We start from the raw sequence: 231,511 nt of genomic DNA, 5'->3' as shown, positions 1-231,511 counted from the left end.
GTCTATAATAACAAAAGAATAAATGCTAGGGCCTACATGCAAGTCAGGATACATCAAAGCATGAACCAATACAAAAAACACACAAATTCACCCCTCTTTTTATACAGTATATGGCTCTCTGTGTGTTTTTGACACAAACTTTCAGAGACTCGTTCATCATTTCATTTGTAATAATTTGCCTTTATTATTTTAATATTGTTCATACCCTATTCAATATATTAACAAATATATCCACGACACTTTATTATTTTATTTAGTCATCAAAGCATGCATTATGAATTGAAAATATTACATAATTGTTATTAATAGGACGTAGTTATGAGATGTTTCGTTCCAAAATCAATCAATCGAACTTTATAATGTACTAGCGCACGCGCGCGCAATATTCTTTGCCGCAAGTACTTCTGTACGCTGTGCACATCGATATTTCACCGTAAAATGTGCAATTACATTTTTTTAAATATAAGAAAAAGTTTAAAGTATTTTCTTGCTCCTATACTTTACATGCATTAACGGAGACAAGTTTGACACAAATTGATCTGCATATCACGTGACTATAATCCAATGTCGTAACTCTTTATATATATGGCTCTGCACTTCTTGATTATAGAGCCCCCTCTATTTTGCTCTAGAATTTTTACTTTTTGATTTTTTTGTTGTGGAAAGAGGTAAGGTGGTACACGTGTGGAGCTAGACTTGCCCCAAGTCTGTATTCATTGTTTTTTTTTTATTTATTTGTTTTTTATTTCGATTTTTGTCGAAAATCAAGTAGTATACGTATGAAACGCCATATGTGCCAAAATATTTATCTTTTTACTAATATTAAGACAAAACTCCGTCTGGAACCTAGACTAGTGTGGAGCGAGCGAGACAATATACTATTCTAATTTAATTATATTGGGTAAAAATCATCGAATTTGAAATTAATGTACCAATTCTCTAACTCTGATACTGTCCGTCGAATATAATGTGATCGGTAGGTCTATAACTTCAATTTTCAAGTTATAGGAAATTAATTCAAATCCTATACTGCATCCTCCAATTCTGTTTTATAAACGTCGTGTGTTGAAATTATTTTGACTATTTTGCTACACCACATAACTGATGCATAATGAACATCTTTATTGTCATGCGAATTCAATCGATGGCGTGCAGTCAATAATTGATTTGCTTCTTGTATTCTATTGTTCATAAATTACTCTTCAGAATATCATATCATGTCATTATCTTGTCATTCCAGAGTGGAGACCGTTTGGTTAACAACTCTTCACGGTAAGTCAAACTTCAACTTGTTTACATTGTTTAATCTGTCGATGGCAGACAAGGGTACCGTAAATCTTCTAATTGTAACCCTGGGTTATTATTCTTTGATTGTTTTTTTTAGGGTGGGTTACTATTAGAAGGGGGTTACTATTAGAGTGTGGGTTACTACTTGTTTACATTGTTTAATCTGACGATGGCAGACAAGGGTACCGTAAATCTTCTAATTGTAACCCTGGGTTATTATTCTTTGATTGTTTTTTTTAGGGTGGGTTACTATTAGAAGGGGGTTACTATTAGAGTAGTGGCTTACTATTACTAATCTTAAATTAGGCACCTGGAAATAGTAACCCACCCCCAACTTTTCCGGTCAGCAACTCATAGCAAAATAATAAAACAGTACGAATAAACACATTTTATAAACTCAAAAACACTCAATCCTCCCCCCACTCCCGAGATCAACATGCATTACCTCCTTATTTTCAAAATACGACTGCATCATAAGTTTTTGTGACTCTAATAGTAACCCCCATGGGTTACTATTAGAGTAGTGGGTTAATATTATAGATTGATTTATAAGGTGGGTTACTATTAGAAAGGGGGTTACTATTAGAGTGTGGGTTACTATTAGAAGATTTACGGTATACTCTGGGAATCATTACATTGTTTACTGTATACATACAGTGAACAATGCAATGATTTCCACAGTGTCCTACTGTGTTAAACCAAAGAACTTATAACACAATAATCTCCTGTTCGTCGGAAGCGCGTAACAATTTCGAAAGGCATTGTGGGATAGAATAGAGCTATGGGTGGCGCCATTGTGAGCCATGGAATCACGCATCAAATTAGAAAGTCAAAATCATAGAGGGGTTCTGCTAATACTCTAGGGGGGGGGGGGGGGGGGTGTAGAGTAATTGACTGAGGAGTAGGGCGCCCGCATCAAATTAGAAAGTCAAAATCATAGAGGGGATCTGCTAATACTCTAGGGGGGTCGAGTAATTGACTTCCTAGTTTGGAGGGGGCGCTGCTCCATGCTGTGAAATGGCGTCGCCCAGTTTGACCTTTTAACCCTGTACTTCCGATACTGTGTTTTGAATGCAAACTGAAGAACAGGAGATTCTTGTGTTATAAGTTCTTTGGTTAAACATACAGTTTATCATTTTACGTTTTTAAGGATCCAGTACTGTTTATTTCACTGTACACGAGGCCTTTTAAAAATATTTGTAAAGCTTTTAATTTATGATCCGTTACAATTTAATTTTAATAATTCTAGTGGATATATAGTATACATCAGTTAAGCTCTGCTAACTTTTCTGGCTGTTTTACTTAATCGTTTGACTTAGCTTTTCGCTTTTTTTTTGTATCTCGATTGAGATCCACCCACTGATACCCACAGCATTGTCATTTTTTCATTGCTTATTTTTTTTTTGTATCTCCATTGAGATCCAGCCACTGATACCCACAGCATTGTCATTTTTTCATTGCTTTTTTTTTTTGTATCTCCATTGAGATCCAGCCACTGATACCCACAGCATTGTCATTTTTTCATTGCTTATTTTATTTTGTATCTCCATTGAGATCCAGCCACTGATACCCACAGCATTGTCATTCTTTTCAGTGTTTTGCCTTTGGCTTTATATAATTATATACTAGCAATTATATCCGCCCCGGGGCGGGTTTCAAAGTTTAAAGCCTTCTCAGTACATAACACCCGACCCCAGTGTCTCCCTACTCACCAACCTCCACTTCTCTTCAATAACACCCCACACGCTTTTTTAAAAACAAATTCTTCCCAGGATAAATTTCAATTCAACTTTAGGGGTAGGGGTATACATAGCTATGATAGGCCTATGTTTTAAGTACGTTGTAAACTGTGTAAATGAATAGGTGTCATATTGGCTGATAATTAAAATATCGCCCAGTTTGACCTTTTAACCCTGTACTTCCGATACTGTGTTTTGAATGCAAACTGAAGAACAGGAGATTCTTGTGTTATAAGTTCTTTGGTTAAACATACAGTTTATCATTTTACGTTTTTAAGGATCCAGTACTGTTTATTTCACTGTACACGAGGCCTTTTAAAAATATTTGTAAAGCTTTTAATTTATGATCCGTTACAATTTAATTTTAATAATTCTAGTGGATATATAGTATACATCAGTTAAGCTCTGCTAACTTTTCTGGCTGTTTTACTTAATCGTTTGACTTAGCTTTTCGCTTTTTTTTTGTATCTCGATTGAGATCCACCCACTGATACCCACAGCATTGTCATTTTTTCATTGCTTATTTTTTTTTTGTATCTCCATTGAGATCCAGCCACTGATACCCACAGCATTGTCATTTTTTCATTGCTTTTTTTTTTTGTATCTCCATTGAGATCCAGCCACTGATACCCACAGCATTGTCATTTTTTCATTGCTTATTTTATTTTGTATCTCCATTGAGATCCAGCCACTGATACCCACAGCATTGTCATTCTTTTCAGTGTTTTGCCTTTGGCTTTATATAATTATATACTAGCAATTATATCCGCCCCGGGGCGGGTTTCAAAGTTTAAAGCCTTCTCAGTACATAACACCCGACCCCAGTGTCTCCCTACTCACCAACCTCCACTTCTCTTCAATAACACCCCACACGCTTTTTTAAAAACAAATTCTTCCCAGGATAAATTTCAATTCAACTTTAGGGGTAGGGGTATACATAGCTATGATAGGCCTATGTTTTAAGTACGTTGTAAACTGTGTAAATGAATAGGTGTCATATTGGCTGATAATTAAAATATCTAATTTAGATACTGCGGCCCAGCCTTCTTTCTCCTATCACCATCCCAGCCACAAAAACAAACATAACTCCTCCCATGGACAGTTCAAATGTAGTAACTTTTCCTAGTACAATTCCAATCATGTTATACTTCATTACGCCAGTATTTCCGCCCCGCTCTTCCTCCCTCCCAACACACCCCGGATAATGGGTGATGTGTTTAAGACGTTTCCAGTACAAATTATGATAACCCCCTGGCTAATTAAAATACTTTAACAATTAGCCTACTACCCCTAGCCTAAGAAAAATCCCTACTATCCCCTCAACCCCAACTCTCAACCCCAACTCCCAACCCCCTCTCCCAACCCCCTCTCCCAACCCCCTCTCCCAACCCCCTCTCCCACCAAACTTGGATCCAAGATGGTGGATGATGTTGAAATATAGTTTAGACATGGTGTAAGTACTTTGCAAACTATGTAAATAAATAGGTGTCATATTGGCTATTGGCTAAGTGGGCCATTTTGACCACATTTTGGTCCCTAACTTGGATCCTAGATGGCGGATGACGTTCAAATGTAGTTTAAAACCTTCCCGGTACAATTTCAGTCATTTTGATACCCCATATGTAAGGTTACGTGCAGTAACAAAAATGTGTATAACGAACAAACAAACAAACAGACAAACAAACGTACAAACTCTCTCACTTATAATATAGATATAAATATAGTGGTGATGTGAAAGGGCATAAATATTTGTAAAGTTTTAAATGTATGATCCGTTACTATTTGAGGACGTTTTTTCGGGCTAAATTATGCCTTGCTTCCTCCCCAACAATTTCCTAAAACTTCCACCTCTCTAATATTCGCACCTCCGTGTGCACACAGCCTACGCCTTTTACAAACATTGTCATTGATACGTGAAGTTCATACTTACTTCTGCTTTTTTACTAATCGATTTGGCACACCATACCACCAGGGAAGATTGTTGGAATCGCTCTTCCTCAACCACACGCCTGACTTCAACTTTCCTTCTCACTATGTGAGCACAAACAGTGTTTCAATCGATTGGTGTGTATAGGTATTAATAATGTTTAAAAATTAATACAACTGATCAATAAACATCTATATTAGACACTAAATCAATTAATATTGATGATTATGTTGGGTAATATTTTAGTGTGTGTGTGTGTGTCTCTCACACAAACCAAGTAATATACTTTGTTTATATTCATATACAGACGATGGAGTTAAATATGTCAGTTCGTCTTGGATTTTGCATTGTTTTTATTTGTTTTTGCTCAACGCTAATAGTAGCACAAACACCAGGTACGTAAAACTAAATGTAAAATTATTTTTTTCATGACGTCTAATATATTGTATATATCATAAAACAACTTGTTATTCTGGTTCTACTATACGGTAGATCATTATTATCATTACTACATAGTCGATCACATGATAATGATCAAAGATCAATTGTCCTGGTTTACATCTTATCTAAAAGACAGAATATCTTAGCATAATTTTCAGTATCATATAATTCTTCATAAATCTTTATTTGCAGGATCCTCGGATAGAGAGTCTGGTGGTGATCGGAGTAGTGGCGGACAACCTGATGGCCAAGGCTCAACAGGTGGTCAACCTGGTGACGGTGGAAGAGGTGGCGGAGGCTCAACAGATGGTCAACCTGGTGACGGTGGAAGAGGCGGCGGAGGCTCAACAGGTGGTCAACCTGGTGACGGTGGAAGAGCTGACGGAGGCTCAACAGGTGGACAACCTGGTGACAGTGGAAGAGGTGGCGGAGGCTCAACAGGTGGTCAACCTGGTGACAGTGGAAGAGGTGACGGAGGCTCATCAGATGGTCAACCTGGTGACAGTGGAAGAGGTGGCGGAGGCTCAACAGGTGCGCAACCTGGTGACAGTGGAAGAGGTGGCGGAGGCTCAACAGGTGCGCAACCTGGTGACAGTGGAAGAGGTGGCGGAGGCACAACAGGTGGTCAACCTGGTGACAGTGGAAGAGGTGACGGAGGCTCATCAGATGGTCAACCTGGTGACAGTGGAAGAGGTGGCGGAGGCTCAACAGGTGCGCAACCTGGTGACAGTGGAAGAGGTGGCGGAGGCTCAACAGGTGCGCAACCTGGTGATAGTGGAAGAGGTGGCGGAGGCTCAACAGGTGGTCAACCTGGTGGAGGAGACTCAACTGGTGGTCAACCTGGTGACAGTGGAAGAGGTGGCGGAGGCTCAACAGATGGTCAACCTGGTGACAGTGGAAGAGGTGGCGGAGGCTCAACAGGTGGTCAACCTGGTGGCGGAGGCTCAACAGGTGGTCAACCTGGTGACAGTGGAAGAGATGGCGAAGACTCAACAGATGGTCAACCTGGTGACAGTGGAAGAACTGGCGGAGGCTCAACAGGTGGTCAACCTGGTGGCGGAGGCTCAACTGGTGGTCAACCTGGTGACAGTGGAAGAGGTGGCGGAGGCTCAACAGGTGGTCAACCTGGTGACGATGGAAGAGGTGGCGGAGGCTCAACAGATGGGCAACCTGGTGACAGTGGAAGAGGTGGCGGAGGCTCAACAGGTGGTCAACCTGGTGGCGGAGGCTCAACTGGTGGTCAACCTGGTGACAGTGGAAGAGGTGGCGGAGGCTCAACAGATGGTCAACCTGGTGAAAGTGGAAGAGGTGGCGGAGGCTCAACAGGTGGTCAACCTGGTGCTGGAGGCTCAACAGGTGGTCAACCTGGTGACAGTGGAAGAGGCTCAACAGATGGTCAACCTGGTGACAGTGGAAGAGGTGGCGGAGGCTCAACAGGTGGTCAACCGGATGGCGGAGGCTCAACAGATGGTCAACCTGGTGACAGTGGAAGAGGTGGCGGAGGTTCAACAGGTGGTCAACCGGATGGTGGCGGAGGCTCAACAGGTGGTCAACCTGGTGACAGTGGAAGAGGTGGCGAAGGCTCAACAGGTGGTCAACCTGGTGACAGTGGAAGAGGTGGCGGAGGCTCAACAGATGGTCAACCTGGTGACAGTGGAAGAGGTGGCGGAGGCTCAACAGGTGGTCAACCTGGTGACAGTGGAAGAGTTGGCGGAGGCTCAACAGATGGTCAACCTGGTGACAGTGGAAGAGTTGGCGGAGGCTCAACAGGTGGTCAACCTGGTGACAGTGGAAGAGGTGGCGGAGGCTCAACAGGGGGTCAACCTGGTGACGATGGAAGAGGTGGCGGAGGCTCATCAGATGGTCAACCTGGTGACGATGGAAGAGGTGGCGGTGGAGGCTCAACAGGTGGTCAACCTGGTGACAGTGGAAGAGGTGGCGGAGGCTCAACAGATGGTCAACCTGGTGACAGTGGAAGAGGTGGCGGAGGCTCATCAGATGGTCAACCTGATGACAGTGGAAGAGGTGGCGATACCCAGCAGTCGAGAGGACGCTCATCAATTGGTGGAAGAAATCCTAGAGAAAGGCAAATATCGGGTAAGTGCCCACCCATTGAATTAACTATATACCATTTTAGGGTTCCAGAAAAATATAAGTGTGGTTAATATGAATATATTTTAAATCTTGTTGGGTAATATTTTTACTGTAAATTGTTTTTTAATAAATTATTCAAGAAGTTGCTATGCCTCCATATTAAGCCTACCTTCTAAGTAATAACTTAGTGACGTCATCATACATGTCGTATCAGGTTGTCGTTATTTATGATACAATATTTATTGATTGTACCAATAATTATTAGTAATTATTCTATTGATAATAATATATACAAAAAGTCCCGTTTTTAAATTTATTGTTTGAAATACCGAACTAATGTGTAGGCCAAAAACAAACAGGGTTTGTCTAATAAATGTAAATATAACTGTATAAACATTATATAGTTTTCAGTTTGATTGCCTCCAAAATGTAATGGCGTCATTGTAGATATACTTTTTATTGTAATGTGGTAAGAATCTGTCTAAACTTAATAAAATAATAAAAAGTGGAAGAGGTCACGGATGCTCAACAGATGGTCAACCTGGTGGCAGTGGAAGGGGTGGCGGAGGCACAACAGGTGGTCAACCTGGTGACAGTGGAAGAGGTGGCGGAGGCTCATCAGATGGTCAACCTGGTGACAGTGGAAGAGGTGGCGGAGGCTCAACAGGTGGTCAACCTGGTGACAGTGGCAGGGGTGGCGGAGGCTCAACAGGTGCGCAACCTGGTGGCAGTGGAAGAGGTGGCGGAGGCTCAACAGGTGGTCAACCTGATGACGATGGAAGGTGGTGGAGGCTCAACAGAATTAGTAAAATAATAAAAAGTGGTTCAGAATTGTTATCCTAGTCGGGATTTCCTCCAACATTCAATGGAATCTTCCGTGGCCATATCTATTTGTAGTTGATCCGTCTTTTAGTTTTGACGTTATCCTGACAACAAACACACACACACAAACATTATGCATTCATTACGTTTAAATAGAACTATGTAACATATAACAATCATTACATCAATTACAAAGATATTAGATCGTTTTTTAACTAAAGAATACATTTCTAAATAATTGAGAGCAAAATATAATTGTGATTGGCTCCTTTGGCGTATTATTATGTATAGTTAACCAATCAACAAAGGCATACATTTCAGTTTTTAGTGACGCAATTTATTTGATATTACCACATCGGTAGTCGAATAGCAGGCAACCGTTTTCTCGGATGCTTGTTTTTGTATGTAGGCCTATTTCTTATTAGGAATTATGCCTATCTCAAATTACAAGGTAGCGTGTGTATGTTGCCTTCTCATCTGGATAAATATTGTATTTGTGGAGTCTAAAGATCCTAGTCCCGCGGATCGTCTGCCAACAACACGAGCTGTGGATGATAGTACTGGCGGCAAAGATGAAGGTATGAAAGATGAGGAAAGTGACGAGGACAGCCGACAAACAGAACAGCCCACCCACAGAGAACACGATGGATCCAAAGACGAAACTGGAGGCGAACGGTCAACAACACAACAGCCCACCCATAGAGAACACGGTGGATCCAAAGACGAAACTGGAGGCGGACGGCCAACAACGCAACAGCCCACCCATAGAGAACCCGGTGGATCTAAAGACGAAACTGGAGGTGGACGGCAAACAACACAACAGCCCACTAATGATAGAGAACACAGTGGCTCCAAAGACGAAACTATAAGAGGCGGACGGTCAACAACACAACAGCCCCCGACGCATAGAGAACACGGTGGATCCAAAGACGAAACTGGAGGCGGACGGCGAGCAACACAACAGCCCCCGACGCATAGAGAACCCGATGGATCCAAAGACGAAACTGGAAGCGGACGGCCAACAGATCCCACGACCCACCACGATAGAGAACAAGACGAAATAAGAATTAGCCGCGGTCGACGGCCCGCTAAAGAAGGTAAAACATTAATTAAAACTTAGTTCATATAGTTTCAACAATATCATACCGGTATGCTGTTTAAAATGGGTACATTAACGAGAACATATTTTTATGTTGTTTGTAATTCACATTCTAAAATGGGTTTAGTTATTAGTACCAGAGTAAATAATATTGTAAATTATCATTATAAAAGGTGCGGACGTTCCTCACATGTTTGGCTATAATATAATATTCAATTGCAGAACAGTTACTTATACTTCTTCTGTTATCATTAGCCATGTATTTTAATATGTACACCTGTATTTTGACAAATTACGCTGTAAGAAATTAGACGTGTATTTTAAAATGTACACTATTTTTTGCTGCGTTGGCGCTCCATAGAGTTTTGTTGCTTTAAACCGTCGCCCCTGTTTTTAGTGTTTTTTCACATTATATTTGATTTTCAATTGTAAAGGTAAAACTCTATCACAAGAAAGATTTTCCTAAAAGAAATTCCATATTGTAAAATATTTCCCTCCATTATAATATTAAAGATATTGTTTAAAAACATTAAAAATGTATTGTTCTTCAGAACATGAAAAAAGGATGAATCAAATCAAACTAACTAACTAACTGTTATGTGACATTAAAATGGTCTATTTAACATCAAAATTGTTTAGTAATTATATTTTCAGGGGACAATACATCTTTAAAAAATGAATAACAAAATCGATCTTGATAGTTTGACAGCTAACAGGCTGTCATGTTGTATTCAATATAATAAGTTCACAGTATAAGATACAAACCTATTATTATGTGACATTAAAATTGCATATTAAAAAAAAAAAAATGTTCAGTAATTTTTTTTTCAGGTGGCCAATACATCTTTAAATTGATAACAAAATCGATTTTGCTAGTTTGACAGCTAGCAGGCTGTCATTTTTTGTATTCAATAGAATAAATTTACAATAAGATACAAACCAACTATGTGACATTAAAATGGCCTATTCACCTACAAGTTGTTCTGTAATTTATTCTTTTTCAGGTGACCAATACATCTTTAAATTGATAACAAAATCGATTTTGCTAGTTTGACAGCAGGCTGTCATTTTTTTATTCAATAGAATACATTTACAATAAGATACAAACCAACTATGTGACATTAAAATGGCCTATTCACCTACAAGTTGTTCTGTAATTTATTCTTTTTCAGGGGGACAATGCATCTTTAAATTAATAACAAAATCCATTTTTCTAGTTTGACAGCAGGCTGTCATGTTGTATTCAATATTGTACGTTCACAATAAGATACAAACCAACTATGTGACATTAAAGCTCAGGTACAGGCATGAATTTTAAATATAATATTTGGTTAATTGTACATAAATCAAATATTTGTAACAGAAATCAAGACGAAAAAACATGAATTTCCCTTAATATGGCCAAATACAAAATTTAGCAAAATTCTTCCATAAAAACCAGGAAGACTTTTTTTTAGTAGTTAGGTAGTTAACCTAATGTAATAACATGTCTGGTGACTCCCTAGAAGGTGAAAAAAGATAGTGGATATACGGTGGATAATTTTTGCTATAGCATGAAAATAAAAAGCTGAAGTTGAATAAAAATACCAGAAATTTAATATTCAAGTTATATTACCTATATTTAGTTATCTGATAACATTTTTTACCGCACCGTTTATTTTTCATAGCTTTTTAAAATGCCTCTCTATTTACAAAATTTGTGTACAAAAGAATAGAGATTTTACTGTGTAATTTGAACTATCCCCCCACTGATAAGAAAGTGCTTATTTTCAACAAGCTCGTGTAACACAAATAAAATCCCAAAAATTGTGAAACATAGGGGAAACTATAGATCGATAATTATTGGAATGTATGATCAATAGAAATGTTTTGCCCGCACCTGGCCTTTAAAATGGCCTATTCACCTACAAGTTGTTCTGTAATTTATTCTTTTTCAGGGGGACAATGCATCTTTAAGTTAATAACAAAATCCATTTTTCTAGTTTGACAGCTGCTGTCATTTTGTATTCAATATCATAAGTTTACAATAAGATACATAATTATGTTAAAATGGTTAGAATACGTGTTTATTGCGATGCTAAGCAACGCCATTTGGTTAACAATAGTATGCATTAATAGTAGGTTACTATGACTTCGGGAAATTGGTATTGAAATACCAATTATTATTATTAGTGTTCTTGTAATATTAGAAGAATCGAGAGTGGATTTAGATATGCAATCGGCGTGGAGAGCTGGCCTGATGATAAACTTCATTTGCGCACGCGACTTGTTCATGTTAAAAGTGCATTATTGTCATTTTATGACGTCAATAGTACTCCCAATAAAGTATTAGAACGATAAAATAATGGTAAATAAAATTACCTTGCTTGAAAGAAAAGTACTCAAATACTCATGATTGAGTGGCCAGGTGAGGTAATTTTGCGATAACTTAAATTTGTAAACAGTCTAAAACAAATACATGACGTCCAGATGGGCAGAAATATTTTTAAAGTATTTTTTTTTGTCTTTTTTTGTGGGTTCACTTTTATTTCCATATATACTGTACAGTACATTTCTCTTAACATAGTTAGGCCTATGTACTGTATAGTACATCACTTTACATATTATAACTTTTCCATTGTGTTTTTAATATGTTTACAAACATAGGTTAGCTTATATACTTTAACATTAACTTAACTTTCTTATTAACAAAGCTTTTTTCTAATCAACATATAATTCAACCCATTACATTATTAATAAACCATTTAACGATTGTGAAAAGGAAAAAATTATTGCACTATAGCTCATACCACCACTTTACTTTAACAGTCATCGTATCTTCAAATAATATTTTCCAATTTGTTTCTTGTCGTTTATTAGAATGTGATGTAGAAACTGACTGTAACGGCGACTGTGGTGGTACAGCGGTGTTAAACGACTGTGAACAGTGTGTTGGCGGTAACACTAACCGAGGACGGGACGCAGGCAAGGACAGCTGTGGTGAATGCCAAGTATCCGGTACAGGTAGAAGAATTATGCACGTGACTAAAGATTGTTACGGAACTTGTAATGGAAATGCCAGACCAGACAAATGTGGAGAGTGTGTCGGTAAGCACAAGTTGTATTATACGTTTACGGTAATTTGGGTATCGGGAACGTTTCTTTAGCTCTGTCTATCAAACTAGTTTGTCAAAAGGTGTGATGTGTCCAAAATGATAGTGATATTCCCAAATATGGTAGTGATATGAAATGTCCATATATGGGCACATCACATTTTTTTCACAAGTCCTTAACATGTAAAAACATTCCTTTTGTTGTTTAAGGTGGAGAAACTGGTTTGGCGGAAGATAAGAACAGTCATCGTATTAATTGCAAAGGAGTCTGCGAACTTGAAGGAACATTTTCCTATGGTGAAAACGATTGCGGCGATTGCGTGAGAGTAGGGTCTGATGGTATCATTCCTTCCGCCGCCGATTGTAATGGGGCTTGTACAAATGGTGAGTAATTTACACTATTATACTAGTATAGCCTAAAGCTTGGTTCCCACGCAACGTAAGGACGTAAGCGCAACGCTAAGAATTTGACCAATCACGACGCGATAGATCATTCGAACTGTTGCTTGTGATTGGTCAACTCACTTGTGTTCTTGTTCCTACGTCGTTTCGTTGCGTCCAAATAGGGCCACCAAGTTTTAGCCACCGACAGATAACCGAAATTGAAAAAACTCAATTTCGACTCGAATATAAATATTTCAAAAAGGAATATTGCACTTTCAATGTTTTCTATTATTTTAGGTCGTAACAGAGCTCGCATCGACAAAGAGTGTGGTATCTGCGTTGTAAGGGGTGAACCGGTGAAAAACGAATGCGGTGTATGCCTCAACGCTCCAGAAGAAGAACAAACCAAGTGTAACGGTTGTGACAATGTTCCAAACAGGTTAGTATAATTATTTAGTAATTAATTAATATTCATATTCTATTCATTACCGTACTCCATGGTATAGTACAATAAGACGACCAACTGTAAACATGGATCGAGGCCAGTTTTAGTTGAATTGAAGATGTTTCATAGTCATGTTTTTACTACATATTTTAATATATTTTACTCCCGGCCAGTCGACAATTTTATTGCTTATATGACAAAGCAGTTTTTTCTTCTTTTTAAATTCAGATCCCATTCTCCTAATATTACATGAATGTTATTAATTTTGTATTGTATAAAAAAAAGTATATCTCCACAATGATGAATTAAAATATAAAATGCATTTATATTGTATTTGTATATTTGTATTTTCCTTAATAATTACAACATGAAAACATTTTTGTAATGTAGGCCTATTTGTAAATTTATATTTTAAGTTAGGTACGTGCCACAAATTAAAAGCTTTGCTTGCTTGTGGTTATCCTGTTTTTCACACTTTATTGTACTTTATTTTCTTTTTTTTTATATATTTTTATGAATTTTGTGTGAAAAATAAAGAATCAATCAATCAAATCAATCAATATCTGTCTGTCCAAAATAATAACAATCGTAATAATTAGAATTAACATTATAATCTCTATAGCGCCTTTATCAAGATTAAAGCACTTTTATTAATGAATATTATTTTCTAAATATATATATATATATATTACTGTTTATGCGTAATGTTGTAGTGGCCTTGTCGAAGATGCATGTGGCATATGTGGCGGAGATGGATCGAGTTGTCAAGTTATTAAGTCCGTGGAACCAGCATTGCTACCTAACTCAGGAACACAACAGGTACCAACTTTCCATTAAAAGTTTAACCAAATTTTGTTCTAAAGCGTGGTTCCCACTAGCGACGGAACGTAACGCAACCTACGCAACGTAAGAAAATGCCCTTCCGATAATTGTGTTTTCCCCCGCCTGCGTGAAATCAAATCTGCGATGTTTGCAGCATTGTTGCGTCGTCGGTTCCCACTTGTGATTACGCAATACAGCACTTTGCGTAAAAACGTCGCTGCGTTGCGTTACGTTGCGTCGCATCGCATAGTGGGAACCACGCTTAAAAGTCATAATTATAACTTGGTTCCCATCTTGGATGCAACACGACGTACGCGCAACGTAAGTGAGTTTACCAATTTTCGGATGATCCAGCACTTTCAGATCCACCCTTGTATCGTAATAGGAAGCATGGTTTAAAATTGACCTTCATTATATGGTTTAAAAAGCCAACATATTGAACGTGAACACCGGTAATTTATTCTTTAGAAAATCCATTACAACGGATGGCCTTATTTAACATGATCGATCGATCGATAGGTTTGTGCATATTATACCTATTGTAAATATTAATCGATTTACCATTTTATTACAATAATATTTGTTATTTACCATGGAGATAACGTGAAAGTTCTTTTGTATAGAGAATGCATGAACGTATACATATTATACATAAATGTTTATATTTAAAATATTATGACCTGAGTAATTGAAATTTCACTCTTCCCTGGCCTCTGACGTAACGCAAGTAATTTGACCAATCGCAAGCAACGAATCATCTGAAATGCTCCTTGTCATTGCGTGCTTCCTATTAGAACAAGCTTAATCGATACAATGATTGTATTAAATTAATTTTAATAATATAATAACTTTAATAGTATTATGTTATTTATTAATTATTATATTTTTGTTATTATTATTCACTGTGTGCTTATTATTATCGTTATTTAAACTATATTTTAAGTTAAGTAATTGTTTTAGTTATTTTTTCATTAGATTACTATACACGGCGCTGGATTCGATAGTAGTAATGGTAGAACGAATGCACGCGTTTCTCGGAACGTTCGCCGTAACGAAATAACTAATTGTATGCTCTCGTCGACAACTAGAAATGACGTCATCGTCGAGTGGCCAGTGACCGAGGTAACGAATACTGCCGTCACGTGCCAGTCGGAAGAAGAAGAAACTCTTGAACAAGGTAGGCCTAATTGTCTTATTTTGTTGTCGAGTCCACCAAAAATCGGAAAGGTATATTGCCGAAAACGGAAACTTCTTAAATTAAACAACTAGCATAGGTGTTTAGCACCTGTTTGGCCTTTCCTTGCCCCCTTTTATATTTGTTTTGTCTTCTTTGTATTGTATATGGCAGAAAATTGAATAAATAAAATAAAATAAATAAATAAATTGTATTTAACAATATCAACTATTTTTAGACGTTTATGACGTTGCTGTTATAAGCAGAAATGGCGATGAAATAAATGGCACAGAACCGATTACCATATCAGTCTATGAACGTAAGTCAATATATAATTTCTTGGGCCGGGCGCATTATTTTTTCTCCTATGAAGAGGTGAATTATTCATTATTTCTTAATAGAAAAAATGTGTATAATTATGAATATGTGCGATCACGTCGTATTGTGACTCTGCGTACACCTATTGTTTACTACTACACTTAGGCCTCTCTAACTATTCTACATGGGATTCGCCTTCTATGCTGCACAAATTACATTATCTGCGTATGCACGATTCACTAGTAATTTGTTTAGAAATATATCATGATTTATTCATGAGATATCATGAGTCGTATGCATAATTCATGATTTGAAATTTTTTCTTTTTTTCATAACTATAAAACGCCTTAGTTTAATATTCATCAACGTATAGGGCTAGGCTTTTTTATTTTTACATCATTTTTTCATAGCGTTTAATACTCATTTTTGTATTTGTATTCTTAATTTATCAGCACCAATTGTAGTATCAGTTGAACCTAGAGAATTCGATGCCATAAAGGGTCGCTCGCTGGAATTTGAACTCCAAGTAACGCTAGAAAGTGGTGCCCACCTTACTCAGTATGATGGACTGGTGCCAAAGCTCATAGTGCGCGGTGGTAAGTGCAAGTGGGGGAAGGGGTGGTTGTGTAAAGGCCAATTTACACAAACGAGCGGTAACGGTAATACAAATATAGAATCTATGTTATTCCTTATGACCATTTACACACAACGGGCGGTTTCCGCTCAGGATAGATACAGATTCTACATGGGACAAGCTACGCGGTTTTCCGCTTACCGTTACCAACGCTCATCTGTGTAAATTGGCTTTTCGGATGATGTTGACAAATATGGTTGCAACGAGCGTATGTGGACTGAAATGCTCTATTATGAAATTAATATGTGGTAGTCAATCCTTTACATTCAGCGGGGGGAAAGGGTTGAATATTCGCACCGTTTATGATTTTAACATTGATATACCGTTAAAGTTAACGATATTCTCTTGATGTGATAGGCCTACTATTGATTTTAATTACGAAAAACTGATTTGATTTCTTGTAGATCAACTGAAGAAAGTTTTGGATATTGCGGGGGGATCACGTGATTTTGCCGTTTTAGATGGGAGAGTTGTATCGAACAGAAAAATGAACTTCAGTTTTGAATTTAAGAAATGTTCTTCAAAGTCATTCATGGTTCAGCCGTCGTTAGACGGGCAACATCCACTAACGGATAGAAATAACAACGAAGACGGCTTCCGGGTGACCGTTTACACAGTGGGGCCAAAACTCTCAAGTATTCTAATGACTAACAATGGTTTGTTCATTATTTGATTGTAGTGTGAACGTACTTTAACGTTAACGTTTTTGCTGACAATTTCGTTGCTTTTCTTTATTAACTCGGTGCTTCTCTATACATTTGACCGCCGTTTGTAGTGCGTCTGTGTCCAGGCTAGTGGGATTCAAGTACTCTGATGGAGGCAGTGGCGTAACGCACTGGGCAAAGGCTCATGGTTTAGCAATCTCAAGGGGCCTGGGTAGTTGTATTGGACTGCTCATGCTCTGAGGCCCCTTGAGCTCTGGGGACCATGTGTTTAGCCAGTGTGCTCATAGCCGTAACGTCACTGCCTAAGACAATATGTGTTTGGTTATAGGGGATTAACAACTAGATGACATCATTTCTGGTTCTCATTTTGTAATTATTTGCATTTGTTTAATTTGTAGAGGATCGACTGAAGGTTACATTTGATAAAAAGGTTAACAACATCGGCTTAGATAACTGTACATTGATATTCGAGGAATCCAACAGACTGGGGGTTAAGGCGGAATGCAAATGGAACAGCTTGAAGTCACTGATTGTACAATTAGGAAAGAATCACAATATCATACCCAGTAAGGCACCATCAACAAGTATTTGAAATAACTTAGTTTATGATTACGTAACGATTACGTAATGATGAAATGGCGAATATTTTGCAACATTAAACAAAGTGTATGGTTAAAATAATGATCATTACTACGTCATCATGGAGTGCATATGAAACGCGTTTTTGTGTGCATGAAACGCGTTTTGCAAAACTAGTGTATGTATTACTATGAAATTAACATTAGCCTAGACTTTACTTCATTACACTTTTAGAAATATCTGTGCGCGTTTTTTGTGTTAAAGTTAGCGTAATTTTTCTTGTTTAGATATCACCATGATGCGAGTCCTAGAGGGTGCAATCAGAGGTTACGGTGAAGAAAACTCACGAGAATCAGCTAGAGAACCAGTTGTGGTTCAACCGCCTAGAAATCCCAAACCACCCGTAGCTATCTGCGAATTACCCAGTGAAATATCGGCATGCAGCAAAGGGTTGGAATTGAGGGGTGACAAATCACGAGGCACAGGGGTTTTGAAATATCGATGGTTTATCAGAGCAGTTAACGGCAGTATCAACACTGATGCTTTACAAAGGGTGCTTGATAGACATAACGGTATGTTTTCACACAGTATGCTATGTTTTATATTTTCCTCAAACTGAACAAAATCTTTTTATAACTGTGACTCTTTAAAGCTTGGATGCACAACGCAAGGACAAGAGAATGTTTGAATGATCCAGCGCGTCGTGTGATTGGTCAACTCACTTGTGGTGCGCGCGCTTACGTCCTTGCGTTGCGTCATGTAGTAGGAGTCGAACTTTACACAACGTATGGCGTAAAATACAGTTGTTATACCTTTATTGTAAGAAGCCTATATTAATAGGTAGATGCTTCACCAATCCATTATGTATCGTAATGATGGTGTGTTATAATAATATGCTGACAAAACGAAATACCGTGGAGTCGTTTACATTTTCCTTTTTTCTCCTCTGTAGGTCGAAATGAAGGCAAAGGTGAAAAAGCATTTACATTTACCGCTAACTTTACTCATGATGTAGATTATGAAATAACACTTGTTGTTGAGAAAAGTCTAGGAATGCGGCACAATGTCTCGCGGAGGTTTAGAAAGACTAGCGATGCCAAACCTACTGTTACTATCAAGGTAAAGGAAGGTGACGTACTGGCGGGCCGTGTCTATCAACCGTAAGTATAAAAGGTCAAGAAAGAGAGCTTCTATCTCTTGTTGGGTCAATGTTGTGATGTCACTGATAACGATAGTTGTATAGGGGATGGATTGGGAAGGGGTTGTGTTAACAATAGTATACAGCCACCCATTCATGAGCTAAATGTGGGATGTCGCTGATAACGACGGCGGAATACGACGTGAGGATAACAAGTACAAGCCTATGGTCTATAGAAGACCGAATTCATATTAGTACAAAGATAAATATTTTTGCACATATGGCGTTTCATACGTATAATACTTGAGCTCATAAATACAGACTTAGAGCAAGTTTAGGATAGAAGATAGCGTTTAATGTAATGTTTATGTTTCAGGATACTACTTAACGCAAAAGTGAAGTATGATAAGGAGTGTTTCCCAGTTGGAGACACTGTCTTCGAATGGGACTGGAACAAGGACGATGTTCGTTACATTGACGAACAGAGTCGAATATCTGAAAATAGAATATTCCGTATCCCAAAGTTTGGCCTTAAAGGCGGTATGACGACACGGTTTAACGTCACGGTTTACAAGAAAGAGAAACCGTCAAGACTCGCAACAGACTTCATAGATGTCACAACAGTGGCGTCTGACTTGAAAGCCCGGATTAAAGGCGGCAAACGTAGTCAATATGGCTGTAGTAGTGGCGAGGTCATGCTTGATGGCAGTGGATCTAAAGACCCGGATAAAGATGATTTAGAAATGGTCTACACCTGGACATGTGAACAGGTAAGTATAACACGTGATCAGTAGTTTGTAGGATATTTTACAGAGTATAGTAGAGTGGTGTTTTACTGTCTATATTATGAATAATACCATGGAGGAAAATGTTTCCTCCATGATTATACCTTGAACGAACACATTTAGCATAAAGCTTGGTTCCCACTCTAGGACGTAACGCAATGACGTAATCGCGAAGTAATGGCTGGTTCCCACTAGAGACTCATCGCAAGAACGTAACGCAATGTAAGTGAGTTGAGTTGAGTTGACCAATCACAAGCGATGAATAATTCGAACTGTCGCTTGACATTGGTCAACACGCTTGCGTTGCGTTTTTACGTCCTTGCGTTGCGTTCTAGTGGGAACCAAGCTTAAGCAATTTAACCAATCACAAGCGATGGGAATTATCAACATTTTCGCTTGTGATTGGTCAACTCGCTTGTGCGTTGCGCTTATGTTCTCATGCATTGCGCTTATGTTCTCATGCATTGCGCTTACGTTGCGTCCTAGTGGGAACCAAGCTTAAGCAATTGCTTTAAGAAATGAAAATCTGAAATTCCTGATCGTTGTAGTAACGTAGTAATTTAGTACAATAAGAGGTGGACCATGTTCATATAAATTCTGGTTATTCACTTTGTTAAAATCGATTTGTTGCTGTTGTTTTTGTTTACTCTTCTCTATTTTCTACATTCTACAGACAATAGACAGTAGACCGTGTTTTTCTTACCGTGAAGGTGAAAATAACATCGAATTCCCGTCTGATGAACAAAAGTCTAACAGCACAATAAGGTTCTATTCAGAACAGATGACACCTGGAGTGGAATACACGTTCACACTGATCGTCCAGAAGGGTTCAAGGTTTCACTCTGCTAACGTTACAAGATCCTGCTCAGAAGACGATCTCTTAAAGGTAAAAGACGGAGCGGTTTCGGCCCAATGTCATTATTGTTTTTTCTATACGAGAATTACCGTACCTGTAGACTATAAAACTACACATAGCACTTCTGTTTCAACGGAAGACGGCACCCATTTGTTTTAATAATGGAAAATTGTTCCATTCCGTGAAACTGAACAACTGTGAATGTACCATAAGAAAACACATTATTATTTAGTCTGGGTTTTGACTTAATATTAGCAAAAAAGATAAATATTTTGGCACATATGGCGTTTCATAAGTATACTACTTGCTGCTTGTATATGTATGTATAAATACATAGATCTATCATGGGTATAATCTGCACGAAAAAAACCCAGGAATTGTCTTCTTGAAATTATCTTTTTTATTTGTAAACTATTTTCATTTTGTATATTTTAAATTAGGTTGACTTAATACTAATGAAAAATGATGACGGCGTGTACAGCATTCAAGATAACATTGACATTAAAGCCAAAATTCGTGGCAACTTGACAATTGCTAACTTTACGTGGGAAACCGATGTATCCGGCGAAGACGGTGAGTGTTCATATTATACTTAAAGATACTATAGGGAGTGACGATAAAAACAAATTCCGAACTAGCGAGGCAAGCCAATGTGATTCAATATCAAAACTTTATTTGTTAATCTTCAAAAATAAATCACGTTTACAGTGTGACATTAATAGGTACCCAAGATAGACAATTAAATATTAACAATAGATCTTCATTGTTTACATTCACAGCGTATGGATTCCTGGATCTTGAAGATTCGACAAACTTTCGAGTATCGCCAAAAATTAGCAGCACACAAAGATGTAGTACAGTGCATTTGAATTTGAAACCTGGTAAATACATAAATTACTATTACAGTACTATCTTTCTTTCTTCAGCCAATATCGTCCCACTACTGAGCAAAGGCCTCCTCTTTCGCAAATCTTGGCCATGCTGTCGTACCCGACTGTCTCAGGGAACTTCTCTGGTCTGTCTAACGAGCTCATACCTCTATCTCTACTTCTTTTATTTACTATTATTTCATAGATCCTATACCAAAAGCAGTATCTTATAATTGACGTCAAAAGTCTGGCAAAAGTCTTGGAGAAAATAGTTTAACATTCTATTTGTAAGCACATTTAGCCGAGCCCGCATCACCCACACTGCGGTGGTAAAAGAAAAACAAGCGGTGACCCAATTTTACCGATTACAAAAGCAGTGAAAATGAGGCTTAGCGCACATACCATTGGGTTTTGTCAACTTCTATTAAACTTCGTGGATTAAAAAACGTTTAATACTTAACGAAACAACGTCTGACTTTATATTTTTATTCTATCTGGTCCACAGTATGCATTATAAAAATGCAGTAATCAGTATCAGTAATCAAAATATTGTTTTAAAGGTGTTGTTGCAGAAGACGCAAAATATTTGATAAAGTTTACAGCAACGTCACAAGGTGGACGTACCGGAACCAGTACAATTGAGATAAAGACAAATAGAGGTATTCGAAACTGTGAAATAACAGCGCAAGACGAAGTCAACCCACCCTTAAAGGTATGTTTCTGATTCTGACATTCAGTTTTATGTTTATAATCGTTCGACACCCAATCCTGTTCGAGCGTGTCCACACATCATTTATTTATGACGGTGGTGTTCGTGCTCACACATTCTCCATCAAAGTTAGGCAGTTTAAAAAGTAGCTCACTCTCAGTAGCGACGCAACGTAACGCAACCTTCCAATAATTGTGTTTGCCCCCGCCTGCGTGAGCCTGCGATGTTTGCGTCGTCGGTTCCCACTTGTGATTACGCAGTACAGCACTTTGCGTTAATACGTCGTTGCGTCGCTAGTGGGAACCACGCTTTAGTCCGACAAAAAAGAAGGATATGGACACAAAGAGAAGGGTAATTGGCTTGTTTTCTAATCTTTGTCGCATATCTTCTATTATAACACACCTGTATCGATTCTTCTTATTGATTGGAGGATTATGGGTCACATGATGTCCAATATACATATACTATTAAACTCTGACGTCAGAGTACATATTCATGTTGTTACAGTGAGCAACCGGAACGACATTATTTGCCCCATTGCATTCATAAACATTCATTATTAATTGTATACTTATGATTGTCCAAATTGTCTTAATTATTATATGTTTTGTGAATATGTAGTTAACCATTACACCTATCATTGCCTAAAGCTCTGTCTACACTATCAAATTTTGTGTGACAAAAAAATGTGATGTGTTCATATATGGACATGATGATGTCATATTATTATCATATTTGGGCACATCGCACTTTGTCAAACTAGTTTGATAGTGTAGACAGACCTTTAGTAATATATTGAGTTGGTATAAATGTTAACTAAATCATATTAATTGCACCCCAGTTTCCAGTTACCGTTACTGGCTGCGTAGCAGATGAGGACAACTACCCTCTAAACTACCAGGCTCTTATAGAAGACACTTCATCCAGTGACACTAGTATAATATCACAAGCTACCAATGATGCCAGTTTTGATGCCGTGGCTGGCCAAACGGATTTTAAACTCGTGGTCAAGGTAGGCCTAAAGTTTATACTAGATTAGATTCAAATTGTGTGATGTAACTTCGCGTATAAACATAATTGTAAGACTTTTATTTATTACCGTAGTTGCTATAATATTGTCCTGCCTAAAGCCGATTTCCACTAGGCGAATTAAATTTTTCGCGCGAATCGAAATCGTCAGCTTATAGGGGCCTACGCATGCGTATTCATGCTTCCATCTTCTTCCAAATTCCTTTCTGCGCATGCGTTTAAGCTTACGCTGTCAATTCGCGCGAACAGATCCGCATCCTTGTGGAAATCGGCTTTTATTTTTATTTTTTATTACACCTTATTTATAGAGGGTGACCCTAAACAGCGTATGCTGACAATCAAGGGGCCCTCTTGATAAGTGACAGTGGCTGTGTGTATACTAGTACCGGGGTAACCCCCTACTCGTCTCGAAAGATGTACTAGGTTTTTTTAAGTGCACATGAGCTAGATGTGTGCACTGAACCTACGGTTTATAGTCCTTATCCGAGAAGACTTGTTCTACCACCAGAACTATGGAGCGGGTGAGGCTCGAACCATTGCCCATGTTAATATGGCAAGGTATTATGGTTCCACTGTCTTAACCGCTTGGCCACTCACCGCTCGCTTTAAGCTAATTCACGGAACGTTTTGTTAAATAATATAAAAGATCATTATAAATAATTGAATTGCAATGCTGTTTTGCTATCCTAGTGCATTGACATTAGGAGGGACTAGGCCTACATATGCCTATCTATCGTAATAGTAGATATTTGTGTTTAACATAGATTTGTGATGCAAAAAGAAAATGTATAAATAAAAAGAAACCAATAACGACTGTATCGACAGCTTTGTCAGAAGAAGCAGGACAAGAATATTACGTTGAAAATGTTGAAAATGAAGTCATGAAAGGTAAGTCAAGACATGGAGGTTACCTTCATGGTCAAGATGAACGATATATTCGACATGGTATTAGTGTTTTACATTGTTGGTTTGAAAAAAAAATATACATTTATTTTTGGTTTTTTGTATTTTCTATTATAAAATTTTAATTTTTAATTTGTTACAGGTGCACTTTTAAAAGCCACCATAAGCCTGACTTCCCTTGTAAATGTAGAGATTTCCTTTGACGGCGCCCGTCGCAGAAAGCGTGACGTAGCACCGTCATGCGACAGGAGGCTACATGAGTACGGTGAAATGCAGGCATACCTGTTTAAACGCGCACAGTCTGATGAAAACCTAGGCTCAAGTGACAGAAAAGCATTTCTAGATCAAACCAAATATTTGGCTTACTCGTGTATGAATAAAACTACAAAACGTAAGTACCAGATTTATTTAAAATGTACATTTTGATAGGCCTGGGCATACTCTAGCTTCTAGACCGCAATATTAAAAGGTAAATATTTTTGCACATATGGCGTTTCATACGTATAATACAATTACGAAGTATTCAGACAAAATGAAACGCCAACTCGTGGAGTAACATAAACAAGAGCAATTACTACAAAAAGACAATAACTACAGACTAAAAATAGGCCCCTGTGAATCTTGTAAATAAACATTAAGACTTTTTAAAAACATAAATTGGTTCTATCGCTATCTAGTTTAAAGGGTCGTCTACTCGAGTTTATTTTCTTGTTTATTTTTTCAAGTTGACACAATAAGAAGCATTCGAGATTTAGTTTCTGCGAACGATGACGAATCATCAGATGACGAACCAATCGACAAGGACACGGCGCGTAACGTGTTCGATAGTCTGAGCGAGGCAGCATCTGGCATAAACCCTCAAGGAGAAGATTGGGAACTTAATGATGAGCTTTGGTAAGGTATCTAAAGCTCTGTCCACACTATCAAATTATGTGACAAAAAATGGATGCGCCCATATAATTAATGACACGATGATGTCATATCACTACCATATTTGGGCACATCACGCTTTTTTGTAAAACTAGTGTAGACAGAGCCTAATTTACAACATTGCACGCATGATCATATATAGTAATATGCCGTCAATCCATCTCAATGGATGAACTTTACCATTTTGGACGAACTCGCACACAAACGCATGGCAACATGTATCTTCTAAACGTAAATCTTCTAATTGTAACCCTGGGTTATTATTCTTTGATTGTTTTTTAGGGTGGGCTACTTTTAGAAGGGGGGTTACTATTAGAGTGTGGGTTACTATTACTAATTTTAAATTAGGCACCTGGAAATAGTAACCCACCCCAACTCACCAACTCATAGCAAAATAATAAAACAGTACGAATAAACAAATTTGGTTGAACTCTAATAGGGTTATTATAGATTGACTGTGGGTTACTGAAGGTGGGTTACTATTAGAAGATTTATGGTACTTTAATCTATCACACACTATCTTTCTTGAAGATACAGCTTGGTGCATTGATCCATTTGCAGCTCAAAACGTAGCTATACTGCGATAGGGTGCAGATGATCTAAAGCATCAGAACCAAAATGTGCAGAAACGTATATACACTCTCTTAAATGACATCCAAGAAATGCTTTCTTTATTTTAGGTGGGCGCGGCAATCGGTTTCTAAGGAAATATTGCGAGGGTTATCTTTCGGTGAGAAGTTCGAAAAAGAGACTAGCGACAGTAAAATCAGCATCATGAGGTCACAACTGACGGAAACTGTGAAATCCTATTCTGGAGAAGGTTCTATCTCTGTCAACTTTGGCAATGCATTGCGAGAAAAGTAAGTTAAACCTCTTGCAAGTGCAAGATTAGAAAAGTGGAATTTTTTTTATAAGAGGGATAATCAGAATCAGAATAATATATATAAATGATACAAATTACAATGACAACGAAAGTTGGCATAATAATGATGATAAACAATGAGGAGTAAAAATAAGGTACAAAACTTGAAAATCGTAGCTCTGTCAGTGACCACAGCATAGAAAAACGTTGATTATGCAGTTGCATATTAAACGTAGAGGCCTGAGTTGGATTAGGAACCGTAAGTGGCCCTTCAACGCTGGAGGCCTCGGGCGTTTTTAGCATTTTTGGACATATTTTAATGCCCAATTTTTCCTCTGGCCATGCACTGCTCAGAGGCCCCTATAAGCTCCGGAGCCCCTGGGTTTAGCCAGTGTGCGCTCTTAGCCGTTACGCCACTGTGATTATGATTGTGTTCACGTATTCAGGTACGGTACAGACTGGGCATGCGCTGACGGCAAGACTTGTTCAGACGTGAGCGTAAAGATGTTGCAGTACACTATTGACTATACATCGACCAGTGTAGAAGACGCACAGACACTTATTGCTGACGTCATTGATGTAGCTCTTGCTGATCCGGAGACAGGTAGGGTCTCGTATTTGATAGCTTAGGGCGGGTGGGGTCTTTTTGTATACACAGTTATAAAATATTTGCGTACAACAGGATTTATAGGACACATATCCTGATCGATGATGTTTCCTACTAAAGCCTTAGGCTACCATTAAGCGTGGTTCCCACTAGCGACGCAACGCAACGCAGCGACGTATTAACGTAAAGAGATGTATTGCGTAATAAAAAATGGGAACCGACGACGCAACAGTGCTGCAAACATCGCAGGTTTGATTTCACGCAGGCCGGGGGAAAACACACTAAAGCGTGGTTCCCACTAGCGACGCAACGCAAGGACGTAACGCAACGCAAGTGAATTGACCAATCACAAGCGATGGCTTATTCGCTTGTGATTGCTAACTGTCTATAACTTCGCTTGTCATTGGTTAAAACGCTTGCGTTGCGTTTACGTCCTTGCGTTAACGTTCTAGTCGGAACCAAGCTTTATTGGAAGGGAATTTTCTTACGTTGCGTATGTTGCGTTACCTACTGTAAATTCACCAATGTTTAGAATGTATGATTCAAGATCATATTTGCTTACTGCATGCAATACAGTGGGAAAAACGAATGTTGTTTGATTTAATATTAACTTTTAACAGGTGAAGAGCTTGATGTTAGCGATCTTGACACCCCGGTGACTATCGTTATACCAATCCGTGATGAAATACCAGAAGGAAAGAGAGCGGTAGCCAAGTACATGGACAAAGATACATGGACATGGAAGAAGGACGGCATTGAGACGACCATTTCTGACGACAAGCGGCTGGTTACTTGTATGTCTACCCACTTGACTGAGTTTACAGTCGCGGTTGAAGACATCGAAGAACAGGTAACAGGAACAGTGGGAGGAGGAACAGTGAGAGGAGGAACAATGGGAGGAGGAACAATGGGAGGAGGAACAGTGGGAGGAGGAACATTCGGAGGAACTGTCGGAGGTAAGTACGATTTTACACCCAACCAAGTTTACCCGGCTAAAATAAATGATGGAATTATGAAGTAACAATGTTTGTTTTAGTCTAGGCCTCGTATTGCGTTGGGTTAATTCCGTTAAAGGGAGTAGTATAACAGGAAATTGAAGGAAAGTATAAGAACCGTGGCGTAACGCTGGGGCCCCTGGTTTAGGAAACCTAAGTGGCCCTTCAGGCCTCGGATGTTTGTAGCCTTTTCGGCATATTTTAATGCCTGTCTTTTTCATCTGGGCACTGCTCATTGGTTTAGCCAGTAAGCGCTCATAGCCGTTACGGCACTATATACAAGAACAAATATAGTCTCTTTTGGTCATGGGAGATGTAATAAAATAAGAATAATGATCAACATCCACCCGATTTTATGTTCTAGCGTACGACGCGTCTGTAGGTACGGAATCGCCCGGAGGACAAGCGGAGGAGAATAGCAACAAAACGAATGACATTGACGTGGAGGATGCGGGTAAGCTTACATGACTGGTATTATATTTAACGTATTCATTAATCCAGATTTTTGTATTTTGTCGCTAATCTAAATAAATCTATGATTACACAGATGACGAAGACGATGCCTCCACTGCGACGATCATTGCAGTCAGCGTTGTCATGGTAGCTGCTTTCATCATCGTCATTATCGCTTGTGTAATCGTCATGACTAAAGTCAAGAAACGTAAGCAAGTGTCGCCAACGCCTTCAAAGGAAAACGTACAGAGATAAACGGTTTATAAGGTTTATCGCAAATAGCTTGATTTCGCGAGGAACGTCATTGCACAATACATGATGGGAAGGGTTTGGGAGCAAACGCGCCACGACGCGTACGTACAAACAACAAATCACGTACTTACGCGTCGTGACGTTTGCTTTCTAACATGCGTCGCGCACGCTATTTGCGTTCAACCTTATCTCGTGTGGGTAGTTCCACTGGTCTTACGAGCGTAGCCTTGTCAGAAAGGCGGTAATAAAAGCACTATGCACTAACAAATTAGTAACGCTTTAAAACCTACGTAAACTCACCAAATTCGTTGATGAGTATTTTGATGTAGTAATAGTCCTATGCAATAAGTATTTATAAATTTAATTGTCAATTGCGCAATATTCTAAAGTAATATTGTGTTCTCAGGTTGTATTTTTACAATTATAGTTGTATTTTATATTATTGATGATCTAATATGAAACAAAAAAACATAAATAGATGTTTGAAATACAGTAGTATATTTTTTAATAACACCATTTTTAAATGTACACATGCCTATTTAAGTGAAATATTTGTATTTTGGCACAAATTATTGATAAAATATGCATTAAAATCGGATACAAAGCATACAGTAAGAAGTACATACAATAAGTACTAGGTACAAGATTGCCTTGCCACCGAAGATACACAACATTGATGCGCGCGTTCATCTGTCGATAGAAATAATCGACTTTTGTACGCGCGTGCTAACTACGTACGCACACGTATTTCACTATCAACCTTAGTAAAACTAAAACACATTATTTACATTCTGAAGCATAATCATCGGAATCATAGCTTTATAAAATTATATTTTCCATAATTAATTACAAAAACAGGCACTATTAATATTGGTTGGTTGGTAAAAAGCACAGTGACTGGGATTAGAAGGTACTCTATTGATACAAAACAACGTATGACAACTTTTTGTTGACCTTTGAGTGGACCTTTGTCAATCTTACAGTAAAAAAACTTACAATAAAGCATATTACTTATTATATATATCTTGTATTACAAAATAAATTAGTTCAAAGTAAAATAAAAATGGCATGTTTACTTGATTGTCTTGTCTATGAGCAGCACAGGCGACGCGGCAATTTTACTTACATCTTTATTTGACCTAGGCAATCTAACAACAGGATGCTGAGCTCCGGAGATCGAAGGGTTTATCTGTGGCTGCGACACGATCAGTTCCCCGCCCAGACACCACTAGCCGCCGCATAGTACAGTATTATTGGTATTTGTCGCAGCCAGACATAAGATCAAACGACTGTTACGAGTTCCTATCTTGACAAGGCGAACTCAGTGTCATGTTGTTAGATTGCCTTGGTTTGACGCAGTCTGTTTGGTGATGGAAGGAAATCAACTTTATATTAAAATGAACCTAAATATACATTACATCATGTTGGACGAATCCTCCACCCACGTTATAGACCCTACTATATTCAGCTCTCAGAGAATGACATATCTCACATCTATTACTACGGTTGTTCTGCTGATTGTTCATTTTTCACTTCAAGTGGTTGTGTGTCCGGTGGTGACGTTGCTATTCTTCTCTTTTTCATAGCGTGTAAACGAAGTGCAACCAGAATAACAACACACGCTATGATTACGGCCCCTGAAACAGCACCAGCACCTATCGCTATCCCTAGCAGCAAGTCGTCATCATCGTCGTCGCCTGTCGATTGTAGGTCTGCCGATTCTTTTTGATCCGTCGGCACCGTAGGTCCTGATAAAATTTAGAAGAAACAAAATTGTCATTTATTTGTTCCGTATTATTGACGCACGAATGCAAGGAAGCGCGTAGTTTTAGACAAGGGTGGGGATTCTAGGAGGATTCCCTCTTTCAAACTAGGGACCAGCGAGTGATAAAATAGGTCTCTAACTTGCACGTGACGATGTACAAAAATCAAATTGGAGCTCGCAAAAAGTAAATGGCAAAATGAATAATACTATATTAAATCGTTACGCAAAACTTTGCAGTCGAACTCGTACAATGCTACCCGATACACGGCTGTGAACTGCATTACTCGTATACATTTGCATATTGAAATGGCAATCTGTATGTAAAATGTATCTTCTTTTCTTACGCTTTTACACACATTTACAAACACCGTTGTGTGGTGTCTGCTGCAACAATAGTACTATGATACAGTAGTGAACGAACGACATGTTTTGTATTATATTTAGGATATATATCTACTACCACTGACCAGATGAGAAATGGATTATGAGAACTAAAAGTAAGTGAGCATAATTCCTATTTTTAAGTATATCAGGAGAAGGGAATATGGGTGGTTCGGGAATGTCGTCTGACTGGCCTAGCAACCAGGACAAACTTTCGACCTATTGGGAGGAAGAAAGAAATATTTTATAGCGTAGTTCAAAAGCATCATAGATTGGTGTAGGTTTATAGTAGCAGCTGATTATCATCGTTATATTACATTATTCTTCGGTCTGTATGTGTATATATCAAAACAACCAGGAGCGGGTACTAACCGTTAGTGCTTCCCATGAATGCTGTACTGGTCGTAGCTGTTTCAAAAGTAGATTCACTTGTTGTTTGCGCGATAACGTAAGCTAAAAATAAAAACAGTGTTAATGTGTGTCTTAATGGCAATATATAACAGCAGGTTAATTTTAGAATTTATTTGTAATTTTAAGCAAGCATCCCACCAAACAACATCCCTCATCTCACCCAACAACATCCCCCACCCCACCCAACAACATCCCCCACCCCACCCAACAACATCCCCCACCCCACCCAACAACATCCCCCACCCCACCCAACAACATCCCTCACCCCACCCAACAACATCCCTCACCCCACCCAACAACATCCCTCACCCCACCCAACAGCATCCCTCACCCCACCCAACAGCATCCCTCACCCCACCCAACAGCATCCCTCAGCCCACCCAACAGCATCCCTCAGCCCACCCAACAGCATCCCTCAGCCCACCCAACAGCATCCCTCAGCCCACCCAACAGCATCCCTCAGCCCATCCAACAGCATCCCTCAGCCCACCCAACAGCATCGCTCAGCCCACCCAACAACATCCTTCGCCCACCCCAACAACATCCTTCGCCCACCCCAACAACATCCCTCGCACAACACAACAACATCCCTCGCACAACACAACAACATCCCTTACTCATCCCACCCAATAACATCTAACTTGCACGTGACGATGTACAAACAACGGACGCCTTGTGAAAAGCAAGAACAAATTGGGGATCGCAAAATATAAATGGCAAAATGAATAATATATTAAATCGTTACGCAAAACTTTGCAGTCGAACTCGTACAATGCTACCCGATACACGGCTGTGAACTCGTATACATTTCCATATTGAAATGGCAATCTGCATGTAAAATGTATCTTCTTTTCTTACATTTACAAACACTGTTGTGTGGTGTCTGCTGCAACAGTTGTATGATACAGTAGTGAACGAACGACATGTTTTGTATTATATTTAGGATATATATCTACTACCACTGAACAGATGAGAAATGGATTATGAGAACTAAAAGTAAGTGAGCGTAATTCTTATTTTAAAGTATATCAGGAGAAGGGAATAGGGGTGGTTCGGGAATGTCGTCTGACTGGCCTAGCAACCAGGACAAACTTTCGACCTACTTGGGACGAAGAAAGAAATATTTTATAGCGTAGTTCAAAAGCATCATAGATTGGTGTAGGTTTATAGTAGCGCGGCTGATTATCATCGTTATATTACATTATTCTTCGGTCTGTATGTGTATATAGCAAAACGTCTAGGAGCGGGTACTAACCGGTAGTGCTTCCCGTGAGTGCTGTACTACTAGTAGTAGGCCTAAGTGTACTTAAGGGAACGTTGGTGCTCGTAGCTGTTTCCAGAGTAGTCGATTCAGTTACTATTTGCGCAATAACGTAAGCTAAAAATAAAAACAGTGTTAATGTGTGTCTTGATGCAATATATGACAGCAGGTCAATTTTAGCATTTATTTGTAATTCTAAGCAAGCACCACCCAACAACATCCCTCACCCCACCAAACAACATCCCTCACCCCACCCAACAACATCCCTCACCTCACCCAACAACATACCTCACCCCACCCAACAACATCCCTCACCCAACCCAACAACATACCTCACCTCACCCCACCCCACAACATCCCTTACCGTACCCCACAACATCCCTTACCGTACCCCACAACACCCCACCCCACCACATCCCTCAACCCCGCCACCCCTTCCTACCCCACTTCTTCCAATTGGGGAGCCTATTCACGACAAGCTATGCTTTCATTTAAGCTCCTCCACTTTATATTATAAGTTATTAGTAAAGTGAAATAAAATGATATGAAATATGGTTTCGGGGAAATCTAAACAAAATTGACTTTTTGTTCTTTCTAAGTTAATGCAATGGTTAAATATTAACTTACGGCCTAGGCTACTGTAAAATTATTGCATGCGGGCCTACTTAAATACGGTTTTTATGTTACTAAATAAAATACTTATATTACCTGTGTTTAAGAACAACATCAAAGTACCGACAATCGAACGTAAACTGGCCATGTTGTCAGTACAATCAAATAATGTGATTTGATACACAACAGTAAGAAAGTACACACAAACAAAATTGCTGCTGCGATGATACCACTCGATCTGAAGAATATCTTCTCTGCTGAGAGAGAACTTCACAAAATTAACGGAAAGAAAGAAATATACGAGTTATTTAAACGTTATCTAACTATGCAACTATGCCTGAACCATTTATCAGAGGTAATATTGTGCCTTTACTGGCATTAGATAGACCTAGAACCATGGAGTAAAAAATAACGCGTTGGTATAATGGTGTTTAGACACTCGGAGGTCGGAGACAACCGAAGGGGTGTAATTTGAGACGAAGAAACGTATGGTTGACGCGTTACACATCACTTTGTAACCAAATTAAAACTCGCCATTACTCGATATTAGTTATATATGTCTGGTTTTACTTTGTCTATAAACGTCAATTATTATTCTAAAAAATAACCTTGCGAAAAATTAAAGAAAACTTGTTGTTAATTTGTCAATTTACGGAAAGTTACAAGAAGAAACAAAAAGTTTGAATTCGGCAAAGAGGAGAACGTGACCCGAATGAAAATGAGAGCCATATGGCGGAGTAAACACAGGCAAAATAGCAACGGTTGCTAAGGAAACGCAGTTGGAAACGCGTCTTGTGGTGACCCCCACATCTTCTCTATCGGTTATGACGATTTATTTTATTGTATTGTATCTAGGCCTGTTTGTATGTTTTAGTTTCGTTAAAAAAGTTAATCATTGCGTTAATACCACGACCTCATGGTCCACAGTGACGGCACAAGGCCTGTTTCGGTGACCTAATATAGGGCCTGTACGTTAGTCTGGGTTCCAGACGGAGTTTTGACTTAATAATTAATATTAGTAAAAAGATAAATATTTTGGCACATATGGCGTTTCATATGTATACTTAACATAGTCAACAGGTAGACATAAAGTAACAGACAACACTGGTTTAAGTACCGCCTTTATTTCTATTTCAACTCATTTACAACGTATCCCAATTAACACCCATAATATACAGTATATACGCGCATACATCAATCTGCAAACATGTATTATAAAAATAAAATTAACGTAATAGCTTATATACGAAGACTATAAATACAAAATACATCGAATATAAAGTTAATAAAGAAGACATAATAATTAATTTATTTGGCAAATAAAAAATAGTAAGATTCCTACAAAAGTATAGCTACGAACAAAAAGGTTAGGCGATACCAGTGATAATGGTATCTGCTATTTTAAGGCATAGCTTTGGCCCAATTAAATGAGGTGGACGGAGCCACAGAACAATTATTCTTTACATTACACGATAAAAATCAGATTAAAATTCATCCTTAAAGATATATTGTCCCCCTAAAAAAATATTTTTTTAAATTTTGTTGTTGAATGTGTTATTTTAATGTCACATAATGGTTATTCACTCTCACAAAAAATTGGGTCTGAAAAAAAATTAATTACCTGAGAAAAATGTAATTTAAAGCAAAAAATGGTCAAATTGTCTGGGAGACAATGAGTTTTTGGGTAATTTAACTGTATATTTTGTCTTTTTATAGGTGAAATAATTTTTTTCCCCCGTTTTTTTTCTTATGGAAGTGAACAACTTCATTAAAACTGCAAAATGGCCTATTCAAAGTCCGATTTTAAAAATCTTTATTTTTCATGATTTTGGGGGACAATACATACTGTTCTTAATACCTATAAGGACTTGGTAATAAACTATAGAGGGCAGTATGCAAAATTATTTATTAGTACCGGATAACCTTTTAAAATAAGGTAGACGTTTCTTAATTAAATACTAATAACATTAATAAATCGCCTGTCCTTGTTATAATGCTATACAGTTTGATTAAATATAAATTAAAATTCATACTCGTAACCTTATGGTGTTTTTCAATTAATATTCTATCCACTGTAATACTATGTTTAAAGATGTATTGTCCCACTGAAAAATTTGGCTGAATATGCCATTTTAATGCCACAAAATAGTTATTCACTTTGACAAAAATTTCATTGAAAAACAATTCAAATTGGCTGCCAGCCAATAGGTTTTGGTTGAACTTATTTATTTTGTCACTTTATAAGTGAAACATAATTTTTTTTTTCTATGGAAGTGATTAACTTTATTAAAATTACAGAATGGCCTATTCAAAGTTCAATTTGTCATGTTTTTGGGGGAACAATACATCTTAAATATTATTACTGTACTTAGTTTTTGACATAAATATGTGACAGATATAATAGTTTGATATTATAGTTTTAAATTATGAATGTAATATAGTTCATAATATAATATGTAAGCACTCAATATTAAATACAAAACTTATTTAGTTTCAAGTTGTCGATAACAGGTTACCATTAGGTCAAAGGTCAAATGTGATGCACAAAAACCTTGCAAAAGTTAGATATGATAGGGTTTATTTAGCCTTATTGTTTAATGCCTAAACATGCAGCATATAATTTTTGGTAAACACTTAAAATTATTAAATTTGTTTATACCGCAATACACAATTAGATGTACGTGAACTAAAACACTTATCATCTAAAGCTAAGATATATCATTAAAAATATTTGTAAACAAAATAAGTAAAAGTTTATCTAATAATACATCAATGTATTATTTCAACTTGTGATAAATAATAATATAAAAGTTACTAATATTAATTACACTAAAATATTCCAATAAACTATAATTATTATTACAAAATACTGCTTTTATATAAAATTGTGACCAATTGAAATTAAAAATAAACTGAATCTATCCATTATATTTGATTTAGATATATAACACAATCAACTCTTCCAAAACCAACATTAACTGAAAACTAAATAAAAACAATTCCTTCCCACTATCTAAAATGCATTCTGCCACTGGACGTTGACACCCAATGGTCAATAATGGTCAACAGACCAGACCACTGTACAACTGTTTTCAAACCATGTATAGTACTGTAACATAATTCATATAATTCCACTTGTTTTTTTCATTAAGGTACAGAAAATTTAATTTAAATAACAAAATGTCACTATTTAGAATTATACAGATTAAATATTCCACACACACACACTTCACGCTTATTGAAATAAATTATAATATTCATATTGTTTTTTTATTACAATATTTTATATATGCATTGACAGTAAATAGATACATGAGGTTTAACTGCCGCACAGCAGCCACATGAGACGATGTGTACCAAGTTCTTTTACATGTCCTATATACACATGACCCCATGACTTTACGTCCCATCTGAAGGACGAGGCAATGAGAGTAAAGCATCTTGCCTAAGGACACAATCAATATGCTTGAACCCATGCCTCTTACATGCTAGTTTGATCCCTGCCATAATGCCATGCCACTATCTGAATATACATGATTGATATTGCAATACAATATGTTTACTGTATAGTTTGTGTATATTATGATAATATATTCACCTTCTCACATTATTGCCAAACTTCAGAGTACTAATATCCATGCATTCAAATTATATTAGCCTACGTCTAGTTTTTCGGCCGGATCTGCGACTCCAACGACGTAGTTTGCGACCTCCTTATCATCTGGTTTGTTGGACATTACCCACACATCCTCCACGCCACCGGTCTCATCCCGACACAGTGGGCAAGTGCTGTGTTTTCTTTTCCTACAAAATGGTGCATTATTTTAGCTACATGTTTTATAAAATCAATATATAAATCCAAAGGCAAATTACTGAAAAAATGACAATGCTGTGGGTATCAGTGGCTGGATCTCAATGGAGATACAAAAAAAAAGCGAAAAGCTAAACCAAAACGATAAAAGTAAAACAGCCAGAAAAGTTAGCAGAGCAAGTGAAGGAATTTGGATAACGTCATAGCATAAGAACTGACAAGTGCTGCCTGGGTGGACAGGAATAAAAGAAATACAACAAAAGGAGACAGGGTAGTGAATGGTGGGTGGAGACTGAATAAGAGTAGAAAACAAAGAAGTATTATTATTAAGTTGACAAATCAATATGGGATTAAACTGTGGATGTACTCCTTATCCTCTTCCTTGACTATTTGTTACCTTTTTTACTTTAATCTCGACCACACCCTCTCCCATGAAGGCCTTTCCCACCACCCTTTCCCACATGTGACTAGCTCTGGAAAATGTGATGTGACCATATGTGGACATGATGATGTCATATCACTACCCTTCTGGATCTGGATCTGGATGGATACTGACGAAGGACCACATGGGTATATGCGTCAGGGGGTGCGTCTCTCGGTGTGCAAACATTATACTTAACTGAATTTTTTTCTTTTTTTTAAATGTTTTTTTTTTTTTTTTTAAATACCCTTATTTAAGCATATCACTACTTTATTGGGGCACATCATACTTTTTTTTTCAAACTAGTTTGATAGTGTAGACAGAGCTCAGCTTAATGTACAAATGGCCCAAAGTACGTACCACTGATCAATACATTTTTGGCAATAACTATGTGTACAGCTCAGAATTACCTCTGACCTATTATCTAGACAAATACAGCATTCATTGTCATCTGCTTCCTTTGAAATTTGGTCAATACTGAAAAAAATGAGAAATAAATGAATTTTAAGTTAGGCTTATGGGCAATGACCCAGGCAATATATGTGATACATATGTGAAACTGTATTAAGCTCTGTCTACACTATCAAACTTTGTGTGACAAAAAAATGATGTCATCATATCACTACCATGTTTGGGGTGTAGACAGAGTTTTACAGAATTTGCCTATAAAACTAGAGAGAGAGAGATTCTACTTTAGAATTAATATCAAATTAGTAATCGTACTTAAGAAATAAAGTAGACACACATAATTCAGGCGGTGTACTGCTATCTGCTGGCATTTGAGGATCATGTGATGAAGGGTCATGTGATGAAGTTGATTGTATCATCATGTTCTGTTCTTTAATAGCTTGAATTTGTTGTGGTATACTTTCAAATACTGTGATAAACTGCCGTAGACTCAGTTCTCTCGTTGACAAAATCTGTCCACTTGTTAAGTCTACCTATACAAACAAATACCATAAAGGCTCATTTACAGAGACGAGCGGTAACCGTCAAACAAATATAGAATCTGTTATTCCATATGACCATATTTACACAAAGCACGGAGCGGACCTGTGGTTTCCGTTTAAGATAGATACAGACTCTACATGGGACAAGATACATGGTTTTTTCGCTTACCGCACATCTGTGTAAATTGGCCATAAAACAGGCTTTATTCATAAAACAAGTGAATCTTTAAATTTTATCTATGTAATTAAATGGACTTTGTACCTTCATACCTTAAAGCAATTTATCCTGACAGTTTTCTTCCACAAAACAGTGTCATCAGAATGACATTTGATAGCGAACACTAACCCCTTTCCACTCGAATCACTTACATCACTGGTACTGTGTCAAAAATCAATACAGAATTGATTATTGGTTATTGATCGTGTGTATTCTAAAACTCCCAATTGAGTTTTGTATCATTTACTGTTTTACTAAATATACATATAACTGTATTTACTACAGTAGTAGAAATATTACATAGATTTTTTGTTTTTAAATTGTATTTTTTGATGTATATTTTCTGTTGGAACTTTCAACACAAGCTTTGCTTCATGAAATCTGTGCCTCCTTTATGTTGTATATTGTAAGAAATTATGTTTATTTGTGAATGAAGGAAATAAATATTATTTTGAATTTGAATTTTTGATTTTACTCTTTAACCAAATGTCAACTGATTGCATATAATTATGTTACCTTTTGATAATAATGTAATGTCATTGTTTTTTAATGTATTGTTTTGAATGCATTGTTAAACAAGCCTCATTAGAGCACTTTCTAAAATTGTTAGCGTCAGTCAGAAACTCACACTTTATTTAAGTTATCAACTGCATCCACAAAATCTTCATACTTGAGTGTAGCAACTTGATGTAATGAGATTGCCTGACTTTGTACAAAACCTTTGACAGATTTGAATGCTTTTACAATACCCGACGACCTCTCAGTAGCCAATGTTTGTCCCATTTTACTGTAAAGAAAACAATGTTTGAAACTGAAAGCTTCAATCAATCAAATCAATGTGTCGTATCTATCAAACAATAATAATCAAAAATATTTTAAATTTTATTTAAATAATTATAATATTAATACCTACTACTCTAATAACATTAATTAAAAGTACAGTGCTAGTTAGCTATGCCTAGTGTGCGGAGTTCTGCATCGAATAACCCCTCCATCACTCTATGTGGTAAAAGGCCAAGCAGAGGGCACGAAACCTGCCCCTATCCTATCAGCTGTTTGTCATATAAAGAAAGTTAGGCTAGCCTAGGCCTCTAGGCCTAGTAGTTAGTATAGTAGAACTAGAAGTAGGGGCCTAGTAGTAAGCAGGCCTAGCTATAGCTAGCCTTAAACTAAGTCCAGTACAAAAATATATATGGCGGAATGTATCTTATAAACAAGTACACTTACAATGTATGAGATCGACTAAGACTATGATTTTTTATTAAGTGTCATGACTATATTATAAACAACGTTCAGAAGACACTACTCAACTGCAATAATATCAAAAATACACGAATCGAATCGAAGATAATCATTTGACATGTGATGACATGACATGACCTACAGTATTTAGTTTAGTTCTACCATTCTTGAAAAGTGATAGTTGTTCAATATGTTATAAAAAAACATACTTTCAGAATACGTAAGGTGAATATTAAATATATAAATATAATTTATACAATTATTAGTTTAGTTTGTTATTATTAATCACTTTATTATATTAAATTATGTACAATATTTTAATAAATCATATTTTTTTGACCTTGACTAATAATGGTACCGTCTGAATCTGAATTTTGCCATTTGCTCGGAAAAATCAGTTTCCATCCCGCCAATATTTTTTCCTGTAAAATTCTTGTATTGCTGTACATACAATGATTAGTAAGGCATATTAACTAATAATAAAAGTAGTAGTGTATACCCTATATTACATTAGGCAATGGATATACCATATAACAACAGACAAACGAACTAAAAGTGGTGTTGATTGATGGTGGTTAGGGTAGGCTAGCTAGGCCTAGCCTCTCTAGGCAAAATCATTTTCTAAAACTTAATTAATTTTTAAAAGGAGAGTCGAGTATTGACCCACCGTATGGCCGGGCTGGTAGTCGTGACTAGGTATTGTCTAGCCTAGGCCTAGCTTTATAAATATTATGGTCGGTGTGGGCCATAATAGTATATATCATGGCCTATTAATATGCTGTTTGCGCACCTCCTATATTAACATCTAATAAATTTATAAAATTGTAAAAATAATTTTTATTTGTTTCAATTTTAGTTTTTTTAGGCCTAGCTAGGCCTAAATAGTAGAGGCCTATCTACTTTTACTAGGCCTATCTACTTTTACTAGGCCTATACTAATGTTGTTTCTAAATTGTTATCTTTTCACTTCGTATTGCAGGGAATTTATCTTGATTTTTCCAAACATTCAAAAATGGAATTGAATGACGGTAATAAAGAACTGGAGTTAAATGACAATAATGATGATGCCAATGTATACTTAGAAATACCATTGGCACAGAGATTGGCGCAAAAAGTGAAATTAAAAAATGGAAAGAAGAAATCTAAAAATGAAACAGAACCAGACAAATGCGGACGATCAAGTATACCTAGTGATGAAGCCTTAGATGCTTTGAATGTCTGGCTTTCTCAAAAATATGAAAAGGAAAATGACAGTAATACAACTGTGAACGCTGCAAACAAATCTCCAGTATTTTCTAAAAGGGAAAGAAAGGAAAATAATGCAAAAAAAGAAGACAAACGTAAAAATGTTTTTCATAGTGTTAATGATCATCATCGTGGTCGTAAAAAAGTGGAGGAGAAAGAAAAATGCAAACTGGAGGAAGAGGAAAAGTCTACATCGCCTGTATTTACAAAACGTGGTAGAAAAAATAAGATAAAAAGTGGGCACAAAAGGCTGCATGTTCACACTGAGGATGAAGAAGAAGAAATCCATCTTTCAAAAAGATTAGTTTCTAAACAAAGAATTGAATCGAGTTCAGAAGATGACGTCATAGAGATTTGTGAACCCGTTGATAATCCTAAAAAGAGAAAACCACACAAGCGTGGTTCGTCTCAGAGTAGACGCTCTAAGAGATCCAAACAACTTCCTCAACCAATACCATCACCGTTGGTGAGGGCATCACCAATGAGTGCATTTGGACGACCTGCTTCTCCAGCAACCATGGTACTGGTGAAGCAACTGGAAGATGACGAGATGATGGCTAAGCGATTACAGGTATACTTACTTAGTCCGGGACATACCCAAACTTATATGAGTAGATTCCTCCATAACTTCCTATCTGCTATTGTGACAGCCAGTTCCTCTCTCTGCATACCAGTATCCGTCTCTCTAATTGAGTTTTAATAATAATAATGTAGTAATAAATGAGTTTGTAAACCAGTTTGTTTCTGAGAGACTTTCTGCTGGCCTCATGAGGTAGTTTCGTCAATGTTTAAACCTAGATATGAATAATTTCCCAGTTTTAAAAATAATTGAAAAGATATTTTATTTTATAGGAAGAATTTGATGCAGAAGAAATCGCTAACAGCCTAGCACCAATACCTCAAGAACAACCAATTCTACCAAGATTTGAACCACAGCAGCATTATATACACAGACCAACGCCTAGAAACCAAAGATACCCCATACTGCAACCTACCCAAGCTACCGCTTATGGGGCCGGTACATGGTCCCCAGTCCACCTTAATACTGGCCCATCATTTGATGACTTTAACATGATTCAACCATTTTTAGAAAATTACTTAAACATGGTAAGTATGATTAGTAATACCTATATTGTTTTTAGAACTTTAATATTGTAAAGCTCTGTCTACACTATCAAACTAAAAGTTTGAACAAAAAAATGTGATGTGCCCAAATATGGTAGTTATGACATCATCATGTCCATATATGAGCACATCACATTTTGTTGTCACATAAAGTTTTGATAGTGTAGACAGAGCTTAATGCACAAACTTTGTCCACACAATAAAAGACCTCTTTATATTAAAGATGTATTGTCCCTTGAAACACAAAAAATGAAAAAAAAAATATTCTAAATTTAAATTGGCCATATCAAAGTAATATTAAAGTTATTCACTTTGAGTCGAAAATTCGAGCCAACAACAACAAGTTTACGTAATTAACAGGTAAATTAATTTGATTACATTTCGTCTGGAAAATCGTCGCGAGCGAAAGTAAACAAAGATTTCAAACCACGAGTATGCATTATGCAAGATGCTAATTAGGATTGTTTACAACTCGTCACGGTTGAGAAGGTGTTTTCACACAGATCGCGAGGAAGTTTTATGATTATGCATACATAGTAGCCAAACAAGCACGTTGCATTATGAGATATGTTTTGATCGTAAACTTTGACTGGAAGTCAAAGTTATTTTTTGAACAAAAAAACGTCTGTGTTTCAGTTAAATTTTTTTTTTTTCTACTAATTTTTGGTGAAAGTTAATAACTATTATGATACTTCAAAATGACCCACTTTTTTTCGAAATATTTTATTTTTTATTTTTTTGGAATTAGTCAAAGGGACAATACATCTTTAAAGTAGGGTAATTTTAATCAATGATTTTGGGTTTAAAACTTGATTGTTAATGTATTCATGATATTATTGAGGTTTTTTGCTGGTTTTGTTCCTCATTTTGTAACCATTTGTAAAATTTAGGTAGTACTGTAGCCAGAGTCGAAGGTAAAAAATAGTGTATTGGCTATTATATTATTATTATAAATTATTTAAAATGTTAGACTGGTTAATCACATTCTCAATTCTATGTAGTTTATTTTGAGCACCACGATAGGCCTATACTTATTCTGTCGCAGTCTTTGTGTTTTTTCCACTAATGATACAAACCCTTTAACAAATCTTATTAACGTCCTTTTCCATGCATGATAATTCTGTTATGTTTTTTTTTATTTTATACAAACTGACACAGATATTAGTAGGCCGGATTTGTTTAACATGATGTCCCAGGGAACATCTCATTTTTAATTTCCACAACAATTATCCGCTTGTACATGGTGATACAAACATAACCCTATTAAGAAGGACAAATTGTTACATGTTATGAAATTACTATTTAATGCGTCAAGGCCTACAGATCTTTTAATTCCACGCATCTGTCCGTTCTTACTAAACACACAAACATAACTGTTTTACATTATGTTATTAGCTGCTGACTTATGCCAATGTTTCACATAATATTGTGAGTCATGTGATAAAATTCTGAATCTGTCACCTGACATTTTTCCGTCAGGTGACGTTACTCTTCGGCCTTGACCGAGACTCACAAGTCATTGTGGGACCCGGTTGTCGGCATAGCCGAGTCATATGGCCTGAAATCAAATTCATTTCTATGTCAAAATAAAGTAAATTGATTAATGTCAATTTATTTTAATAGAAAACAAGAAATAACTATGATATGTGTATAGTACTGGAACTGGATTACAGTTGTATTTTGTCTATAAAGAAACTTTTCTTAAACCCATCACAAATCATAAAAAGTACATCTAATAAACATATCTAACTAAAATTGTTTAGGATTTTTGTATTAAAAAAAATATAGGTGATATTCAAATATAATGTGATATTCTTTGACATGATATATTCCGAAGTATCAATAAGTTATCTATTTTCTATGTCCAACTTGGTGTATAAAACAATTTTTGAAATTCGTCTCTAAAGTCATTTTTGCTCTTGTTTGTAATAAATGAATTGAATTATTATTTAATTGATTTATGTTACAAATGAATACAAATCTATGAACTGAATCTGTAGCTCGATAAATCTAAGACTTATGACGTCAACCCCAACTGAAAGTAGCTCAACTAAACTAGTAATTGGTAATCAACACGTAATTTTGGAAGTTGACAACTGGTTATCATAAGTTTGTTCTGAAATTCTTCAAATTGTTTTCTCTTTTTTTTACAGATAAATACGCCAACACCACCTCGACGACCAAGAGGCAGAAGGAGAAGACAAGATCATCATAACCATCATCATCATAGATTTGTAGAAGATGAAATTGACGATGGCAATAACTATGAGGTATGTTTACTCATTTACCCTTAACAGTTAATCTCCGTTTACACTCTCAAACTAGTTTGACAAAAACTGTGATGTGCCCAAATATGCTAGTGATATGCTAAAATATGCTAGTGATATGCTAAAATATGCTAGTGATATGACATCATCATGTCCATATTTTGGCACATCACATTTTTTCGTCACATAAAGCTTGAAAGTGTAAACAGAGCTTTACAGAAGTTGATTTAGAGTATCTCTAGAGGGCTCACCCAAAGGTTTACTGACATGCTCTAAGATGGCAACGCCCTGTGTTTTTATTTGATTAGTTACAGAAGTCTTATTTATCTCTAGACAAAACTGAGCACATCCTTATTAAGGTGTCTGGGTCATATTTGTACAGATTTACAAATATTGCATCCTTACACTTAATTTCTAGGTAGAGAAGTTTAAAAAAAAAATGATGATTTTATTTTGTATGTATAAACAAATGCGCATGTATTAGCCGATTCTCAGTATTGTATCTATTTTCAAGGTATCATAGGAACATTTGCTAATACTGTACAACAAACATCACATGTGTTTACACATATCTTATAGTAGTGGTTTGACCTAACCTTACATGATACAGGCACCACATGTGATATAAATGAGATGCTGTATTATCAAATGTTCCTATGATACTGTACTTCGGAAATACAGTAGATAGTATGTGGAGATACAGCACTGGGAATCGGGTGCATGTATTATAATAGTATAATCTATGTAATAAAGTTGAAAATAGTATTGGGGTGCAATTTAAAAAGACTAATTTCTATTTTAGACATTGATGGCACTAGCTGAACGATTAGGCCCTGCCATTGAGAAGGGACTAAGCGCTATAGAGATTAGCCAGCTACCCACGTTTATTTACACACCAGACTGTAAGATACAAAACAAAGCCTGCAGTATATGCATGGCTGACTATGAGACGGGCGATAATCTCCGTAAGCTACCATGTTTCCATGACTACCATGATACATGTGTTGACCAATGGCTAGTGGTGAGTTTGAAATATTTGTTTCTAGTAAAATTTTTGTAGTAATACTCCAGAGGTAAATATATTGTTTTTGTTGATTCATTATTGTCTGACATTTTTTCATTATGCTTGTTTCGTCTTCCTTATTTTGTTCATATCTTAAGCTCTGTCTACACTATCAAACTTTATGTGATGATGTCATAGCACTACCATATTTAGGCATATCACTAACATTTGGGCACATCACTAACATTTGGGCACATCACTAACATTTGGGCACATCACACTTTTTTTGTCAAAGTAGTTTGATAGTGTAGACAGAGCTTTATGTTATAAATATTATACACTCAACTCTCCCAATAACGTACACTCTTGCCCCCCCCCCCCCCCCCACCAGAATTTCTGTTATTCCTAGTGTTTTTAATGTCTCAAAAAACGTCTGATTTTGGGAGAGTTTTCAGAGAGTCTACTTTTTACTCTTGAATTCTATTTTTTTTTCAACAGAAAAATCCTGCCTGTCCAATTTGCAGGGTAGAAGTTCAGATCTAAATATTAACCAAGTTTTCAAAAAACCAAGAAGTACCATAGGATACCAATTTATTAAAATGTTTGTTAAAGTTTAACATTTGTAGAACTCAGTATCTATAAAACATGAGAACTTTTATATTTTTTGTTATTTATTTTTAAATGATGTACTAAACTAGAAAAAAAGAAAGCTATGAAAACACATGTAGAGACCAGTGACCATGTATTGCATATGCATTTAAACAGTTGAAATGTTACACTCACAAAACATGGAATCACATATGCAGCTGTCTGTAAAATAGTGTGTAATTGAGGGTAAACTTTGAAAGTAACATCACATTTTGTAAGTGAGTTTGCAGAATAAGGTTTGTTTGTTTTTATTTAGACCAAAAAATAATGAGATGCTTTACTTAATAAAAGAAAACTGGAAAGTCCCAAAAGGAAAATGATTTTGACTGTTAGAAGTTCTAATGTAACAACATTGTTGCACAAATAACTACTACAAACCAACTGTGATAAGTGTATTCCTTTTATACCAAATGTAATCATGGAAAAATTATGTTTTACTATTTTGATTTAATTTGTTCACAATAGAATCATGAAAAATTAAAGCACTAATTATGATTAAATAAGGATAATGACGAAAACAAAAATAATACAGTCCAGTATTACGTCATTCACTTTTGGTACAGTACTGTATAAACGTTTCATAATATGAACAGCGCCCTCTATTGTTTCATTTAGAGTTAAACTTTGTGTTGACGTAACATTTTGTCATAAAAATTAAGTAAATACTTTCTAACAGTGAGAATTAAAGTGTTAAGTTTGTTTTAAAGATGTTATTTCGTGGTATTTTATAGCGCGTTTACTTAAACACGTGACCCCAACATTGAATAAAAAAACCGCCACATTGAACATTTGGCGTATGTTTCTAAATTTAAATATCTTTAGAACTTAAGCCATGTTCTTATTTTCCACTAAATCTATTCTAAACGTCGAGTATGTGTTTTGTACTCCATCCTTTGGAGAAAAAAATAAAATGTAGACTCCATTTCATTCACACAAACCGGATTACAGTATATTAATCCCGAGAAACAGTATAGAAATGTAATGCACATTTTATTTAGGTGCAAATGTGTTTTGTTTTTTGTATATTGGCGTTCAAAAGTTGTTTTTGTATTACACTGGTATTCTAGTGTGTGCACGAAAGGCTGTAGCGTCACACAAAACGCACCATGCGTCGCGAGATAGCCTAGGAATGTGCGTCAAGGGGAGATATTTTGATTAAATTTTCACATCTGATCTGCGGGCTAACAGCAGGCGCTAGATGGCCAGTAGAGACCTTAATTGGGTTGCACTAGGGGCCTAGATCCTTCTCAACTACCCTTGTACAATTACGCTAATAAATGTGATTACTTATTACAGTATTAAAATGTTACAGACTATATCGCTGAGTGTGGTTGAGGAATTCCTAGGCGATGTCTGAATTATTAGCAGGGCAATTTAGCAAGATGTGATTTTTGACTCGCATGGCTTCTTGAGAGACCAAATAATTGTAACAGTTGCCGAATAATATTTAATGAAAGGTCCGTTGAGTAATTTAGCCCGTTCCAAAAGGTGTCCAACTTTAACTATCCCTCCGACAGTTGTTTGTTAGCTGCTGTCTTGGGGATGAGTATTCGCTGTTTTCCTCTTTATATATAATATTGTAATTATAATCCAGATGGCTTGTAGAATGAAATCACAAATTCGATTCCTTTTTTGTTGTAGGCCTATTTGTACGCTTTTGCCCAATAGTTCTATCAACATAATTTTGTCCATATTGCCTTGTATAACTGTATACTTTTAAAAACATAATTGTTACTGAATAAATATTTTTAAATAACGTGTTCCTGGAGCACTGCAGTTTTCAAATATGTTTATATATTAAACTAGTTTATTATAATATTAAAATATTAATATTAAAAAACTCCGCATCATTGGTTTCTTTGTACCTTAAACGCTACAGTTGTGTTGGGGCAAAATCAGTTAAATCTGTTCGGGCCTACGCCTATTTCTTGCTCCTGGTAAGATTGTGCTTGAAAACAGTCCATTCTTACCTCACTGTATACTTAAATCGAATTATACATTCTCAAGTTCATGTCCAGGCATAAATCAAAAGTTCAAACATCAACAATAATATAATATTGCACACTCACATTGATGAAATAATTGAGATATAATGGAATGAAATTTAAAACATCTTAGAACCTTGGACTAATACACATTACTTGTTAGGAGCGCGCACGTTTTAAATGTTACGCGTCCATCATCCCTAAACGTGCATGAATGGTTGCGTATGGATGATACTCAGTGCGTCTTTATTTTGCAGTTTAAATCTTGTAATTTAAATGGAATGATATTCAAATTTAATGCGGATTCTACAAAGTATTATGCCTATACATAATTGTACAGTATATACTTTTAGGCCTTACGGTTATTTTTCTCATTGGTGGTGAATCGCCGATTGTGCAACTATACACCACCGTTTTGAGAATTCCTCTTTTTCCATAAATTGGTTTGAACAAACTGTTATTTTACATTTTAGCTATAGGCCGAAGGAAATGTTTCTGCCACACACATAAATAGTATTATATTGTATCCCTTTTAACCAATGAAGGGCCAAAGCCAAAGGGTACGGGTACATCAAACGGCCACAACTGGGTCTCTGCTAAAACTGTACTAGTCCTAGATGACTAATCCTTACAGGCTCCTACGCCATATTTATCCCCAGGTTACTCTAACATTCATCATGGCCCAGATCTACATTGGATCCAGTGTTATCTTTTAAACATTTACAATAACCCTGAGAGAAACAAGGCATTTTGAAATGTTAACACGGCACAATATTCCAATTGTGTGTCGGATGTGTTTGATCAATTAGGAAACGAAGCCGATATCTTTATGTTCAAGTGTTGAAAACTGCAATATATTTAGAAATTACTGTGGAAAAACATTGTTTAAAAGTACACCCGACCTGTATTAAGGTAGGCGTGCCTTGTGATGGCTTTAAATGCGCACACAGTGTAGACATGACGTCATTATACGCGCGTGTGGATAATTTTTCTCTTTGTGCGTAACTGACCGACAATAAACAACCAATAAAATAATTATAATTATTTATAGTGTTGTCATTGATATCGGTAAACTGATGGAGAATACGATGTCCCTTTAACCGTTTTCATAATCGATTCGTTGAAACGCGCCTCGCTTAAAACCTTTCTCGGGAAATGGGCTAATTAGCGGTTCCACTTTCATGGAAATAGATTTCACATATAGGCTACGATTTAAGTATAAAAAATGTTCAAACGATACCAAAGATGCAATTAAGATTTTATTTTTTACCAACAGACCACATTCCATACCACCCTCTTCACAAGACACATTACGGATGATGGGGAAGTGTTGGCAATCAATACTAAACAAGTAAGTGTTGTGACAATTGAGGGGGTTTTGTGTTGTGGGTCAAAAGCTGGAGATATCATTGTATCATTATGTCTATTACGCAACACCGATGTCAATCCATAATGAATAAATGTGATTGTAATATTCCACATGGCAATATTGTGCAGAACCAAGACATTCTTCAAAATCACTGCAATTTTAATTCCATTTCCCGAAATATAGACGAGCTATGAGATTGAATACTTCCAGAAAAATTATTAATGTTCAAATGTTGTTATTTTTCTACCTTTGTAATTGCTCATGTGTTTATATTTACATACCATTTACGCTGAGCCACGTGAGTGTACTTTCAGCGAGCCACTACGCGCTACTTAACGATATTACGTCTCGTTTCGTGCCTTATCGTGTTTTTGTTTGATTATAAAGTCATCGCTAGGGTCAGCTTATGGCGTACGAAAGTGCATCGTGGCAGCTGCTTTAAAATATTCCCTAATGTGAAAATCTATTCACGGGACGTTATCATTGATATCAAGACAAACTCAACGTACTCGACGACGACGTATCGCTATCGGCGGAATGGATCGGTAATTATTGCCTGGTAATGGAAAATCGCATGGCAAAATTCGCGGTCCCTTGACGCATGCGCGGCCTTGACCTTGTCTCAGGTCAAAGTCATTTTTTAAAAAGTGCGACAGAATGTTGAATCATAAATGCCGAAGCGGTTAAATGTTTTTAACTTGCAAAATTCCCTCGGTATCAATTTCAGCATCTTGGTAATCGGTAGATTAGTACAATGGGTTATTAATTGCCCGTATATTGAAAATGTGATTTTTTTTTTATATCAAAATACTTCTATGTTAGTTTTGTAGATCGTTGTGTCATCAAAAACCTCTCACTCTTTCCATTATACGTACAGAAAAGATGGATAAGACGAGAGGATGATTATTAGCAACCACTGTAGGCCTAATTAAATAGTTTCCTTTATTATCTATAGTATATTTAGCAATGATATTACGGTAAAATAATTTGGTTCTAGTTTAGTTGCCCCTTAGCCATTTTACCTCAATATTTCCGTCTTTGACATTTTCCTCTTCAGTATTTTCCCCTGGACATTTTCCCCTGTATTGGACGTTTCCCAACCTAGCCCACAAAATTCATTTCTGTTGATTTTGTTCTCTTTTTTTCATGTGTACTTTATTTACCATACAAACCGGAGCATAACCGACCGCTATCAATCTCAGGTGTCACGTGTAGCGGTGACGTGACGACACCTGACATTGATTGAATGACCCTTTCACTTTTGACGTGACCTTGAATTTGTCGAACAAATGTATTATACTATACTATATAAACTATCGTATATACCACTACTGACGGTTTAATAACATGGGGAAGGTGGTATAAATTACATTATATTAAAATAGTCAGACAAATCGGACTATTAATAAATATTATTATGGAGGGAACTTTTGAAGTTTATTTTAAAATATGATTTTTGGTTGACAGGTGATTTGGTTAGGACCGAATTGACAGCTGACCTTGTGACGTCAGTCAAAGGAGTACCAGTTGTGTCAATCATCAATGGGTACACCTTTGAAGGTGAAATTACAGATACAATCCATATTTGACGTTGAATAATTATCAAAATTATGATTTTTCTAATTATAAGAAAAAACATACCCACAAAAATCATTAAAAAACGATTGTTAGAAAGAATCGCAGACAGATTCCAGAAAAGAATGAGAAGAACAGAAAGAATAATCGGTTAAAATGGATTAATTCAGCAAATGAGTCATTATTAACTAGATAGCTATGTTACATTTACATACTATACGGACAACAATAACAAGAACAAAATTCCATCTTTTAATCTAATAGTATACAGCATTATACTGTACAAACGACATAAAATAAAGTTAATGTTTTGGAACTGATTTTGCGTCAATTTATCTGACCATAACTAATCCGACCTCAGTTTTAAGCTAAGTTCTTCTACATGATTAAGTATAAATGACAACTTGAAAAAGTGGAATGCGATTCTGCAGACGAAACAACACACAACAGAATAAGCTTTTGAAACACTGCATTGAAAACAGAGTTGTAGGCCTATCCTCATTATCATCAATCATCAATCTTCGTCATCACAACAACGGTAATCAATTTGGTCACTATCATCAATCTCATTATCATTTTCATTATCAACTTTATCATCATCACTCATCCGTGACGCAACAATAGGGTTTATTGTTTCGGCATCTGGAATACCCCCAACAAAATGGAAACCTTATTTTCATCTGCTCATTCATCTTCAGTTGTTCTTGGTTTTATGCAATCAGGTATTGTTCAAACCTTTAGGCCTAACTGTGTATCATCCTCCGTGACTGGTAAACCAAACTAGTGAACGACAAGTGTTTTTATTGTCATCTGTGCATGGTAGCAAGTCCCTAAAGTTCTGAAATAACATGCTTTTTCTTCTGTTCTACATTTCACCGATGAAACCAGTATGATACTTTGAATATTTCCTACTGTTGTTGTGTTAGTTGCTAGGTGGCCATCTTGTGTTACCAGTTTGTAGAGTTTTCCCTTTCAGGTGACCTTTCAGATGCACTTCTGAACGTACCTCGGAGCAGTTTACTTTCCCAAAAACATCAGTAAAATAAACATTTATTCATGATTACGAAATAACAACAGTTGACAAATCATGCATTTTGTTTTTACATGTTTGTTTGTTCTTCATTGTATCATAACAAGGATGATGACAATAGCCTAGTCTACAAATATTATTATAGCACCTCCCATTGCAATTTCTTGTCCTAACATACCCGTATTAAAATACCTCCTACTAAAACATGAGTTGATAATTTGAGTGTTTCCACTCATCCCACTCATCTTCAGACAGAATTTCTTTTTTTCAAACAAATTAAATACAAAAAACTACAGAGGATGGGTTTGGTTTGTTTGATCATCTATTTTTAAAGATTGAACAACAACAACAACGTTTTAGTAGATGACACAACGAATAACATCAATCAAGTTCCAGACCAAATGACGTAATAATAGCGTTTTGTGTTTCTAATTTGTATGTCAAATATTTTTGAAAGACTGCGCCCTCAATGGATTTTTACCGTCATGTTGACAATGAACAGAGGTCCACCTAAAATTATAAAACTCGTAAATATTGAAATTTAAAAAAAAATGTAATACTTAATCATTAATACACATACTATTAATATCATAAACATGAATCTCGTTTAAAAAAATTCAGTTTAAGTTATTTCTGTAGACAAAAAAATGGATATAGACATATAAATAAGCTAAGACAATGGAAATAAACTTTTTGGGCTATCCTAGAAATTCTTCTATAAATATATTTATCTGTAATGTCATTTTATTAACGATTTTCCAAATCAATTTAAATCAAATCAAATAAAAATATAAGAAGATATTTGTGTGCACTAAAAATAACTGAACAACATCAAATGTAAAACAATAGATATTCATTTAATAGGATTGTTTGATCTCGATTTACAGAGGAAAAAATCATTCAACGTGAAGCCGTTATACAGTTTCTTTATTCCTGATAATTAAAATGTATTAAAATTCTATATTTTTCTGTAAATTGTGCTTCTACCTTATTCCAGGGAAGAGTGTAACTCTTCCCTGCTTATTCTTAGTTTTGGAAACTGTGTTATGATTTCATATAGGCCTATAGAGTCTACATTTTGAACTTTTAAACACATTCTAAGTTTGAATTTCCTATTATCAAATTATAAAAATATTATAAACAAATATAGTATACACTATCAAATTAATATTTTTAACACTTGGTTATGATCCGGGACTGAATTGCCAAATCATAAGGAAACAATGGAACACAGTTTTATTGTTATCGATTTGATAGAAGTTACTGCATCTACTACTACTTGTATGGTAGTGATTTTTGTACGTAATATCTTTACGTTTGGACAGTTTTTAATTAGCTAATAAGTTTGTCAAAATCCATCTATTTTGTAGCACTTATTATAATTAAACAATAATTATTAATTAAATTTAGCTGCTGAAAACTTAACTACAAGAAAAAACAAACTATAGTATTTGTTATTAACCTTATATATTCGCTAGTGATAGTATTTCGTAGCCCCTGTGTTTATACCAATTAAATCAATCAACCTAAAAAGACCTGCTTACTCTGAGAACGAAGCAAACCATTGAGTATAATTAACCCATTCACTACAATATCTCAATGATTAACCCTAAATAACTTGTCCGCACCCGTGGTGCGTCGAATCCACTTAATTGGTGGTTATTTCGCAAAGGTGGGTAACTTGATGCATGTTGACAAGGAGATAATTGCCCGTAAAGAGGTTCAAATTGGTGTAGTTAATGATTTAGGGAGAAGATCGATATAATAATATAGATCCATTTGGATGATTATAGCATATTTATACCATGGGGTATTCTTTACTCCGTGGTTATACCGTAATTTATTTAGATAATCCTTAATTTTAGGGGGGAAAATCCGAATAATTTTGAGTGGGGAGAAACTCTCATTCACTCCATGTTCAGGTGGTATCGACTCCAGAATGTACAGTACTTGCAAACAAACAATATTATTTTATGCGTTTTAATTAAGAATAAAATAATAAATAAAAGTAGAAATACAAACATTACTAAAATTATTAAATTAATACAAGACTATAGAGCAATTTTAAAAATGTGTTTGCTTATTTTTCATGGCAATAAATGTGAATAGGCCTAATTGAATGATAATACACATTAGGCCTACAATTAACAATAGTGAAAAGGTTAGTAGTTAGTTGGATTTATTTTTCATGGCAATAAAAAGGAATAACTGAATGAAAATACACATTAGGCCTACAATTAACCATAGTGGAAAAGTTAGTATAGTTAGTTGGATTCTAGTGACAGGAATACTCTAAGAACAGAAGGCAAAAAGTACCAATAAAACAATATGTTAAAGCATTGCAAAATAAAAAAATTAAATTAAACATTTGAAGCAAAATACCGTTACAGCAGGGAAGAGTTAATATAACTCTTCCCTGGTTACAGTAATATTCACGGTTTAGCAATAAAAAGGGCGTTGTGATTCCGTGATTCCAATCGAAGTGACTTTAAAAACACACCCTTTTTCCATAGCCAATAACAATGGTTATTAAAACAAAAGATAAACATTAATTACACATTATCGCACAATGACAATTAGCATTGGATTCCGTGTACTATTGCAATAACTTAGGTCAATAAAAGATTACAAACGCTTCTGTTGTCATCCCACATTGGTACTAGTTCATGCACTCGTATAAATTGACGGGGACTTTGATTGTTTTATTTGACTGTCTCTTTGGAAGACAAATGTTTTATTAGCCTTTGCCAAATTATTGCTTGAACTAACCAACCAGCAACGATTATCAACAGTGGTGTATGTTGTCATGAAGTATTACTTTGAATTATTTCTAATTTGCAGACTGTTTTAAGATTATATCAGTCACAGCGTGTATTAACAGAGAACTCTACTAATTTGAAGTTGTAAACAGACCGGTGACTGCCAGCGGCCACCGCAGTAAGCATATTCGACGACGACGCGATCAATCATAACCCGCGCTTGTTCAGCAAGTTGTACTGTTACGCTCTCGTCAATTTTAAGTGTATTTTAATCCAACACTTTATTAACTGCTAATTAACAAGAAACATGGACGCTAAGAATATGGAACGTCATCGATACTTTTCTGATGTGCCAGCCAATATTTATTCTATCGACGGTATTCTGGGAAAGAAATTTGGCTTAGAAGAGGGACAAGTCGAGCGGGAACAACCTGTCATTAAACACGGTGAGTAATCCTCGTATATACAGTATTAGGCTATTGTTTAATTTTTCTATCTGTAATAATTGTAGAAGAATTGAATTATAACATAGAATAATGTAAATTAAATTAATATGAGTAGATTAGGTATGATTTCAATGAAACGATATAAGGTATTGACAATCATTCACGAGCCATGTCGAAGAAGCCATGTGCTGTTTTCAACCTTGTTGGTAACTTTTACTTAACTAGCCTAGTATAGGTTTGTTTACATTGTACTAATTATATTTATCCAAAACCTATACTCGCAGTATTGTAGATTGTTTCGTTTTATAGGTCCAAGTAGAGCGAATATGTTGTCTCTAATTAGGACAGGAATTAGGAAATGTAACCCATACTTAAGTTACAAAGTTAAGTACTCGATGAACCAAAAGGAACTCATAATTGAATATACTAATACTATTATAGCCGGTTCATCAAATCATACGAGAATGTGTACGATAACAATACAATGTAATAACCCCCACGTGCTCGACTGTAACATTTTATGTAAGCCTATTGTTTTACTACAAACAATAGAAAAGTATGTAAGTATAAATCATTATTAGCTTGTTGTCACGATTTGCTGCCAAGATAGAAGGTATGTATTTTAATAAGGAGTTTCCATGTCGATTAAAAACTCGTTTAAATCCATGTTTAACACTTCATAACGTACATTATCTGAAGAAGACTACTACTACACACATAAGGGCCTAATTAAAGGGAGATCTAATTAAGGCTATAGTGATTCCTCCTCCGTTGGTAAATAAATTCATATACAAAACTCCAACTAAATTGCTATAGAATGTATTTTAATGTGTTGAAGAATTTTTGAAGAGGAATTGAAGCTGTATAGTGATTCTCCTCCGTTGGTAAATAATTTCATTATACAAAACTCCAACATGCTAAATCATATGTATTTTAATGTGTTTTTGAAGAGGAATTGAAGCTGTAAAGTGTAATAGTGATTCCTCATCTAAATGCATGGAGGCTCTATGATAGTTCATTAATCGTATAGAATTTCAAACAGGATGTTGCCAATACACAATTAATTAACCTGTGCTGATTAGTGAAGACCCCATGAAAGAATAGCTTGTTTTTATCTTGTTCTGTTATTTGTCTTCGTATTGTGCTTGTAATTTCAAAAAAAGAAAGTTTAGGTAGTAAACAATGAACACGTGCTTAATGTCGACATTCATACCAGTAAATATCATTTGTAACCTTTTGAAAGAATTACAGTATTTCCAAAAGTTTACCATTTCTCTCTCTCTCTCTCGTGTTAAATATATATCATTTGAATTTGATTAATTTTCTGCTTATTTTTTAATAATTTATAGGGAAAGACATTACTGTAACTATACTCACCATTAGTGTTTGTTATTTTTTTTTGCTTTCAAATTTATTTAAAAAAATATAAATAAACCGCGATAAAAATGTATTCTTGGAACAATTAACCCTTTTGGGAATTAATTTGGGAAAGATATTTTTGATCTGTGATCGGTGTTAATCCGGCGGGCGCAGCGGCGTTCGTCCCGCGAGCGTTCAAAGCTTTGGCTCACGATTGTCAGCTTATCGCGGTGCCGAATTTCAAATCTTGCAGTTTTCTGAAGGTTTTAATCCGTCAAGTCCAGAGGAATAAAGTAACTCTTGAGGCATGCTTAGCATGTTACGGCGAAGTAATGTCTGGTATATGTTGTTACACTCATGGGGTGGCCTTTGATGGACAAGATTTGGCCCAGAGGGGCGGAAACACCGACTCAAATTAAGAATACCGGTTGAATGCGTCCAATAAAACATTAAGTGTGATTAAATAACATTAATAATGATTATTTCAATTATTACAAGTAATCTAATTTTGTAAACTAATAATATACTGCTCCTTGGTGTTGATTCATCAACAAGTGTTTGTTTTCCCTGTATTTAATACCGTATTACACAGAAATATTATATTATCAGCTCAAGTTGAACTGTCACAAATTTGGTACATTTGACCATCTAATTATTACTCCATTAATTGACAATGGTTGTCGTCAGTTCCTATGCAAAACAAATTAAAACACAATAACCCTGGTTCTGGAAAACATTTATTACATCTATTTTTGTTTTTATCAATTTCCAAACGCCAGCCTTATGCATGCAGTGATTAAATCTATAATCATAAGGGGATCCTTTAATCTATAAGACCCATGTCCAGATCGTGGAGAAATAAGTTATAAGTTAAATCTTGTGTTTTTTTTACTTGTATTGAAAAGTTGTTTAATTATAAGTTATTTAATTAAATTTAATGAATACATTTATTATTAGAAATGTGGTGTATTAAGAGATTTGTAATCCACAACAAAAATCTAAATTATATTACATTTACTCCGAATAACTTCGAGTTTTCTCGAGTTTGCAAACTAAAATTTTACTATAGGCTTTACTCTATCCATATTTCTCCATGCTCTATCAGAACACATTGTTTTAAACAGAAAATCGAATGACGTTATTGAGTTCACAATACCATTCTTCGAAGACGATAATATCCCAAGTTGACAATTCAATTCTGACGCACAATTTTGCATTTTGCGTTTGTGTTCATCATTATTCGTCAATGTTTTACAAGTAGACCTATATTTTATGGAGTGCTTTATTCAACTAAATTTTCATAATGGTTTAGGCCTATAATTTCTTCCTTAATATAATTTCTTTCAAGTTGCCGAACCTTCCCACGACCGCTAACGACATAACTACACCAGGTGTAATGTTTTTAAGCGTTTTGATACCATAGGCACATTTTGACTTTGTGTATAACCATTTGGACGATCAACTAGTTATTTAGTTTCTTGGACTTTCTGCATTCTCACTCCTGAGGACGATCAAAGTATATTGATTGAAACGTCGAGAAACTCAACAGTTCTTTTCAGAACTTTAATAGGCTATACAGTACGTGGTGTTCCGAAAACTTTATATCAACATATTTAATTTATTTCGCCATGCAAACCTTCTTCAAACAATATATAACTATTCAGTTAACTGGTTGGAATAAAACATTTAAACAAAATGGAATTAATATATATAGTAGATACTGAAATACATTTTTGATGATTTACAATTTCGTCTTCAGTTGTATTAGACTTTCATACCCACGCCTTTACCATGTTTTGGGACACTATATTGTCCACTATGTTTTAGTATCAACATTTTCGATTTAAATTAAAGAAATGTCGTACTGTAAATAACGTTTTCGTCCATGTGAAAAGCTTTGTAAACATTTTGTAGAACTTAGCAGTAGGAAACAATAAAGTTGAAAACAATTGATTTTGGAAATGAAATGTCATAGCGCAATGGTTAATTGTTTTAATCCAGTCTACAGATGACATTGTTTCTGTATAGATATTAGCCCTTTGTTAGCACAATACGTTAGGGGTAAAACTCTCCCTAGGCCTTGTTCTGTTAGGCTAGAGACTCTAACATCCTCAGAACAGGAAGTGCCAAAAGAGCCTATGCTGTCTCACTTAACAGGTGTGTACAGGCGATGACTATTTCTTTTCGATTGTAACTTTTTTGGATTTTCTGACCGCATTTTCATTTAGCTTACACCTGTTTTAGACATCCTCTGAGGGACAGACCTTCTGCACTTTAACACTCCTGCCTTTGTTTCAGTGCCTAAATTGTATTGTGGGTTGTTTGTCACTTGTGTCTTTGATATTTGTTGTAAACACACAATTAAAACAATGGATAGGCCTATTGTTGAAAACTGTAAACATAATGTGTAAACTTGTTTAAACTTTAAATTACGCTGAATTTACTCTAATTACACTTTAAGTTTACTGCCACCATGGTTACAAAAGTATTTATTTTTTTTAGTTTTAAAAAAAGTTAAAAGTTCATATTGTATACAGTGTGGTTGTTTTAGCTAAAGTCACAAAATACGGACAAATCGTCAAAAAATTTGAAAATTGTCTCTGTTAATATCTGAACCTGTAACCTCTGGTTTACAGGACGAGTGCTAAATTACCAGCAACAAGTGGTTTTCTTAATCAATCGTTATAACCTGTTAAACAAATTCTTATGCTATACAATTAGTGATTATGCTTTGACTTATAAGACCTATAAGTTTAAAAAGCGCAATAGGACTACATCTATAGTTGAATTGTCAATTAATTGATTGTTTGAACGATTGATGATTTTGCATTGATATGTTTCGTTAACAAGTTTGTTGTTTGTAATTGTGATCTGTTAATTAACTGCCATTGTACTGTGCATGTAACGCCAGTATTATGTGGCTAATTCAATTTCCTATTTCCTTCAAGTGTTAGAACATTATTCTGTTGTTTTAATCTTTTGTTTTCATGTGTGCTAAAAGTCTTTGGATATTGTTTAAGTCGCATACTTAGTTATTGAATAACTAAACTGTTTAATAAAAAATAATAATTTGTGGAAGTGGAATACCAGTTTGTATTCTCTGTGTTTTTATGAAATGAAATATGTTGTCAAAATCTCTAATCGACGAAACTTCATTCAACATTATACAAATAAAAATATTATTAAAAAAAATATGTTTTTACTACAGTATATACATTTTATATTAATAAAACAAATAAATATATAATAGAATTACATTTATTTGATTATTACAATGCAGTATCAGATACTTATGTTCCGATTTGAACTTAGAAATTGTTGACGTCTCCTTTTAGTCTAATAGCTTTAATTTCTAATTTCAAAAAATGGAAAATATTTTGTTTCTAAGAATGTTTCTAAAAGTATGTTATCCAAATTAATCACAGCAGTGGGCCATAATGTAATTACGTAATAAATGGTAAAATAAATGCAATTGTAAACCAAATACATTCTGAATCAATACACCAAAAGGGTATATAATTTATAGGTCCATGCATGGAGAAATAAGTTAGCTTATTTCTCCATGGTCCATGGTATGATCAGGTAAACTCTAAAAATGGGTGACCTGAAAATGCGACCGGAAGTATATTATACAACCCTTGTGTAATCCATTACTTCCGCTCAACATCCAAGCGTGTTTTGGATTATCTAGGATGAGCCTTAATAGGATAAAGATGCTCGTATGCCAATGTTAATCAAGCATCATCTCAATTCTTCTCGGCCTAGCATCGTACTATACAGCAGCATCGTTATTAAACACAGAGCTAGATATTTTCGACAGGAAATTTTAAATGTTAGCTATGAAAACATGGTAATATCTTCAAGGTGTGTTTAACGTATGATTCGTGGATGGCAGGAAAGTGCTAGGCCTATAACGTGGCGTTTCCTATGCGCTTGGTAATGCTGTTTCTCCCATGAGAATGGCGTTCAGATTATACGAAATAGGTGAAGTTTACAGCAAATGGTTATGATTTTTTAAATCGTTTGAAGGCTTCTTCAACGTGGTAACAATATTCCATTTTTGCGCAAGTTCTCATTTAAAACTAAATGTTAATTAGAATTAAATAATAGAAATACTTCTGTGATGATTGAATGGTGGTAGCCTATATTTCCGTCGAAAAAAAATAGATGACGTATCTTTAATTATGGGAAATTAATTACATTTGATTGCATAAGATTAAAAGATAGGCCTATTACCGTAACTTTTTATCGAGGTTAATAAATAATAAAAATACAAAATCTGAAAGTTCAATATTTATCTGTATTTCCGTTTTGGATTTTAAAGGCGAATTTTTACTCGATAGGTACGAGTGTCGTCCCCCTCCCCCACGTTTCTCGTGAAGGGTGGGGGAGGCCTTGTGATGCTGAGCAGTCAGTATCATCAGAATAGACAATTTTTGTATCCGCTTGCTTCGTAAAGATTAGATCACTCTCTCTAGAATGTACGCGCAATTCCAGTAATTAAACCAATCACAAGTGACGGATTATCCAGTCGACGATTAGTCAAAATAAATATCGTCGCGCGTAGTATTTTGAAACTCGTCCAAGTGATTCTTCTTTTGGTCTGTTTTGGCTTTATGGCACCCCATACTTGACGATCCTGACTTTTGTGAAAACTCTCCACGAACTTTGATTGAATTTTGCAACTTAAGTACCTCCTTGGTTCATTGATCTAATAAAGTAATGAAAAGTCTGTAAACAATTTGACCCTATTTTGTGATTTGTCGATTGTATATTAACTCAACTGGCGTACTTTACTGATACTTCCTGTGTTCCGGTCAAAATTAGAGATACAATCAATACAAAGATAAAGATGTCTATAAATATTTAGACGTTTTATATTTATTTATGCAAAATTTCATTTTTTGAAAACATATAAGTTTGTTACTTAATCGTTTCTTTTACTTTTCTTAGAATGTTGCTTAAAATAAACGATTAAAAAAAAATGTTGAACCAGAACAAATTGACATATTGTAGGCCTATCTCTTTGATTTTTAAGCACATCTGCCTGACAGTTGTTTTTCTAAATGGATATACTATTGACAAGTTTGTATACATGACTATCATCGTTCAATTTGATTACAATATAAACATAATTATCTTGATTTAGATAAATTAGACAGGTTTGACCGTGAGATTATAAACGTCGTTCTGGAATGATGCCGTCAGAATATTTCGCTAACCCTCGGGTTGACATCAGTTCGATTTCCCAGGAGAACAGTTTGTATAGCGATCAAATCAATTGGTTTTTAAATCCCCTTCCTCCATAATATCTAGGCCCCTTCCTCTTATCTAGGCCCCTTGCTCTTATTATTATCTGGGCCCATGAACTAGTTTGACGTATTTGAACACTCTGTTTAGAATCTGTATTGGTACTGGCTCATGTGTTGTTTCAATATTTCTTTGCATTGAGTATGGATACTTAAGTTTCTGTGTGCGCCCATGGATTAATGAATATTCATTAATCCATGGGCGCACACAGAAACTTAAGTCTAGTTTAGGCTATATGACGTACATGTGGAGACGCATTTATTTTAATTTTAGTTTGGCATTTTGGTAATGATGTTATCATTTACAGTCATACAGTGTTCCTATAGACGGTGATCACTCCCAGGGCAATCAGCCAGTCTGCTGTAAAATACTTGTTTTCTTTTTAATTGAGTTCTAATTGGAAGATTGATTAGTGTCCCGTTACCTGCATCCTATGTTACGTAATAATTGACACATCACTTCCGAGTTGGGTTTGGGAAAGAACTCTACTCGGAAGTACGAACATTCATAAAACTGTCACTAGGTATAGAGGAGCTCATTCAATGCATATTCATTCTAATTATCCATATTCAATGAATATTCATTTTAGTAACCAATATGCAATGAATATTCATTTTAGTTATCAATATTCAATGAATATTCGTTTTGGTTATCAATATTCAATGAATATTCATTTTAGTTATCAATATTCAATAAATATTCATTTTTACCGTCTGCAATGAATATTCACTTTGTAAATAATTTGTTATGACTATGACATTCCTTGAGAGAAAAGAAAGTCTATATATGACGTCACATATAAAATCGCTAGGCTAGGTAGTGTTTTTGTTCCAAGAATATTGCGGTAAAAAATTAACCAATTACTAATGTACCGATTCTGTACATTTCGCTTCGAGCAACCGGTTATATCAGAGACCTTGACTGCCGCCCAGAGTGTGCCTAGGCTAGGCCTATCCAGTCTGAATGTCTACCCCAGGGTCAACCCCCACGGAGGCTAACTCATAAAATGTTATTTTTGTATTGATTCTGCCTAGCGATTGAGATCACCTAAGACAACACAGGCCACTTTATTCATCTCGCCTGCTGATAATTATCCCTATTATAAAGCTGTGTTAGCAATAGCATTAGCTAAACTAAAAGACTCAATGTAGACAGCTACAACCTTGTGAACATGAGTAAATTAACCTGTTCTACAGGTAGACTGCAAAAAGAACAATGCAAACACACAACACAATACTTCAGTAAAGTATTTATTAAAATTGGAGAGAAGAAAGAAACAGTACAACTTAGTAATTTATTTAAAATTGTAGTGAAAACGTTTAGTTACACTATGAACTAAACTTCCAAACTTACACATAGTAAAAGTATTCTTAAAGCAGAACAAAATACTAACAGTTTTGTTTATTGCTTTAAAGTTTGATAGTTCGTTTTTTATAATCGCAGATTTTCACAGCAGAACCAAATACTGTACTGTAGAAGTTTTGTTTATTACTTAAAAGTTTGATAGTTCGTTTTTTATAATCGCATATTTTCTAATTATAGTTGATTATGATTTATGTAATTCAATCTTGAGCATATTTCAGTAAAACAATAACACTCGACTTTAGTTTGGTTTTATAGCTATCGCTACAAAGTTCCATCATATCTCTACGACTTTTACTGTTTTTGTTGGAGTTTATACGAATGCTATGCCGTTTATTTAACAATTGTGTACACTATCTTTATTTTAAGTGGTACTTAAAAACTAACATTGTCCTTTGGGGCGATCGTAATGTTATTGATATAATTGTAAGCCTTTTATTAAATTAAGGAGACATTACCATAATTTAATTTAATTATAGAATAACCTATAGGCGCTATTGAGACCTATCGTTGACGATAAAATCAGTTCGATCTGGTTATGACACTGTTGTATTTATTTCGTTTAATAGTTGTAGGCCTATATTTCAATTCAACCATGTTGATGATTCTAGCAGTGTGAGTTCAAAAGAGCCATCATTGGATATTTGGGAATGTGGATGGTGGTAAAAATACAGTAGAACCTATAAGGGCACACCTTGTACTGTAAGTCCCCTTAATAGTGATGTCCCCCAATATGGGTATCTCAAAGTTTTACTTTATAAGGTGTAATGCTATATTAAGGCCCATTTACACTAGGTCGATAACGATGACGATAAATAAACATACATTTGTCTTGCATAAAACAAAAGAACGTTTTCGTTCTAGAACTATAGGATAATCATTTAGGCCTATGCTGTATTTTGATAAAATTAATATTTTTAAAAATCCAATCAATGATGTCATGATCAATAAAAACAATAAAATCGTTCTATTGTCACGATATTATTGCTCTTACTAATCATTAGGTCATTTGATTGGATGTGTGGAAATGTTATTTTCATCAAAGGAAGAGTTCTAGGATGAAACTGTTTAAAATTCTTTTGTTTAAGTTATGAAAATTGCATATTTATCTTTTTATCGTCGATCGTTATCGCCCTAGTGTAAATGGGCCTTTATAGTAAAGTCAAAGATTCGGTCTGGTAAGCAATTGTAGCAAGTAGCTGTTCACATGCTACCGTGCAATCCCTCCGTCACTAAATTCATAAAATCAGCGGTAACATTTAATTTAAAATATGTATAGTATTCATTCTCTAGTCATAGTTAACTGATTAGGCTCACGCCGGGAGTAATCAAGGCTATAATATCTGCCGTATGAGTAAAAACATAATTCCAGAACTACTTGATAGACTTTAAAGTTAATTGAAGAACATGTCAGGCAATGCCAATCAAATCACAAACATATTCTACAGCGGTAACCAGAGTTCGCCTAAGTGGTGGTATAGATCGTTTTGTATTCGTGATTGACACTTATAATTAATTTAATAATTGATGTAGGCCTACATGCAAAAAAATATGTTTTAACTGTGAAAAGGCTCATTCAAATAATCAAAATTTACTGTAGACTACGGTAAATAGAGCAGGTCTACATTTATAATTTTCAAAAATATGTACCAAATACTGGAACTTTAAATGACTGAGAATGTGAAGTACTGAAGGAAGTAGGCCTAATTTACTAAATATAAATAAATTATTAAATACTTAAGATAATCAAACAATTATTAAAAAATAAAAACGAAAACTGAGGAAGAACTTTTGTAAATTCGTTCACTCAACGAATTCACGAACTACTTAAATGTAATAACAATCATTATTTTTATTCTTATTAAAATAAACATATTAAAAAGCAATCATCGATAAATATCACATCGCATTTAACGACAAGTTGATATCAATGATCTGAATGTGAATGTGCTCTATTTATACGACCGCGGGATACATTACATTGCGGTGAATAAAAACAATGAAACGTGGGTCTCCTAATTAGATAGTTGTCGTACGAACAACCACAAATAGAACAATACAAATAACTTCCCGACAATGCACATTGCCATTAATTCTATAATTATTATCTTTTATGACATTTTTCGTTAAACCATTATTTTTTTTTCTCAAAGACTGGAGCATTTGCCGCCAGTTCTATTGTTCGTTCGTCGCGACTGCATCAGTTTAAAAATACTTACAATTCATGCATCAAAACCATGGCTTTTTTTACCGCTACTCTGGATAAGAAACAAACGAACCTAAATAGGCATATTTTGTTAATTATTAAGTAAATTTTAACTACTGTATAGACTTAATGCCCCGTTACTTTTCTCAGTAAACTTCTTCTTCGCGTTAAATATGGCTCGTGGTAGTGTAAAAATGTTGTTTCTGTAAACTTTCATTGTTGATGTAGGCCTACAGTTTCTGTCTTTTATCAAATAATTCATATTAGATATTTTTACTCAAATCTGAATGTTTTATTAGAAGTTAAAAGTATTAATATAAAAATATATATGTGTTTTATACTTTTTATATTATATTTGACAAGTTAACCCTTTTATAAAGAATAAATAAAATATTAGTAAAATATTTTGGAACATTTTATGAAAAATAAATATTCAGTAATAGTAGAATTGCAGTGTTTGTCTTGCAATGTTACCGTTACAAGTCAATGTTTTCGTGGCAAACGTTGACATAAAATTGTCCCCATTTGGCATTTCGGGTAGGCCTACGTGTTATTTGTCATATCGAAAATCGTGACTTCGGAGTTTTACTAGAAGAATTCTTTTCTGCAAATAGTAACAAACGAAACAAACTTGATATGCCTTTTAAAATTATAATTCAAAGTGAGGTTTAAAGACACTGGGTTTTTTGATTTTTTTCGTTTCTGTTATTGTCTTCTACAAGTCACGTTCATTTTCCATACCAACGCCCTCAATTCCACAATCTTTTGAGATGTGCAAAAGCAGATTTTGCGGTCAGATATCGGGGAAATTCGTGCTGAATGGTCATATTGGGGGAGTTGTTGAGAGGGCCAGCCTTGAGTATAGGGTACGATTTATAACAAAGACAATATACAAAGGAAGTACACAAAAGCCCTCATACGTTTAATTTTAGACATTTTTAATCTGCAAAAATAATCATAAAATAATGATAAAACAAACAATATCTTTTGTCTTTGTACCATCCCATTGTTCTATAAGACAATTTTATTTTTATTGTAAAAATAAGATAATTTAAAAAAAATATTCATTTTATATCTTGTTTTGTTTTGGTATAAGCATTGACCTATAAATTTAATAGGGACCGGCTGAAATAAATACGCATTTATTTACTTTATTCAGGATATGTTTATACCTCTCTGTTATTCAGCTCCTCGTATCATTACGTAATACACAGTATATACTGGCCCTAGGCTTATGCTGTTACATAAGAACAAGAAGACAGCGTTTTTCCCGGCGGTATACAACACACCATGCCCCGTCTTATTAAATGGCAACTTAAGCCTGGTTAGAGTCCGTAATTACAGTGCATTTATCGCGGTCATTGTTAACACGACTAGACTTTTACGTAAATTTGATTAGCACAAATCGTCTGGCTTAAAGGAGTTGTCCAATCGGGAGGATACTTGACGTTCCAATAGTCAGTTTTATCAGTTGCGTCGTTTCTGAAAGTTTTGGATAATTTAATCAATGACGTGCGTGTCATCCTTTGTCTTTGTGTATCTGTCTAGATCTCATCTTTGTTCTCAACTCAAAGATATTAATATAGTAGTTCATGATATCTCTTGATGTTCCCATACATTCATTTTTTCACTGAGACCATTGACATAACGAATACAGTACTGTATGTTTTGTATGATTCTGAGAAAAAAATTCAACCATCAAATTTAGGTCATCAAAATAAATAAACAATTTTATTTCTAAATTTATCACAGATAATATTTTTTTTATAATTGTTTTTAATACATTTAGAGAGGATTATTTTCTTTTTAAAATGTATTTATTTATAGAAATATATCCTCTATTGTACGCAGTTTATTATAACAATAGGCTTAATGCATCTAAATATGACAATTTAGACGCATTCGAATAATTATTACTTGTTTTCACTGAAATTTAATTGTAAAGGTTCGACAGATCTTTTACTTTGATTAACACATAGTACAGTCAACTCGCTCGCCATACTTGCTCCCTTTACTGTACTTTTTCTCATGGAAAATAGATCTGTTTTCTTTGCACGTCTGTATTTGTTGATTTTGATGATTCCAACGTTAGTTGATCCAAGAGGCGTAGCAGTGTAAGGAAAACAGTACAGGTTCCTCAGTGGTATTTTTTGTCATTCTCCTACGGTTTCCGTTAATTGAGATCGCGCTGGGGTTGCCCAAGAAATACAAGTCAAGCCGCGAGTAAAAGCATAGTATGACCTCATGATGCGCGTAGCATCAGCCTAGCCACGCAGGTTGCAGATGTACACGCTCATTCTGATACAAGTCAATCTATAGTCATCTTTATATATTGTGAATGTACCTACCCGCATTGTTTGTCGTAATTCATGAATAGTAAAACTAATTTAAAGGTTAATAAAGAAGCTTTATTGTATCGATAGTTGTACACTAAGATTAAAGGAGTAGATTGCATAAGTTAAAAGGACAATAGACAGAAGATGTCCATTTATAAATTTCCTTTTTTCCTTTTTTGTAAGACTATTTTACCAATTATTTTCCTTGCATTGTACAATTAGTCTAAACTAAGTTTTTTAAAAATTATGATTCTCATGAGACATTTTGTAAACACGATATTATGACGTGTATTTAAACTGTTTGTATTGGTCCTCACTTACAGAGAGGTCTTTACTTACAGAGAGATCCTAACGTATCAGATAATAAATGAAGTTTCACAAATCTTGAAAAACCTATTGCATGTCATCTTAAAAAGTGCATTACTATTGATATAAATATCTTCGTGAAACGTTATACGTATTTCTAGGTATGTAATTACGGATTGAGCTAACAATACTAAGTAAATAATTCGTTGTTCTAGTATAAGCCGATTGCTTTCACGGTTTAAAGCAACAAAGAAGTCGATCGAAAGGATATCGTAAACCAGTGACACAGGAAGACTAAAAATAATTTGATAAGTTGAACAGGTTTCATAAAGGGATTAAAACTTGGTTTAATATATTTATTTACCATTTTTTTTGTTTAAAAATTGTTATTGTGTTTCGTGAATGAATTGTTTTTTATTGTGACTCAAGTTTGCTCGGGTAATTAGTTCTTGAACAGAAGTTTTGTTTTTCATGAAAAGGTAAATTGGCCACTTTGAAAACCATTTTGTTGGATTTTAGAATATTATATTCTATGTCAAACACACGAATCTGATTAAGAAATACATATCTCACATTTCCGTGCTTTAATAATCAATGAGACATATAGATACCGGTTACAAAGTATGCATCATCTGTTGACTAGACAAATTTGAATTTATTTATTTCTAAGAGAAAGAGACATTTTCGCCCTGGCGCCCGGTCACTATTTTTTTTACTGGTTTCAGCCTCAAATATTCTTAAGTATATTGTCGATTTGATTAGTACAGCTTTTATATACTTTTTCACACATAAATCTCGCCTACTACATTGACTAATAAATGTACAGTTCGCTTTAGCTATTATAGCAAAAATGTTTTTTCATTCGTATTTTTTTGCAAAACGTTCTGGTCTTAAAGCTCACTTACTTTTTTTACTTTGTTATAATCTGTCACTCATGTATAAAGTATTTATATATTATATATATATAAAGTGGTGTACACCATATAGTAGATTATCGTCCCATATTTTTTATCAATACCAAAACTGTGTGACGTCACTGGACCAGTGAACACTACGTCACGGATAAAGCCACCAATAGTCTGGGATTAACAGCGATTGGTTCATACAAGCGTGAGGAGTCGTGAAGTGTGGTTCTAAACTCGTCTTCATTGTTAACGTTACTTGACAATTAATTGGAAGGGCTTTAACAACTTCTTTGATCAGTAGTAATCATTACAGAAGTTTTAGAAAAGTTGTAGCATCAAGTTCGACCCATCGTTTGACCTGCTTGAGAATTTTAGTTTAACCCTATACGTAAGCATTGGTTACATTATCTTTTTAAATTAGTTACACTACTTACTTATTTATAGCTGCTACTAGTACTACTGTCACTAATTAATAATGTCATTATTGATGTTTTCAATAATGGAATTCTTTGACAGCTTATGTCATGGATGATCTACGGTAAGTATGTTTTCTGTACTTGCTTGGTTGAGGAGTAATGGGTAAAGGAAGTATGTTATTTTTTATTTTCATTCCTCCTAGTTAATCACTAGTTGCTTTTAGGTTAGTTAGTTAGGTACGGTAGGTAGGTACTGTATATAAAATTATAATATTGAATGAACAATTTGTCACGTGAGCTTAAATAATTGTATATGGATTTGATAAACAACGGCGTACGCTTGACATGTAGTTTGGTGTTTACTTTCAGAATTCGTAGAAGAGTCAGATTTAATTAACTTACCCTGTAAAATCGAAACGAAATTTAAAGAAAATAGAATGGCTAACGGAGAGGATCTACACACATCAGAACCAATTGAAAAGTCTGACACTTTAGACGAGATTCAAAGTGGGGACTCGATTAATTCAGAAACAGCATCGGATAATGGGAAATCTCCAGGGAGTGAAGATGGAACCAAGAGGAAAAAAAGACGAAACAGAACAACATTTACAAGTTTTCAACTTGAAGAAATGGAAAGAGTATTCCAAAAGACACATTATCCAGACGTTTATGCCAGAGAGCAATTGGCACTTCGCTGCGACTTGACGGAGGCTAGAGTACAGGTGAGAACATAACTAAATTATATTGTTTTCTTAATAAATAACACTCATTATCCAGTAATTATAATGTAAATTTAGCATAAATGTATAGAATACTGTGAGAATGTTATGTCTAGGTGTTGTATTTCAATAATTGGCATTTAGCGATAATGTGATTACAAAATCTAGTTCAGAAATACATATTTGGCGTAAAAATGCTGTGTATACGTTGAGATCAAGGTTGGGGCTACAGACCCAGTATGGGGCATCACATTTAGGCAAAAAGCATGCACACAACAAAGAATTTGAATTTCTACCACGTTACTATAATTCTTAACTAGGCCTATACTTAAATTGTCTCTTTACACTTTGACTACAAAACAGAATTGTTATAACATTATTTTATCAGACTAAATCTTCTGTCTGTACAGTGTAATGAAAAATCATAATACTTTATGCTAAGCATATACAAAATATGAACCAAATTTGGCTTAATGCGCAAAGCAATTTAATTCACTAAAAATGTTTTTCAGCAACAATCTTTTAACAAAAATGCGATTTTTTTTATTTGTTTTAAATATAAAGTTTCCATTTTTCTTAAAGTACTGTAATTGATTTAGGATTTTATAAAATAGATTTTCAGAGATATTAATTATATTTAAAAACAAAATGTTGCGCATCAGACCAAATTCTGTTTATAAAATTGTCTTAGGCTTATCTAAAAAAAATCTTTAAAAATCCCTTTAACTACAGTACTAAATATCGCATTTTATATTAATTATTTGGCTTTTGACAGTTATTCGTAACTTTTAAAGTTTCAAACTTTTGAGTCTTTGTTCGTAAAATAATAAGATCTCCTTTGTAGTTTTGACAATATTAGCTATTTGAGTGAATTTCCTATGTAGATTCTCTCTTCCTGTTATTCAGACAATACCTGATGAAATGCCATAGTCACGACTTCCTACACTATCGAGTAATAGAAAACAGTACTTTTGGGTATCACACTTCGGTGCTATGGGAAAAGCCCTTATGGCTGCTGTTGCATGACGCTGTTAGGGGTTGGATACTAGAGACCCAGGGGAAAGAGCCAAAAATGAAGAGATTAATATGGTTGTTCTTTAGCTTTTATACAATAATACAGTTATTTACAAATATTTATGATATTAACAATTAATTCCGATGATTATATCAGTTTAAAAAAAGTATATACCAATATTTTAACTTTTTCGAAATCAATATTTTAACTTTTTCTTTTACCATATCAATAATATCAATGACGTTTATCTTATCTTTTCAAATTGAATGTTCAATAATAATACAACAATTTTACTCATACAATAGGCACCAGTTTACTCAGTCTAACTCTAACCTGTACAAGTATATATTATTATTATTATTATCATTAGATAGGCCTAAACGTTCATCTTTTACAATATAGAACGCAAACGCTTGACAATTGTATAAATGGCCTTATAGCAAACAGACGGCTCTGCTGGTAGCATGTACTATTAAATCACTTAACAGAAAGGGTTTGTTAAAATCCTGGATGTTTGAAGTGCTTTGATACTGGTTCTGCCTTCTTAATGTTCTCTAACAAACTTCAAATATAATATTCCACTTACATCAATTGACTTTACAAGATTTTATCAAATAGCTTAATGAATTAACAAGTAGGGTACCAGATATTGTACGTCCAGGCAAACATTCGATTTGTTGATATAATAACGGAGTACTTGAGAATTAATGTACACTAAGTACGACTACTAGTGCTTTAGGGTATATAATAATGATAATAAATTGATACTTCGTATTAATACTAGCATTACCGGATACCTTTTTAGTGATTCTAAATTTAGTTCAGAACAATTATATAATACAATTTCATAAACATGTCTTTGTTTTATCATCATTGTAGTTTAATCAATTTATTTATTTTGGAATAACTTATTAAATACTTGTTAACCAAAATTCACAGTCACACAGTTATATTGAATCATCTGTAACCATATAGACTAACTTTTGGCCCATTTTCTAACATTAAAATTGAATATCACCAAAATATTATACAATATGATCATAGTATAGGCCTAATCCATATTTCCTAACAACTTTAATTTTAGTAAATGGCAAATTAATTTTAATGTTTACATTTCGATTTAAATTTGTACGTTCGTCCTCTCTAGTTGATTCTAGAGCACTTTTTCTGTCACATACATCATGTCATTCTATCAACATAACAGTCTATCATGCGTGTCAAAACAATGTCAACTTACTATAAGATGTATCCAATGTTAGGCCTACTTTTGATCATTTGATTGATGGAGGAACAAATCAATGGCAAATAGAATTATTGATTGAAGAATATTAATTCTATTAACGAAGTATGATTTAAATATTTGTTTTTTTATTTACACACGCAATACCTGATTATTCATGTACTCCAAACAAAACATTGAAAATAATAAGTGATTAACGAAATATTGTAAACAAATAATATTATAATAAAATAACATAATATTGAAACAAGCTTATAAATTATATTGGTTTATGCTAATTTATTTGGATAGTTGTAACAATATGATGATAATGCAAACTAAATAACAATAAATAAAAATGAGGAAAATTAAATAAAAGTAAGCCTAAATTATTAGGCCCTACTGTATAAAATAATTTTACACAATATTATGTCCATTAATTTGGTCAGCAGTATTATTCTGGTGTTATTCTAAATAATAATACTAATTATGTTTAATCTCCTATATAATTGCATTATGTGAACCTAGATTATAACATATGTAAATTATAATAAGAAAAGTGTGGTATTGTTGTATGTAGCTACTGGCACCCGCCGCTGAGTTTGGCATTCAAAGAATCCTGTTTGACCAAACAGCTACAAATGGAATTAACACTCGTCCTAATCAGAAAATTAATTACTGTTCAGACTTGCAAATCTGTTGCGCACACAGACTTATTAATTAATAAATTAGGGATGGTTACTCTATTAATGGACCCTTTTTGTACCCCTGAATGGAATGTGTAGGCTTACTCTCTAATGGAACGCGTAGTACCGCTGCAAGGCATTTTACTCTTTAATTTTGTTAACAATTTTTGTTTTACCAGTTTTGGTGATGCTTGGCCTATTTGAAGCAATAGGTTTAAATGCAACTTATAGAACAGAAATATTTACTTGTACCGCACTTCTTTTTGATGTAGGCCTATGTCAATTCTTGTAAAATTACATTCAGTTTTAATTGATACAGTATAACCATTTGGAATGTAAACGTTATGGAGGAGTTATTGTAGGCAAACAGCGGTTAGCCACGTGCATCAATCATCCACACTAATATTTATGTACTAAAAATTAGGTGAAATCCAAGATGCAACATATTAGTTTAAACTCTGTCACTATTGTTTCCAAAACCTTGTAGTCTTTTTCGACCCTGCAACAAATTTATGGCATTGTTCATATATTGGCAAATTTAGATGAAAGTCATGTTGAAAAACAAGTGAAACATGTGCAGGGAGTCTGCACCTGGTCTCATATATCTCCGTTTGCATTGATATACTCGTGGTTTCTCCATATGTCGGTAAAACTTAAAGAAAGGTCATTTACAATTCAAGTCACTGAAGATATTTGGTATGTTGACGATTTGAGCACATGTAAACGTTTGCATAGAAAGTTATTTTAGAATCGGAGATGTGTACCGAAAATGTACACAATTTGTTCTTAAAATTGTTGCTATCTTCCATTCTCCCATCTTTCCATGCTCTTCCTATGACTGATGCTACGAAACGATGGCAACTCAGAAATACTGTAGAAATTGTCAAATATTCCAGTACTATGTATTTTACCCTACTATATTTCCATCTATACGCTTACACTATGGAACGCCAAAAGCATTAAATATAAATACTTATCCCACTGTCGACTTTAGGAAAGCAGTAGAGGGACACCGACAAGGTCTTGGCTAGTCCATAGAGTTTTTCCTCCCTTTGGAAATAATACATCTTAAATATGATTGAATAAATTCCTTGATAGCACTGAAGCACCTAATCCTCATAATCTCAGGATTTTATCCGGTAGTATACCTGCTCAAAATACGTGATTTTACCACGTATTTCTAACATATTACAGAGAAATTATATTGAAAACAGTCTTGATGTGAAAAAGTACAGGTCATTTGTTTACTTTAATTCTATCAATTATTATAGCATGGATAACGAATAGTAGCATTTTTCAATGTAAATGATTAATTTAGAAAACAATATACAGAGTAAGGATATCATTATTGGCGTAATTGAAACTCCCATTATTGGAAAAATCGTTAATGAATAAGGGGCAATAGTACAACAATGGACTTTAAAGTGGAAAACATTTATAGGTACTTAAAACTTCTGTTTAATAGCTCAATTGAATTATCCATAATTTACTCTAGTCTGACCTTCGGATTCCTTCTCAAACGATTGCTTTTATAATAAATTGTAGATCCGTGTCCAGCTTTATTTATGGCACTCACGTGATTTCTGTATTGTGTAAGATTGTTAAGTAACCAAAAAATAAACTTTCCCCCACCCCCAAAAAAAGCAAATTATTTCTAAAATGTTAATAAAATTGTTGGAATCAGAATGTTTAAAAGTTAGACAAAACAGAACGTTTTGTATATTATTTATTATTGTTTATAACTAAGCCAATTTATTTTTGTATAATAATTGGATCTAAAAAAATGCCTAAAATGACACAAAAAACTTGTTTCACATCACATCATGTTTCCACTCCATTTATAAATTATCTATGTTGACTGCGACACACTTTATTATTATTTTAATCGATGCCATACTGGATACAAAGATTTTAAACTTTCAACACGTCACTGAAATGTATTCCTTCTTTTAAACTACCCGAATTTTATCCTTAAAAAAGTGTGAGAAACATGCAGCTTTAGAAATCCCACAAAGTTATATACATGATGAGAAAAGAGCAAGAGTATGAATTTCAAATCCCACTGAAAGTCCAAAAAAATAATTCATTGAAAAGTACTCAAATTCAAATATTTTTACCTAATTTCTTTAGCATTTTGAGAAAAATTTGGTAAGCCATTGGCGCTGCGATGATAGAGACATTGGTATGAAATTACCCATAATGCATGTTATTTAACTTTAATTGGTATTATCATTATGTTATTAAGATCGCACGAGCCATTAATTCCCCGCCGGCGGGTAGTAGTAGACCTACCAACGAAACAATCTGTTGAAGTTGTTCGGATTAAATTGATGAAATTAATAATTTCTTTGGCTTTCGCTGAGTCTTAAAATAACTCAAGAGCGTTATGAATGAAGGTCTGTGCCAATGTATAATTGGTAGTTTACATGTAGTAACCATGTCCTATTGTTGCAATGTTTGTAAGGAAGAACGTTCTTTTAATTAACATAAATCGGAAGTATTTATTGCTAAAACATTTTGTTGGTGTCTTCAAGCAAATTAATAAAAATATTCACTTTAAATTTAAAAAGTGCAATAGCTTCTAATCTATTATACTATATAGCACCGTACATCATTGTTTCTCATATCTTCCTATTGATAATTGGCCGAAATTGACGATACCTTACAGAAAAATGTATTCGCCTTTTCTAATGTTTTTCGTGCACTCTCCTAAAGTTTGCTTGTTGTCGGTTCAATTTTCTTATTATTTTTACTCTATATGTATGATGTAACAACTTAACAATGTTGTGTATAATCATTGAGAAATAATTTCTTCGTGGTTTACTAATGAAACTGTAGTGTTGTATCCGTCGGAAATAGTACCCATCATAACCAGATATTTGTTAACTCTCCGATATAACAGTTACCGAAAACCTCATCGTCTATATCTTGAGGGAATTGATCCATTCAATTGTAATTGCGTCTTGAGGCTATAGAGTCGTAGAATTCAACTCCCTACGAAAGTACAATCACATCAGAGATTGCTACATGGGAGACCAAACATAAAATGTAAAAACATCGTTTTTAAAAGCGTTTGACCTAATTTGGGATTTCATTGAACCATTTAATAGATAGACCATGTCGATTTTGAGATCCAAAACAAATTGTTATTTTCATGTTGACGAAAACATGTATTATTGATGTTATATTATTCATTCAATGTAATTTTAATTTCTACTAGCTACTGTAGGCCCTAAATAAAGTGGAAGTTAAAACAGTATTTATACCCCGATGACGTTTAATTAATGTTTTTATTGATTGTGTTTAATTAATTTTGAAAAAAAAATGTTTTTTTAGTGTTTAAAGACGTAGTTCATTTTAATACGAATGCAATGTTGATAATAGAAAAAATCTAGATTTAAAAGACCGATTACGTATGTTAAAATTAGTAACATAATATATGATGAGTATGTTTCTTTAATTTCAAAAGTTGTTTTAAACCAGCGTATTGTAATTGATAAAGATAAGCGCTACTAATTATCGGCGCAGTTATTGTTATAGGTTAGTTTAAAAGTTGTAAATTAAGATACTAAAATAAGATTAAATTGGTCGCTTCTCAGTATGCAGCGGGTCTAATCTTTAAAAACAATAATTCTAGCCTTCGTTTTAAAAGTTAGGCTAGTTTTCACAGGTGGTAAGCAACGCCTGGTTACAAGTTGCGCAGGTTGAGTTCTGCGATGTGCAGACTGGTTGGCGACACTTCTCGGTGCATCTGGGGAGAAACCTAACAGCGATGAAGGAGATAAGACCATTTCCAAGGACATCAGATAGAAATCCTCATCAAAAACTGTTGACCATTTCCTCTATTCACACCTTCTGACACATGTGGTCAACAAGTGAAAGAAATATACCCTGTCCTGAAGTGTTACGTAAACAAGTAATGGGTTCTTAATGCGAGTTTAAATGATCGGAAGTAAAACATTTAGGCTGGGATCAAGTACTTTTTCATACTCTACTGTAGTACCGAGGTAGTTCCTCTTTAATTCTTCAGAAAAGTCGACAAATCCATCTTAAAAATATTATAATATTGTATCGGGTACAACCATCGTGAAGAGACATCGTACAAAACGCGCGTACGAAATCTGATGATACGCAGTCCATTTTTTGTACGCACTCTTGTTGTATCTCCTCACGATTTGATAATATCCTTGAGAGCAAGTCTGGAACATGCAAAACATAACATTATTTCGTTTTGATGATGATAGACTTACAGATAAAGCTTTCAGGCTGAACATTCTGCACGAACGGCATCAGTGTACATAGATACATTTAACAAGAAATACACACGTTTACATTTCAATATCATATTTCTAAGACTCGCCGACAACCACGTGCAAGTAATTGTATTTCTAAGGATTTGACATCTTCTTGTATTATTCATAACCAATTTATACTATGATGACATGAGGAGAATAACAGTCTGTTTCTATTAATGTCTAGATCTTAGTAATTTTTACAGTAGAACAATTGTTAGGTTACAAGTTAGGCTAGGCCATTATGGATTGTTTGTACACTGATATAGCAAAAATAAAAATAGCTCGTGATTAATATTCTCCAACCGTAACGTTTAGGTTTTCTTCATTGTAAATCTTCCTATTCTGATTTTGACAGTTTCGTGCTGTAAAAACAGGGATATTATTATTCATAAATCTGTATTGAAAGATGCTTTTTGTGCTTTGGGTAATTTAAGAATGCGTTTATTTTGGCAGCCAATTGGCCACATTCTTTAGGGCGTATTTCAATGTTATATAATATTTCAAATGGAATAATCTTAAAAATATGAACATTTTTGTTTCCTGGTATCTGAAAACAATTGTATTGCCTCAAGTCAAAAAAGAAAGTACAAAACTGCACGTGCTCATTCCATAAATCGTTTCATGGTAGGCTTGAACCGAATATTTGTAGAACAGATCCCCCGGGATGCGAGTAGTTGATTCCAAGACAACAGAACTATACAAGAAACTATCTAAAAATGGCTTTTATAATTTCCAGAACCTTGACGATATGCCTGGTCGTATTTCATAGGCGACCTTGACGGGATCTTGGTGTCTAGAAAAAGGGCAGCTTCAAGTACACGGGGGTTAAACTTATTGATTGATTTAAAAACAAATCGCTCCCATAGTTTATAACTTAATACTTTACCCGACACCTGAGTGTTTCCATGGTAAGCATGCGTAAATGTTTACATCACAGCGCCACCATCGTTTTTCAAATACAATGTGGAGTTAGTAATTCAATTTTTCTTTCAATACAATGTAGAGTAGCTAATATTTTTAATTACCTTTATAGTTATTATTTTCTATTTGCTTGAGGACTTCTACTGTATACAATATTATTGATACGTGATATTATGCTTGACGTTCTGTATTTAAACCCACGTTGTTCGTTTGTGTTTTCAAGGTTTGGTTTCAAAATAGAAGAGCTAAGTGGAGGAAGCGTGAGAGGTTCGGGCAGCTGAACAGCATGCGAGCTATGGCCACTGGAGCTAACTACGAAATGCCAATTGCGCCTAGACCAGACGCCTACTCTCAAGTAAGTTATGATATGTTATTGACAGACCACCCCTGTAAACAAAATCGTGTTGCTATAAGCATCCAAAAAGGTTGAATCATAGGCCTGATATCCAGACTTACAGTTGGTCTAGACTAGGCCTATAATTAATTGTTTTTAAAATTGTTTTCATTAGTCCTATTTAGTTTATAAATAAAATATATTGGACAGGTTTTTAACATATTTTCTCTTTCATTATAGGTCACTGCATCTAATGGATGGTCCCCGCAAATGGCCGGCATAAATTCAATCAACACAATGAGTCCGATGCAAGGAGGTTATGCGCAATCGCCGTCTGTGTCTATGTCAAACGGGTCATGTATGGTCGCACAAAATGGCCTACCGAACTATATGGGAATGAATTCCATGGCTAATCTGTCAAACATTTCGCACATGACAAACATGAATATGAGCAACATCAATAACATGACGAGTCAGTCTGCGCATGTACCGTATAGTAATTCACCAATGATCTCCAATGGTCATCCGGGTATCATAATGCCCGCAGCACCAGCACCAATTCTCTCTGGTGAATCAGAAAGGCGTACAAACAGCATCGCAGCACTTCGTCTGAAAGCTAAAGAACACAGTGCAATCAGCTTAATAAATGCTTATTCTTAAAATTATAGTTTCATCGTGTCCATAGTATAAATAATAAACAAGATTGAACGGGTAAAATTATTGTATTTATTAGCACTGTACACATGATACACAATGTACTATAATGTTCCGTTTCCTTCAGTAGAGAAGTCCATCCAGTGATTAAAGTGCAAAATATTAAGTACAATAATTACTTGGTTTTTAAATTTACAACTTGACCAGAAGAATAAACCGGTGATGGATAGTCATAAGTAATGTTCATCATCGTCATCGGTTTGGTCTTGTATTGAGTCAAATCCAAAATGTAATTGACAATCAACACGTTTTGGTTTGGTCTTGTACTGAGTCAAATTCAATATGTAATTGACAATGCTAATTTGTTTGTGTTATTTGTAGAAAAACAAATGAGAGTAAATTATACATGTACTAAAATAATATTTAAACGATCGTTGAGTACTATAAGGACCAATAATAATAATATTTTACTATATGAATATGCAAATTGAGAGATAATGAGATCAAGTTTCTACCGATATGGCTCAAGTTGATATAAATTAAAATGAAAAAGGGAAAGAAAAAAGAAATATTTTAATTATTTAGATGAAATATCTCGATTTGAAAAATGTTTTTATGTCAAATTATACGAACTAAAATAGTGGGAATGAAATAATGAATATGGCTATGTTGAAATTTACGTTTATAAACATGCAGACTGTACAAAGTGTCTAGAATAATGTACACTACTACTTAAAAACTGTGCCACTCATCATAAGACTGAAAAATCAAATTAAAATGTGAATTGATGATTTGGTATTTATAGAATATAAGTTAACTTTCAATAATAAGAAAAATTGGAAAAAAAATAGATCTTGAAAAAGGAATTGAATATTAAAATGTTTAACACTAACCAACTGCTTATTACGATCTTTTTTCTTGTTAAAAGTTGATAATTTATGTTGTTCGTTATGAGAGAAATTCAATTCATTGTCTTGTAAAAATATTTTTCATAGAGACAGTGCATCTTAAAAATGCTCTGAAGATTTAATTTAACTGAAAAATAAAAATAAGTTGTTTAATATAAACGTTTTTTAAATGTGCCTTGTAACTATTTAGGTAAGAAAAGGTGAACAAAGTTACGTCATGTAAATAAGTAGATAGAAAACAATTGAACCTTATATTAAGCAATAAATATTTCTTTTGAAATGAAATTCTCTTTGTGTTTGTTGAATTCTTTTTGTGTTTGTTAAATTCGTCAAAACAATTGATATGTGTTGTTGCTCAGCAAATCAAAGTGGATGGCGATGCTTTCGGACGAAAATGAACACTTGTTATCTCGTTGTCAGTTTTATTCCGTTAATATATTGAGCTAAACATTACAGTGAATTCGTACATTGTTATCATGCTTAAGTTATTCTGCACGTAAGTTACTTCAATCAAAACGTTCTTATCTTATTTTCTAATTTCAAACAGATTAGAAATAATCTTTATGATTGTTTTTTATTCATTCATTTTTTTCTCTTTCGTCACAGGTGGGGGAAACCCACTTCATTTAAAACTTTCAATAACATACAGTACAAAATGACAAATAAAAGACATACTTGCGAATAATTGTTAAGAAATATAATTCAATAATTTTTCTTTCACATTAGCCCATTTCTTTTGAGTATAATGTTTGATTTAATACAATAATTTAATTGATAGCATTTAGTATTAATTAATCTAATTGTTTAAACTTATATAAGAAGTATTCTTATTTCCCCCCTAATTTTTGTCAATTTCAATTGAAGTGGTATAAAGATATTCTTATATGCGAAGACTGGTTTATAAATTAGGTTAACTGAAAATTGTAAAATAATGGAATTTGGTTGGTGTAAGGTAAAACGTGTGCATTCGTATCCAAATCAGTTGGATATCTGTAATAGTGTGTCATTGGAGATGAATACACTTATTTTAAATTAAAGTGTTTGTTTTTATTAAACCCCTGATATATTTTCATTGGAAATCTTAAAAATAAAATACCTCAACTTGTACTTTATCATTTAAGATACATTCCTCCACTCTCGTGGTCTCTTCAACGAAATCAACCCAATATTCATTCAATTCCAATTTAAAAAATGATTATAATTGATGTTACACAACCAGCATATTATGTATTAAAATTTACTACAAATGTATTATGCATAAATATTTAAAAAAAAACAATTTTTGCTTGATAAGCAGCGAATACGGGCATGAAATGAGGCCATACTGACAAACAAAAAGAACACTAATATGTTACAATTTGTGGCATTTAACCTCTTATTTTGATTTACAATTAGAATATTAAAACTACATCCATTGGAATTTGTAAATAACAGCTTTAGAAAAACGGGCATGGCAATAGAGAAAATATATCAAGATAGACTATAGCCTACCGTAGTATATTACTGATTATTGTATATCAGTACTTTAGTTAAAACTTCTCCTTGTTTATTATCATGCATTTCAAATATTACTGATTCACTTTTATTTTACATGTAGGCCTACTTTGTTTTTTTATTAATTAACATTATAAAATGACATCAAAAGATAGAAATAATGTCACAACATTATTTATAGAAACCACAAGAAGCAAACAACAAACATGGCTTAATATTTCTAAGAACAGAAGTTAACCTTGACCTAGGGTGAATGACACACCGTCCCATGTACTGATGTCAACCCCCGCCCACAACCCCCTCCTAAAACCGGTGTACGATAACATAGAGATTAGTGGGTTTCAGAGAAAAAATGTCCTAGAAATCTGGTGGTTATCTCTGGTTGGGAATGATTTATTGTTATAGAATCTACTTTGATTCGGTATACCACATTTAGGAAAAATAAATTGCACAGGCAAATGATAACTACCATACAGTATGTTTTAAAATAAAATGAATAGTGGAACTTATGTTTTTAGGCGTACTTCGTAGTAAAGAGACCTCTGAAAATACAGGTAGTCTCTTTAATGGAAGAAAATCCTACTTCAACGTGAATTTTGTTTTATTTTTTAAACAATACCGTTTGCTCTATTTTTTTGATATTTACAGTATCTATGTTGTTATTATTAAGGCTATAAAACATAGAGATATTGTCCTCCTATAAATCTCTATGATCCAAATCAAGTTATTTGACTACATTATTTGACACCTATAAACTTCCGGCTGAATGCTATTTCTATTTAAACATTGAAATCAACGTCCGGATTTGTGAGAAGATTTGAGCACATGTTGATGTCAGTGAGTTGTCTAATATTTTGGAAAGTTTAATCAATAAAATGGGTTGTATGTATCAAGAGATAATAATGGTTGTATTTAAAGACAGTAATGAAAAGATATATGTCTCAGGAAGATTATGATTTGGTTCACACGGGTTAAAGATCGTTAAGTTCCTGAGAGAAGATCGTCCTCAAAATTATATTACAAATTGGAGGAAGGCCGGTCGTGCTTTTTCATTCAAAAGATAAGATAAAACGGTTAAATATATATCAAAACTTAGAAATACAAAGGAAGCACGTTAGTTGTTAGACGAGCTAATTACCCTTAGACCCAGTGCCGCCACCGTTTGAATTCCCCGCCCGACTTCCTTACTTTTACTTCCTATGTAACGGATAGGCCTACTACAATTAATTATTTGTCATATTATTACTGTACCTTAATCAATGAAATGTTAATTCAATAGCAATTCAACAACAAAAGATAACAAAAGGCCTACATTTTCACACAGTCAACAACTTGATAAGATTTTTTAATTTGTTTTTCAAGTGCCTGTGACTATCGGTTGAGAGTATGAGGTTAAATAATCAGAAAAAAAAAATTAAGCAAATAAATTTGCTTTTTATTTATTTTTATAGGGCCTATTTATATAATTTATTTTTATATTATATTTATAATATATATATTTATTTATAAATATTAATAGTTCTAAGCACAATATCTGCTATAGTTTTAAAAATAAAAGTTATGTATTACTGATTTACACATTTTATTTATATTTATTTATTTTTTATTTAGGCCTTATATGATTAGTAAATTCTGTGATTGTTATTTGACTTTTCCCTGTTCTTATCTTTCTGATCTATGTCAGTAAAAAAAAAATTATTTTACAAGGAAAACATCATGGTTTGATATTTTAAAGTTGTTATTTTTAAACATTGAATTGAATTTACTTTTTAACGGCATATTACATAACATAATATACATAAATGTGATAAGTTATGTGGTGTATGAATGTACACAACATAATTTATTTCTTTTTTTGTTACGGTAGTTTTCAATTATTTCGTAATAATGTTGACGCACCATGTATGCATTTATACTAAAAGCATTTTTGACCCATTTTACTGACATGCTAGTCTTGAGTTTTATCCTGTACCTGGTACAGTAGTACAATATTTATGGTCATAATGAGAAAAATGGTTATTTGCCAAAACGTCAAATGTTGTATGATGGCAAAGGAACCGTGTTACATCAGTATAGGCCTAACAGGAAGTTGCTTTTACCGTTTCTTTTATTTTGTTAAACCAGTTTTTTACTCCATGATTATATAGAATAATTATAGATATTAAATGTAGGAATTGTGTGTGTTGTGAAGGTAAAGAAGGTATTTTACATGACCATTTTTTTCTACCTGATTTTGATCATTATTAATGCCGACATATTCCACCACAATTTGTAAGTACTTATGCTTTATATATCAACAGGTCTGCTATCCGTCATTTATTTTATACCAACGCCGGGCTGTCATACAATAAACGCATTGAAATAGAAACAGTATCCTGTTGAAATTTAATGCTTGCACGAGAATTCTGTAACTTCAAACTGGAAATTGTTATTATGGGTGACAACTAACATATAAGAATTCTGTATGTTTTGCTTTTTGTTGCTTGTAAGGTATCATCTTTCCGACGACTGACAACCAATTTACACGATACCGCTTTCTCGAAAGACAATCAACCTCAAACCATCTGGGACCAAACAACTGGTACGCAACAGAAATGCACATGAGGGACAAAATACTGTTACCATTTTCTCTCGTTGTAGGTTTATCAGAAATCTGCACACAAACTATGATACTATCTAAATATTTAGTGTTTTTGTAAGTTAATTCGAGGCACGGCTGCCTTATTTCTTGTCATCTAAAGCATCGGTGAAATTACTATGAAACGATTATGTTTCTACGCGCAGTGAGCGGAAGATCGAGTGCATGGCGCGAAAGTGGTAACAGTTCATACGCTACGTAATTGAGTTGTTGGAGCCCTGTTGTGTTGCACTTGCGGCGATTCTTTCAAGTCCTGTTTTCTAACCTACTATTAAGGATCAAACTATAGTAATAGTATTCTAGTAAAGGACTTTTTGCTTCAGCTGGTGGTCACTTATAAAGATTCTTAGGAAGAGGTAGTGAGGTGGTCTATGTAACAATAACATATCAACTGGGATCAGAAATCGTCTGCGTTGGTCACGCCCCAGTAGTTTAGTTGTTAACTTCCATATCTGGTAACAGACCTCACAGTATGTCTCTTCAGTTGAACCGCGAAATAATAAAAACAACAGTCAATTAATGTTGTACATGCATAGAGGGAAAAAACAAATACAGATATTTATATTTTATCTAATTATTCAAATTGGGGGCAATTCGGTTGGACAAATTGAAATTACCGATCTCACAAATTAACTTAATTTTCCCAATTTAGAAATTGAAATAAAAAGTATATCAATGCAAATAGATTGAAATATATACATATAATTATACTACATTTAAATTTCTGTGTAATTTTAGGTCAGCATCGTTCACAAATTATGAAATTACGAATATTATAATAAATATGAGCAGCGCCCTCAACGGTTATGACTGATTAATACTTAGCTTCTGTACACACTTGTGTTAATCTTTACATTCCAAGCAGTCACCTAAGTTAATTTAAGCAATTGCCATGTTTTATCTACCAATTCTCAACGGAATTGTTTGATTGGATCATCTTAGTCGTCTGTCAGTACATAAATATAATTACCTTGACGCATATATTCATTCTGATCTTATTTCAAATAACAACATTTAGGTAATAGTACCAGTAGTCCGTCTGGATTTGAACGAATTTTTAAAGAATTCTCGTTCAGAATCTACCATAAATAAGCGTTATTGTTTTCTTAGATGTTTATTTTTATCAGTTTTTTCCCCTGACGAAAAACAAATACGTTTAACATTTAGTCTAACTGGTTTTGGCAGTTATGGTGGTAAGGTGAAGTTCGTAGCAAATGCAGCGAATGAGTTTGCATAATTAAGCTAGCTAGTTTCGGAAGAAAATCTCTCAACACTTTACTTAACCAGAGTTGTTTCTAGTCATGAAACGCCTGCGCGGAACCATGCTCGGTTAGACGTGTCCAACTATAGTCACGTACTTGCTTGACTTTCTTTGTTTAAATGGCCAGGCCATGGCTGATAACGAATTCTCTTTTTCAAAACAGCGGAACATTTCTTCAAAAAATTGAATCGTCTAAAAATGGAAAGGAAAATAATATTATTGCTTCACTTTGAAGAATGTATTTTTTTTAATTGTTTGCATAACTATGGCACGCCAGGACGGACATAACTGTGTCAAGTCCTTGCGTGCAATACATAAACAGCAAAGAAATAGAAAACCAAAAAAGTCTTCTATGTGGAAGAATTACTATACATTATTAAGAATTTGAAAACACTCAATATAATTTATAGTAAGATAAGAAAGATATCACATCGCATATCATCTTTTAGCATTCCTTTCAGTGCATGTACCATTTTCTTTGCACACACAACTCGTAAATTTTCAATAAAAAAAATCGAACTTCCTTTGAAAGGTCAAAGGTCAAGGGAGCGGTGTCACATGGGAAGAAGCTATCTATGTTAATCATTATCAAGATACAATAATATGTTACCACAGTTACTTAACGCTTAGGTTAATGAACTCATAATAGTTGAAATGTTTCTACTTATGTAACTATTTCCAAGTCTTCCCCAATGAACTAAGTTTGTACTACCAAAACATAAACAAAAACTTCTGTCAGATTCCAAACTTTGTCAAAAGTTTACAACTGTCATGTTTTTAACTTAATGTTAAAGGCTAAATATATTTATACAATTTAACAAATCGTTTCCTTTTCGTTAAAAAAAACACATCACCTTAGATAAAACGACACTTCTTAACATTATATTGTTGCTTTTTATCTATCTTGTAAAAAAAAAATCTGGCCTTTAACCAAAAGTTGTAACCTGTTGCAACGAATGTGTTTTGAATAAATGAATTAGGAAAAAATTAACAGATTTAGGTAATAAAGACACCAAAATACAAATGTTCCAAACAAGTTGAATTTTATCAATGAATTATTTTCTTCCATGATCTGTTTATTTTATTTATATTAAATTGTATATCTTATTATTTTTTTCAGAGGCAAACAACATAAATTGAAACAAATCAACAAAGCAAAATTGCAAGCGGATTCGTTCTTTATACTTTACTCAATGATGCTAAAGAAAAAAGTAAGTGTTTTTTATTTGAACTGAAAACAAAGTTTTTTTGCTGATGAATTCAGAATTTTTTGAGAATACTTCAAATTTTAGTTTAACTTTTAATCTGAACAGGTCAACATCCATCATTTTCTAATTTGCATATTACTATTTACACAAATAGGTTTCTATGAATAGATAATTATTTCAATATTCTAATAAATAACAACTTTCTGACCTCGATTCCGATGACAATATGGACTTTTGTTTGTCAAGTCATTGTGATGCGTGTATCCTTGAAATGCAAAAACAACTACGCAAGCAGACGATTTGGGAAGCCATGCTAGCAGGAAATGGCGGGCTTTTTGGAAAGTTTACTTCCTAGCAGCTGCTGCGGATTGATCGCAGTTCTGTTTCTTGTGTTGCACGCCACCTGTTGATGTGCTTGTTTACGCATCAACTGTGATGTCACTACACGTTTTAAAATAAAATTCAAGCTATCAATTTAATTCAAATAGGGCTAAAATTAGAAACTCAAAGAAAAGTGTTTTTCAGAATAAAATCACAGCTTCTTTAGTAAGCATTTTTATTTGATTGTTTTTTTTTTAATTATTAAAAAAATATCATGTTGAACGCGATTAAAATCTTTAAACACTGATTGTTGTTTAAAAATATCTGGTTTTAAATTAGATTATCACAACAACATCTGTTGAGGGTAATTGATAATAATGTTGATTATTCGTTAAACATTTTCTTGTTGTGTTTTAGTAGTAATTAGTTGTGTTGGTTTTTTAGTAATTGTTTTAATATTCAATAACAATTACATTAAAAAATACCTCAATTTAAATTTAACACCATAATGTTTTGCAAATGTGCTCGCTATTTTAAAATAATCTCTCGCTGAAACATTCCAACATCATTTGAAAGCGACTCTGATCAATGATAGAATATCATTAATATATTTGTGAAGAATGTAGCTTCTCATTTTGTCAAATAAAAAGAACACTGGCCGTATTTGTATCCAATAACTTCCGTTGAGCACCGCGATGATAAACTATTAACGTGCTCAGTGCAACACATTGAAAAGTACCGCGACAAATTGTGGATTTTTGCTAATTGCCAAACTAATGAGATATACCACAAACGTTACGCAGTACTCGCATTTCCAATGCTTATTCCGGTAGAACTGTTTCATCCTCCGAACGATCTTAACATGACGAGTAGAGAAAACCTGCGAATACCAAGGTAATATTAATTTAAGACGATCTACGGTAATTCTGCATTTCCTTCAACCGTTTGTGATGCAACCAAGAAGGGCGTTGCCCCAGTACACTTGTCGTCACAAACACAACAACAATAATGAGTATACAAAAACAACATTCCTAAGAAAATTGTTTAACATCTGTAAACCATGCCAAATGTTGAAACTACGTATTTTTTTGTCATTAGAAAAAGAAATGATTAGCCCTATACTATTTTTATAGATTTGGGAAAATAAACTTGCTTTTTTCATTGTAAACATTTAATGTAAACAAAATAATTTGAGTGTCATGCACTATTTAAAATAATAGGTTTATGGTATAATGGAAAGTTTACTTAATGTTAGAACCTCGAATCAAAACTATACAGATTTAGGCTTAACAAAATAATATGAAACGCTCTCAATGACAAAAATTAATTTCAACAAACAGGAGGCAATCATTCCGTGATGGTATTCATACACTTTGATTATTATTCGAGCTTACATATTTGATTGTCTTTGCGATGAAAAGATACATCGAGGCTGAAATCTGCAGCTCTCTAACTTCCTGGTTGTCGAAATCTGGGCTCGATTCCAATATGATGACACTAGCATTTCCCAATTGAATTAGATGTTTTGCAGAAGATAGATATGCAGCAAACAGTGAATTGTGTCTGTTCAGTTCCGACCGACACGCATGTGCTTCTTTTGCAGAAAGCAAAATATTTGTTATCTCACAAAAATATTTTTTTTTCTTACATTGGTCATTATGTCAGAAAATACTTTTTCTCAACAACATGTTTTAGGAAATTTGATTCGCTTTATAGGGTTTTTAAAAAGAAGAATGGGGCGAATCATATATTTTTAAATTAATACTTTTGTAGACAAACTTGTTTTCTTTCTTTCTTTTCTTTATTTCTATTCACATAGCCTACATTCATACATAAATAATCATAGTACAAAACAAGATAAAGTATATTATAAATGTATTTATGACCGATTTAAACATTGTAGGATACAATATTACACATTAAAACATAGTAAATTAAAATTATTCAGACATAGATAAAATTAATATAGCATGTAGATTACTTTCTTGATAATGTTGGGTCGTTGGAAATGTACATATTTAGGCTACATATTTATACATTATAACTTCAAAAATATCGAAAATCTATGCAAAATCCCGTACTTATGGATATTTTTTGTTATCAATAATATATCCAAACCTCGTATACTGCAGAAATAATTTTTTTAGATGGTAAAAAAATATGGTCATTTACCGGTAAATCTCAAAGTAGCTGGCCTCCATCGAGACTTAAATGTCAAAATGGTATGACATTAGACGTGTAGGCAAGCCCGGGGTTCGAGTCTCTTAGGAGTTCTATTTGTTTCATTCTCGGTCATATTCATCTTCTGTTATTTTTCAAAAATGTATTATTCATGGGGTCAATCCTGTTTTTTTAGTAATACCGATATCTCAAGTTATATGAGAAAATTATATTACATTGAGTCAATGCAATATTTAAATATACTACCGATAGTGTACAATTATGTATTATATCGGTTCGGTTTCGATAGATATTTAATAAAATGTTTTGAAGATTTGACTACTTTTATCTGCGAAACTAGACTGAAGTAACTTACATACATGTTTAAAAACTTAAAAATCAACAGGAAAGTAAGCGAATCAGAAAGCAGATGCAAAGTCTGCTATCCTTGACTTACTAACGGTATCTTAAGATGAAGTTAGAAAACTCACTTAAACCTTACTTTTGATATTCTGTTCACTGTGTATAACATACATGGGCGGAGTTTCGTTTTTTTTTCTTGCTTTTATCTGACTTGTTTCCATGTATGACTGTAAATTAATAGAGTTTCTGTTCGTCCCGTATTTGAAAAGTTAGCAGAAATGTTAAGATAAATGTATAGGAATATTAGGGCCTAATGCCAACTTTATAAACCTCTTATAGATATATATATAGTTCACCTGCAGACGTAAATGTTTTCGTCTCAACAAACGGATATCAACGAGGGCTAGTAACACCGTATATTTCTAAGATGTATGCAAGGGTTTCTTCGGGAAAAGAAAGCATCCGTCTGTGCCTTTTGTCCTACATTTCCATTCCATGTGGGAATATCGATCCACTAATAAACACTAATTCATGTTGGTGACGTCACATTTCATAATGAAAGTACAACAAACCCTGGATTTCCCGGGGATGCTAATTAAAACATTAACCAGAATCCTCCCAATGCGCGTAAACTTCGAGCGCGTAAACCTCAAGCGCGTTGATAAGATGACGCAGAGGAAGTATACGGCGATGCATGGGAATGTTAACAAATGTTTTGTTATGAATAATATGAAAGTTAACAAATTATATTTAAGTTTTACTTTAAGCTATGAAATACATGATTCATAACTTTAAATTGATATTTAATATTGACATCATTACTTTCGCTTAATGTCATTTAAACTTTGTAAGGAAATTCATAACATTGTGTTCTAACACGTTTAAAATGAAACATGTTTTTGATTTAATGTATCGTTATACATATCACATTTTATTGACTGTTAAATGTTTTACACTGTAGGCCCTATGTACTGAAGCCTACAACATTGTTTTTGGTCATTTTGTTTGTTTGTTTATTTTATTTCCACCAATAAAAATATATAAAATGTTTCTTTATATTGCAATTGCTTTACCATATAATATCGAAATTAGTAATTATAAATAGGACTGTAAGCAAGTCGGATAATCGTGCTTAACTATTTATAAATTTTAGTTTTAAGTAGACTACTGTGTAGGCTAATATCGTATTTAAATTAATATATACCAAAGCTACAATACGAACACAATGTATTATCTAATTGATGCATTACAGTACAATACATGCACTATTCAATTAATAAATTAATAACTTATATACATTATACAAAAATTATTTCAAATGTTATGAGTGTTTAAAGCAAATAAGGAATTTCAATTAGTTTTATTGATGTCATATACCCATCTTCAAACGCCTTGTAAAGGATTTAAGCAAGTTTTAATTTTTCCGGTCTTAAGTCAATAGATATGATACAAACAGCCAGTGACGTCATAACGGTACTCAAAATCTATTTTTCTCTCATCAATTAAGAACCTTCTTTATTTAGACACTTAATAACATCCAGAATACTTATTTCGGGACACAAAGGCTTTTGTCATTAAAGTTAACGAAACAAAGAGGTTTTGGGAACATGTAGGCATATTAAGAGTTAAATGTTCTGATTTAGTATCCTGTTATTGGCGGATCAGAGTGCGATCCTTCCGTCCACCAGTCGTAGTCTTGTCAAACCTAGAACATGACTTGACCTTGAAAAATTGGAAGTTTTGACGGGAAATCTCGATTCTTTTGTCCAAACAAAAGACACTTTTTTATTTTAATAAGACAGGTGTAATACTAAATTTATCACCAAGCTCAGTCATTGTAAAATAGGCGTGAGAAAAAAATAAAACTGTTTTTTACTTGATAATACAGTAGTTTAAGTCTTTACGCTATATTTAGCTTTAAAAAATGGAAACGTTATTTATTAGATTTTTTTTATCTTATTTTTAAAATGTACATAAGCCTGTAGTTTCTTTAAATTTATTTTATTATTTAATTTAAACAAAAGTTGATTCAGGTTTACAATGTATTATGTTTGATAAAGAGTGAAGCAGGTAATTTTTAGTGTGTCGTCTGTAGCTTATTACGCGCGCAACACATTTTGCCATTTGTTGTCAGTGTGAATTACACTTTATAAAGTTCAAGTAGAGGGCGTCGAGATTTAATAAATAAATCCAACTGTTTGTATTTGTGTGTATTTACAACCGTATTAATTAGTCTAAAGTATAATAATAGGAAGTGTAAACAAAATTAGATGAAACGTCTCAAAATCTGACTGTAAATTACGTCATACATTGCGTGTGTTGTTGGCTGTTTTTGACTTGAGTTGCGGGATTAAAACTAAGTAGGTTTGGCATAACCCGCGAGAGCCGGAGCTCAACGCTATATCCGCTCGCATTGCCCTGGGGCACGAATAAGCTTCTTTCTAGGGAGTTTATTTCAAAATGATTTTTTTTCCTTCGGAAGTGTGCAAGACGAAGTCATATGCAAGCCGCGCGCTTTTCGCCTCAGGACATGTGAGTGATACGGGACTTTTAAATCGTCAAAACAAGTTTAACATCGTTAGGTTTAAAGCTCAGGTACAGGCATGAATTTTAAACATAATATCTGGTTAATTGTACATAAATCTAATATTTGTAACAGAAATCAAGACGAAAAAACATGAATTTCCCCTAATATGGTCAAATACAAAATTTGGCAAAATTCTGCCAAAAAAACTAGGAAGACTTTTTTTCAGTAGTTAGGTAGTTAACATAATGTAATAACATGTCTGGTGACTCCCTAGAAGGTGAAAAAAGATAGTGGATATACGGTGGATAATTTTTGCTATAGCATGAAAATAAAATTCTGAAGTTGAATAACAATACCAGAAATGTAAAATTCAAGTTATATTACCTATATTTAGTCATCTGATAACATTTTTACCATACCGTTTATTTTTCATAGCTTTTTAAAATGCCTCTCTATTTTCAAAATTTGTGTACAAAAGAATAGAGATTTTACTGTGTAATTTGAACTATCCCCCCACTGACAAGAAAGTGCTAATTTTCAAAAAGCTTGTGTAACACAAATAAAATCCCAAAAATTATGAAACATAGGGGAAACTATAGATCGATACTTATTGGAATGTATGATCAATAGAAATTTTTTGCCCGCACCTAGCCTTTAAAGCATTGCAATATATTGTAGCTTTCTACACATGTTAGCCGTAAAGGGCAGCATGATAGGTCTGCTACAGGTGTATGGTCACAGTTTTTAATAATTAACACAAAATAGTTAATTCACATTTGCAAAGTTTATCTAACGTTAAGCTCTGTCTACACTATCAAACTATTTTGTGCCCAAATATTGTAGTGATATTCCCAAAGATGGTAGTGATATGACATCATCATGTCCATTTGTCACATAAAGTTTGATAGTGTAGACAGAGCTTTAGTTTTGGAAACGCTGAATGAAGTCTATATCAAAAGTGAAACTCTAAATGTTGAAGTATAAAGTTAATAATTGTCAATTTAGTTAAAATTTAAATTCTTCACATTTTAATTGTAATTTTTCTACACATAATAGTATTAGATATTGATTCTAAGAAAGGTACCTATCAATCAACATTGAATTTATACAATCACAACACACATAAAAAAAATTCCATAACACATCAAGTGAACCTAAAGGATATTTTAACATCATGTGTTATTAATTGCGGAACACTTCGTCGAGGTGTCAATAAGAGAATTAACGAGTCACTGAGAAAGTTTACAAATATAAGACAAATGTGGAGCGTTCTCATTTGGTTTTAAGTCATCGCTAGGGATAAGCATAAAGCAGCTGATAGAGCGAATATGGCGGAAGCTTGTAAGGCCCCGGGGACTGACTTCGTGGGGCAAAGTTTTTATTAAGGCCTATATTTCAACTAGAGACTGAACATACACATCGAGATAACAAAACCAGAAGTTTCCTCAAGACAGTGACATTTTGATCAACATAAAAACTTTCCAAAACTTGTGTTGCCATTTTGGTCACATACAAAAACAAATCAAGAATTCCACGACGGCTCAATGGTACATCGTACAAACGTGCGTTAAAATCTTATAAATGAAACTTATTTATCTGATAAACTGATATTTATAAGCACGGTAGTTCTTTTAGATGTTAACCTTTAATAGCTTTCGTAACCACTTCAATATATCGGTAAATAGAGTAAGTGTGATCATAAATAATATTTTTCGGTTTCTTAAACTTAGGCCTTGACAGGAGAGTGTGAGTCTATATTTTATTATGTACTTTGTATTAATAAATCAGATAAGTACAAGCTTAAGTCGGACCACAAACCTGCTGATGACGTGCAGTTAATCAAAGTATACCAGTGGTAAAATTATATCAACCTAGAAACTTACTTTTACTTTAAACATAACTTGTCCTAATGTTTGAAGTCATTCGTTAAAGATATGTATTGTCCCCTAAAAACATTAAAAATAAAGATTAATAAAATGAGACTTGAGTACATTATTTTGTAGCTTTAATTAGGTTAATCCTTTCTGTAGAAAAAAAACTGGAAAAAATTAATGTTTTCACTTATAAGATTACAAAATAAATTGTTAAATTCAACCAAAAACCCATTTGCTGGCAGCCACTTTGACTATTTTTCGCTTAAAATTACATTTTTTTAGGTAAATACTTCTTTTTTTCGATCGAAATTTTGGTCTAAGTGGATAACTATTTGGTGACATTAAAATGGCATATTTAACAGAAAAATTGTGAAGAATTAATTTTTCAGGGGGACAATACGACCTTAATTGCAGAAACAACATGGAACGATTTGTTGATCAATATAATAATTATTAAATACTTTATTTTAGTACGGAAAAGCTTGTATCGCCTAAAAATATATAATTCTCTTCAGGCCTATTTAATTATTAAAACAAGCTTACGCATTACTTACTTTCAAATATAAAAACGTATTGTATATGAAATGTTGCTTCGAAAATACATTTTTCATTTGACATAATTATCTTGGAGATATTTATCGTTTAAATATTATAGTATGATATTCTGTAAATTGTGTTTAATTTACGATTATTCGTTGGATTTTGAAAGATTGTTTTATCGTTGAGAAATGTTAATGTAACATAAAATACAACTAAATAGATAACAATAACGTATATTGTACAGTAATTATTGTAGAAATACAGCACGTCTTACTGTGGTAAAGCTTTGGTCAGAGCAGAAATAATAGGCCTATCTTACATGCCTTTTAACAAATTGAAGATGGCTCGACCAAAATAACCGATTGCGTAAACCTGTTTAACACTTTGCAATGATGTGTATCGGCCATGAACGTTGATATGCAAATAGTTTTAAATCCTTCATCAACTCTTATAAAAACATACAATTTACTCAAAATCGTTTTGAATTTAGTAAATTTCCCTAAAATTTTCAAAATTTCCGGAATGAATTATGCATATTTTCAAGTTTAAAATTCGGTTGGGTTGGATCGATCCCTAGTTTAGATTTAGTTGTAGCCTCCTCAGTCGTGTTGACATGCTCTCTTTCCGGGGACTTTGAATCAGGTATGACTAACGTGCGTCTCTCTTCAGTGACACTTGTGAGTTAAATTAACCTTTAAAATCTAAGTAAAAAGAGCCATACTACCGGTACAAGGTGCACATGCGTGATAAGACATCGTTGACCATACCGTCCGAGAAAAACTATAACGTTTAAATATTTGTTTCCAACGTAAGATCGTAATTTTATCATGCACGACGCCATGGATCAGACCGAACTTTCGCTTGTGATTGGTCAACTCACTTGCATTGCGCCTACGTCGTTGCGTTGCGCTGTAGAACATTTTAGAAGGCCTACTTTGCGTTCGTGCGATTTTTCGTTCTAATAAAAGAGTACACTATATGTTTTTTCCTCTTCATTTTGATCCTGCACTTTTGTAACAGAGACTATCTTACCCGGTTGGAGCTTATTAATCTAGCCTCACCCGTACGCGACTGTTCGTCTGATCTGACCGCCCTTCATACCCACGGCATAGCGAAGCCCCACCATTTTGTAAAACTGATTGCCATACCCGAAGATCAGTTTCTAAAACACCTTGCTTTTTCCGTATATGAGGGTGTAATCTTTCCTTGGCCAACGGCGAAATGGGAAATGATTACATATTCTGTTTATCTCTGATATGTTTCTGTTTGATAAAATGACAGAACGTATTATTTACTGAGCGTGACTTCTGTAGGTCTATTGATCGATGATTATTTTTACATTGTTTCTAAAGTATTTAACAATATCTTATTATCCGTCAGGCAACTTCAACTACATATTTTAAAGCAGCTTTAAAAACTCACCTTTTTCTCATACTTTTTTTAATTTTCTGGCATTTTATTTCACTGTTACGTTCATTTAGGCTTTTTGCATAATGCGCAATATAAGCCTAAATTCTTATTATTCTAATTTATTATTAAATTTCGTTATACTATTTTAACGAAAAGGCGATTGTGTGATTTTGTAAAAGATTTTAACCTTCATAACATGTTATTTATATTATAACGTTATAGATTTTCCTGTATGAATAAAGTAAATTTTAGGTTGACCCTACAAGGCAAGAGTACCGTAAATTACAGTAATAATGTTACTCCTTCCTGACCTTACTAAAGAATTTTAAAGAAATAATTTTTTTTTAATAGTTTTGTTGTGTTATAATGTTATAAAAAATCGTATTAGTTTTCTTTGTTATAAAGTATTATAAACATTAAAATAGTCTAAGTAAACACAAAATATGAATAATTATTTTTCAATATAGAAGCTCGTATAAAGGATAGGTTGTAAAGCGTAAACTTAAAGTTCCAATCTGTAAGACGCCGCACTGGTTCATACAGGGGGCAATAAGGAGGGTGGAATAATGCTAATTACATGCGAAAGGTTTGGACCGCGGATCAATGCCATTTTGACACCACTAGAAAATATCTCAGATTTATTATCTTGCTCATTGAACAAGTTATATTGGTTTAGTACTTACTAAGTTAATAAGTCAGTGACACGAATTTACTCAAATACGTACCAAGTATTTGCACGCGCGCACGCAACTGTGAATCAAGTCAAATGTTAATAGCTTAATCCAATTACGTAATAATTAATAAATATAAAATAAGATGAAAGATAATTATGATAATATATTTATTTGAGTATCGTTTGTGTCTCTATTAGTATGAGCCAATAAAATTCATTCATTATCATGAAATGACTTCACACAAAGGTGTGGTTTTGAATGCTCACATTCGATCCTGTAATTAGTAGATTATTATACAGATTATCGTGCAGATTAATACAGATTAATGTAATTAATAAGCCAATAATTTTTATCTATTTATTAGTTTTAATTGTTTTTATTTGTAATTTAAGCACGTGAGATATTGTATTACATTGTAGCCTATTTTTGTAACAATTATCCCTTGATTGATACCGTAAAAATAAAATAACCAAAATGTAAGTTTTAAATGAATGTTCATATTCGGTCTTGTAATTAGTAGATTATTATACAGATTATCGTACAGATTAATAGAGAATAATGTAATTATTTGCCAATCATTTGTATCCAGTTTTAATTGTTTGTATTTATAATTTAAACGTGAGATATTGTCTCTTGATTGGATACTGTAAAAATAAAATAACCAAAATGTAAGTTTTAAATGAAAGTTGAATAAGTTTATAAGGTGATATAATTCATTACAAAAAAAATATTCGAAAAAAAAAATCGAATGTGACTTTGGGATATTTTTAACCATGAACCTGATGCCAATACACCGTATCTACATCTTACAGATTTATCACCTTTCTGTTAATTTAAAAACAAAGTGTTCCTGTGGTTTATCAACTTTTAAAAGTGTCGACCGTGAGGGTTATAATATGAATACCTTTCACACATTTTACTTTCAACAGTTTGAACAAAAATGATATTGACATTAACCATATTTAACCTCGACATTTAGGTTTACGGTCAATGTAGGGGACAATTTGAAGTGCAAAGGATCGCTGGGGTCACGTAACATTTAAGGTGGGTGCACCATAATCTGTATATTAAATATATTTAAAGCAGCCATCATTTACGGAAACACATCACGTGCGCGTAAAAAATGATAGATCTGTGTGCGTAAACTTAAACGAAACACTTTGTATTTTGATGATGTTTCAAATATTTTTTTTTACTAAGAAAATAATGTTCGTAGACCTACAAATTAATTGTTCTCCATGACTTTAAATTCATTCATTCATTTATTTATTTACACAAAGCAAAATTCAAAATATGAAACAAATTAATAGTTAATGCGTTGTACTGGAGAAATCAAATAAGCTTTAAGACAATTTCCACTAGGAAAAAAAGTTTAACAAAATTTGGATCAATATTCATTGTGTTAATGCTATAGAAATCATTTCAAAATGTATTGTTCTGGTATACCATATTATTTATTATTATTAATTATAATTGTATAATGTCTTTTATTTTATGTATCAAATATAATCAAAGGTTTCTTTTTTTAAATAGTTTTAAATTGAGGTTCGTCTGTTTGTTGATGTATTAATAACTGTTAGTTCATATAATTAGGTGTTGCTTGGTTAATCCATTCATCCAGCACCGTTGGCAATACCTGGAAATTCACATAATATATCCCTTCCTTTTTAGGGTGGAGACAATAGAAGGAACATAATCTTAACAACCTTAGCCCATGGCGAGGTTTCTAATGTCTGAAGGCAGCGTACGTCAGAGCTGTTTTATCGGCGTGTGAAATGCGTCAGCCGGTAGACCTGACGAGCCTAACGTTTTGTGATTGTTAAGCAGTGAAATAGATGTTATGCGTAAATATTAACAGACCATAAGGACATTCAAGATGATACGAATGTTTTCAATTAATTTTATAATTTTTGATTTTTGTGAATAATAATGAATTTACACCGTAGTCTACTAAAGTGGAGAAATGGACTATTCTTAAACAGTAACATTTCCCCCAAAAATTTCCAGATTTTAAATTCAATTTTCGTTTCATGTGTACATGTGATTGAGTTTTAGCAATTATCTTTTTCGAATTTTACTGCATTGCTTTTCTCTTATTTATTTGTGTATTACCAAAATTCGATTATTTGTAAATTAGTAAAAAAGAGATAAATAAAAAAATAATGAAAATATATAATTTCCAATATTACTAAAGCATGCATTTATAACAGAAATACAATGAGTTATTTTCGATTGTTTTGTGACATTATCATATCCAGTGATCCAGTAGCGTAGAGTGACATCAATTTACATCTAGTCAAACACGTATAATAAATAAAAAAACTTAAACTTAGAATTGATGCTATGAAAGAAGAACTCTAAAACAATACCAAGGTGTCTTGTAATAGTTAAATCATAAATTGGTTTGTTTTGTTGAAACACGTAAAATAAATAAAAACTCCATTTACAGATATTTCAATAACATGTTCCGAAATTTCACTCCGAGGAATAGAAACAAAAGTAGTAGGTGGGTCCCTCGCCACAGATATTAAAACAATTTGATGTGCAATGTATTCTATATTTTATCATCTTGGAGCATTTGGAAGCATATGGTTGAGTGTAGATGGTGTTTAACATGGTACTAACAATGGCATTACGATGATAGGTGATAATTCAACTTCTCATTCCAATTTAAACTTACCTTTCAAATAATAAATGATAAGGCATTTAAAGCTATTGTTTTCACTTAATTTGTGATGGAAATGTGGCTAAACGTTCTTTTTATGCACATGAAGAAAGTAAAACGTCTGCTAATAGCATCTGTCGCATTGTTTAGTTGCCTGCCACTTTCTGAAGTTTGACTTTTAATATTATAGGAAAGTTCTAAGAAGTATATTTATAATTTCTGTTGTAAAACATTTTTATTTAAAATATTTTGTCAAGTATTGGTGATATTAAAACGTTATTATCTATTATGACCTTAGTGCTGTTTTAACAACACACTTTCTAGTTAGCTTTTCCTCCGTTAAACATGAATAGGAGTCGAGTTTTTAAATTTATTGTTTCTATAATTTAAGTTTTATTTATAAAACCTCATGGTGGTATACAGCAAAATTAAATTCCGACAGAACTGCAATCTGATTGACAATATAACAATAATCAGGTGAACCCTGACATATTATTCATTTATTTTCAGGATTGTCAGGAATTACCATACCTGTATCTTCAGTTGAAATATTTATCTTTACTAATTAAAATGTTTTCCCAAGAAGAAAATAAATCATGGAATAATAAATTAACTGCTTAGAAAACATCACAATAATTTGTGTAAGTCACTGTTGTTGATATTAACTTGACTGCAGTAGACCTAAAAATTATGATGTTGTGTTGATTTCATTAAAAAAGCTACCCTGCAGTTTGTATACAATATTTTCATACATCTCTGTTAATACCGTAATATTTCTAACAATCAACAATCATGGTAATTGGTATATGCCTGATATTCCCCTTTTTGCAAGCCAGCTATTTTTCTCTCTCAGTTCCTCTTCAGTCTTTTATGTTCGTTTGTGTGAGTTTAAGATCTAGTTGTTTAATAAAAATTAAAATACATTTTATAAATTAAAAAGTATTATGAAATCTTTCTTTTACAACTAAAAACTCATGAGAAATTATTTATAAAAGTCACGATATTCTTGCAAATTGTGTGCAATGTTTATGCCCACATACAGTATATAAAATTAATCAATTACGTTACTTTATTCTTATTGCACGCACGCGTTCAAACATTGCTGAAAATTGTGCGTGTTTCAGTACGCGCGCATTAACTTTTTATTCGTTATCACTGAAGAGTAAATCGTCCTTGATGCAAACTGTCAAACATCCGCTGTGCTAACTTTTTGTCAGCTTTCTTAAGTTGTATTCTAAACAAACATTTCTATCGTTAATGTTGCACAAAAAAATGACATTCACTTGTAACATACCGTAATTAGATTTACATAATAGTATTAATCACTTAATTATAAGCTTGTTCTTTGCCCTATCATGATGACCATCTAGCGCATTAATTACATCAAATAAGGGTAACGCACTATTAACTGTTTTAATTCGACAAATTATCATGGGACAAACTTAACAAAACAATTCACAACATAATATTAATAACATTATACTTAGCATTTACAAATATTAATCTGACGTTATTGACATTAACTAGGCCTAGAATGTATACATTAAAAGTTACTACTACTTAAGCTGATCGGCAAAATGCCATAAAATAAATAGGACTAACTTGCATTTCGTTATAAATTGCAGATGGTTGAATATTTTTAAAGATGTTTACCGTTCTTTTCTTAAGAATAACGACTAGTAAGATATCAACTTTATGGATTTGTAACTAAAGTATGTCTGATTCGAGTTAGCCTTTCTTTGTTAAGAGAGTTTGAATTACCAATTTTTATAAATTAAAATAATATAAATGTTGAGTAAACTCCGAATGTTTTACAATTTTGCAGGTTTTCTTGTGTTTCTTGGTTTCTTGTGTTTCTTGGTTTTCTTCTTTTTTTTTTGTTGTTTTTTCACACTCACTAATAATGTGATTTTCTCTTTTGTTATTATTATACGAAGTGAACATTTAAGATTGCCAAAATCGGAGACTTTATTCAACGTATCTGTTTTGTTTTTTGTTCATTTGTTTGTTTTGCTTGTTTTTTTGTTTGTTTTTTTTTTTGCACCGTGCCGTCAATTACAGTTTTGTTTATTGTAACCACGCGATACCAAACCAAGCCAACTCACCATGTCCTGTTATTAAATTTAACTAGAATTGAATGATACTATCAACTATGAATATTAATCAATTGAATTAGATGTTATAAAGTAAAGGGTTAAAATTTGTTAAAGCGACGGCGGTAATTTATAGTATTGAATCCCGGTTAGAAGGATGCAGCGTTACAGTTGGTAATCAGTTAAAGCCCAAGTGTGTATTATGTTGGGGGAGTGTGACGTGCGAAAAGTCATCGCTTCAAATCAACGCTGACAGCTTAAGATTGTCTGCTGGGTTGGGAAGTGCAAGCTCTTGTTCACCCCGACAAATTCGTCTCTGAACCGCAAGCCTGGGTGGGAAGAAAAGTACATTATTGGTTCATGGCTACAATCCGTATTCATTTTTAGAAGTCAATTTGAAAGATCACGGATTACCTGGTTGGAGAACACAACCCGATACTCATCTAACTTTCATTCAGTAACACTTGCTTTTTGCTGTTACGTTCCGTCGCGGACCCCGAGGCTAGGCCCTCAACAAATTTAATTTAAAGTTCATACGAAACGCAGTAGGCAGCTCACTGCTGTACAGAAAGAGGCTGCAAACGCGGTAAGATGAAAGATTGTTATTGCTATGCAACGAAAAGAATGTCAACAGGCCTATACGATTGGTCAGATCTTCCTGACCTATGTAAATAGTAGAAGAGTGAGGGCGGTCTCAAGGTCATTTTAAAAATTGGCACGCTGTTTTTTTGATAAAGCGATAACAAGCTGCCGGGATCTTTTCTGTTACTTGTCACGCCACGGTAGGATGGGACACTGAGCAATCTGGCAAACGCAACATTTATTTTCTGTCACATTAACACGCAGTTAGGGTAACCCAGACCTTGAAAAGGGTTGTTGTTAGATATTATTGATACAATCGAACCGGTCTACATTCACCCGTCATTGCTTGCATCTCGATCTCATCTAGGGCCTAACATTCGAATTGTGTTTTGATTATAGATATACCAAAAAAAAATACAATGATCTATAACACAACTGGTGAAGACACCATCTGTGCCAAAAATTATGGCGGAATTTCTCTTGAAAAGAGTTTCGGAGGGTTACCAGCGGACGATCAGCATGTCGGAAATTCCGTCGCTGGAAATCGAAATAGTTACGGGATGCAACATTCAATTGACGGAATACTAGGCAACTCAAGACCTCCTCCAATCACAGCAGTCGACAGCCCTCCCCAAGGTACGTGTTTTTTAATATTAAATAATTTTATTTTCTAAAATATTAACAATTTTAATTAAATCAATTCATTAGCCTATAACCTGTAACATTATCATAAAGACTGTTACAATGTACTGATAATTACTTTTCCGCAACAATTCTACGTTATCATTTTTTTTGTCTGTAGGCCTACTAGTACTATAAATAGCTTATAAATTAAGTATGAGACTAAAAATGGAACGAATATTACGCGCGCAACAAAGTTGGTGCGCGTAAAAATCGTACGGTTATTATCAACTTTTGAACGCGCGCGCCAAATTTCTGTTTTCGTGATGTTACTATACTAATGAGTTACGTGTGGTTTGATGTAAAAAACTTAAATAACATTGCATACAATTAATATCGCCCAATTCATAAACAAACCAATTTGTTACCGGTAGATTATTAATTTCACTATTAAGTTTCGTATAGCTTCAATAACGCAACACGTGTGATCTTATATTCCATTAATCATGTTATTTATAATGTAATTAATTATATACTTATCTCATTAGGCCCTGCTTGTGTAATTAATTGATTACATGTTTATTAAGTTACAAAGTTAGTTGATGACATCACTTTAAACTCTTTTAAATCACTCTGTTATATTTTGAAAGGCTAGTTAATTTATTTAATCTGTTTTAGTATGCCTAAGTTCACTTATGTCAAACTAATATGATCTGTCTATTAAATCATTCAAAATATATACATGTATGTATTTTCATTGCATTTCATTTGTATACAAATAAAGTATGCCTACAGTCTTCATAACATACCATATTATTTTCTATTCTACAATAGTTTAAATATTTGTTTGGTAATGCAAATGAGTTGAACATATTATAACCTTTTCGACAATTCGATTCAGTGTTTTGGAAAAATCTATTTATTTGTTTGATGGCAACATTATATGATGAATATGATGATAATGATGATGATGATGATGATGATACAAATAAAGCATTCCAGTATCCAGTATCAATATCCAACAGCAATTGAAGTTTCTTTTGTTGACATTCATTTTTTATCTACGGCACTGTTGAGCCATGTTTGCAAACGAACCGATTAATCACATTATTACCTACGTCTTGGGACATCAACTTTATAACGACCCAAGAACAACGAAGCAACATGAATAATACGCGCGCGTAATCAATACGCTTATACACGTGCGTCAACTTGTGCGTCCCATTATGGTGCTATGTCACCGACTATCTAAATATTATAATATTTAAATAGTAGAGAAAGAAAAAAATGTTGATATATCATTACAATTGTGCTGTGGTATGTTTGAAAACAATCATTAATGGTAATCGGTTGAGATCAGTATCAGTTAATGAAGGATGATAATGAGATGAAACGAAAACATTTTAAATGTTTTGTTTTCATTTTGATCCGTGTTAATTTTGATAATTGTTTTAAGCCTTGCGGCATTGCTTTATAGATTGTATCGATATCAGAGCAGAGTTATGTTAAGGTAATGTTGTTTCCGAGTTTCTAGAATTATTACCAAAATTTGTTTTGTTATCTATTTATTTTAATGATGGACGGGGGTTCTCGGGCATCATAATACCTCCAGGATTCCACCTATCAACTATTGTACAATATTTCCAAAACATTTTATTTTAAATAAATATCACTGAATGCTGCATTGTATTAGGTAACATTAACAATGCGAGAATTTTAAAAGGTACCATAGGCCTAGGGTGTATAGACATAACATACAATAATTCACACACCGGCAAATTGCTGGGAAAAAAATGACAATGCTGTGGCTATCAGTGGCTGGATCTCAATGAAGATACAAAATAAAATAAGCAAAAAGCTAAAAGAAAAAGAGTAAAACACCCAGAAAAAATTAATATAGAAAACATAAACAATATTATTAAACATGTCCGAAGCCAAGAAGTGGACTGATGTTAATTGTTGTTGAAGTTGATATGCAAACAAGGCCTCGAGTTTAATAAGATATATAGGCATGCCAGCTGGTTCTTTAATAAATCTCGTGTGTTAAGAGAAGCAGAAGACTGTGTAATTAATTCATTACTCCAGTGAACCATGGACATACCTAGTCTCATCTTATAATAGATTTAATTAATAATATTAATAATTCAACTATTAACTGTATACTTACATTTAAGTATAAAGGCAGAGGGCAGCATCTTTTTTATTATTTAAGTACCGGTAGCAGGCTAAGTAAGTAACTACAATTAAGTAACTTGATAAAAATTGTTTCTATGTCTACTATTTACCGCATAAGTATGCATATGAATTGTTTTACTGGTCATACTGTTTTAACTTGAAAATAACTGCTGTTCACAAAACAATGACTGAACATTCAGCACTGTAAGTGTTAAAACCTTATCTCTACTATGCAACAAAAAAAACATCAAAATCATTTCAATGAAAGTTAGCAGAGAAATACGCGCGGGCAATCGCAAAGAAAGATGCTTCCGCCCGAGAGAGCGTTGTTTGCCGGGCTTGAGCGTGTTTTGTCCGCCCGAGAGAGCGTTGTTTGCCGGGCCTGGGCGTGTTTAGTCGGCCGCCTGAGAGAGCAAGATGTAGACGCTTGACAAAGTTAAGGCCTAACTAAATCGAAAATAAGAAACGTTTCGAGAAATCAACAACAATAGAGCTTTATTAACGAATTAAAGCTTAAAAAACAACAAAGAAAATCCGAACTTTAAACAGATTCTGATAGACCTAAGCTAAAGTATATTGCAGTAGCCTAATATCATTTATAAGATCACCCTAAAATTATAATTATAAACAACTAAGATTTATGCTAATATGCATGTAGTTGCATAAAAATACGCAGTACACTGTGTGTGTAAATGCCATACGATACTTTAACGTTACTTTATTAATAATAAAATGCCTATACTATATTAAAATGCATCAATTGAAACAAATCTTTAAATATTTCTTCCAGTAATAATTTAGAAATAACGATAGACCTATATCTCAAGAAAATTGTCACACAATACTTAATAGCTGTTGAAACAAGTGTTTTTCGTTAATGGGGAAAATAATAAAATTGTAATGAAAATGAAATTTGTAAATTTAATAGGTTGAAAATTATACCAGTTTTACACACAATTTTTATTTTTACATCATCTCTTTATGGTTTCCAAGAATAAAACTAATGATTATTATCACTTAATATTAGCAGAATGAGTAAAATTCCAGATATTGTTAGCCATAAAATGTATTTTGTTTAGTGTCTTTTGTAACATCAATATAAAATGTATATTATTATTACGTTTTAAACAGTTTTAAGAATGTAAACATAAAATATATAAATAAGCCTTAAAAAAATATTTTGTTACTAATGTAATACTAAATATTAAAAATTGATATTACATCATAAACCGTTGTATTTGTAGGCCTTAATTAAAACAATTCGTTTTAATTGAATACCGGTACCATATGTTGATAAGTTTATCATCCAAGAATTAAGGATTGTGCCTTCACAGTCAGTCCTATTTTCATCAAGATGTACGCGCCCAATTTACACGCGTTCATCTCAATAATTGCACGCGTACACGCGCGTAATTAGTCTCTTTGTGCGTTACCGAGTTAAAGGACTTTAGTTTGTGTAATTCTGTGCTGCTATGTTTATCCCTGCTCTGTTGCACTGTATGAATTCCGCTGTCATCATAATAAGTGACAACGTTCATTATTCATGATGCTTAAATTCTCATTGTTATCAATCATGGTATCGTATTATTTTAATGCAAAATATTCATCTCCCAATAAGGAGTTCTTCTTACTATTTAGGTATATACGTATGACTGATGTTAATGCTTAGGGCAATGTTTGCTAAACATTACGTGTGAAACCCCCTGTCGTCGTATACTTAATTCATTCAAACTCATTAATCTCATTAAACACACACAACTAATTTACATATTTGTGGTTAGACAATGAAAACTCTTTAAACGAACATGAATAAATTAAACTCGTCGTGTCTCATGACCTCTGTCATCCGTTCTTTCTTCTTTTCTTTTTGTAAAACATTTCGATAGGCCTAGTGCCAACATGTCAATATTGTGAATATTTTCTTATTTTTTTTTACTTATTTACTTATTTTTTATTGGAAATGTTTTAAAGTTATGATAATTATACAAATAAATAATTATTTATTTTCTGATTTTGTTTGTTTTTAGCTTGTTTCAACCTTAAAACCTTTCTCTTTCGTTCTTTCGTTTTTGTTTTACATTTCCAGTTTATAACCTCAAACTGTTTTATATTTTGTTCAAAATTTATTTTAATTTTTGTTTATTGTTTAAGCATATGCCTATTTGTAAAATAAACATATTGTAAAATAGCTCAAAACATTTATTTTTAGGCGACTTGGTTGTGGAGGTGTAAGCCAATTGAAATTAACATTCATTGGCTAAAAAGTACATTTGGTCGATATCCATCCATTCAAATAATCTAAATTCATTATACGTACTGTACTTTCTCTTTTGAATTTGAAAAAGAAGACACCAATTAATCCGACGGTAAACTAAGTTAATAAACCTCTTTACACAAACTACAAACATACTATCAACAACATTCGAATTTCACGCATTATAAAACAGTTTCGATTTAGAATCATGTTGAGGTATTCATTCATTAATCCACACAAATTGGACATTACTAGTTTGATGACGTAACCATATCCGAAACAAATAATCAATGATGATGAGGTTAGATTTAGCATGACTTGTGTAAGAAGACAGATAAATTACCAGAATCTCCCCCAAAACACTTTGTGCAGACAGATATGTTTATTACCGTAAATCATATTAATTACAATTAATTATAAAAGATATAGTGAATGTATAGGTTTATTATCACTGACACAGGGCCTACAAATTATATTATATAAATATTCAATTATGGATAATATCATAGGTAATTTTATATTAGGATGTATGATTGGCGTAAAGTGTAAACATGAATTTTATTCTTGCGGCGACATAAATTTGTGATTGACCTACAAACATACAAAAGGCCTCCGTATTTTGTGTCTGTACAACCAGTTGAGCATCACAGGCCGTCCGTGTGTACTTCCGTTTACCCTGCCTTAGAAGGATGTTTTTACTTCTGCCCAAGCCCTAGCGTGCCAAAAATATCCCACCCAATTAATGTAGGACGTACTAATCCGCTGCTAACCTTATCTTCCTTTACCATTGAGCAACGCTGTACTTCAGGGACAAAAGCCAAAACATTGTCTGCAAACTTTAAAAAACAGTTTCAAAACAAATTTCATTACACTTCTTTACCATCATAAAATCATTTTAAATTACCTGTATTCTTCCACAATGTATAAAATGATGTATTTTATCTTTTTCCAAATATTTTATTTAATTTTTATCCGTCAATTTTTCTTTAAACTTGATAGAAAAGTAGTTTTAATTTATTTCTTAAAGAAAGTCTTGCAAATAAGAGCGCCACCTACACGTTACACACTTACAAAGTAAACGGAACCGGACGAAGTGATACTTCGGCGCTGAGGCGTAATGGCAGTGGGGTCGTAGTTCACAAAACATATAAGCTTGCCAACGGCTACTGAACGGACGCCACTTATTGATTCTCCATCTGTATTCGGCAGTAATTAATTTCTTGTGGCTACAACCAGTAGCAACAATTTGTTCACTATGTTAAATTTAATGAATTTATACTTGGATAGGACGTCGGCGGACCTAAGGAACGTTAGCGACACTAATAGTGATAGTAATTCTATACTTGCGACAGATTTAAACGGTAAGATTGTTTAATTAATAGCCATATTTAGGGATTAAAAAAAGTTTTAGAGGAAAACATTTAAATTTGCATTTAGGTAAATATAATATTGTTAATTTTCTATCGTTCTCGTTGTAGTATTCTGTATTTAAAAAACAATAGAGGTGGCTATTAAAGGGGCCATTTGAAATATTCCATCGTCGTGTTGACACATTGTGTGTATTGTTGTAACACAGTGATTGCGGAAAGAATGTCATCATAATGCAATATTGTGTAGTTTAGAAAGATTAATACTGTAGTTGCAGTTTTACACAAAACGTAGGCATAAATATATTAATATAGACAGACTTACATAACAGACAGGACATACAGACAAGCCAAAAGTCAGATACGCAATGCCGTGTTAAAATTGGTTGTCATTTTTTAAAGATAAATGCAGCTGAAGTATCCTCTATTAGTCTAACGACAATTAGTAAGTCTGTATCTATAATCTAAGAGATATTTTACCTTTTAAAATTAAAGCATGCGTGTAATATTTGACACATAATTGAGGGTCTGCAATGTAGAGACCTGTATTTTGGCCACGAACTATAAAAAAGAGTATTACTAATGATTTGGACACTATGTTTAAGGAATATGGGTCAGCAGTTTGGCAAACGGGGGAAGGGGTCCTATTTGAGCCATAGGAGACCTGTAATCTAGGAGTTGTGCGCAGTGGGGAGGGGGACTGAAACTCAAGTCACTGAAGAGGTGACATGTTGTTAAATCAGTCGTAACTGTCACAATGTCCGATTCCAATAGGCCAGTCACCAGTGACGTTTGAAGTTTACATTGATGCGGATTCAACCAATAATTTTTGATCTTAATAAATTCAACATGATAGATTTAACACCTCAGACAGGTCAAGAGCAGAAAAAGAAAGGTCAAGAGCCGAAAACAATTTGTTCTCCATACATCAGTTTCTGCTAATAAATTATCACTTGGGACCTTTATTCATTTTTTGACATTGCTCTGTTCGTTTTATATCTACACTATCTATAATTGTCCCTTATGGATTCTTAAAAAGTGTCAGTGTATTGATAACGCTGAACAGTTTTTGGCCTATGCTCTTTTTATGACACATCTATTACTTACCATTTCTAACATTTACGACATTAAATTAATAACCAATGTTGTACATGGTTTGAACTTGTGCGTCCTGTGGATGAAGCGTGTGAGTCTCTTGGTAATGATAAGGGTTTCAATATAACATACACCTTTTTATCTCGTCTTTTTTTTATGTCTTTTAACCATTTTCGATACATACAGCTGTGTATTCTAATAAACTAAGAATGATTTTTCTGATACATATGTGCACAAGTGGTAATTATCTGGTCCAAGAAATGACCACTAAAATGTTCACGTTATTAAACGTAAAACATTATATAATCGAACATATATATTTCAAGTTTATAATGCAAAATATGATTTGTTTATATTTTGCATCTATACATAATGGTGTTGATGTAAGACTGAATGTGAACATTATTGCAACATTGAACATATTACATTATGTCATGATCATTTGCCAATCGTTGCTGATTTCCATCATCTGCCATCATCATTAACATCATTGTCATTAATGCATACCAACTCCATCATTATTATTACGACCAATAAGGTCTTCTAAGAAGTCGTCGATGTAGTAATCGTCATCAGCATCAATTATCATTATTTTAAGATCCGCTTATTGTCAACAGGAGCAAAGATGAACATTTCCAAAATTAAGTTCAAAGAAAGGCCATTCGTGTTTGCAAGAATCCTGTTTTATTTGAAAAAAAACTTTCACAAATGAATAGACGATATTAATTTAATTTATTTCAAGGTCGTGTTTGGATTTATTCAGTTGTAAGATTTTAACAACCTTTAAACCACATACATATACAAAATTGTCTACATAGAAAAAACTCGCGCGTTCAAAAGCTGATGAAACTAGGATGGCGTTGGAACGCCTCATAATGTATGTCTGTATACTGTGTGAGTTTCTTTTCTTCGCTAAAAGTAGGCTTACAATCATTCTTTTAAAATTGTCATTGATTGAAAAAATATATTTATTTTTTTATTTATTAAACCTTATTTAGTGAAGGTGACCCTAAACAGCATATGCTGACAATCAAATCAAATATGTTTATACAATAGGCTATATTCTGAGACATTATGTCAGTGTTTTCAATAAGTATTCTGCAGTTGTCAATGTTGTAAGTTTGGTTGATTTCTCATCCATTGTACTTTCACAATTTGCATTGTAATGCCATCTTCAAATCACGTGGGTTAATTACTAATTACCATAGGAGTAAGTAAATTGTTGCTGAACTATTTAAACACGATCTGTGTTAATTGTGTTAATGAGATAAAAGTTAGCCCGAGTCCACCTTTGGGTTGGTCTTAGCTAGGATGACGGATTTCAGATTACCTGGAAATCAGTTAATTCCATTCTTAAATTAAACTTCGGTAAAACGTCAATAACGGGTTCCTCTTCCTTGAAACCACGCCTATACTGGAGACTTTAAAAGACTTGTCTTATTTCTACCATTCACTCACATTACAGTTTGTTTACCTGACTTTCAACAAATCTTCTTAAGTATAACTTCTGATTACTATCTTTTTTGATTGATCTAAGATGAGATTACACAGTATTTTTTCTCCCCTCGTATCTTCGGTAGATTCTAGCCCAACAAAAGACATGACAGCGTCGACGCTAAGTCCATCAGAAACACCGGACAAAGTTAGCGATATGGATGATCACAAATCCGTAGATGATAAAGATGAAAATAAAACGGACAATGATAAAAAAGATGCAAATGGAGACTGTAACGATGATGGAACAAAAAGGAAAAAGAGGAGAAACAGGACAACATTTACAAGTTTTCAATTAGAGGAGATGGAGAGGGTTTTCCAGAAGACGCATTATCCAGACGTTTATTGTAGAGAACAATTGGCGCTAAGATGTGATTTGACAGAAGCTCGCGTTCAGGTAAAATTTGTTTTCACTTTTGACTTTTTTATATATATATAAACGGAACCGAAAGTGATAAGATCTTTAGCTTAATAGAAAAATCGAAAGCTTCCGAATGAAGTTAACATCACAAGTATTGGGTTGATTCTGTTAACTGTTATGAAATACCATGATTTAATAAAATATAAATTGAAATGTTCCTCGAGTTAAACAAGTTTAAATTGGGTTCATCCATTCAAGTTGGTTTCGTTTAGTATTTTTATCATCAGGCGCAAAGTGTCTAAAGATTGTCTATGGGTTTCAAACTGAAACACTTACAATCGTATAATAAAAAAAATGTATATTATTTAATCATACATAACTCGAATACGCATGTTGATCGTACACGCGCGGCAACAACATTAATTAATCGCTCGCGTATGTATTTTTGAACGCGCTTATGACCGATCAAGTATTAAAATATCATTGTTTTTTTAAAGTATGAATTAATTTCAGTAATATTTCTTTTTATGAAGTTAAATAGATTTAGGCCTAATTATTTTAGGTTGATATTATAAACCGTTTGGATTCAGCATTTTGTTCCTTGTATTGTAAAATATTTAGTCAGCAAAATTAGTTCGTAAAAACTAAAAGTATGTTTGTTTTACATTTTTGTGCGTTTGAAGTTTTATTGTTGAATTTGTATGAGTCTTTCGGAAACGAGACAAAATTCCGACTATTCTAAGAAGATTTCATGGACACAGGATGCAGGCCTGATGACAAATACTCACACATTATGCTTTTAAAAAGCTTTTGTTCAAAATGATATGACCTATGATTAATTAAATTTTTAGTCATAATATTAATATTTTAAATTTTTTCATTATGATAAGATAATTTATGGAAACAATTATAACAATAAATATGATATAAACAATTATGTACTATTAAAATTAAACATTATGACATATTTTAGAAGAATTGTTGTATGAGGCCGAAGAAACATGAGTGACAAAAAGGGCCATAAAATGTTATTTACGTACTGTAGTATTGGTTTGCTTAAATATCAACAATTAACTAATATAAAATAAGAAATATTAACCTGAAATGTATATCAATTATTACCGTGACAATAGTAACACTAATTCATTATAATTATAGTAACATAACAAATATTGACGTTTGAGATTTTTAAAAAGTTTAATTTATTTGTTAACAAAGTAAATGAGCTTATGATCTTATGAAAACTTTTTAAAAATGTATATAGGTCTAAATCATTAAAATAAGTAATTCTGGAGTCTATAATGAAACATATTCATGTGTTTTGGTAAAATGGTTATTTTAAATCTGAACAGGAAAGATATAGCTGTAGAAATCATGACTTTGATATATATCCGAGAATGCAAGTCACTTAAGCTCATGGACCCTGCAATGATAGGGTCTAGGCCTAAGCTCTATGGATCCTGCAAGGGTCTAGTCCTAATATCTTGTTACTTTGTCAAAAAGAAGAAAAATAAGAAATATACATCGCATAGCAGATGTACTAAACATAGGTCTTTAAAATGAAAATGTTTGACATAATGATACAGAATAAGATACATATTCAATATGTATCTTATTCTGGAAATGAAGATATTGGGGACATACATATTGATATTCCTTAAACTGAGAAAGTTCAAATCAATTTGTTTACGTTTTAATTTATATACAAAAACGTGTTTTTAATTAGTTTTCTTGTATTATACAATTATTACTACATTTGTTTGTACTTATTTAAGATAATATTCTGTACAAAGTTGATGTTTAGTAGAAGACTCGAGTTCATAAAGCAATTCCTGTTTTTTTTAAATCCTAAGTGTTAAAAGTGTTTTGCTTTTAATGCATATTTGTTTATGACCAGAGGTTTATTTTAAAATTAGGCCTATAGTGCTTCCTCGCAGTTAGCTTTATTAGAATTATAGTCGTATATCTTTGCATTCTTGTTTGGAAAGAAACAGTGTAGTAACTGACGGGGTTATAAGACGCACTTCCGTGTTCAAATTCCTGTGCTTATACGATTAGAAATAAACAAAATAAAACATATTTACTACTTTACAAAAACACCTTCTTTTAACGCATAAGACGCCAATTCAAGAAAACATTTCTTTAGATACAGTAGAAATTGCTAAACAGGTTTTTAAAAGATCAAAAGAAATTTAACGATCAAAATAAAACACATTTTACTATAACTTTACAAAAACACAACCTCTTCTAACGCATAAGACGTAAAGTCAAGTAAACATTTGGTAATCATACTAGAAATTTCGACACAGGTTTTTAAAATAAGATCAAATTCAAACAAAATAAAAACATATTTACTAATTTACAACACATGTTTTTAGAATGTTTTTGAAATTATAGAATTTTGAAAGTTTAACAACGGACTTCGTTAGAATAGAAGTTCTTAAACAGAAGTTTGTAAAAACAAAAGTCAATCCAGTTGTCGACAACGAATATATTTCTCTTGTAAATGATAATCATATACCAGGCCTACGTAGATATACCTAATAGTTTAGTATTATTAATTTGTAGATGTTAAATGTGTCAACTATGTTCATCGTGAAGATTCAAAGAAGTTTAAAAAACAATTTAAAATATAATCAAAGTTTGATCAATCCAGAATTATTCTGAAGATTTTTCAAACCTAAATTGTTTTGATAATAAATCTTGGTTAAACGTTAACATTGTCATTTAGTATGTTTACAAAAATAAAATATTTATTTTAATTTAAAATTTGTGTTGGTAACAATTACAGGAACATGAAAACATTAAGTGAGGCATGCTATTTGTTTGACCGAACGCAACAGCTGCCTGTTGATCCATAGGACCCCTGTCATCCCCTGGGATATTGCTAACAACCGCCAGATACCAAAATCCAGGACTCGGCCACATATTATATTTTTTATATAATAATATTTTTTTTAGCACCATTGTTCTACTATGTAAAATATCTCATAAAATGTTTATATTTTAATGTAGGCCTTAGAGGTTTAGGTTTAGGCCTAGTTGTTTATTTATTTTTAATGTACCAAAAAAAATGTAATAATGTCAATACAAAATTATTATTGTTCTTATTTTGGCCATATTATATAGATATATCGTTTTAACAGAAAAGGGAAAACTTTAACGCGATAATTATTGAAATTATGTATATACTTTCTATTATAAAAATAGGAAAATGTTACAAAAATATTGAAAACGTTGCTGTTGAATGGCTGTTAAGTTGCAGCCGGCGGGAACTCTTCCACTAATTTGTCAGCTCTTATTTCCTTAATTGACATCAGTAATGAAAAATGACTGCTTTCAAGGATTGGGGAATTCGTGTTTTCTAAGGGGTATACAATATGGACAATATGAATATAAGCTGTTAGTGTGTACAAAATATTATGTGTGTCTTTAAGATTATGTAACTATATCAATCGAATTTTTCTTAATATGATACACGGTGTACTTTAATAGTAATATTATTTTAGAGTGTTAACAATGTATACATTCTGGATTACCATTAATCGTATTTACTAAACACTGTACGCAGAGTAGTCTATTTTATGCTTTTTCACGGTCTTTTATGGAGTAATTTTCTTATATACAAAGGTAAAACATTGAACATTGAAGAATTTTGTTAGTACCGTATAAATTGTATTCAGAAATATTAGGGACTATGGTGCTTTTTTCTTTAGTCGTAAATGTCCATATTTTGAACCAAAATACCAGATATTGAATAAGGAACCAAGGTATTAGGCCTGTGTGAGTGATAGAGATGCGTACGTATTAGCCAATATAGAGTTGTATTTATCCCACTTTTGGGATCTTTAGTACAATTAAGGAAGTACTCAAGACCGTTTATTTGACCTATTGGGAAAAATCAATGGTTATCGTTTCACCAATAACCGGATCAATTCCAAAATTGATTCCATCAATCTTGAATACAATTGGGAGCTATTTGGAGTATAAATAGGCATTTAAACTCATTTCAATAGCCACAATATACACTATTGTTGTGCACATCTGGGAAAGATGATGATAATGGTTATTTAGCAAATTAACCATTATTTTGTTTTAAGTAATGTAGGTCTGTTACTGTTTCGATCTTAATGCATATATCTGGAAACTAGTCCATGTTTTGATGTAATATCAGCTACGGTTGAATAGGTTAAGCATTGGGTTTAACGAAGTGGTAAATACGTTGATGAAACAACTCATGGAATAGATGACATTCATCCAGCTCCGATTTTTTAGGATAACACATTGATGTCCAAATATGGCAACTTGCTGACGTTCTTTCCTTTTACTTACAATTTATTAGGTTAATTTTTCTAGAGAAATGGTGGTTAACCATGCTAAATTCAACACCTCTCTTGAAGGTAAACCTCCACACTTGTGGAGTGTAATTTCTTTGATATTTTTACCGACAATTATATCAAAGCGTTCCCTTTCTTGATGATTTTGATTCATACGTTGTGCCTGTTGTTAGTAACAGTCTCCGAGGACGCCAACAAATTCTTAACACCATAATATGACTTAAGACCGTGCTAGTGATCACCCCTCTGTGGGGCACTTTGTTACCCCTGATAGGAAAACCGGCCATAGTTAATTGCTCCTCAGAGAACGTCTGGGTTGATTGTTTAAACACGATTCTTAATTGAGAAAACCTAGAAAACAAAACGTTTACCGACACACAATTCGCAGGACCTTCGTAGACCTACAACTTGTATTCGTTGTTCGTTAAGATTTCGTACATTTTTTCAAAGGTTTGCATGACGAATAAACACTAGTTACAAGTAAAGTTTGCGGTACACCATGTGATTTCCAAAAAGGAAAGTAAAGTTGTAAATAACTCAATGTTTCTGTTTATATTTTACAAATTTCTTCATAGTGAGCCGTTCCAACTAAAAAAACAGGGTTTTTTGTAGACAACCGAAACACCGAGACATTCTTAAGTTTAGGCATAGGGCCTAGTGTAAACCGCAAACTTTCTTTCTATTCCATTTATTATCAACTTCAGTATTCTTGAATTATATACTTGATTATAAAAACGGTATGTTTGATAATATACATGGTAATGAGTTATGCGTTGAACTTGAATATCAACAAAGAAAAAGAAGTATAGGCCATCGTTCCAACCGTTGTATAGAAAAGTAGACCAGTGTTTGTAGACCTACTTGTGGATGTGTTGTAATTTCTCACGGTTTATAATAAAATGATGTGTGAGATACAATTGAACAGACCCGACATAAAAACTCATCAAATCTTTCCCGCGTGAATTCAACCCCCAGAAAAGAGGAACAAGCACCCGTTGAATGATGTGAACGAACAGGTGCTTTATGGGAACTTGGTACGAAAAATGTTGTCAAAAATGTTGATGAAACTAACAGCTGAAAAGGAAAGAGCTTACGAGGGTTCTTGCATTTCAAGTTCTATCACAACTCTTCTCCATTTTTAAGTTTTGGGTTTTTATTTTTAAATGTTTTTACATTTAAGTTCGTCAACAAACACGTGGAGCTTCTCCACAAACACGCAAGGCGGGGCATCCCTTCCAGTTTAGGTTTTGCCGCAACTCTTTCCTAACTATCATTAGGAACCATTGTGTGATAGGCCCAGCCTTCCGCTTCTGTTTCTACAGTTCGTCAACAACACGCAAAGTTGAAAAGTTTGTCCACAGACACGCACATTTTCTCCACAAACACGCAAGCTGCAGGAACATAGCTGGCATGTCTCCAAACCGTGTGATTGTGAAGGGTGAAGTTCATGCTAGCTTAGTTAATGAAGTGCAAAACATTATTTGTAACAATTGATGCAAAACATTGCAGATGTAACGTATAATATTTTCTACATACGTTATACCATTTCATTATTATTAGTGTGTCTTTTGTACACAATCCTCGTCCACCTGTTTTTCATCGGATAATCCAACTGAGTTTGTTGTCTTCTAGTTTGGCTTTTTTTGTATTATTCATTTCCCTTCATTGTCTTTTTGATGGGTAGTTAAACTTTTGAGATTTTATGAAATTTGACAGTTTCATGGTCATATTCATATGTAAAAAAAGTTACTAAGTTCTACTATCTAAACGTTTTGGTCGCAGTAAAATAAAACTTGTCATTGCAAAGCATGTGTAAAATTAGGTAACAAAGCTAGATGAAACGAAACCGCAATTTATAGTCGCAAATACTCTTACCATGTTATATTAAAAATCCATTGTCTTAAAGTGTCGCGGCTATTACCGTAACACAACCTTGAGTCTGTGGAATAAGGGTGCGAAAGTCATTTAGAAATAAAATTCTCCGACAATTTGGAAGCTGGCGGTCCAGAAAATTCCGTGCTGATTGATATAAATAAGAGTTATACACAGTAGAAATAAATCACTAATTTGTTTTCAGGACAATTCGTATTAAAATCTTTCATTTCAAAACACAACAAAAGGGGCGTGTGTGTGTGAATGTTAAAGTAATGCTCAATTTCCTAATTTCAGGCAACTATTTTTACGGAATGACTGCACATTCTTTACATTCTAGGCTTAGAATTGCGCCACCTATGATAAGTTGATTAGATAAAATTTGTGTTTAGTTTAACAATAAATATTGGCTAGTCGACTACCAATACAAAGTATTCATGGCACATAATATTGGTTTGCATTTGATATACTAATTTTTAATTTCACAAAGACACAGTAAAGTAAAACAAGATGTTGCAATAGAAAACGCACACCGAACAAAAGTACAAAATGCATTCACATGTATTTATGCAACAATATGTTGTATTTTTTAATTTGTATATGAATATAAATTATATAAATAATTCTGGTTACAGCACCTTGCTCCTGTCAACATTCACGCCCTGGATATCCGCTAAGCTTTAGCATTTTTATTGCACTGGTTTATTCCTTCCGGGAAGGGTATTTTAACGGTCACTTCAATCACTTAACAGGATATTTATTTCATGCACTTTTGATGTGTCTTCAATAACCATCAACAAACAAGCGCGCGCGCGTATAAACAAGCTTGCAAGATTATATACGCGCGCTTACAATCAAGTCTATCAGAATAGGTATGCGCGCGTACAATCAAGTCTATCAGAGTAGGTACGCGCGCGTACAAACAAAATAATGAATGGATCCACTATCTGTTGGCTTGTGTACTTTTAGCATACTAGTAAATCATGTAAATCCTGTGCTGTACCGGTTTTCAAATACTTAAATTCAATTAAAGTAAGTTGTGGGCATGTGTATAAAATGCCGCAATCCATAATTGCAATAAACAATTGACAAGTACCATTCATTGATATTCTTAACATATTTCTAAAAACAAATTTGACATTGAACTATTTGCAGTGTACTTTCTTTGAAGTAAGATAACAAAAGCAGACAACAGGGGTTACTATGCTGATGGCGCTAGGCTGGCAAAATAATTGTATTCCTCAACACTGTTGAGATGCTGATTGAGACCTGAATGACCGCGTTTGCCAACTATTTAAAAGACAAATGCAACAAAAACACCTTGTTTATTCAAAAACATTTTCTTTCTCAAATTTATTTCCTATCAAAAAAGCATAGCCTAATTTTCTCTTTTTTTGTGTTAAATTTACTGGAAAAAAAATTCTTTTGACATATATTTTTTTGGTATCCAGATATTTCTAGTCCAACTTGTATGAAAGTAATATTACTCAGTAGGCCTACTTTCTTACCAAAAGTCACTGAATAAAGGAATTAATTAAAGTAATTGGACCAAAGCCCCGGTTGGTACTGAATCGCGTATACGAACAGCTTCCTTGTACTCATCTGAAGCATAAATGATACACAACATCTTTTAGCGTGAAATTTATATTTGAAAAAAAATTGTTTTCATAACATCATAGAACAATACTAATCATCTACAGAGGGGCCGGCCTCGCCCAAATTAAAACATTACGACAAGAGTGAATTTTTATTTTAGTCCTTTCTAATTAATGCTGTGGTTATACACAAATACGACAGGCCTATATTTTTATGTTAACAAAATCAGTATTTAAAAATGTACATTGTATTAGGCGCTATTTTCATTAAAGTAGAATTGAAGAGTAGGCTACAGTAAATGGAAGTATCGGATAGATGTATTATATACAATTACATTTACATAATACTAAATTACTACCCCGTCAAATTTGGGGAAATGCCAAGGCTACGAGACAGTAGCTGCTCCCCGTGGGTCTCATGTAACCCTTGTCGATTCCCCGGGGACTCACAGCCTTGAATATGATGTACAACAGAGACGGAAACTTTGGACAAAAGGTTACATATGGGTAATTTTAGGTACGTTTTCTTTTCCCATGTGATACGGTGTTAATTTTTTTTTTCTAGTGACATGCTAAGAGTTACGAGGGAATTTTTTGGTGGTGTGTTAAAAACCGCTTTTACATATTAAAACAAAGTTTTTAATACAGAAATATGCGAGATATCCATTGTTTTAAACTTTATGGTATTGACAACATGCTATAGTATTTACGATTTCACAATGGGACTAGTTGTCATTTTAGATATAGTACAGTGACCTAAAACTAGGCCAAAACGGCTCGAATTACAAAAAACGCCATTAAAAGGTCAATAATAACGGTTTAAATATAAATTTTGTAGCCTATACATAAATGGAAATTTGATACAGTTATGAGATTTACAACTAGTGAAATATAGCAGCAGAAAACCTATTTGTTTAAATATCCGTGTTCGTTACCTTGTTACTTACGCGTACAAATACTGATGAAACTGAAACACTATACACACGCGCGCGCGCTTTAATTGTGTGTCTTGGCGCGACGATGTCTTCATAATCCTCCATTTTTATATATGTTTATTCATAGTATAGACTTTTTCTAGTAGTGTAGATCAACAAGTAATAAATGATATCTGTTAGCTAATGATCTGTCATTCAACAGTTGAGTTTATTGGATTCAATTTCAACTTTACCATAAACCACTTAAGGTATTGGGCATCCTGAACATTTTACAATTAAAACGATATTTATTGAATTAAACTGATAATATCAACAAATATCTTAATCATAGAGACAATTTTAATCCAGGGATCATTTGAACATCTTGCCGGAAGAGTTTCATTTCGAAGTAAAACTATATGATCTTTTATTATTTATCTTCAATTTATTTTTGGTTTATGATACGGGGCGCGGTTGTGACGTATGTAATATGGCGCCCCGTATTGCGTGACAAGGACATACCTGACGCATACTGTATAATATTTTCCCACATCTTTCAAAAGTGCTGTGTGCTAAATATTACTGATGTAGAACGTGTAGAAGTTAAGAGAACGTTGCCTAATTGTTTCTAAATTAATTCTCTTGATACGGATTGTAAATCATTCTGGACGAACAGATAATGATCCAACGATACAATACTAATTAACCCACAGACCTCTAGCACCCTGGGGAAACTTTGTTTTCTTTTCTGCGTGTCAGTCGATTGCATCAAAAACACTCTAGTTCAAGGATATGTAGGAAAAAGTGGAGACCATTTCGTGTCAAACAAGTGCGCAAAGCCGACAAGTTTTTACTGACTCGGCAAGTTTTCTAAAAAACAAAACAGTCGTTTCAGCTTAGTCATTAGCTCGAGTGATCGCAGAAGCTTTTCAGCTGACACGGGACTCAACTGACATCTGTTACGTCTCATCTTTAAATCTTTTTTTCGGATTTCGAAGGTTTAACTTTTAACTAAAAGTAGTTTTTCAATCATTGGATTTTTTCTGAATTAAAATAAAGAATAATCGTTTGATCATACCACATGTTGAATCAAAACTTTAAAAAACTGAATAAGTTAGTTAGAAAATGTGACAAATTTCTAAAAGTATCATTGTTTTTTCTTCTTGCAGGTATGGTTCCAAAATCGTAGAGCCAAATGGAGAAAGAAGGAACGATTCGGTCAACTTCAAAACATGAGAGCTATGGGACCAGGAGCCGGATATGAAATGCCTATTGCACCGAGGCCGGACGCATACGCACAAGTAGGCCTTCAAGTAAGTGTTATCGATAATTATACACAGTGTATCTTAAGCTCTGTCTACACTATCAAACATTATGTGATAAAAAATGTGATGTGCCCATATATCGATTTGCTGATGTCATATCACTACCATATTTGGGCACATCACACTTTTTGTCACATAATGTTTGGTAGTGTAACTAGCATTTTAAAAGTGTTTACTTGTGTTTTTTTTTCTGTATTAGTTATTGGTATTACTATAGTAATTAACGTTATATTACTAACATTGAATATGATAAAATACTAATAATAATAGGGTGTGTTGTCCCTCTTCCAATCAATATCAACAACAAGCCAAAAACAAAACTTCAAAAGTTTTAAATGATAGAGGGCGCAATTGATATTTTAAAATAATTCCAATCATTTATTTTGTTTTATGAATTGAATCGTGTTAGTTTAGTTGCACATGGCGCACATTAAGACTAATATATGTTATTTACAAATTGAACTTTACAAATAAATCATTTTTATCCAATTATAGATGCAGAATTCACCTTGGGTTGGCAACATGGCCGGATTAGGCAGTATGAACCAAGCTCACCAGATGCAAGCTCCGCATCCTAGTTCCTGTATGGCACCTCAAAGCACCCTTCCGAACTTCATGGGAGTACCAAACCACAACCATGCTCAAGCGATGAATGTGATGTCATCAGTATCCAGTCCTTCTCCGGCTTCCTTCATGAACATGACTAGTAGTACGTTTAATGGTCAGTACGTCTCTGATATGCCTTGCCAAGAAACTGATCGAAGGTCTAACAGCATCGCTGCGCTTCGTCTGCGGGCGAAAGAGCATAGCAGTGTCATGTGCCTAATGAATGGCTTTACTTAAAAAAACTAATTAAACTCTTGTGCAAATTTGATAACAAATGACGCATGTTTATCAGGGATGAACCAAAGGCAATATTAACGATAAAAGCAAAGTCGGATTCTGGTTCCCCGGTTAAAATGGCGGCTTTATTAAATTAAACCCCGGAGGCTAATAGGGTGCATGGTTTGAATTGTCGAAGATACGCCTAGCATGATGAATCGGGAATCACAGTAGTTGTTGCCAGTAATCTGAAAATGGATTTCTCCGCATGCTATCATCAATAACATGATATCTAACAAACATATATTGTTGCCTCTTTCCATTTTCTCTGCGGATTTCTACAACGTTTTGATAAAGCATGAAGATAAAGAGATGTCTGTCGTTGTGAGTTAAACGTGTTTCTATTGTTTTCAGCTTTTAAGGCATCACCATGGATATCATAACGACGTGGCCTCATCGCCGGACGACAGGGCAGACTAGAAATCTATGGTCACGTGATAGCTGATACTCAGGAGAAAACGCAGACAATATCTATATGAACGCTGTCGAAAGCATTGTCTGTTTGTGTGAAGGAAAAAAAGTTCAAGATAATATGCCTAGTGAAAAGCTCTTGGGAAAAACTTGTCTGAATGGCCGATGCATTGCGCTGACCAAGTTAAATTTAACTATAACTTAATAGTTTCGAACTATTAATTCAAAAAACTTATTATAATATAATTTTGAGGTAATTCATTTGTAATACAATTTAAAGTTATGATGAAGAGGCATAAAAGTGATCAAAAGAAGTCTGAAAATCAGCTTGGAAACGATTGTTATTTTCTGTTACCAATTGGATTAAGGGGAAACTGAATAATGACGCAATTTAGGCAACTCTTTTATGAATTTATATAATTATTACATAGTTATACTTCTTATGAACGTGTTGGTAAATTAAAGCCTAGTAAATTTCAGATTGCAAACACGAGCAAATCTGAATTTGATAAAGTTTTCTAGTGTGGACGTGAGCTTATGAAACTTTATCTAACTTTTGTTTGGAAAATGCGATTTTGCTCATGTTTGCAGACTAAGGTTTGCTAGTAAGCCTAAGTCTTATTTAGCAAGTTAAATCCAGGAAATTAGAAACGAAAAACTTCTAGCCCAAAAAGAAATTGTGTGCGAGTGATATAAGAGTGTTGAAAATATCAAGTTTTGTCTATAAGGGTGAAAATATATCACGTTGTAAATATATATTTTACTGTAATCATGTTTTTACACCTTTTGTGAAACCGTTTATGATTGGAGTACAGATATTTATATCATTTTTATCAGTACTCTCTTTTTAGTTTATACTATATTTTTGGGATTTTTAAGTTTATTTATTGATATAAGATTGCTGATGTTTGTTGACCGTGTCTGTGTTTAAATAAGTTTTTTTTTATGAAAACAAATTATAAATTCTAAGCCGATGAGTTAACTAAGCTCAAACGGCCAAGGGTCCTTTCGGCGGGAGGCCTTAGAGTACTTATTAGTGTTCGTTGATTCTCCGAAATAATGTTCTCATAATTCTTATTAATACATCATTTTATTCTAGTATCCCCATTTCCACTTTCTCTTGGAAAAAAATTAGTGTTTCTCAACTGATTTGTGTCATATGGGGTCTATATATCCACAAAAAAAAGTTCCAGCTCATCTGGCCTGGGGAAAGCTGCCATGTTGGATTTTTAAAATGGCCGCCATAGAATACAGGTTTTGGCTCATATCTCCTCTTCTATATCATTGTATGGAAGTGATTTTGGTGGAAAAGTAAATAGTAAAATATGAACTGATTATAACTTACAGTACTTAAATTACACATTACCGCCTACTAGAATTGATGGTACTTTAATGAAATGACACATTAACCAATAATGGACCTTTGGATATAACTTTACCTTATTGAAGAAAAAAGCAAACTTGTAACAGATCGTCCATGTTATATTGCAAGATACATAACATAGGAATACAATACTGTTAGTAGCCAGAAAATAAATTAGTAAAAATCATTAGTCTAGGTGTAGGCCTATAAGGATGTGTTTTACAATTAAATTGTCTGGTATATTCTGGCAACTAATTGATCCATATTTAACTGTATGGTAATTAAACCGTCGAATTCAATCATATTTATGTAGTTGTCAGAAGTTGCTAGACTACGTCATAGATCACATGGCTCACAACACTGACATTTTGATTGTAATTTATTTTACGAAATATATATTTTTTTAAATTAATAATTATAATGATAATCAATTGTATTGCTCAATCGCTACAAAGTATTGGTAATTTACACCATTTACTGTAGATAATTCGGAACAAATTTGTTGAATTACTCCCGAAAGTACTGTTTATTGAACATTATTGAACATTTTATAATTATAGTATATTATTAATAAAAATTATTTCAATGATTTTATGCTAAGCATAATTAAATAAAAACGATCCCTCGCTGCTGCGATGGGGTTCAATTTATATTGGTATCTTACTGAAAAATAATTTTCACTGATCCATATAAAATTAATTAGTTATAAAGAATTACAGACAGTACCTATTTATATTTTATATTACAGATATATTTTAAAATCTTATCAAACGAATAAAGAAACAAAAATAGTATAATAACTATGGAACGCCAACAGCATTAATTAACATATAATTGTAATTTCAATCAATGTACTTCCTTAACCAGAATATTGAAATTATGCAATGTAATTTCACTCTTTCTGTCACGGATGGATTTTACTAAATTCAGTTTAAGTTGATTACGTCATGCAATAGAGTCAACATTAAGTTTCATATATTTGTACACTAAAACAGGGATGTATTTTTATGTAAATAAATTAGTTTAAATAACCAACCAATGTGTCATTTTTTAGACTATTAATTGATATTAACAGTCTCTGTATAAATTCACATAGCATTTCGGTAAATATTATTTTTACACGTTACCTAAAGCTCTGTCTACACTATAAAACTAGTTTGACAAAAAAAGTGTGATGTGCACCAATATGGTAGTGATATGCTTAAATATGGTAGTGATATGCTTAAATATAGTAGTAATATGACATCATCATGTCCATATGAGCACATCACATTTTGTTTTGTCATATAAAGTTTGATAGTGTGGACAGAGCTTTAGAAGTATTGATTGAACACTTTTAAAGGTGGCGCTACAACAGTTTTGAAAAACAACCACCAACATTCTTGACGTCACAGTCCGGCTTTCAGAATATTACAGGTGCTTTCTTACACAAGCACGTTGAACATGTTATTTGGATAAAGAAGCAGAAAGAATATGATAATATATCTTATATTTTATACGTTATGTTAGTGCTTGATACAAACTTGGATAATATATATTATACTGTGGAAAGACGAAAATGATGGAAAGAAAAAGGTAAGCTCAATGTGGAAGTTCTTCTGACCCATCTTCTAAATGGTTGTTCAATAATGTTTAGGTACAATATTGTGGTTGTTGTGTATGTCTATCACTTGGGTATGTTGTGTTCGTCTCTGTCTATTCTATTTAGGAATTGCACACGAACTAACCATTATCATGATTCAGTATACAAGAACAGTATGCAGTGTGTTGGACGTTGAATTACTGATCGTGAGATCGTGGTTCGAATCCAACTCATGTATCTTTAGGCAAGACACTTTACTTACATATGCCTCTCTCCACCCAGGTGTATTAAATAGGCCTAGGTACCCGGTTAGATCAAGACACAACTTTGCGCTGATTACTATAGCTGCATAATTATGGGAGTAATAATGTGCAGCGCATTGAGAGTTTACTTATATGCGCTAAATAAGAATGAACTGTTATTATTATGTACAGTAGCGTACAGGGCCTATTTTACATTGGTGGTAAATATACGTAACGAAGATTCTTTTTAGCAGCAACAGTCGTTTACAAAAAAAATTAAAACCGATGTAATTAAAACGGCCAGGTTTTCTTGACAAATTCTATCTGTACTCAATGTTCATACTTAAAATACAGTCACTGAATAGGCAGGTAATGGCGTAAGACCTTTGATATTTAGTGTGGAATTAACCATCTCAATATTTCTATTTATCAGTTCTTGTTGGCTATCACTAAATGGATTGTTGGTCAAATATACTCTGGTTTTGCGAAAATGGTTTCCAAGTGATAGGCCCGTCGATTTTGAGGACGGATGTTCCTGTATTGCACATTTTATTCTGTTGTCTGTAGTGAATACATTTAAGAAATCCATCATTCTGTGTATTTCTTTAAATGTGTTGTCTTCGAGTTCCTCATAGTGCACTACAAGTATTTTAGGAGTGTTGTTAATCCAATTGAGGGCAGTGTCTCGCCAATCATTAATCTGAACTTCAACGAAAGCATTCCAATCTGTAAGAATAATAATAGTTAATACTGTATTACACATATTTTAATGATAATCCGGATACATGTCTCGGTTCCAGACGGAGTTTTGCCTTAATATTACTGTAGTACTAAAGATAAATATTTTGGCACATATAGCGTTTCATACGTATACTACTAGAGCTATTTCAGACAAACATCGAAAAGCCTCAAAATAACTACAGACCTGGGGCAAGTCTAAGGTACATGATGCATGTTGTCTTTGTCCGTCAAGTCCGTTCACCATTAGGTCCCACCAATGTACAACCAATCTTTTACCTGACACGGACAACATTTTCAATATCACAATATTGATTTTAAAAGTTTATCAGTACAAGAACAAAACATGATCATCATTAAAATACTTTTTCTTTTGGTACGGTCCGTCAGTTTTAAATTCAATTTGACCAGTTGACGCACCATTCACTTAAGCTAGGTTCCCACTAGAGATGCAACGCAACGCAAGTGAATTGACTAATCACAAGCGATGGCTTATTCGCTTGTGATTGCTAACTGTCTATAACTTCGCTTGTCATTGGTTAAAACGCTTGCGTTGCGTTTACGTCTTTGCGTTACGTTCTAGTGGGAACCAAGCTTTAGTGATTTGACCAATGACGAGCGATGGATTATTCCAACAGTTGCTTGTCATTGGTCAACAGGCTTGCTTGCTTGCTTGCGTTGCGTCCAGGTGGGAGCCGAGCTTCACTGTGTTACAATAATAAATACAGTAACACGTAGTGCACAATATTTATTTATTATATAATATACTGTTTTCTCAACCCAATACACGCGTAAATAGTAAGTGATGTGTAACGTACCTTCGGATTTAAAGTATTTTGAAATTGCTGTCAAATTTTTGTTTTCAACGATCATTAATCGTCTGAATACTTCAGCTACTAACGTACGATAGGGATTCCGAATCAACAATATTGCCCCCTTGAATTCCTTGATATCTTGTACCTTGTGCGAATGTGATTTTATGCATATAGTCCTCTGTAACTTGTAGTTAATATTTCCACCTAAAAATACTATATTTAAACAAAAATATAGTTAATAATAATTATTGTGTTGTGCTAAGAAATATTTAATTCAAAACAAAATGTTATTACATCCATATTAATAGAAAAGGAAGCACTGAACAACAACAAAAATACTACTGTACATAGCACTGAAATGCTTTATACATTTTAAAAGTATTGATTTTCGAGGTTCTACAAGACGGCAATTTACTATTACAAAAATGTTGGCACACGCGGCGTGTCATACCTATACTTGCTTGAATCGCCTTTTAAAAAACGAATATACGCTACATCTTAGAACAAATGTGTTGTAAATGTTTGTAAAAATGGTATTTTTCGTATACTGTCATCTGCTTATAATAGTTGTGTTGTTGAAAATTGTGAATTAGATATTTTTTATTGTAGTTTTTCTAAGTTTAAATGTCTGATACATAAGTTTGTTAGATAATTTTAAATAATTTTAAATTTTAAATTATTTTATTAATGTTTAAATATGATTCTAATTGTTATATAGTTCTTATATATATATATATATATATATATACATATATATATATATATATATATATATATATATATATATATATATATATATATACCAAATTCCCTCACTTGCACTGATGAAGGGCTAGTGTTGCCCGAAAGCTCTGCTAACTTTTCTGGCTGTTTACTTTATCGTTTTGATTTAGCTTTTCGCTTTTTTTATTTGTATCTCCATTGAGATCCAGCCACTGATACCCACAGCATTGTCATTTTTTTTCAGTAATTTGCCTTTGGATTTATATATATATATATATAAATCCAAAGGCAAATTACTGAAAAAAAATGACAATGCTGTGGGTATCAGTGGCTGGATCTCAATGGAGATACAAATAAAAAAGCGAAAAGCTAAAATCAGAACGATAAAGTAAACAGCCAGAAAAGTTAGCAGAGCTTATATATATATATATATATATATATGTATGTATATTATGTATAATTCATCCTGTAATTGGTGTGTTTACACTGTTGGATGTACAATAAATAAAAAAACAAAACAAAAACAATAACAACAATTGATATTATATGTAGTTCATTTATTGTAAACCATTAATTTTAACTTAAAACTTAAACTTAACTTAAAAGTTAAAGTTAATGGTTTACAATCAATGAACTACATATCAATATACTAATCAAAACCAGAGGAAAATGTTTTCACTAATAGTCCTAATGATTAGATAATTTGACTTAATATTTTGTATACCAACCTTTTTTGGAAATCGCCATTTTCATTTCATTTCTCCACATAGTGCTACCAGTTGGGATGCCTGAGGCTTTTTCAATGAGTTGTCTGGTCCACGTGTTGCCCGATCTAGGGTAACTTGCTAGTGCCACGAGGGGCAAACTTCCCTTAGGTTTCAACTTCACATCGACACATCGCTGATCTAAACATAAAAGTATTTTTGTTGGTGGGCATATTTTGTTGGTGGGTTGGTAGCATATGCTACTAAATAATGCATTATTATTAAATATAATAAATGTACTAACCTGGAACACTTGTGCGATAGATAGATAAATAGTGTTTGCCACCACAACTGTAATGCGCCTCACCACCACAAGGTGTGTCACAAAATCTGCTATCTTGGTAATCTCCTAAATATAGTTCGCTGTCTTTATCTTGGATGTTACCACATAGACACTGGGTTCCTCTTCCCAGTGCAGTATATGTATACCCCTAAAAACAAAAGTTTACTTATAATATTGAATACGATTTTATTATTCATTATATGTTTTGGATCTACGGCCGGCTTGGAAAACGCAACTCAAGGACGTACGCACAACGCGAGTTGACCAATGACGGGTCACTGTTCGAATAATCCATCGCTTGTGATTGGTCAAATCATTTACGTTTGCGTTACGTCCTTGTGTTGCGTCGCTAGTGGGAACCAAGCTTTACGCTGACGATATACAGTGACGTAAGCGCACCGATGATCACCCGAACTGTGGTTGTGTTGTTGCGTCCAACTGGGAATGAAGTATGACTGTAACACCAATGTTTTCGAAATGACACATTAGTTAATATTGAGGCGGTTTTATTTTCGTCGATTTTTTTTTTAAGTTACTCTGCCTAGGCAGCTAAGCTCCTTCATTTATATTATATTCTGCAATAACAATTCACACTCAGAGTGTAAATATTGAAGAATGTACCGTACTCACTCGATCAATGCATAATGATAGACAATGAATAACGGTCATTCCTTGGCTTTCCTCAACTATACCACCAGTTATTGCAGACAGTAACTTGGCATCAGATGGTCGTGGCACGCATGCGCGGTACACTCCAGGACTGTCGATGTCCGTGAATGACATCCATGTTTTACCAGTAACTTTATTGAAGAAAAAAGTATAGAAAATTTATGTAAATTGGATTTGATAACATATATAGGTAAAATACAGCGTGAAATTATTAACTCTTCACTTCACTCTTCTAAAATATATGAAGGTACTGTACACAAATAATTTGTTGCGAGTATGATACTTAGTTCTAGATTGTGCTTCGACTTAATATAGGCCTAAGTAAAAAAATTGGCCTTAGATTATGGAAAACCCCCGGCAAAACGCAATAATTATGGACAAATCGATTATTAGCCTTGGCAATATGCCTAATATTTGAAAGGAATGAATATAGGCTATATTTCGTTTGTCGATGAATTTTTGAATGTGAATGATTGATCCATTAGAGGTAATCTGTTATGGCTCTAATAACACTGCTATGCGTGGGTAGGCTATTGGGTAAAATACAGCGTGAAATTATTAACTCTTCACTTCACTCTTCTAAAATATATGAAGGTACTGTACACAAATAATTTGTTGCGAGTATGATACTTAGTTCTAGATTGTGCTTCGACTTAATATAGGCCTAAGTAAAAGGTTTTTTGGCACATATGAATCTAAACGCCGACTAGGCCTATATAAAACAGGCCCGTAGCCAGGGGGTTTTTATGGTTCGGGCGAACCCCCCTTTACAGCGAACCCCAACCCGCCCCCCTCCCCCTTAACCGACTGCGAACCCCCATCCCCGACATCCCCAATACCTCACCACCCTCATCTCTGAAAATCCTCCAACAAATACGTGCCCCACAATACAAAAGGTTATTTGTAAATTGAAAAATTCGTAAACTCGTTCGTGAATAACTCATACCTTATTACACGCATCGGAAATACAAAACTATACGCACAATTATGATTTGGCCTAAAAATTGGCCTTAGATTATGGAAAACCCCCGGCAAAACGCAATAATTATGGACAAATCGATTATTAGCCTTGGCAATATGCCTAATATTTGAAAGGAATGAATATAGGCTATATTTCGTTTGTCGATGAATTTTTGAATGTGAATGATTGATCCATTAGAGGTAATCTGTTATGGCTCTAATAACACTGCTATGCGTGGGTAGGCTATTTCTCATGTGTAGTAGAGCGTTTCTTTGATTGAATAATGTTGTTTGTATTATAACACAAGTTCATTTTGGATTTTCAGTAAATTACCAATGGTTTATTCAAAGTCAAACTGTAACTAATCCCTCAAAATGTTATTATTATACCACTATATTGTTGAAAAATGGATTGCGTGATATGAAAATGTATTGATAGTAAAACGTAATAAAGATACGTTCTTGTCTGGTTATTGAGTATTCATGCTCTGATGAAGCAGAGGATTATTTTTGTAGCGTTCCATTTAAAATAAATTTTATTACAAAGAAATATTTTGGTTGTGAAGGTCGTTTTAACAATTAGGCTAATATCAAAACATTCAACAATGATAAAATGCCCTGCAACTCTGTAACTACTTTATGACTAAGCCTATCAAGTTCCGGGTCCGGATGGATATTGTATACGATGAAATGGAACTCAATTTTAATTTAGTGGCAGAAACAACATTTAGTATGAAATTAAGGGTGTTGCCCGGGCCACAAGGGAAACACCCCTGGGTCCGCCCCTGGCTATAATAAGCATTGAATTTGCCTTCTCACCCAAATTGTGCTTTTTTTGGGGGGCTTGTAACTTGAACGCAAAACAAAATACCGAGTGAATGATCAAACAATCGGCGGTGGTTCAGCACACAGAGCACGCGCATCTAACATACGGCAACAAATATTATCGTCCTTTAAATAGTCCACGTGTGTGAGGAGGAGGAAAAAAGTACGATCGTTTTGTTTAATGGTAGCATGCTGCATGAGAGTGTTTTTTCCGGCCAATTAGAGGTGCCATTTATCATGAATGTTATGTGCGAGAGTACCATTTCCGGCCATCAAGGGGTGTCATTTATCAAAATTCGCCTCAGACCCCACCGGGCGCGGGGCAGTGACCCAAATACTTAGTGTCTGAACCCCCCCTTGACAGATCCTGGCTACGGCCCTGAGTATAATGTATCATAGAGGATTATAGTGAATATTAATATTTTACACTATAGTATCTATGGTATCATGTACTGTAGTTCACATGACATCCGATTTTTTTTTTTCTAGACCACCAGCCGATACGTACTCAAATGTATCAATATCACCTATTTACATTGGCATATTTAATTTCCTCAACAAATTGCTGTAAATAAATATTATAGAGAGCTATAATAAGAATTGCATTTGCCTTGACCCAGTGTGCTTTTTTCGGGGCTTCTCCTAGACGTACGTTCGCATTGAACTTGAACGCAAAACAAAATACCGAGTAAATGATCAAACAATCGGCGGTTCCGCACAGAGCACGCGCATCTAACATACGGCAACAAATGTTATCGTCCTTTAAATAGTCCACGAGTCCAAGTACGATCGTTTTGCTCATTGGTAGCATGCTGCATGAGAGTGTCTTTTCCGGCCATCTAGGGGTGTCATTTAACAAAATTCGCTTGCCTCAGGCCCCACCCCCAGGTGGGGGGGAGGGGGAGGTGTGACATGACCCAAATACTTAGTGTCCCCCCCCCCCCCCCCCTTGACAGATCCTGGCTACGGCCCTGTAAAACCAGGCAAGAGTGAAATTATACAAATCAAAACAATGACAAAGAAAATAGCTTATGATTCAAAGTAATGGAAAAAGCGTCCCTTTACAGTAACCACTCTTGACTATCCACGGTGTAGAAGTCATGTGGGGAGCGATCTTTCGTGGTCGCTGCTCCAAAATTGTGGAACTCTTTGCCTTTGGTGATTCGTGAGTCTCCCTCCGTTTCGATCTTCAAAGCTCACTTCGAAGACTCACTTGTTTCGTTCTGTGTGAATTCATTATTTTTTCATATACATTTTATTCATTTTATTGTTTCTTAGGCAGGATAGTCAGATGCTCATCACTATGACACTTGTGAATAGATAGCTAGCTTGTCTTGACAAGTTAGTGAAACAGTGTGGTGATGTGAGATTCCGTTTTCGGACTTTTTTTCTGTTGTCTTGGTAAATTTATTCGGTTTTCTTAGGCTATTTCGTGATTTATTTTACATCAACATTTTCATTTTCACACTTGTGCTAACAGCGTATAGAGACTATATATGTATTTTGCGCTATACAAATTTAAAACCATTAACCATTAATGGGGCCTAGTATATAGTTGTGGTCTTTACCATCCCCTTCATTTCCGTGAGTCAATTCGGTCCCTCAAATTCGTTACTAATTCGGTTCTGAATGAAAATAAGGCAAAACATTCCTTCCTCTAAATCTATCAACTAAAGACAAGATTAGAATATTAACTCACATTCAATAATTCCAGTGTGGTTTTTTGATGGATAAAATGTGTGTTTTGTATTAATTTTTGATGACCGAATGTGTCGAAGATTACGTGAAAACAACGCTAACTTAGAAATAATTCGTATTGATATTCCAAGAAGACCAAGTAATGCAAATACCCGCAGTCGACGATGTGATCTGTAAAACAAAACATAAATCAATCAATTCATATAGTATTTGTGTATCATTACTCTACACGTATGTTTGCATTCGAACTCCTGGTCAAGTAGGCCTAGGCAGACTATCATTAGGTACACAAAACTACGGAGACCCAAGAGTTTAGGCAGATGTTATTAGTGGCAATGCCACTGCAAATATCCGTATTTATTTATTGCGTTATAAAAACATACATAAAACGCAAGAGAAGCGCTATAAGTATTTAGATGATATAAAAAATAAATAACAAATATGGGCAGCACACATAAAATCAAACATCAAAACACAATACAATGCAAACATAAAAATGCATACAATACAGACGATGTTGAGAACCTGATGCACATACTGTATAGCCAAAGTTCAGGGCTCTCGGATGATGAATGAGTGCCCTACGATGTCAGCTCGAGAAAGGTACCATTGAGGAAGACAACTTTGTATACAATTACCAATACGGTAAATATTCACTCTTCAAGTATTAGCTCAGCAGCACACAAAAATCACAACACGAAACAGATAGCCAAAGTTCAGCGCCCTCGACTAACGAATAAGTGCCCTACGATGTCAACACGATAACATTGTACCCTTTTTTTATTTAGGCAGCCCTTCACAAGTTTTCGCTTTTTGGGTTTTACAGCTCTTATTTATAATTAATTAATCACAAACTTTGTACAGAAAAATAGAGAGAAAAAAGTAGAGAAATAAATGTTATAATGTATGTATGTGTGTAAGCTACCCTTGAGGAAAAACACTTTGTATGTAAAGTATTCAAAATTCAAATTATTGAATTTTTTATTTGATTTTTTTGTAAGCACATAAGAAACGATGCAGAGGTATCGTCCGATTGTGTTAACTTGTGTGTTGCTTTTTAAACCGTTACTTCTGCTATAAGTGTACCGGTTGAATAGAAAAATATAAGAAAATTCACGAAAAAAAGAGGTAATATGGATCGAGTATAAAGAAATATGAACATTTTGAATTTACAAAATTTAAAATGTCATACCATGGAGGTTATGCCACTGATGAAGTTGATCAAATTGTAAGTGATAAAAAACATTAGAAAATAACAAAAATGTGATAATAATGAAAATAATATGAATAATGATAATGTGAATACAAGAGTGGTGTTTAGGCCACAAAAGAGAAAAAAAGTACACAATATTATATTATTCAGAAAATGTTATACTTACCTAATGCTAAACACCTTCATCGTAGGTCTATAAACGCGTTATGTCGAGTAAGTACAAGTAACAATTTGAAGAGCTTAAGTTTGGTTATTCCTTTGTGACCTTCGGTTATACTCTTTGCACATCCTTTGTTATGTAAATTTTACACAAAAAGAAAAAGTCACAATGCGGTTTGTTTTCCAGTAATTAGTGGCCCATGCAAGACTAAAAACGCTGAATTAAAATAGATAATCGATTATACGGAAAATATTCACTCTGCACCAATTCAAGTATCCTCTCATCGGTAAGGCAAACTTCGTGTGGAAGATGATGATGAAACAATTATCGCGCGTCAGACAGTAAGTTTGTATCAGATGGTGGTGGCACGCATGCGCGAGTTTAAACTCTCCACAGGAATATGTCCGTGAACGACTGAATTTTGATTAAAAAAAAGATTAACTATAATACATTTGCAAAGATCCAGTTAATCACATACTGTAGTACACTTTCTTAAATTATGTGTTAACTAATGAAACAATGACAAGAACGAATTTCCAATTTAAAGCTAATACAGGGCTCTTTATTGTGTCATTTTTGTTTACCAACCCAGTTCTGCTGTAAAACACAGGTTATTTACCTCTCTTCTAATTAAGCACAAGAAAAAATAAAAGCGTTAATAATATTGTAGGATCATTTTTTAGGAGTGGACCTTGTCTAAAAACCTTAATTCTTTTCTTAGCAATGGTATCGTTTTGAAAGTCAGTAAGGAGTATGGTAATTTGTAAATTTAAACAAAACAGGAAATAGGCATGGGCCTAGGGCAAAAATAAAAACTGAAAGAGGTGCATCCAAACATATTACAGCCAATCGATAATAAATATAAACTCTGTGCATCGGAAAAGTTGGAAGTAAACCGAAGCTGTAGAGGGAGGTAGATAAGTGAAGGTCGAATGTCATCTGGGTGAAAGCGAGGCGGCGTGTGTTCCTGGGTGATTTTTGTTGATCGGTTGTATCGAAAAAATAGTTAAATATTGGGTTTCTAAGTTGATTAACGACTTTTTCAACATATTAAAATTAGTTATTTTGAGTGTCTTTATAGAAAGAATATGATAATATATCTTATATTTTATACGTTATGTTAGTGCTTGATACAAACTTGGATAATATATATTATACTGTGGAAAGACGAAAATGATGGAAAGAAAAAGGTAAGCTCAATGTGGAAGTTCTTCTGACCCATCTTCTAAATGGTTGTTCAATAATGTTTAGGAACAATATTGTGGTTGTTGTGTATGTCTATCACTTGGGTATGTTGTGTTCGTCTCTGTCTATTCTATTTAGGAATTGCACACGAACTAACCATTATCATGATTCAGTATACAGTATGTAGTGTGGGGCAGTGTGTTGGACGTTGAATTACTGATCGTGAGATCGTGGTTCGAATCCAACTCATGTATCTTTAGGCAAGACACTTTACTTACATATGCCTCTCTCCATCCAGGTGTATAAAATAGGCCTCGGTACCCGGTTAGATCAAGACACAACTTTGCGCTGATTACTATAGCTGCATAATTATGGGAGTATGTTTCCGTACGTGTCGGATCCACACAAAATGACCGGGTAATAATGTGCAGCGCATTGAGAGTTTACTTATATGCGCTAAATAAGAATGAACTGTTATTATTATGTACAGTAGCGTACAGGGTCTATTTTACATTGGTGGTAAATATACGTAACGAAGATTCTTTTTCGCAGCAACAGTGTTTACAAAAAAAAATTAAAACCGATGTAATTAAAACGGCCAGGTTTTCTTGACAAATTCTATCTGTACTCAATGTTCATACTTAAAATACAGTCACTGAATAGGCAGGTAATGGCGTAAGACCTTTGATATTGAGTGTGGCATTAACCATCTCAATATTTCTATCTATCAGTTCTTGTTGGCTATCACTAAATGGATTGTTGGTCAAATATACTCTGGTTTTGCGAAAATAGTTTCCAAGTGATAGGCCCGTCGATTTTGAGGACGGATGTTCCTGTATTGCACATTTTATTCTGTTGTCTGTAGTGAATACATTTAAGAAATCCATCATTCTGTGTATTTCTTTAAATGTGTTGTCTTCGAGTTCCTCATAGTGCACTACAAGTATTTTAGGAGTGTTGTTAATCCAATTGAGGGCAGTGTCTCGCCAATCATTAATCTGAACATCAACGAAAGCATTCCAATCTGTAAGAATAATAATAGTTAATACTGTATTACACATATTTTAATGATAATCCGAGAACGGATACATGTCTCGGTTCCAGACGGAGTTTTGCCTTAATATTACTGTAGTACTAAAGATAAATATTTTTGCACATATGGCGTTTCATACGTATACTACTAGAGCTATATTTCAGACAAACATCGAAAAGCCTCAAAACAACTACAGACCTGGGGCAAGTCTAAGGTACATGATGCATGTTGTCTTTGTCCGTCAAGTCCGTTTACCATTAGGTCCCAACAATGTACAACCAACCTCACATTTATCTACTTGTCTTTTACATGACACGGACAACATTTTCAATATCACAATATTGATTTTAAAAGTTTATCAGTACAAGTACAAAACATGATTATCATTAAAATACTTTTTCTTTTGGTACGGTCCGTCAGTTTAAATTCAATTTGACCAGTTGACGCACCATTCACTTTTAAGCTAGGTTCCCACTAGAGACGCAACGCAATGTAAGTGATTTGACCAATGACGAGCGATGGATTATTCCAACAGTTGCTTGTCATTGGTCAACAGGCTTGCTTGCTTGCTTGCGTTGCGTCCAGGTGGGAGCCGAGCTTCACTGTGTTACAATAATAAATACAGTAACACGTAGTGCACAATATTTATTTATTATATAATATACTGTTTTCTCAACCCAATACACGCGTAAATAGTAAGTGATGTGTAACGTACCTTCGGATTTAAAGTATTTTAAAACTGCTGTCAAATTTTTGTTTTTAACGATCATTAATCGTCTGAATACTTCAGCTACTAACGTACGATAGGGATTCCGAATCAACAATATTGCCCCCTTGAATTCCTTGATATCTTGTACCTTGTGCGAATGTGATTTTATACATATAGTCCTCTGTAACTTGTAGTTAATATTTCCACCTAAAAATACTATATTTAAACAAAAAAATTTTTTTTTAAACTGAGGTTCTACAAGACGGCGATTTACTATTCATAAAAATGTTGGCACACGCGGCGTGTCATACCTATACTTGCTTGAATCGCCTTTTAAAAAAATAATATAAACTCCCGCTAGCGGCGCTACATCTTAGAACAAATGTGTTGTAAATGTTTGTAAAAATGGTATTTTTCGTAGACTGTCATCTGCTTATAATAGTTGCGTTGTTGAAAATTGTGAATTAGATATTTTTTATTGTAGTTTTTCTAAGTTTAAATGTCTGATACATAAGTTGGTTAGATAATTTTAAATAATTTTCAATTGTAAATTATTTTATTAATGTTTAAATATGATTCTAATTGTTATATAGTTCTTATATATATATATATATATATATATATATATGTATATTTCATCCTGTAATTGGTGTTTACACTGTTGGATGTACAATAAATAAAAAAAAAATAAAAAAAACAATAACAACAATTGATATTACGTTTCAAGACATAAGTTAAAATTAATGGTTTACAATCAATGAACTACATATCAATATACTAATCAAAACCAGAGGAAAATGTTTTCACTAATAGTCCTAATGATTAGATAATTTGACTTAATATTTTGTAAACAAACCTTTCTTGGAAATCGCCACTTTCATTTCATGTCTCCACATAGTGCTACCAGTTCGGATGCCTGAGGCTTTTTCAATGAGTTGTCTGGTCCACGTGTTGCCCGATCTAGGGTAACTTGCTAGTGCCACGAAGGGCAAACTTCCCTTAGGTTTCAACTTCACATCGACACATCGCTGATCTAAACATAAAAGTATTTTTGTTGGTGGGAATCACATAATATATAATTATTTGTGAAATTAATTTGTTATTAAAGCATGCAAAATTACCTTTAAAAAAGGAAAAAAATTCCAGCCAGTTTCCAGTTTAACTGTTTAGTGGGTGAATTACGAATTATATTCACAATTCTATTTATTATTATGCTTTGGATCTATAACTTTATTTCCAAAATTTATAAAATTATCACAACCTGTGGGTTAAAAAGTCTATAAAGTATACAATAATAAAAGAGATTAAATCAAAATAACAAATGCCAGTTATTTCTGTTGCTTTTAAAGTCAAAAAGAAGCATTCACAACGAGTTTGGCACTACAAGAATAATCGAACCGGAAAGACAAAACTCAAAAGTGTATTAAAACTGTTATTGTACTAATTCTAAATATAATAAATGTACTAACCTGGAACACTTGTGCGATAGATAGATAAATAGTGTCTGCCACCACAACTGTAATGCGCCTCACCACCACAAGGTGTGTCACAAAATCTGCTATCTTGGTAATCTCCTAAAAATAGTTCGCTGTCTTTATCTTGGATGTTACCACATAGACACTGGGTTCCTCTTCCCAGTGCAGTATATGTATACCCCTAAAAACAAAAGTTTACTTATAATATTGAATACAATTTTATTATTCATTATATGTTTTGGATCTACGGCCGGCTTGGAAAACGCAACTCAAGGACGTACGCGCAACGCGAGTTGACCAATGACGGGTCACTGTTCGAATAATCCATCGCTTGTGATTAGTCAAATCATTTACGTTTGCGTTACGTCCTTGCGTTGCGTCGCTAGTGGGAACCAAGCTTTACGCTGACGATATACAGCGACGTAAGCGCACCGATGATCACCCGAACTGTGGTTGTGTTGTTGCGTCCAACTGGGAACGAAGTATGACTGTAACACCAATGTTTTCGAAATGACACATTAATTAATATTGAGGCGGTTTTATTCTCTTCGATTTTTTTTTCAAGTTACTCTGCCTAGGCAGCTAAGCTCCTTGATTTATATTATATTCTGCAATAACAATTCACACTCAGAGTGTAAATATTGAAGAATGTACCGTACTCACTCGATCAATGCATAATGATAGACAATGAATAACGGTCATTCCTTGGCTTTCCTCAACTATACCGCCAGTTATTGCAGACAGTAACTTGGCATCAGATGGTCGTGGCACGCATGCGCGGTACACTCCAGGACTGTCGATGTCCGTGAATGACATCCATGTTTTACCAGTAACTTTATTGAAGAAAAAAGTATAGAAAATTTATGTAAATTTGATAACATATATAGGTAAAATACAGCGTGAAATTATTTTTAACTCTTTACTCACGGTAAAATATATGAAGGTACACAAATAATTTGTTTCGAGTATGATACTTAGTTCTAGATTGTGCTTCGACTTAATATTAGTAAAAGGTTTTTTGGCACATATGGCGTTTCATATGTACGATACTTGATTTCCATAAAATCTAAACGCCGACTAGGCCTATATAAAACCAGGCAAGAGTGAAATTATACAAATCAAAACAATGACAAAGAAAATGGCTTATGATTCAAAGTAATGGAAAAAGCGTCCAAGGGCGCTGACTTTACAGTAACCACTCTTGACTATCCACGGTGTAGAAGTCATGTGGGGAGCGATCTTTCGTGGTCGCTGCTCCAAAATTGTGGAACTCTTTGCCTTTTATTTGGTGATTCGTGAGTCTCCCTCCGTTTCGATCTTCAAAGCTCACTTCGAAGACTCACTTGTTTCGTTCTGTGTGAATTCATTATTTTTTCATATACATTTTATTCATTTTGTTGTTTGTTAGGCAGGATAGTCAGATGCTCATCACTATGACACTTTGTGAATAAAAATAGCTAGCTTGTCTTGAAATATTAGTGAAACAGTGTGGTGATGTGAGATTCCGTTTTCGGACATTTTTCTGTTGTCTTGGTAAATTTATTCGGTTTTCTTAGGCTATTTCGTGGTTTATTTTACATCAACATTTTCATTTTTACACTTGTGCTAACAGCGCATAGAGACTATTTGTATTTTGCGCTATATAAATTTAAAACCATTAACCATTAATGGGGCCTAGTGTATAGTTGTGGTCTTTACTATCCATTCATTTCCGTGAGTCAATTCGGTCCCTCAAATTCGTTACTAATTCGGTTCTGAAGGAAAATAAGGCAAAACATTCCTTCCTCTAAATCTATCAACTAAAGACAAGATTAGAATATTAACTCACATTCAATAATTCCAGTGTGGTTTTTTGATGGATAAAATGTGTGTTTTGTATTAATTTTTGATGACCGAATGTGTTGAAGATTACGTGAAAACAACGCTAACTTAGAAATAATTCCTATTGATATTCCAAGAAGAACAAGTAATGCAAATACCCGCAGTCGACGATGTGGTCTGTAAAACAAAACATAATTCAATCAATTCATATAGTATTTGTGTATCATTACTCTACACGAGGCCTATGTTTGCATTCGAACTCCTGGTCAAGTAGGCCTAGGCAGACTATTATTAGGTAGACAAAACTACGGAGACCCAAGAGTTTAGGCAGATGTTATTAGTAGTCGAGTGGCAATGCCACTGCAAACATCCGTATTTATTTATTGCGTTATAAAAACATACATAAAACGCAAGAGAAGCACTATAAGTATTTAGATGATATAAAAAATAAATAACAAATATGGACAGCACACATAAAATCAAACATCAAAACACAATACAATACAAACATAAAAATGCATACAATACAGACGATGTTGAGAACCTGATGCACATACTGTATAGCCAAAGTTCAGGGCTCTCGGATGATGAATGAGTGCCCTACGATGTCAGCTCGAGAAAGGTATCATTGAGGAAGACAACTTTGTATGCAATTACCAATACGGTAAATATTCACTCTTTAAGTATTAGCTCAGCAGCACACAAAAATCACAACACAATAAAATACAAACATAAAAATTCTATTAAAATAGATAGCCAAAGTTCAGCGCTCTCGACTGACGAATAAGTGCCCTACGATGTCAACACGATAACATTGTACTTTTTTTTATTTAGGCAGCCCTTCACAAGTTTTCGCTTTTTGGGTTTTGCAGCTCTTATTTATAATTAATTAATCACAAACTTTGTACAGAAAAATAGAGAGAAAAAAGTAGAGAAACAAATGTTATAATGTATGTATGTGTGTAAGCTACCCTTAAGGAAAAACACTTTGTATGTAAAGTATTCAAAATTCAAATTATTGAATTTTTGATTTGATTGTTTTTGTAAGCGCATAAGAAACGATACAGAGGTATCGTCCGATTGTGTTAACTTGTGTGTTGCTTTTTAAACCGTTACTTCTGCTATAAGTGTACCGGTTGAATAGAAAAATATAAGAAAATTCACGAAAAAAGAGGTAATGTGGATAGAGTATAAAGAAATATGAACATTTTGAATTTACAAGATTTGAAATGTCATACCATGGAGGTTATGCCACTGATGAAGTTGATCAAATTGTAAGTGATAAAAAACATTAGAAAATAACAAAAATGTGATAATAATGAAAATAATATGAACTAGAGGGTACTCCGAGAGTACAAACCTCCGCCTACTGTAAAATTCCCCTACATAAAATGTCCCCGGAAAATATATATATATTTGTTCACATTTTTTTTAATTAGTTCTAAATGTAAATAGACTAACTGCACACTACAAAGTTGTGGATGAGAATTTGGTGTAATGGTTATGTATCCAGCCTCTCACAGTTGAGATCGCAGGTTCAAGTCCCGCTGAGATTTTTTTATTTTATTTTTTTTTATTTTTTTTTTTTTTTGTGGACCTTGATCTTTGACCCTGACCCTTCAAAATTTAACCACAATTATATGATGAGTCATTGATCATTGTGGCTAAGTTTGGTGAGAATCGGATAAAAACTGTGGTCTCTAGGCAGTAAAATAGTTTTTTGTTAGTTGTGACCTTGACCTATGACCTTTTCCCCTCAAATTCCAACTCGTCCGAGCTTTTGAGGCATAGATCATTGTGTCCAAATTTGGTGAGAATCGGATAAAACCTGTGGCCTCCAGGCTGTTCACAGACACACACACAAACGCACACACACACATACACACGCACGCACACACAAAATACAGGGGTGAAAACATAACCTCCTTGGCGGAGAGGAGGTAATAATGATAATGTGAATACAAGAGTGGTGTTTACGCCACAAAAGAGAAAAAAAGTACACAATATTATATTATTCAGAAAATGTTATACTTACCTAATGCTAGACACCTTCATCGTAGGTCTATAAACGCGTTATGTCGAGTAAGTACAAGTAACAATTTAAAGAGCTTAAGATAAGTATTTGGTTATTCCTTTGTGGCCTTCGGTTATACTCTTTGCTCATCCTTTGTTATGTAAATTTTACACAAAAAGAAAAAGTCACAATGCGGTTTGTTTTCCACTTTGGTAGAAATTAGTGGCCCATGCAAGATTAAAAACGCTGAATTAAAATAGATCATCGATTATACGGAAAATATTCACTCTGCACCAATTCAAGTATCATCTCATCGGTAAGGCAAACTTCGTGTGGAAGATGATGATGAAACAATTATCGCGCGTCAGACAGTAAGTTTGTATCAGATGGTGGTGGTACGCATGCGCGAGTTTAAACTCTCCACAGGAATATGTCCGTGAACGACTGAATTTTGATGTCAATTGGTTTTGATAAAAAAAAAAAAGATTAAATATAATACATTTGCAAAGATCCAGTTAATCACATACTGTAGTACACTTTCTTAAATTATGTGTTAACTAATGAAACAATGACAAGAACGAATTTCCGATTTAAAGCTAATACAGGGCTCTTTATTGTGTCATTTTTGTTTACCAACCCAGTTCTGCTGTAAAACACAGGTTATTTACCTCTCTTCTAATTAAGCACAAGAAAAAATAAAAGCGTTAATAATATTGTAGGATCATTTTTTAGGAGTGGACCTTGTCTAAAAACCTTAATTCTTTTCTTAGCAATGGTATCGTTTTGAAAGTCAGTAAGGAGTATGGTAATTTGTAAATTTAAACAAAACAGGAAATAGGCATGGGCCTAGGGCAAAAATAAAAACTGAAAGAGGTGCATCCAAACATATTACAGCCAATCGATAATAAATATAAACTCTGTGCATCGGAAAAGTTGGAAGTAAACCGAAGCTGTAGAGGGAGGTAGATAAGTGAAGGTCGAATGTCATCTGGGTGAAAGCGAGGCGGCGTGTGTTCCTGGGTGATTTTTGTTGATCGGTTGTATCGAAAAAATAGTTAAATATTGGGTTTCTAAGTTGATTAACGACTTTTTCAACATATTAAAGGTATGATTAATTATAAATTAGTTATTTTGAGTGTCTTTATAGAAAGAATATGATAATATATCTTATATTTTATACGTTATGTTAGTGCTTGATACAAACTTGGATAATATATATTATACTGTGGAAAGACGAAAATGATGGAAAGAAAAAGGTAAGCTCAATGTGGAAGTTCTTCTGACCCATCTTCTAAATGGTTGTTCAATAATGTTTAGGAACAATATTGTGGTTGTTGTGTATGTCTATCACTTGGGTATGTTGTGTTCGTCTCTGTCTATTCTATTTAGGAATTGCACACGAACTAACCATTATCATGATTCAGTATACAGTATGTAGTGTGGGGCAGTGTGTTGGACGTTGAATTACTGATCGTGAGATCGTGGTTCGAATCCAACGCATGTATCTTTAGGCAAGACACTTTACTTACATATGCCTCTCTCCATCCAGGTGTATAAAATAGGCCTCGGTACCCGGTTAGATCAAGACACAACTTTGCGCTGATTACTATAGCTGCATAATTATGGGAGTATGTTTCCGTACGTGTCCGATCCACACAAAATGACCGGGTAATAATGTGCAGCGCATTGAGAGTTTACTTATATGCGCTAAATAAGAATGAACTGTTATTATTATGTACAGTAGCGTACAGGGTCTATTTTACATTGGTGGTAAATATACGTAACGAAGATTCTTTTTCGCAGCAACAGTCGTTTACAAAAAAAAATTAAAACCGATGTAATTAAAACGGCCAGGTTTTCTTGACAAATTCTATCTGTACTCAATGTTCATACTTAAAATACAGTCACTGAATAGGCAGGTAATGGCGTAAGACCTTTGATATTGAGTGTGGCATTAACCATCTCAATATTTCTATCTATCAGTTCTTGTTGGCTATCACTAAATGGATTGTTGGTCAAATATACTCTGGTTTTGCGAAAATAGTTTCCAAGTGATAGGCCCGTCGATTTTGAGGACGGATGTTCCTGTATTGCACATTTTATTCTGTTGTCTGTAGTGAATACATTTAAGAAATCCATCATTCTGTGTATTTCTTTAAATGTGTTGTCTTCGAGTTCCTCATAGTGCACTACAAGTATTTTAGGAGTGTTGTTAATCCAATTGAGGGCAGTGTCTCGCCAATCATTAATCTGAACATCAACGAAAGCATTCCAATCTGTAAGAATAATAATAGCTAATACTGTATTACACATATTTTAATGATAATCCGAGAACGGATACATGTCTCGGTTCCAGACGGAGTTTTGCCTTAATATTACTGTAGTACTAAAGATAAATATTTTTGCACATATGGCGTTTCATACGTATACTACTAGAGCTATATTTCAGACAAACATCGAAAAGCCTCAAAACAACTACAGACCTGGGGCAAGTCTAAGGTACATGATGCATGTTGTCTTTGTCCGTCAAGTCCGTTTACCATTAGGTCCCAACAATGTACAACCAACCTCACATTTATCTACTTGTCTTTTACATGACACGGACAACATTTTCAATATCACAATATTGATTTTAAAAGTTTATCAGTACAAGTACAAAACATGATTATCATTAAAATACTTTTTCTTTTGGTACGGTCCGTCAGTTTAAATTCAATTTGACCAGTTGACGCACCATTCACTTTTAAGCTAGGTTCCCACTAGAGACGCAACGCAATGTAAGTGATTTGACCAATGACGAGCGATGGATTATTCCAACAGTTGCTTGTCATTGGTCAACAGGCTTGCTTGCTTGCGTTGCGTCCAGGTGGGTGCCGAGCTTCACTGTGTTACAATAATAAATACAGTAACACGTAGTGCACAATATTTATTTATTATATAATATACTGTTTTCTCAACCCAATACACGCGTAAATAGTAAGTGATGTGTAACGTACCTTCGGATTTAAAGTATTTTAAAACTGCTGTCAAATTTTTGTTTTTAACGATCATTAATCGTCTGAATACTTCAGCTACTAACGTACGATAGGGATTCCGAATCAACAATATTGCCCCCTTGAATTCCTTGATATCTTGTACCTTGTGCGAATGTGATTTTATACATATAGTCCTCTGTAACTTGTAGTTAATATTTCCACCTAAAAATACTATATTTAAACAAAAAAATTTTTTTTTAAACTGAGGTTCTACAAGACGGCGATTTACTATTCATAAAAATGTTGGCACACGCGGCGTGTCATACCTATACTTGCTTGAATCGCCTTTTAAAAAAATAATATAAACTCCCGCTAGCGGCGCTACATCTTAGGACAAATGTGTTGTAAATGTTTGTAAAAATGGTATTTTTCGTAGACTGTCATCTGCTTATAATAGTTGCGTTGTTGAAAATTGTGAATTAGATATTTTTTTATTGTAGTTTTTCTAAGTTTAAATGTCTGATACATAAGTTGGTTAGATAATTTTAAATAATTTTCAATTGTAAATTATTTTATTAATGTTTAAATATGATTCTAATTGTTATATAGTTCTTATATATATATATATATATATATATATATATATATATATGTATATTTCATCCTGTAATTGGTGTTTACACTGTTGGATGTACAATAAATAAAAAAAAAATAAAAAAAACAATAACAACAATTGATATTACGTTTCAAGACATAAGTTAAAATTAATGGTTTACAATCAATGAACTACATATCAATATACTAATCAAAACCAGAGGAAAATGTTTTCACTAATAGTCCTAATGATTAGATAATTTGACTTAATATTTTGTAAACAAACCTTTCTTGGAAATCGCCACTTTCATTTCATGTCTCCACATAGTGCTACCAGTTCGGATGCCTGAGGCTTTTTCAATGAGTTGTCTGGTCCACGTGTTGCCCGATCTAGGGTAACTTGCTAGTGCCACGAGGGGCAAACTTCCCTTAGGTTTCAACTTCACATCGACACATCGCTGATCTAAACATAAAAGTATTTTTGTTGGTGGGAATCACATAATATATAATTATTTGTGAAATTAATTTGTTATTAAAGCATGCAAAATTACCTTTAAAAAAGGAAAAAAATTCCAGCCAGTTTCCAGTTTAACTGTTTAGTGGGTGAATTACGAATTATATTCACAATTCTATTTATTATTATGCTTTGGATCTATAACTTTATTTCCAAAATTTATAAAATTACCACAACCTGTGGGTTAAAAAGTCTATAAAGTATACAATAATAAAAGAGATTAAATCAAAATAACAAATGCCAGTTATTTCTGTTGCTTTTAAAGTCAAAAAGAAGCATTCACAACGAGTTTGGCACTACAAGAATAATCGAACCGGAAAGACAAAACTCAAAAGTGTATTAAAACTGTTATTGTACTAATTCTAAATATAATAAATGTACTAACCTGGAACACTTGTGCGATAGATAGATAAATAGTGTTTGCCACCACAACTGTAATGCGCCTCACCACCACAAGGTGTGTCACAAAATCTGCTATCTTGGTAATCTCCTAAATATAGTTCGCTGTCTTTATCTTGGATGTTACCACATAGACACTGGGTTCCTCTTCCCAGTGCAGTATATGTATACCCCTAAAAACAAAAGTTTACTTATAATATTGAATACAATTTTATTATTCATTATATGTTTTGGATCTACGGCCGGCTTGGAAAACGCAACTCAAGGACGTACGCGCAACGCGAGTTGACCAATGACGGGTCACTGTTCGAATAATCCATCGCTTGTGATTAGTAAAATCATTTACGTTTGCGTTACGTCCTTGCGTTGCGTCGCTAGTGGGAACCAAGCTTTACGCTGACGATATACAGCGACGTAAGCGCACCGATGATCAGCCGAACTGTGGTTGTGTTGTTGCGTCCAACTGGGAACGAAGTATGACTGTAACACCAATGTTTTCGAAATGACACATTAATTAATATCGAGGCGGTTTTATTCTCTTCGATTTTTTTTTCAAGTTACTCTGCCTAGGCAGCTAAGCTCCTTGATTTATATTATATTCTGCAATAACAATTCACACTCAGAGTGTAAATATTGAAGAATGTACCGTACTCACTCGATCAATGCATAATGATAGACAATGAATAACGGTCATTCCTTGGCTTTCCTCAACTATACCGCCAGTTATTGCAGACAGTAACTTGGCATCAGATGGTCGTGGCACGCATGCGCGGTACACTCCAGGACTGTCGATGTCCGTGAATGACATCCATGTTTTACCAGTAACTTTATTGAAGAAAAAAGTATAGAAAATTTATGTAAATTTGATAACATATATAGGTAAAATACAGCGTGAAATTATTTTTAACTCTTTACTCACGGTAAAATATATGAAGGTACACAAATAATTTGTTTCGAGTATGATACTTAGTTCTAGATTGTGCTTCGACTTAATATTAGTAAAAGGTTTTTTGGCACATATGGCGTTTCATATGTACGATACTTGATTTCCATAAAATCTAAACGCCGACTAGGCCTATATAAAACCAGGCAAGAGTGAAATTATACAAATCAAAACAATGACAAAGAAAATGGCTTATGATTCAAAGTAATGGAAAAAGCGTCCAAGGGCGCTGACTTTACAGTAACCACTCTTGACTATCCACGGTGTAGAAGTCATGTGGGGAGCGATCTTTCGTGGTCGCTGCTCCAAAATTGTGGAACTCTTTGCCTTTTAGACCGGCAGCCCAGAGACATTTCGTTAGATGAGCTAGGTACCAATATCTGACTATTTAAGTGTGTTGGGGGTCACTTGAAGTCAATGAAAATGGGAGTCTGCCGGGTACCCCTTGCTGCGTCTAGACCCCGAAATGTGCTAACAAATCGGCACCGGTTAGATGAGAGAGATACCACCTAATTTTACCACCACGGGATGCCCATTGGCATCCTTATACCAGTATCACAAACGACAGACTTTTTGTCTGCTGCAATAGGCCCGCCAGACCCCCCGAGGGAGGGCCTAAAATGGGGCTAGCATAGATGAGTGAGGTACCACTCAAAATTAATGCCAAATGAACAAGTTGTGTTCATACAATACGAAATGGATAACAACAGACTAATTGTCTGCTGCACCGCAAGTGCCAGACTCCCTAAAGTTAGACTAGATACCCCCCCCCCTTCCCCCAACTAGCCCAGCCTAGATATTGTAGATACCACCAGCAACCAATTTTATATGATTTAGCACAATGTAAGCAATACCAAATGACCTATTACAGACTATCTGTACACTGCCTTGGCCCTGGCAGACCCCTCTAAAGTTAGACTAGAGATCCCCCTTTCCCCAACTAGCCCAGCTTAGATATTGTAGATACCACCAGCAACCAATGTTATATGATTTAGCACATTGTAAGCAATACCAAATGACCTATTACAGACTATCTGTACACTGCCTTGGCCCTGGCAGACTCCTCTAAAGTTCGACTAGAGACCCCATTTACCCCAAGTATAGCCTACCTTAGATATTGTAGATACCACCAGCAGCAAAAAAAAAACCCAAAACAACATGTTTAATTGAATAAAGTTTAACTTTAATCGAACTAACACAAAACAATTGAAAATATATCCCATCAATGACGATAAAATGACCATTACCATTCTAAAGGGAAAAATAGTTTAAGAGTTTCACTTAAAACTTATATAAGCCAAATAATAAAAACTTTTCAACGTATGATATGGTTGGAATCTACCTAAAACATATTTTACTGACTAAACGCTGTAGTTTTACAGAAATAGGCCTACTGCACATACAATTTTAAGTAAAATCTGTTGCCCAATGCTTTTTAGAAGAGTATAGTAATAATTTGTAACATAATGTGGTAATTACTATTAACATTTAAACATAATTCTGACCAAACCCAGTAGTATTAAATAAATAACCTAATCAAAGTTTTCTTTTTATTTAAATATTTCCTTGTTATATTATATTATATATAATGTAACTGTAAAACTGTAGGCCTAGTTGTAGCCAAATTAGAAGAGTATATTAATATATTTTCAACAAGTACTGTAGCCCAATGCTTATTATAAAAGATTATACTAATTTTTTTATCAGTTTTTATCAGTTTAATAGATCAGTACTACATAACTAGCCCAATGCTTATAAGAGTATATTAATCATTATTTTGAACAAAGTTTGTGTATTAAATAAATAACTTTTACAATAAACTGGTTTCCAGAATCGGCATTACCCAAAAACCTTTTTGAAGATGTACCTGTGAGCGTTAGCGAAACCAACGAAGATGATATAAGTTCTGGGCCGGAATGGAGCGATGACACTGACAGTGAACTTGAGATGTTCTGTTTTTAGAAATTAGAAATTTACATACATACATAATTCATAGTTCTCCCGTTATACCGTTTTTATGGTTTTTATTTAATATAAATGTTTATATGTCCATGTCAATACAATTATCCAACTCTCACTAATGCAGCAAGGGCTACAATATAATATTTACTATAACATATACGTTTACATAGTAATATCCAGTATTTTGAGAGAGAAAAAAAATATATTAAACACAATAATTATATTTTAAATACTTTTAATACTTTTAGCCGAGTTTGGCCAGTAATATGTACATCTAAACATATGTTATTGTTAATAGTAGATTCCATTATAAAAATATTAAATATACTATTTTAATCAGCATTGGGTTACAGTACTTTTATTGTAAAAGTTATTTATTTAATACACAAACTTTGTTCAAAATAATGATTAATATACTCTTCTAATAAGCATTGGGCTAGTTATGTAGTACTGATCTATTAAAAAGGTACACAAAATTAGTATAATCTTTTATGATAAGCATTGTGCTACAGTACTTGTTGAAAATATAGTAATATACTCTTCTAATTAAGAATTTGGCTACAACTACTGTTTTTTACTTACAAATTGTATAAGGTTGCCCGAGAGTAGCTCTGCTAACTTCTGGCTGTTTTACTTTCATCGTTTTGATTTAACTTTTCGCGCTTTTTTTTTGTATCCATTGAGATCCAGCCACTGATACCCACAGTATTGTCACTTTTCAGTAATTTGCCTTTGGATTTATATATATATAAAACAAAGAAATATTTAAATAAAAAGAAAACTTTCATTGTAAAGGTTATTTATTTAATACTACTTGGTTTGGTCAGAATTATGTTTAAATGTTAATAGTACATAATAACCACATTATGTTACAAATTATTATTATACTCTTCTAAAAAGCATTGGGCAAAACTTTCATTGTAAAGGTTATTTATTTAATACTACTGGGTTTGGTCAGAATTATGTTTAAATGTTAATTATATAGTACATAATAACCACATTATGTTACAAATTATTATTATACTCTTCTAAAAAGCATTGGGCAACAGATCGTTTTTTTACTTAAAATTGTACAGTACTACAGTAGGCCTATAAATAGTTCAGTATGTTGTACTGTCCCTAGAAAAAAGGTATTTAAAGTTATTTCTGTAAAACTACAGCGTTTAGTCAGTAAAATATGTTTTAGGTAGATTCCAACAATCTCATGCATTGAAAAGTATTTATTATTTGGCTTATATAAGTTTTAAGTGAAACTCTTAAACTATTTTCCCTTTAGAATGGTAATGGTCATTTTATCGTCATTAATGGGATATATTTTCAATTGTTTGGTGTTAGTTCGTTGTTTTGTGGGGTTTTTTGCTGCTGGTGGTATCTACACTATCTAAGGTAGGCTATACTTGGGGTAAATGGGGTCTCTAGTCGAACTTTAGAGGGGTCTGCCAGGGCCAAGGCCAGGGCACATAACATATAACATAACATATTTCACATAATATAACACATAACATTCATGATAAATGGCACCTCTAATTGGCCGGAAAAACACTCTCATGCAGCATGCTACCATTGAACAAAACGATCGTACTTTTTATCATTGTTGAATGTTTTGATATTAGCCTAATTGTTAAAACGACCTTCACAACCAAAATATTTCTTTGTATTTTAAATGGAACGCTATAAAAATAATCCTCTGCTTCATCAGAGCATGAATACCTAATAACCAGACAAGAACGTATCTTTATTACGTTTTACTATCAATCCATTTTCATATCACGCAATCCATTTTTCAACAATATAGTAGTATAACAATAACATTTTGATTGAATAGTGAGGGATTAGTTACAGTTTGACTTTGAATAAACCATTGGTAATTTACTGAAAATCCAAAATGAATTTGTGTTATAATACAAACAATATTATTCAATCAAAGAAACGCTCTACTACACATGAGAAATAGATGTCGGTCGATAAACTTCTGACGACGACTAAAACAACGACAATCAGCTAAATGTTAGTGATTTTATTTCATCTCTGGCTTGTTACATTTTTCATGACACATTACCGGACTTCCCCCTCCTCTCGCAATGAACTACAGTACAGATCTTCCCTATCTAGGCTTGTGTATGTAGCATACTACGCTATTCACAAATTACCCACGCATAGCAGTGTTACTAGAGCCATCACAGATTACCTCTAATGGATCAATCATTCACACATGAATTCAAAAATTCATCGACAAACGAAATATAGCCTATATTCATTCCTTTTCAATATTAGGCATATTGCCAAGGCTAATAATCGATTTGTCCATAATTATTGTGTTTTGCCGGGGGTTTTTCATAATCTAAGGGCAATTTAGGCCAAATCATAATTGTCCGTATAGTTTTGTATTTCCGATGCGTGTAGTACCCTATTTATCTTCATTTCCGTACGTTCGTAAATATTAGGCCGAATTTCCGTAGTAATTCCGAAATTTGAAGTTCGCTGTAAAGGGGGGTTCGCCCGAACCTTAAACCCCCCTCTGACTACGGGCCTGAAGGCAGTGTACAGATAGTCTGTAATAGGTCATTTGGTATTGCTTACAATGTGCTAAATCATATAACATTAGTTGCTGGTGGTATCTACAATATCTAAGCTGGGCTAGTTGGGGGAAGGGGGGTCTCTAGTCTAACTTTAGGGTGTCTGGTACTTGCGGTGCAGCAGACAATTAGTCTGTTGTTATCCATTTAGTATTGTATGAACACAACTTGTTCATTTGGCATTAATTTTGAGTGGTACCTCACTCATCTATGCTAGCCCCATTTTAGGCCCTCCCTCGGGGGGTCTGGCGGGCCTATTGCAGCAGACAAAAAGTCTGTCGTTTGTGATACTGGTATAAGGATGCCAATGGGCATCCCATGGTGGTAAAATTAGGTGGTATCTCTCTCATCTAACCTGTGCCGATTTTTTAGCACCTTTCGGAGTCCCCTCGGTCTAGACGCAGCAGGGGGTACCCGGCAGACTCCCATTTTCATTGACTTCAAGTGACCCCCAACACACTTAAATAGTCAGATATTGGTACCTAGCTCATCTAACCAAATGTCTCTGGGCTGCCTGTCTATTTGGTGATTCGTGAGTCTCCCTCCGTTTCGATCTTCAAAGCTCACTTCGAAGACTCACTTGTTTCGTTCTGTGTGAATTCATTATTTTTTCATATACATTTTATTCATTTTGTTGTTTGTTAGGCAGGATAGTCAGGTGCTCATCACTATGACACTTTGTGAATAAAAATAGCTAGCTTGTCTTGAAATATTAGTGAAACAGTGTGGTGATGTGAGATTCCGTTTTCGGACATTTTTCTGTTGTCTTGGTAAATTTATTCGGTTTTCTTAGGCTATTTCGTGGTTTATTTTACATCAACATTTTCATTTTTACACTTGTGCTAACAGCGCATAGAGACTATTTGTATTTTGCGCTATATAAATTTAAAACCATTAACCATTAATGGGGCCTAGTGTATAGTTGTGGTCTTTACTATCCATTTATTTCCGTGAGTCAATTCGGTCCCTCAAATTCGTTACTAATTCGGTTCTGAAGGAAAATAAGGCAAAACATTCCTTCCTCTAAATCTATCAACTAAAGACAAGATTAGAATATTAACTCACATTCAATAATTCCAGTGTGGTTTTTTGATGGATAAAATGTGTGTTTTGTATTAATTTTTGATGACCGAATGTGTTGAAGATTACGTGAAAACAACGCTAACTTAGAAATAATTCGTATTGATATTCCAAGAAGAACAAGTAATGCAAATACCCGCAGTCGACGATGTGGTCTGTAAAACAAAACATAATTCAATCAATTCATATAGTATTTGTGTATCATTACTCTACACGAGGCCTATGTTTGCATTCGAACTCCTGGTCAAGTAGGCCTAGGCAGACTATTATTAGGTAGACAAAACTACGGAGACCCAAGAGTTTAGGCAGATGTTATTAGTAGTCGAGTGGCAATGCCACTGCAAACATCCGTATTTATTTATTGCGTTATAAAAACATACATAAAACGCAAGAGAAGCGCTATAAGTATTTAGATGATATAAAAAATAAATAACAAATATGGACAGCACACATAAAATCAAACATCAAAACACAATACAATACAAACATAAAAATGCATACAATACAGACGATGTTGAGAACCTGATGCACATACTGTATAGCCAAAGTTCAGGGCTCTCGGATGATGAATGAGTGCCCTACGATGTCAGCTCGAGAAAGGTATCATTGAGGAAGACAACTTTGTATGCAATTACCAATACGGTAAATATTCACTCTTTAAGTAGTAGCTCAGCAGCACACAAAAATCACAACACAATAAAATACAAACATAAAAATTCTATTAAAATAGATAGCCAAAGTTCAGCGCTCTCGACTGACGAATAAGTGCCCTACGATGTCAACACGATAACATTGTACTTTTTTTTATTTAGGCAGCCCTTCACAAGTTTTCGCTTTTTGGGTTTTGCAGCTCTTATTTATAATTAATTAATCACAAACTTTGTACAGAAAAATAGAGAGAAAAAAGTAGAGAAACAAATGTTATAATGTATGTATGTGTGTAAGCTACCCTTAAGGAAAAACACTTTGTATGTAAAGTATTCAAAATTCAAATTATTGAATTTTTGATTTGATTGTTTTTGTAAGCGCATAAGAAACGATACAGAGGTATCGTCCGATTGTGTTAACTTGTGTGTTGCTTTTTAAACCGTTACTTCTGCTATAAGTGTACCGGTTGAATAGAAAAATATAAGAAAATTCACGAAAAAAGAGGTAATGTGGATAGAGTTATAAAGAAATATGAACATTTTGAATTTACAAGATTTGAAATGTCATACCATGGAGGTTATGCCACTGATGAAGTTGATCAAATTGTAAGTGATAAAAAACATTAGAAAATAACAAAAATGTGATAATAATGAAAATAATATGAACTAGAGGGTACTCCGAGAGTACAAACCGCCGCCTACTGTAAAATTCCCCTACATAAAATGTCCCCGGAAAATATATATATATTTGTTCACATTTTTTTTAATTAGTTCTAAATGTAAATAGACTAACTGCACACTACAAAGTTGTGGATGAGAATTTGGTGTAATGGTTATGTATCCAGCCTCTCACAGTTGAGATCGCAGGTTCAAGTCCCGCTGAGATTTTTTTTTTTTTTTTTATTTTTTTTTTTTTTTTTTGTGGACCTTGATCTTTGACCCTGACCCTTCAAAATTTAACCACAATTATATGATGAGTCATTGATCATTGTGGCTAAGTTTGGTGAGAATCGGATAAAAACTGTGGTCTCTAGGCAGTAAAATAGTTTTTTGTTAGTTGTGACCTTGACCTATGACCTTTTCCCCTCAAATTCCAACTCGTCCGAGCTTTTGAGGCATAGATCATTGTGTCCAAATTTGGTGAGAATCGGATAAAACCTGTGGCCTCCAGGCTGTTCACAGACACACACACAAACGCACACACACACATACACACGCACGCACACACAAAATACAGGGGTGAAAACATAACCTCCTTGGCGGAGAGGAGGTAATAATGATAATGTGAATACAAGAGTGGTGTTTACGCCACAAAAGAGAAAAAAAGTACACAATATTATATTATTCAGAAAATGTTATACTTACCTAATGCTAGACACCTTCATCGTAGGTCTATAAACGCGTTATGTCGAGTAAGTACAAGTAACAATTTAAAGAGCTTAAGATAAGTATTTGGTTATTCCTTTGTGGCCTTCGGTTATACTCTTTGCTCATAAAAGAAAAAGTCACAATGCGGTTTGTTTTCCACGTTGGTAGAAATTAGTGGCCCATGCAAGATTAAAAACGCTGAATTAAAATAGATCATCGATTATACGGAAAATATTCACTCTGCACCAATTCAAGTATCATCTCATCGGTAAGGCAAACTTCGTGTGGAAGATGATGATGAAACAATTATCGCGCGTCAGACAGTAAGTTTGTATCAGATGGTGGTGGCACGCATGCGCGAGTTTAAACTCTCCACAGGAATATGTCCGTGAACGACTGAATTTTGATGTCAATTGGTTTTGATAAAAAAAAAAAAGATTAAATATAATACATTTGCAAAGATCCAGTTAATCACATACTGTAGTACACTTTCTTAAATTATGTGTTAACTAATGAAACAATGACAAGAACGAATTTCCGATTTAAAGCTAATACAGGGCTCTTTATTGTGTCATTTTTGTTTACCAACCCAGTTCTGCTGTAAAACACAGGTTATTTACTCCTCTTCTAATTAAGCACACGAAAAAATAAAAGCGTTAATAATATTGTAGGATCATTTTTTAGGAGTGGACCTTGTCTAAAAACCTTAATTCTTTTCTTAGCAATGGTATCGTTTTGAAAGTCAGTAAGGAAAGGAGTATGGTAATTTGTAAATTTAAACAAAACAGGAAATAGGCATGGGCCTAGGGCAAAAATAAGAACTGAAAGAGGTGCATCCAAACATATTACAGCCAATCGATAATATATAAACTCTGTGCATCGGAAAAGTTGGAAGTAAACCGAAGCGGTAGAGGGAGGTAGATAAGTGAAGGTCGAATGTCATCTGGGTGAAAGCGAGGCGGCGTGTGTTCCTGGGTGATTTTTGTTGATCGGTTGTATCGAAAAAATAGTTAAATATTGGGTTTCTAAGTTGATTAACGACTTTTTCAACATATTAAAGGTATGATTAATTATAAATTAGTTATTTTGTGTGTATTTACTAAGTTAAATTAGGAGTATAATACCTTCTAATGGACTGTATTCAGATAAGAACATGAATGTTTTTATTTCAATTTATAATGCAAAGCAGACAACAAGACAGTGCCATCACACGTTTCTGTCCGCGAAACCGGGACGTTTGAGGCAGGCATTTTTTATATGATTATGAGCCTAGCTACCTAGACTAGGCCTAGCCTATGAAATTATCTAGCTAAACAGTATGCAGTTTGTAATGTATTCTACAATTACATGTTTAGTTTGTCTAAAGATAAACATAATTTTTATAATAAATATTAATAATTAAAAATGAATGTTATGTATGTAGGCCCTTCTTGCCTAGCTAGAGAGGCCTACCTAGGCCTTTTTTTACTTGCTAGTTTGATGATGTTGGGTCGTTAAAAAGCTTTTGTTTTGTAGGTCTAGATAGAATAGGCAGTCTGAGGCTACGCCAAACCACATGAATAAAGGCCTATGGGTATTACATTGAGGGACTAGCTATATAAACCAAGCTACCTATCTATTGTTTAAACATACACTATGCCTGTTCTATTTCTAAATTTATTTTTAGGCCTATCTAAGCGGATATGCCTCGAAAATCGCCCCGTGAAGCATCGCAAAGCCCAGCATCAGGGTCACGTCGTAGCTCCAGAATCGCCTCGTTGGCTAAAGAAGAGGCCACACCACCTCGCTCTTCCAAGACTGTTGCCGAAACAACAAAATCCCCATCTGGTAGAACCCGTGTCAGGACCCCAGTCAAGTCACCTGCAAAAGCCAGCCCCAAAACACCAACATCACAAAAGAGGGGGCAAAAACGAAAATCGGAAGACAATGTAACGCCGACCAGTAAGAGAGGCAGAAGAAGTGCAAGAAATAAAGAAGAAGAGGTTAAAAAAGATGAGGAGGAAGATCAGGAAGGCACTGATGCTGGCCCCTCTGGAGATATAGGTTTGTCACTTACCTTTAGTTAAAATTAGTTAAAGCATAAAGATATTCAAATTGATTCTTATAGATATTCTTTATGCAGTAAAAGATGTGTGTGTAGTCATAACAAAATGATGCTTTATGCTACACACTCTTGGAATCATGGTTAAAACATTGACTCTTATTTCAATGGCCAAACACTGTCACTACCTAACCTTCTCAATGAGTACTTAGGCAGCATGGATTTAAGATATCCAATCTAGCTGTTTTATATGCAATGTTACTATGATATTGTTTAATAAAATGTCCTTTTTTATTAATCAGCTGATGGCGCAAAGGAAAGTGGAAAAGATGCACCTGCTGTAGAATCAGGAGGAGAGGAAGAAAAAATGGAAACAGAGGAGGAACACAAAGAAGGTAATAATCATTTCAAAAATAATTGAGTTGTAACTGATATTTTAGAATATCGTTGTGTTGTACTTGTTTCCATACTTGACATTCAGTGGTCGCAGAATCAGTTGCCTGAGGTCCCTTGGCAATTAGAAATTTACACAAGGCAACTAAACTAAAGCTCTATCTATCTACACTATCAAACTTTATGTGACAAAAAAAATGTGATGTGCCCATATATGGACATGATGATGTCATATCACTACCATATTTAAGCATATCACTGCCATATTTGGGCACATCACACTTTTTTTGTCAAACTAGTTTGATAGAGTAGACAGAGCTTTAAAAAGGTCTGTCTTGATGGACCTTTTCTTTTGACTAGAAATCTTAAAACTAGTTTAAACAATTTTATTTTTATTCTGCAAGCATTGAAATGATCACTACCATATATGGGCACATCACACTTTCTTTTGTCAAACTAGTTTGATAGTGTTATAGACAGAGCTTAACACTTTTACTATTTTTTTGTATAATGATTTTCTCATCAGCTCCCATTGAATGTCCATCAATAAAAATAACCCCACCAAGTGATGATGCCAAACCAGCAGTTGTTGAACAAGTGATGGACACATCTGATGTCGCAAAGAAGGACAAAGCACAAGAAACCAGTACAGTGCAAGAAATTGAGAAGCCTGCTGAATCAAGCCCTGCCAAGACTAGCCCAGCCAAGACTAGTCCTGCCAAGACTAGCCCAGCCAAGACTAGCCCTGCAAAAACTAGCCCTGTCAAGCCTAGCCCAGCGAAGACTAGCCCTGCAAAAACAAGCCCTGCAAAAACTAGCCCAGTCAAGTCTAGCACCGTTGAACCTGATTCTAAGGCTAACACTGAAGAGAAATCAACAGCAGTGAAAAGGGTTGTAGAATCCGCCAAGGAGGATACACCTGAAGAACCAAAAGATGGCGCTGTCAAAGAAGCTGTAAAAGAGGCAACACCAGGTATTCTGAACGTTGTAGTTCTCAAAGACCTTTAAAAATAGTTTAGAGAGAAGAATTCTGAACATAAGTTTCCTCACAAACAGAGGTTTATTGAGATTTTGTTTAGAAAGAAATCTAGTAGCATTGTTACAATAACAGACAGTTTTTAGTTTTAATAATTATTTTTTTCAAATTACTCTGTTTTTATAGTTGAGCCAGAACAAACAAAGGAAAAAACGGAGGTTAAGAAAGATGAACCTACTGTTACACCAGGTATATATTTTATTCTTTTTTTCCATTTTTGATGACAATATTATTGCATCACTGTCCAGGTTGCCTATAGTATTACTCTTTCACCTACACAGTGTGGCCAGTGATGGATACAAAATTATGGTAGTGGCAGCACAAAATTATGCTAGGTACAATTATGAACAAAATGGCACAAAAACAACATATCAGAGGGCGGTGTATGTTTTTGTTATGTACCATGGTAAAGATGCTTCATTATTGGGTTTTGAGATTATGCTAGATTTTCTAAAATTATGCCTAGCATAAATGCTAGATGGGTCAAAATTATGCTAGATAGCATAATTATGTTAGATTTGGCCACTTTGCATGACCTACAACTAATAAATGCTTGTTCATTTTGAATTTTACAATGGCGCCCTCTATAATTTGAATTCTTTTTTTTTTTCATAGTACCAGATCCAGCAGTATTAACTAATGAGACTAAAAACCCAGCAACTGGAGAAAGTACAGAAAATGATGTCAAAGCTGTACAGGAAACAAAAGTAAGTTTTAGTATCTACTTTAGGTACCGACTTGGTAGCTTTTATGTTTGCCATGTTTATGTGCAAGCAAATTCTATTAGAATTAAGCTCTGTTTACACTATCAAACTATTTTTACAAAATAAGTGTGATGTGCCCAATGGTAGTGATATAACATCATCATGTATATATGGGCACATCACATTTTTTTGTTACATAAAGTTTGATAGTGTAGACAGAGCTTTACAGTATGTTATTTATTAATATCAGAAAAAAGGCATGCATGATACTCTAATACTTTATTGGAAATCTTAAGCTCTGTCAATCAAACTAGTTTGACAAAAAAAAGTGTGATGTGCCCAAATATGGTAGTGAAACGTTTAAATACGGTAGTGATATGACATCATGTCCATATATGGGCGCATCACATTTTTTGTCACAGAGAGTTTGATAGTGTAGACAGTGCTTTGTTATTTATTAATATCAGAAAAAAAGGCATGCATAATACTGTAATAATGTAGCCTTATAAAGCTCTGTCTATACTATCAAACTTATTTGACAAAAAAAGTGTGATATGGCCAAATATCTTAGTGGTATGACATCACATGTTGTTGTCAAACTAGTATGATAGTGTAGACAGAGCTTTAGTTGGTATAATTATGATAACCAAACAATTATTTATAACATTGTAGGAACCTGAAGTAACAAATGGACAATCCGATGTGACGTCAGATGAAGTCAAAGAATCTCCAAAAACCGATACACTTGCGACACAGGAAGTAATCAAGGAATCGTCACCTCAAAAGGTCGACAGTCAGTCATCGCCAGGGGTCATAAGTGTCGGCACTAACTAATGAATGTCACTCAAGTATTGTCTCATTTTTCTTATTGTTTTACGATGATGATAAAAGTTTCAATAATATTTGTATAGTTGAATTGAATGAGATAATAGAGGTGTTTTTGCATGTTAAAGGAAAAACATTCATCTACAATAAAATTTTCAATTTAGATTAAATTCAAATTTTGGTATTATTTTGATTTGATTGCGATAAAATTAGTGCAACTGAACATTACAAAAACTAGCAGCTGAGGGCGGTGTACACTAACATTGTAAAACTACACATTTACTAATATTGTCTGGACCTAGCGCATCACCTAGGTGGTACAGACATGGCATATCGTGTAGGTATATACTTAGCATATCGCCTAGGCTCAGCCCTAGCGTATCGCCTAGGCTCAGCCCTAGCGTATCGCCTAGGCTCAGCCCTAGCGTATCGCCTAGGCTCAGCCCTAGCATATGGCCTAGGCTCAGCCCTAGCATATGGCCTAGGCTCAGCCCTAGCATATGGCCTAGGCTCAGCCCTAGCATATGGCTTAGGCTCAGCCCTAGCATATCGCCTATGCACAACCTTATATCGCACAGGCTCAGCCCTAGCATATTACATCACCTAGGCGGAGCCCAATCATATCGCCTATGCACAGCCCCAGCATTTAGGTTTATTGTCCATTGTACACTGTGCACATCAAATGTGTACTTTTCTAATGTTTTTCTTTAATGTTTGACATTGTTCTTCGGTAATGATACTTTAAAAAGGTGGTATGTATAAACAGTTGACATAGTGTTTGAACTCTGACCTGACCAGAACTGTTTTGTCATAAATTTAAAACACTGAAATAAAAAAAAAATTGTATACCTTAAATTTTACAGATTATTAAAAATCGTTTTTGTTTTTTAATTAATGATTGAGGACATTTAAATGAATATATATTTTTTTGAATATTCGCTATTATAGAATTTAATAGCATTAATTAGCCCAAACAAAGAACAGTAAGGATTTACAACTCAAAGAGATATGCATTATCTATGATTTTAGTTAAAGAGTAAACAACAACAATTTCAATACATTTAGAGGTTGTATACAAGACACTGACATCAAATTATTGTTTGGTTAAAAAAAAATCTTTGATTTTAAGACAATTTTTAAAATATTTTTTTTTTAGAAAAGCACACTGGTGATATAACACCTTGGTAAACATTTTTTTAAAGTTTTTTTTCTTTTTATCTAAATGTGAAATGGACAATCATTAAAAATCGATTGTTTTAATTACTTATACTCTTTCAAAGAGTCCTGTTTTATGGTGCTTATCCGGGAAAACCGATGTTTTCTAGACATTCTAATTTGTGCCTGATAGATCTGGGATTTTTTAAAAATCTAGAATATCTTATATCCCAATTGTCTTGGAAACTGATTCTGCTAAATTTACATAACTTTAATTTCTATCGTCTTTTAACTGCCTTATTACTTATTTTTGTAATGTGTATTTTATTTGAAAAAAAAATTAAATTAATATTTAATTTTATACATCTTCTTAGTTGAATTATGTATGCTAAGAAGTCTACTCTCCGTTATGGTGAACACAGTAATACCGTTGAATAAGTTTGGGTTAATACTGATAGTTGAATTATCATAAAGCTTGGTTGCCACTCACAAGCGACATTTTGTGATTGGTCAAATTTCATGAGGCGCGCTTACGTCATTGCGTTACGTCCCAAGTGGTAACCAAGCTACTAACCACATGATGGGCACGATTGCTCTGTTAACACTGTTAAATTAAGAGGTACTGTAGTAGGTAGGTAAGTTCTTTAAATACAATAAACCTTAGTCCTCAAAAACAAATTTTTATTTCATTTTTTCCACTTGAAAATATACCTCTTGGAAATTCTCAGGAATTAAAAAAATTCGTTGTTTAAAAAAATATTTTGAATCAAACTATAATGAGAGGTAAAAAAAATTTGTCAATAATTGAAAAAAAAATGATTACAAATCGATTCTTGAAATTTATTTTCATTAAAAAAATATAAATTAATTTAAAATTAAATATTGGTGTTACATTTATAAAGTTAAAAACTCAAGTTAAAAGAATGTTTAGGTAAATTTGTAAATAATATGTAATGACGTAGTTATATGTTCATGTAAAAGCTGTGGCCAACCACCTTATTAGTTGAGCTCTCTTACTAGTTAGTATGTTGAGATGCACTAAGAACCAATTGTTGTCAGAGTGGCTTGCTCCTTTATGCAAATTTTCGAAAAATTTGCATAATGAATGTTAGACTCAATAGCTGTAAGGGAACTTCTTTACTGAATACTACAAACACTAACAATTAAACGTGTTTGTGTCGAGCATTTGGTGTGAATTCAAATGCGCGTGGAGTTTGTAAAGTCCCTGTTTTGGGATGGATCCATAATCTCAACTACAACAAGCAAGAGAGCTTACTTTTAGATAAAGTTATCTAAACTATTTTTCCACTGTATAGAATACTTTGCAAAATGTATTTTGGTGCTTTTTAAGAGTATTGATGATTATTCGGTGTAGATTTGTTCGAATGAATTGTTTTTAGAAAGTTTTTAAATTTCACTACGTGCCACCTAGACTAATGTACAACGAGCGTTGTGATACCATATGTACGCGACGCAAATTTGAAAATGTGTTTTTAGTTTAGTGAGCTATGCTGCTTGTAGATATTGGTGGCACATATTGAAATCGAAATATTGTTATTGCTTGCTTTAGATCGTCACATGATTAAGACTAGTTTTGTGGTAATGATTTGCATGAGGTTGTAAAACCGGAAATAGTTAGCTGTTTGTATGAGAATATAAAGAATGATAAAATGTCTAAAATGACAATTGGTTTTAGAAATGTGCTTTCCAATTAAAGTTGATACAGTAAAATAATTTCATGATACGGTCTTGTTCTTGTGGCGTTGTTCCTACTGAATATTTGGTGGGGGTGGGGCGGAGGGGATGAAGAGATGACAAAAGAATGATATTTTTAATGATGGTTTGATAACATTGATTCATGCGTGTCTAAAGTGGAATACCTGGTGAGTTGATATAATATACAAATAATGAATGTTTATGAGTGTAATGGTACAAATAATGGCATGAGGTGAATGATGAAAGGTTATATCAACGAGGCAACGCCGAGTTGATATAACCTTTCATCATTCACCAAATGCCATTATTTGTACCATTACACGAATATTAAACATTCATTATTTGTTTTATATAACATTTAAATAGATTTCTGTCATTTGAATCAAATATAAGGTAGCCCTAGCCAAGCGGCCTACATTTCATTCAGATTGATTAAAACAGTAACATTTGGTTTTTAATATTATAATGTTAAATGTTATATTTATATGGATTTTATAAACACACCTACTTTAGTGTTAATTATGTCAACAAACGACCAAACAATCCTATGCCTAGCAAGGCTAGAACGCCTAGGCTAGGCCTAGCCTAATACTAACAGGCCTAGCTAGGCTAGACCTAGTAGTAGTACTAGATTGGCTGAAAGGCAAAACTTCGACAGACAATTGGAACTTATCTTGGCTAATTATGGTTTTTCCAACGATTCCACGTCTTGTAGGGATGTCCCCATTAATTAATCAAAATCCTAAAAACGATCTAAAGCTAATTTAAATGCCTTTTTGAATAAAATTAGTACATATTATATATCTCCAAATCGTACACAAAAATCTGCTGCTGTTGCATATCTCGCGGTGGTGTTTACAAACAGAAGCAGGACGACAGGTGGCGCTGTTGTATTTCAATGTAATTTTTGTATTCTAAATTTTTTTTCATCCGCGAAACGTTTTTTTTTTCGTACACAAAATGTTTAAAAAAGTACTATTAAACGATCGTTTAATAGTGCGTACTATTGCACGCCATGTGACCCACAATCGTCCAATCAAATGACAGGAATTTATTTAGGTGTTATATAAATCATAATAGAGGAGTACAATTATTTTAGTGATGGCGCCCTCAATAAATGAATATGAACAATATTTGTCCATTAGCTTGGTTCCCACTAGGACCCAAACGAATTAACCAATCACAATCGACAGTCGAATAAATTTATCGCTTGTGCTTGGTCAAACCCCTTACGTTGCGTTACGTTGTTGTGTTGCGTCTCTAGAGTGGGAACCAAGCATTAAAGAGACTGCATTACAGTGTAAACTAAAACTTCATCAATAGTATTACTCGGATAATTCACATTCTTCCTATTACTGACACTGTTCTGCTTTACCAGATCATTATCAATATTGTTTCAAGTTTATATTTATGATAACGATAACAACTTTACACCCGGCAGGAGCTCCCCTTTAAGCCGTCGTTTGTTGGTCGAAGTGTGCGTGTCGCTGTGTCGTATAATAATAAGATACATAAAAAATAAAATAATCAAGTCATGTTTTATGTTTGTAAATAATATTTTATTTCTGAAGATCTCGTGAAAATGAGTTGCATGATTCAATTATACTAACGTCTATTTATTAAAACGATTTCATCTTTCAATTTTATCCTTAATATCATAATCTTAAAGTAAAACCGTAAATCATATTGTGTTATAAAAACCACCAATGTCCTACTGTCTTTCTCACATTAATCTCATCACTTCATTTAAATAGATGTTAAAGAACATTTTAATTAAATTAGACGCGACGAGAAAAACAAACATAAACTATTATTACATTACTCTTCCATTTAAAAAAAAAAAACCAATTCATATATTACTTTCTCTCAATACAACTCACAAATTGGTCAACCTAAATCTGACACGATCGACTGTCGCAGACTAAAGCTTGACTCCTTCCACTTTAGGACGCGACGCAACGACATAGATACAACGCACGTGAATTGACCAATCATAAGCGACTGCTCGGATAATCCATTGCTTGTGATTGGTCAAATCGCATACTGTGTTTTTCACCTTGCGTTGTGTCTGTAGTGGTAACTAATCCTTAAGCTCTGTCTACACTATCAAAATTTATGTGACAAACAAATGTGATGTGCCCATATATGGACATGATGACGTCATATCACTGCCATATTTGGTCATATCACTACCATATTTGGGCATATCAGTTTTTTTGTCAAACTCATTTGATAGTGTAGACAGAGCTTCACAAGCGACTGCTCGGGTGATCCATCGCGACGTGATTGGTCAATTTACTTACTGTCGTGTTGCGTCCTATCACTATGTGGGAACCAACATTAAGCTAAGTGCTATCATTAGCTGTACAGTAACATGGATGGAAACAATTTACATTAACGGTATTAAAAATAAAATATTCATTATTTTCTTGCATCCTAGCACTTCACTATGTATTCAAAAGTAATTCCTTCACTTCACCTAAAATAAATCATATTTAAATTAAATTCGACATGAAAATGAATTACTGTTCCATTTTGGAATATGATACGTGATCAGAAGCTGAAATAACATCAATCATACGTACAGTGTCAAAAAACAGCCTAGCTAGACTGTCTGAGAGTTAAGGTTATAGAATACTTTACGTCTTATGTATATTAATAACGCCATCCTTTAGTTTTTAGTTTAATTCGATTCGCTTTTATACATTTAAATTAAAACATGACATGAAAAAAACATTATTTCAACTCACAATGAATAGTGTAAAGATGCGTTCATAATTGGACATTAATAATACATCGTTTCACGACACTTTTTTTCTGTAAGATGTCGCTCAGACACTTTTGAGACCGACATTTTGTCGACTGATTGATGTTTTGGATAAATACTAATACTATATGACTATATTTTTATTTAGAAGAGATTGTTTCTTTAAACTAATGTTACTGAAACAGTATGAACAGCGCCCCCATCTTCTGAATCTTGCATTGAACTTAATCCTGTATCGGAACTTGAGTCCGTATCATTGAAATCGTGCTTTATCATCGTTTGTTTTGTGTTATCATTTTTGGTAATTAAAATACCTTTAACTGCTACTCGACCACCCGACGAGTTTACCCGATGTAACAGCCCACAATGATTTATTGGTGTCCCAGAATTGTCCCTAAGTTTTCTGCTATCATAATCATTTGTTTCATAAATTGTACATTCTTGAGCTATGTGTCCATTTTTCCTCTCAATACCGACGCTGTTTAAACTTTCAATCGAAGCGCATATTTTGTGTCCTTCGCTGTCTAGTTTCGCAAACGTGACCCGCTTTTTACCCCTCTCAAAACATGGTCCATTTGTAACATTTGAATTATGGTCATCAGTAATATCTTTCCGTTGATGAAAAACACTTTGTGTTAAACCATTACAGTTTCTATCAGACGTATCGATGTGTATTGATGGTTCTGGTGGATACGTATCTGAAAGCGCGGTCATTTGTGCCGGTGGTAGTAGTAGTAACTCATCATTGTCTGCCGCGTTGGGTGCAGACAAATACGACTCCTGTACATAATCTTTACCATTTGCATACATACGACACAAATGCATTTGTGTTTCGTAATACTCAATTTCTAAATCAGTCTGTCGTATATTTTCAATCAATTTATGAAGCTCCTCTTCCTGTCCCTGTACCAATTCAACCAGTCCTTCTGACTCTGGGGCGGGGTTTACTGACGATGGCGAAGGGGTTAACGGTCTTTGCTCTGATTGGCTGTCCAACAGTTCGTCATTACTTCGGCTTATTCTATGATTGTTTTGTTCATTTAGCCATTTTATATGTTCTTGTTGTTCACTGCGCTCGACACTGCGAGTTCTTCTACTATTAACCATTCCTCTTTGCTTCCGTTTCCTTGTACTCCTCTCTGGTATCTCCTTTATCTTCGTCTTAGTTTTATTATCATCCCTGTCTGCTCTAAATTCCTTCGTTTTCTTTCTCAAAATAAACTTTACATTATGTTGTTCGTTGTGCCAAGATCGCCAGATTTTGATAATTTTGGTATTTCGCGGCAAAATTCTTTCACATTCCCGCCATTGTTCAATAAGTACATACGTTTCTATATAGTCGTCTGAAAGTTGATCAGCTTTCGTTTTGTTGTAGAGTAGCGCAGTGATGACGTCATGACACGTAGTTCGTTTCGTCAGACCTTTGACCTTTTTTTCTCGATTATTTACCCACACGTTTACTTCCATCCTCTTAATTTCTCTCAGTTATCTGGAAATAAAAACAAACATTTTAATTAATATCACATTTCTGCATGGTAAATCATGATAATTCAGTCAACGACTTTCATTCCAGTTACGCTTGATCGAGTCTCGTTACGCTTGATTGTGTTTTGTTACGCTTGATCAAGTTTCGTTACGCTTGTCAGAGTAACATCTATCTTTCAGAGTTGGCTATTTACCAATACTTACTATGCATAAACAAATAGAAAAACATTAACTGAAGTTGCATTCTGTAATGTTAAGCACAATCATTTATTATGTATGTTTCTATGTTTCTTGCGCTTTTGGCGTTTCACACAAAATGTATCAGCGTGAAACGTGACACAATAGCTAGCTCTACTTGTTTTGACGTCACCTGCGCTACATTACATAACGAAATCAGAACTTTTCCGTGTCGAACATTAGATAAAAATGATAGAAAAAAAACACTTGGGTATAACACTTTATTAATCATGATCATTAGTTTGGTAATGTCTCTTTACACCCACGGAGCCAGTCGTTAATCTTATTTTCTGGCTCATTAGTGGCAATAAATCGTGATAGTTTATATCCATCAACCACAGGTCATTATGGTAAAGCCCGACTTTTCAATTTTACGAGAATGATATCACACCCTGGGCAATTTACGGACATGAATCGAAATCAAAACGCTAGGCTTGTGTGTTGGGCAGAAACACAGCCTAAAGTCAAGATTTAATTGTTAGTAATTAGTATGAGGTTGTTTATTAAGTGTAAAACAACTTTTTTTTTCCTTGCGGGTGTGTTTGAACGAACATGTTGAAGTAAAACTGTAACTGAAACGTTTCTATACAGACACACTGGCTAGTATAGTATGATCTATAGTAGTCTGGTAGTATGGATCTATGTTTTTGAATAGAATATTGCAGATAAATAGATGTTTTGGTCTGAACTGTATTCGTATAGTTTAGTAATTGCAATACCAGCAAACTATAGACACGCATAATAGTAATCGCCCATTCTTGGATACGAATATTGACAACCGGGAAAACTAACGGCTATTATAAGGGCGGGTACAAATTCGTAGGCCTCCTACTCTATTTCGACGCTAGTGCGTCTGTGAGTAACTGCCGAAAAGAATGTACCACCGGTACTGTGCCTAATATAATAATAATATTTATTGGTTACTCTCCTTTAAAACGGAGGAACACCATACAAAATGTTTACAAAATATACTTATATTTTATAAATTAAGCAGTTTTCATTTACGCCGAAATCTGCAATAGGTGACTGAAAATGTATGCCTGTATTTTGCCACATTCCTGGATAGTTGTAGGTTATACAATAGCCACGGTAACTATTCGACAACCAATGTCAACGAACGGACGGAAAAAACACTTAAAATCAGAAACAATGAGATTCAGTGTTAAGTCAATCGTTAAATGAATTTAAATGAGTTTAAAGTGGTCGCAAGACCCGTAGATTATAGTATACAAATCGGATATTGTAGCCGCAAGGTTTACTGTCATTCGCCAGAGAATAGACGTATTGTTTCTACCAATGCTAACTGGGACGCATTAGGACTAAAGTAATTGCTTACACTCCTTCCTTTAATCCCAGGCGGATTGTTTAAGAATAACATTTTTTGTGTGATTTTTCCTTGGCTGTCATTTTTAAATTCTGCTTTTGAATTTGTTGATGCTGTTGTTGTTGTTGTTGATGCTGTTGTTGTTGACATTGAATAATAACCACATTCAGGCTTACTAGCACATCTGCAACTAAGTAACTTGACCAATCACAAAATGATGGATTATCCTAACTGTCGCTTGTCATTGGTCAATTCGGTTGCGTTGCGCTTACGTCCTTGCACTGCATCCTAGTGGGAACCAAGCTTTAGATTTATATTACGCTGTATTACGAGGGACGTGGGTTCAGATGATGATGACATCTATGTACTGGTAACTATAGGCCTATGCGTGCGTTCACGTTACGCTTTGCTGAGATATTTAAACAAATAATTATTTTTACCAACCTGCGCCATAGGTTATTGACTTTCTGATAGAAGTAATTTTGTTGTGAATCGAAAAGTGGTTTGGCAACCATCCATTTAAACAAAACCCACCGTTTTATTTCCACTTTCATTTTCTTAGATTTAATGAGGTTGCTAACCCTATCAACATTGTCCTCATCAATTTCTATCGTATATATTCACACAATATAACAGTGGATATTCTAATACGATTATTTCAAAGTTTGTTTTTCTCCCAGATTTGACGCCCACGCGATACGTATTTGATTGCGTATAAATTCAGAACCTGTGATTGTAAAGTTGATATAATTGCCACTGACCTAGGAGTAGACCCACTAAAGGCGCAGCATAATAAGCAAGCACATATTAATCTTCGATTAATTGATCGATCGATACAATTTTAACATATTTTAGTTACTGTACTCAACACAAATTAGACGCACGCGTGCGTTAAAAAAGAGAGTTTGTATACGTACGAATTTTTGTCATTTTTTGCGTTCATCAAAGTACAGTAGAACGATTCTACAAAACCCGTACGATACTCTAACGAGGAAAAACTATATAGACCTACCTGCACAACTATTATTCAATCCTACATTTTTGTTACACAGATTTAACTTTTCAAGTATCATCATAAAATATTGAATGACAAGTATAAGTAGTAGCTGCTTGTTGAATTGCTCGAATACGTTTCAGCATCACAATTTATGTCCGCATATGTAATGCAGTGGTGTTATACAAATTGCGGTGATATTGAACGCTGATTAGTCTGTATATAACAATCTCTATTGGGGAAAGATTTTGCACGTCATGGTCTAGTAGTCACAGTATTATGTAGCGACTGTAATACGAATGTCTGTACACGTACGTGTACGTCCCGAGGGTTAAGATTAGAGAGCGCGGGGGTTGACGCGGTTGGGTGGTCCCAGCGACAATAAAGGCTTTGGAGGTCTTCGCGGTCTCCCAGAAAAATCAGAAGATTTGGCATTTGTAGGCCTAGGGCGAATTTAAAAACGTAAAGACTTGAACCAGAAACAAAAGCTACTGGTACTTGCTAATTTATAACCAGAGGATACCTACTGTAGGCCTAATGGGAATTTAAACAATATGTATTACACTCTTTGTTGACACATGAAATAATGATATCATGGTGTGATATAGCACTTGGAAAGTGGCCTATAGGCTTATCAGACACTAAGCAAATACTTGAGTAAAGTGATAGATATGACTCTTATGGCGAAACATAATTTGCAAGTATATTAACATGTACACATATGATAGAAGAACAAGATTTGGACTTCGAACTGTAGACGATAACAAATAAACCATACCGTATCTTATACGACATGTGTGCTAAAATAATTGTAATTATAGATTTTAAGTACATCACATTTTATAAATTGTGTCTTTTAATTATATAATAAGTGTTCGATAAAAGTGGAGCTGTAGCTTGGTGGTTAACGTACTTGCCTTCTAATCCCAAGGTCCGGGGTTCAATCCTGACCTAGCGCCAGGGTTGTAACTAACGACTCTTTCAACTCCACTCCTTAAACCTCAAATGAGACTTAGTTTAAGCATGATACATTATAAAATAGTTAACCATCCTGTAATTGGCGAGTTACTCGCTGTTGGATGCGTATGACATAAACAAAATATAGGCCTATTAATAAATGTGTTTTTTAACATGCAAGATTTTTGCGTTTAACGCGTATACTAAACGCATCCAAATTCTTTCTATTCATATGAGATATTTTAAAGTGACCATCCTTCCTATGCTCTAATTAATAACAACTGAACTGGTGTCTTCATCTTCTAAATCCTTCAACATCCATAAACTGAGTCTTTAATCGCTCATTCATGCAAGAATTGTTAACTAACAGCACATTTTAATTTTACTGATGGTTATCCGAAGCTTACGGCAAATTACTAAGTCCCATCTACTCCATAAATGAACTACCTGAGTCATAGGTGTTAGTCACTCCATGTATATTAGATAAAATATAATTATCTTGTGTTGTCTTCAACCCGTAACAGTATTTTTAACAACTTATTAGGTATAAACACACAATATTTCCACTCCCACGGGATCGCAAATTATTATGTTTGTGACACAACAGTACACATAATATAATTCATTTTATTTTTAACTCGAAATTGTAGAAAAGGCATTGGAGGAGAACGTGTAAATTACGTTCGTCGTACCGATATAACTCAAATATAACTCAAATTCTTTTTAATCAGTAGCATGTATAGGCCTACCATGAATAGAAATTTTAAAACGAGATATTAAAATACTTTATTAATTTAAAATTGAACCAACAGTATTTACCTTCTAAAAACGAATTATCCATACTTGAACATTATAATGTGTAGATGAATGTTGTTCATGTCATGTGGTCACTCTCTCAGTGATTTGATCTAAAGTGATGGTTGTGTACACAAACACCCCAGGCAGACGTGGCGTCGAGGTTCATATCTCAAATATAACATTCATTTCACCTGCATCTGTTGCTAGGAAGGGGATTATTTTTATCTAAACCAGCTAAGCCCTTCGACCTATTCAATGACGCATGAACCAACCAGGCCTAAAGATCGGCCGCCGCCAAAGTTACAAACACATGGCATCATTTATGACCCTATGATTACGAAACATAACATTTAAATCCCAAGCGAGAAAACTTGTGATTTTTTTTTTGGCAGAGACGACGCGAATTCGGTCGCGAATACCAACGCATCCACGCCGAGCACGAAATGATGCGGAGAGAATAATAAGACCTATGTCCGATACAAATCTGTTAAGCCAGTGTTGTATTATGAGAAGGTAAAGATACTCGTTACTAATTCTAAGGAATTTGTATGACGCCAAATAAAGCACAGCCACTTAATTCGTTAAGTTCTCTATCTGTTTATGTTTTAGTATCGCGTTTTGATCACCTGTGGATCATCTTTTCCGATCTTCGAAAATTATCATGCCTATATCAATAGAAAATTACCACACACCCCATGGAAAATAAGCACGCCTACCAATGACAAATTACTACGCCTACCAATAAAGAAATTACCACGCCTTCAATCGAAAATGACCGCGCCTAAAATCGTAAAATACCACGCCTACAAATCGAGCTAAAGCAAAATGATATACTTTAGACAGTAATTATGTTAATATCGAGTAGGCATAAAGATTATAGATACATATCCATATTAATCATGGTCGCCCCTGCCGAATCTATACCTTATAGTGTGCTTTATCCATCCTATCAAATGATGGTATTTGTCGATTTAGATTTATTAAAAAGTACACATTGCACAGATCTATCTGTTAATTTAATCTTTCACCAAATCACAAAAAACGCCAGTATAATATCGGGCTTTTATAATGAATAGTGCCTATATCTGTCTTCTTTTGAATACTGTAGCCGTTGTATGCTTACTACCGGTTTACTGTTAGTCCCTTCTTTCAGACTCGGATAATAAAATGCACCTGTTTGAACTAGATACTTTCCTCTTGTACTTTATGGGGTGAACCCACCACTTCTAAGCAACTTGTTCGTGATCAGGCTGTAGTATTTTGTGTTACCATTCTTGCAAAATGCTCTAGGCATAAGTAGGCCTACTGATATTGATGCAGTTATTGCTTTGACCTACACGGGGACATTGTGTCTCAAGACCCTCCCTGGGCCTAGTCTTCTCCGAAATCCCTTCAGCTCCGTGGTTACATGAACACTGTACCTAAATTATGACCTACACGAGGAAATTGTGTCTCCAGACATATTTCCCTAACCCCTAGGCCTGGGCTGCTCTGAAATTACTTTAACTACGGTAACTTACATGATTACATGAACACTGTACGGTACCTACACTATGTTAAACACTTTAATACTTAAGTACAGTGTTCAAACCATCCTCTTTAATAATGCTATTCCTGTAAACAATAATAATGTACTAAAATACACTTTTGTATTAATAACTTTTGAAAATAGCTAAATACGAAACTGGATTATGGACATGACAAATGTAAATACCGTAATGTACAAAAAAAGCACCTGCGCTTCGAAGCAATTCCGTCGAAGTCCATCTATATTCGGTATATTACCAACATTATTGTACTCTGGAGACAGATTGAAATCTTCTTTTGAATTAAATTGCCTTAACAGACCATTATACAGATCTTGTAATTAAAAAGAAACTATACGGTATATCGTGACGCTTTAAAAATAGCATCTCTCTGTCAGTATTTTTCGATCGTCTGTGAAATCTTAAAAACCACAGTGATGCCCAGGGTCACAATGAGAGGTCAATTTAACAATTGATCTAATCAAATGATTCAAAGTCATTATCAATACCAATAAAAAAGTTCAAGTGTAAATTTTATCACAGTTGGAAATCGTGTTGGGTGAGCACCGCGATTGATTTTAAACCGACACGTGATCGTGCCGATATCTGCCCGCTCGCCCCGGGCTCTTGTTTTCTAGGCTGGAATTCCTCTCATCATTCTAACACGTAAACAGTTAAGAACAGGGCTTATCGTAGATTTTATGATACTAAGGATTTCCCTAAAGACTTATATGCCTAACTTGGCTTAAATACGGGTTTTTTTTCGCACGAGTCGTTCATCATAGCCTCACATACAATTCGACACATTGAACAATTCCTATAATTATTCATAAAATCAATTTTACATTTTAATGTTTTCAAAATTGTAAGCTTCATTTGTTGTTTTTATCAATTTGTTTTGGTTGTAATGTCCTCGGCTGTACTTTACGATCCACCGACTTTTAACGGTCCATCGGCACGCTTCCTTTCACGGATGGAGTGAAAAAAACTTGGGAATAATGTCACCATGGGTCCTATTGTGGCTTATTAGACACTGCTCACAAGAAGGTTAAACGACTTTATAGTAATTAGGATGTTTTGTCATTAATCCAGCGCTTGAAAAGAAGGAAAACATGGACGATTTAAACGGTGCGGGATGTCGTTAGGCTTGACATGGCGCACGCGATCCACTAATGATGTATTATCTTTCGAAGTCAATATTGCCATCTCCGAGCGCGTTCATGACCCGGTTCGATTCACGAACAACCTCAATATTTCAAACTTTGATCGTTATAGTGGCTGACATTTGATAGGCATAGTAGAGTTTTTTGTAGTTACTGTGCTAACACGTCATTCATACAACGTTTTGTTGAAATAGACGCGATGTGTTTAAAGTAGGCCTATGTATGTTAAAATGTAGTTTGGGTTCCAGACAGAGTTTTAATTTAATATTAGTGAAAAGATAAATATTTTGGCACATATGGCGTTTCATACGTATACTACTTGAGCTTGTATTTCAGAAAAATATCGAAAAGCCTAACTTGGGGCAAGTCCAGTTAAAAAGCGTCATACCTATCCGTGATACCGTTTGTTATACATTCTCTACTCTTCTGAGGTGGTGTTCGGATGAATGTGTGCGTCCACGCGAGCGACTCAGCTCTTAAACGCGAGCGCGTCGTATATTATGATGGTCTCATGTGTCGATCATTGAAACGTCCTACTAATATACAATAGGATGATCGTCTGAACTCGTCAAAAACGCGTTCTAGCTTGCATAATCTATCATAATAAAGCAGTTCCTCACACAAAAGCAATGAAGTCACAATACATGTCAAATTAAAATATTCATACAAGAAACAAATTGTACGAGATTAACGGACTTTGTCCAAAACGAGGACGGCTCACAAACTGCTGTCATTTAGAAATTGAAAAGAAAGGTAAATAGTTCAGCAAATACAATGATATCTTTTCAAGTGTTTTAAGATGAGACATTCGAAGAATTCCGTCTGTTTAAAATATATCTAAAAATATACATTAAAAAAAAGACTCAATATTGTTGCAAAACTATTCTGTTTTGCATTGTACAGTACAAACGGTCTATCTTCATTTCATCTGCTTTTTTCAAAGCTTACCATCAACTGATAACAATGTATTATGTTCAGTAAAATGTACATAGTGGAGATATTTTTAAAATTAAAACAAAAAAATTGAAACACAACCACAATGTTATAATAGTTCATTCTTATATAGCGCATATAAGCAAGCTCTCATCCGCTGCACATTATTACCCGGTCATTCGTTGGATCAAACACGTATGGAAACATACTCCCATAATAATTCAGCTAGTAATCAGCGCAAAGTTGTGTCTTGATCTAACCTCGGGTACCCATTTAATACATCTGGGTGGAGAGAGGAAAATGTAACTAAAGCGTCTTGTCTACGGATACAAGCAATGCGGCGAGAGTTGGATTCGAACCACGATCTCACGATCAGTAATCCAACGTCCAGCAAACTGCGCCACACGCCTTCACGTTATAGGCTATAGCAATGTTATACATTTTTCGTTCAGACAAACGGTTTATAATATAAGGCATAGCCTTAATGATGTACACTATACCATGAAAGGAATATGGTATTATGACATAACAACCATTGTCCCAGAAGGAATCATTTTCGAGTTTACGATGTATAGGTTCAGTAATTCATAATTATAGAGGTGCTGAAGCGAAGGTGTCAACATCAGCTCTACTATATAATTATATGTATCTAACCACACATGAACACTAGTGCAATTTAACCCATGGGGTAGCAATATTTTTATACGTATAATTTCGTAACGTGTCCTGGTAGACTTGAAGACAATTTCAATTGGGTCACGATCTTGATCTAATTATATTCCAAGCGATAAAAAAGATAATCTACTACTGGGTGGTAATTGGAGAGTTAAGCTCTGTCTACACTATCAAACTTTATGTGACAAAAACATGTGATGTGTCCATATATGGACATTATGATGTCATATCACTACCATATTTGGGCATATCATTACCCTATTTGGGAACTAGTTTGATAGTGTAGACAGAGCTTAAGATATTGGAACAACTTGTTTCTTCCCACACCAGATGGATGTACCACCTTTCTCCGCTCCTTACATGATATGATGCTTATGCTGGACTATTCTAATCTTAAGCTCTGTTTACCAGTTACGTCAAAATTGTGATGTGCCCAAACATAAATAAAAACAGTGCGATGTACCCAAATATGGTAGTGATATGCCCAAATATGGTAGTGATATGACGTCATCGTGTCCATATTATGGGCACATCACATGTTTTTGTCACATAAAGTTTGATAGTGTAGACAGAGCTTTATCCTTTACGATACTGTAACTGCGGCAAAGATATCTGATTAAAATTCGATTGATAATTGACGACCTGTCGTCGAATGTTGTTAAATTTGTATTGATTGACGTCGACAGTTTTTAAATAAATGTAATATAAATGGTAGGCCCACTGAAACAAGTAATATATTCCTATGATATATAATCATAACATAATGATTTATCCATAGGAGAAACCTGCTAAAATAAATGTATCTTATCTATAAAAAAAAGAACTCTTTGCCTGTCACACCAATACAACACAAGCTGTTCCCAATGGTATTGTATAATATATAGATACATCAAAACATACGAAATTCAATACCGTTAATGCTGTACTGTTATTCTTATGTATAAATCAAATACAGGTATATACCACATCCTTACAGAATACCGAAATTTCTCCACATAATCGTAAAACCTTTGGTGTACATAAAAACATCGTAAATCTGACCGAATTAAAACTTCAAAACACAAAATAAAACTTACAAACTGAATCAATATGTTTACATACGTTTTTCAAAGCAGGTGTGTAGCCTACATCTCTCTTCAGCTGTTTGTTTTAAACTGGTAAATTTTAAAATCGTTGCGAGTGATTTTCTGATTCAAAATCACGCTTTTTATCGTTACACAAAGGAGACAGTGTTAAAAATCGGTGACATTTCGATTTTAAAAGAAAGAATAAAAACGTTTTGCTAAGATAACGTGTGCTGGCCACTCATATGAGTGAAAAGGTCGTTTAATGAATGATTTAGCGAGAATAATACGTGAACTATCTCCAGAAATGGCTCAGTAACTCCCAATAAAATGCCAGGATTACTTCATTAGCTAAATCGAATAGCTTACCATTTGCTGTTTGTTTGATTTGGAGGAGTATCGTAACTTGTTTTATGTTCACTGTATAAGCACGATCTTGGTCCAGTTGTTAAGAATGAAAGAGCTCTTTAAAGGTAGCAATTTGAACCATTTAATGAAATAAGATCTACATCGCCTTTTATTATAATTATGAATCACTATTGAGCTTATACTTGTTAAATTTGAAATTAAGCCATTATATGCAGCTATAGCTGTGGTCAAAATAAATTATTTTTAAAATTAATTTTAATAGTGATAATGATACTATTTCCTTTTTTTTGTTTCTCTTATTTCCCATATTAAGATAAATTCAATATAAATTTATATTTGCTTCATCAAACAAGCATGTAACTCATATGTGACGTGATTGAGTCCAACCTGCCCAAAATTGGTTAAAATGGTCGGGAATAAAACACTGTGTACGGTACTTTTAATAAAGCACACATAGCCATTTTGGGACGAACACTTTCCTTTTGAACTAAAATAATAAGCTCTGTCTATACAGTATCAAACTTTATGTGACAACCAAAATGTGATGTGTCCATGGACATGATGATGTCATACCACTACCATATTTGGGCATATCACTACCATATTTGGGTACTGTACTTTTTTTGTCAAACTATCTTGATAGTGTAGACAGAGCTTTATTACAATATGGCTTGGAGGTTACAAAATAGATTTCTTTAAATGTTAATGTTGTCAGGATTAATCCAATGTACAGTTCATTCACATTGAATTCAGTATTTGAAATACCTTAGATTTCAGATAGATAATTGAAATGAATTAATTCCAAGTTCATTAACACACAACACTGATTGAAGACCAGCCTAATGGAAGATCTAATAAATGAAAGAAATCTATTATCTAAGCCGCCACAATATAATTTCATAATTATTTCATATCGTTTGTACCGTGCGCGGACAAAACGCGGTCTTCTCCTTTGAGGCCAAGACATTTACAAAGTGCTCAGGCACCCTTGAGAGAGCACTATATCGGGCGTGAAATCATATAAAATGAATGCCTTTATAAATGTCGATCCTTCCTTTTTAAGAAGAGTTCATAAACATTGATCACTTTTGATGAAAGCGCCCGCATCTTAAATAATTCATGATTTGGAAACATTCATACATTGGCATTTCGTCGCTTTTAGCAAACAACTTTAGAAACTATGTATTACATATATCAATCATGTAACTCAAGCCTTTCCATAAAATAAACGTTTGTCTACACACGTGACACCATATTTTGTACATATTTTGGATTTTACATGTTTTATGACTTCCGCAATATAAATTGTTTTGTTTTTTTTTATGTACTATGACGCCCAGCGTACAAAGCGCCATTGATTGAATGGAAGTTTCTCATAAAAAATCACGGGATTTTACGAATAATATACAATAGTAGATCTGTATATACGTCATTTAAAACTGTGTCTATAATTATTTATCTCCAAAAAAGGCATGTATTGAAAAAATGGCAATTCTGTGGTTGGATCTCAATGGAGATACTAAATTAAAACGATGAAGTATTAAAACAGCTATACAAATTAGCAGTAGGCCTATATGTATACAATTAGAGATGTACCAACTAAGCACAAAGCTAAACCAAAACAATAAAGACTTGGCAAGCATTCGGAACTTCTATCCTTTAGTCAGGGCTAATTAATAAAACCAGGGAAGAATAGTGAAATTGTGATTTCACTCTTCACTAATAAAACTATATATCTATTATCTCTAAAGAAGTACTGTAATTATTTAAAATTACAAAATTAAAAGAGCTCTGCTATCATATTATTTTCGATTATGCTGTAGTTTACCGAAGTATACCATACTTACTGCTATACATAATTATGTACTAATAATAACTATATACATAGTTGCTTATGTACTGTACTAATAACTTGAACATATATGTTATCATCTACTCCTGAAAAGCTAGCAGCACGGTACATTATGAAGCAGTATGCGTCAATAAACTTAATTTATTGTCGCAGCAAACACATAGAAAGCGTGCCATATCGCTAAGTGGATCAGCAGAAGCGCACCGTATCAGAATCTATCCGGTTAATGATCTTATGTGTGTGGAATTACATCGCAATAAACGTGAACTAAATTCACTGATTTATGTACTGTACGAAGTTACTTTAGAAAATGAATTAGAAACGATGAGTCATCTATACAAACGATAAACATTTAAATAATTCAAGATAATGGTATAAAATGTGAGGCATATGGTATAAAGCCTTATTTGATATAAGTAATTAATTCCTCGTCTTTAGTTGCAGATAAAACAAATTACCGTAAGTAATGCATGTGTATTGCGTTACACAGCCAATAGATGATTACATTATATAGAGTTTGGCTACATCATACAAATGCAGTTAAAAGTACATGGTCACTACTAAAGTAAAACTGATGCCAGGAATGATGAGTTTAATTAAATCATTATGCATGATCAGAACATTGAAAAATACTTATCTATGATCAGAAAAAAAAAAAATAATATGATTATTATGTTGGTTATGAGAGTGGGTTTAATCATGGAGGTTTTGTTTACTTAATGGTTTTATTAGCATAAAGTTAAAATATGGTTCAGTGACCTTCCTTCCTCCTCTTCTCTCCTAAAACACTTGCAATTGACCACACATCCACACCCACTTTCTAATACCAATGGAATCCCCATAAAATGCTTTACTCTCAACCCCACTATAACTTCCCAGTTTATAGTACGGTAGTACTGTATTATTTTACTGTATAAGTTCGGGTATGTCCCGGACTAAGTAAGTAAATAACTTAAGTAAGTACTGTAGAAAACAACTCCCCCGTTTCTCGACTGAAATTGTACCTATAAAAAGTACTAATAATTGAAGACTTATCAAAAATGCATCGTCTAATATTGAAAAATGTTACACAAATGTGTACACAATGTGATATTCTCAATAACCCCACGAAAAATCTAGGCCTAATCTAGTGATATTTATATAATTACAAATGAGTACACAAGATGATATTCTCAATCATTAACACACAGCATGACAGTGGAATCTAGTAATAATAATATTTATATATTTTAATATGCTTTTTGTATTATTTAATATGTTATGTATATGTTATGCAACACCAACAGTAAGATATCATCAGACGCATTACAATAATCTTATCAGTACTAAATTGAATTTTGAGATGACCCGATGTATTAATCAAGAATCGTTGTCACCTCCCAAGGGTCATGATTACAAAATAAACAGACAAAACCAGGTAACAATCAAGATACACTTGTGCAATATATTGGTATATAAACCTATGTAAACATGACAGTAGGCCTACAACTTACCTGTGTTTAACGAGTCAATCAAATATATAAATTCCTTTGCAAATACCAACGGTGTAAAATACAGTAAACTTCTTAAATCATAATGATATTACGGTAAAATATCAGTTATATAGTTAGCAACACGGTTAATCCTATGATATTAATAATAATATTATCGTCGTCGGACGCAATACCTCCGGGATTTGTCCATGCTTACCCCACCGTAGCGACTGTATACATACTCAACCAAGAGATAATAAAATATGAATTTACAAATAACACGTGACCATAGTGATGTCAGTTATTACTGTCAGCTCAGTGGACACATTCCGTCTACGCATGTGCTAGACCGGAAATGATTTATACATGCTTTTTTCACATTAAGAAATTACAGCATCGTTTGAAACGACTTTAGGAAATAAAATCTACGGGAATTCCGATAAGAAAATAGGGTTATTCGCACATAACGTTACGTAATAGTGATTTTATTGGCTAATTAATTATTGTTGTCGTCTGACATATGCTTAACTGTCTGGTTGATTCATCATGACGAGAAGCGCCCGTATTGATTTTCACGCGCGATTTCATGGTTTGTTATTGACGCCCATAAAAATAATCTACTTATAAACTATGTAAGTTCACCGACCGTTATTTCCGTGGCAATTTCGGGAAAATATCGGTGAGTAAGCCATCAGGAATTCTAATGGCTTGCATCCTACTACCCCGGGGAATAAACCTGTTACCAGACTTTAAACAAACTTCCTGACGCCCCAGGCGCTAAATAGTATAATCCTGTCGAGATTAAATAGTTTTGTTTTTCTAAGAAAAAGTCATTAAAATGTGTAATATCAATAATTCACATGAAATTGGTTTTTTAATCCACGCGATAAAGAATTGATGATATAAGTTACAAAAGTTTTTTTTTAAAGTTAACAACATTTTGTTTATTTTTTGTTTCCTGTCACGTATGATACCGGTACTAATTTATTAAAATAAAAATAACCGAACGACTAATGACACTTCTATAAGAATAATATTGTCATTGGCCTACCAGCGGGACATGTTTTGATAACTTGTGACAGAGTGTGTGCCACAATGTGACCTGTCCCCTGAAGAAGATAACTCACGTGTTTAATTTGGTGGTTTAAACAGCGCCTTAAAATAAAAATCATAACCAACTTCTGTGATGTAAATTGTTTCCAATCGTCTGCGGCGTTTAAATACTGATAGTAGTGGGATTTCTGTACGCGCGCGTTGAAATGCTGATAATAATGGTACGGTTTTTGTACGCGCGCGTAATATTTTTGTTGGTTTAGGCCTACTGATGATTTGCGTAGGTGAGAAAGTTATAACGCCAATGAAATGACACGCGTCAATGGTTTCTAGTAATATGTTAGTACAAAAATACCTGTCATAATTTGACGTTTATAATTGTTTTTTTTTTTGTATTAGGCATTCCTTTGGGCTTATAAAATCTTATACACTTATGATAATTATGATATTTACAGTAAAACGGCTGAGTGCGTACCAATTATGAGATGTATGGGCATACTTTGTGGAAACGTCTGTTGGTAAAAATTCGAACTTATATCAAACAATTGCACACGTCAATCAACCTATATATGGACAGTGATCAGAAGGTATTTTATTATAAATATGCTTTGATTAGGATAAGTTAAATTTGAAAAGATGATACCGTCCGTGAACCAGGAAAAACATCAAGAATCAGAGCAGAGAGCAAATTTTTAGCGCTTGGTGTGTCGTCACGAAACGCGCGAAACTTCATGGTTATCCTCAAACGGTTGTGTACGTGTACGTATAAACGATTTACAGTATTTTCAAAAATGTTGCTTCAAATACACGATATTATTAATATCCTCATTTTCACGACGACGTTCCACTTTCATATATTATTGTAATTCCTCATTAATTGACATTAAAGATACTTTGATTGATGTACTACATATGCCAATTAATTTTTAAACGAACATTTATTCATTAAGCGGAACAAAATGACTGTTGTTCCACCCTTTAAAAAAAGATGATTCGTTTTTAAGCGTCATCTATTGCGTCTTCTGTAGTAGATGAACGCGTTGTGTTTGTGGTTGACGGCATACTCTTGATCAACGCATAACCTAAGAACTTCGTACGTTTGTTGTTGTTTTCGTTGACTAACTTTTTGTTGGTTTTCGACGAAATTTAGATAGGAATTTGACAGGTAAATGATATTTTTTATATACACTATGATTGTAATGACATTAAAGCTATACATCGTTATATTATTTATGTATATATGCTTTTATTGTAGTTATATTTACTTTATTACTTCTTCTAGGCCTAGGCTAGGCCTACCTGGACTAGCTAGTACACGCTAGGCCTAGCTAGCTAGACCTGTCCAGGCTAGACAGGTCTGGTCGTGCAGATACGAATGACGAATTCTAGGCCTAGCATGAACTAATGTTTTCTCTCTAGCCTAGATTTATTTAGCCTACTTAGTACTACTATTCCAAATGCTGTAATTTATTTTATAAAAAATGTATGAATGAATTATATATTGATAGATTGTTTTCAGCAGACAGCATATTTTATTCAATGAATGGCTATTATATTAGATATACAAAAATTGCATAACATATGTTATTACTTGTCTTAACAATTTTATTTTATAGCAATTGTTGTATATCTAGCCATTGTATTAATTAGTATTATTATACCTTTTTTAATTATATAGTACAGTACACCATTCAATTATGTGACTGGATCTACAGAAGAAAACAATGAATGCAAGGTCCCAAATATTGGAACTTGTAAGTTTTGTGTATTGTTATTAAAATGTGTATTTTATTTCATTGAAATTGGATTTTTTATATACATAGGCCTATCTATTATTGACATTTTTTAGAACAAAATTCTCTGTCTCTTCGGACACTACTACACTATAAAACAAAATGTGATGTGCCCATATGGACACGATGGTGTTATAATTACTACCATATTTGGACACATCACACTTTTTTGTCAAACTAGTTTGATAGTATAGACAGAGTTTTACCATGTATTGATTATATAAGAATTAAGATACAATTTATTTTTTTATTATTTTATTTTTTAGTCTTTGGAAGGGATACAAATAGAAGAAGCTGTGCTTGCGTTATTCCATACACTCTTGTTTCATCGAACCACAGGCAAGGTAACGTATGGTTCACATTGTCTTAAAGATATATTGTCCCCCTAAAAAAATATTTTTTTAAATTTTTTTGTTGAATATGTTATTTTAATGTCACATAATAGTTATTCACTCTCACAAAAAATTGGGTCTGAAAAAAATGTATTTACCTGAGAAAAATGTAATTTAAAACAAAAAATTGTCAAATTGTCTGGAAGACAATGAGTTTTTGGGTAATTTAACTGTTTATTTTGTCTTTTTATAGGTGAAATAATTTTTTTCCCCCGTTTTTTTTCTTATGGAAGTGAACAACTTCATTAAAACTGCAAAATGGCCTATTCAAAGTCCGATTTTAAAAATCTTTATTTTTCATGATTTTGGGGGACAATACATCTTTAAGCTCTGTCTACACTATCAAACTTTATGTGACAAAACAAATGTGATGTGCCCATATATGAACATGATGATGACATATCACTACCATATTTGGGCACAACACACTTTTTTGTTAAACTAGTTTGATAGTGAAGACAGAGCTTTAAAATAATCTTGATTAGACTTACTGTATGTTGCATTTTGTGGGACTGATATTTAAAATTGTCCATAATGCTATTTTTAGTGTTTTTTTTTCAGTTCAAGTATAAACAAGAGGGGACGTATTCTGTAGGAACTGTCGGTTTCGTTGATGTTGACTGTGACTTTGTTGACTTCACTTACGTAAGATTTTAATTTTGTTTTATCTCCACACACGACTGTGACTGAGCCAGGATTTGAAAGAAATGACAGTGGGAGTGATAATCAAGCATCTCAGCCACTGAGATGTAGTGCCACTACATCATATTATTGTACACACTGTATGGCTCAATCTCCTTAACTTAAGGGTCTTTCACACCTGTTCCAGTCCGGTACCATCAAATCAAACGCCAATGTTTTGTTTTTACGACTCTCCACACGGCTATTGCGCCATTCAATATGCACGTAGTGACATGAGAACGAAAGTTTTGATTTGCCGGAACAGGTGTGAAAGACCCATTTAGGCTGTACTCTCTTTAAGTTTATACTCTATTACACAGTACAACATATTATTATTATTTTTTTTATTTTGTTGTGAAAATCCACTTTTCTACAGGTTCGTTGCGATTCTGATGAGTTAGATGAAACCCTCAAGAAAGAAGTTGCAGGTTTCAAAGACCTGATGAGATCAACTGAAGGACTCCAATGTGGTCAGGTATGAGTTTTTGAAGATTCTTATAAACAAAATGTGTGGTATTGCCGTTTCCAAATCAGCTATTGCAATGAAGGACTACAATGTGGCCAGGTATCAGTTTTTGCAAATATCTTGTTGTTTCCCAATCAACTATTGCAATTTGCAATATAAAAAAAATTGAACTATATCCAGGGCCAGCATGAATTTCAGACGAGGCGCTCGCCTCATCTGAAATTTTCAGTTTTCACCACCTACTCCCAATTGCCCAGCACAGTTTGTTGTCTTTTCAATTAATAATTATATTTAAAGCATCTTTGCCTCGTCTGTTTTTAACCTCTCGCTACGCCCTTGATATCTATTATTTTATAGTTTATCTATAATAACAAAATATTTTTGAATAATTTAATTTTTATAGATTTGCTTAGAGTTTTATCAAAAACGGAAGAGTAGATGGCCATTTCCACCCGAGAATGTTCCATGGGAACTGTGGATCATTAAAGTGAATGTCATATCATTATCAAATGAGCATGGTAAATATGTTGGTTTAATACGCAATATGGTAGTGAAATGCCCAAATATGGTAGTGATATGTCCAAATATGGTAGTGATATCATCATGTCCATATTTGGGCACATCACATTTTTTTGTCACAAAGTTTGATAGTGTAGACAGAGCTTTCGCACACCACACAAAACACAATTTTACCATATAAAACTCTGGGGGTGTGCTAGGCAATGTAAAAGGGTCTAGCCTGTAATAAAGATAAAGTTTCTTTTTTAAACATATATATACTGTATATATATATTTCAAAATGGTGCCACGTTTGTAAAGATTTAATTTATTTTTCTAATTTTGTTTAGAGAGGCAAACAAATCGTGAAAAGCTTGGTGAAATTTTAAGTGACAAAGTATTATGTATAGCAGAGGCAATAGATAAAGCTGATTACTTACCTAAGGCACCTAACCAATCAGAAGTAGAGTCTGTCTATGATACCTCTTGTAATGATGTTCAACCGTATTTATTCAAGGTATAATACATGTTTACATTTGAATTGTTATTTCACATAGCTCTGACACGACATACACAGACAAATCAATAAAATATGGGTGGGAATGCTTCCTTCACATGCAACATTCAGCCCTTCCCTACCAAACCCCATCCTGAAATATACATTATACTATCAACCATACACGCATGATTTGATTTTGAATGTTAAAGATATATTGTCCCCCAGAAAAATATTTTTTTTTGTTTGAATATGCCATTTTAATGTCACATAATAGTTATCAACTTTGACAAAAAATTGGATATAAAATTGTTTTACCTGAAAAAATGTATTTTAAAGCAAAAAAATTGTCAAATTGGCTGTCAGCCAATGGATTTTTGGTTGAATTTAACCATTTATTATGTTATTTTACAAGTGAAAACATTGTTTTTTCAACGGAAGTGATGTTATTAATATTATAGTTCTTTGCATATCAGCTCTTTATATGTATATTACAAATATTGGTATTTTTATACATATGAATGAATAAAAGAGTATTTTACCTAATCAAAATATTTCTCTCTCCGATTTCAAATTTGTCATAATAATACAGTATGTTGACCTGTGAAATGAATGATTCTAAATTTAAAATATGATATGCTGAACCCAACCTACTTGTTCATTTTAATTAATTACTGGAGTACTGTAGAAATCTGTTTATAGCATTTCCTTTAATCATTCACTCACATATTACTACAGTAATGCCAACCTGTACATTATGAAGTATGTCATCTTAGAACGAAATATCTTGTTGAAAAAACTCTTTAGAATTTAACTAGTACAGAAGAGGCACTTGAGTTGTTTTTACAGCTTAAAACTCTGCTAGTTGATAGACGTACACGATACTTCACAAATGTTTGTTGCATGTCTTATAAAACCTACAAAGATTGTTATTTACATACAGTAGACATTTTTTTAAAAACAATGTCTATTTTTTATTTTTTTTTGTTTTTTCTTAGATTTCTTATCAGTCTTCTACTCCTGGCAACGCATCAATGGGCACGACTGTTCGTAAATTGCTTCGAGACACCCTAGCTTTATGAAAACAAATGATTGCATATAGTACCGTTTGTAAATTGCTTTGGAGACACTCTAGCTTTATGAAAAATATGTAGATTAATGTACCCATTTACTTTATCAAACAATAGGAAAATGCATGTATATATCATTGTACAAAGCGCACACGAGTGATTACCCACTACATAAATATTATAGAAAGATAGAATTATAATGGCTCTACAGAGTACTGTATATAAAATTAAGAAAGCATATGTATTCATAGTATAAACCTTTATTTAGTATTTCCTATGTTAATGTATAAATACAGATGAACTACATTGTGTATAATAGGCATGTTCCAATTTGCTTTATAATGATAACGCCTGGTGGAATTTTTTCGGAAGTTTTTAACATTAAGTATATAAATAATGCATGTTTATGATTTGAATGGAACGATATTACAAATGCCACGTGATACGAAATCAAATTGCAAGGATATACTTAGGTGTGTATGATGTAAATTATAATAAATTACTAAAGTCATTCTTTTTTCTCTCTTTCGTGGGTGTAGCCCACTTCTATTCATTCTTACATTCCGTAACAAAGATATAAAAAAAAGTATAAACAAGAAATATTTCTTACAAAAAACGCCGCTCGACATTTTAAAATTAATCATTGTTCTTTTGATTAATTTATGATTAATTATTAAAAAGATGTTCTTTAATCGCAAAGATACATACAAATCACAGATAGTTCTTTAATTATGAATCACATGCCCATTTTTTCATACACAGCATTTGAAAGAAGACATGTGTACCTTTCCAACAATGTATTATTTGCCAACAAATATTAATCTACTAATTCAAAAATGGCATTTAAAAATGGTCAATTTTGAACTTTAATGTGCTGTAGCCTGTTTGTCTGTGACCTCAACCTGAACTGTATGCATGCAACTGAATACCCTCTAGAGACAACGTGACTACTTCAAGTTGGCACAAGTGGAAATTCTTCCACAATCTGTTGATTGGCGTCTTTTCCCGGACGTTTTTTGGGTCCAGCAGCTGGGACCTATAAATTATAGTGGAGTATGCATTTTCGCAAAAATGTCAGTCTCTCTCTCTACTAAAACAGCTGCTTGCTTTATATCTGATTGCGTCATCTCTTGTGACGTAGCGGGCTAGAGCAGCAGCGTGAAAAACAACGTTTATAACATGTACTGTATGTTGTACTATATATATACATCTATAGATCTATTTACTACAGTAATTCTGGTTCAGTTGTATAAAACACATAATATAAAACTTTAAACTTGTAGAAATGACGTAATCGCTTCCCACATTTCCTTAGCTTGTTGTTTCCCTTTCCCATCGTAGTCCAGACAATCTCCATGCCATACCCCAATTCCTCGTAAGTCTGCGCTCTTGGCGTATTTGTAACGGTAACTAAGAGACTCGGGATCGTCATACCACATCTGATGTGTTCTTCCAGTTTCTGTGTTCTGGAAGATGAAATATGTTTTTAACGACTTTATGATCACTAAAGCACTGTCTACACTATCAAACTAGACTTATGTGACAACAAAATGTGATGTGCCCAAATATGGTAGTGATATGACCAAATATGGTAGTGATATGACCAAATATGGTAGTGAGTTTGAGAGGGACAGATAAAATCGTTTATTGAAAAAATGAGCTGTCTAATCTATCGTACCTTATACTGGAAGTAAGGCGCTTCATAGGTACTGTTCCATAATCGACCCGTTGTAGAATTAGCAGCTAAGATCTGTTGAATGACGAAATACGCTACTTGCTTACCACCCGCGTCACTGCACGGTGCGCCACGGAACGGAACCTTCGCTATACTGCACACGCGATCCTAACAAAAAGTAATAATTATTTAAAACATGGCAGAATAACGTTAAAATATTTGAATGTATAATATTAATTAAAAGATTGGTTCCCACTAGATGCAACGCAATGACGTAAGCCGTAACGCAAGCGAGTTGACCAATCACAAGTTGGATTCACCATCGCTTATGATTGATCATTCGCTTACGTCCTTGCGCTGCGTCATTGTGAGAACCAGGCTTTATGACCGTGTACTGTACTAGCCTGAAAAGTCTTTGTAGTGATCAAAATGAATCCGAGCCTGAATTTGATTTTAGAAACCAGAAGATTGAGATTCTCTACAGGTTTCGTTCAGATAAGACTTTTTACTGGTTAAAAATGGTCACAACTGCTAGTTACCTGTGTTAGATGGAGACATGTGTAATCATATCCATACCATGGTACGCCAAGTACTAGTTTATCGGGGGATATCCCTAATTTTAGGTATTCTGACACACCTGCAAACATACAAAAGTTAAACAACCAAAGTAAACATGTCGAACATAATTTCCATTAAAATATATTTTAATTACAAAATGATTAGTATGTGGCGATAAGCGGTTTGTACTTATCACACCAAACTAAACTGTTATAAGTGCGCACATTTAAACATTTTTTAACGGACAAAATCGATTTAAGGAATGTCTATCTGTATATAGAACGCACCGTGTATGAACAGGTGCCACCGTTGTAAAGGTGTAGTTTCAATAAATTATTATTATTATTGTGGCCTATATACGGTTGTTTCAACGTCCTGCTCGCTTAATGGAAACTAACCTTTTCGACATACATGCAGAATAATTTTTACCTGTTTCATATTCTCCTTTTTGTTAATTCGAGATCGAAATGCATTTATGATATGCATTTATGAAACCCATTCGTTGGAAACAATGTATCCTTTAAAATTCGTAAATTTAGTTTACAAAATGTTGTTTTCACAAACCTTTAGCCGTCTTGTTGTATGGCGAGTTTGCCATGGCAATACAATCACCGTATATCTGACTCTGCTCGTCGTATGACATCAGCATCAGAAAGTCACATGCGTCTGCGATGCCTTTGTAGTCAAAGCAACATTCATTTATGCAGTTAGGGGAGTACATTACGTCAGTACTAACCTGTGTAAAACAACAATTAATCCTCGAATTAGCATACTGTTAACGACGATGTTGATAATGTTGTGCATATTTACCAGCAGTCTACTAGATCTCTTAGATCAGGTGGTCATTTCATTGTCTGCTAGTAGTTTCTAGACTATACTAGGACATCTACATTGGTGAAAGAGCTTTTGCTGTGGCAGCTCCAACTCAGTGGAATTCCTTACCAATTTCACTCAGACAGTGTACTACTCTAAACTCTTCAAGACCCAGTTGAAGTTTTTCCTTTTCAAACAAGTTTTTCATTAATTTAAATTATTGCCACTTCTCGTCTATTTTAATTTATGTACAGCGCATTGAGAGCTTTCTTGTATGCGCTATAAGAGTGAACTATTATTATTTAATGATGCCTGCAGAAAAAAAAAGATTAAAATTAATAACAGAACAAAACTGGTACCTGAGACCCTGGTATAGCTTCATGAAAAGCCTTGGAAGTATCTGAAATTAGTTTTGTTAGCAAGGGAGCTTCTGTGTTAGGTAAAGCCTCTTCAATGTCGATGTTGATACCATCCATAAACTGATCTTGAGCCAGTTTAACTTGTTGCTTTATCCATAACTTGGTATACGTTGAATTTGTCAGTTGTGCAACTGGTAGATCGCCTGTCAAATTAAAGTTTCAGTAACAAAAAAAGTATGAAAAACAATATGGATTATGTTCAGGATCATTGGTATATTCTGTATACGTTAATCGCCATTCACCACCAGGATTTCAGTTTGAAAATAGGCCTATTTATCTTAGTCTTACGATGAAGACTTAAGCTCTGTCTAAAAAGTGATGTGCCCAAATATGGTAGTGATATGCTTTAATATGGTAGTGATATGACATCATCATGTTCTCTGTTGTTTCTGGTTTCGTCTTTATTTCTATGACATGTTATTCATAATTATCAACAATTATTAATGTGTGGCTGACTACAACCAAATTGGATATTATAATGAAACCATGTGATAAGCCTACCTAACAATACAACTCTTGCTCCTTTTGAATGTGCATAGCACATCAGATCAGGGTCATATTTCCCAAACATCGCAACTGTTGTAACTATTGACCAATCATAGCTCTTCCATAAAGTTCCTCGGTGCTGGAATACTAAAACCTATAATTGCCATATAGTGTTAGCCTATTTCATAATCTACAATCATATTTTTTTATATGCAGGCTTATACAAGAAGAAAAAGTTATATTTCCGTCATCATTACTGCGTTGAACAACAACTGAGGTTGAATTAGGTCGGCTTCAGTGGTAAAATAAAATAGGCCGAGATTTAATCGGCATGTTTGCGAATATTGCATAACATCTGCACTACTTATATTTTATTCCCATACAATAGTATATACCTTACCTCTTTTCTTGGAGGACTGCTGACTGGATTACAGAGAGAGCTATCTGAGCATGGACAAGTCGTCAAGCTAAAGACGGGGGTTGATAAAACAGAAAGGGTAATGTTCACAACAAGGAGCCAAAAGAAATCCATACTCTGAAGAAGTACTTATTATAAATACTAGGGTAGCTAAGGCCTAAACTTCCCTGTATTAGTACCAATACGATTTTATTTCCTCGTTGATCATGGGCCTGAACAAAAGAACAACTTTCTTTCCGTCTTTATTGTTTTGCCGCATGAGCAATCATACTATAAAACAGTTCCGTAATAATATTAATGTCACACTGTAGCACCTAATGAATAAATGTCTACGTAGACCTTATTTAAATATTTTGTGAACAGTTTACGCCTTTTTTATGCATTAATTATATGAATTCAATCATTCATCAAAATGGTAAAATTCATTTTATCAATTAGGATTGACTGACATCGCTGACAATTGATTATTGTGCGACGTTTTTCCACTTTTAGGGGAATTCCCCTGAGCTCCATTGCCGTCCACGTCACGCTTCAGTGATTTTTAAGCACTGTCATGTGACAGACCTGTTATGTCACGTGATCTAGAAGGAAACTAAACACACTGATTTGATTCTGGTCGAGTTCGGCGTTATAATTAAAGATGAAAAACCTGAGTTTTTTGCTCGTTTTGAGCATTATTAAATTAATGATATCATTGGTTATTTGTTCGACCTCTTGTCCTTGCTCTGATAGTTCCCTTTGCAAACCAATATCTAGTCCTCCAAGAAAAGAGGTAAGTTCCGGGAGGCTACCTCGATTGTATCAGCTAGGCAACACAGTTTGCCAAGCATGGCAGAGAGTGTGGTTATCATCATGTCCATGCAGCATGATGGTCCTGGCCTGCGACAGCGATGAATTAACATCTTAATGTTCAATCATAAATATGTCATTTATTGGTCACCCATATTTATTATTGTCTACTCTAGTAATTAATAGAATTGAGGTTTGTCACTTGTGATTTTTCAGATTTTTATATTTCAACTTGGCGGATCAGACTGGAAGAGCTATGATTGGTCAATAGTTACAACAGTTGCGATGTTTGGGAAATATGACCCTGATCTGATGTGCTATGCACATTCCAAAGGAGCAAGAGTTGTATTGAAAGGTATATCCCCTTTTCAGCTAAGGTTCTCATTTTAATTTATAAATATGGTGTAAAATAAATGGGTTCAAAAGTGTACACTTTTTCAAGAAATGGTGCATATGGTCTATTGGTAGAAAATAAAACAAAAATATGTGTATAATAATAAATTAATGATAAAATAATATAAAAGTGTAGTAAGAACTTTAGTATTGAATAGATTGTGTGTGCAAATGTTGGTTGTGTGAGAGACAAAGAATTCAATTCAATTCTCTTTATTTTTATACACTTCTACGGTAGACTAAGTTATGATAACCTATCCGTTGTTTACTTTTTTTATAGGTGTTGTGTCAGCAGACCAACTGAATAATTCAACGTATACCAAGTTGTGGATAACGCAGCAAGTTAAGCTGGCTCAAGATCAGTTTATGGATGGTATCAACATCGACATTGAATTTCCTTTAGACCAATCAGATGCACCGTTACTTACAAAACTCGTTGCTGAGACTACCCTAGTTTTTCATGAAATGATACCTGGATCACAGGTAATTTATTTCTTTCTATAAAGCTCTATCTACACTATCAAAAATTGTGTGATGTGCCCAAATATGGTAGAGATATGCCCAAATATGGTATTGATATGACATCAGTATGTTCATATATGGGCATATCACATTTTTTTGTCACATAAAGAATGGTAGATCTTTTGAAATCTCAAACCCATATTGCTGGTCCAAATGAAAATTAAAAATACATTATCATTCAATTATACATTTCAGGTTACCACTGATGTTGCTTGGTCACCTGATTGCATTGACAAGCGTTGCTATAACTACAAAGATATCGCAGATGCATGTGACTTTGTGTTTGTGATGTCATACGACGAGCAGAGTCAGATATATGGTAACTGTATTGCCATGGCAAACTCACCATACAATAAGACAGCTAGTGGTTTGTGTTCTTTATTTAAATTATTATTTCATTTACTCATTAAATTTTATCTCTCCTGTAATAGTGAAAAAGCAAACAAAAATAATGATATAACTTATAATTACCTACCACCTCTCTTACCACCAGCATTCTGTCATACTACTTTGAAGTTCAAATTTTTAACCGTACTAAAAATGAAATCAAAATTCTGAAGCAAACTAAAAGAGGAATAAGTTCACTTTCTTGTATTCACAACAGATTCTGTATTTTTGTTATAGGTGTTGAAAAGTTTATAAAACTTGGAATTTCATCTTATAAACTTGTACTTGGCGTGCCCTGGTATGGGTATGATTACCCCTGTGTAACTTTAACTGAGGTAAGTTTAACGCACAACAACCTTAAGTTCTGTGTACACTCTCAAACTTTATATGATAAAAACATGTGATGTGCCCATGCATATGGACATGATGATGTCATATCACTACCATATTTAAGCATATCACTACCATATTTAAGCATATCACTACCATATTTGGGCACATCACACTTTTTTTGTCAAACTAGTTTGATAGTGTAGACAGAGCTGTTCAATTGGTGTACACACACAATTTGTTATCAGTACAATAGTATTGACATCATTGACTGTTGTTTAGGATGATGTATGCAGCATCAAGAAGATACCATTTCGTGGAGTACCTTGTAGCGATGCAGCTGGTAAACAAGTGGAGTATCGGTATTTACAGAAGATTTTAAGTTCAAGTTCAACAACGGGACGACAGTGGAACAGCACATATGCAGCACCCTACTTCCAATATAAGGTATAAACTTGTTAATATTCTATACTTTTGGTACCTGGTACCCTTTTGATTTTTCTCATGCATCAGGTAGAACAATGTTATTCACTTGATAAATTACTGTTTTATCTGGAGGTTCAGACTTAAAGCCATTATGGCTTATTGTACTAATCTCCACACACAATCATGTTTTATTATTATAAATTTATAAGTATAAATGAAAAATCAAGACTCAGGTTAATATTTCAACATATTTAATAACACTACAGACTGCTTCATAAGAGAAATAAAAATACAGTCTGTAGTGTTAATATGTTGAAATATTAACCTGAGTCTTGATTTTTCATTTATATTTCTCTGCCTCTGTATCAAGCACTCTTATTCATGATCTGGATCAAGTCTACCACGCAGATTAAGTATAAATGTATATAATAATAATTATTATGGTAACTGTATTGCCATGGCAAACTCACCATACAATAAGACAATAATAATAATAATTAGGTTGTGTGAAATAAAACTGAAACTGAACTGAATTCACACCCACCACTATAATTGTACATCTACATATTTTTCCAAACGATTTGAAATAATTTATTTGTATAGAACGTTGAAACGGGAGCGATGCATCAAATGTGGTACGACGACCCAGAAAGTCTAAAGTACCGATATGATTACGCAAAGATTGGTAACCTACGCGGCGTCGGTGTGTGGCACGGAGATACACTTGATTATGATGGTGACGCTGAGGGAAAGCAACAGGCCAAAGACATGTGGCAGGCAATTGCGTCGTTTCTTTGATCGATAGGATGGATTATGATACATTTGTATAAATATTTTGTTATGCTCTTTTCAGGGGCGAATTAACAATATAATTTAGTTTATATATTTTTTTATACTGTATTTTTTTAAATAACTCTTTTAGATTTGTTTTTATATTTTTGTGTCAATTCTGTGGTTAGTCTCAGAATACTATCACTATTAATATGTGATATTTCCAGTTAGTATTGTTAAATATAATTGTAAATTGTTTGATAAGAGTTCTTCCTTGTATCTAGTGTCAGTTCCCATACAGTGTCTACACCCTCATTCATTTCCTCGTCTCATCGGGTGACTCAAAGGCAAGCTCCTACTGTCGCCCTCGTGATGATACGCTCAAATCAATTTGCCTACGTCCTCGCTTTTACTATGCTTTTTGTAATCTTTAGTTTACAAACAAGAATAACAACAAATTCAATTTCATATAATTTTTAATATTCTTGGTCATTTAACTTAATATTTTCTTTTACAGTACTATTTATAAAGAATTTACACAATGATTCTAAATTTGGAAAATAATTGACATGAACACACATAATAACCATTTTTGTAACAAATAAATGTCTCTAATTATACATTTGTTTTTTAAATTTTAAATCCTAAATAATGAGATATAATTTTTAGTAGAACTTCTGGAAGTAAAAAATCATCATACAACATAATTGTCTTAGAAAAGGCAAATTGAACTCATAAAAATAATAACTGCCTAAAAGTATTATAGAATACAAGTCACAGCTTGTAACAGGTAATTTTTGGTCTTAATTTATGGCTAGCCAATGATAGTAACATTATCTGGCTGAGATGATGTATGTCTCTACTTTAAACAGATATAGATCCATCCCTGAAGTTAGTTCTACCGATTAGACAGTTAACTAGGACAGGTTGTCCCTCCTTGCAGAGCTTCTGAGCGGACTGGAGTGTCTTCAGTACATCTTCACCTTCCTCACCACACAGCTTCAGTCCACAACCACCATAACCTCTGGCAACCGTGTCGTAATCGCAGAACTAGAAAAAGAAAATTAGAATTAGTAATGTTTTTTTTCTCAATTTTAAATGTAACGCAGTATATATTTAATATGTATTTAATCTAAACAGCTTACAGCAAGGTCGCATCCAACTCTTGATCCCAGCATCGGCTCCTGTTCCCGAACAATTTGCGTCCAGCAAGCATCATTGCCAACCACAGCTATCACGGGACATTTATGACGAGTAAAAGTGTCGAATTCAGCTACACTGTACCCGAGTGACCCATCGCCATACATAATCCAGACCTCTGCATCTGGCCTCACCAGCTTGGCACCTAAGGCGAATCCACCTCCAACTCCTAGTGTACCGAAGGCACCTGGATCAAGCCAGCGCATTGGACCCCTGGGCCTAAGAAATTAAAAATGAAAATAATGTGTGTAATAACAATATAATACTGTACATGATTCATTTTAGTGAATGCATAGAGAAGCCAAGAAGTGTAAATTAGATACTGTACCTGACAATATAGGCAGCACTACCGACGAAGTCGCCACCATCCGCCACTAAGATGCTGTTGTCATCCAACGTAGACTCCACATGGTAAAGTACTTGAAGAGGATTTAGGTACTTGTTCACGGGTTCTGCGGCTTTCTTCCTAAAACGATATAAAAAATAGTGCGTTCATAAGAGAAAAAAGCAAGTAGAAAAGTATTGTATTGCGTTTTCTGTTCCATAATTTCTGAACTGAACACTAAAGCTACTGAGAATGTAGACTGTAAATTGATATTCCTTGCCTGTTTGAGTCCTCCTTTTCTTGATCTTTTGCCTTCAATGATTTCACCCATTCCTCATCACATTTGAAGTCTTTTAGACCTTGTTGTAGAGACAACAAGAAGCTGCCAACATCTGCCTGAACAGCTAGGCTAGGCTTCCAAAATGCATCCGTGTTCTGCAAAGAAAAAATACCCCTAAATAAATAATCACTCTACAGTTTTAAGAAGTTGACCCTAGCCCTTTGACCATGAGGTTTGGTTCATATTATTGTATTATTGATTGACATACCTTATACAGTTGCTCCTTATTTCTATTTACTGCGATAATTTTCGATTTTCTACTTAAATGACGACCATAATTTAAACGAAAATCTGGTACAGCCCCTGAAATGCCAAAGATTTAATTAATTATTCATAGCATAGTTGTAAATTTAAGTAGACATTCAACACAATGTGTTGATTTTATGCTGTATATGAACCATTTCTCATTAGAGAAAAGAAGATAATCAATTACAATTTTAAATGTTTATTTATTGATTCAAAACAAAGAATAATTATAGTACCGGCTAACACCACAACGTCTGCCTCTCTGAGCGCATCTCGTCTCTTTTGTCTTATGTGAATATCGCTATTCCTTCCCAGCATGCCACGAGACATTCCTCCCAGAAAGCATGGTATCCCCATTGTCTAAAATATGTAACATTTTATAACAATTAGTTTAAATTTAAACGACTAAGTTTATAGATTGTAAAGCTTTACATAAGTTTATTCATGAATTATTAGTTGTATTGAATTGAAAGATGCATTTACTCTACCTCGAGAGAAGATTTAATCTGATCTGCTGGAACTGGAGGTAGGGTTGCTTGGCTTCCGAGTACTAGAACTGGCTTCTTAGCTCTACTTACAATCTCAACTGCTGATTGTACTAAAAATATTTAAAAAAAACCATCAATTTGCTTTGCTTTGTATTGACTATGGAGAGAAGAACCTTGGGACATCACAGATAAAGGACACAGTAGGTCAGAAAGAGCATACCTTGTGATTCCGTTGCAAGAGGTAGATCAACAGGCAATGGTGTAACATCTTGGCTATCAAATGCTCCAACAAACATATTTGATACATAATTGTTCAAATACCTATAAAACAAATTTAAAACCCTTGATAAATATTTGTGCTTTCCAAAGTCAATTTTTTGCTTGTGCTACTTCTTACCCACAATTCATTGGCTTACCATGACAGAATATGATTGACAAGACCTTTTTTGGGAGCGCCTCCTCCTCCTATAACTTCTTTCTGGACCGATTGGTATGAATAAAGTGTATCGATCGGCAATTCAACAAACACTGGACCTAAAAAGATGAATAAAAAACACAAGTTTGTTAAAATCCAACAAAAGTGTGTGAATGTGTTGAAAAGCCATTTATATTTATAGCCTTTAAATATTGTTGCATTAGTTAAACAACATGGTTACCTGGTGTACCAGATTGAGCAATGGCGAGAGCTTTGCGTACCGTTGGTACAATGTCACGGACACGCTTGATCGTACCGCAATATTTGCATAATGGTTTGAATAATGACATTTGATCAATGTCTTGAAGAGCCCCACGACCCTGAAAAAAAAAATATAATTTTGATTACTATTGTAAATATTCTCCTTTTACATCAAACTAAATAATTGTAAGTACTTTACCTTAAGTAAGTTTGCGGCAGCACCTCCCATTAGAAGTACAGGTGATTCGGCCATTTGAGCGTTCTTAACAGCGGTGATTGTATTTGTTAGACCGGGTCCAGCTGTAACGATGGCAACACCGACAGTACCGGAAAGTCTTGCGACTGCATCAGCTGCAAATACTGATGTCACCTGTTAATAAATGTCATTAGTTTTAGGTGTCATTTACTGAAAAAGGGAGGGTCAAGAAATTGGGAAGATTATGGCACCTCTATGAAAATTACATATGTACATTTTATGCAAATTACTTATGTACATCATGCATATGCAAATATGTACATCATTGAGGTATAGAAAATGTATGTCCAACTTTGAACTTATAATTTTTTTTATTAAACTAATGGTTAATTTGTAAAACGCAAAACAATCATGACAAGAATTTTATGTGCACCTCATGCCGAACATCTACTACACGTATGCCACACTTTTCTGATGCCACAAGAACCGGGGATATGTGTCCACCGCAAAGTGTAAATAAATACTTGACTCCATGTTTTTTTAGGACAGCTGCGACAAGTTCTCCACCATTACGAGGAGAGTCTGCATCTGCCTGTAAAAATGGAAAACAAAATTATTTAAAAAAATAAATTCTTCTTAAATTTCATGGTCATGCATCATTATTACTGCAAAAAGAAGACAAAGGAGGCATTGTTGTTAAACAATAAACAATAGACTAATAGTAAAGTTCAAAAGGAAATACACTATATGATGAATTATTATATTAAACACGGGATTAAACAGAATGATTGCGTATGTATTTATGAATACTTTATTTCCTTTTGGACACGTGGTGTTACGCAACCCTAACTATTGACTATTGTTTATTCATCATGCAGACCTTTTAATCATCATGGACCATACTCCATGTCATGGACCTACCTAGGCTATAAATTAAATTGATAGGTCCATGCTTAATAATTAATAAACAATAGTCTATTTGCCAAGACAAAAACAACCTACTTTACTAGTAGGCACAGCTAAGGCACTACTTTTCTTTTTAGCGTGGCAGACCTATATTTTAACATTATATATAGGCCATAGTAATGTATGAGCCTGCCTAGAGTCAGGTGCGACCCTCGATTTAGGCCTTTCTTTTTAGTTTAGCCCTAGCCTAGTTAGGCCTAGACGTACCTTGTGAAAAAGTTGAAATATAATACCAAGATGTGATTCTAGAAAATGTAATAGAATAACAATTAACAGAGCAAATCCAGCTAACAAATATTCGATCATTTTGAAGGGCCCTGGACCTGGTACTTAGCTAGATTAGGCACTAACTAAACTCTCAAACGGCTCACGATGCAGTACGGAGAATTGAGAAATTCCCTAATGATGGAGACCTCCCCTTTTGGCTTCACCATTATTTTTAGGGATTTTGGTAATTTTATTGTAAATTCAAAATGACTACGGATGGTAAATAACACTATTTATAAGTAAATTCACAAAAAGATACATTACTAATTGAATGAAGTAAAATTTGTATGAATTTTTTAATTTTAAGTTTAATAGTAAATAATACTAACACATTTTATTACCCCTACATAAAGTAGCCTAGTCCAAAATATAGAAAGGGATTTTTCGTTTTAGGTAAACAATCTTCCGGTATTGGGTCGGATGGCAGGCTGCCTGAAATGTTTTCGTATTTTATAGATAAATGACGCTTTGGATGAGTGTTTTATAATTTACAATGTCTATGAGAAAGTCATTTAGAGTTTTCCACAAGACTGAGCCACCATATTCTGTCATTTTGGAATCAACAGATATCGAAGAATCTTTACTTTTTGAATCGGACGTCGTTGCGATTTTGGGTAGGTGCGACGTTTGATTTTTATTTCAGTGTGCCTGGCAAACTCATTTCAGCCCCGGGCACAAATCATTCATCAGCTAGGCCTAGCCTGTTATTATATTTAGCCAGCAGCTCCTGGAAATTTGTTGTTATTAATGAATTAATGGATAAACTTTTTGCCTTGTGGTAGGATTATTTATTGTTAAAAGCTATTTTTTTTTGTTTCTTTTAATACATTATTTAAAAAATGTAATATTAAAGTTATGATATGAGTAATATCTGTTTTATTTCAAGGTTATTCTGAGGTCGATTCATTGAAAAAACAATATGAGAAGATTCTCGAGGCTTATGGGTGTCTGGGAATACTTAAACTCAATACAGGTATGATAAAAATCAACCAATTCAACCATTGTATTTTATCTGTAATTGTTTTTATGATGCTGAAATAAATCAAATCAACCAATGTCAATACATACAGGATGTTTATATTTTCAGATGGATTCCTTTTTTTTAATTTAAAATTTATCATCATCCCTGTCATCAATAATCTATTTTAATTTTTATCATCGACATCATTTTCATCCTCTTGACATAATTGTTGCCATCATCTTTATCATCGTACATCAATAAAATATCCCTAATGTTAATATACACTCAAGCTCTATCTACACTATCTAATTTAACAAAAAAAAATGTGATGTGCCCAAATATGGTAGTGATGTGACATCATCATGTCCATAAAAGGGCACCTTACATTTCTTTTCACATAAACTTTGATAGTGTAGCCAGAGCTTTAGAAAATTTATATAAATTTATTAAAGTTCATACGTGCTGATATGTAACTAGGTTGAATTGGTACTGTGCTGTAAGCTTCTTGTAACATTCAAAAAGAGATAAGTAATAATTATTACTTAGTATGTTAACAACAATTTCTATTTTTTAAGGGGATGAAACTGTGCTGTACCTTGTGATGGTAACCGGAACCGTGTCCCTAGGCAAGATCGGCAACACCGAAGTGTTTCGTATTACTGCTACATCATTCATCTCACTGAGAAACAATCAAGCAGATGAAGAGCGCATAACAGAAGTACGAAAACTTCTCAACTCCGGCACATTTTACTTCACATATTCGTCTACTGCAGAAGAAAGATTTGACCTTACGCTGTGTGCACAGCGCCAACAACAGTCCCACAGCACGGATAACCGCTTTTTCTGGTTTGTTATTTGTCTTTATTTTTGTGTACTGACAAGGAATTAAATTCTCTTTATTCATTACATAAAGATTTCATTTTTAAGTGGAGTAAAGGCCAATTTACACAGACGACCAGTAACGATAAGCGGAAAACCGCATAGCTTGTCCCACGTAGAATATGTGTCTATCCTAAGCGGAAACTGTCTGTCCGCTCCACATTGTGTGTAAATGGTCATAAGGAATAACATAGATTCAATATTTTCATTACCGTTACCACTCATTTGTGTAAATTAACATAGTTAAGTAGGCTATTCTATAAATTTGTTGATCAGGGCTGGCTGTTCAACATAGCATAGATAAGCATTATCTATGTGAAAAAAACTAAAGCTTTATAATATCAAGCCTCCAGCTCTCTCTACTTCAAGTACATTGAACTCTTATATGCACAAATATTTGTTTGATGTAGGTTATTTTGACTATAAAAAAAGTGACTAGAAAAATAATTGCTTAAAGCAAAGATAAGATGATTTTTTGCTAACCAAATTTGATAAATTATTATAAAGATTTTTTTTATATATATTATAGGAATAGGACATTACACCTTCATTTAAAGCGTTACAATGTAGACTGTGCCAAATGGCTTTTAGTGACCATGTGCGGAGGTGTCGAGATCAAGACCATCTATTGTGGGAGTCATCTCGCAAAAGCGTGCATCATCTCACGTCTGAGCTGCGAACGTGTTGGAACTCGGTTCAATGTTAGGGGCACGAATGATTATGGGCATGTTGCCAATTTTTGTGAAACTGAACAGGTTCGTAGGATTGTTAAAACTATTCTAATACAGTTTACTGCAGTTTTGTTTATATTTTTTTTGTTTTATAATTTTGATTATATATAATGTTAAGTTCTGTCTACACAATCAAACTTCATGTGATGTGATGTGCCCATATATGGACATGATAATGTCATATCACTACCATATTTGGGTATATCACTACCATATTTGGGTATATCACACTTTTTTTTGTCAAACTAATTTGATAGTGTAGACAAATTTTTATAATGTTCATTTTGTATTTCAGGTAATATATTTAGAAGATAAAATGACATCATATATCCAGACGAGGGGGTCAGTTCCTCTTTACTGGGAACAGCCTGGTTTACAAGTGGGGTCACACAAGGTCAAAATGTCGAGAGGATATGAAGCTTCGGCTCCAGCCTTTGATAGGTAATTATAAATCATTAGTTTGTTTAATTTGTGACATGTTTAAGTAATTTCATTTGGTACTTTCAATTTCTGTTTTATTCATTTTCTATGCATACATTATATATATATAATATGTAATATAATAACATAGTCTAAGTCTAATTTGCAATCATGTATTGACCTGTGTATAATCCCACCCTACCCTGTACTATAAGATAAGCCCACTCAAAGAAACTTACCTTATGATATTGAGTATTAGGCTCTGTCTACACTATCAAACTCTATGTGACAACAAAATGTGATGTGCCAATATATGGACATGATGATGTCTTATCACTACCATATTTGAGAACATCACACTTTTGTCAAACAAGTTTGACAGTGTAGACAGAGCTTTAACTGTTAATAATTTGTCTATAAAATTCACAGGCATTTATGTACATTAAAAGTTCAATATGGTGGTCAGGTGATAATCAATTTGCTTGGAAACAAAGAGGGAGAGGCTATGCTAAGCAAGCTATTTCAGGTAATGATAGCTAATGTAGTGAACAACAATTTAAGTAACAACTGTATGTTTGAGGCAAATATGAAATGCAAGGAAAAGCACCTGTGGCTGTATTCACCAATCACACTTAAGTGAGAAATTTCTCTTAAATATTAAGTATTCACTATTATATCACATGTGGTGCCTGTATCATGTAAGGTTAGGTTAAAGGTTACAGGTTACTACTAGATACATGTGATGTTGTATTACTAAATATTCCTATGATATGGAAATAGATACAGTACCGAGAATCGGCTGGGAAAAGCCTGTATGATGTGGATAAGTAACACCACAGGCTGGTGAGAAAGATAACATAACTTCAGTAACAATGCAGTACTTTACTATCAATTAGAAATAAAGAACCAAAGGTTTATCCATGAAACTGAAGGAGTTTCTGATTACCACTTTCAGTTTATTCTTCAATTTTATAATGAGATACAAAAAGGGTTATTATTACCAGTTATAGTTTCTCATCAAAAGTTCATTAATTTGATTTCTTTCTTAATATTACTTTCATTTTATTCTATTAATATTGCATCTAACCTTTGTATATTAAGATTATTTTTGTATACCTCGGATTACTAGCCTTTGTATTTGGAGATACATTCCTTTCTATATTATATCTTCAAGTCTATATACTAGGGAAGAAAGAGTTTAAAATCAGTTCTCTCAAATTGCATATCATTATTATAGTTTAATATATTGCATTTTTTTCAACCATTTATGAGGGCACAGTGTGTTGGACGTTGGAATAATGATCATGGCTCGAATCCAACTCTCGCCGCATTGCTTGTATCATTAGGCAAGACACTTTACTTACATTTGCCTCTCTCCACCCAGGTGTATAAAATGGGTACTGGTTAGATCAATACACACTTTTGCGCTGATTACTAGCTATGTGAATATATGTGTTTGATCTAAAAAATGACCGGGGTAATAATATGCAGTGCATTAAGAGCTTGCTTATATGCGTTATATAAGAATGAACTATTATTATTATTATTATAGAGTCATCATAAGGCCTCATCGCATTCACAAGACATCCCACACGTCCTCTTTGACTATCATCAGATGATGCGTGGGAGTAAGGTAGATAACCTACAAATGGTACTCAGGCAAAGGGTTGCTAAATACATTGACAGCTTCCAGTTTTTTGCATATGATGGAGAAGAAGTCAAAACGTATGTAGATAAATCAAGACTATATTTCTCAATTTGTTTTATTTAATTTATTTATTCTTTTATTATCAAGTAAACAATGATGATGTTAACATTGGAGAATAAAAAAAAATGACAATATACAATTATATTGTTTGAAGGTTTGCATGGTGAAATCAAATGTTATAAAATTTGCAGTACACCACATATATACTGTATATATACTACAAACATACACAATAAAACATAAACATATTAACAATATAATCAATAACTTTATTCAACTCATCAAAACAATACACATAACCTGAAGGAGCTTGTGATAGGAGGCCCACTAAAAACTAGTGTTCAGAACAAAATAATTAAATTAATAAGTTTACAACCAGTGTTTTTAATCGACTTCTGCTTAAATGTATTAATGCAATGTTTTTGTAATTGTAGACAACAAACAGGGTGCTTTAGAACCAATTGCATGGACTGTCTAGATCGAACCAACGCTGTGCAAATGTTCTTTGGAATGCAGGTATTTTGGTGTAAAATATTCAGTCTGGTTTTATTATTGCTTGATAAAAAACAAGTGTGATCTGTAATTTGAGACAAGCAGGATCTAAGACTCATCTTGAAACACTAGTGTTTTCTATTACTATGAAAAGTTTGATTTTCTATTCTTATTTCCTCCTATTTTTTTTATGTCAATAAAGATTACAATACAAGACTGTTTTCCTGTTTGTTTTAATAATAAAATTATGGTAAAATGTAGAATTTAGTAATTGTGAAAGTTCAGAGTGGTATATTTTAGTAGCGTACTAGTTTTGTAACAATAGAGATTATTAAACAACTAAAGACTAGTTTAAACAACTAGTTTTGATTACTAATAATACAGATGCTAGTAAACAACTAGAGAGTCAATTAGACAACTATCTTTGTTTACTAACCATAGAGATACTATTAAACTTCTAGAGAGTCAACTTTTGTTTACTAACAGATGCTGCAGAAACAGTTGGAAAGCATCAGTATCCCGGTTAAGTCTCATCTCTCAAGATTTGAGGAAGTATTTAAAACAATGTGGGTACAAAATGGCGACCATGTGAGTAAGATCTATGCTGGTACCGGTGCACTGGAAGGCAAAACAACGGTGAGTAGAATATTAAGCTCCATCTACACTATCAAACTTTATGTGACAAAAAAATGTGATGTGCCCATATATGGACATGATGATGTCATATCACTGCCATATTTAAGCATATCACTACCATATTTGGGCACATCACACTTTTTTAGTCAAACTAGTTTGATAGTGTAGACAGAGCTTTATACTGGTTACTTTAGTATCTGTGTGTTAACCTCTGGGCAATAGGTTCACTGCAGCCATGCAGTACGTTGTCATTAGTTATAGCAAACCTACAAAACTGTATAACTATAAAATATTAATTTGTAAAGGCTGGAAAATTACGAGATGGAGCACGCTCAGTAACACGGACGATACAGAACAATTTCTTTGATGGCAGCAAACAAGAAGCGATTGATATATTATTGCTAGGCAACTCACTAGTAGGCAAATTAGCAGATAAAGCGGGCAATATATTGCCAAGAGAGTTTTTGCATAGTAAGAATTACATGTTTTATTCCGTCATTATATACCAATGCATTATTTATGCCTCAACATTCATCTTAAATTCGATGTCCTTTTTAAAGTCTATTACGCCCTATTTAATAGTCTCCTACAATGAAAAGCTCTTATAGCCTCTCACAGTAGCACCCCATATTTGGGAGACCCGTGAAACAAACATTTAAAGCTCTGTCTACACTATCAAATTTTGTGTTACAAAAAAATGTGATATGCCCATATATGGACATGATGATGTCATATCACTACCATATGTGGGCACATCACATTTTTTTGTCACATAAAGTTTGATAGTGTAGACAGAGCTTAACATCCAACCCTTAGGCTCTGTCTACACTAACATCCAACCGTTACTCAGGTGACACTTGAGTCCTGAAGGTGTCCTCTTTTAGAGTTTTTCTGTAGTACTGTTATCAAGCCTCCCTTAATTGAAATGTCTGACACCTACTATCTTTTCTTAACATTAACATAAATGTTTATTTTTATTTTGTTTAGCCTCTCCCTCTACTCTACATGCAATGTGTGAACGCGAAGATCAATTTTCTAAGATGTCTACAATTCGCGTAAGCGTAGGTACGTGGAATGTTAATGGAGGAAAACATTTCCGAAGTGTGGCGTACAAAAATGAATCGATGACCGACTGGCTCTTAGACAATCATAAGACAATGCAAAAAACTTTTCCTGGTGAGTGTACAGTATATGGGTTTATTAGGGCAATGGATAGTTTATTCATACTAAATCTCTGTCTACACTATCAAACTTTATGTGACAACAAAATGTGATGTGCCCATATATGGACACGATGTCATATATTACTACCATATTTGGGCACATCACACTTTTGATAGTGTAAATAGAGCTTTACATTAGTTTTCTAAATATACTACAGTATAACTATATCCTCTTGTATTTGTATTTTATTTTCTTTATTTATGTAGGGTCAGTGGACGATAGCATTGACTTTTCAGTACCTATAGATATATATGCTATAGGATTTGAAGAAATGGTAGATTTGAATGCAAGTAATATTATTAGTGCAAGGTATGTAAACAAATTTCTGCAGTTACCCATTTAGCATCAATAGAATATATCTTTGACTGATGAACTAAAATTGCTTTTTTCTGTCATTTTAGTACAACAAATCAAAAACAATGGGGTGAAGAATTACAGAAAACATTATCAAGAAGTCATAAATATGTGTTGCTTACGTCAGAACAACTTGTCGGTGTCTGTTTATATGTATTTATTAGACCGAAATTGCTTCCTTTTATACGGTAAGGATGTTTTATTAATTGTTGATGTGGTTTCCAAAGCTGTCTACTCTATCAAACTAGTTTGACAAAAAAGTGTAATGTGCCCCAATATGGTAGTGATATGCTTAAATATGGTAGTGATATGACATCATCGTGTCCATATATGGGCACTTCACATTTGTTTGTCACATAAAGTTTGATAGTGTAGACAGAGCTTAAGTTTACATTATTTTGATTTCTTTTCAGGGATGTTGCATTTGATAAAGTTAAAACAGGACTAAAAGGTAAATCGGGCAACAAGGGAGCTGTGGCAATACGTTTCCTCCTGCACAATACCTCTATGTGTTTTGTGTGTGCCCATTTCGCGGCAGGTCAGTCCCAGGTCAAAGATCGGAATGAAGATTATGCTGAAATTACTAAACGCATTATATTTCCAATGGTAAGTATCGATAACATATTTTAACGTAATTGTAGTTAGATATTTACATTTTTTTATCTTTGCTTGTTCTTGCATCCAATCTTTACTTCAGTCTAAATATAACCTTTGACCATAAGAAGCCCTAATAGACAGTAGTACAGTAAATTGAAACACTTCTTTATCGTTTTACAGGGTAGAACACTTTCATCTCACGATTACGTTTTCTGGTGCGGTGACTTCAATTACAGAATCGACCTTGATAATGAAGAGGTCAAAAGTCTAGTGACAAGTGACAATTGGGAAGCACTCAAAAGTTATGATCAACTTCTAATACAACATGCAGATGACCAGGTGTGTGGTCATCTAATTAACATTGTTGCATTAAAAAAAGTAGATTTATGTAAATTAGCAGGTGGTCACATTTCCATTGTTAAACAAAAGAGGCGAATGAAATTATAATAACTGTAACATTTTTGTAGGTTTTCCAAGGATTTGTAGAAGGTGATATCCAGTTTGCTCCAACTTACAAATATGATCTGTTTTCTGATGATTATGACACGAGTGAGAAGAACCGAACACCAGCGTGGACAGACCGCGTACTTTGGTGCCGAAGACGTCTTCCCCACCAAATGCATGGTATGTCAAAGATTAACAAATGAAATAAAAGATTAATTGATAAAAGCAATACTATATACTAATTAAGTTCTATTTATCAGTCTGTTAACTAATTTCTCGATTTTTACATTAATGTTTGATTGTACATAGATGAGGATAACGGAAAGGAAGACAAATGGAATGCTGGGAAAATTCTGCATTATGGTCGTGCTGAATTAAAGACGTCTGATCATCGGTAGGATATCTGTAGATTTTAAGTCGTAATATCAGAAACAAAGGGAGTATTTTTAATGGATATGCCGCGGATATCTCCAAATAAACAAAGATTTCAATTATATTTACTTATAGACTAAAGCACTTATATTTGGAAAAAAAATGAAATAGGAATAGGACTTTGGCATTCCAATATTAAATAGTTTTTATGGCAAAGTACACAATACTTTGTTATCAACATGTTATAATGTTTTGATGTTCCTCTATCTATTTGTAACATGTATAGTCAATTCAAATTGGTTTTATTTGTTTTTATGCATATACATAAACATAGAGGATGCATATTTCAAGATCTGTGCTACTAATAATAATAAGCAAATTAGATTAAAATATAAATGCAGTATAAAATGAATAGAAATATAGTACAGGAGTAGGAGTTTAGTATTTAGTATTTTCTACTGATAAGAATTTCAATTTCTTCCTCTGGTTCACAGTCCAGTCATAGCAGTGCTTGAGATCGTTGTCCAGCAAGTAGATGAAGACAACCGTGACAACATCTATAAAGAGATACTATGTCAACAAGGTCCCACTGATGGCAGCATCATCATTCATCTCGGTATCGGTGGCGGTGTAGACTTCACCGATGCGATTGTGGATGAGATTTTAAGATTGTTAGATCAAATCGGACAAGTGGTTCTTGTAAGGTATGTTTCACATTTTGTTTTTTTTTATTGCTTTTTCTAATGTTGTTTTTTGATTGATTAAATTTATATATTTATTTTGTTTATATTATTTTCTTCTAGTTTTGACACATTGAAATTCATTTTGTTTGTAATATTTTTTTCTAGTTTTTAGTATTAAAACATGCCATTCTACACGATAGCCCTTTATAAATTGTTTCCATAAATTAAACCAATTCATTTAACAGATTTGTTGAGGCTAGTATGGTGGTCACCTTCCGTGATGGACGAAGTGCTCTGGCAGCGTCCGGCCTAAATGGCCATGAAGTGTTTGGACATGAGCTGGTGATTGAGTTGCAACAGACAGACTGGTTACAGCAAGTAGAAGATGAGATATCCTTATGCACTTTGAACACAGAACGTCTTTATGAACCAATCAGCAACAGTCTGCTAGGAGAGAGCTTTGATTATCCTTCAATGAGCTTTGAATATGATGGTAAATACAAATCAAAATAAAGTAAAAATAACAAAGCAATACTTTTGTGTGTAATGTCGTATCTTGTGTATTATGAAAATAGATTACAGTAGAACTCTATTAAGGGGACACCTTTGGGACCCAAAAAGCATCCTTTTAATATTGGTGGGGTTCCTCTTAATAGGGAGGAGGAGGACAAGTTTTTCAGTATACTCCTGACATTTCAAAAGTTAAAGATTTTGATGTTGTTTGTATGGTTGGTAAATCTAAAAAGACTAAATAACAGTTATGTTTAATAATTGATTTTTTAGATGAAGAGATGCAGTTTATTGAAAATGAAGGAAAGTATGGGTTATCACTGCAAGCTCCTCTTGTGCCTCAAGTTTTAAAGTCAAGATCACCTAGTCCATCAATTGAAAATCAAATTACAGACTCTGCTGCTCAAAGACCTTCAAGGCCATCAAGACCGCCCCCTTTGTCGAAGACAAGACCTCCTAGACCAAATGCTCCGCCTGAAAGACCAAAAACAGGACCAAGTCGCCCTAATGCACCCCCAAGAAGACCCAGAACACCAAATACATCACAAAACACTTGTAGCAGTATTAATGGGTCAGGGCCCCCTCCAAGACCAAACTCTAATCCAGTGCCGCCAGGTAGGCCATCCAGTAGTCCAGTGCCACCCGGAAGACCATCTAACAGTCCAGTAACTACACCAGGATCAGTAAAACCAGGAAGACCAGCCACTGGACCGTTACCACCTGCAAGACCCTCTGGTGGTCAACCTGTACCCATGAGACCCTCTACAACACCCTTACCTCCAGAAAGACCTTCTACCACTCCATTATCACCAGAAAGACCTTCAACCACTCCATTATCACCAGAACAACTCTTTGCAGAAATTCCTTTACATAATAACAGTTCTTCGCAATCTAGTACGCCAACATCAATTGAATCTAGTCAATCAGTTGAAATAACATCGTCTGCTAGTAAAAATGAAGAACCTCCACCAATTCCACGTGGTAGGCCAACAAGTCGAACTTCCAGCACTAAATCTAATTCACTACCTAAGCAGGGAGTTGGCAGAGTAAGTTATGCATTTTTGTCAACTATTTACTATATTAAAGCAAAAAAAATAATGAATTTTTTAGTTTTATAGAAAAATTGTTATTGTGATAGAGCTTGCTTGATGTTAATATTAGTTTTAGCTGGCTTAAACGTTTGAACCTAATGCCTTATGCGCTGTCTACACTATCAAAATAGTTTGAAAAAAAAAGTGTGATGTGCCCAAATATGGTAGTGATATTCCTAAATATGGCATATGACATCATCATGTCCATATATGGGCACGTGATTAAAATGATCTTTAGAATATATTTTATCAAAAATGTTAAAGATGTATTGTCCCTCAAAAACATGAAAAATGAAGATTAATTAAATCAGACTTTGAATATGTTATTTTGTAGTTTTAATAAAGTTAATCACTTCAATAGAAAAAAAAAACGAAAAAAAATCATGTTTTCACTTATAAAATGACAAAATAAATGTTAAAATTCAACCAAAAATTTATTGGGTGGCAGCCAATTTGACCATTTTTTTGCTTTAAATTACATTTTTTCAGGTAAATACATTTTTTTTCGATCCAATTTTTAGTCAAAGTGGATAACTATTATGTTACATTAAAATGGAATATTCAACAAAAATTTAATTCAGAAATATTTTTTCAGGGGGACAATACATCTTTAATAAATATTGACAATGTCTTTCACAGCCACAGTCTATTGGCAATCCGTTTGAATTCAACCATGATGTCCATGCCACATCTGAGGAAGAAGCACTTGTGCTGCTGCATAACCTTGGAATGGCACCTGCATCCTCTGCTTCATTACCTAGAAATATGGATAGTAAACAAACTGTTGGAATTGAACAAACAAACAATGAAAACGAGGAGACCAAACCAGCACCACAACCTGTACCAAGGAGACCCAGAAGTAAACTGTTATCGCAGGAAATACCAGAGAATAATGAACCCCCACCTCCGGTACCTCCTACAAGACCCAAACGTACATCGGTGATGGTTAAGCAAAGTACCGAACCAGCTGATAGTTTCCAACCTCCTCCCGAAGTTAAACCAGAGGTTACTGAAACAGTTAAAGCGGCACCGAGTCGACCGGCTCCTCCGGTACCCCGTGCCAGACCCAGAAGCACGATAAAAAATGAAGAATCAGCACTAATAGAAAAATTTGGTCTGCCTCCTCCAGCTCCAACAACTGTAAATTTGAATAAAGAAGTGGACACACCACCACCTGTTCCTACAGCTAGACCAAGAAAGAAAAAGACTCCTAGTGATTCGGTTGACGGAGGGAATGCCCCGCCACGATTACCAAATCGACCTTCAACCATGAAAGTTATCAACAAGGAAGATGTAGATACATATTTATAACTTTTTTGTCATTTGACTCAGTGGTTCCCAAACTTTGAGATATGCAAAAATAAAATTGTGTGGCAGTGACCCCAAATGAGATCTTCCATAGATTCAGAAATCAGCCAAAAAAATTGAGAAAAATAACATATCAGTTTGCTGTTTTCTAGCATTTAGAGGTGGGGAAAATTAAAATTGATAAATTGATGATTGATAAAGTTGGGAACCATTGATAGAGGGGTGTAGTGTTTAAACTACGCCCCTCTACAGTCTTGTTGCTTGTGCTTTAGCATCACCCATGTACACCATGCATCGGTATCTTTAAGTTTCAGCTTTAATCTTTACCTCCTGACTGCATGAACCACAAACTTTATTTTTTGTTTCACATTTTTTGTAATTACAGTACTTTCTTTCTTCACATTTATCTTGTAATTGTTTGGTTTAGTTGTCATCAATAGGCTTTAAATGCATTGTCACCACTCTGTTATGCATGATATGTTATTCAGCTGCTGTTTCATTGGTTGGTTTTATGCACATTTATTTTTCACTAGTTTGTTTCTCAAATTGATTTGTATGTTGCATGCTTTTTAAGTTTTTGCTTGCTTCAACCATTAGGTTTCCTATACATTTTTCCTTCTGAAGTTGCATATTGTTTTCCATGTCAATGTCAAAATAACAGCACAGTGAGACGTTTAGAATGTACAATCCAGTCGCTCTTGTTATGTCTTTATATATTTTCAAACACCCTCCCTTTTTTGGTGCAATTGCTTTATATTAGGTGTGGTACTTCTTTCTCTCACTCTCCCTCTTTCCATTTTTAGTGTTTTTGCTGCTTATGGTATGCACATCATTGTCTTTAATGTGTTCCCAGCCCCAACAGCTCCTTCTGTATTAGGCCTACTCATGCTTCACTGTTATATTACACCCAAATATCAACATCTGCTTTATGTCGCCTTCCATTAATTCTGTAGTAGAACTAAATACACCAGCACCAGTTCATCTTGTTCTTGTTGGTCTCCTTTCACATATCTTAGACTTGTAATTTATATTAATTATCTTTCAGGCTTTATCTTGATCACTGCACTTCTTGTGCACTCGCAACTTTCAGTGCACTCGGCGGAAACAAGAATTGGATACACCATTGAAATACTGCTACCTTTAATATAGGTTTTGATGATTTATGGCTTCATTTAGCTCTCTTGCACAATTTTAGATTTACTGAGTATGTTAGTCCTACTCCTCGGAATCCGCTACAAGGTTTAAACTAATCTCTAGCCCCATGGACTGTTATAGTAAGCAGCACCTGCAGAACGTCAGCACCACAAAGATCCTTGATGTTAATTTTTTTCTATCCAGTACTATAACAAAATGTATTTTTCAGTTTAACTTCCAATTTTTAATAATAAAAGATTTATGTTTAATTTTTTTTTAAATTGATTATAGTATTTTTTTTTAATTAGATTTTATGATTTAATTTTTTTATTAGATTATTATTTATTAATTTTTACAGCATTTTATCGCTGCATATTAATTAAAGTTTTTTTAATGCAGATAACATTTATATAATGTATTATAGTTTTATACATATATAGGCATCCTAGCTATTAAGTGTTCTCCTCCGCAAGGGTTAAAAACAAACTAGCCAATAGAATTGCCAGGTTCAGATTTTACATGTTCGTTTTGTAAATTCAAATAGTATTTGTAATTATTTATAAAAATGTAAAAATGTCTTAGTTAGATTTAAAGGGAAAAGTTTGTGGTGCTTAGAGGTTAGTACAGTATAGTATTAGTTTCATCATATCCACCACAAGACCAGGAATTTCCATTCAAAAAAGGTTTTATTGTGCATGCAAAAAGTAGATTTATGTTAACATACTCCTGTGTTTTTTTCCGTTTTTATTTTAAAGGTTCGAGTAATTGTACACTTGTTTTTTTATTTAAAATAATATAATTGCAATTTATAAACATACTTGTAGTAGGTGTGTGTAGATAAGATTTGTTATACGAAGATATATTATAAAAGATGGTCGGATAAAAATCACAGTATTACAACAAGAATAACGAACACTAGTAAACTGTAGTTTAAATAATTCTTGCATCTTAAGCTCTGTCTACGCTATCAAAGTAGTTTGATGTGATGTGTCCAAATATGGTAGAGATATGACATCATCATGTCCATATATGGTCACATCACATTTTTTTTGTCACATAAAGTTTGATAGTGTAGACAGAGCTTAACATGCCCAAAAATCTGTACCTTATATCTATTCGTTTTTATTGTTATATACTATATTATACTATATCCTATATAATGTACATTCCTTTGTGTAATTATTTTATGCAATGTTTATATATAATATTTAGTAGAAAGATGAATATAAATATTCCGTTTAGAGTATCATTTTTGTAATTTGTTTTTAAGTAAGCTAGTAATAATACAATATGACGATGATTTAATATTAAAAACAATAATATATAGTATTTAGTAACTTGAGATTCAGCTGGTAAAAATGCACATTCCTACATAATAAAATAAAACCCGAGTATCCCTAGCCGTACACTTTACTATCCAACATTATTATTAGTTAAAATTTAAGAATCTTTAAATTAAGACGAAATTGCTGTAGCTCAAACAGTAATATTATGTTTTCACCTTTACGTGTTCGCTCCTCCCCCCCTCTCCCTAGGATTCTACCATGACTTGCAGTTAATACGTCCACGTACGTTTGACAGCAATCATTAAAGAAAGATATTGAAAGAAAAATTACTCGGTATTGTTGCATGTAGTAAATATCGTCTGCAAATTTCAAAAGGGGTCGATTTTAGGTCGGTGCTTCAAGTGTCATTTTTTGACAGTGTTGTGGTTAGATTTGTTACAGGCTACCGGTATAACGTGTATTTAAAAAATATAATAAGAATCTATATAGTCTTAAAAAGAAACTTATATCATGGTATTATGTACTTAAAATATAATGATGAAACAAATATATAGACATAATATTAAACATATCTTTTCAATATCACTGTCTTTATTGTTTCAACTAAGCTAAGTTATTATGGGAAGATAATATTTAGTAGAAATGCACTACCTCTCAAATACAGTATAGTAATGACGATAATTAGGCGTCGTTGTTGTCAATAAATATTCAAAGCGAGGCTCTGTATAAACTCTCGAGACTTGAGAGGGCGTGTCTCACATTGTGTTGTTTAATATAGAGGGCGTAATTCAATAAATCGTTTCGTTGGTAAACAAAAACTTGCCAACGGACTGGATTTCTCGAAATATTATGTTGTATACAGTGGTCAAATATTAGACTGGGTGAGTTTTTGTCATTATAAATGTTATTATGAAGCAAAGTTAAGTAAATTTAAAGTCCTTGATGTTTAAGGACGTCTAGGCCTAGTAGCTCTCTTAATGCTATATGAGTAGTAGTAGGCTAGGCCTCGCTCTCCCTCAATCTCATCATACTTAGTTGACCCATCCCTCCATGACGATGTCCGTCCTCCAATCCATGTTTATGTTGGTACCAACCTCCTCATCACTAGGCCTAGTCTAGACTAGCCTAGTAGGGTTTCCCTTTTTCAGATGAGTGAGGTTTAGACTAGACCTATTCTAGAGGTATGATGCTTCTGTAAAGGCTTATATAATTTATAATTATTTGTATGTTATTAATATTGATAATTATATTTTGCAGAGCATGAATTGAAAAAGCAACAAAATAATAGAACCATAAAATGACACAAGAAGTTCCAGTTCGTGTTGTTGTAAGAGTAAGTATCATGAGTTATATTGTTATTTGATAAGTAGTCTGTGTTATATAATTGCTGTACTGTATATACAATGATATTATCATCTGGATGCTGTGTGATGAAGAATTAGTTTGATAATAAATTGCTTTTGGAAGTACATAATAATTGTTGATTTATTATTCATATATTTATTTATAGGTAAGGCCACTACTTGCCAAAGAGAAGCTTCATCATCATGAGCAGTGTGTACGTGTTCTGTCCAACTCTCATCAGGTGGTGATAGGCCGAGATCGTGCATTTACTTTTGATACTGTTCTAGGCTCAAAGAGTACGCAGGTACGTTGAAAAGCACTTACAAAAGTTATCAAAATATGTTTCTTATTCTTTTATTAGGAGAAAACTTCATTGTTAAAGGCTACTGCTCCACTGGCTCTAGCTTTTTCAATTTTTATGCATATATGGTGGTTACATAATAGTCATGATACATTTTCTAGCATTATCTATCTTTATAGCCTGTGTATTGTTTGTTACCCTTTTGTGATTTTTCTTTTTAGGAGGATGTATACAACAGCTGCGTAGAAGGCCTTGTCTCCAGCTTGTTTGAGGGGTATAACGCAACTATATTTGCTTATGGCCAAACTGTAAGCATTTCATTTCTTATGAATATTTATTGACTTCATATTGTTACAGTTCTAAAATGAAAAGTTTAGTAACTTTTTTTTTTTCATTTTAGGGTTCAGGAAAAACATTCACCGTTGGCGGAGGTAATTACATCAATATAACCACTGAGGAATATGGCATCATACCAAGAGCTGTGCAGCAAATATTCCATAAAATCAAGGTATTACAAATTATTGTTTATTATATTCTTGTTATTTTTTGTGTTTTAATAAAATTGTGTTTCTTTACTATAACGGAAAAAAACTTATTTTATTATTTGTAGGGCAATGAAGATGTTGAACATGCCATTAAAGTGTCGTACATTGAAATCTACAAAGAGGAATTACGTGACCTGCTGGATAGGGAGACTAGCAATAAAGATATGCATATACGGGAAGATGAAAATGGCAACACAGGTATATAGTTGGCAGGTTTAGAGTGGGACTTGAACCCATGACTTCCAGATCACTAGCTCTACTCAACTCCCTCACACAAAGCTCTCTATATGCAGTTAAATTCAATTATCATTTAAGTGTATAAATTTAACAATCATCATCTTAATTAATTATTAAATCCATTTTTCCAACAGTTATCATTGGAGCAAAAGAGATGCCGTGTAATTCCATGGAAGATGTGATGAGTTGTCTGGCATCTGGTTCGTCCCATCGACAGACTGGTTCCACCAATATGAACGAATATTCCAGCCGATCTCATGCAATATTTACTGTAGTCTTAAGTGAGTCACTTCTTTTATATTTGGATGATTTATTCATATTTATTTACATTAATAGGAATTCTGATAAATAATTTTTGTTGTATTGATTTAAATTTTTTTTCTTAGATCAAAATTGGCAAGATGAAAATGAGAAAGACAAGAAACCAAGCAAGAATGACGAAGACGATGTAACATACAACCATTTGAGATCATCTAAGTTCCACTTCGTTGATCTTGCTGGCTCGGAACGAGCTCATCGCACAGGCAATGCCGGAGAACGCTTCAAAGGTTTCATCATATTCAATAAAGTTTTCCATCATTTAGTTTTACATTTTTAGATCATAATAAATATGATTTTACTATATAATTTTTTATTTCTTTTTTTCAATCTGTAGAATCCGTTCATATTAATAGCGGTCTGTTAGCGTTAGGTAACGTAATCAGCGCCCTCAGTGACCAAAAAAAGAAGAATGTTCACATTCCTTACCGTGATTCCAAGATAACAAGAATCTTAAAAGACTCGCTTGGTGGCAATGCTAAGACCTGTATGATAACGTGCATCAGTCCGTCCGCTGTCAACTTTGATGAAACGTTGAACTCCTTGAAATACGCAAATAGGGTATGTGAATATTCTATTCAACTTGATTTCAGACAAACTGTCCATATGAAACATATACATACAATAAAAAATGAATAAATACAAAGCATTATGTGACAAACGTCATGAAGAGAGGACCAAAAATTATTTGTTGACATATAGTGCCTCTCCGCACTTAAAATACATTTTTGAATCAACCAATAAATATTCATATATACAATTTATCATATGTAATATGTAAATCACATATTGTTTTTCCTCAGTTTTCTTTAAAATGTATATACGTTTTTGCACATTTTGGCTCAGACGCTTCACCTGCACTGCAAAGTTTAGCTTTGTTTTGAGCTGCAAAGGAATCAATCAATATTACCAAGTAAAATGTACACTTTATGTAACTAACGGCTTTAAGCGCTCACTAGTTTAAGGGGCCCCCAGAACATGAGCAATCCCAATTCAACTACTCGGCATTGTAGGCCCCCTAAGAAGTGCTAAACTAGGGGCCTTTGCCCACTGCGTAATGCCACTGAGGATGTGGATATATTACATTCAATCAATTATTTTAACAGGCCAAGAATATAAAGAATAAACCAATAGTAAACCAGGATGTGCAGTCCATTAGAATGGAGGAGATGCAGACAGAAATCCAGGCATTAAGGGAAGAGTTGCAGCGACAGAAAACGGCATTAGGAACCGTTGATCAGAGCGAAGAAGATAAAGAGAAGATAGAGGTGCTTGAAAGACAAATACGAAGGTACCATGTGTTCATATGTTAATAGAAAAAAGAAAGTTTTTAGAAATGTTTAAAGTTTATAGTTGCAGAAATACATAATTTGCTTTTTTAGCAAAACCAAAATTTCAATATTTCTGAAAAATTCAAAACAGTATGAACAATAATTAAAGGTGACGATGACATCAGAAAACGTCAATATCTTGTGCATGTGCCCATATATGGACATGATGATGTCATATCACTACCATATTTAAGCATATCACAACCATATTTGGGCAAACTAGTTTGATAGTGTAGACAGAGCTTTACAAATGTACAACAACATAACTTGCAACATTTCTCTTTAAGTGTGAGAACAACATGTGCCCATTTTAAAGTCTGCACAGAAGAAGCAAAGAAGATCTTTGTTGACCTCTTGAACACTCTGAATCTTAACAAACCCCAGACAGGATCCATTCAGAACTGGATGGATCTGGTACTGGAGGCTAGCAACCAGATAGTCTCTGAACTAGAGGATATTGATCAAGACAGCACTAGAGTGACTGAATTGGAGTCTAGGCTAAAAAAGGTACATCTAGTTATCTAATTTAGGCATCACTCTGTTATCCATTATATTATATGAACTATGGTTTGTTCATTGATTATATGTTCTTTTATGCAAAGAACAAATATTTACTTACAATCTGGAGGGAGGGGTGTCTTAAGAACAACTGGAACCAACCCAGAAGAAATAAAACCTTAAATCATTTCTCATTCATTTAAAAACTGTTCTTTATATTTCCTAGGCCCTAGCAGATCTGGCAAGTGATGAAGAAATCTTTGCTGAGAAGGTAAAGGAGGCCAACATGCTGCAAGAACGTGTAGAAGAACTGGTTAGTAAAATCCTGACAACTGTAAAGAAAACATCTTTAATATAACATTAATTTTATTCAAACTACTACCACTAATTAACTATCAAGAACACATCATCTTTTTGTTTCATTCTAGGAAAAGTCTGGGATGGAGATGGCGCATTTTCTGGAGGAAGCAATGGAAAGGAATAGATTACAAGAGGAGGGCTTAGTACAGCAACAGATCAGGATAGATGAGCTGACAGAACTATTAAGAAACTTTGAAGAGAAGGTCTGTTACTTTACCTATATAATTATTTCCTTTGATATCAACCATGAGTGTTTCTTCGTCCTGAAGTATATATTTCTGTTTAATAGTTGTTAATTTTATTATGGCTTAATATATTTACAGGAACAACAAAATGCCAATCCAATAAACCCTCCACCAGCAAAAGGTCAAAGAGCAAAATCAGTTCCAGCTCACCTGATTGGTCGAAGGAGAATAGTCTCAGAATCGTCTGGTGGTGGTGGTCCAGCAAGGCCTCAAAGTAGACGCTTACACACAAGTCCGCCATTGGTATGTACTAACATATTATGAGTTTGGTCAAGGCTTACAAGCAAGTTCATAGGTTATAATCACTGATAGCGATGTCATAGGTTATAATCAGATAGCGAGGTCATAGGTTATAATCACTGATAGCAAGGTCATAGGTTATAATCACTGACAGCAAGGTCATAGGTTACACTCACTGACAGTTTTAGCCACATGGCTACAAGTATGATTTTTATTAAGTCTTTACTCTTTTTATTTCTTTCTTTCAGTTTTCTTTAGATCGTATTGTTCAAGGTTTCCGAGCAAGAAGTCAGATTCTGGTGAAGCGTATTGAAGACGATGACGAGGTTCTTCATCAAGAATTTGGTGGCTCCCTCGGTGATAGCTCAGATGATGAGTTTTCTGGCAACAGGTATGCTATCACATTTCCAACTGTATCCTTCTCTTCTTACTATTAGTTTTTTTAACCATTTATTATGTTTTATTTCGTTTCTTTAATTAAATAGGTAAATTATTGTTCCCATAATAATTTGTAGACAGACTTGTTAATGTTTATAGAAGTTTCTTATTTTCTATTTTCTTGCAGTCCATTGGGTAAAACATGGAGCCACAAAAAGGCAATTAGGTCAGCTCCTGTTAAAACCAGAACCACTTCTGGGCGCAAGAGTAGAATTCCAAAAGGTATTTAAAATCATTTTCTATCATATATTTTTGTTTATTTTGAGCCAGAACAATAATCAAACAGCATAATGAACATGAATATTCACAATCACAAACATTGCTTAGTAAATCTACATTAAGTTAGCATTCTTTATTTGGAGTGGTTACTGAAGCTATCATAACATCAATATTATACATCTATATGTATTGCCGAGGTCCTCATGAGACAAGCCTTTGCTTCAGTGCAGGCCCCAGTTAGTATTGTTATAACTGAATAAATGTGTTTGACTCCCTGTTTTTCAGGCACGATGGTCATACAGGATGAATTTGAGAAATCGATAATGGACGTTGAAGACTTACGAACAAGTACAGAACAGAACGAGAAGAAAGTGCGAGACTCACAACTACGCTTCAATCAATCGCAGCAGAAGATGCGAGAATTGACTTTAAATATTAGGTGAGTTTTATTGAATCATTTTTAATCGATAAAGAAGAATTATTTAGTTTGATATATTTTGTATTGTATGAAAATCTCTGTTGTTTTATAGACTGAAGGAAGAGCTCATCAGAGAACTGGTAAAAACTGGAAAAGAGTCTGAAGCCATGAATAAGATGTATACTGTGAAGATTAAAGAACTTGAGAAGGTATGTATTTAGAAGATGACCAACGAATGTGTGTGTGAGGTCCTTATCAAATTTATTTTACTAATTTGAATATTCCAGGAGTCATTGTTGGCAAAGAAGGATTTGATGGAAGCTCAACAAGCCTTGCATGATCTTGAGTCTAAAGGTCAAGATGACACGAAGCAGAAACAAAAACTAAGGAGTGAATATAAAAAGAAGATGGAAGAAGCCAAGAATAAGATGAAATTACTTGAGAAGAAACAACAGGTAAATGCCATCAATTATAACAAAGCTAGTTTTCATTTCATTCAAATTTATTTGAAACAGTCAAGCATTGTTCACACTATTAAGGTATTTAAAAGTATTCCAATAGTCTGTATCCAAATTGTGAGAGTACTGATATAGTTTTTAGTTTGAAAGTTTTTTTAGAAAGTGAAATAACATATTCTCTAAATATAATTGATTTTAGGATACAAACAAGATGGCTAAAATCCAGACCCAGAGTGAGAAGCGGGCGGCAGAGTTAGAAGTTGCCATTGAAAAGATGAAGAGTCACCAGGAACTGATGCAGAGGCGGTTGAAGGAGGAAAGTGAACGTAAGATCAAGCTGGAGGTGAGCTATTCCAATTCCAAGGTTCAATCCTGACCTAGTGCCAGTGTTGTAACTCTTTCAACTCCACCCCCTAAGCCTCAAATGAAACTTAGTTTATAAGCACGATAAGTTATAAAATGGTTTATCCTTCCAGTAATTGGCGAGTTTGTGCTCGCTGTTGGATGTGTATGAAATAGAATAGGTACGCATCACAAACTTCTAATCTAGCTTGTTCTTAAAATACATAATGGTTTGTTTTGAAATCTGTTTATGTCTTTATGTATATCTATAAATGTTATGTATTATTTTATTTATCCACAGAGGGATCTTAAACAAGATCAGAAGAGGATTAAGGAACTTGAGATAAGAAATGAACAGCAGCAGAAAATTCTTCGAAGAAAAACAGAAGAGGTATGTAAGATCTTTGGTGACAATATGTCCATGGTCATTACCATCAATCAATAAATTAACTTTTAAAAAAATAAATAAAAAATTTAAAAGAAAACATTTTAAAATGTATATTAAAATACATATTCTGTCACATAACAGAAATAGATAGTAAAATAATGATGAGAAAAGAAAAAAAGAATAGGATAAGTTTGATTTGTTTCCAGGTTGCTGCTGCTCAGAGGAAGTTGAGGAGTGCAGGAGGTGGTACCATCACGGATGAACAGCTGAAGGTAGAAGAACAAAGAAAATGGTTGGACGGAGAAGTTGAGAAGGTTCTTGAAAAAAAGAAGAAAGTCCAGGAACTTGAAGTTGTAAGTGACTGATAAAGGATGTTAGTAAAGTTAATCCATGTTCAGGGCTCTAAAGTCAATCCATGTTCAGGGCTCTAAAGGAACCCGACTCAAACTATTTAGAATATAACCTGGATAAATAAATACATGTAGTTTCTTTAGTTTTACAGTAAAATAAATTATATAATATATTTAAATCCGTAATTAATTAATAATTATGTGTTTGTTTTTTTTTAGGAACTACAAAAGAGGGAAATTATTCTTGCCAAAAGAGAGGCAATGATGAGAGAGAAGAGCCAGCTTGAGATTAAAAAACTGCGTTCTAGTACTGTTTTATCACAGGTTAGTAACAACAACATTATCTTACAAATACATAAGTTCTCAAAAAAATCATAAATTAATAGAGTCTTCTGGTAAGAATTGTACCCAGTACCATTATGATCGTGCAATTATTTAGGAAAACATAAAATATTGTATTTTAATTAAGAATATGTAAATGAAATGAAAGTGTTTTATGCATTTTATCGTATTTTATCTTTTAACTTCCAAATTGTATCTACTTTTTAAACTTAAGCTTTTGTGCAATAATGAGTGTGTATTCTATTTTTTAATCGTTTGTTAATATTTTACATATGTCTGTTTTTAATTGTACTAATATATATTTGCAAATCTTTAAGATGAATTTCTATTATTATTTTATATGATAATGGACAAATAAAGCTATTCAGTATTCAGTACTATTCATAGTATCTCACAATGTATGATATCTTTCATGCAGGAAGGGTGCCTCAACCATTAGACCATAGAAGATGACTTTGTGGTTATATATTTATATGCATGTCTTGATAATGTGTAGTGTACTATATACATATTAGAATATATATATTAGCAAAAAAGTTAAATATTTTAATTTATATAACGCCTAAATAAATTCCTGTTTCCTGTTATTGGATTGGACGATTGTGGGTCACATGGCGTGCAATAGTACACAAATATGTGTGTGTGTGAAGGATATATTCATGTTGTGCAGAAACCTTATCTTTTTGTTAAAAGTCAAAGACCTCAATATGAATGACATCACAACAACAAGCCAGGAAATTACCATCATTAATTACGTCTAATTAATATATTCTTTAACCTTTTAGCGTTTCAAGATTTTCTATTGTGACTATTGATTGTGTGTGAAACAGATTGCGGTTAATAACCTATGAGAATAATTAGCCAAATCATTGCAAGTCATTTTTCATTATGGTTATTTCAAGAAATTTAAAATCTAACCATTTCTGACTATTAATAGAAAATGAATAGATTGATAAATGCTGACATATTTTAAATGAAGATTGATTCGTTGGTATGAATATGTCATATAAAGTTTATTAAATTATATGTTACCATTTTTTTTAATATATAAAACTGTACAATTTAAGCCAAATAATAAATCCAATAGTACAGTAGTAGTAGTTTTATTTTAAGATTTTAACCAGTCTGTTAGTGGTGATGATTCACTGTTGGTATAGAATGAAATGAAAGTTTTAAAAATGAAAAAAATTAATTATAATTTTGATTATTTCATTATCGCATTACAGTAACATACATAATTCATTTTATTGAAATGTATTATTTTGATTGATTGATCACTTTATTTCAGAATAACATTTCCATATATACAACAACAATACAAAACAGAAAATCACACAAAAATAGGATTTTCTCCCATTTAGTGAAGAGATTTGAAGATCGTAACAGATAGTTTTTTTATTATGAATAAAAATGTATTACATATTTTTTAGGATATTCACGGGCTAGCATTGCGAATAAAAAATGCAGATAAAGAGATTGAAGAAAAGGACCTAGAAATGAGGACGAGTGTAGAGAACTCACTTCCAGCTATCAAACAAAGGATAGAAGGTCTTATTGTAGATCGGTAAATACTATTTACTAATAAGGAGGTTTCGCAACGCTGCGAATACGATAACGAAAACGGATACATCACGCATACGTATTCGTTTTCATAAGCCAGTAAAAATCTGTTTCGAATGGCAACGAAATATTGAGGGCGCCGTCCAAAATATGACTGCGGTAAATTTGAACGAAGCGCATGTACATGTTTCTTGGCTGCCTAGACCAAGAGTAACATCAAAGCGAGTGAGGACTTTAAAAACTGTTTACCTGGCATTTTAGTAAATTAATTTTAGTAAATTACTTTCAATAAATCTATAATTATATTATAATCATGAATAATTCCTGATTCAAATGCAAAATGTGCAAAATAGATCAAAATCTATACTCGTTTTGTAGTTACGAATATGACTGATGATATTCGTCAACACGTAAACGCTTTACGAATGTGAAATGGGGATCAGCTCAAAAGTTTCACAAATGTGTGACGTATCCGTTTTCGTTATCGTATTCGTAAGGTTGCGAAACCTCCCTAATACAATACAAATTAATGATAAGGCTTCTGTGCCTTTAACACTATAGTCTTTCCTTTCAAATTTGCCTCTTAAGCTCTGCTTAATTATGGTAGTGCTATGACATCATCATGTCTATATTTGGGCACATAACATTTTTAGTCATATAAAGTGTGATAGTGTAGACAGAACATTAGTTTTCTACCAGAAAGTGTCCCTTTAGTTCTTTCCTAAATTTATTCCCCTCCTTTTGTCAACCAAAACAAATTGTCCATATAAGGAGTGTCCGCTAAAGCTTTAACAAACAATTTAATCTTTTTTTTAAATATTTCTTTACATATTTTACTTTTTCAGTGATAAATTAGTTCAACAGAGAAGTCTGCTGGATGAAAAGTTACAGCTAGGCAGCATATTATCGCCACGACAGGAACGAAGGTTAAAGACTTTTTATTGTATAGTGTAGCAGGCTACACATTACTATAAAATGCTGTTTCCCTCTGAGTAGAACTAAATATCAATCAATTCTATTAAGCCATTCATATTTCTATTTTAAAACAGATTTCAGGAAATTCATCATTAAGATATATTATTATTATTACTATTTTTAGATTAATTGAGTTGAACGAAGGAATAGACGCTTTAGATGCAGCAATTGACTACAAGAACGAAACAATCTCCAACAAACAGAAAGATCTACGGACAAACACTTTATCGCAGGTGACTGTTGTGTTAAGTTTGACAAAAAAAGTTTGATCTGCCCAAATATGGTAGTGATATGCCCAATTATGGTATTGATATGACATCATCATGTCCACATATGGACAACTTTTGCTGTTAAGTGTTTTTAGTCACCCTCATTTAACAAAGTTTAATCAAAATAAAATTATAAAAAAAGAAGCTTTTTGTTAATCTGAAACAGTTATTAGAGCTCATTTACTAGAAACCTTAAAATAGAATATTTAGAACAGCCTTTTACAGTGCAACATTTATCAATGGTTTAGCCGGCATTAATATAACAGTTAGATTGAATCAATTACAACCAATAAGTTCTCTGAATTCGCAATGAATTATTAGAAAGGAAAAAGTGCATTGAATGAATAAATGAATTTATGAAAGCACGCTAATCATCTTTTCCCTTATTGCATTTGAAAATAAACATTTTTTTGGGAGACATTAATTATTGATAATTGCAAGTATTAAATGCCATCTGTTGCCTTCTGCTATGTTTCAGTTATTGATTTTATTCTGAGCTTCTACAATCTCATAGTATTACAAATATTATTTATTATTGAGAAATTATATTTTTCTGAGGTTTTTAGAAAAACTCTTTTAGTAAAAACTTTTTATAGGTTATTTTTTAAGATCTTTTTTTGTCTTTGTGTTTGTGTTAATATGATTATGAACAAAAAAAAATTCCTCAACAATTTTTCACTCTTGCAGGTGGTTAATTTACATATATGTTAAATATTTATTTTATATAGAGTGAGACTGATTTAATGGACAGGCTAAGCTCGCTGTCAACACCTGAAACTAAAGCACTTCTTGCCAGATATTTTGGAAAAGTTGTAGATTTACGAGAAATTGAAAAACAGAAACAGCTTGAAGTTAACGAATTAGAGGTAAATCTATTTGATTAATCAGAAAGTAGTGGAGCTGTAGCTTGGTGGTTAACATGCTTGCTTTCCAAGGTCCAGGGTTCAATCCTGACCTAGTGCCAGGGTTGTAACTCACAACTCTTTCAACTCCACTCCTTAAGCCTCAAATGAGACTTAGTTTATAAGCACAATAAATTATGAAATAGTTTATTAATCCTGTAACTGGCGAGTTACTCGCTGTTGGATGCGTATGATAGAAAGAAAGAGAAAATAACTCAATTAGGTATTAAAGAATAATTATTAATGATTAATAAACAGTGTTCTGCATTAGTTAATTCATAGTATTTTACTAATAATTTAGATGAAAATTGATGAGCAGGAACGGCTTGTTCGAGAGTTAGATGGGGCACTGCAAAGAACTGAGATTGAAATGGATAGAAAATTGACAGAACAACAGAAACAACATCAGGAGCGAGTTCAGTTTCTAATGAAACAAATTGAGGTGTCTGGGTCCAACACACCAAGGTACAGTATTGAATAGAACCCATAGAGGTGTTATACTGTATGACTAGAGTCACCCCAATACATTACAGCAAGCCCTCTAGTGTAATAACTCTATAATAATGGTAATGTATATACGCACCTTGAGCACTCTTGAAAGGTATGTGCGCTATATAAATCCATATTATTATTATTAGTATTATTATTATTTTTAAATTATATTCTCTTTGGTATATATATAACAACAAAATGTTTATTTCATATTGTAAATTTTATTTTGAACAGTTTATACGATGCCAAGATTAAGGCCCTTGAAAAGGACTTGTATTACTACAAGAAAACTAGCCGCGACCTTAAGAAGAAGTTGCGAGAGTTTATCGGAAGTTCTACAGTATTTAGTGGTCAAGGTAAACATATTATACAATTTTTACAGACAAGTGGTTTTTCTTGTTTGTTCATCCGTTTGTTTTGTGATACTGTAGTTGTATTTCTTTCATACGGCCACGTTGAAGAACACATTTTGTTGTGGACGAGCCTACGTTTTCAAATAAAGATTTTATTATTATTATTATGTTTTGCTACCCATGGGTTCAAACCTGATTTCAACAACTTTACTATTCAAAGTTGTTGAAGAGTTTGCAGTAAACTGTGTAGTGGGTTTGTTTGTACAGATTGCCTTCGAAACAGAAAGAAATTACAGTATCTCTTTATTTTTGTTGTAAATTTTGTTTATATAGATATGAACCCTCAAGAAAGTCGTAGTTCTGTCGATCACCTGCGGAAAGACGATCAGAGAAGAAACATGACACCAATAAGAAAATCCAAACGTGAAGTCAGAGAATTAAGGTAATGACAATGATGTATTAAGTATCGTTACAAGATTAATACTTTTTTACATATGCGACATCATCTAATGTGCATATGTTACATATCGTCTCTTTCTATCAATGACAACATGTTCAGGTCAAGGTTGACTTTTAAAGTTCAAATCAACTTTTATATATTTTATATTATTATTTTAGCTCAGCTGAGGTGTCTATGAGATGGTCTAACAGTAGTAGCCAGGCAGGCAATACTAATGGCCACAGCGTTCAAGGTAATGTCTATTTTTAATTAATCATCGCCGTAACAATATTTTATCATAATATTCCGTGCAATATGAATTAAACTATGTTTCAAAAGGTTTCACCTTTGACATTTAGGAATTATTGATTGCATATTTTTCCACGAACATTACAGTGATAGTCATTTGTTGAATGTACTTCAAGATATTATATACCTTATTGCTTTTATTCAATTAAAGAAGAAATTTAATAGTAAGTGATTCAACCTTGAGGCACAGGATATCATATTCATAAATGTATCAATCTGTATGGAGGCCTGTGTATTATTTCTGTTGAACAAGGTATTCGATTAAAAGAAATTAAAACTCCAATTTATACCTGATTAATGATGGTAATTTGATTGATATGAACAGGCTGTTTTGAATTTAAATGTGCTGGTTGATATGAGAAAGAAGTACATTCATCAGTGTTGGATCCAGGATTTAGAAATAGTGGGGGTGGGGCCCAGGGCCTAGAAATTGCAAATTTTAGGTGCCGAACTAAAATTAGTGTCCTATTTTTGCATTACAATTTTCAAAATTTAGGGGTAGCCCCGGGCCTGCTGGCCCCACTTGAATCCGCCTATGTTCATTGTAGAAAATATTTAAGTTTGTTAATCAAATATTATTTATGTTATATTTTCAGATTCTCTTGAAAGTGAATTCAACCCTTAGTTCAACAAACGAGTCTGACATTCATCTGATACATTCCTTCTTATTAACCAAATACCAATAGTAGTAGCAAGAGACAGGACAAGAGCTTTTCTAATAATGCACAAAAAGTTAATACATAGTTTCACTTTTATCTGATATTATTTTATACTTGGAGCGAAAAAGTAACACAAATGTTGAAGTATGTCATGTTATTCTTATAAGATTTGAACCATTCACTTTATAACCTACTATTGCCACCGAGTGCCTGACTGTTATACCGTCCAAGACCATCAAGCTGTCCAATGTGTCATTTCAGATGTCTAAAATCTGCTTTCTTACACCAGTTGCCAACTGAATTTCTTTTTTTTTTCAAAATACTCTTCAAATAATTTTATATTTAATTTAAAATAGTACACATGAAATAAAAGTAGAGTGTATTTAAGTACAAGTTGAGTTGAGAGTGGACAAAGGACGCCAATGAATAGTGACCAAAATACAGTTCCAATAATGAAAAGAAAATTGGGTTTATACGCAAACAATGTTAAATCGCTGATGACATTCCAAAACAAGCAGTCAGTGTATGCTTCACTCTCATTGGTTCATCCTTGTTTACCATTCATACCATGTACATAAATGCTTCACTCTCATTGGTTCATCCTTGTTTACCATTCATTCCATGTACATAAATGCTTCACTCTCATTGGCTCATCCTTGTTTACCATTCATACCATGTACATAAATGCTTCACTCTCATTGGTTCATCCTTGTTTACCATTCATACCATGTACATAAATGCTTCACTCTCATTGGCCCATCCTTGTTTACCATTCATACCATGTACATAAATGCATGAAGAAAAGATGCAATATTTAGAGAATATCGATGTGTCCAGCTGATATCAACATTATTTTGTTGTTAAACGTATCCTGTAATATTTTTATTGTAACATTCTGACATTTATTTTGACCTACCATACAATTATTTATCTGATAAAATTCCTCTGGGAGAGATAACATTATTTAAATTAATAATTTTATCTGTAAAATATTGACAAAAATATGAATATTTAATTTTAGAGCACAAAATCACCTTGATGTATTTATTTAAATATTTGATTTATTATAATTTATATCGAAATATTACATAATTGAAATGTTTTAATTGTAGCTAGAATGTTCGTATTGTAAAATTATTTTTCGCTATTGTTAGATACTGCTGTACTTATTATGATTGTGTGATAATATTATTGTTTTATGATTGCATATATTGCGTTGTAATCATCTTGTATATACGGTGTCATAGCAGGAAGAGTAAAATTCATAGTGAAGTCATACTAACAAGTTATAAAATAAAAAGGTCAAAATTTGATAATAAATACTATTATTATGAAATAATATTGCTATATATGCGCATATATTATATCTTATAGACGTATAGTAAAAATTAAATATGCACTTTTCAAAACAGTACAGGGATTTTTTTTTTTAAATGGCCAAAATATGAACTTTTCAGAATACTATTATTATTTGGAACAGTTTACCAAGTCACATTAAACACTTAGACGACTATAATCAGTTTAAAAAACATTTAAAAGCACTATATTTCAAACAATGTTACGATACTAATTGATGTGAAGCGCCGCTGATTATAATTAAATGTTGTATAAATGTGCGCTATACAAGTAATAATAATAATAATAATATTATGCAATAATATTGCTATATATGCGCCTTTATTGCGTTATCATCATCTTATAGACGTATAGTAACCATTTATGTCAAAAAATAAAAAGGTCGAAATTTAGTACAGGGATTTTTTCAAAAAATGCACTTTTCAAAATACTATTATTATGCAATAATATTTCTATATAAGCGCACATATTGCGTTATCATCATCTTATAGACGTATAGTAACCATTTATGTCAAAAAATAAAAAGGTCGAAATTTTGTCATTTTTCGAAATAATCCCTGTACTATATATAATACAGGGATTTTTTCAAAAAATGTACTTTTCAAAATACTATTATTATGCAATAATATTGCTATATATGCGCATATATTGCGTTATCATCATCTTATAGACGTATAGTAACCATTTATGTCAAAAAATAAAAAGGTCGAAATTTGGTCATTTTTCGAAAAAATCCCTGTACTATAGTACATGGATTTTTTCAAAAAAATGGTAAAAATGCACTTTTCAAAATACTATTATTATGCAATAATATTGCTATATAAGCGCACATATTGCGTTATCATCATCTTATAGACGTATAGTAACCATTTATGTCAAAAAATAAAAAGGTCGAAATTTTGTCATTTTTCGAAAAAAATCCCTGTAGGCCTACTATAGTACAGGAATTTTTTCAAAAAAGGGCCAAAATATGCACTTTTCAAAATACTATTATTATGCAATAATATTGCTACATAAGCGCACATATTGCGTTATCATCATCTTATAGACGTATAGTAACCATTTATGTCAAAAAATAAAAAGGTCGAAATTTTGTCATTTTTCGAAAAAATCCCTGTACTATAGTACAGGAATTTTTTC

The 231,511-nt window shown here is 33.9% G+C and overlaps 17 protein-coding genes across 23 annotated transcripts; 9 read left to right on the top strand and 8 right to left on the bottom strand.

Moving 5' to 3' along the window:
- Positions 1 to 8,716: 8,716 nt before the first annotated feature.
- LOC144847945 (uncharacterized) lies at positions 8,717 to 28,903 on the top strand. The gene is made up of 26 exons (XM_078704550.1): positions 8,717 to 9,407; positions 12,269 to 12,496; positions 12,712 to 12,885; positions 13,183 to 13,324; positions 14,044 to 14,149; positions 15,128 to 15,329; positions 15,565 to 15,645; positions 16,097 to 16,240; positions 16,683 to 16,934; positions 17,342 to 17,509; positions 17,810 to 18,094; positions 18,475 to 18,682; positions 19,037 to 19,430; positions 20,119 to 20,331; positions 20,742 to 20,874; positions 21,081 to 21,182; positions 21,731 to 21,882; positions 22,721 to 22,891; positions 23,673 to 23,796; positions 23,954 to 24,202; positions 24,537 to 24,705; positions 25,422 to 25,601; positions 26,050 to 26,207; positions 26,831 to 27,166; positions 27,570 to 27,659; positions 27,753 to 28,903. The coding sequence occupies exons 1-26, from the start codon at positions 8,741 to 8,743 to the stop codon at positions 27,911 to 27,913; spliced, it is 5,289 nt and encodes a 1,762-aa protein (XP_078560676.1). The 5' UTR covers positions 8,717 to 8,740; the 3' UTR covers positions 27,914 to 28,903.
- Positions 28,904 to 28,990: 87 nt separating this feature from the next.
- LOC144847993 (uncharacterized) lies at positions 28,991 to 32,857 on the bottom strand. 2 transcript variants are annotated; one of them, XM_078704640.1, is made up of 4 exons: positions 32,437 to 32,857; positions 31,723 to 31,845; positions 30,429 to 30,509; positions 28,991 to 29,658 (listed from the first exon to the last, which is right to left on the bottom strand). In XM_078704640.1, the coding sequence occupies exons 1-4, from the start codon at positions 32,486 to 32,488 to the stop codon at positions 29,411 to 29,413; spliced, it is 504 nt and encodes a 167-aa protein (XP_078560766.1). In that variant the 5' UTR covers positions 32,489 to 32,857; the 3' UTR covers positions 28,991 to 29,410. The 2 variants fall into 2 exon arrangements, with proteins under 2 accessions (XP_078560766.1, XP_078560767.1); XM_078704641.1 differs by lacking the exon at positions 31,723 to 31,845.
- Positions 30,093 to 79,669, top strand: LOC144847985 (homeobox protein aristaless-like 4). Of its 2 annotated transcripts, XM_078704626.1 has the most exons (6): positions 30,093 to 30,172; positions 48,531 to 48,605; positions 54,070 to 54,433; positions 69,003 to 69,355; positions 77,712 to 77,843; positions 78,063 to 79,669. In XM_078704626.1, the coding sequence occupies exons 3-6, from the start codon at positions 54,295 to 54,297 to the stop codon at positions 78,480 to 78,482; spliced, it is 1,044 nt and encodes a 347-aa protein (XP_078560752.1). In that variant the 5' UTR covers positions 30,093 to 30,172; positions 48,531 to 48,605; positions 54,070 to 54,294; the 3' UTR covers positions 78,483 to 79,669. The 2 variants fall into 2 exon arrangements, with proteins under 2 accessions (XP_078560752.1, XP_078560753.1); XM_078704627.1 differs by lacking the exons at positions 30,093 to 30,172; positions 48,531 to 48,605; positions 54,070 to 54,433 and adding an exon at positions 68,428 to 68,605.
- On the top strand, positions 31,332 to 45,586 carry LOC144847971 (uncharacterized). Of its 2 annotated transcripts, none has more exons than XM_078704604.1 (6): positions 31,332 to 31,463; positions 39,961 to 40,797; positions 41,079 to 41,333; positions 43,505 to 43,621; positions 44,421 to 44,639; positions 45,120 to 45,586. In XM_078704604.1, the coding sequence occupies exons 2-6, from the start codon at positions 39,994 to 39,996 to the stop codon at positions 45,162 to 45,164; spliced, it is 1,440 nt and encodes a 479-aa protein (XP_078560730.1). In that variant the 5' UTR covers positions 31,332 to 31,463; positions 39,961 to 39,993; the 3' UTR covers positions 45,165 to 45,586. The 2 variants fall into 2 exon arrangements, with proteins under 2 accessions (XP_078560730.1, XP_078560728.1); XM_078704602.1 differs by lacking the exon at positions 31,332 to 31,463 and adding an exon at positions 39,325 to 39,440.
- Positions 32,578 to 39,067, bottom strand: LOC144847989 (RING finger protein 141-like). Its single transcript, XM_078704633.1, has 7 exons — positions 38,967 to 39,067; positions 38,368 to 38,526; positions 37,793 to 37,901; positions 37,296 to 37,513; positions 36,933 to 37,049; positions 35,947 to 36,144; positions 32,578 to 32,597 (listed from the first exon to the last, which is right to left on the bottom strand). Exons 2-6 carry the CDS (start codon positions 38,520 to 38,522, stop codon positions 35,994 to 35,996), a joined length of 750 nt encoding a protein of 249 aa, XP_078560759.1. The 5' UTR covers positions 38,523 to 38,526; positions 38,967 to 39,067; the 3' UTR covers positions 32,578 to 32,597; positions 35,947 to 35,993.
- Positions 79,670 to 85,914: 6,245 nt separating the features above from the next.
- On the top strand, positions 85,915 to 123,814 carry LOC144847987 (homeobox protein aristaless-like). Its single transcript, XM_078704630.1, has 6 exons — positions 85,915 to 85,988; positions 101,594 to 101,830; positions 110,287 to 110,597; positions 120,449 to 120,592; positions 121,100 to 121,325; positions 121,841 to 123,814. The coding sequence occupies exons 2-6, from the start codon at positions 101,614 to 101,616 to the stop codon at positions 121,867 to 121,869; spliced, it is 927 nt and encodes a 308-aa protein (XP_078560756.1). The 5' UTR covers positions 85,915 to 85,988; positions 101,594 to 101,613; the 3' UTR covers positions 121,870 to 123,814.
- Positions 123,815 to 123,849: 35 nt separating this feature from the next.
- LOC144847976 (sialate:O-sulfotransferase 2-like) lies at positions 123,850 to 133,958 on the bottom strand. The gene is made up of 7 exons (XM_078704613.1): positions 133,939 to 133,958; positions 132,561 to 132,730; positions 129,038 to 129,207; positions 128,369 to 128,555; positions 128,089 to 128,265; positions 126,641 to 126,850; positions 123,850 to 125,810 (listed from the first exon to the last, which is right to left on the bottom strand). The coding sequence occupies exons 1-7, from the start codon at positions 133,956 to 133,958 to the stop codon at positions 125,428 to 125,430; spliced, it is 1,317 nt and encodes a 438-aa protein (XP_078560739.1). The 3' UTR covers positions 123,850 to 125,427.
- A 1,800-nt stretch (positions 133,959 to 135,758) lies between these two features.
- On the bottom strand, positions 135,759 to 142,210 carry LOC144848894 (sialate:O-sulfotransferase 2-like). Its single transcript, XM_078705845.1, has 7 exons — positions 142,191 to 142,210; positions 140,163 to 140,332; positions 138,998 to 139,167; positions 138,329 to 138,515; positions 137,716 to 137,892; positions 136,866 to 137,075; positions 135,759 to 136,141 (listed from the first exon to the last, which is right to left on the bottom strand). The coding sequence occupies exons 1-7, from the start codon at positions 142,208 to 142,210 to the stop codon at positions 135,759 to 135,761; spliced, it is 1,317 nt and encodes a 438-aa protein (XP_078561971.1).
- A 1,762-nt stretch (positions 142,211 to 143,972) lies between these two features.
- Positions 143,973 to 155,254, bottom strand: LOC144848006 (sialate:O-sulfotransferase 2-like). Its single transcript, XM_078704662.1, has 7 exons — positions 155,225 to 155,254; positions 153,198 to 153,367; positions 147,307 to 147,476; positions 146,638 to 146,824; positions 146,025 to 146,201; positions 145,166 to 145,375; positions 143,973 to 144,445 (listed from the first exon to the last, which is right to left on the bottom strand). The coding sequence occupies exons 1-7, from the start codon at positions 155,242 to 155,244 to the stop codon at positions 144,063 to 144,065; spliced, it is 1,317 nt and encodes a 438-aa protein (XP_078560788.1). The 5' UTR covers positions 155,245 to 155,254; the 3' UTR covers positions 143,973 to 144,062.
- Positions 155,255 to 156,157: 903 nt separating this feature from the next.
- On the top strand, positions 156,158 to 160,396 carry LOC144847979 (uncharacterized). Of its 2 annotated transcripts, none has more exons than XM_078704618.1 (7): positions 156,158 to 156,287; positions 156,894 to 157,270; positions 157,571 to 157,663; positions 158,188 to 158,634; positions 158,824 to 158,886; positions 159,319 to 159,404; positions 160,074 to 160,396. In XM_078704618.1, the coding sequence occupies exons 2-7, from the start codon at positions 156,910 to 156,912 to the stop codon at positions 160,233 to 160,235; spliced, it is 1,212 nt and encodes a 403-aa protein (XP_078560744.1). In that variant the 5' UTR covers positions 156,158 to 156,287; positions 156,894 to 156,909; the 3' UTR covers positions 160,236 to 160,396. The 2 variants fall into 2 exon arrangements, with proteins under 2 accessions (XP_078560744.1, XP_078560743.1); XM_078704617.1 differs by having other exon boundaries at positions 159,313 to 159,404.
- Positions 160,397 to 164,661: 4,265 nt separating this feature from the next.
- On the bottom strand, positions 164,662 to 170,390 carry LOC144847707 (ras association domain-containing protein 10-like). Its single transcript, XM_078704201.1, has 2 exons — positions 169,923 to 170,390; positions 164,662 to 167,353 (listed from the first exon to the last, which is right to left on the bottom strand). The coding sequence occupies exon 2, from the start codon at positions 167,329 to 167,331 to the stop codon at positions 166,027 to 166,029; it is 1,305 nt and encodes a 434-aa protein (XP_078560327.1). The 5' UTR covers positions 167,332 to 167,353; positions 169,923 to 170,390; the 3' UTR covers positions 164,662 to 166,026.
- Positions 170,391 to 182,849: 12,459 nt separating this feature from the next.
- On the top strand, positions 182,850 to 187,669 carry LOC144847991 (autophagy-related protein 101-like). Of its 2 annotated transcripts, none has more exons than XM_078704635.1 (8): positions 182,850 to 182,931; positions 183,445 to 183,520; positions 183,826 to 183,903; positions 184,513 to 184,596; positions 185,009 to 185,107; positions 185,502 to 185,616; positions 185,947 to 186,113; positions 187,091 to 187,668. In XM_078704635.1, exons 2-8 carry the CDS (start codon positions 183,491 to 183,493, stop codon positions 187,172 to 187,174), a joined length of 657 nt encoding a protein of 218 aa, XP_078560761.1. In that variant the 5' UTR covers positions 182,850 to 182,931; positions 183,445 to 183,490; the 3' UTR covers positions 187,175 to 187,668. The 2 variants fall into 2 exon arrangements, with proteins under 2 accessions (XP_078560761.1, XP_078560762.1); XM_078704636.1 differs by having other exon boundaries at positions 182,866 to 182,894; positions 187,091 to 187,669.
- LOC144847981 (di-N-acetylchitobiase-like) lies at positions 187,610 to 191,705 on the bottom strand. 2 transcript variants are annotated; one of them, XM_078704622.1, is made up of 8 exons: positions 191,514 to 191,705; positions 191,129 to 191,267; positions 190,568 to 190,770; positions 190,015 to 190,131; positions 189,960 to 189,978; positions 189,377 to 189,474; positions 188,841 to 189,005; positions 187,610 to 188,628 (listed from the first exon to the last, which is right to left on the bottom strand). In XM_078704622.1, exons 1-8 carry the CDS (start codon positions 191,643 to 191,645, stop codon positions 188,434 to 188,436), a joined length of 1,068 nt encoding a protein of 355 aa, XP_078560748.1. In that variant the 5' UTR covers positions 191,646 to 191,705; the 3' UTR covers positions 187,610 to 188,433. The 2 variants fall into 2 exon arrangements, with proteins under 2 accessions (XP_078560748.1, XP_078560747.1); XM_078704621.1 differs by having other exon boundaries at positions 189,960 to 190,131; positions 191,514 to 191,703.
- Positions 191,706 to 192,125: 420 nt separating this feature from the next.
- On the top strand, positions 192,126 to 195,413 carry LOC144847980 (di-N-acetylchitobiase-like). The gene is made up of 7 exons (XM_078704619.1): positions 192,126 to 192,303; positions 192,537 to 192,675; positions 192,994 to 193,196; positions 193,431 to 193,602; positions 193,860 to 193,957; positions 194,235 to 194,399; positions 194,982 to 195,413. The coding sequence occupies exons 1-7, from the start codon at positions 192,172 to 192,174 to the stop codon at positions 195,174 to 195,176; spliced, it is 1,104 nt and encodes a 367-aa protein (XP_078560745.1). The 5' UTR covers positions 192,126 to 192,171; the 3' UTR covers positions 195,177 to 195,413.
- Positions 195,414 to 195,850: 437 nt separating this feature from the next.
- LOC144847959 (2-hydroxyacyl-CoA lyase 2-like) lies at positions 195,851 to 199,973 on the bottom strand. Its single transcript, XM_078704584.1, has 13 exons — positions 199,794 to 199,973; positions 199,054 to 199,212; positions 198,624 to 198,794; positions 198,405 to 198,543; positions 198,165 to 198,282; positions 197,969 to 198,069; positions 197,749 to 197,858; positions 197,497 to 197,620; positions 197,223 to 197,317; positions 196,955 to 197,109; positions 196,678 to 196,815; positions 196,295 to 196,568; positions 195,851 to 196,199 (listed from the first exon to the last, which is right to left on the bottom strand). Exons 1-13 carry the CDS (start codon positions 199,890 to 199,892, stop codon positions 196,014 to 196,016), a joined length of 1,869 nt encoding a protein of 622 aa, XP_078560710.1. The 5' UTR covers positions 199,893 to 199,973; the 3' UTR covers positions 195,851 to 196,013.
- Positions 199,974 to 200,256: 283 nt separating this feature from the next.
- On the top strand, positions 200,257 to 215,254 carry LOC144847950 (synaptojanin-1-like). Its single transcript, XM_078704566.1, has 22 exons — positions 200,257 to 200,467; positions 200,740 to 200,826; positions 201,390 to 201,660; positions 202,223 to 202,448; positions 202,720 to 202,865; positions 203,274 to 203,370; positions 204,397 to 204,569; positions 204,987 to 205,068; positions 205,531 to 205,680; positions 205,986 to 206,151; positions 206,668 to 206,856; positions 207,111 to 207,213; positions 207,306 to 207,446; positions 207,672 to 207,864; positions 208,036 to 208,194; positions 208,323 to 208,479; positions 208,609 to 208,693; positions 209,166 to 209,375; positions 209,600 to 209,847; positions 210,138 to 210,910; positions 211,595 to 212,248; positions 213,309 to 215,254. The coding sequence occupies exons 1-22, from the start codon at positions 200,347 to 200,349 to the stop codon at positions 213,318 to 213,320; spliced, it is 4,443 nt and encodes a 1,480-aa protein (XP_078560692.1). The 5' UTR covers positions 200,257 to 200,346; the 3' UTR covers positions 213,321 to 215,254.
- A 253-nt stretch (positions 215,255 to 215,507) lies between these two features.
- On the top strand, positions 215,508 to 230,320 carry LOC144847951 (kinesin-like protein KIF27). The gene is made up of 32 exons (XM_078704567.1): positions 215,508 to 215,564; positions 215,941 to 216,016; positions 216,194 to 216,331; positions 216,550 to 216,636; positions 216,729 to 216,836; positions 216,939 to 217,071; positions 217,245 to 217,391; positions 217,497 to 217,658; positions 217,766 to 217,989; positions 218,535 to 218,719; positions 219,047 to 219,266; positions 219,484 to 219,570; positions 219,686 to 219,820; positions 219,941 to 220,105; positions 220,351 to 220,493; positions 220,668 to 220,762; positions 221,045 to 221,198; positions 221,290 to 221,386; positions 221,465 to 221,632; positions 221,835 to 221,978; positions 222,279 to 222,368; positions 222,572 to 222,718; positions 222,935 to 223,039; positions 224,488 to 224,621; positions 225,463 to 225,543; positions 225,717 to 225,825; positions 226,590 to 226,727; positions 227,065 to 227,228; positions 227,490 to 227,611; positions 227,942 to 228,050; positions 228,227 to 228,300; positions 228,953 to 230,320. Exons 2-32 carry the CDS (start codon positions 215,981 to 215,983, stop codon positions 228,979 to 228,981), a joined length of 3,930 nt encoding a protein of 1,309 aa, XP_078560693.1. The 5' UTR covers positions 215,508 to 215,564; positions 215,941 to 215,980; the 3' UTR covers positions 228,982 to 230,320.
- Positions 230,321 to 231,511: the final 1,191 nt, after the last annotated feature.

This window comes from Antedon bifida, chromosome 7 (genome assembly GCF_963402885.1).
Source record: "Antedon bifida chromosome 7, ecAntBifi1.1, whole genome shotgun sequence".
NCBI classification, from domain to species: domain Eukaryota; kingdom Metazoa; phylum Echinodermata; class Crinoidea; order Comatulida; family Antedonidae; genus Antedon; species Antedon bifida.
The sequence above is the reverse complement of the archived record's forward strand: the minus strand, read 5'-3'. Positions and strand labels throughout refer to the sequence as shown.

Excerpts from the sequence above, each read along its gene's own strand:
- LOC144847945 (XM_078704550.1), top strand. The coding sequence starts at position 8,741 with ATGCCTATCTCAAATTACAAGGTAGCGTGTGTATGTTGCCTTCTCATC. Across the intron at positions 16,241-16,682 it reads AAAGCTCATAGTGCGCGGTG|ATCAACTGAAGAAAGTTTTG; the intron begins GTAAGTGCAAGT and ends GATTTCTTGTAG. Across the intron at positions 22,892-23,672 it reads ATTTTAAACTCGTGGTCAAG|ATTTGTGATGCAAAAAGAAA; the intron begins GTAGGCCTAAAG and ends TGTTTAACATAG.
- LOC144847991 (XM_078704636.1), top strand. The coding sequence starts at position 183,491 with ATGAATGCAAGGTCCCAAATATTGGAACTT. Across the intron at positions 184,597-185,008 it reads ACTTTGTTGACTTCACTTAC|GTTCGTTGCGATTCTGATGA; the intron begins GTAAGATTTTAA and ends ACTTTTCTACAG. Across the intron at positions 186,114-187,090 it reads TTCAACCGTATTTATTCAAG|ATTTCTTATCAGTCTTCTAC; the intron begins GTATAATACATG and ends GTTTTTTCTTAG.
- LOC144847980 (XM_078704619.1), top strand. The coding sequence starts at position 192,172 with ATGAAAAACCTGAGTTTTTTGCTCGTTTTGAGCATTATTAAATTAATG. Across the intron at positions 192,304-192,536 it reads CTAGTCCTCCAAGAAAAGAG|ATTTTTATATTTCAACTTGG; the intron begins GTAAGTTCCGGG and ends GTGATTTTTCAG. Across the intron at positions 192,676-192,993 it reads AGCAAGAGTTGTATTGAAAG|GTGTTGTGTCAGCAGACCAA; the intron begins GTATATCCCCTT and ends CTTTTTTTATAG.
- LOC144847951 (XM_078704567.1), top strand. The coding sequence starts at position 215,981 with ATGACACAAGAAGTTCCAGTTCGTGTTGTTGTAAGA. Across the intron at positions 216,637-216,728 it reads TATTTGCTTATGGCCAAACT|GGTTCAGGAAAAACATTCAC; the intron begins GTAAGCATTTCA and ends TTTTCATTTTAG. Across the intron at positions 221,387-221,464 it reads AGATTAAAGAACTTGAGAAG|GAGTCATTGTTGGCAAAGAA; the intron begins GTATGTATTTAG and ends TGAATATTCCAG.
- LOC144847950 (XM_078704566.1), top strand. The coding sequence starts at position 200,347 with ATGTCTATGAGAAAGTCATTTAGAGTTTTCCACAAGACTGAGCCACCA. Across the intron at positions 202,449-202,719 it reads ATTTTTGTGAAACTGAACAG|GTAATATATTTAGAAGATAA; the intron begins GTTCGTAGGATT and ends TTTGTATTTCAG. Across the intron at positions 202,866-203,273 it reads TCGGCTCCAGCCTTTGATAG|GCATTTATGTACATTAAAAG; the intron begins GTAATTATAAAT and ends TAAAATTCACAG.
- LOC144847989 (XM_078704633.1), bottom strand. The coding sequence starts at position 38,522 with ATGGGACAAACATTGGCTACTGAGAGGTCGTCGGGTATTGTAAAAGCA. Across the intron at positions 37,902-38,367 it reads GTTGATAACTTAAATAAAGT|TACCAGTGATGTAAGTGATT; the intron begins GTGAGTTTCTGA and ends TTTTTGACACAG. Across the intron at positions 37,514-37,792 it reads TCAGGATAAATTGCTTTAAG|GTAGACTTAACAAGTGGACA; the intron begins GTATGAAGGTAC and ends TTGTTTGTATAG.
- LOC144847976 (XM_078704613.1), bottom strand. The coding sequence starts at position 133,958 with ATGAAGGTGTTTAGCATTAG. Across the intron at positions 129,208-132,560 it reads CCACACTGGAATTATTGAAT|TTACTGGTAAAACATGGATG; the intron begins GTGAGTTAATAT and ends TCTTCAATAAAG. Across the intron at positions 128,556-129,037 it reads TATCATTATGCATTGATCGA|GGGTATACATATACTGCACT; the intron begins GTGAGTACGGTA and ends TTTTGTTTTTAG.
- LOC144848894 (XM_078705845.1), bottom strand. The coding sequence starts at position 142,210 with ATGAAGGTGTCTAGCATTAG. Across the intron at positions 138,516-138,997 it reads TATCATTATGCATTGATCGA|GGGTATACATATACTGCACT; the intron begins GTGAGTACGGTA and ends TTTTGTTTTTAG. Across the intron at positions 136,142-136,865 it reads AAAATACTTTAAATCCGAAG|ATTGGAATGCTTTCGTTGAT; the intron begins GTACGTTACACA and ends TTATTCTTACAG.
- LOC144847993 (XM_078704640.1), bottom strand. The coding sequence starts at position 32,488 with ATGGCCAGTTTACGTTCGATTGTCGGTACTTTGATGTTGTTCTTAAAC. Across the intron at positions 30,510-31,722 it reads ACTCACGGGAAGCACTACCG|CTTACGTTATCGCGCAAACA; the intron begins GTTAGTACCCGC and ends TTTTATTTTTAG. Across the intron at positions 29,659-30,428 it reads ATTCATGGGAAGCACTAACG|GACCTACGGTGCCGACGGAT; the intron begins GTTAGTACCCGC and ends AAATTTTATCAG.
- LOC144847985 (XM_078704626.1), top strand. The coding sequence starts at position 54,295 with ATGGACGCTAAGAATATGGAACGTCATCGATACTTTTCTGATGTGCCA. Across the intron at positions 54,434-69,002 it reads ACAACCTGTCATTAAACACG|AATTCGTAGAAGAGTCAGAT; the intron begins GTGAGTAATCCT and ends GTTTACTTTCAG. Across the intron at positions 77,844-78,062 it reads GACCAGACGCCTACTCTCAA|GTCACTGCATCTAATGGATG; the intron begins GTAAGTTATGAT and ends CTTTCATTATAG.
- LOC144847981 (XM_078704621.1), bottom strand. The coding sequence starts at position 191,645 with ATGGATTTCTTTTGGCTCCTTGTTGTGAACATTACCCTTTCTGTTTTA. Across the intron at positions 189,475-189,959 it reads ATACAACAAGACGGCTAAAG|GTGTGTCAGAATACCTAAAA; the intron begins GTTTGTGAAAAC and ends GTATGTTTGCAG. Across the intron at positions 188,629-188,840 it reads CGCCTTACTTCCAGTATAAG|AACACAGAAACTGGAAGAAC; the intron begins GTACGATAGATT and ends TTCATCTTCCAG.
- LOC144848006 (XM_078704662.1), bottom strand. The coding sequence starts at position 155,244 with ATGAAGGTGTCTAGCATTAG. Across the intron at positions 145,376-146,024 it reads AGTGGCGATTTCCAAGAAAG|TATTTTTAGGTGGAAATATT; the intron begins GTTTGTTTACAA and ends GTTTAAATATAG. Across the intron at positions 144,446-145,165 it reads AAAATACTTTAAATCCGAAG|ATTGGAATGCTTTCGTTGAT; the intron begins GTACGTTACACA and ends TTATTCTTACAG.
- LOC144847707 (XM_078704201.1), bottom strand. The coding sequence starts at position 167,331 with ATGGAAGTAAACGTGTGGGTAAATAATCGAGAAAAAAAGGTCAAAGGT.
- LOC144847971 (XM_078704604.1), top strand. The coding sequence starts at position 39,994 with ATGGAATTGAATGACGGTAATAAAGAACTGGAGTTAAATGACAATAAT. Across the intron at positions 40,798-41,078 it reads TGATGGCTAAGCGATTACAG|GAAGAATTTGATGCAGAAGA; the intron begins GTATACTTACTT and ends TTTATTTTATAG. Across the intron at positions 41,334-43,504 it reads TAGAAAATTACTTAAACATG|ATAAATACGCCAACACCACC; the intron begins GTAAGTATGATT and ends TTTTTTTTACAG.
- LOC144847959 (XM_078704584.1), bottom strand. The coding sequence starts at position 199,892 with ATGATCGAATATTTGTTAGCTGGATTTGCTCTGTTAATTGTTATTCTA. Across the intron at positions 197,318-197,496 it reads AGACGTTGTGGTGTTAGCCG|GGGCTGTACCAGATTTTCGT; the intron begins GTACTATAATTA and ends TTGGCATTTCAG. Across the intron at positions 196,200-196,294 it reads GAGTTGGATGCGACCTTGCT|TTCTGCGATTACGACACGGT; the intron begins GTAAGCTGTTTA and ends TTCTTTTTCTAG.
- LOC144847979 (XM_078704617.1), top strand. The coding sequence starts at position 156,910 with ATGCCTCGAAAATCGCCCCGTGAAGCATCGCAAAGCCCAGCATCAGGG. Across the intron at positions 157,271-157,570 it reads TGGCCCCTCTGGAGATATAG|CTGATGGCGCAAAGGAAAGT; the intron begins GTTTGTCACTTA and ends TTTATTAATCAG. Across the intron at positions 157,664-158,187 it reads AGAGGAGGAACACAAAGAAG|CTCCCATTGAATGTCCATCA; the intron begins GTAATAATCATT and ends TTTTCTCATCAG.
- LOC144847987 (XM_078704630.1), top strand. The coding sequence starts at position 101,614 with ATGATCTATAACACAACTGGTGAAGACACCATCTGTGCCAAAAATTAT. Across the intron at positions 120,593-121,099 it reads ACGCACAAGTAGGCCTTCAA|ATGCAGAATTCACCTTGGGT; the intron begins GTAAGTGTTATC and ends ATCCAATTATAG. Across the intron at positions 121,326-121,840 it reads GACTAGTAGTACGTTTAATG|CTTTTAAGGCATCACCATGG; the intron begins GTCAGTACGTCT and ends TATTGTTTTCAG.